At 47.4% G+C, this 288,358-nt stretch overlaps 4 protein-coding genes and 1 long non-coding RNA gene across 13 annotated transcripts; 1 reads left to right on the top strand and 4 right to left on the bottom strand.

Annotated features, from left to right (window-relative positions):
* Positions 1-121,423: 121,423 nt before the first annotated feature.
* On the bottom strand, positions 121,424-124,752 carry IER5 (immediate early response 5). Its single transcript, XM_069546214.1, has one exon. It carries the CDS (start codon positions 123,358-123,360, stop codon positions 122,386-122,388), a length of 975 nt encoding a protein of 324 aa, XP_069402315.1. The 5' UTR covers positions 123,361-124,752; the 3' UTR covers positions 121,424-122,385.
* Positions 124,753-151,407: 26,655 nt separating this feature from the next.
* Positions 151,408-184,488, bottom strand: LOC138416653 (major histocompatibility complex class I-related gene protein). Of its 7 annotated transcripts, none has more exons than XM_069546213.1 (6): positions 184,326-184,488; positions 160,444-160,704; positions 159,502-159,777; positions 158,209-158,484; positions 157,507-157,608; positions 151,408-153,610 (listed from the first exon to the last, which is right to left on the bottom strand). In XM_069546213.1, exons 2-6 carry the CDS (start codon positions 160,601-160,603, stop codon positions 153,570-153,572), a joined length of 855 nt encoding a protein of 284 aa, XP_069402314.1. In that variant the 5' UTR covers positions 160,604-160,704; positions 184,326-184,488; the 3' UTR covers positions 151,408-153,569. The 7 variants fall into 7 exon arrangements, with proteins under 7 accessions (XP_069402314.1, XP_069402308.1, XP_069402313.1 ...); XM_069546207.1 differs by having other exon boundaries at positions 151,408-152,881; positions 184,326-184,434; XM_069546212.1 differs by having other exon boundaries at positions 151,408-152,881; positions 160,524-160,704; positions 184,326-184,434.
* Positions 184,489-184,549: 61 nt separating this feature from the next.
* Positions 184,550-233,319, top strand: STX6 (syntaxin 6). The gene is made up of 8 exons (XM_069546205.1): positions 184,550-184,875; positions 202,291-202,460; positions 204,256-204,350; positions 214,964-215,026; positions 217,897-218,022; positions 219,242-219,348; positions 223,502-223,596; positions 227,599-233,319. The coding sequence occupies exons 1-8, from the start codon at positions 184,841-184,843 to the stop codon at positions 227,673-227,675; spliced, it is 768 nt and encodes a 255-aa protein (XP_069402306.1). The 5' UTR covers positions 184,550-184,840; the 3' UTR covers positions 227,676-233,319.
* On the bottom strand, positions 224,003-238,728 carry LOC138416652 (uncharacterized). Its single transcript, XR_011247793.1, has 2 exons — positions 238,358-238,728; positions 224,003-224,857 (listed from the first exon to the last, which is right to left on the bottom strand). It is a non-coding gene; the product is annotated as an uncharacterized lncRNA (long non-coding RNA).
* A 5,355-nt stretch (positions 238,729-244,083) lies between these two features.
* Positions 244,084-287,560, bottom strand: KIAA1614 (KIAA1614 ortholog). 3 transcript variants are annotated; one of them, XM_069546202.1, is made up of 10 exons: positions 286,951-287,560; positions 284,326-285,272; positions 283,413-283,476; positions 272,242-272,385; positions 260,255-261,741; positions 257,491-257,620; positions 255,387-255,645; positions 251,875-252,002; positions 251,019-251,203; positions 244,084-245,307 (listed from the first exon to the last, which is right to left on the bottom strand). In XM_069546202.1, exons 1-10 carry the CDS (start codon positions 286,995-286,997, stop codon positions 245,114-245,116), a joined length of 3,585 nt encoding a protein of 1,194 aa, XP_069402303.1. In that variant the 5' UTR covers positions 286,998-287,560; the 3' UTR covers positions 244,084-245,113. The 3 variants fall into 3 exon arrangements, with proteins under 3 accessions (XP_069402303.1, XP_069402302.1, XP_069402304.1); XM_069546201.1 differs by having other exon boundaries at positions 257,491-257,617; positions 286,951-287,086; XM_069546203.1 differs by lacking the exon at positions 286,951-287,560 and adding an exon at positions 286,470-286,556.
* Positions 287,561-288,358: the final 798 nt, after the last annotated feature.

Raw genomic sequence — 288,358 nt, 5'->3', positions numbered from 1 at the left:
GTACAGCCATTATGGAGAACAGTGTGGAGATTCCTTAAAAAACTGCAAATAGAACTGCCTTATGACCCAGCAATCCCACTGCTGGGCATACACACTGAGGAAACCAGAATTGAAAGAGACACGTGTACCCCAATGTTCATCATGGCACTGTTTATAATAGCCAGGACATGGAAGCAACCTAGATGTCCATCAGCAGATGAATGGATAAGAAAGCTGTGGTACATATGCACAATGGAGTATTACTCAGCCATTAAAAAGAATACATTTGAATCAGTTCTAATGAGGTGGATGAAACTGGAGCTGATTATACAGAGTGAAGTAAGCCAGAAAGAAAAACACCAATACAATATACTAACACATATATATGGAATTTAGAAAGATGGTAACGATAACCCTGTATGTGAGAGAGCAAAAGAGACACAGATGTATAGAACAGTCTTTTGGACTCTGGAAGAGGGAGAGGGTGGGATGATTTGGGAGGATGGCATTGCTACTAAGTCACTTCAGTTGTGTTCGACTCTGTGTGACCCCATAGATGGCAGCTCACCAGGCTCCCCCGTCCCTGGGATTCTCCAGGCAAGAACACTGGAGTGGGTTGCCATTTCCTTCTCCAAATGCATGAAAGTGAAAAGTGAAAATGAAGTCACTTAGTCGTGTCCGACTCTTAGCGACCCCATGGACTGCAGCCTACCAGGCTCCCCCATCCATGGGATTTTCCAGGCAAGAGTACTGGAGTGGGGTGCCATTATAATATCATATAAGAAACAAATCGTCAGTCCAGGTTTGATGCAGGATACAGGATGCTTGGGGCTGGTCCACTGGGATGACCCAGAGGGATGGTACAGGGAGGGAGGTGGGAGGGGGTTCAGGATGGGGAACATGGGTATACCCGTGGTATATTCATGTTGATGTATGGCAAAACCAATACAATATTGTAAAGCAATTAGCCTCAATTAAAATAAATTTAAATTTAAAAAGAAAAAACTCATGTCCATTGAATCAGTGATAAATCACCATTAAAACTCCAGTATCATAGACTGTCTGCTCCAGAAAGAACCTCAGAGGTCATTGAGTACAGTGGGTTGTAAATGTTTAGTTGCCTTTTCTCTAAAAGAAGAAGGCTAAACAAGCAGGGCAGAGGATTCCCTCCACATCACTCATATTCCTTATTCTTCTAAAGTGAAAGTGAAGTCACTCAATCATGTCCAATTCTTTGTGACCCCATAGATTGTAGCCTACCAGGCTTCTCCGTCCATGGGATTTTCCAGGCAAGCATACTGGAGCGGGTTGCCATTTCCTTCTCCAGGGGTCCTTCCTGACCCAGGGATTGAACTCAGGTCTCCTGCATTGTAGGCAGATGCTTTTACCGTCTGAGCCACCAGGGAAGATTCTTCTAAAGTACACTAAATTTTGGCACCAAGTTTCTTCTCACCATGGTAGCCAAGGAGTCCAGTATCAATAATAATCAGGCACTGAAGCCCCCTCTCCCTCATCTCATCCCTTGGGTCCCTGGGGCCCAGGCTTTGCCCTGCATCTCCACATCTACCATTGTTCATTGAACAGAGAAGACCACTCTCCACAACTCTCATCTAGTTTCATTCATCAAGACACACTTGACCACAGAGATCCCTCCATGGCTCTTCTCAAGGCCAAACCACTGGCCTCCAAAACCACACAGCAGACAACCAGCCACCAGTACCTTTACCTCGCAGGTGAGACAGTTTTCCACCCCTCACTGGCCCCTGCCAGCCACACTCTCCCAAGAAGGACTGCCCTGAGTTCAGACTGACTCTCCCCTCCACTCACACAACTCATCTCCAAATAAAACTTAGATTGGGGGAGGGTGATTCTCTTTGTGCATGCCTTTTTGCCCTGTCTCTCAAAAGCTGTTAACAAACCCTTAGGGCCAGGAGGCCAGAATCTCAGATAATAGGGGGGAATAAAAACCTCATTCTTTGGAATCTTTCATGAGAGACAGAACAAAGATAGAGTAGTTAATACATCAATGGATCACCCCAACACAAATGAAATAAATAAAAGCAGGGCTTCTCCGGCAAAGAGAGTCAGTGTCCTATGCCTCCACTGCTCATCCCTGTGGTCCCTGATGGTCGGTGATTTGAAAACTAATAAATGCTGCATCGCCCCACCCCCACTCACACACTTTACTTCACATATGAGGAAATGGGAGTGGTTTGCCCAAGGTCAGCCAGTTAGTCAGAGCCTGAGGAAAGTAAAAGGTCCTTTCAGCCCTAATAGGATCTGTCATTTGACAGCAGCAGACCCCGTACCTCAGCTGAAGCCTCTTTCACCTCAGCAGCTACCACAGAGAAGAGCCTCCCCTGTGAATGACTGTTCAGAGTATTTTTATTTTGTCTGCTTGAGGTCTGAGCCTTCTGAATAACTGGAGGTGATCAGGAGCTGAGTGGAACATGCTTTCTGCCCCAGCTCACCTGGAAGAGGTCAATTTGAAGGGTGTGTGAGACACTCCAGGGATCTGCCAAGCAGAACCTCTCTCCCATAAGCTGTCAGAAATGCCACCAAGGGCTGGAAGACGTTTGCTTAATATGAAACCTAGTTCCCGCAGGAAAGGAAAGAACCTGTATCAAGAGACCAAAATGACCAAATGCTGACAGGATCTGTGGTATCTGAAAATCACTGGTGGATGCCCAGAATTCTTGATACAAATTCCAGAAAGTCTGAAGGCAACTGGCTAGTAGGTATGAATTTGAAAGGAAATAACTGTTTTGCTTTTGAGAAAACATAATCACAAGAATGGGACGACAAAGAATGAGATGATTGGATGGCATCACTGACTCGATGGACATGAATTTGAGCAAGTTCCAGGAATTGGTGATGGACAGGGAAGCCTGACGTTCTGCAGTCCATAGGGTCGCAAAGAGTTGGACACGACTCAGCAACTGAACTGACTGAATCATGAGAAAGATGTAATGTGATAAAAGGATATTAGGACAGTCTGTGCTATGCTGCAGTAACAAATAAATCCTGAAATCTTAATAAAACTAATCTCAATCCTAAAGGTTGGCTGTAACAAAAATTTATTTCTCTTTCACAAAAAGTTGGTTGCATGTTAGGAAGCCCTTCTCCATCTTGCAATTATGTCCTAGGGAAACAGTTTCTTCAATAGAAGAGAAGAAAGAGATGACAAAGTCACATGCATCTTAATTGCCTCCCCATGAAAATGCTTCCCATCGCTTCCATGCAGTGCATTAGAAAGAAGCAGGCACACGGTCTCAAGGGAAGCCGTGTAGGAACACATGGATATTTGATGAGCACTAACTATCTCAGCCGCATCAAACTCCCAGCTTCTGCCCAAACATCTGATCTTTTGCCCAGGGCCTTGAGTCTTTTATCCCTAAATATCCCATTCATTGCCCTTTTGGCCAGGGAAATGTCCTGAGACATTTCCTGACAAGCTTGTCTCAGCCCAGGTTTCACAAAACCACAAGCCTGAGAGTCTCCAAAGGAGTGTGACTTCTGCTGTCTTGAGGTGCCTGGTGGTAACAGCATATCCAAGAAGACTGGGAAACTGTGACTCAGGATACTTTGCTCATCCAACAAATGTTTTCAGAGCACTCACTATGCACCAGGTATGGCGCTCATCCTGTAGTTAAAACAGTGACTCAACAGACACGGTTCCTGCTCTTGGAGAACTTGGAATCTATCAGGTGGCCAGTGAAACCACCTCACAAATGTGACAATAAGCTGAAGTGTGTACTACGGAGGGCAAGAACAGAGGGCTATGGTAATAAATAATCTCAACCGGGAGGGTCAAGGAAGATTTCTCTGAAGAAGTGAGGCTTAAACTGAGCTAAGAAGGATGAGGAAGGGGAACCGAGGCAAAGGGGTATAAAGTGAAGGAAAAGTTCTCCAAGGGGAAGGCCCAGCGCATGCAAAGACCCCCCAAGGGAGGGAGGGAACATGGAGTGTCTGAGGGGCTTCAAGGTGACCAGAGTGGCTGAAGCTTACAAGGCACAAATGTCACTCACTGGGTGTCACAACCCCAGGGGAAATAATTCATGTGGAAAAGCACATGTTTTATTTTTAAAGGAGATTTTTGTTTCAAGATTGCCTCAGTGCAAAGTGGCTAGAGTTTGGCGTAGGTTTTTAGGCCTGTGGGTCCTTCTCAGCACTGGCTCTACATGGCTCATGATTCGTGCGCCCAGCTCCCACATGACCTTCTCACGAAAGTTTAGGGCCCAGCCAAACCCTCAGCATGGCTTCCAAAGAGAGCATGCAGGGCGAGACACAAACTCACTGGGAAAAGAAACTGCACAGTTAGAAAAGGCCCCCTTCCTACCATCAAATGCCTTGGATGCCTCAAATCTCATAAACATCTCTTCAGGAAAATAAACGGTTAAAAGAAAGAAATTAGGGGTGAGCAGTTTCTCTGTAGAGGCCAAAAAGAAAGGGTGTTCCAATAGTCCAGAAGGCAAGAGGGCCTGAGTGAAAACAAAAGGGGAACTGGGCTACCTGAAGAAGACCCTTAACTTGGGAGTGCCACCCCAGGTTAGGGTCTGGCCTAAGCTGGTCTCTAAGGGGTCCCAGAGGCCCTGGGTCTCCCTGTCACCCTCCAAACTTTGAGACTGATGGCTCTGGTGAACCGTCCCCTGCCTAGATCTCTGCTTCTCCCCTCTCTTCCACCCAGCTCCTCTGTTTCCCAGCTCCAGCCACTTTAGACATTTCCCAGTTCCTCACAGCTTCTCAGAGGCTCTTCCCTGGCCCAAACCTCCTTCTATCCCCTCCTCCTCTTTCCTCTCAACCCAGCTTTCTCCTCTCAGGAGACGTTCCCTGACGCTCAGACAGAGGCAGGTCCACACGCTCTGCCTCCCAGCATCCTAGCATCCTGCTCTTCACCCCATCACTATGTAGTCAGGACTCTTTGTTACGATCCCTTCTTCTCTCTGGACTGCAAGCTCCCCCAACGCAGCACCCACTTCCACATGGGTCACCACTGTCTCCATAGTGCCCACATGCTGCCCAGCACAGAGTAGAGGCTCAACCACTATTTCCTGAATGAATGAACAATCCAACTACAGAACAAGGATGTAAGTTTCTCGAAACCAGGAGTTTGACTGATTTAAGGCTACATCTCCAGCACCTAGAATAGATACTGGTGGAATGAGTGAATGAATGACCTTCTGAGCTGGAAAGCATGACTTAATGCCTTCATTTTATAAGTGAAGACGCGGAGGCCCAGAGAAACCAAAGAGCTTTGCCCACAGTTCCCCAGCTCAAACAGCCGGGCTGGGCTCCCAGTGCCAAGAACCGAAATCATCTGTAACATTCTAACCATCCCCGCCCCCCCCCCTTTTTTTTTTGAGGGAAATGCACAGAGGTATTGATCTTTTCCAGAAGCAGCTGCCCAAGAGAATGTGTGTGTGTGTATGAATGCATTTATTTGTGTATCCCCTGCCCTGCTCCAAAAACTGGAGGCTGTTTGCCCACTGTAGCTCATGGCAAGGCTGTATCTTCCAAACTCAAGAACAAAACATGAATAAAAACAACCTGTTTGAGAAGGAGGGGCTGTAACACCTTTAGCAGAACCAGCTTCCTTGGCCAGAACAGGAAAGCTCCAACAGAGAGGGTTTTCCCTGTAATCAAATTACCAAAATTGGTGATGAAGAGGAACAGAGCAGACATGGAAGATTTCAATTCTGCTGAAGGATTTGGCACAATGTCTCAAGGAACTGAATTTGCAAAATTCTTGCGTAAGGACAGCGTCATGTGGAGGAAATCTCTAGTTGAGGGACCACAGATGGGGGTGGGCAATGCTGACAACCAAACCCTCCAAGTGATGTCTCGGTCATTGACACAAATCTTAGCCGCCTCCTAGTCTGTGAGGGGCAGGAGACAGTGCCTTGAGGAAGCTGCAAGCACAGTAACAATTAAGCACCTTCTATCTTTCTATATAGCAGTTAACTTTCTAAAGCCCTTTCAGCCACACCATCTTATCTGATCCTCACCATGCAAAGTAGAGGCTCCAAAGAGTCACACAATCTCCCAAGGTCACCGAGCAAAGGAGTGGCCGAAGCCCAGCTCTGCGGTCCACTGCTGCCTGCCCACTCATGGTTGTCATGAGGATCAAGAGAGTGGCTCATTGTGGGAAGGACATTTAATTCTTTCAGGACAAAAGGGCATCATATTTTTTAATGTCCACATGGCACTAACTGCTAACCTGCCAGATCAATTAGTCCCCCTCATGAGCATGTTTTCAGTGATCATTTCTTACAAGGGTTCAAGCGGACAAGAGGTAAGGAGGAAAGAGCACAGTGGCTCAACTCTGAATCCAACCACAGATGCTTCTAAGCGGGGAGGAGGGGAGTGGGATGAATTGGGAGATGGGGATTGACATACATGCACTGCTATGTATAAAACAGATAACTAATGAGAACTGGCTGCACAGCACAGGGATTCTGCTTAGTGCTCTGCGGTGACTTAAATGAGAAGGAAATCCGAAACAGAGGGGATATATGTATACAAATCACTGATTCACTTTGCTGTACGGCAGAAATGAAAACAGCATTCTAAAGCAACGCTACTCCAATTTTTAAAAAAAGGCTCAAGGTTTCTTCTGAGCAATGTCCTTCCCACTAGTTCCAGGAAATAGGTGCAGTCATATACCGAACTGAACTCCTGATGTTCTCCCTACAAAACTGGCTCCCATCCATTGTTCTTCACCATAACAGATACCACCAACCAATTTTATAAACCAGAAACCTCAAGTCATCCTTGACACCTCCCTTTCACTCACCCACCAAACCCAATCCACTGCCAAGTCCATCTGACCTCCCAGCAACTTCCCATATCTGCCTTCTTTGTGCCATTTCACTCCCTCCCCCTCAGTCCAAGTGATCACCAAGTTTCACTTGAGATGATTCCAGTAGTTTCCTCCTGCTCTCCTCATTTTCTCTCTCAGTTCCTCCAATCTATCCTCCACACTGCAGCCAGAATGAGCATTTGAAAAGGCACATTTGGACACGCCGCTCCCCTGCTTAAAATGCTTCCATAACACCTATTGCACCAATGTGGGCCATGAGGCCTGATGTGGCCCCACCTGCCTTTCTGGCCTCTCCATTGCTGCCTCCTCAGCCACTTTCTAACCTCCAGATACACAGACCTCCTCCCTACCCCTCGTTGAGGCTGTCCTCTCTCCCACCACAGGCTCTCCATGTGTCCCATTTCTGCCATTCTCTGTCCCCATCTTCCTCTACCAACCAGATTCCTAGCTCTCCTTTAGGGCGCAGCTCACATGCCATGTTCCAAGGAAGTCAGCATTCCCCAGAACTCGAGGCTGAATTCAGATCCTCCTGACAGACAAAGTCATAGGACAGTGTGTTTAGCTTTTCTAGCTTAAATTATAGAGTTCCAAAGGGAGCTCTGTAAAGTCAAAGATTGTGCTTTTGATGCAGACATTCGGGTAGGAACATGGTTGTCCCTTAGAAAATGTTTAATGAACTAATGATGCTTTAGGGAGTCCTACCAACTCTATAATCAGAGCTATCACAATTTAAGTCAAATCATACTCCATGACAATGGCCCATATTCATTCAATCACGACCTTATTCCTAGAAACCAGAACCTCACCTGGTACCTGATAAGAACTCAGTAGATATTTATCAGGAAAAAGTTTAATGAGTGAAGCTGCAGCACAGACAACGGCAGATGGAGAAAATGAGTTTCATTGGAATGAAAGACCTTGACCAAGGAGATGACCTTGCCTGCCAGGATTAGGCAGACTATGGGAATCATCCAGCACCAGAGATGGATCTGGGGATTATCACTGAAATGAAGTGAAATGTTTCTACTGAACAAGACTGAAAGCTGGGGGAAGGAAACTTCAACACACACAATATCAGGCCTAGTGGTGAGAATGGCTGGCAAGGGAGGGCCCAGCTCACCATCTCTTCTCAATTATCCACCAAATTAAGGCTGGGTAGACCATGGAAGGATCAGAAGTTGGAGCATTCAAGAAAGGAAAACTGCAGCTTTGGGTCTCCAGGCATGGAGTGGGCAGGCAGGAGGGCAATCCCATCCTGGTATAGAGTTGGTAGGGCTCCCTACAACATCATCAGTTCATTAAACATTTACTAATGGCCAACCATGTTCCTAGCTGAATGTCTGTATGAAAAGCATAGTCTTTGACCTTACAGAGCTCCAAGTCTAGAGAAGAAACAGATTTATAAACACTTCCCGAAGAGTCAGACACAACTGAGCAACTAACACACATTGCAATTTAGTAATTAATTGCCAGAACTGTTACCTAATCCAAGCTCATACTTTCATCACACCAATAGGCCAATAAATTGAGAGAAGAGTTGATGGGGAAAGAAATGGCAACTCTATCCAGAAAGCCATCAAAGAAGGTGGTGGACTAGGGTCCCAAAGAACCATCCTGCCTGGGTTTGGATGTTTGTTTTCTTATAGAACAAAGAGGGAGAGGTGAGAGGGCAAAGCAAAAATAAAAAAGGCAGTAAGCTGTTACGAACATTTCCTAGTTCCAGCCAGCCACTGAAGCGTGTTAGTTGCTCAGTCATGTCTGACTTTTTGTGACCCCGTGGACTAGGGCCTGCCAGGCTCCTCTATCCATGGAATTCTCCAAGCAGGAATACTGGATTGGGTTGCCATTCCCTTCTTTGGGGAATATTCCCAACCCAGGAATCAAATCCTAGTCTCCTGCACTGCAGGCAGGTTCTTTACCATCTGAGTCACCAGGGAAGCTTTAGCCACTGGAGGCGATGTGTTAATTTCTTCTTTCCTGCAACCCTTCACAGGTAGTCCTGGTTAGGATGTTTCCTGAGAGCTAAACAAAGGTATTTTAGCTTAACACTCAGGCTTGAGAAGCAGGGTGCCCAGAGATGGCCCATTATGTATACTTAAAGCAGAAGGCAACATCCCTTTAGTGATTAACTTGTAGCAAAAGCAATAGAATGCAAAGGTCAAAATAACAGATTAAAGATGGAGTCAGATGTGTTGTACAGTAAAGGTATGTCTCAGGTGCTGTGGGCACCCAGAAGAGGGACAGTTGCCCTCTGGGGTAAATCAGAGAAGGGGCTGCTCAGGGGCAATGTGACTGAGAGCTGCAATGAACCCACAAGCAAAAGTGCACCCCACACTCAACAGCCCAGGCAGCATGTGTTGTCCTGCAGTGACACCTGGAAACCAAAAAACCCAGAAGGGCAATGACTAGCCCTGAGGTGGCCTTTCAAGTGGTCAAACCAAGACCAGAAAACAGGTGCCACCTCTTCACATTGAGAGAGCTGAAGGAGGAGTGAAATACCACTGAGAGGAAGAAAGCTGGGGGAAAAGGTCAGGAGAGTGGCAGGTCAGAGGACATAAAGCCACTGGTCCAGGGTTGCCCGTCCACATGCTGCACAGAGCTGGGGAGGGTCCCCCACCCCCAAATTCATGTCCGCCAGCAACCTCAGAATGTGACCTTATTTGGTAATAGGGTCCTGGCAGATGTGGTCAAGTTAAGCTGTCACCATGCTGGATTAGGGTGGGCCCGAATCCAGTGGCTAGAACACTTAGACAGAAACACATGGATGCGCAGGTGACGGGAGAGCCAGAGATTGAGAAAGGCAGCTACAAGTCAAGACGTAGCCAGGGTTGCTGGCATCCACCAGGAGCTAGTCAGAGGCAAACAAAGATTCTCGCCTAGAGCCTACAGAGAGACCGTGGTCCTGCCAACACCTTGACTTCAGACTTCGGCACTCAGAGAGTAACTTTCTGCTGTTCTAAACCACTCAATTTATGGTAATGTGTAATGTCAGCTCTAGGAAATAAAACACGTAAAGAGACCAAACATGTAAAGCTCTGAAGTGAGCTGGCTTGGCATCAGACATGGCCCCCAAAGTGGACCCCACTGCAGAGCACGTACAACAAGGGGCAGCAGTTACTCAGGTCTAGACAACTGCTGGAGAAGGCGATGGCACCCCACTCCAGCACTCTTGCCTGGAAAATCCCATGGACGGAGGAGCCTGGTGGGCTGCAGTCCATGGGGTCGCTAAGAGTCAGGCACGACTGAGCGACTTCACGTTCACTCTTCACTTTCATGCATTGGAGAAGGAAATGACAACCCACTCCAATATTCTTGCCTGGAGAATCCCAGGGACAGAGGAGCCTAATGGGCTGCTGTCTATGGGGTCGCACAGAGTCAGACACGACTGAAGCGACTTAGCAGCAACAGCAACAGCAGACAACTGCTGCCAAGAGGTAGTGGTGGTGTCAAATATGTCCAGTTTTTTAGGGAAGGGGAAAAAATCATACTTTTATATGAAAAAATCTAAGTTTTATCTATTTATTTCTTTTCTGCAGTGGAAGCTCAGAGTCTTAATCCCTGGACCACCAGGGAAGTCCTAATAATGGCTCTTTTATCAGTCTTCTAATTCGGATTCCCCTTTTTCGTTAGAGCCCTTGAGCAATCCTTAGAGCTAGCTTCAGTGAAAACTCTAAAGTTTTAAATATGAGCTCAAACAGTTTGATTGTTTCATCCTTAGCCTTTTTTGTTTTAATTAGTGTAGGCCAGAGAAGTTCAAACCAATCTTCCCCATTTTGCAGGTAAAGAAACTGTGACCCATGAGACAAGGTGATTTATGCCTTAAGTGAGATTCAGGGGTGAAACCCAACCTTCCACCTACTGTGCTACAACCCCGCCATCTGTCCCACCACTTCCTTTTCTCCCATGAAGAAGTGGGCAGCAGCTCAAGATACACAGCCCTCATGAAAGGGGCCGACTCTGGGCTGGAGGGAATGGGGACCAAAAAAAAAAAAAAAAAAAGCCCTCATTTTCCCAGCTGCCATGGTATCCAGCAGTTCCTCCCGGGATGAGTTGCCTGAAAAAAGTTACATGTGTTCATGGCCAAGTCCTCAGCCACAGAGACAGAAGGGAATGGATGGGGCCTGGAGGGCACGAGATGGTGAAGGCAACAGGACGGGCATTTTACAAGGGTGACATCTGTGGGGAGCGATTCAAAGAGCCTCACTTGGCAGCGTCTGTGATGCTCCAGCAGTAGGAGTTTCCCACCAGGCTCTGGGGCAGGCCAGATAGACAGGGGGAGCTGTTCGCAGCAGTGAGCATGAAGACATCCAGGCAGCTACAGCCAGTTACCGCGGGAGGAGGAGGGTGGCAGCCAAACAGTGCTAATGAGATGCCAAGGCAGACAAGCCCGGTAGCACATCACAAATGTGTCTCTGACTCTCAAGAATGCCATACCTGTTTAGACTGATTATTGCTCTCCTATCCATGTCCTGAGAGCTGGGAAATGAGGCGAGAGGCCCAAAAAATTGTTTGGATAGTGTCTGGAATGGCACTGAATGTCACCAGCCACAGCAAGGTGCTCCACTGTGCCAGTGAGGAGGACGTGCCAACACCAGCACCGCGCACACAGCAACTTCACACCCTCACAGTCCAAGCAGCGTCTTCCCTTGTGCAATGGGGCAGCTTCTTGGGAGAATGGCAGAGAAACAAAGACCCTGCTTTTGTGTTTTGTTGTCCTTTGACAAGATGCAAAGGAACTTTTGTGAAATTTTCTCAGGAAGACCAGAAATGAAGTTCACAGCACCTCTTGGCTCTAGCAAGGCCATTATACCATGGAGTTCAACAGCCCTAGCCTCCCACCCTGGCTGGTCTCCACAGAATTCCATGAGGTCGGGCCTGAAGCAGACATGGGCAAGGAGAGGTCTGTGACCACGACCCCCAGGACCTCTGGCTGGTGTAGACCCCTTCATGCCAGGGTGGCTTGGTGAGACCGCCAAACTCACAGACACATCCACACGCACAAACACACTGGCCACACAGCGACTGTTAAAGACAGAAAACAGGGTTGGGTCCAAAAGGACAGCAGTTGCTGTGCTAAAACCTGAGTGGTATGCAGAGGCACGCCTCTCTGCTAAGCCCTAATCCCCCTGGCATCTGGGGCCTGCAATTTGCATAAGTAAATGGCAGCTCATTAAGAACACATTACTTGCTCTGTAACCATGTAAGGAAACCAACCCACTGAACCCTAAGTCACTGGAGATTTCTCTAATTCAGTTTTGCAGCTTTGGAGGCATGAAGCAGAGTCTGTCATCTGCCGTCTGTCTGTCCAGCCAGAAGAGAAAGAATAGACCCTTATGGAAACACAGAAGAGACTTCATAAATATTTGCTGAAGAATGAAAGATGGTAGGCCAGCTTTGCAAAGGGCAGATCTTACTAAAAATAGAGTAATGTTTGAACCACACTGGTTTGGGGAAGCATTTCACCCCGTGTCTAGCCACCCACTGAAGGCTGGAGGACGGTGACTGCAAATCATCCATTAGCTTTTCTGACATTTGTCCATGTGATGACTCTGATTCAGGGGGTCGCAGGCAGAGTGGAAGAATCTGGAGTTTTAAAATGCCTCCCCAGCATTCTTAGTTACTCCACTGTTTGAGAACCATTGCCTTTGACACTTCTAGGAGCTTGTCAGCAACGCAGAGTCTCAGGCCCCGTGAAGCCCTGCTGGGTCAGAACCTGCATTTAACAAGCTTGGCTTCCCGTGGCTCAGTGGTAAAGAATTCGCCTGCAATACAGTAGCTGCAGGAAATGTGAGTTCAAACCCTGGGTTGGGAAGATCCCTGGACGAGGACATTTCAACGCACTCCACTATTCCTGCCAGGAGAATCCCATGGACTGAGGAGGCTGATGGGCTACATTCCATAAGGTCAGAAAGAACATGACTGAAGGGACTTAGCATGCAGCTAGGTGTTCCTTGGCCTAGTTTTGGGAGGTTTGCGGAGCAGCAATCCAGAGGCTGTCCAGTGGCCTCTCAGTGAGTTGTAGGGGTTCAGACAGCCAAGCAGACCCCTGTCTGAGCGCTACCCAAGGCAGCCCATTACCAGTGTGTGGCCCCTTGGCCACAGCCTCAAGTCTCCACACGCCCCTCTTACGGGGCACAGAGGCTGTATCTGTGGCCCACCTCAGAGGCTCTTGTTCACGGTGCAGACCTAAGTAATCCTCCTCTCTCACCACAGGAAGACCCAGAAGCAGGGCTGCCCTCAGAAGCACAGGCTGGAAGCCCGGGAATTGCATGGCCTTGAGCTCATGTCTCTGCTTCGCTGTGCGTCCCTGCCATGTGGAACAAAGAGCAGCTAGCCCCACAGTCAGCAAATTCCAGGCTGGCCTGATCCCAGGCCCAGCAGTGACCTGGGAGGGCCTCTTGTGCCCTCGGCAGCCACTCAGGGAGGGAGGGCAGGCAGGCTCAGAGCACTTGGGCCTGTCTCCAGTGCCCTCCAGAGTCACCAATGGTTTGAGGATTGCCGGTCGGCTGCCCAAGGGTGTCCAAGCCAATGACTTCCTTGCAGTCAAAGAAGGCAGGCCCTGTGTCCACCAGGACAACAGCAGCCCCCTGCTTCACACCAGCCCCAACTCACACCTGCCTGCACACCAGAGTCGTCAGGGTCATCATGGGTTTTTTTCAATGGCTGTCTTTCTCATCCCCAGACAGGGCCGCCCCCCACCTGGCGGATCAGAACACAGTAGGGGAGCAAGACACACAAGGCAGAGACTCCCGAAACCATGCAAGTGCCAATTGTGGGGGTATTTTTAGTCCTGATCCCTCTGGAAAAGCAGCTCATGAAACCCTCCTCTGTCAGCGCTCCCTCCCTCCCCTGGCTCTGGAGATGTGGGTGTTGCCTTAGTAACCACGGTGTGGCTCTGCTGCTTTGGGGACACCTGTAACAGCCCACAGGTATCCGGCAGAGGGACCTCGAGCAGTCTCCACTTCAGCATCCCCAGGGAATGAGGCCCCAATGACTCTGGGGCCCAGGAAGACCCATGCAGACTTCACAGGGGCCTCCATGGGAGACCCTGAGACTTCAGGCTTTCAAAGATGTCCAAGCCACCATGAAGACAACACACAGTGCCCGCCTCAGCTCCGGTCTTTAAATTTTCATGAAATCTCAGCTCTCTGGGAGGTTAATTATCCCTGGGAGGGGATGGTGCCGGGAGCAGGGGGCAGACAGGAGTAGGCATTCCTGTTTCTTCCACTCCTCACTCTGCTCTTTGAAGACCTTCATACTGTTTCCTTGAAAGGGGTCAGGGATGAGGGGCCAACAGCTGCTGTGAGGCCTAGAATTTTTGCTTTCCAGCAGACGCCTAGGAAAGTCTGGCCCCAAATCTCCAGCCCATTCCCCTTAGGTACTGTCCCACCCCTCCACGGTAACGAACTTGGGATAATCAGATGAGCTGTTAGTTAACTTGTAGTACAGGGAGGCAATGCCTGAACCCGGAACACAGGCAGGAATGCCACTGGGGCCAAGCAAGCAGGGGTTCCAACGTGGGAACAGGGGTTTCACCATGTGACCAGCGGAAGAAGAAATTGTCACCATTCCCATTCAGTTAGTTATAGCATGTTTTTGAGAGCCTGAGTCATAAGATGTACTAACAGAACAAACCATAGAATCTCCAGTAATCGTGTTCTTTTTTTTTTTTTCATGATGAAAATATCTCTACTGGATTTTTTTTCATGGTTATATAAACAATACCTGCTTTATTGCAACAACAACAAAAAAAAGTTAAACAATACAGAAGTGTGTTGGGGAAAAAGGAAAAAAGTTAGGATGACTTGCCACCCAGACATTACCACTGCCTGCTTTTTTCCTGGTTCTTTTTTTCTTGGTCGTTGCTGGTTGTTTTGTTTTTGGTTGTGTGTTTTGTTGTTTGTTTGGTTTTTTTTTGCCCCATCATGGCATCAGTGATCAGGGATCAAACCCATGTCCCATGCAGTGGAAGTCCTAACCAGAGTCCTAAGCCCTGGACCCCAGGGATATCTCACCACTGTCTGCTTTTCATGAGCAGTTTTCACACTTCTTGCATACATACATGTGTAATTTTCCATAGATGGAATTGTGTCATGCACGCTGCAATTTTCTTTCTTTCTCTTTGCCACGGGGTTTTTGTGAGTTTATCTCACCATCTCCTCATCCAATCTCCCTCCTTGGGTACCTGATGCTAGTAGCCTATCTTATCAGCCAGGATCATATGTAAGCAAATCTCCATGTCTGACTCAAAGGCACCCTCTCCTATGCCCAGGAACCATCTTGCCACACTCTCTGGGCCAAACTCTATTTCAGTATTTCTTCAACATCTCAGGGCTTTCCTCATGGCTCAGATGGTAAAGAACCTGCCTTCAATTCAGGAGACCCAGGGCTCCTGGGCTGGGAAGATTCCCTGGAGAAAGGAATGGCACCCTCCAGTATTCTTGCCTGGAGAAGTCCACAGACAGAAGAGCCTGGCAGGCTACAAATCTATGGGGTCACAAAGAGTTGGACAGCCCTGAGCGACTAACACTTTCACTCTTCAACATCTCAGGGAAAGCAATCTTGTAAAACCTTAGGTTACTTCTGTGCTAGAAATGGTGCACCAGCTTCCCATCTCTCATTAAGATGTAAACAAAGGCTTTGAAGTGACCAACAAAGTCCTGCCCCCTCTGAATCCTTTCCAACCAGTCTCCCTTTTGTAGCCTCTGGACTGGCCCTCCTGCCTCCCCTGCCACAGGGGCATGGCACCTGCCTTTCCCTCTGCCCGAGTCACTCATTTTCTACACCATCCACAAGGCTCATTCCCTCCCCTCCTCCAATCTTCAGTTTAATGTCACCTTCTGAGTGAGGCCCTTATTGGCCACTCCATTTAAAACTGTACATTTCCCCCCAGTGTTCCTTTCCTGTCCCTTGTTTTCCTCTGACACCTATCTCCAGCCAACATGCCATGTATTTACTTACTTATGAGCTGGGTCACCCACCAGGAGGCAGACTCAGTGAAGACAGGGTTACTGATTCTTTCTGTGCACTGCTGTATCTCCAGCACCCAAATAGCCCCTGCCTCGGGTAATTGCTCAGTGAGTATTAGTCGAATGCATGAACTGTGGGATCTTCAGACCGAAATAATCAGCAAGTGCTTGCTTAGTAGTTGCAAGTTCCTCCTACAGCTGTACTTTAAGGTCAAATGGTTTCACAAGCCTTGCCACTTAGAAGACATATGTCTCTTGGTTGCTCTAGTGTGCTCTCTGCTCCTCACACTCCAGAAACAACAGGTTGCTCCCCTCCAGCTGAGTTAATAGTCCAGATGCTCCAACATGGGCTCCACCCAGAATCTGGAGAGACCCCTGCCTCTGAGTCCTTGGAAGGGTCTTGCACTTGGCCAGCAGTGTTCCTTCACTGAACCCCTCCCTCCCTCTTCCCCTCCCATGGGTGTGGCTTGAAGCCACACCCACAAAAACCAGTCTTTCAGTTCAGCCCTGGCTGTGAGCTGCAGGCTGATGGTCCCAAATACTGGCATCCTGGACTCTTGACCAGCACGGCAGCTTACTGATTCCTTCCTGTTCCCTGATTGCAGAGGCTGATCCAGAAATGCCAGCCTCCTTCCCAGGGCACTAGGGAGGTGACTGCAACAGACAGCTTGAGCCTGTGGTTGGTTGGCTTGTCTTATGTTTGGGTTTGTGTCTTTGTTTTACTGTTGATGATTATTATGTCCAATGGGCTGTCTTTTAAAAGCTTATTACTTGGATGATAGATGTGAGACAATAAATGTATAAAAAATTCAACTTCTTTGGAATTGTAATGTGTTCCACATTTAACTTGTGGAAAGTGGCAGAATGGGATATGGCTAAGGAGACAATTGATCAAGGACTCCCCTGTCCTTGGTTTGAGACCTTTTGACATCTGGCCAGAGAGTCTGCCTATGGAACACATATACACACAAAGACACACACATACACACACAAAGCATTCACAACCCAGATGGCAGAAGCCTGAGTGCCAAGCTCTCTTGGCAAAAGGCTGTCTACCTTCACTCTCCAGCCATCTCCAAGATCAGAATCACAGGTGACTAGAAATTTCTAAATGCTGGCCTTGCTATGGAAACCCTCTCTGGAAGGTAATACATATCCCAGCTACCACTAACGCCAGGCCACTCCAGCCTTTGGAGTGTTATTCTCCCTTGATACTCACCCCTCCATCCCCTCCCTTGAAAAGCCCTTCTACCCTATTTTTCCAGGGAGAAGCAGCCCAGACTTGCCAATAGCAAGTTCAAAAAGGAAAGGAGACTGGGCCATCTCACTGGGCTCAAATCTCTCTCTGCCAGCCAAGAGGCAGATGGCTCCCACCATCAAAAGGAGGGAGAGAGTGGCCAAGGCGAACACTGACTCCTTCATCAGTTCAACACTGGAAGGGTTATTTTTCCCTAGGGTGCAACATGATTAGATTTTTATAAACTATTAGTGATATTAGTGAATCTTTAATTCTACCTGTTGTAGAATTTTTTTTCAGTGTGATTATGTCTCTCTCAAGCACATAGAGTAATATGAATTCTAGCCTAGACATTGGACATAAAACAGCTCATGTAATACTTGTGAGCAGTCTGAAAATGTTATAATGCCATTTTATTCTGGTGAATGAATCAAAGAGGTTAAGAGCTAACAGCTGGTAAATAGTATCTCTGTAATTATTTACATTACATTGATCTTGGATGGATTGGGATGGACGAATAAACAGATGGATGGATGGACAGACGGCTGAGTGCACAGATGAAGAGCAAAAAGGAAAAGCAACTAAACCACGTAACTTCTTAGTTAAACTTAGTTAATGAAATAGTGGGACTATATAAAGGAATGAATTAGACTGATTAGTAATTAGCATCTCAGCAGTCAAAAAAAGAAAGGAGAGACAGGAGAAGAAGGAGCTACTAAGAATCTGTGCTCTAGAGCCAGACTGATGAGATTCAAATCTCAGTCCCACCACATACTAGCTGGGTAACCTTGGGCTAGGTATTTAACCTCTCCTGCCTCTGTTTCCTCATCTGTAAAATGGGGATATTATAACATAAAGTTGTTGTGAGAATTAAATGTATTATATAAAATAATGTGTAAAGCATTCGGAACTTTGCCCAGCACATAGCAAATGCTCAATAAATGTTGGTGTTGTTATCCTCATTTTGTAACGGAAGCAGAAGTCTAGAGAAAGATATGGTGATTATTCTGTAATTTCTCCAATAATGCCACTTTTAATATTGATGGTCAGCGACACTTTTATTCAGGGACTGCAAGAACATTTGAACCAAGTCAAACCAAATGATCTTCAGTTGTGGTGAGAATTTAGATTTTAAGGAAGATCTAGATTTTTAAACTTTTTAGATAACTTTTATAAGGTGATGAAACAAGGCAGAGACTTCACTTCTGCAGAGACCAATACACACATGCTGTCGCAAGAATTTAAAGAAACTCCACAGTGACTGAAAAAAGATCGATGCTGTCTAGTCTCTCACCTCTAGGAGAACGTACCCCTAGAGACAGCGGGCCAGCTACAAAGCAGGAAAGGAAGCAGGGATGAAAGGGAACTTCAGGCCTGTGGGCAGCAGCAGATGGTGCCAAGCTGGGCACTGCTGGCAGCAAGTGAGTATCAGGGAGCACAGGAGATTCAGGGAGGGCCCAGCTCATACCAGTGGAAGTTCACAGGGAGGCTTTCCAGCGCAGCAGAGCTAGAGTGGGCAAGACTGATGATAGATTTGATGCTTCCTGGGGAGAAGGCCAGAGTGGCTCCTTTTCCCATGTATAGACATGATTCTGAGGTTTGGGGTAGCAATGTTGTTACCTTGGTGTTCCCTCCGCCCTGTTCCATAAACATGGAGAGAGCTGGGGAGGAGCCAGGGGAGCCTCATGGAAAGAGCTCCTTACAACTGCGATTCAGCCCCCACCAGCCTCTAAGGCTATATTCCCTACAAGTGGCCCCCGGTAGCCCAAGAGAGACATTCAAGAGTGATCCTTCTGACAACCGTCTTTCAGACTTGGTCCACAGACCTTGGAAAGCTAAAATCCAATTAAGCAATGCTGGCTCCTTCAGAAAGATCCACACAGGAGTCAGCGGGTCAGCCCTCCCCAAACTTACAGAGAAAGCTCAGGCTGAGTAAGTGAGTGGCTCACCCAGAATCACAGAAAGAGCCAAAGAGCCCAGAGATGAACTCCAGGGAAGGGTGCTCTCTAGGAGTGGCTGTTATCCACAAAACATCCCCACCATATGATCTGCTCTCTCAGGGCCATACCTTTGGGTTTTAAAGGGACACTTTCATTGAGCTTACTATGTGCTAGGCCCTATGCTGAACACTGAGGATACAAAGATGAATGTGATTACTTGTGGTCCAAAATAGTTGTGTAGGAAGATTGTGAACTCACTTGTTCCTATAGACACACCAAATCTACACCAATATACAGAGTCATTCTTCCTGAAAAATGAGGACTGATGGAACAGCTTCTACACACACACACGCACACACAAAGCAATAGAAGAACCTATAGATGTGAGTAGTAGAGACACAGGAGTGACGGAAACCTCACCCCCCACATGGCAACGTGCAATATGGAGGGATATCTCCGAGGGGCCTGTGTGCATACTTGCTCACCCTGTGGTGAAGGAAAAAAACAAAACAAACCAAAAAAAAAAAAAAAAATCAGCAGTTTAAAGAACATCTAGATTATCTGAGAAAGTCTATTTATTAACCTTAGCACTTATGCCAAATGTGTAGGGAATTGCTAGAACTCTCTCCAAGTGACAGACACTGCACACCCCATCTTTTTTGCATTCCCCATCTATCTCAACGGCATAGGTGGGAATATGGTCCAGGTGCTCTAGCGGCCAGCCAGGGCTAACCCACTGAACTCAAGGCCCCTGGCTCCACCAGCTACAGCTGTCCTCTCAAGGTGGCTCTGGCATGGTGTGCTCTGCGTCCACCTCTGCTGGTGCTCACCCCAACTCCAGACATCCCGAGAAGGGAGCCCAGGCACAGCCTCCCTCAGGACCTCCCTGGCCCACACCCACTCTAGCTCCACCAAGCCAGCTGGTACATGCTGTCCACACAGGGGACATGCCTTCAAGACCAAGAGAGGGAGCTGTTCCATCTGATGCACAGAAGCAAAGACAGAAAGTCAAACGAAACGAGGAGTCAGAGGAAACATGCTCCAAGTTAAAGAAGAAAATAAAACTCCAGAAAAGCTTGATTAAATGGAGATAAATAATCTACCCAATAAAGAGTTCAAGGTTATGGCCGTAAATAGGCTCACTGCACTCAGGAGAAGGATGGAGGAAGACAGTGAGAACTCTAACAAAAAGAAACATATAAGAAAGAACCAATCAGTGCTGAAGAACACAGTGACTGAGACAGAAGGCCCTCTAGAAGAAGTCAACAAGGGGATGGATGAGTGAAACAGACGAGTAAATAAGCAATCTGGAAGAAGAGCAGAAATCATCCCAACAGGACAGCAAAAAGAAAAAACATCTTTTTTTAAATGAAGACAGTTTATTTAAAGGGATCTGAAGAAGAGACCTCTGGGAAAACATCAAGCCTACTGGATACTAGCACACTAGCATTCACACTGTGGGGGTCCCAAAAAGAGAAAAGAGAGAGAAAGGGATAGAATAACTTATTTGAAGAAATAATGACTGAAAGCTTCCCTAACCTGGAGAAGGAACAAATATCCACGTCCAAGAAACATAGAATCCCAAACAAGATGAACCCAAAGACATTTATACCAATATATGCCCTAATTAAAATGACAAAAGTTAAAGATAGAGAATTTTAAAGGCAGCAAGGGAAAAACACAAGTCACACACAAGAGACCCCTCATAAGACTGTCAGCTAAGTTTTTAGCCAAAAGGGACAGCTTTAAGTTCTGAAAGGAAAAATCAGTAACCAAGCATACTCTACCTAGAAAGGCTATCATTTATAGTGAAGGAGAGAAAAAGACTTTTCCAGACAAGCAAAAATTAAAGGAGTTCATCACCACTGAACCACCCTTACAAGAAATGTTAATGGTTTTCTTTAAGCAGGAAAGGTCATAACTAGAGCTAATAAAATATATGAAAGAAAAATATGACTAGTAAAGGCAAATATATAGTAAAGGCAGTGGATCAGTCACTTGAAAAGCTAATATGAAGGTTAAAAGGCAAAAATACAAATTTCAACTATTGTTGCTCCAGTGGCACGATTGATAAGCATGCGATACTTGTAAGAAATTTCAACTATAGTAAGTAAATTATAATGTCAAGAATAAAATATGCAAATTGTCATTTCAAAACAACAAAATGTGGTACGAAGTGAAAATGTAGTGCTTTTAGAATGCATTCAAACTTAAGCAACTATCAACTCAAAAACTGCCATATAGATTATAGATATAACTAGATATATAGATATATATTAGTCTCATGGTAATCAGGAACCAAAACCCTACAGTATATAGACAGTAGAGAAACAAAAAGGAAGGCAAACATAAAACTAAGACAAGTACCAAACCATAAGGGAAGACATCAAGAGAAGAATAAAGGAAGACAGAAGAACTACAAAAACAATCAGAAAGCAATAAATGACAATAAATGCATACATATGAATAATTATTTCAAATGCAAATAGACTAAATGTTCTAGTCAAAAGGCACAAGGTAACTAAATGGATTTTTTTTAAGTTCCATATATATGCTGCCTGCGAGAGAATCACTTCAGATTTAAAGACACACAGACTGAAAATGAAGGAAAAAGACAGTCGATGTAAATGGAAACAAAAAGAAAGCTAGAGTAACAACACTCATACCAGGCAGGACAGACTTTAAAACAAAGGCTATAACAGAAGACAGAGAAAGCCATTACATAGTGATAAAGGTATCAATCCAAAAAGAAGATATAACATTCGTAAATATTTATGTACCAAACACAAGAGTGCCTAAATACATAAAATAAACATTGAGACATAAAGGGAAAAATTGACAATAATACAATAATGACAGGGGACTTGAATACCCCACTTACTTCAATGGAATCAGTGGACAGATCATCTAGACAGAAAACCAATAAGGAAACCTTGGTCTTAAAGGACACATTATATGAGATGAACTTAATAGATATACAGAACATTTTACCCAAAATCTGCAGAATATATATTTTTCACAAGTACACATGGAACATTCTTCAGGACAGATCACAAGCTAAGCCACAAAACAAGCCTCATTAAATTTAAGAAGATTTAACTCATATCAAGCATCTTTTCCAACCACAATCAACTAGAAATCAACTATAAGAAGAAAATTGGGGGGGGGGAAATGATAAACACAGGAAACTATGAACATGCTACTAAGCAACCAATGAGTGAATGAGGAAATTAAAAAAAATTATCTTGAGACAAATGAAAATGGAAGCACAACTTCCCAAAAAACTTGGGACACAGTAAAACCAATTCCATTCTATGGTAAAGGATCTGCCTACCAATGCAGGAGATGCAGGTTCCACCCCTGGGTGGGGAAGATCCCGGGAGAAAGAAATGGCAACCCACCCTGTGTTCATAGTGACACAGGCCTACCTCAAGATGCAAGGAAAGCCTTAAATAATCTAAACTAGCAGGTAAAGAAATTAGAAAAAGAAAATAAACAAAGCCCAACCTCAGCAGAAAGAAGGAAATAATAAAGAGTAAAGCAAAAACAAATGAAATAGAGGTTTTAAAAATAGAAAAGATCAATGAAGCTAAGAGCTGGTTCTTTGAAAAGAATCTTCCTGTATCACAGGCGGATTCTTTACCAATTGAGCTATCAGGGAAGCCCTTTGAAAAGATAAACAAACTTGTCAAATCTTTAGCCAGATCATTAAGGGAAAAAGAGAGGGGATCCAAATAAATAAAATCAGAAATGAAATGGAAGAACTTATGACCAACACCAGAGAAATACAGGCTCATACAAGACTACTATGAAAATTATACACCAACATATTGGACAACCTCAGTTCAGTTCAGTCACTCAGTCATGTCCGACTCTTTGTGACCCCATGAACCGCAGCACGCCAGGCCTCCCTGTCCATCACCAATTCCCAGAGTCCACCCAAACCCATGTCCATTGAGTCGGTGAGTCGGTCATCTCATTCTCTATCGTCCCCTTCTCCTCCTGCCCTCAATCTTTCCCAATCAGGGTCTTTTCAAATAAGTCAGCTCTTTGTATCAGGTGGCCAAAGTATTGAAGTTTCAGCTTCAACGTCAGTCCTTGCAATGAACACCCAGGACTGATCTGCTTTAGGATGGACTGGTTGGATCTCCTTGCAGTCCAAGGGACTCTCAAGAGTCTTCTCCAACACCACAGTTCAAAAGCATCAGTTCTTCAGTGCTCAGCTTTCTTTATAGTCCAATTCTCACATCCATACATGACCACTGGAAAAACCATAGCCTTGACTAGACGGACCTTTGTTGACAAAGTAATGTCTGTGCTTTTGAATATGCTGTCTAGGTTGGTTATAACTTTCCTTCCAAGGAGCAAGCGTCTTTTAATTTCATGGCTGCAGTCACCATCTGCAGTGATTTTGGAGCCCAGAAAAATAGTCAGCCACTGTTTCCACTGTTTCCCCATCTATTTGCCATGAAGTGATGGGACTGGATGCCATGATCTTCGTTTTCTGAATGTTGAGCTTTAAGCCAACTTTTTCACTCTCCTCTTTCACTTTCATCAAGAGGATCTTTAGTTCTTCTTCACTTTCTGCCATAAGGGTGGTATCATCTGCATATCTGAGGTTATTGATATTTCTCCCCGCAATCTTGACTCCAGCTTGTGCTTCCTCCAGCCTGGCATTTCTCATGATGTACTCTGCATATAAGTTAAATAAGCAGGGTGACAATATACAGCCTTGACGTACTCTTTTTCCTATTTGGAACCAGTCTGTTGTCCCATGTCCAGTTCTAACTGTTGCTTTCTGCATATAGGTTTCTCAAGAGGCAGGTCAGGTGGCCTGGTATTCCCATCTCTTTCAGAATTCTCCACAGTTTTGACTGTGATTCACACAGTCAAAGGCTTTGGCATAGTCAATAAGCAGAAATAGATGTTTTTTCTGGAACTCTCTTGCTATTTTGATGATCCAGCGGATGTTGGCAATTTGATCTCTGGTTCCTCTGCCTTTTCTAAAACAAGCTTGAACATCTGGAAGTTCACGGTTAGAAGAAAATAAATTCGTAGACATACAATCTTCCAAGACTGAATCAAGAAAAAAATGGAAAATCTGAACAGACTTATTACTAGTTGTAAAGCTGAATCAGTAATCAAAAAACTCTCAGCAAATCAAAGTCCAGGACCAGATGACTTGACAGGTGAATTCTACCAAATAGTTAAAGAAGACTTAATACTATTCTTCTCAAAGCATTCCAAAATTTGAAGAGGAAGTCATGTTTCCGAACTCATTCTACAAGGCCAGCATTACCCTGATACTAAAACCAGACAACTACAAAAAAAAAAAAATTACAGTCCAATATCCTTGATGAACATAGATACCAAAACCCTCAACAAAATATTAGCAAACTGAATTCAAAATACATTAGAAGGATCATACAGCATGATCAGTGGGATTTTTTCTAGGAATGCAAGGATTGTTCATGTATGCATGCTTGTTCTCTTGGTGTGTCTGACTTTTTGTGACCCAGTGGGGTGTAGCCCAGTAGGCTCCTCCTCTGTCCATGGGATTTGCCAGGCAAGAATACTGGAGCAGGTTGCCGTTGCCCATAGCAGGGGATCTTCCCAACCCAGGGATCAAGCCTGTGTCTCCTGCATTGGCCAACAAATTCCTTACCACTGAGCCACCTAGGAAGCAAGAATTGTTCAGTATCTGCAAATCAGTCAATAAGATACACCACATTAACAAAATGAAGGATAGAAACCATATAATCATCTCAATAGATGCAGAAGAAGCATTCAACAAAATTAAAATTCGTTTACGATTAAAAAAAAAAAAAACCCTCCTCGGAGTAAGTAAAGAGGGCATATGCATGCGTGCATGCTCAGTCGCTCAGTCAAGTCTGACTCTTTGCAACTCCATGAACTGTAGCCGGCCAGGATCCTCTGTCCATGGGATTATTTTGGCAGAATACTGGAGTGGGTTGGCATTTCCTCCTCTAGGGAATCTTCCTGACCAAGGGATCTAATCCACGTCTCCTACAGCTCCTTCATTGGCAGGTGGATTCTTTACCACTGAGTCACCTGAGAAGCCTGGGTATACAGGGCATATCTCACATAATGAAGGCCATATATGACAAACCCAGAGCTAACCTCATATTCAATGGTGAAAAGCTGAAAGCTTTCCTCTACGATCAGAAATAAGACAAAAATGTCCGCTAGCACCATTTTTATGCAACGTAGTATCAAAAGTCCTGACTACAGCATCAGACAAGAAAAATAATAATAAAAGGCATCCAAATTGGTAAGAGAAAAAGTAAAACCATCACTGCCTGCAGATGACATGATACTACTGGGTTGGCCAAAAAGTTCATTCAGTTTTTTCCATAACATCTTACAGAAAAACCTGAACAAAATTTTTTTGCCAACCCAACATAAAGAAAACCCTAAAGACTCTATTTATAGAATAATATAATTCAATAAATTTACAGGATTCTAGGAAATTCCCTTGCAGTTCAGTGGTTAGGATTCCCATGCTTTCAATGCCAAGGACACGGGCTCAATCCCTGGTCAGAAACTAAGATGCTGCAAGCTGCATGTCACAACCAAAAAAATAAAAAATAAAAATAATTTTAAATAAAATTTCAGAATACTAAATTAATATATAGAAATGTATTGCATTTCTATCCACTAATAATGAATTATCAAAAAGAGAAATTAATAAAATAATCCCACTTACAATCACATCAAAAAGAATAAAATACCTAAAAATAACTCTAGCCAAGGAGGTGAAAGACCTATTCTCTGAAAACTATAAGATGCTGATGCAAGAAATTGAAGACAACACAAATAATTCAAAAAATATGCCATGTTCATAGGCTGAAAGAATTAATATTATTAAAATGTCCATGCTACACAAAGCAATCTATGGATTCGACACAATCCCTATCAAAATATCAAAGGCATTTTTTTTACATAACTAGACCAAATAATCTTAAAATTTGTATGGAACTACAAAAGATCCCAAATAGTCAAAGCAATCTTGAATAAGAAGGAAAAAACTGGAGGTATCACAAATTCCTGGTTTCAAACTATACTATGAAGCTAAAGCAATCAAAACAGTATGGTACCGGCACAAAAAAAAAAAAAAAAAAACCACAGACACATAGATGAATAGAACAAAACAGAGAGCCCAGAAATAAACCCTTGCTTATATGGCTAAGCATCTATGACAAAGAAAGCAGGAATATATAATGGAAAAATGATAGTCTCCTCAAAAACGGTAATAGGAAAACTTGACAGCTACAAGCAAAAGAATGAAACTAGACCGCTTTCTTGGATTAAAGGCTTAGTTGTAAGACCTGAAACTTTAAAACTCCTAGAAGAAAACATAGGCAATATGCTCTTTGGCACTGGTCTTAGAAACACTTTTTTGGATCTGTCTCCAGAGGCAAGGACAACAAAAGCAAAAATAAACAAACAGGACCTAATCAAAAAAAAAAAAAAAAACACACACACACACAAAAAAATGTTCATAGTGAAGGTAACCATCAATAAAATGAAAAGGCAATCTACTGAATACAAGATATTTTCAAATCATATATTCAACATGGGGTTAATATCCAATATATAAACAACTCATACAACTCAATATAAAAGATTAATATCTGATTAAAAACTTGGCAAAGGACTTGAATAGACATTTTTCTAAAGAAGACATATAAATGACTAACAAGTATGTGAAAAGATGCTCAACATTACTAATAATCAAGGAAGAACAGTATGTTCCCTACAAACAAATGAGCTCCATTCTAAGAGTGTATTCACAAGTCCAACAAAGTTAGCCTAGGTATCCAACTAACACAATTGGCTACATAATACTGTACTGAAAAATGGGCTTCCCTGGTGGCTCTGTGGTAAAGAATCTGCCTACCAATGCAGGAGACGCAGGTTCCACCCCTGGGTGGGGAAGATCCTGGGAGAAGGAAATGGCAACCCACTCTGGTATTCTTGCCCGGAAAATCCCATGGGCAGAGGAGCCTCATGGGCTACAGTTCATGGGGTTGCAAAAGAGCCAAACAACTCAGCAACTAAACAACAACTGTATTGTAATAGATTTATAATACTTTTCACACAAATAATACATTTTAACAAACACAAAAATAAAGAAAACATTTTCAATCTTACAGTATAGTATCTTGAAAAGTACAGTAGTACATTACAACAACTGGCATACAGGGTCTGGCATCGAGTGAACAGGCAAGAAGAGTTACTGACTGGAAGAGGGAGAAGATGGTAGAGCTGAAGGATTGTCAGCAACAAGAGACAGAGGACAAGCCGTCTTTTCACCTTGCTCTACTCTCTCAATTTTTTTCACTTGTTTCCACTGTTATCACTTGGCACCTCTTAGCAGTGCCAGCTACATCACTGCTGCTTTTACACTTGCTTCAGGACTTCCTGGGCTTGAAATAAAGATTCTGTACTACTGTCCTCTACAAAGTATGACACAGGAAAGCACACAAAAGCACAACTTCCTGTGGGAGATACGAGCATGTGACAATGTTCGCCAGATATGTGAACCATCTCATGCGACTGGATGTGTGAACGTACATTCACATCTTTGAAATTTCACAACTCGAAGGTTCTTATGTAGAGGACTTACTGTACAAATCAAAAAGACAATGAGATATGACCTCCCATCTGTCAGAACAGCTATCATCAAAGAGACGTGTAACAAGTGTTGGTCAGGATGTGGAGGAAAGGGAATCCTGTCACTGCTGAGTGGAATATAAACAGGTGTAGCCAGGATGGAACACATTATGAAAATCCTTCCCAAAAAAACTAGAAATAGAACTACTATATGATCCAGCAATTCCGCTTCTGGGTATTTCCCAAGAAAATGAAAACACTAAATAAAAAAGATATATGCACTCCTATGTTCTCTGCAGCATTATTTACAATAACTAAGATAGAGAAGCAACCTAAGTGTTCATCTATAGGTGAAAGGATAAAGAAAATGTAGAATATTAATCAGCCATAAAAAGAAGAAATATTACCACTTGCAATAACATAAACAAACCTAGAAGGAATTATGCTAAGTGAAATAAATCAGACAAAAAAGACAAATATCACATGATTTCAGTTATATGAAGAATCTAAACAACAAAATAAATGGACAAACATAGGAAAGCAAACAGACTCATGGATACAGAGAACAGACTGGTGGTTGCCAGAGCAGAGGGGTTAGGAGGTTGACAAACTACGTGAAGGGGATTAAGAGTGAACTTCCAGTTATAAATAAAGGATGTAGAGTATAGGAAATAGAGTCAATAATATTGTGATAACTTTGTATGATGACAGATGGTAACTAGACTTATCATGGTGATTATTTTTGTGCTGTATAAAAATATTGAATCACTGTCATACACATGAAATTAATATAATAAGTCTATTATACTCTGATTTTTTTTAAAAGGCCAAAAAGGACAAAACAACAACAAAACTATAATAAGATGACCCAGAGGGATGGTATGGAGAGGGAGGTGGGAGGGGGGTTTAGGACTGGGAACACGTGTACACCCGTGGCGGATTCATGTTGATGTATGGTAAAACCAATACAATATTGTAAAGTAAAATAAATAAATAAAAGATGTGTGACATGGTCCCTACTTTTAAAGAGTTCATAGCTTATTGGAGAAATAAACATGAAACTAAGTAAACAGAATGAGCAAGTGCATCATAAGGATTCAATAAGATAGGTAAAAACAACAGTAAGTCACTTAACCTACATACCAACACTTTGAGAGAGGTACTGTTAGCCCATTTTACAGATGAGGAAACTGAAGCTATGATGGTTACCTCACTTCCCTCCATTCACACTAGTGAGAGGCACCACCACCAGCGCACTGGCATACACCCACACAGGCTGTGACAGTCAGATTTGTGCATCTCTCCCCAGCTCCCTATTTAGTGACATCACATCGGTAACTTGAAATCCACCAACAGATGGACCACAGAAATTGGCAAACACTACAAATCCGGTGATGGTCTGGATTCAAACCCAAGTCGGAAAGACTGCTTCCCAGTCTCGCCCAGAATTTTTTTCTGGATTGAAGCATCCTCTTCTAAAAGGCCTGCCTCCCTAGGAGAACCACGCCAACCCATTCTGGATAAGGCCAAACAAAGTAACACATGTGATCTCCCTTCTGAGTCACCAAGGGCTGTGCCACTAAGTCAAGTCACGTCTATCCTCTTAGCTCTGAGCTAGAGTCTTAGTAAACACAGAGGGGCTCAGACATGCCAAGTGGGTCTGGGATGGGAGCGTGTGGAGTAGGGCCAGGAAGAAGAGGGAGCTTTCTCTAGAACACTGATCTCTGTAAGTGTCACTACTGCTGCTGCTGCTAAGTCACTTCAGTTGTGTCCGACTCTGTGCGACCCCATAGACAGCAGCCCTCCATGTGATTAATTAATCTCTGTCTCCTTAACGAGCTCCTGGGCTTCGCAAGTAGCTCCAATGGTACAGAACATGTCTGCCAGTGCAGGAGATGCAAGAGACATGGGTTCCGTCCCGGGGTCCCCTGAAGATCCCCTGGAGAAGGGAATGGCAACCCACTCCAGTACCCCTGTGCCTGCGAAATCCCACGGACATAGAAGCCTGGCAGGCTACAGTCCATGCAGTCACAAAGCTGGACGTGGCTGAGCACTGCTCCTAATGCAACCAGCTCCACAAGGATCAAGTCTCCCCAAGGACAGGGATCGTGGCTGGTTTTGCTGACCACTGTTGTCCAAGTGCCAAGAAGCCCCGCATCAACAGTGCTGGTAAGAATGAATTAAAGAAGCAGGAGGGCATCAGAGCTAAACTGCACACGGAAGCCCGGGCATGCCTCCCTCCCAGCGCCTTCTGGGAGGAAGGAAGGGGTCTGAAGTCCATCCCAGCCCTGAGAAGGGGCTGCAGGAGAGTCAGTGTGTCCAGGCGATACCCCAGTTATGCCACTTACCAACTGGGGAAGTTGTGCCTCAGTGTCCTGATTGTAAAATAAGGTTGTGGGGTTGTTCTGAGAAGTAAAGGCGTTAACATTTGTAAAGCGCCTGGCATGTACAAGCGCTGTGTATTTGTTAAATAGGTAAGGAAACCCTCCTCCCCAAATCATGTGCATTGATGTTTTCTCCGCTGCTCTTGGAATGCAATTTTGTGGCCTATTCTCAACCTGAGAGGGCTTCCCTGGGGGAAAAGAGGCTCCAGCAACCCCTCCTCTCTCCTACCCTATCCTACCCTATCCTATCCCGCCCCATGGGAGGCAGGAAAGCATCCACTTCCCTTTAAAGGTCCCCGAGCTTTGTTCAGCCCCACCTGGCCCCACGGCCTGGGAGCCGCCCCCAGGCTTCCGGAAGACAGCCCCCTTCCGTTCCGCTCCTCTTTCTAGCGCCCCTAGGAGCCCAGTTCTCCCCTGGGGTTGGTGGAGATGGCAGGCAGGACGCGCCACCTGCACCCAGAGCTGCGCGACCAGAGCCCGCACGCCATGGGCAGCTGCGCCACCCAGTGGCGACCTGCAGAATCGGCGGTGGGGCACCTGGCGAAGTTGAGTCAGGGGCTCTCGCTGCACCAGGCCTCTGCAGGGAGCAAAGGGAGAGAAAAGGCAAAAGAAACGGAAGGTTGATGGGTAGAGAGAATAGCTGGTAGACTGGTACACTCTAGGCCACATGAAGTTAATTCAGTTAGGAGAGCAAGGCTGTCGGCAGGGTCCCTTTCCTCCGTCATCTGTTACATACCTGGGTCCCCGGGCTGCTTCTCCCATAAGAGAATACTTGACTGGGGGCTGAGGCTCCTGTCCCCTGAAATCCTGACTTCTTGGCATTGCTCTGGGCTGGTGAGGAGGCAAAGATAGAGGGCATGTGCAGCTCTGAGACAGGAGCAGCCTCCTTGCCCTGTGGGTGACCCCTACGGAACAGGATGCAGGGAGGGTCCAGATTTGACCCCCAGCTCTGTCCTGGCTCCTTGCCCCCATACTAGAGGGTGCTTGGATTTCCCCACCTGGAAAAGACCGTGATAAAAAATCAACACCAATCCAGCTTCCCTCCCAGAGGGGTTGTGAGACCCAAGATAAGGCTGCGGAAGGCATTTGGAAGAACAAAAGCCTTCATTATTCCAAGTCTCTGATCCTTAATGACTTTTGCAGCCATGTGATGCAAGGCAAATACAAATACACTTGCTTGAAGGTAAGACCCTTGAGTCCTGACTATCAAAAGCTCCTCAAAAGAGAGATTTTTTTTTTTAATTTGGCAGTATAGGAAAGGAACATGTAGTTGAAATCCAAAATCACGAGGTTCCATATGGGAAATGTAAATGATCAAGGACGTCTCGGGGATTTTTCAGTATTAAATTTAGAAGGCAGCTTACTCCTTGGGAAACCTGTGGAATAGACAGTATGATTCCTCCCTCCTCAAAACATTTGGAGGATGAAGAAACAGCCAAAAAGTTACCTATCTGGAACCACTGTAAAGGCAGAATCCCAGAACCCTGGGCAGTCATCTCGGCCCGAGACATCCCTGGCAGTCGCGGACGTCTGGGCAGGACTTGTGTGAACACCTCCTCTGGATGATGCAGAGGCATTGTCCTTCTGCAGGAACAAATCTACCTGCTGGTCCTGTTCTGATCTCCTTGGACGTGGAGTCTAGGCCCCATATCCATCGGCCCAGTATCATGAGAACAAAGCTGCCCCCACCTCAGCATCCAGGACTGGGAGGAAACCCTCGAAAGGATGGAAGTTGACATCAGAGTAAAGGAGAGAAATAAGAGGCAGCCCAGGCCCCAAATCCCACCCCAAAACAAAGCAGAGATCCAATCAGCATCCCTCACAGCCCTTACACGGGAGGCAGAGCCAGAAGACCCACTTTACACAAGAGGGTTGGGACAAGCTGGCCGAAGCCCCAGCACCTGGCTGGGCAGCCACGAGTGTGGGGGTTCAGTTCCCTGGTGGATGCATCTTTTCACAGTTCCCTCTGGTGAAGTAAGTCAGGAGAAAAATATTGTATGTTAATGCATATATAGGGATTCTAGAAAAATGGTACTGATGGACCTATTTGCAGAGCAGGAACAGAGATGCAGGCAGAGAGAGTGGACTTGTGGGCACAGCAGGGGAAGGAGAGGATGGGACGAACTGAGCGTAGCACTGACGTATATATACTACCAGGGGTACAATGGACAGCTAGCAGGGGGCTGCTTTACAGCCCAGGGAGCGCAGCTCAGCGCTCTGTGATGATCTAGAAGGGGGGCGGGGGGCAGTGGGAGGGAGGCTCAAGGGAGGGGGTCGTATGTATACATATGGCTGATTTACATTGTAGTTCAGCAGAAACTATTACAACATTGTAAAGCAATGATACTCCAATTCCAAAGAATAAAATATGAAGCTAAAAAAAAAGCGCCCTCTGATACAGGGTCCCTAAGCAGGTCCCCACGGCCCCTTCCTCCCCCGAGTCCTCTCTTCCTAACTAGAGGGGATCTGACAGCCTCTGTGTTTCCAGTGCCCAGTGGTTTTGCCCCGATACGTTCTGCTTCTCAGGATTTCCGTCCTCTTGGCTCCCATGTTGTCATGCAATATCTCTTTCTCTTGCGATGGCTTCTCAAAAAGAGCGAGGATCTTTGGATGAAAACCTTCCTATACATCTCTTCCGACTCCTCTTAGCTCAGCGGGCCGTTAACATTTACTGAGCACCAGTGAGTGTGTACTCAATGGGAGGCAGGGAGAGGGCTCCCTCTAATGTCACTACAGCCTGTCTAGAGATTGCAGGTCTGGTCTGGACCTTGACATGAGGACAGACCCAGACCACCACTCATGCTGGAAGCACTGGTTTCTAATTCATCCAACCAGTTCCTGTTGTTCCCACTGTCTCCATTGCTGTGCTGGGCGTTGAAAGGACTCCGGAAGTAAAAGGAGACACCTCAGGGCTCCATCTCCGCATGCCTCCCCTGTTATTCTATCCCAAGGAGGGAGAATGTTCATCCGATTGGTCAGACTGCAGGTCACTGATTGGCCCATATTTGCAAGTAGGTGTGGTTTCCCATGCATTGGAGAAGGAAGTGGCAACCCACTCCAGTGTTCTTGCCTGGAGAATCCCAGGGACGGGGGAGCCTGGTGGGCTGCCGTCTACGGGGTTGTAGAGTCGGACACGACTGAAGCATCTTAGCAGCAGCAGCAGCAGTGGTTACTGTTCCCAAAACACAGGCTTGGGTAGGGGTTGAGTGCAGTGGCTGGCCCATCCTTCTGCTCTCTTCTTGCAGCCGATCAGCTCAGTGGCCCAGGCTGATGCCCCTGCCCCTTGTCCTTCCACGTGGCTGCCCAGAGCAGAGGAAGAGCAGAGACCCAGGGAGAACACGGCCCCCAGGCTCAGCCTGGTTGACTCCAGTTTGGAGCCTAAGTCCAGCTGCCATCAAATGTAACTCCTCTTTCCTCTCTGCTCTTCCTCTGACTCTCCTTCTGGGATTTTGTGGATAATGGCTGCCAGGGCTTGGATCCCCCTGGGTCCTCTGGCCATAAGGCAAGTATTAGCTCCTCACTGCTGCCAACCTTGTGACAAGCGCTCATGCCCAGGGAAGATTAGAACTGTGCTGTGACACAAGGTAAGAGCTATGAAATAAAGTTTATCAGGGAGTGGGGAAAGGCTTCACAGGGAGAGCAGAGTTGGAGATTGGCCTTGAAAGATGTCTAGGACCCCATAGACATTTGGGGGCATGGGAACAGATAGTCCGGACAGCATGAACTCAAGTAAAGAGTCCAGTTTGATGCTGGCTGCATGAATGTGGAAAGTGGATGATTCCAGAAAGTTAGGTGGCCCTTCAGGTTGGAGTCCTGGCATGCTGAGTCAAGAATCTCTCACCTAATTTTATAGACACCTCGGAGCCATTGAAAGCTACTACACAGGGAGGGCTGTAGTCAGAATGGAACCCTAGAAACAAGTGTATGGGGGTGGATTGGAGCCCAAGAAGACAAGGGCAGGAGGGCCAGTTGGGTGGCCTGCACAGAAACCAGGTCTGCAGAACATAAGGGCAGGGCGGTGGGACCAGAATGGAGGCCCCAGTGTGGGGAAGGGTGAGCACAAAACCCAGAGAATAAGAGTCCTGAGGAAGAGAGAGGATAGGATGTGTAGGAATGTCTCCAGGAGAACTGAGGTGGCTCCTCAGAAACCGGGGGTTCAGGGAAGGCAGGGGTGGTCTGCAGAAAGGGTAAGCTTGTCTACCTGCCTGGGCTGCCTACCCTCGCCTCCGTCTACTGCCCACAATACGCTGTTGCTCCATCAGTCGGTGCCCTGGGCTGCTCTGCTGGCATCTGGAACGGCCTTCTCCCCCATGCCCTGTCCTGGCATCTGGAACGGCCTTCTCGCCCAGGCCCTGTCCTTTCTCCTACTTATTCTCAGTTCTCAGTTGCCTCCGCCTGCAAGCCGACCCTGAGCCCCACCCTGGGGGCATAGTTAAATGCCCTCCTCCCGCTACCCTTTACCCCAACACGTGTGCAGGGTGAACTCCATCTGTTGGTTCCCTTCTCCGCTTCCCCCAACACCCTGAAGCCTTTGGAAGACAGGTGTTGCCTTCATTTGACATGTTGGCAACAATGTTTTATTGAGCATCTAATATGTGGTAACTCGCAGGTGCTGAGAACACACTGGGGAGCAAACGTAGCCCTTGCCTTCAAAGAATGCTTGGTCCAGAGCAGGAAGGAGGAGATGAGTTCAACAGAAACCAGCCATGTGCTCAGAGCAACTAAGCCTGAGTGCCACAACCACTGAACCGGCTCTCTAGGGCCCCCAAGCCGCTGCTACTACTCAGCCCACGTGCCTGGAGCCCGTGCTCCGCAACAAGAGAAGCCATCGCAGTGAGAAGCCCACACAGCACCCCTGCTCGTCAAAGCTAGAGGAAGCCCGCTGCAGCAACGAAGACTCTCCACAGCCAAAAAGATAAAATAAGTAAATTTTTTAAAAAAGAGAGAGAGAGACTGGTTATGTGAAAGGGAGCCATCTTTTCTTTGACTCCCACCCCTAGCAGGACTGGCATGGAGAAGACTCTTGAAATGATGATTGAGGAAAGGGAGAGACAGTGACTTTGAAATATGGCAAGATACCCAGAAAGCAGCTGGGAACAGGGGCCTAGATCTCAGGAGAGATGAGGGAAGAGGGCTATTTTTGGAATCCTGCCCACTCACCTGTAAGTTACCTGTGAGTTTCACTACACTTGACAGGGCAAGCATATGGGAGGCGGGGGGTGGGGTGGGGGGGGGTCCCAGAGCTTATCTGGATTGTGACGAAAGGAAGCGTCTGCACTCCGGATACAGCTTAGATTAACAAGGGACCTCTCTTTGAGTCCAGGGATATCCTTGAGCCCAGGGACGTATCCCTGCTCCCACTCAGAACACATTCCGTTTAAGGAAGTGGGACATCAAGTTGCCTGCACCCGAGGGTCAGACATTCATCAACAAGAACACTTACACTATGGAAGGTCTCTGCTCAGGGCAGCACTAATGTCAGTGGGGGAGGAAGGCAAGCTGCCTCCCGACAGCAAATACATCTCCAGACTCCAGACCAATCAGTGAATAGGTTTTTCTTCATTTTAACACAAGACTTCAGCTCCACCTGAATGCCCGTGGAACCGAGCAAATCAAATGTTGATCCCAAAGTGACATCAAAAACAGAAAGGGGCTGTATTTAAAAGGGATAACCAACAAAGACCTACTGCATAGCACACGGATCTCCGCACAGTGTTATGTGCCAGCCTGGATGGGGGAGGGGTTTGGGGGAGAATGGGTACATGCATATGCATGGCTGAGTCCCTTCGTTGCTCACCTGAAAATACCACAAAATTGTTAATCAGGGATACCCCAATACAAAATGTCTTTGGTGTTAAAAAATAAATAAATAAATAAAATGCTTTTTTAAAAAAATAAATGAAAAGAGCCTGTTCTGGGCATGGTCTCTGCTGGTCCCAAAAAGAATTGTGCACATTTCCACTCAGGAGCTCCCCTTCTGGCTCCCTGAGGGCAGCCAGTCCCCTAAGGGCTCATTCACTCTCCCTCCCTCATCTCTGAAATGCCCTGTGACTGCTACAAGTGACTGCTGCTTCTCTTCTGAAAACACTAGCAGGTAAACAAGCCCATCCCAGTCACGCTATATGGCTTGGCTTTGGAGCCTACTAGACTCCCCATTTTGAATTTTTCCCCACCCCACCCCCACGACTGTGGTGCCTGTGACCTCCGGCTGGTCCTCCAATGATGGTCCTCCAATGATGGTCCTCCATCGTCTAGAATCCAGCCATGTCTTTCTACTTATAGATGGAGAAACAGTGGAAACAGTGTCAGACTTTATTTTGGGGGGCTCCAAAATCACCACAGATGGTAACTGCAGCCATGAAATTAAAAGACGCTTACTCCTTGGAAGAAAAGTTATGACCAACCGAGATAGCATATTCAAAAGCAGAGACATTACTTTGCCAACTAAGGTCCGTCTAGTCAAGGCTATGGTTTTTCCTGTGGTCATGTATGGATGTGAGAGTTGGACTGTGAAGAAGGCTGAGCGCTGAAGAATTGATGCTTTTGAACTGTGGTGTTGGAGAAGACTCTTGAGAGTCCCTTGGACTCCAAGGAGATCCAACCAGTCCATTCTGAAGGAGATCAACCCTGGGATTTCTTTGGAAGGAATGATGCTGAAGCTGAAACCCCAGTACTTTGGCCACCTCATGAGAAGAGTTGACTCATTGGAAAAGACTCTGATGCTGGGAGGGATTGGGGGCAGTAGGAGAAGGGGACGATCAAGGATGAGATGGCTGGATGGCATCACGGACTCGATGGACATGAGTCTAAGTGAACTCCAGGAGATGGTGATAGACAGGGAGGCCTAGCATGCTGTGATTCACGGGGTCACAGAGTCAGACACGACTGAGTGACTGAACTGAACTGAACTGAACTGAGTGCGTTCCCAGCATTCCTTGCCTGGCACACAGTAGGCCCTTTATAAGTATTTGGTGTGTGGATTCAGTAAACTTTGGCCAAGTATGTCTCCTCTATAGGACCTGTCCTTTTTCTCAGGACACAGAGCAGAAACAGCAGTCACTGCTCTTCCTACCCAAAGCCCTCTCTGCAGACAAGCCAACATGCTCCAGGGAGCTTCAGAGTGAAACAGAGCAAGACCCTAAGGTCCTTGCCCCTCATGTCCTCTGCCTGCCTTTTGTCTGTGGAAAAACTTTAACCAAAGAAGTTTAATCAGAGAAGTGAGAAAATGCAGAAACAAAGCCAACAGTCCAGCAAGATAAACAATAACCGTTGAGTCATTAAGCAAAGCCAAGCATCTTCAGCTCCTCCTCAACGGCTGTAAATAATATTCTGAGCCATATCCTGTGAGCTGTCTTACAGGGACTGAAACCCGCACCAGGTGGGAAAAGTTAGCTACGTGATGACCAGACGGTAGCCATGACATAAGCTGCCACAGTTCCAAGAACTGGCCTCAAGGGAATGGGAACAAATCGACCCTGGAACTGAAGATTAACTGTACCTGAAACAATCAAGATGACGCTAGTCAGAGCACTGCATAACCAATCGCAAGATGACTGTCAGAGCTGACTGTGATGTTTCTGCATGCAGCCCCCTCCCTCAGCCTATAACAGCTCTTGCCCCCTGATTGTTGGAAGTGGGGGCAGCAAGTCAGCTTTTGAACAGGAGTCCACTCCCCTTCCCACCCCCAAGCTCTGCCCAGGTTGCTGGCATCCAAAATAAAGCAAACTCCTTTCCACCAACCTGGCCCCTTTATTGGCTTTTGAGCTGCAAGCAGCTGGACCCCACTTTCAGTTAAGAGAAAAACACATGTCCAGTGCCTGTGGTTCCCTCTGCCTGAACACAGGTCTACACGGGACCTTCTCTTTAAACCTACAATGACCATAAGCTGGCTTCTCCATTCCCACTGTCTTCCTCCTCATCACCCCAGCACTCCTGTTACCTCCAGATGTTTCCAGGAACATTTGGTGCCATTTCAGAGAATTCAAACAGCAACCTGAGACATTCAAACCACTCAAATTACTTCTGCCTTTCTTTCAACTAGGTAAGAGAGCTGAATCCTGTTCTCATGAAAAAGGGCTGCTGCACACTCCAGAGAGACAGGCTTTATAGCCAACGTACCTGCACTCCCATCCTGGCTCGGCCATTAATTTTCTGATGACAGGGAATGTCCTCACCTACAAAGTGGGGATGACATTAATAGCTCCTACCTCACTGGGATATTATGAAGGTTAAATGAGATAGTCCATGTAAAGTACTTAGAAAAGTGAATCTGCAATAAAATTAACTTTTATGATTATTATCTTTAACTATAATTCAGAAAGGGTCTCCTTAGAGGGTGTTTACTGCTATTTTCATACACACAGTGATTCCCTCTTCTCCTAATTAAATCTTACCCCTCGGACACCATAAGGCTCCTTTCCACCTCCCCGTGGAAACACCTCTGCCAAATATCACTCTCTTGGCACGCCCCCAAAAGTGATCTTATCACATACACTCACATATGCTCTGTACCAATCAGCATAGCCTGACCACTCTAACAAACCCCCCCAAAGCCAAGGGCTTGACACAACAAAGGCTTTTTTCACTCACAGCCCAGTATCACCAAGGGAAGAAGATATTCCTCTCTGCAAAGTCATTGGGGTGCCCAGACTTCTTCCCAGGGGCTCCACTGTCTTGCATGGCTGTGGAGTCCCACCCTGGGTCCTCCGCATCCAACCAGCAGGTGGGAAGAAAGCACGTGGCCACGGCAGGCAGGTTTTAGGACCAAGCTGGGCAGGGGTGTCTATTCCTTTAGCCCCATCCATTGGCCAGAAACTCAGTCCCATGACAGCACCCTGCTGCAATAGAAGCTCTGAAACAGTCTTTCTGAGTGTTCAGGAGGAAGATAAAATCAGTCCAATGATCACACTGTTGTTTCTCCTGCTACCTACTCCTGAGGCTTCTCCAAGAGAAGACTTGAATTAAATTTCCTGTAGGGCATCCTCTTAGAAAAGAGGCCCAAGGTATGCTCCACCTGTTTCTACTTAAATCCTATAGCATCCCACCTTAGCAATAGATACGGGAGAAAGAAAGTGATCTTCGGAATGGGACAGAGCTGGGCCAAGTTCACAGCTTTGTCACTTCCTGGGACAGCTCAGCTCTCCGAGTCAGCGTCCTCTCTTACAAAGTAGAAATGGTAACACGGGGTGGTTACCCATTGCAAACAGCACTTTATAAGGGCAGGCAGAGTGGAATTTTCTTTAGCCCTCTTCCTCTTGTTCTCCCATCCCCCAGCCAACACCACACCATCCTCTCCAGGCTAATCAATGTTCCTTGAAGCCAACAAAGTGAGAGGCAGGGCCACCATCTGGGTGGGTGTCCTGGTTTGTTTTACAGCTGGTCAACCTGGCTGACTCAGCCCTGGATAGAAGATGGAAGTCAGTATGGTCTGTGAATGTAATTATGTGTGTGTGCTAAGTTGCTTCAGTCATATCCAACTCTTTGTGACCCCATGGACCATAGTCTGCAAAGTGAATGCAAAATCTAGAAACCCAAATCCCTCTCGGCCCCAACCAATGCCAAGTTGATCCTTTTGTGTTTAGACCCCACCCCCAATCCATCCTCACACTTTATGCTTTGATCCAGATGACATATGGATGCTAAAAGCCAGACAGCATGAGGAATTGTTTGTTCCATAAGCTCCAACAGGCTCTTTCCCTAACTGCAAGCCTATTTGGGACATTTTCTGAACCAAGAGGCTTTGCACTAACCACTAGCTCCTAAACAAACATTAGAGCTTATGCTTTGCCCCTCATTCTCCCACTCACCAGTTTCCTCCTGCACACCTTGCTGTAAAACAATTACTGGGGACACAACAGCACCACCCACCCTGTGGCCCTAATACCACAGCAGTCAGGAGTCCCTGTTCTCCTAGCAACACGAACTGCCCCAGCTGTACGAACTTGGTGCTTCAATTACACCAGCCAGCAGCTGTCAGTGGGCATGTTGCTAGGAGAACCCTAACTTGAGTTTAAATCTGCAACCTTTCTTAACCACAGCAGTTTTTTCCCAGCTACAAATAGACACACACACTCAAGAGCAGGATCTATAGCCCTGGGCCCTCCCCGGGAAATCCCAGCTCAGATAAGATTGCAGTGGCTCTTTTTTCCCCCTAATATTCAAGCTAAGCCAACAACCAATAAAGCCAACACCAAACAAGCAAGAACTACCCACTGGACATTGGGCCCCTCCAGCTGCCAGGCACAGTTCTAGGCTCTGGGACACAGCTGTGAAGGAAACAGGCAAGACCCTGCCTCTGAGGGAGGAGATAGTATCTGTCTCTAGACAAACAGAACTCGTAGGAAATATATGAGTGAGTATGTGCCTATGTATGTGTATGCGTAGACATAGATGTGAAAGAGATTTATTTCAAGGATTTGGTTCATTTGATTGTGGAGGCTGGCACATCTCAAATCTGCAAGGCAGGCCAGCAGGCTAGAAACGCAGTCAGGAGTCAAGGTTGCTGTCTGGAGGCAGAATATCTTCTCCCACAGGGAGACTTCAGTTTTGCAGAAAAGGCTTTTCCACTGATAAGATGCTATAGAGAGTAAGCTCCTTTTCTAAAAGTCAACTAATTGTAGATGTTTACCACATCCTCAGAACACCTTCACGGCAGCACAAAGCTGGTGTGTAATTGAATAACTGGGTACTGTAGCCTAGCCCCAGAGGACACAGAAATTAACCGTGCAGCCGTGTATACCTGTATGGGTGTATGGGTGGTGAGAAACAAGCGCAGTGGGAAAGGAAAAAGCAGAGTGAGGGAATCAGGGACCACAGGGGGGACCTGCAGGGGGGACCACAGGAGACCTGCATGTGTGAAATACAACATGTCATTCAATACAGCCCGCATGAAAAATAAACAAATGAACTACCTGGGCAGTGAGCCCAAAAAGCACAACAAAAATCCTCACCTAGTTACAAATCTGTTTAATCATGACCGTGTTGCATGGTAACCAAGACCAGAGGGACGCTGTTGGTATAACTCCCATTAGTGTTACTTATCACAGCCAGAGCCAGCCTGGCCAGTCTCCTGCACTCGTTCATTCTGCAGCCGCAAACCCCTGTGGCCATAGACTCCTGCCCCTTCGGGCCCTTCTGCTGCAGCTCCATCCTGCTGGCCTCCTGTGGTTCCCCCACTCTCCCGCCCGCTCCTACCCCAGGGTCTTGGTCCTTTCTGCTCCCTCCTCCTGGAAGAGTCCCCTCCCAGCCATCTCCTGGGCTTTCTCCCTCACATCCTACTCAGAAAGGCCAACAGTGACCACCCTGGACAGTAGCACCTCCCTGTCAGTCTCTGTCCCCTGGCCTGTCTTGTCTTCACAGCTCTTATGTTAAATACATATTTCTCTGTTAATTGTGTCTCCTCTCACTTGAATGCAGAAAGGCAGGAACTCTGGGTTTTGTGTGTCTGTGTGGTACAATAACATAAAATTTACCATTTTAAAATGTACAACTTAGTGTCATTTAGTCCATTCACAGTGGCGTGCACCCATCATGGCAAACTAGCTCCAGAAGATTTTCATCACAAAAGGGAAACCCACATACCCATCATGCAGTTCTTTGCTTTCGTCCCTCCTCCATCCCCCAGCAGCCACTGGTGTGCTTTCTGTCTGCACAGATCTGCCTATTCCAGACATTTCATGTAAGTGCAATCATACACTGTGTGACCTTTTGTGTCTGACTTCTTTCACTTAGCGTGATTGTCTGTGCAGTTCATCCTGTTGCAGCAGGACTTCATTTCTTTTCTGGCTGAACAACATGCCATTGTATGGATATCTCGGGCTTTGCTTGTCTCTTGGTCAGTCAATGGAAGTTTGGATTGTTTGTATTTGATACCTTTTGTCGTCATGAGTAAAGCTACAGTGAACATTTGCATGCCGACGATTGTTTGAGGAGGACTCTGTTTTGATCATCCTGTCTCTGTGGCCCAAGAACAGACCAGGAAAGGCTCAGCAGTTCACAGCTGTGGATATAGTTTAATCCGCATTCAAGATGGCAGGGTAGAAGGATGTACACTCCTCTTCTCCTGCAAAAACTCCAAACTTAAACTCGCTGCTGAACTACCACCGACAGGAGAATGTTGGATCCCACCAGAGAAAGATACCCCACGCCCACGGGCAAAGGAAATGCCCCAGCAAGATGGTAGGAGGGGTGAAATCACGTTTAGAATCAAACCCTATATCTGCCAGAGACGCTCAGAGGCTCAAACAAACCTTGTGCACACCACAACGCAGAGACCCCACAGAGACTGAGACAGAACTGTGTTTGAGCGTCTCCTGCAGAGGTGCGGGTCAGCAGTGGCCTGCTGCAGGGGCAGGGCCTCGGGGTGCAGTAGACCTGGATATGGCATAAGCCCTCTTGGAGGAGATCACCATCAACCCCACCATAGAGCCACCAGGACTTACACAGGGCTGGGGAAACAGACTCTTGGAGGGCACAAACAAAACCTTGTATGCTTCAGGACCCAGGAGAAAGGCGCAGTGACCCCACAAGAGCCTGACCCAGACTTGCCCATGAGTGTCCAGGAGTCTCCAGCAGAGGCATAAGTCGGGGGTGGCCTGCTGCAGGGTCGGGGGCACTGAGTGCAGCAGTGCCTGCATGGAACCTTTTGAAGGAGGTATCTTCATTACCTCCACCATAGTTTGGCCTCAGGTCAAACAACAGGAGGGAACACAGCCCCACCCATCAACAGAAAATTGGATTAAAGATTTACTGAGCATGGCCCCAATCAAGACCAAGTTTCCCCCTCAGTCAGTCTCTCCCATCAGGAAGCTTCCATAAGCCTCTTATCCTTCTCCATCAGAGAGCAGATAGAATGAAAACCACAGTCACAGAAAACTAACCAATCTGATCACATGGACCACAGCCTTGTCTAACTCAATGAAACTATGAGCCATGCCATGTAGGGCCACCCAAGATGGGCAGATCATGATGTAGAGTTCTGACAAAAAGTGTTCCTCTGGAGAATAGAATGGCAAACCACTTCAGTATTCTTGCCTCAAGAACCCCATGAACAGTATGAAAAGGCAAAAAGATAGGACACTGAAAGATGAACTCCCCAGGTCAGTAGGTGCCCAATATGCTACTGGAGATCCGTGGAGGAATAACTCCAGAAAGAACGAAGAGATGGAGCCAAAGCAAAAACAACACCCAGCTGTGGATGTGACTGGTGATGGAAGTAAAGTCCAATGCTCTAAAGAGCAATATTGCATAGGAACCTGGAATCAAGGTCATGAATCAAGGCAAATTGGAAGTGGACAAACAGGAGATGGCAAGAGTGAATGTTGACATTTTAGGAATCAGTGAACTAAAATGGACTGGAAGGGGTGAATTTAACTCAGCTGACCATTATAACTACTACTACGGGCAAGAATCCCTTAGAAGAAATGGAGTAGCCATTATAATCAACAAGAGAGTCCGAAATGCAGTACTTGGATGCAATCTCAAAAACAACAGGATGATCTCTGTTCATTCCCAAGGCAAACCATTCAATATCATAGTAATCCAAATCTATACCCCAACCAATAATGCTGAGGAAGCTGAAGTGGAATGGTTCTGTGAAGACCTACAAGACCTTCTAGAACTAACACCCACAAAAGATTAAAGGGGGACTGGAATCCAAAAGTAGGAAGTCAAGAAACACCTGGAGTAACAGGCAAATTTGGCCTTGGAGTACAGAATGAACCAGGGCAAAAGCTAATAGAGTTTTGCCAAGAGAACACACTGGTCATAGCAAACACCCTCTTCCAACAACATAAGAGAAGACTCTACACATGGACATCACCAGATGGTCAACACCAAAATCAGAATGATTATATTCTTTGCAGCCAAACATGGAGAAGCTCTATACAGTCAACAAAAACAAGACCGGGAGCTAACTGTGGCTCAGATCATGAACTCCTTATTGCCAAATTCAGACTTAAATTGAGGAAAGTAGGGAAAATCGCTAGACCATTCAGGTATGACCTAAATCAAATCCCTAATGATTATACAGTGGAAGTGACAAATAGATTGAAGGGATTAGATCTGATAGATAGACTGCCTGATGAACTATGGATGGAGGTTCACGGCATTGTCTAAGAGGCAGTGATCAAGACCATCCCCAAGAAAAAGAAATGCAAAAAGGCAAAATGGTTGTCCAAGGAGGCCTTACAAATAGCTGAGAAAAGAAAAGATATGAAAGACAAAGGAGGAAATATATCTTATATCCGTTTGAATGTAGAGTTCCAAAGAATAGCAAGGAGAGATAAGAAAGCCTTCCTCAGTGATCAGTACAAAGAAACAGAGGAAAACAAGAGTGGGAAAGACAAGATCTCTTCAATAAAATTAGAGATACCAAGGGAAAGTTTCATTCAAAGATTTCATGGGCACAATAAAGTACAGAAATGGTTGGACCTAACAGAGGCAGAAGACATTAAGAAGAGGTGGCAAGAATACACAGAAGAACTATACACAAACATCTTCATGACCCAGATAACCACAATGGTGTGATCACTCACCTAGAGCCAGACATCCTGGAATACAAAGTCAAGTAGGCCTTAGGAAGGATCACTACGAAGAAAGCTCGTGGAGGAGATGGAATTCCAGTTGAGCTATTTCAAATCCTAAAAGATGATGCTGTGAAAGTGCTGCACTCAATAGGCCAGCACATTTGGAAAACTCAGCAGTGGCCACAGGACTGGAAAATGTCCGTTTTCATTCCAATTCCAAAAAAAGGCAGTGCCAAAGAATATTCAAACTCCTGCACAATTACACGTATCTCACATGCTAGCAAAGTAATGATCAAAATTTTCCAAGCTAGGCTTCAACAGTATGTGAATTGTGAACTTCCAGATGTTCAAGTTGGGTTTAGAAAAGGCAGAGGAACCAGAGCTCAAATTGCCAACATCTATTAGGATCATCGAAAAAGCAAGAGAGTTCCAGAAAAACATCTACTTCTGCTTTATTGACTACCCAAAGCCTTTGACTGTGTGGATCACAACAGACTGTGGAAAACTCTTAAGAGATGGGAATACCAGACCACCTTAACTGCCTCCTGAGAAATCTGTATGCAGGTCAAGAAGCAACAGTTAGAACTGGACATGGAACAATAGACTGGTTCCAAATTGGGAAATGACTTCAAGGTTGTATACTGTCACCCTGCTTATTTAACTTATATGCAGAGTCCATCATGAGAAATGCTAGGCTGGATGAAGCACAAGCTGGAATTAAGATTGCTGGGAGAAATATCAATAACCTCAGATATGCAGATGACACCACTCTTATGGCAGAAAGCAAAGAAGAACTAAAGAGCCTCTTGATGAAAGTGAAAGAGGAGAGTGAAAAAGTTGGCTTAAAGCTCAACATTCAGAAAACTAAGATCACGGCATCCAGCCCCATCGTTTCATGGCAAATAGATGCGGAAACAATGGAAACAGTGACAGACTTTGCTTTCTTGGGCTCCAAGATCACTGCAGATGGTGACTGCAGCCATGAAATTAAAAGATGCTTGCTCCTTGGAAGAAAAGCTATCACCAACCTAGGCAGCATATTAAAAAGCAGAGACATTACGTGGCCGACAATGGTCCATCTAGTCAAAGCTATGGTTTTTCCAGTAATCATATATAGATGTGAGAGTTGGACTATAAAGAAAGCTGAGTGCAGAAAAATTGATGCTTTTGAATCAATTGGTGGTGTTGGAGGAGACTCTTGAGAGTCCCTTGGACTGCAGGGAGATCCAACCAGTCCATCCTAAAGGAAATCAGTCCTGAATATCCATTGGAAGGACTGATGCTGAAGCTGAAGCTCCAATACTTTGGCCACTTCATGTGAAGAACTGACTCATTGGAAAAGACCCTGATTCTGGGAAAGATTGAAGGCAGAGGGAGAAGGGGACGACAGAGGATGAGATGGTTGGGTTGCATCACTGACTCAATGGACATGAGTTTGAGTAATCTCCAGGGGTTGGTGATGGACAGGGAAGCCTGGTGTGCTGCACTCCATGTGGTTGCAAAGAGCTGGACAAGACTGAGTGACTGAACTGAACTGATAGTTTAATCCTCAGACAAATAAGCAGTAGCCAAGGTTTGAGCGCCTAATGCCCTTGGGGTCCAGGCCCCCTTCATCTAGCCTCTGCCACAGCCCGCACCTGAGACCCCCTTCATCTTCCTCTTCCCAAACCCACACTGTCAGTATCCACCCAGTTGGACCCCTGCCCTACTCCCCGTTGATAAGGTGGAAAGAAACAAGCCCTTTTGAATTCTCATGCAGCCCCAGGATCCCTCCACAAAAACGAAGCATTATAGTCTTCAGGGAACAGCAGATTAGTAGGCCAATAGAATGTGGAAAATTTCTTTGGTTAGGATAAAATCTTAAATTTCACAATTAGGAATAAGATTCTTAAAAAGATAACAGCCCTGTATTAGTTTCCTAGGGCTGCCTCAACAAAGCACAATAAACTGGGCGGCTTAAAGCGAAGGAAACTTACTCTGTTACAATTCTGGAGTCTCGAAGACTGAAAGCAAAGTGTAGGGGAGGCCACTCGCCCTCTGAAGACTCTAGGGGAGGATCCTTCCTTGCCTCTTCCTGGCTTTGGGTAGTTTCCAGCCATCTTCAGCATTCCTCAGCACACAGCTGCATCCCTCCAGTCTCTGCCTCTGTCTTCACCTGGTGTTCTTTCCTTGTAGCTTCACATCAATTTCTTAGCCCACCAGTCATACTGGACTAAGGGCCCTCCCTGCTCCAGGATAACCGCATCTTCAGTAATCACAGCTGTGTGCGTGTGAGTTGCTCAGTCATGTCCAACTCTTTGCGACCCCTACAATCACACCTGCAATGACCTTATTTCCAAATAAGATCACATGCTGAGACACTGAAGATTAGGACTTGAGAACATCTTTTGGCAGGGACAGGAGGGGTACAATTCCATGGCTGGACGGCATCTCTGATGCAATGGACGTGAATTTGGGCAAACTTCAGAAGACGGTAAGGGACAGAGAGGCCTGGCAAGCTGCAATCCATGGGGTCACAAAGAATCAGACCTGACTGGGCGACTGAACAACAACAATAAAATATACACTTCAATCCATGGACACTCAATGTCCTCCTCTATAAAATGGGGATAGGGACTTCTCTAGTGGCCCAGCAGCTAAGACTCCGTGCTCTCAATGCGGGGGACCTGAGTTCCATCCCTGGTCAGGGAACTAGAGCCCATATGCCTCAACTAAGACCCAGTGCAGCCAAATAAATAAATAAAATGGGGATCATAGTCCTTTTGAGATGGCCTGTCCATTCACAGTCCCCAAAATCCTAACATAACTTTACAAAATATCCCTGATGTGGAAGAAATGTTGTAACTATTGAAATGGACATTACGGCTGCAATGACCTCAGGAGATTCACTGGGCACCTGGTGTCTGAGGTCAGGGGGATCCATGACATCCAGATGGAGCCTGGACCAGAACCAGAACCAGCTCTGGCCGTCGCGATAATGTTAGCACCTGGCCTAGTCCCAGGCTCCTCACCATTCTCCCCTCCTCAGACCCCCACCACAGCCCAGAGTTGCAACTGAAGGGGTCTCTAGAGCAATCCTATCTCGTTTCAACACACTCTGGTAAATTCATCATTCTTCAAGGAAATAGCTTCCCCAGACATTCTGGCCAACACCAGCTGGTTCTAATCAGGGCTGTGAAAAGCGGTAGGTATCTGATCACCTCCAGGTGGTTCTGTCTTGAGAAGCCAAGTAGAGAGACTGGGGAGATGAGGTGAGAAAAAAACACCCTTTCTATATTCAGAGCTGTCTTAGTATAATGGTTCAGCTACTAATCCTCAGGTTGGTTCTGGTTTGGAGGGTCTTGAGGTAATGTTAGCAAAGCACACATAAGGAGCCCTTGTTGATACTGGTTCACTCCCCACTCACTGCTTTTCAGGGTGGGACCTTGTGCAGGTCCCCCTGAGGTCTCTGAACCTCAGTCTGGGGTCCATTGAGCTGCCTGCTGGCTTAACTACTTCAGGAGACCCAAACGCAACACTCTGTGTGAGGGTCACCTTGAAATGACTGTTTTGCTGGGCTCACTCTCTGCAACCCCATGGGCTGTAGCCCAGTTTACCACACATACAAATACGCTACGCAAAAGAACAATGAGGACGAAAGGAAACAAAACAATTGGTTAGGGCGTATGTTCCTTTCCTAGGCTGCCATAACACAGTCCCACACTGAGGGCTTAGCAGAAGCAGATGGTGGTCATGGGAGTCGGAATTGCAAAGGAGCAGGTAGCAACTCACCTGCCGCATCAGTTAGCCCTGGAAACGGATGGCGCTGGCTTGCTGGGCCCATACCCGGCCTGCCTGGTGGTCAGAGAGGCGTGAGAGGGCCAGGATCGGGCTTGGGGCCCTTGGTGCTCCTCCACTAACCAGGGGGGTAGTGATGCCAACCGGACCCCTCCTCCCCAACGCTTCCCCATGAGGAGTAGGAGGTCCAGCCAGGTGTGAGCCTTGACGCCTGGGACGTGGAGCCACCACAGGTGCAGATCTTTGTGTTAGCAGCTAGCATTCAAAGAAGAACTCTGGAGGCTAAAGTTCCATGGGAGTTGCCATTGAATGTGGGCCAGTCCATCCTGAGAGATGGACAAAGGATGGTGATACTTCTGAAGGATGTGGAATCTAGAAAAATGGTACAGGTTAACTATTTGTAAAGCAGAGATAGAGACACAGACATAGAGAACAAACGTATGGATACAGAAGGGGGAATGGGGAGGTGGGATGGACTGGGAGATTGGGATCGACGTATGTACCCTACTGTGTGTAAAATAAATAACTAATGAGAACCAACAGCATAGGGAACTCAATACTCTGTAATGACCTATATGGGAAAAGAATCTAGAAAAGAGGGGTATATGTGTACTGTATAGCTGATGCACTTTGCTATACAGCAGATACTAACACGACATTGTAAAGCAACTAGATAGCAATAAAAATAAAAAAATAAATCCAGGCAGAGTCGGTCAAATATTCTTCTCATGACCTCAAGATTTGTCCAGTTCATCTTAAAGAATGTACCATTACAAATCAAGAGCTTGACATCATCATTACCCTTTTGCTGTTTTAAATAACTACTGCCACCTCTTGCATAATCCTCTTTGCGCTCAATTGCAGGACCACCACTAACCCACACAGCATGATGTACAAATTTAGAAGATGTCACTTTTTTTTCATGCTTCTATCAATAAATTTTCATTTATACTGAAAAAAAACCAGAAATGTACTGTCTTGCCTTCTGAAAGCCAGAAGTCCAAAATTGAGATGTCAGCAGGGCCCCGCTCCCCCGAAGGTGCTCCAGGGGGAACTGTTCTGGCCCCTCTTCTACCTCTGTAGCTTCAGGAGTCCTGCGGCTTGTAACTACCTCACTCCCGTCATCATACGGCACTCCCTCCTCTTCACACTATTTTCCCTCTCTGTCTGTCCCTGTGTGTAAAATGCATCTGGGATTTCAGGTTTCTTCAGAGCTGAGAGGCCAACAGCGCCGAAGACAATTGCCATTGAAAAGAGAGTTCGTTACTTGCAGTTCTCCAGAGGAGGGTGGACAGGGGACCCTGTCACCCAGGGAGGCCCCAGGGTTGGTCAGGAGGCAGAAGGAGAGGATAAAGTGTCTTGTCAGGTAATCAAGTTGTTAAAATGAGGCTAGTAGGGTGAGCTCTAATCCAAGATAATTGTTGTCCTTATAGACCCTATTTCCAAATAAGGCCACATTCTGAGGTACCGTGGGTCAGGACTTTAACATATCTTTTTCACAAGACATAATTCAATCCACACAGACAAAAAGCCGTAAATGTTTTCCATTAAAGGCCAGACAGTGAATGTTTTAGACTGCGATTGTCACAGGAGAGCAGCCACAGATGATATGTGAATGAGTGAGCATGGCTATATTCCAATAAAACTTTATTTACAAATTAGGCAATGGGCCAGACATAGCTCACAGGCCATAGTTTGCCAACCTGTCGGTTAGGAGACAGATTTTCAAAATTTAAAAAAAGGGTTCATGCTGCCTTTAAGAAAGAGGGAATTCAGCCAGGAAAATAAAGTGAGTCGCTCAGTCGTGTCTGACTCTTTGTGACCCCATGAACTGTACGGTCCATGAAATTCTCCAGGCCAGAATACTGGAGTGGGTAGCCTTTCCCTTCTCCCGGGGATCTTCCTAATCCAAGGATTGAACCCAGGTCTCCCTCATTGCAGGCAAATTCTTTACCCAGCTGAGCCATAAGGGAAGCCTCCAGGGGAATAAAAGCCATGATCAAATTTTGAGTCCCCAGAAGTACTAGGGGTGGACTCAAGGCAGATCCAGCCCAGAATCTGAGCTCAGGGACTTGGATTCAAAATGAGGCAAGACAGAGGGCCCTGGAAGATCCCTCATAGGCCCTAGAGGCTTCGATCTTACACAAAAACCCAATGATTTGCCAAAGGACTCAGAGCTACTAGAGGCAGGAGACAAACCCAGGTGACGTTGAGTTTGTAACCACTAACTACACACCTCCCAGACTTCCGAGGTGGTGCAGTGGTAAAGAATCCACCTGCCAGCGCAGGAGACTAAGAGACGCAGCGTTCGACCCCCGGGTCAGGAAGATCCCCTGGTATAGGAAATGACAACCCTGTCCAATATTCTTGCCTGGAAAACTCCATGGGTGGAGGAGCCTGGCGGGATAGAGTCCACGGGGACACAAAGAGTGGGCCACAGCTGAGCAGCGGGCACACTCCTCCCAGGGTGGGGGCTCTGGCAACCCTAGAGGACAAGGCTGTGGAGGCTGGGCATCTAAAGGGCCAGAGAGCCTGGAGGGAGCCAGAGCGGTGGAGAGCAAAAACGGGTGGGTCATCAGCTTGACCCTTGAAATGTCTTTCCAAAGGGGCCTTAGTAACGCCCCTCCAACAAAAGCAGCTGAGATGGGACACTTGTACTCAGAATTAACAAAGGCTCTGTGAATTCTATTAAACATAAATTAATAACTAAACATCCAGGGAATCAGTTCACCAGGGTTGTAAGGAAATAAAAGCAGAAACAAAGTCAGAATGCTAATTGTGCTTGTTTAGCTGCACCATAAAATTTCACCCTTATTGGCCTGTCATCTTCACACCTCATTGAAAATCCATTAAAACAATGGCTGGGCCATTAACCCTGACTTTCAGGCAGAAGCTTCCCTTGGGCACAGTTTTTGATTAGGGTCTCTTCATTAATACTAGCGTAATTACTTGGAGCTGGATAATTGTGATTACATACCACTATTTAAATATGGAGGAGGAGCACTAAAGCCTCAGTCTTTTCTTTGCAACTTTTAAATTTCTTAATTCGAGTGGACTTATCTCCCTCAGGCGAGATATATTGAAACTTGAATTTTTAAAACAAGTAGAGGGCTGACGGCTCAATTTACAGAATTCACCCTAGGATTTCTTAAATAGTGAGCTCCCAGAGCAATCAAACTTATTGGATTTACAAATTTTCGATATGCTAGCATCTTTTCCATATTTTAAGTCGAGGGTAGAGGCTGTATTTGAAAAAGAAATACAAGTGCTAATGAGTACCATAGTGACAGCTGAACAAAGACACGTGCATTTGTGACAGGGTGGCCAGAAAGCATATTTTAAGGACAACTTGAGGATGTCTCAAAGCCTGGGATAGGGCTGTGACCTGCTAGGACAGCAGGGCAGAGAAGGAGGAGCATCAGTCAGAAAAGAGGGGACCCAGAGACCAGACTGCAGTTTGGAGCTACTGCAATTAGACACTCTTTATGTGTGCATGGAGGGTCAAGCCCCTGGTTCCTGGAAAGGAGCTCTTAGCCCCCCATCCCTCAGCCACACAAAGTGAGACAAATTTACCCAGCACCACTTCAGATACTGTCTGTTATAAAGCCCAGGAGAATATTAAAGTCCTTTCCCATAAAACAGTGGCTTCTCTTCTCGTATTTCATCACTTTCCACTGCTCCACATTTAAAACCAGCCATGTGAAATTGCTTCCCTGGTAGCTCAGTTGGTAAAGAATCTGCCAGCAGTGCAGGAGAGCCAGGTTCAATCCCCGGGTTGGGAAGATCCCCTGGAGAAGGAAATGGCAACCCACTCCAGTTTTCTTGCCTGGAAACTCCTATGGACAGAGGAGCGTGGTGGGCTATAGTCCATGGGGTCGCTAGAGTCGGACATGACTTAGCAACTAAACCAACCAACGTGAAATTACAGTGCCATATGCCAGGTATGTGGCATCCAAGTCTGTAGACTCTGTTGAGTACTAATGATTACTAATTACTGCTAAGAACTGAATTTTGCTATTTACTCTCTTAGTTGTGGTTCTTAGAGTAAATTCAAGGTCACCCCTCTATTCGCATAATGCTCACGTACTTGCATGTCTTTATGTTTTCGTGAGGCAGAGAAAAAGGTGTAGAGTTGACACACTGAGAATTGTTGGCCAGTAGCCTTGCCACACAGATGCGTGTCCCATTTGTGACCATCAATAGTCCAAGCTTGCTTGTAGGGTGGGGGGAGATGCTTAGCATGTGGCTCCCAGAATTCAATACATCACCCACCAGTAACATGTGCACCCAAAGTCTGGGCCCCTGGAGAGTATGGAGAACGTTTTATTTACAAAATAGGGACACTTGGTCAATCATCTGTCATCTGCTATGACCATCATTCCACAAAAGAATGATTATATTAACAGCAGCAGTCAGAAAGACATCCTCCAGGCATTCCCTCGGGCAAGACAGGTGATAATCTGACACTGACTTTATCTATTTAAAAGCACAATTCTCATTTTTCTCATTCTGCTGCACACTGGTGAAAACATTCCTCATGGACATACAAACATCAGTGCAATAACAAGGACAGAGTTTGGAGATCACTGCCCCAGACCTTTGCTGTCCAGCTCAGTGGCCACGAATCACACACGGCTCGTGAGCACTTAGTGTGGCTGGTCTGAACTGAGATGTGCTGCAATTGTAAAATTCACACCAAATTTCAGAAACTTAGTACAAGGGAAAAAAGGATATCTCTTGGTAATTTTTATCCTGGATATGTGTTAAAATTATAATATCCTGGATATATTAATATATCATTAAAATGAATTTAACGTGTTTTTTATTTTAAAAAATGATGCTACTAGGAAATTTTTAATTACTTTGTGGCTCACATTGTTTCTGCTGGACAGTACTGCCTAGATGAGCAGCATCAGCTGGAAAATGTTAGATGCCATCAAGGTAGTTATAGCTTTTGATTATATTCATACATATCTTATACATTTGACATCAGTTCAGTCACTCAGTCATGTCCGACTCCTTGTGACCCCATCGACTGCAGCACGCCAGGCTTCCCTGTCCATCACCAACTCCTGGAGCTTACTCAGACTTCTGTCCTTTGAGTCAGAGATGCCATCCAACCATCTCATTCTCTGTTGTACCCTTCTCCTCCTGCCTTCAATCTTTCCCAGCATCAGGGTCTTTTCCGGTGAGTCAGTTTTTCACATCAGGTGACCAAAGTTTTGGAGTTTCAGCTTCAGCATCAGTCCTTCCAATGAATATTCAGGACAAACTTCCTTCAGAATGGACTGGTTGGATCTCCTTGCAGTCCAAGGGACTCTCAAGAGTCTTCTCCAGCACTGCAATCAAAAGCATCATTTCTCTGGGGCTTAGCTTTCTTTATAGTCCAACTCTCACATCCATACATCACTACTGGAAAAACCATAGCTTTGACATTGGAATACCAAATAAATAGGACTTGAATTTATGTTTCGATGCATGGAAGGAAAGTTATGACTATGAGAACCTTAATGATTTCAAGACGAACTGAGTAGTCTTGAATTATTCAACAAGTTAAACATGCTGTTCCAGACTATATGGTTGATGCATATTGTGACCACTAGAGGGCAGTAGCGTATATGAAAATGTGAGCTCCGACACAAAACCATTGCAAGGGAGGCATTCAGTAATTATTAAAGCTGATCCTCTTTCCCTTGCTTTTAAGTGCCAGGTACAAGAGGAGGGAGAGACCACAGGAGGACTGGGTAGATCCTGAGCCCTTAAACTGGGAGTGATGTTCAGATCGGGCTGCAAAGCCAAAAAACCATTCTGTATGGGAGAAATCCCGTTCAAGGGCGAGTATTCCAAACCCAGGCTGTAGAGTCAGGCTTACCTTCCTGGCTGTGCTGTTAACAACGTGTGGAGTCCAAAGCAAGGCACTGGGTCTCGGTCTCCTCCTTTGTGAAATGAGAAGGCGGAGTGAGGTGATTTCAAGGCATCTTCCAACCTCGATGTTCATTCCACACTTTCAAGTGTAATAAACCCTGTGAGCCTGGTGTTGTCATAGGCCTGCTAGAGAGCCAAAACACAGTAGTAATTATAAGACTTACAGGCACAACCGTGCTGTAAATTCATGCTTGAAAGTCCTCTCTGCTCCAAATGCTTAGTGATAACAGATAAAATACAAAAAAAAAAAAAAAATAGTAGAAACCTCGTTCAAAAAGATCAGCATCTCTGAGGACTAGAGCAGAGGCATAGTGCTGTAAGCTAGGGTGGCGCTTGGTGTTGTGAGGTTCCAGGGCGAGGAGCAACCTTAGGTGGTGAGACTTCTCCTGCGATAAGATAGGGAACACCGCACGAGCTGGTTGTTGTTCCATCACCCAGGCGTGTCCGACTCTGCAACCCCGAGAACTGCACCATGCCAGGCCTCCCTGTCCCTCATCATCTCCCAGAGTTTGCCCAAGTTCACGTTCATCGGTGATGCCATCCAGCCAACTCATCCTCTGACACCCTCTTCTCCTTCTGCCGTCAATCTTTCCCAGCATCAGGGGCTTTTCCAATGAGTCATCTGTTGGCATCAAATGACCAAAAGCTGGAGCTTCAGCTTCAGCATCAGTCCTTCCAGTGAATATTCAGTGTTAATCTCCCTTAAGATTGGCTGGTTTGATCTCCTTGCTGTTCAAGAGTCGTCTCCAGCACCACAGTTCGAAGGCATCAGTTCTTTAGCATTCTGCCTTCTTTACCGTACAGCTCTCACAACCGTTCGTGACTCCTGGGAAGATGATAGCCTTGACTCTACAGACCTCTGTGAGCAGAGCAATGTCTCTGCTTTTCATCACACTGTCTAGGTTTGTCATCGCTTTCCTGCCAAGAGGCAGTCGTCTTCTGATTTCATGGCTGCAGTCACCATCCGCAGTGATTTTGGAGCCCAAGAAAGGGAAATCTCTGTCTCCACTGTTTCCCCTTCTATTTGCCATGCAGTAATGGGGCCGGATGCCATGATCTTAGTTTTTTAATATTTAATCTTAAGCCGCCTTTTTGCTCTCCTCCTTCACCCTCATCAAGAGGCTCTTTAGTTCCTCTTAGCTTTCTGCCATTAGAGTGATATCATCCATCCACATATCTGAGGTTGTTGACGTTTCTCTCCCCATCTTGATTCCAGCTTGTAACTCATCCAGCTCAGCATTTCAGGTGTCCCCAAAACAGACTGTGTGGGGCTCCCACACAAACATCAGGGTTGGGTAGGGGGGTGGTTATAAAGCCATAACAAAATGTGTCCAGGGCTGAAGTTCATACAAAGCTTCTTACCCCCACGTGAGGAGGATCCTGGTCCCTGGCCCAAGGACAGGGTCTGCAGTATCCCCAGATCATGGCAACAGGAATCAGGGTCTGAGCTGGGGGCTATGGAGGCCAAGAGGAAGCAAAGAAAAGACCCGCTGGCTGACTCTGTACAAGACAGGGAACCAATGAAGCAAGGAAGGAGGGGCGGGTGGAGTTTTACTGACCCTTGGGAGCAAGAATAGGGGCCTATGCCAGGTACAAACAGTTATTGGACAGTGAGGAGGTAGATGACAATCTACGCAGCAGAATCTCATGCTGGTGATTACCCTTTGCCCTACTCACCTTTCCCCAAGGCCCACTCTGAGTCTGCCTCACTATTGAACACTGTGACATCGGGAACACCTGTCCAGCTTTTAGCCAGACGGGGTTACAAGCTGTAGATGAAGAAGCATTTACAGGAACTACCAACATGGATGGAGGTTCCCCTTGCACCCAGGAAACTCCCAGGAAGCTTTCAAGCATAGAGACACCCATCCCCCAGTCCTATTCAGCTGATCTCAGCTGCTACCTGGGCAACAGAGCTTTTCAAAACTCCTAAGGAAATCCCATTGTTCAATCACAGCTGAGAGTCACTGGCCCAGAACAGCATAAGAAAAAGGAGAATGTCCTTTCTGCCCCAACAGGCTGAATCTGGGAGCAGGGCCTGGTAGCCCCTCTCAACAGCCAGGACCAGCATTTGGGCAAACTTCAGAGGCAGCCCTTCTGACGGCTTTGGGAACTAGTTCTCCTTTCCCTGAAGGAAAAGTGTAACTCTTCTCTGAAATCAGAAAAGAGGAAGCATAGCATACTTGTCAGCAAAAGTGACAATCCTCCCAGAGTGGAGGAGGGAGGATTCCTCTTTCCTTGACATGGACAAAATCACAGGCCAGCCAAGGATCAAGCCAGGCTGCGCAGAACAGAGGTTAGTCCTACAGAATGGTGACAACAGAACTTAGGGTTTTCTATCAAGAAATGGCCTTCCCCACCCTCCTTTAGGAAAGTGATTTTTAGAAAGTCAGAGCCTCTCTTCCGAGACATGTTCGAGCAAGTGGGCCACTGGAATGAGAGGAAAGCCTGCCGGCTTGTCCCATCCCTAGAGACAGTCATCTCTGCTCCCAGCTCCACACCGGGCCTCACAGAGCATCCCCTGGAAGAGAAGCAAGAAAGATGACCCCTTCTCATAGAGTCAAGCTCCCTGGAAGTCCTCAACAACCACGCCTTCCCCCAGAGAGGGCAGAGGCCATGTCCCAAGCCCAGCCCACCTGATCTGAATGCCCACCCCCCACCTCAGGGTCCAGGAAGTTACCCAGCCTCCTGGACCTCAGCTGATCTGTGATGGGAGCCTTTGGAGATCTCAGATTCAGGAGGTCAAAACTTAACACATATCTGACACACAGCAGCTGATGCTGTGGCTGCCGCAGGCCGTGATGGCTGCGCACGTGTGGGGTGGTTGCTGTTGTGTGGTCGCTGCAGTTACCACAGTCATGGCAGTTGTGTGGTCATCCGGCTGTTGCAGCGCTGGTTGTCGCGGAGTTTGTGGTCATTACGGTGCAAAGTTGTTACCCGCCTGAGGTCGCCGCCCTTGGGGTCGTTGTGGTCGTGTGGTTGTTGCAGGTATTCTGGCTCCTCCGGCCCCACAGTCTGAGGAGGAGGCATGCTGCTGGGGAGAGGTACCCTCCTGACCCATCTCATCACAGACAGTGCGGATAGCCTGGGGGGTCAGTGAGCAAGCAGACTGCTGCTGGGGACTGTGGGGGCGTCATAAGGAGACCCACAGACCACAGCAGAGCCCCAAGCAGAGGGCCTGGCCTGACACCCACCTCCTTGATCCTGGAGCCAGTGGCCATGAGGCCCGGCGGGTAGGGTCAGGCCACCAGTGGGCAAGACCTGGGCGTCTCCCACCTCACCTCCACCCACCGCTCTTACATGGACCCCCTGAGTGGATCAGAGCCAGGAGGAGGCCCCAGTTTCCCTGACATGGTAGGCAGAGGCTCTGGGTTCCTGGTATCCAGGACAGAATTTTATATCTGCCTCAGGGGACCTGAGTCCTGTGTCATTTATCTGCTTCCAATCAGAAATATATGTTTGGCTTAAATATATTAATGGATGCTACTTCACATAGTCCAAAGGTACAAAAGGGAATATAGTCACATACCTTTCCCTCAGCCGCCCAGACATAGCTCATGAATGTGCAAGCGGGTGAGCCCAAACAAAAGAGCAAGGCCTGGTGGGAAGAGTACAGACTCTATCTGAGCTCAAGACCCAGTACTGCCCCTTTCCAGCAGGTGACTTTGGGCACCTCTCTGAGCCCTGGCTCCCCCCATCCACAGAACATGATGTAATCATGCTGCTGCTGCTGCTAAGTCGCTTCAGTCATCCGACTCTATGCGACCCCACAGACAGCAGCCCACTAGTCTCCTCCGTCCCTGGGATTCTCCAGGCAAGAATACTGGAGTAGGTTGCCATTTCCTTCTCCAATGCATGAAAGTGAAAAGTGAAAGTAAAGTCGCTCAAGTCGTAGTACCTACCTTACACTAGGGACGAGGTTAAACATCACATATTTGCTCTCACTGTAATAGATGTTGTTTTCTTTCCCATTTTATAGAAATGACATCGCACTGTTTCACATATACTGTTCTGTATCTAATTTCTTTCTCTTTCAAGTGTCTCTGGCAGCCCATTCAGTCTATTTTAGAGCTGCATGGTTTTCCATTTCCTCAATGCACCATTATTTACTTAAGCCAGTCTCTTTTTAGTGGGCATTTTGGTCGTTTCCCGTCTTTTTTGAGCAATGCCACAATGCATAACCTTGTACATACTATTTAATTTTTTATACCTCTATCATGCCTCAGTATTATCTTTCTTTTTTGTGATAAGAATGACTAAGATCTAATCTCTTAGCACCTTGGAAGTTTATAATACAATATCATTGTCTAAAATCACTATGTTTTGCATTAGCTCTCCAGGACTTATTTATCTACTGGTTGTAAGTTTTTACCTTTAAATACCATCTCCCCAAATAGATATACTATATTTTATCCAGAATGATTATGGTAAATCCCTAGAAATAGAATGCTGGTCAGCAGGTAATGTGCATTTGTTATTTTTTGCCATCCAGAGAGGTTGTACAGATATTCAATATTCCTTTGACAACATAAGACTTTCTGCTCCCCATACTTTTACCAACTGTTTATAAACAAATTTTTTATCCTTGTCAAGTTGGTAAGTGAAAAGTGGTAAATGCTATCTCTCTGTAGTTTTATTTTACAATTTCTCTTATTATGAGTAATACAAAGCATCTTCATGTTTATAAATCATTTGTGCTTCCTATGCTGTGAACTCTCTGTTCGTATCTTTTGCCAACTTTTTTATCATATAGACATTTTTCCTATTGATTCATAAAAGGTCTCTGTGTTGGAAATATTACCATACATTCCCTGGTTTGATGATACTTTAGAAATCGCTTTTACTAGTTTTCCCATACGTAATTTTAATGCAACAGAAGTTATAATTTTTCTTGATGTCTTCTGTATTTTGTGTCATCTTTGAAAGTTCTTCCCCTTACAAAATAGTAGTTAGATTTGTTTTTAATCTCCCATAGTTTCCTCTAGCATTTTTAAAAATTTAAATCAAAGATTTCTCCTGGTATGTATCTGATATAAAAAATGAGGTATGGATCCAACTTAATTTTTTTCCAGATGGCTACCCAGTTGTCTCAACACCATTTTTTGAATAATTCATCTTTTTTCCCCAATGATTTGAAATGCCACCATTATCATAAGCTAAATTCCCAATAAGTTTTTCTCTATTTCTGGACTTCCTATTTGTTCCAACCACATAATGTCCTATACTATTTTAATTATTCAAGTTTCATAATATGCATTATATTTTACAGGGTTAGTTTACTATTCACTTTTCAGCTTCTTTTTCCATATAAGCTGTTAGTTTCGTTGGGATTTCTTTTAATTTATAGATTAACTAAGGCAAGCTGACCTTGAATATGTCATTGAATATGATGTTGGGTCAGTTTTTGGAGAATTACATTTCTCAGGAAAGTATCCAGTATGTTAGGTTTTGCAAATTTAGAGGGTTCCCAAGACTATCCTTGGATTCAAAAATCTGCTGGAAGGACTCACAGAACTCACTAAAAGCTGTTGTATTCTCGGTTATAGTTTATTACCATGAAAGGATATGAATTAACACCAGCCAGGAAAGAGATGCAGAGGGCAGAGTCCAGGCTCGTCCAAGCACAGGGTTCCACTTGTCCTCTCCCACTGGGGCTGTGGACAGTGCTACTTTCCCCACAACAATATGCAGCGGTCCGTACAGGTATTGCCAAACAGGGAAGCTCAGCTAAGCTCTGGTGTCCAGAGATTCTGCTGGGGTTCAGTCACCTAGACGTTGCTGCCCACGTGGCTGACTTTTAGTCTCCAAGAGCTCTAGAGAAAGAGCAAATATAGTATGGCCCAAAGTTCCCATCATGAATCATATTGTTAAACAGTGAGGTGTCACCTTAGGCCCCCAGGTAAACAAAAACACTCCTACCAGGCAGGACAATCAGAGGCCTAGACATTACCCCTTGGGAGCCAAAGACCAGGGCTGGATCTCTCTCTCATGCTCGTGTCCAGTCACTTTAGTTGTGTCGGACTCTTTGCAACGCTATGGACCATAGCCTGCCAGACTCCTCTGTCCATGGCGATTCTCCAGGCGAGAATTCTGGAGTGTGTTGCCATGCCCTCCTCTAAGAGATCTTCCCCACCCAGGGATCGAACCCATGTCTCCAGTGTCCTCTGCATTGCAAACAGATTCTTTACCCACTGAGCCACCTGGAAAGCCGGGGATCTCTCTTTGGATAAGGTTGATTGTTTTGCTATATAAGATTTTAAATTTAAAAAAAAAAAAAAAGATTTTAAATTTGTTTTCATGAAGTTGACCAAATTGTCTCTAAGGGTTCTTTTCATTCCCTCCATTTGTGTTTATTTTCTGCCTAGCATTTTTCTTATTTGTGCTTCATTATTTTCTCTTGACCAGGTTAGTCGACAGTTGATCGATCTTATTCTATTTTCAAAGAATTATATTTGAATTTATTATTTGCTTATAATTTACTAACTTTAAACCTGTTTTACAAGTCTTTCATTTTGGCTTTAACATTTCGTAAGTCCTTCTGCCTTCTTTATATTTATCACCTTTTTCTAACTACTTCAGTTGAATGCTTAGTTCATTGTTTTCATTCCTGTTTAACTTTTTATTAGCTCCTTATAAAACTGTCTATATTAGGGTTCTCCATAGAAGCGAAATCAGTAGGTATAAAAAGAAATTTATTATAAAGAAATGGCTCATGTGATTACGGATGCTGAAGGGTCCCAAGATCTGCAGACAGCAAGAGAGTCAATGGCGAAAATTCTAATTCAAGGCTAAAGGCAGAAGAAGACCAATGTCCCGGCTCAGAGATGGACAGAGAAAAAGACACTCTTTTCCTACTCAGCTTTTGTTGTATTCAAGCCTTCAACAGATTGGACAAGGTCTTCCCACACTGGGAGAGCAATCTGCTTTACCCAGCCTGCCAAATGTTAATCCCATCCAGAAACATCTTCGCAGACACACCCAGAATAATGTTTGACCAAGGATGTGGGCACCCTATGGGCCAATCCAATTGACAATAAAATCTCACTATGCCATTTTCTCTGGGCACTGCTTTAACTGTACCTCCTAAGTTCTGATAAGAAATGTTTTTTTTTTAAAGTTTTAGAGGAAATCATTCCATCTAGAAAGTGACTTTGGCTTACCAAAAGAATGTTTTGCCACTAAATTTTGACCAGATGTAAGTACAATGAATTGCCTTTTCAAATAAGGTTGATCTGATTCTCCAGGCTAATACAAAGGTGAACCAAGGCCTCCTCAGGGCTCAAAAGTTGCTTTGAATGGATTCTCTCAAACTTGAAAAATCATTTAAATATCAATGGAACATGCATCTCTTGCCTAGATGAATTTCTTAACAACAAACATGGAGAGTTCCTCTGTTAAATCTCTAAGAGAGAAAGAAAAAAAAGCTACAATCTCTCTACCACCTTATAAATGTCATTAATAAAAATTATAGTACCTACCATAATGTATGTTTCCATCTATGCCATCTTTGCTTCCCAAATGGCACAGTGTAAAGAACTGGCCTGCCAGAGCAGAAGACCAAGGAATGCTGTTTGATCCCTGAGTTGGGAAGATCCCCTGGAGGAGGAAGTAGCAACCCACTCCAGTATTCTTGCCTGGGAAATACCATGGACACAGGAACCCAATGGGCTCAGACCACAGGATCACAAAGATGTGAACATGGCTGAGTGACTGAGCATCCGCGCACATACACACACACCATCATCATCTTTATATCCATGTATGTCAAACACCCTCTTCCAACAACACAAAAATGACTCTACACATGGACATCACAGATGGTCAATACCGAAATCATATTGACTATATTCTTTGCAGTCGAAAATGGAGAAGCTCTAAAAAACAAGACTGGGAGCTGACTGTGGCCCAGATCATGAACTTCTTGTTGCAAAACTCAGACTTAAATTGAAGAAAGCAGGGAAAACCACTAGAACATTCAGGTATTACTTAAATCAAATCCCTTATGATTATACAGTGGAAGTGACAAATAGATTGAAGGGATTAGATCTGATAGAGTACCTGAAGAACTATGGATGGAGGTTCATGACATTGTACAGGAGGCAGTGATCAAGACCATCCCCAAGAAAAAGAAATGCAAAAAGGCAAAATGGCTATCTGAGGAGGCCTTACAAATAGCTAAAAAAAGAAAAGACATGAAAGGCAAAGGAGAGAAGGAAAGATATAAGCATCTGAATACAGAGTTTCAAAGAAGAGCAAGAAGAGATGAGAAAGCCTTCCTCAGTGATCAATACAAAGAAATAGAGGAAAATAATAGAATGGGAAAGACTAGAGATCTCTTCAAGAAAATTAGAGATACCAAGAGAACATTTCATGCAAAGATGGGCACAATAAAGGACAGAAATGGTACGTATGGACCTAACAGAGGCAGAAGATATTAAGAAGAGATGGCAAGAATACACAGAAGAACTGTACAAAAAAGATCTTCATGACCCAGATAACTACAATGGTATGATCACTCACCTAGAGCCAGACACCCTGGAATGCGAAGTCAAGTGGGCCTTAGGAAGTACCATTATGAACAAAGCTAGTGGAGGTGATGGAATTCTAGTTGAGTTATTTCAAATTCTAAATGATAGTGCTGTGAAAGCTCTGCACTCAATATCCCAGCAAATTTGGAAAACTCAGCAGTGGCCACAGGACTGGAAAAGGTCAGTTTTCATTCCAGTTCCAAAGAAAGGCAATGCCGAAGAACGTTCAAACTACCACACAATTGTACTCATCTCACACACTAGCAAAGTAATGCTCAAAATTCTCCAAGCTAGGCTTTAACAGTACATGAACTGTGAAATTCTAGATGTTCAAGCTGGATTTAGAAAAGGCAGAAGAACCAGAGATCAAATTGCCAACATCAGTTGGATCATAGAAAAAGCAAGAGAGTTCCAGTGCTGCTGCTGTTGCTAAGTCGCTTCAGTCGTGTCCGACTCTGTGCGACCCCACAGACGGCAGCCCACCAGGCTCCCCCATCCCTGGGATTCTCTAGGCAAGAATACTGGAGTGGGTTGCCATTTCCTTCTCCAATGCATGAAAGTGAAAAGTGAAAGTGAGGTCGCTCAGTCGTGTCCGACTCTTAGCGACCCCATGGACTGCAGCCTACCAGGCTCCTCCATCCATGGGATTTTCCAGGCAAGAGTACTGGGGTGGGGTGCCATTGCCTTCTCCAGAGTTCCAGTAAAACATCTATTTCTGCTGTAGTGACTATGCCAAAGCCTTTGATTGTATGGATCACAACGAACTGTAGAAAATTCTTCAAGAGATGGAAATACCAGACCACCTTATCAGCCTCCTGAGAAATCTGTATGCAGGTCAAGAAGAAACAGTTAGAACTGGACATGGAGCAACACACTTGATTGTTGTTGGAACCACACATGGTTCCAGATTGGGAAAGGAGTATGTCAAGGCTGTATATTGTCACCCTACTTATTTAATTTATATGCAGAGTACATCATGTGAAATGCCAGGCTAGATGAACAAGCTGGAATCAAGATTTCCAGGAGAAATACCAATAACCTCAGATATGCAGATGACACCACCCTTATGGCAGAAAGTGAAGAAGAGCTAAAGAGCCTCTTGATGAAAGTGAAAGAGGAGAGTGAAAAAGTTGGCTTAAAACTCAACATGCAAAAAACGAAGATCATGGCATCTGGTCCCATCACTTCATGGCAAATAGATGGGGAAACAATGGAAACAGTGACTGACTATTTTCTTGGGCTCCAAAATCATTGCAGATGGTGACTACAGCCATGAAATTAAAAGACGCTTGCTCCTTAGAAGAAAAAAGCTATGACCAACCTAGACAGCATATTAAAAAGCAAAGACATTACTTTGCCAACAAAGGTCCATCTAGTCAAAGCTATGGTTTTTCCAGTAGTCATGTATGGATGTGAGTGTTGGACTGTAAAGAAAGCTGAGCACCGAAGAATTGATGCTTTTGAACTGTGGTATTGGAGAAGACTCTTGAAAGTCCATTGGACTGCAAGGAGATCCAACCAGTCTATCCTAAAGAAAATCAATATTCCTAAAGGAATGAATATTCTTTGGAAGAACTGATGCTGAAGCTGAAACTCCAATACTTTGGCCACCTGATTCGAAGCACTGACTCACTGGAAAAGACCCTGATGCTGGAAAAGATTGAAGGCAGGAGGAAAAGGGGATGACAGAGGATGAGATGGTTGGATGGCATCACCTGCTCAATGGACATGAGTTTGAGTAAACTCCAGTAGTTGGTGATGGACAAGGAAGCCTGGCGTGCTGCAGTCCATGGGGTTGCAAAGGGTCAGACACGACTGAGCGGCTAAACTGAATGGATGTCAGCTTTGTATATGTCATCTTTTGCAATTTTTGCATGAGTTCTTAAATAGAGATGGCATTCCATACATCTTACAGATGAGAACACTAAGCCTCATAGGGGTTACATAACTTGCTAAGATCACACCTCTATTAGAGTGGAGGAACTAGGATCTCACAGCGGCTCTGCCTGATTTAAGGCTTTGCATGTTTTTAGGACGCCTCTCTTATCTCTCTGCCCCAACTTGCAGCTATAAGGTCAGTCTGCCTCCTTTGGCAAAACTCCTAGGCAGAGAGGCTACATCTGCTACAGTCCACTGTCAATTAGGGAGGCATCCAGCCCAGAATTCTGGAACTGAGACGCAGCAGGCCACCAGCCACGGAAGGCCTTTGCCTGCCGACACCATATGGAAGGAGACTCTGAGCCAAGCACTAAGGAAGAGAAAGGGGAGGGAAGTCGGGTGGGGACTGAGGGAGCAGGGGGCCGACACGGCAGAGTCAGGAGGAGGACTTGGACCACGGAGCCTGCACAAGCCAGACACACCCATCGCCTGTGCCAGGCCCATCAGGTTCACCTCAGCTGTCTGACAGCTACCCTCTAATGATGCAGACAAAAGACTTCCTACAGGGAAGGTTTCGGTGTTGTTGGCCAAGTCTCAGCGGAAATCAGAGAAGACGACCCTGAGCGGGCTAGAGGCCCTGGTATCAGGAGCCAGAGCCCACTGGCACATCTCCGAGCGCCTGCCAACTGGGCACATTATGAGAACCCTGCTGCCAAGAGATAAGGAACGCCTGATCCAGCCCCTAGAAAGGCAGGGCTTGATATAGCAGCCTGAGTAGGCTGCGAGGGAATGTCCTGGCTGAAGGCCCTTTTTAGCCCAGAGGAGAGTGGGTGGGTGGGAAGCAGGGAGTTTATAAATCATCCCATGTGTACTGATCTGCTCAGCAGCCTTGTCTTAGCAAGGCCTGGGATCTCAGAAGGAGGGTCATTTATAGGTAATTTTAAGTTTTTTTATACTTCTGTTTTCCAAGTTTTCTACAGTGAACTTGAACTCCTTTTATAGTCAGTAAACACGACTACAATTTTAAGAAAGTGAAAAAGAGAGGCCCACAAGGGGGACTTCCCTGGTGGTCCACTGGTTAAGATTCCGTGCTCCCAGGCAAGGGACATGGGTTCAATCCTTCATCCGAGAACTAGGTCCCCGATGCCACACGGTGTGGCCAAAAAAGTAAAGTAAAATGAATAATGAATTTTAAAGTAAAATATGATCAATTAAAAAAGAGAGGCACAAAAGGAAACCTTTCAGTTAGGAATCATCCCCCCTGCTCAGGGATGCCCCAGTTGTGGACCAATCCCCTCCTCATTTTCTGGTCCCTCTCAGAGGAGCCTTCCTGTGTGCTGGCATTCACCTACATTGTAGGGAAGGACCAGTTTTCTCAGCTCCTGTGTTCCTCAAGCTCTCCCTGCCCCCATTAGCTCAAGTATCACAGTTCTTAGGTTTGATGTCATTAGATAAGGCATCCCGAGCCCTCACCTTTGCTGGAGGGGCAGGAGGGTTACTCCCAAATGTCTGTCCTGTGTGCTTCCAAACACTAGCTTGGTAATGGGGAAAAAGCATTGGAGTCCCTTATAGAGAGTGTGTTTGACATTCTTTAGCCCTCAGGCTCCTTGTCTGTAAAGTGGGGATAATAATAGCACCTGCCTCCTAGAGATGATATTAAGATGAAAATAAAACAGTGAATGTAAAGTGCCTGACACATTGGAAATGCCAAATTAAATATTTACTGATCATTGTGCCTCTTGCTGTACACCCAGCTGCCCCTTGAATGACCACATCTACCAAATTTGGCCAAAATGACTCTCACCGTTTCCAAAAATAACCCCTCCCAGGAGGTGTGAGGATTCACCACCCAAAAACTCAATGCAGGAATTCCACAAATGCTTTGAGAGGTGACGGGCTCCTTGCAATCCTTCAGAGAGCCTTATGAGGCACTGTCCTAGTTTGGATGTGTTTCAATGAAGGGCAGCTGGATAAACAGATAAATGAGTAAACCCGTTCCTTTGTAGTAATGCCCTTATGTAGGCTGAGTTCAGCTTAGGACTCTGGGGCAAGTTTTAGGAGATGAAAGTAGGTAGAATATCAACTGATTTCTATTTTTTGAGCAAGTGCTAGGTCCAAAAAGGCACTGTGCTAAGATTCCAAAATGGAACATTAAAAAAAGATGAAAGTCTCTGCTCTGTGAGAGATTTACAGTCTAGTTGAGGAAGTAAACTGCAGATAAAGAAATAGAAAGCTTGCTCGGCAAACTAGGATACGACCAATGAAGGTGATGGGGTGGAGAGTTTAGGAGAGAGTGTCCTCTGGGTTCTGGAGGCCACAGCAGGCCTTGCGAAGGAAATGAATGTCACCGATAAGTGGGCACCAGGCCTGGTAGTATCCGATAGCAATCAGGATAGTCTGAAAAAGAGTCTCAGGTGTTCAGGTCAGCAAAGGAAGGCATGGTGTTCTTACAGGTGGATGTACACCATCTTCTTGATCCTGACAAAAGCGCCGCGTGGTATTCTCATTCCCATTTTACAGATAAACTCAGAGAAGCTCAGAGAGGTTAAGTTATATGCCTAAAGTCACACAGCAGAGGCAGAATCCAAACCAAGTTCTACCTGCTCCAGCATCCATGTTATGCTATCACCTGGCACTGAGAGACCTCCCTTAAATCCAGCTCCAAGAACAGCCCTAGGCTGCCTGTGACCACTAACGGGGCTCTCATTCCATGGCTGTGGCCCTCCGGTACAGAACATGCTGCCCCGTGTGGCTGACAAATTCTTTGGGGATATATGGCTCAGAGGTTAAAGCGTCTGCTTCTAATGCAGGAGACCTGGGTTCGATCCCTGGATCAGGAAGATCCCCTGGAGAAGGAAATGGCAACCCACTCCAGTATTCTTGCCTGGAGAATCCCATGGACGGAGGAGCCTGGTGGGCTACAGTCCATGGGGTCACAAAGAGTCGGACACGACTGAGCGACTTGACTTAACTAAACTGCCTGCGAGTATCATGGAATAAGATGCAATGATTTCTAAAGCCTAGATCAAAGTAAAAAATCTGACGTCTTGTAGTTATAAATATTTAAGCCCCTCCTTCTACTCTATCATGACTGCTGGAAAAACCATAGCTTTGACTAGACGGACCTTTGTTGGCAAAGTAATGTCTCTGCTTTTCAATATGCTATCTAAGTTGGTCATAACTTTTCTTCCAAGGAGTAAGCGTCTTTTAATTTCATGGCTGCAATCACCATCTGCAGTGATTTTGGAGCCCCAAAAAATGAAGTCTGACACTGTTTCCATTGTTTCCCCATCTATTTCCCATGAAGTGATGGGACCAGATGCCATGATCTTCGTTTTCTGAATGTTGAGCTTTAAGCCAACTTTTCACTCTCCACTTTCACCTTCATCAAGAGGCTTTTTAGCTCCTCTTCACTTTCTGCCATAAGGGTGGAGTCATCTGCATATCTGAAGTTATTGACATTTCTCCCAGCAATCTTGGCTTGTGCTTCTTCCAGCCCAGCATTTCTCGACATGTACTCTGCATGGAAGTTAAATGAGCAGGGTGACAATATACAGCCTTGTCGTACTCCTTTTTCTATTTGGAACCAGTCTGTTGTTCCATGTCCAGTTCTAACTGTTGCTTCCTGACCTGCATATAGGTTTCTCAAGAGGCAGGTCAGGTGGTCTGGTATTCCCATCTCTTTTAGAATTTTCCACAGTTTATTGTGAACCACACAGTCAAAGGCTTTGGCATAGTCAATAAAGCAGAAATAGATGTTTTTCTGGAACTCTCTTGCTTTTTCCATGATCCATCAGATGTTGGCAATTTGATCTCTGGTTCTTCTGCCTTTTATAAAACCAGCTTGAACATCTGGAAGTTCACAGTTCACGTATTGCTGAAGCCTAGCTTGGAGAATTTTGAGCGTTACTTTACTAGCATGTGAGATGAGTGCAATTGTGCGATAGTTGGAGCATTCTTTGGCATTGCCTTTCTTTGGGATTGGAATGAAAACTGACCTTTTCCAGTCCTGTGGCCACTGCTGAGGTTTCCAAATTTGCTGACATATTGAGTGCAGCACTTTCACAGCATCATCTTTCAGGATTTGAAATAGTGCAACTGGAATTCCATCACCTCCACTAGCTTTGTTCGTAGTGATGCTTTCTAAGGCCCACTTGACTTCACATTCCAGGATGTCTGGCTCTAGGTGAGTGACCACACCATCGTAATTATCTTGGTCTTGAAGATCTTTTTTGTACAGTTCTTCTGTGTATTCTTGCCATTTCTTCTTAATAGCTTCTGCTTCTGCTAGGTCCATACCATTTCTGTCCTTTATTGAGCCCACCATTGCATGAAATGTTCCCTTGGTATCTCTAATTTTCCTGAAGAGATCTCTAGTCTTTCCCATTCTTTTCCAACAAGGGTCTGTCTAGTCAAGGCTATGGTTTTTCCAGTGGTCATGTATGGATGTGAGAGTTGGACTGTGAAGAAAGCTGAGCACTGAAGAATTGATACTTTTGGACTGTGGTGTTGGAGAAGACTCTTGAGAGTCCCTTGGACTGCAAGGAGATCCAACCAGTCCATTCTGAAGGAGATCAGCCCTGGGATTTCTTTGGAAGGAATGATGCTAAAACTGAAACTCCAGTACTTTGGCCACCTCATGCAAAGAGTTGACTCACTGAAAAAGACTGATGGTGGGAGGGGTTGGGGGCAGGAGGAGAAGGGGACGACCGAGGATGAGATGGCTGGATGGCATCACGGACTCGATGGATGTGAGTCTGAGTGAACTCCGGGAGTTGGTGATGGACAGGGAGGCCTGGCATGCTGTGATTCATGGGGTCGCAAAGAGTCAGACACAACTGATTGACTGAACTGACTGACTGTACTCTACCATATTTTTCTCAGTTCAGCAATGTGTGCTATTGGCATGCAGCAGGCCTAAGCCAGCTATTTGTCCAGGCCAGTCACCTGTCATCGTCTTTTACTTCCCTCATCCCTCAACCAGGCGCAATTTAGGGATCCAGTCAACCGCCAAGTCCTGACCTCCATCCTGAATGCATCTGCAATCCCTCTACTGCTTTTCATTCCCTGTGCCATTCCTAGGACTCGGCCACCACGTTCTCATCTTGAATTTCTGCAGCAATCACCTAACTGGTTTCCCTGCTTCCAGACTTGCTCTCATTCAGTCTCACTGCCATACCACAGTGCTTGGTAAGAAATTTGGCCTCACTGAGAAAGATCTGACCTTTGCCTGGGCTCCTGGAGTAACCTCCAAACTTGCAGAAAGTCTTGAAATTTCTGCATTGAGAGGACTACCTTTGTTATTCAAGGTGGGACCCGCACTTATGCTAATGAGATGATTCGCGTTGGGGCTGGCCATGCAGAAAGACCAACATGACATGAATGATTGTGGCTGGGGCTTTGGGCCCCATGGTACCAGCCTAACCACCAGGCAGGGGAGGGTACCTAGAGATGAGTTTAACCATGTGGGTAATTATTAAATTAATCATGCCTGGGTAATGAAGCCTCAGTAAAAACTCTGGACACTGAAGCATAGATGGACTTCTTTAGTTGCAAGACTCATGTTTATTGTCTCATAGAGATGCTGGGGAGGAAATGCATCCTAGGAATACAGACACTTACTGTTTGGAACCTTCTCAGGTTCCACCCTACTGTACTTTGATTTCAGTTTATATATTTTATGTATTTTTATCTGTTTGATTACAATAAAACACTATTCCTAAGAATAACACTTTCTTAAATTCTATGAGCTGTTCTAGCAAATTATCAAATCTGAGGGTAGTCATGGGAACCCCTGAATTTATAGCTAGCTGCTCTGAAGAGAGGGAGATTCTGGGGACCCCCAAACTTGGGGCTGGTGTCTGAAGTGAGGGCAGGCTTGTGGGAAGTGTGCCCTTAACCTTGAGTTGGGCTGACTCCTTGTACACAGCAAAAGAGGGGTTTTCTAAAATAGGACTGCGATCTTCTCACACATGGAGAAGGAAATGGCAATCCCCTCCAGTATTCTTGCCTGGAGAATCCCATGGACAGAGAAGCCTAGTAGGTTACAGTCCACGGGATCGCAAAGAGTCGAACACGACTGAGCGACTTCACCTTCACCTTCTCACACAACTGCCTAAAACACTCAAGTGATGTCTTACTCTCCCTAGGGTGAGGTCCAAATCCCTAAATTTGGCCTCCAAGACCTGTGCTGATCCAGTGCCACATAGGTCTCCAGTCTCACATCCTCCCAAACCCCTTCAAATTTGCCATTCCAGCCACACTGAGCCACAAGCCACTCCCTGTGTGCTCCAGGTTCTCTCATTTCTCCAGGTCTTAGAGCATGTAGCCACTCATCCCACAATATTCTCTGCTCTCTACCTTTCTCCCACATCGCTTCTCTTGGCTGATTCCCACTATCCTGAGGCATTGGCTTAGATGCCACCTCTTCTGGGAATCCTTTCCATGCACACTGCCTCGGGTCAGGGCTGGACACTCCCTCCTCTCAAGGCACCAGAACGTGTATTGAAACAACCTGCTTACTTGGTCCGCCCCTCCAACCAGACCATGAACCTTCTGCATATGAGGACAGTATTTTCTCCTCCATCATATCCCTTGAATGCTAACACATGATTTTAAAGAGAGAAATGATAACTTTGCTTGGAAGAAACCCAGTGGACACCAACACAATTAGTGTTGAATGAACGAATGACACCCTAGGGAGATTTTGGAAGGCTCACCGGTCTCCTTGATGGAAATTTGGAAAGCACCCTGGTTGTAGCTGGTAACCAATTACAAGTCATCTTTCAAGATGGGTCCACCCCACAAGTAGTTAATGTCATTCATTTAAGCTGATTTTTATTGGTTTCAAACCTCAGAGAATGAACTCTTTGTAACTTTGCAAAATTCTGAGACGGGTCCCTGTTGTGAGGCATGTGCCCAACCGTGAATTGTCACTTAGACATTTTTTTGATCCTATCATTGCTATTTTATATTTTCCACTCTACCCTACCTACAAGGTTCTACAGCATTTGTGAAGAGGACAACAGTGCATTATATTTTAAACATAAATAATCAGATAACTGATTAAAACAATGTTAATTACCAATTCACACCTGCATGTACATCTATCTGTACTTTCTTATTAATCAATACTTGATAAAGCACTTACTGGGTTAGGTGAAATGGCATCTCCTTTTCCTTCCTTTTAGCTTTTAATTAAAACAATGTACACAGCCTTCTCTCATTCCTCTTCCCTTTCCTTTCCCTTCCCTTCCTGATATGGAAGAGTCGGCATCTGATCCCCATGGGATACTGACAGGAAGAGAGGGCTGACGCGTGGAAGTGCCTTGATACACCACGATGTGTACTGGTGCCCAGGTACACAGGACGCTGGAAGGTGGGGGCAGGGGTGGAAGTAAAAGGCACAGCTGGTGTGATCGGGAGAGTGGCTACATTAAGCAAATAAGAAAATTTATTGAACAATTAGATGCATATATTGAGAATAATGAGAGCCAAGTTGGAGAACAAAGTTGCAAATATGGAGAGGGGATGATTTATAAAGAACCTTGAAGGTGGATTGGGATCTGGAGGTATAAGTATCAGCTTACATTGTTTTAAAACATACAAACGTGGGTAGATATAGAAATGGCTTCCCAGGTGGCTCAGTGGTAAAGAATCTGCCTGCCAAGGTAGGAGACACGGGTTCAATCCCTGGTTTGGGAAGATGCCCTGGAGAAGGAAATGGCAACCCACACCAGAATTCTTGCCTGGGACATCCCATGGACAGAGGGGCCTGGCAGTCTACAGTCCATGGGATTGCAAAAGAGTCAGACACAACTTAGCAACTAAACAACAAAAATGATTTAAGTATATGTATATGCAGGTGTGTGCAAATGAATATACATGTTTCCAAACTCTCTCCACTGAAAGGGCCTAGAAGCAATGACACCCCAGGAACAATAAACGCACTAAATGCCCAGATACTGATTTCTAAAAATCATCCTCCACCAAAAGAAAGCAAGGCTCCTTGAAGAAAGAGCTAATTCCAGCCTGCAGCAGAAAAAGTACAAGATGAACCTAGGACAAATTGCGCCAACAAGTAAAAACGTGATGAGAATGAAGGAGACACGTCAGAAAGACACAAGGACCACTTAAATATACACACAAACAAAGAAAACGGAAAAGCTCTTATTAAAGTAGCCTGCCAACTAATGAAAGTACAAGAAATGACGACAATAGAAATTTGGCAACTGTCACAGTGGTGTTTGCTTCCAGCAGGAGATATCAATGGAGGCTAAGATTGATAGGTGGAAGCTTTTTAAAGAACAGGAATATCTCCCATCAAAATGCAAATCAATATTAAGGGAGGAAATGGTAACTTTATGTGGGAGAAAACTGACAGACGCCGACATAACTAGTGATCAAGATAAACATTGCCAAATGGGTAAAGATAGTCACGGGGCACTTTAAAAATAAATAAATTTCACGAGTTGGGGAATTCCCTAGCAGTCAAGTAGTTAGGTCCCAGCACTTCCACTGTAGAGGGCATGGGTTCATTCCCTGGACAGGGAACTAAGATCCTGCAAGCAGCAAATAAATAAGACAATAAAAATCCCCAGTTGTATGATTGGCTAACATCATATGTTCCCCCCAGTCCATGCCTAGATAATTCACTAAGGAAACACATTTCCATGGTATTCTTTTAAGAAAGCATGACTATGCTTTTTAGGTCCACTATATCCTTCTACTTTTCTGTATATTCATTCTATTAATTCTTGAAATCTTTATATTGAAACTCCAAATAAAGAGGATGAGATGGCTGGATGGCATCACCGATTCAATGGACCTGAGACTGAGCAAGTTCTGGGAGATGGTGAAGGACAGGGAGGCCTGGTGTGCTGCAATCTACAGGGTCACAAAGAGTCGGACACCACTTAGCAACTGAACAACAACCACCGCAATGCATTTTTTCAAGTCCCCTGTAAATGTGTTGTCATACTTTCATAATTTAAAAAATAAAAAAGAAAGAGAAAAAAGAAAGCATGACCAAGTCTGATCATGAGAATACCCCAGAGAGACCCAGGGACATCCCACAGAATGAAAGGTCTGTACTCTTTAATTGAAAAGAATCAGTGACATGAAACACCAAGGAACTCTTCCAGGTTGCAGAAGGCTAAAGAGGGGTGAGAACGATGCAACACATATTCCTGGATATAATCTTGGACCAGAGAGGAGAAAGAGTCATTGTTGGAATGGCCTGAAAATGTTGAGTGGGGGAAGGGGTCTACGGATTGCGCAGTCATGATGCGTCAAAGTTCATTCTCTGATTTGGAGGGTCATATGGTAAGTCTGTAAACCCTGTTTGGAGGAAATAAACACTGGAATATTTAGAAGTGATGTGACATCCCTTCAACAGCTTGCACTCAAATGGTTCAGAGACGGGTCCCTGAACCGTAAACATCCATCCATACACATCCATTCACATATATGTCCACGTACACAGAGAAACTGGGAGAGAAGGTAATAGTGCAAATTTAGTGAAGTGTTAAGAGTTGGGAAATTTGGGAATTCATTATACTGTTCTTGCAACTTTTCTGAAAGCTTGAAATTATTTCAAAATAAATTATTAAAAGTTACACATATATATGTAAATTATAAATATAAATATGTATAGTGAACATGCGCATCTCTCTCTTTCACATCCAGCTAGGGCATCCATTCAGACAGGTGGCTTTTCCTCCAGCAGTGAGCCATTCTGGTTCCTGGAGGTTCTCCTCCTAATATCTCCAACCAAAACCTGAGGCTGCCTCTTCTCACAATCAGCATTTCTATTTACATTTGACAGAGTTACTGAGGAAGCTTTCTGTATTGGCTTACCAGGGCTGCCATAGCAAATTGCCACAGGCTGAGAGGCTTAAACGACAGAAATCTATTTTCCCCATAGTCCTGGAGGCCGGAAACCCAGGATCAAGGTGTCAGCAGGGCTGGCCTCTCCCGAGCCCTCTCTCCTGGACTTGCAGATGGCTCCTTCTCACTGAGTCCTCACAGGATCATTCCTCTGTACCCACAGATCCTGATGTTTCTTGTGTGTCCGAACTGGTCTCACAAGGACACCAGTTAGGTCAGGTGGGGGCCTACCCTAATGGCCTCATTTTAACCCAATGGCTTTTTAAAGTCCTGTCTCTAATACAGTCCCATTCTGAGGTGCTGGAGGTTAGGGTTTTCACATGACTCTGGGAGACACAACTCAGCTCCTAATATGCTCTGTGCTGGACACCACATCAGTGTCTGAGTGTAAAGATGGCTAGACAAGGGCGCTATGCTCGTGTGGGTCACAGTCCAGCTGAGGCTGACCTGAGAACAACCTGAATCCACAAACTGATGCACTGAGCAGAAGGCAAAGGAGACTGTTAACCCTGTTTGAAGAGTGGAGAAAGGGTTCATTCACAGGGTGGTGCCATTTGAACCGGCCCTGGAAAGAAGAGGTTTTCACCAGACAGGGGAGGTCATTCTCTGCAGATCAGAACTGTTGGACTTAAGCTCTAGTTCTGTATTAAACTATGAATGTGTTGCCAAGGTTCAAAGGTCCAGTTTCCTCCAGCCATGAATATTCCCTGTGATATTCCATCACTTTGCACAACAGGATTCTCTCCTTACATTCTTCCATGTAATGATACACAGTATTTCAGATATCTTCATCCTCTGCTTTTTTCTGATACTATCGGGAACTCCAGCATCATGTTAGGTCTCCAGCATCCTCTTTCTCCTTTTGTCTTTCCCTCTATCACTAAGAATTTATCTTCTTCCTGACCTGCTTCTTCCTGTTTCCCTTTCTTCGGGGAATTTTTGTTCATCAAGAGTGCAAGGCTTTAGTCTGCCTTGAAGCACTCTTCCTATTAGCTAGGGGCTTTTTTTTTTTTTTCTTTTTACAAGAAAGGTGTGTCTAAGCCCATTTTCTGTAAAATCTGTCAGTGCCTAAGTGGTACCCTGCTGCTTGAATCCTCATTCGTCTCCATGGCAATGTTCTGAAATGATTCTGCTTGTATGAGTAAGTTCAAGGCCCCTAAAATTATTTATCATAACAGAGTTGGCATATCCCACCGCGGTACACACATACATGTGTGGTGCAACATTTGTAAGCGGAGCCACGGTTCGGTTTGCATTCATTTAAAAAAAATAACAGCACTTCCTGTGAAATGAATGGATAGCCCGCCCATCAGCTGACTTCATTTACTCATCCTTCATTCATTTACGCATCCAGGCTTAGTCAGGGAGACCGAGACTTAAAATTCTACCTCCTCCTTAGGAGATGGAGATAGAAGTCAGGAATGGCTTCACTGAGGAGTGGTCAGTTGACCACCAAAGGGAAGGGCTTTTCTGACAAAACCAGCACAAGGGCAAAGGCATGAAGATGTGAAGGAACATTCGAGATAACAAAGGAAAACTGTCTGCCAGTCAGGCTGGGAAATGGGATGGAGAAGGGCGATGAAGGGAGATACAGAAGGAGATGGAGCTGGGGCTAGAGAGAGGGGTCCCGAGGGACCTGTAATAAAAGATTAAGGAGTCCGTACTCCTTGAGCGACGAGGAGGATCTTGAGAGGAAACGCAGCATTATCAGGTTTCAGTTCAGTTCAGTTCAGTTCAGTCGCTCAGTCGTGTCTGACTCTGTGACCCCATGAATCGCAGCACGCCAGGCCTCCCCTGTCCATCACCAGCTTCCAGAGTTCACTCAGACTCACGTCCATCGAGTCAGTGATGCCATCCAGCCATCTCATCCTTGGTCATCCCCTTCTCCTCCTGCCCCCAATCCCTCCCAGCATCAGAGTCTTTTCCAATGAGTCAGCTCTTCGCATGAGGTGGCCAAAGTACTGGAGTTTCAGCTTTAGCATCATTCCTTCCAAAGAAATCCCAGGGCTGAGCTCCTGCAGAATGGACTGGTTGGATCTCCTTGCAGTCCAAGGGACTCTCAAGAGTCTTCTCCAAAATCACAGTTCAAAAGCATCAATTCTTCAGCTCTCAGCCTTCTTCACAGTCCAACTCTCACATCCATACATGACCTTTGGGAAAACCATAACCTTGACTAGATGGACCTTAGTTAGCAAAGTAATGTCTCTGTATACATTCTACCAACAGGAAGTCTTCTTCCACTGCTGCCCTGGGGTCTTGTTGAACAGTGTAGGCAGAGTTAGAAGTCAGGGACAGGCAGTCCAGTGCTTAAGACTCTGAGTTTCCACTGCAGGGGGTAGGGTTTGAGCCCTGGTTGGGGAACTAGGATCCCATATACCATGTGGCCGAAAAAAAAAGAAAAAGCCAGGGACAAGTTAATGGGGGCCTGAGAGGACCAGAGCCTGGAGGTGTGCATGGGAAAGATTCAAGCACCACTTTAGAGACAAGGCATGTGGGACTTCAGGACCAATTAGGTGGAGGATTGAAGGAGAACCTGAAGATTGATGTCCAAGAAAGAATAGGGTTGGGGAGAAGACGAATTTAATTTGGGATATCCTCAGTGTAGGGAATCTCTGGGCATCCAGGGATACAATCAGACCCCTCAATCTGCCACTTTCCCCTCATCCTTAATTCTCCATCATAGGGATGAAGCAATCTAGTCCCCACAGATGTAGATTTACAATGTAAGGGTTAACATGTGACTTTCCCTTAGGAACCATATTTCCAGTTAGCAAGAGAGTACCACCTAGCCAATGTTAATCAAGAGAATGGCTTTCCTATAGTGAGATTCCCAGCAATGGGAAGGGCAAGTGGGGGACCTATTTCCAGGTAAGAAGGTCTTGCCAGCATCCCTAAAATTACATTGCGGAGGCTACAACTAAAGCTCTCGTAGTGAAGAGACTGCTGTGGAAAGTTCACCTTCATTCCACAGAACCCTGTTCACACCATAGAAGAAGGGATCTTCCTCTTGGACAGGATTCTGCTCTCTTGGGCCGGGGTGATGGACAACCAATGCCACAAAGCTCTGGGGTCACTGAGTTCAGGTCCTGGCTCCAGCAGTTACTGGATATATAACCTTGGGCACAGCGTTTTACCTCTCTAGGACTGATTCTGACATTCATTAGACAGGGCCTTGAAACACTTGCTGTTCCCCTGGGGTGGTTGTGAGCTGGGGTTTCAAGGAGATGGCTGCAACAGACACGACTGCATCTGTCATCCTTACCACCGCCACCATTTATCTCAGTATCTTTCAACACCCAATTCACTTGGAGAAGCCTAATTTTCTCCCTGTTCATGGACTATTAGCTGCTCTGACAACTTTAGGTGATGAAAAAACACCATTCGGTAGAGCGCGCTGTGCCCCTCAACAGCCTGCAGGGGGCAGCATCGGGCAGCGTAAGGTCTCGCCCGGCTCGCTCGAATAACGTCGGAACAGGTCTGGGAAGGACCACGGAGGTGGCCTTGGAATTCAGACTCCAGCTGACAAAGGACCCGTGATACTCCACGTGGGTCTGACATGCAGCCTCCTGGGGAATCGGGTCTCCGGTGAACAAGGGGGCAGGGAAAGGGTCTTCTGAAAGCATCCCCTGCCCTCACAAATCCAGCCGGGTTTTTCCCAAGCCCACACCAGGCCTGACTGCCGTTACCTTGCAATTTAGCGCTGATCTGACCTCGAAGAAGCCAGACTGAGCCTGCTTCCGTCCTCACAGGGGCCCTGATGCAGATGTCTCAACCCCCATGAGCTAAAGGGAGGGAGCGCCTGACAAGGACAAGATGGGGTGCCTGCCACCCCTACCCCACCCCCCGCAAAGCATTTTTAGGTTCCCACTCCCTCAGCCCCGGTGGGGAGTACGGAAAAGACAAAAGAAATAAAGGGACGCAGCTCCAACTCTTCCGAGCTAGGAATGTTGTTGAAAATAGATGCAGACGGGAAGGCTACTCAGGATCCCACGTTCCGGTTTCCATCCAGCCTGGCGACGCTGCGTTCCTAAAGCCCAGGAGGCATGTTCAGACCTAACAATTTCCTCTCATTTGTGAGTGTGTTTACCTGGAAAAACAAAGAGGCAGAAGGCTTAGAATCAATCAAAACTGCCCCGAATATGGAGTCACTGTAGGGACAGATGATCCAAGCTGTGGGAATCTGGAGATTCACCGACCGAGGTGGCATGTAGTGGCCAGCCAGTGGGGAGGAACGTGGTCACTCTGAAGAGAGCCCCAGGCCTCGGTGCCAATGGGACCCACTCGCTCTCCTACTGACTTTTCTGGGGAGAGGAACTGCTATGTCACCATGACATCACCTCCTTCCAGGAACCACTGAGTCAGCTTGGGGCCTGAGGCTGGACCACTCACTTCCTCCAACCGGGCAGAGGGGGAGCACTCCCCCACACCACCCCCAGCTGGGCCTGTTCCTTCACCACTGTCAGCGGGTCAGCTTGGCGAAAAGACACACCAGGTGGTGCCATCCATGCCCACTTCCACTGGGATTCTCCTACCATGGAAGAGGGGCCCCCCGTGCAGATTCACAGCTGGTTTGGGGCTGAAGGGCAGGTGTCCCTGGGAGAGGGAGCATGTTTAGCTTTGTCAGTCACGTACAGCTCCTTGTAGAGGCTAACTGTGACAGAGGAATCAGGAGGGATAAAGTGAGAGGCAGGTGGGCAATGGCTGAAGTGGGATGGTTCAGAGGAACTCTGTGCCCAGTCACAGCTGAAGGCTGCCACAGACGGGGCCACACCAGTCATGGGCGTCTTATCCAAGTAACTACTTCCTCAAAAGGCTGGGGGTGGGGGTGGTTACCCATATGGGCAGTCTCACCCTTAGCCAGGAATGGGGCCAGGGGGTGTCTGTCTGTAGCCCTCAGAAGATGACTTTCTCTTGCCCCTCCCCCAGCACAGTCACAAGCACCTCCCCACCTCCCTGTCTGGAGCCCTTCCCTGCCCCGTTGAGAGGATTCAAGCTAGAATCTGCCTGCCCACCTCCCTGTGTCGAACCCTTCCCTTCCCCGTTAAAGAGGATTCAAACTAGAATCTGTCCGCACCACATCAGAGTTGATTTCATCTTGTCATTAAACCTGATGCTCTGTAAGCTGATCTTATGAAAAAGAAAACTAACCACGAGGCAGTAACTCAATTTTATAGCACTGTAAAGGTCCTAGCGTCTCCCTGTTCCCACTAACACACACATGCACACACACACACACACACACACACACAGAGTCTGCTTTGATCTTTTCTTTTCCCACCTTTTATGATATTGTTTCACTTAATGCCAACAAAATCCTGCCAGGTAAGTATGGCCATCTTATATAGATGAGAAAAGGTGAGGGAAATCCTCCAGGGTCACAGAGCTAGTGACTGACACACAGCCAGTCTTGGAAATGAGGTTTGTCTGACACTGAGGAGCTGGGATCCTTCCACTTAGACACCGTGACCCAAAGTAAGAGCCTCTTCGGGGTCAGAAGTTGTAAAATTAGAATTCTGTTTTGCAACCCACAAAATCTTAAGGTTGGGAGATATTTTGAAGACTGTCCAGGCCTAAGTGGGAAGGGAAGCCAGGGTAGCCTGGCGTGCTGTAGTCCATGGGATCACAAAGTCAGACACAACTTAGTGACTGAACACCAACCAGGTCTGTGACCCAGACAGACGGCTGAATCTCCTGCATAATGTCCTGGCTGTGGCCTAGATACAGCAGCTCCAGGAAAGACATTTTGTTCTGATTCAGACCATGCCAGCTGAGAATCCCTGGACAGTTCTTTGCGGTTTCAGGCTGAAATCTCTCTCCCTACAATGTCTATACATCAGAACTCCCCTTGGGACCATGGGGGAACTAAGCAGTGAGTCACTCCTGGACTAACTTTCTCCTGACTGCACGTTCTCGATTCCCTCTAACCTATTTTCACCTGGCAGTTCCTCACCACTCTCCTGGGAATGGTATCTGCTTTCTCTGTTCACTCTCAAGGTGGGACACCAGTGTGACCACAGTGCTCCAGAAGTGAGCCAACCAGCCCAGAGAAGAATGAGACCAGACTATCAGTTCAGTTCATTCGCTCAGTCATGTCTGACTTTGTAACTCCATGAACCGCAGCACGCCAGGCCTCCCTGTCCATCATCAACTCCCAGAGTTTACCCAAACTCATGTCCATTGAGTCGGTGATGCCATTCAACCATCTCATGCTCTGTCGTTCCCTTCTCCTCCTGCCCCTAATCCCTCCCAGCATCAGGGTCTTTTCAAATGAGTCAGCTCTTCGCATCAGGTGGCCAAAGTATTGGAGTTTCAGCTTCAACATCAGTCCTTGCAATGAACACCCAGGACTGATCTCCTTTAGGATGGACTGATTGGATCTCCTTGCAGTCCAAGGGACTCTCAAGAGTCTTCTCCAATAACTCAGTTCAAAAGCATCAGTGATTCAATGCTCAGCTTTCTTTATAGTCCAACTCTCACATTCATACATGACTACTGGAAAAACCATAGCCTTGACTAGATGGACCTTTGGCAAAGTAATGTCTCTGCTTTTTAATATGCTGTCTAGGTTGGTCATAACTTTCCTTCCAAGGAGTAAGACCAGATTATATAAACCTTCTATTTTTTTTTTTCATGAGTCTTACTATTTCACCCTGGGGACTCACTTTGATCTTATCATGAATGAAAACCCTAAGTGCCTTTCTCACGTACTGTCCCAAAACCACATCCTCTCCTGCCCCTTGTCCCACTGGGTTTGGGGGTGTTCATGTCCTGTTTCGTTCTTGTAGGCTAGACCTAACAACCACCACGGGCAACCGGGCCATCTCCCTGCTTCATGGACCCCCACTCCATGCTCCCTGGCACCGCTGACCCACTGGGGCTCAGCCACGTCCTCCCCCGGTCCCAGCTCTGGTTCTCCGCACCAAGACTCTGCCCAGAGGTCCCACTGGCCCAGTGACTGGGATGAGACTCTTAATTCCCAGCTTCCTGATGCATCCTTAGGGGTCGTCTGGGAGGTCCCGGACACACCCTCATGCACGGCTCCTAGAAGCAAGGCCCACTGTCTCAGGCCCTCCCTGTCCTGAAACCCAACAGTGTTTCTGCTGTGCTGTGATAGCCTTATACATTCTCCTCCCAGCAATCCACATGTGAAGTGGGCATAAGCCCCTCTCCTCCCTGCTTCCTGTCACCCAGTCTGGGCAGATTCTACCACAGCGGCCACTCCATCCTGAATCTGTGGGTAGTGGGCGGGTCACACAGCGTCTTACCCTACATCCTCATCCCCTGAGTCTCCCTCCAAGCTTCTCCCAGCACCAGATGGGCTGTCTTCTGTCTTGGGAGGCTAGTGCTGCCTTTGCGTTGAACCCTCTCTTCTCTGCACCCCAGCTGGGCATGTCACTCTATGCTTTGATCTCCATACTGTACTCTAGACACAGAAAAGGGATCTTCATGGAAAGTAGAAAGCCTCCCTCTCAGCAACCCGGCTTTTTTTTTTTTTTTTTTTTTAATGGCCATGCTCTGTGGTTGCAGGATCTTAGTTCCCCAACCAGAGATTGAACCTGAGCCCTCAGCAGTGAAAATGCAGAATCCTAACCAGTGGACCTGCAGGGGATTCCCAAGGCTTTCGGAATTATTGATTATTCACTTCCTATGGACTTGGACTTGTAATAGCCTAATTAGAAATGCAAAGCTGGGCAAGACTTTTTTGACCTATGATGGCTGAGTCTCCCCGGAAGCCACAAGCCCACTCATTCAGTGCATCGGACCATCTACATTACTGAGACAGACGATCCATTATTCTAATATCTCAGAGATATCACTTCTTCTCATGACTCAAAACAAATATTTAAAAGAACTTAACTTCTTTTTGATTCCCCTTCGCATACATTCAGTCTCCTCACCTCCAAATTCTTCACACATCCCAGATTCTCTTCTCCCAGATCTGTACTTGACCCTTCATAAATACGTCCTTAAGTTATCTGTGCGGCGTCTGCTTCACCCATCAGTCATCCCACCTAGCGGCATAAAGGTCACACCCCTGAAGGTATGCTCTTGTCGGCTCACATCAGTGTTTTCAACACAGGTGTTAGCATATTTAAAACCAACTGAACTGGTATTATCTTCACCCCAGCCTTATTAACACCCTCGGTCCACTTAATGTGGATGGGAGGTGGGGCTTGTTGTTTGTGTAACCCACATAGCCCAATTCACTCTAAGAATAGATGCGACAAGTTCCTAGGAAAAGAGAAAGGAGGTGAGAGGCAGGGAGGCTGCACAGGCCTGGCAGGGTCATGGTAGGAGCTGGGTTTTGCCATGTGCTGGGAGATGACATGAACTGGTGACAACCGTCAGCCATTGCTCTGGTTGCTGTGTGGGAAAAGGCAGCGGGGATTGGGGCAGGGGAGGCAGTGGGAAGTAAAGTCAGAAGGCAACTGTTGGGGAGTTTGGGATTTTTGAGCATGAGTCACCCATTCCTCTTGCTGCTTGACCCCACAATAAACCTTTATTTACTCCAAAAAAAAAAGAAAAAGGCAGTCAGACTATCCCGCTTGACTCCCTGAGAAGATGGAGGCAATGGAAGGAAGGATGGAGACTCGATCTGAAGGGAGCTCTGCGTTGGAGGCAGGACTGATCTTTTTTCATATGGTTGTCGTCAGACTTTAGGGAGGTGCGTGAGGAAGCACCCCACGCTGGGAGTCGTAGAGACAGACTGTGGTGAGGGGACACGGGGCGGGCACTGAGAGGTGTCCTACTTCGTGTGTGTGTGGGGGGGGGTGGGGGGGGGTGAGCACATGTGCACACGTGCAAATAATTTGGGGGCGAGCTGAAAGCCCTCTAGAAAGATCCAGTAGGGATAGGGGTAGGAAGAGCCGGAGGTGCATCAAATACTAACAACCTGAACATTGAAAGAAGCTGTGCTTCTGGCGATGACATCATCGCTTCCCTAGTAAAGCATCTGATGGGGCATTTCCCAGTTATAACAAAGGAATGGTAAAAGTTTACTACCCATCCCAGCTGAACTCCTTTCTCCTGTTGTTTCATCGTAAGTAGGGAGTTTTGAAGCAACTTAGCACAACACACAGGGCGGAAAGTTTCAAGCCACGGGTGGGCCTTTCCGGATAGATCTGTGAGAGAAGCGGTTCTGAGTTCCTGAAAGTGACCTATAAATAGAACGGTGGAACACAACTCACTAGGAAGTCACCCCCAAGGGAGGTTAACACACACACACACACACACACATACACACTCTGCCACAAATCAGCTTCTTCTCACCAATCAGTATCTCTGCCACTTACTCATGCTCAGTTTGTGGCCAAGAGTGACACTCCAGGATTTATTTTCTTCTGTAGTTTTGCCCAGAAGGGTTTAAGCTGATAGCTTTTGTGCCAGTTCACAGCGGAATGGGCCAGAGGAATCAAGGCAGGAAGCATTTTTAAGAGTCTTTTAAAGATAGCCATTCCTCCTTTATAAGCAAAGCCTAGAGAACGTGTTTTATTTTAGGGTCAAGGGTGAAAACAATTTTGCTTTTAAAGACCTATAAATGTAACTAATGCAAGATTTCCCAGACCCTGCCAGTCTGAGACACAAGAACAAGAGGAACCCATACTGGGCTGGTTCTGAGTCATACCTGCTCTAGTCTCCCCAGTGACACAGCCCACCCCCAACCCAGTATTTCTGGACATCTTGAGAACTCAGGGTTTCAGAGAGGGCAGTGGTCAAGAGCGCTGACAGATGGGAGTCCCACTGCTGGCTGGACATAGGAGCCTTGGTTTCCTCATCTGAAAACTGGGAAATATAAAATCAGAAAGTGGATGTCTCACATCAAGGTACTTTCTAAGGAGAAAATGATCTCACATCTATAAAGGACTGAAGTGTGGTACCCAGCACCTAGGAATTGCCCAGTAATAACACCCATCTGTACCTACCACTATCATCATCAGTACCCATGCCTCTTCCCCGAGAGAGGACCTCCCCCGCTACCCCCCACCCCAACTAAGACATTCTTTCCAGGCCGGGTTTAACCACGCCTTGAGTCCAGTTGAGGTTCTCAAGAATCTCTGCAGTCTTCACACAATCATGCCCCAGCAGACATGCCCAGGCATGTCCCCTCCCCCCTCAGCCTCAGGCTGAGCTGTCCCCACATAAACCCAGAGATCCAGGAACACACCAGCAGAAACACGCCACTAGCAACCCTGCCCATCCCCGTCCCTAGCTGCTCCTTCCTACAAGGAGTGCCACCCCAGGCCCCCAGGACAGGAGACCAAGGCTCTGAAGAAACTGGCTCCTGCCAGGGATGCCAATAAAGAGTGAGCTTTCTCGAGAGTCTCTGAAGTTGTCAGTGGGCCTCCAGAGCCATCGATGGTGAGAGCCAGAGATAAATCATCTCTGATAAAATCAGGCAAATGTGAGGAAGCAGCTCTGGGCACAAGGACACTATGAGCAGCTGAGGAAAGGCCGAGGATGACCCAGCAGCTTCCCCCGTTCCCCCCCACTCCAAAGCCCAGCATTGTCAACACAAAGCCAGAAAAACACTGAGGCAGCATTCCCTAAACTGAGAGTTAAATGCCAACTCTGTCATTTGTAGAATGACCTTTGACAAGTTTCGAATCTTCTGAGGGAACCACAGTTTCCTCATTTAAAACCAGGAGAGCCGCCTGCATTGCACATCCATTTTCAATGAGACCGTGGCCATTGCTTTCACCTGGGCTATGCTCAGTGGGCTCACCCTTTGCCTCCTCTGGGCACCTGCTGTGTGCTGGGGGCCACTGGGCCTGGGGAATAAAGGGCAGCAGAATACACCCCCTCAAAACATGCCACTTCAGCATAAGGACTGTGTTGAGCAGAAAGCAATTGAGAGAAAAAAAAAAAAAAGCTCTCTGCCTTCTCTTTATTTGCCCAAAGTGTTAGTCACTCAGTCATGTCCAACTCTTTGCAACCCCATGGACTATAGCCTGCCAGGCTCCTCTGTCCATGGACTTCTCCAGGCAAGAACACTGGAGGGGGTTGCCATTTCCTTCTCCAGGGGATCTTCCCAATCCAGGAATTGAACACAGGTCTCCTACATTCCAGGCAGATCTTTAACATCTGAGCCACCGGGAAGCCCAAAAGCAGAACATAAATTTATAAAGATGTTCCCCACCCCCAACCAGGAAGGTCAGGAGTTAATCACCAGAGACAACTCTAGACCCTTAATCAGCCCAGAGAAGGCACCAGAGGAATCTCCATCAAAAGCTCCACTAACCAGCCCTTATCTTCCTTTAGTTTCCCCATGTATTTATATTCCCACAGTTTGCCACCTTTGGAAACCTACAAACCCTTTCCCTTTGTCTTCTCGATTTTCTGCAAAGGCATTGTTCTTTTGTTAAAATGCTCTTTAAGTCCAGGGTCAAACCACCCTTTAAGCTTCCCTTCCCTGAGCTCTCCCATTATGTATGCATGAGGCCTCATAAAATTCCAGTTATTTCTGTCTTGTTCATCTGTCTTCATAGGTCTAAACTGTGGGGCCCCAGTGAATGTAGCCAAGGCAGGTAGAAAAAAAAGAGTTTTTCCTCTTCTATAAGAGCAGAGGCCTGTGGGCAGGAGGGGTCTCAATCCAGTTGGTGGGTCAGTGGCCTTCAGCCCTGACTGCCAGTTAGAATCACCTGGGGAGGATTTAAGATGCCAATGCCCAAGCCAATCTCCAGACCCACAAAATTAGAAACTCTGGGGGCGCTCCTGCTGTTCCCGTTTCAGAGAAGTTTCCGTTCTCCCTTCACTGGACAGTTTCCTGCCCACCTCCCACCTTAGATGAAACATGCTTTCTCTGTGAGGACATCTTGATTTCCCTAAATCTGGGTTACAGGCCCCTCCTATGCTGTCCTTGCCCATGTCTGCATCTATACCCCCAGCTCTAGCTCCTCAGGGGTGGGTCCTCTCACCTATCCATTCTTTATTTGATCCAGAATAGACACTAGGCTTCCCTGGTGGCTTAGATGGTAGAGAATCTGCCTGCAATGCAAGAGACCCGGGTTTGATCCCTGGACCGGCAAGATACCCTGGAGAAGGAAATGGCAACCCACTCCAGTATCCTTGCCTGGAGAAGTCCATGGACAGAAGAGCCTGGTGGGCTGCAGTCCATGGGACTGCAAAGAGGCAGACACGACTAACACTTTCACATTCAGATACTAGATACCTACTTACTGGCTGAAAAAAATGAATGGATCTTATTTCCATTATAATTTGCTTTTCCCAGAGCTCTACCTTCTCACTAAAAATTGGAATGAACCCAAATCCAAAATTTTATTTCATCTCGCCCGTGCAGGTGGAGAGTGTGAGAGGAGACCAAGAATTGCTGAAATGAGGGAATAGGAGCAGCCAGGGGTCTGCCCCTTTCCCGCTCCTGCAGAGATAAAGCCAGCAGAAGGAAGCCGTGTCTCTTCCCTCCTCATCCAGGCAGGGTCACTGCCATGGTCCCTGAGCCAAAGTGCCGCCCTGCCCCACTGCCAGCCTCTCCACTCCTGCGACAAGGTGGGCCAGGTCTCCCCTGGGAAAAACAGAGTGACTGGGCCCTGCCGGAACACCCCTCTAGGGAGATTCTTCATCTGTAACGTCCCTGAAGGTCCGAGGGGCCACATCTGGGGCAGGGACTGAGTGGCTTTGACCCTGAGCGCCAGCTGGTGACTGGGCCCCACGGCTCCTGGGGCATCGAGGGTTTGGTGGCACTGGGAGAACACAAAATGTAAAGCCAGTCTGTGAGCACCTCCGGGGAGAATTAAGAAGCTGAACAGTCAAGGTGAGGTTCTAGGGTTGATTATCTGGGCGCCCTTGCTGCTCACCATGGCCACCTGGACGTCCAGACAACAACTGACCTCACCAGGTTCAAAATCAACTCTCCTTTCTGTCCCTTCCCCCACCCCCCAAAGCGCCTTCTCTCTGTAACTTCCCCATTTCTATAAATAACCCCACCATCCTCCCAGCTGACATTTCAGTCATTTTTTTTTAATCCCTCCCAGGCCCACAACTCTCTGGCCCACACATCTCCTTTCCTCTCTCCCAGCCTCTCCACTGCTCACACAGAAGTCTCCTACCTCGGCCCCTGCAGCTCTCCTCACCCCACTTAGACCAAAGCCAGGACAACCCTGACCCTTCGATGCCCCTCATCAAAACTTTCACGGGACCCCCTCCCCCGGCCCTTCTCCTGGAGGAAACAGCATCCACAGTGGCATTCAGATTCCACAATGGCCCCCACGTGCGTCCCTTCCCAGATCTGCTTCCGCACTGTGCCCACACCCCCAGAAGAAGCATCAGCCTTCCAAACGTCTAAGTCCTGCTCATTCTTTGGGGCCATTTCAAAATCGTTTTCCACAGAGCCCCTCCTGCCCCTGGTTGGGGGCTGGGGCTCGGCCCATGCTGGCCCCTGGCTGCAGCTTGCACGGAGGCTTTGCCCTGTGCCAGCTGAGTGGGTGGGCGGGAGGGCTTGAGCCTCTCGGGGCCAGGCTTCCTCCCGGTCAGAGATGCTGTGAGAACAGCGCATCATGAGCACTCACTAATAGCTGTGGATACAAAGCCCCTTCTCTTCTTTCTTCAGGGGGCTCAGCTGGGCCAGCGGGAGCCCGCCTGCAGACACACGTGAGTGGGCGCCTCCCGTGGAGCCCTGCTCATTTCAGCTGTCTGTTGGCCACGTCTGGTGACCTCTTGGATGGGGCTTCCTCCAGGGGCACCAGCCTCTCTGGCATGAGTGCTCCCACCCTACTCCTCACAGCCCCTCACTGAGCCTATTGGGCCCCAAGCAAGGTCAGCTCCACGACACCCACATCCAATCAGGGTACCCTCGCCATCCCCAGAGCTATAGCGTGCTTCCAGAGCCACCAGTGGGTGATCTTCAAGTGACTTGAATAGAGAGAAAAAAAAAAACACCACGTGTTGGTTGATGCTAAACGGACTTCTTTGCACTAAATCAGTGACACTTAGCTGTGGCCCTTCCCAGGGTTTCAGCCGTGCAGTAGCTCAGAGCAGATTTCCCACTTCAAGGAGGTAACGGAGACTGGTCCCACTTTCCAGATGGGACAGGAAGACAGATGCTGGTAAGGCTGTGGGCAGATGACAGGACGGCTTTCTGGTAATGCAAGAGCAGGGATGCAGATGCAGGGTCTGGAGCAGGAGGCAGCGCGGCCTGGAAGAAGCCCAGGAGGGAGACGAGAGCTGAATTCTGAGAGGGCTCCAGGAGCGGAGTCTGACAGGAGCAGTGCCAGGGGAGGAAGCCTTCCAACCCAGGGCCGGTTTGTATTGTCCGCAGGACAGAAAATAGACCATTCTCTGTGTCCTTCATGACTTCACCAAGGGAAGAACTCGAGTCTATAGGAACACCAGAGAAACACAAACCTGCACACTCATGGGTATTTCTGTCTGCTGCCTGGGGGCCTGCATGGAGGAGGAGGGATACTCTGCCACTGACAGAAGACAGTTCCCTCAAAGCCCACTGTAAATCCCCAAATATGAGGTTCTTTAAATTCACTTTCCCTGAGGGCCCCAGGAACACACACTTTTACTCTCCAAGCGCACACATCAAAGCACATGTTTGTCAACACGACTTTTCTCCCCAGCCCTGGAGACCAACCATCACACCCCTTTCCAGAAGTCTGCGGTTGGTAGCGGTTCTGACTGGGACCCCAACCTTCACAGCTGCTGGGCAGGGCGGGGCTGGACCCCCAGGCTGCTGTGACCGGAAACCCAGCCTGCTCTCTCAGCCACCCGCCTCCCATCACCTACAGCCCACAGGCTCTCACTTCCTCTTTCCTAGAACAGAAATACTCTGGCAAAACAGCTCCGCATGTTGATGTGGAGACGCTCCGTACACCTTTGCCTGCTCCTGGCCTCCATTCTTTCCTGCAGAGTTACATCCCTGCTTCCCGCCCACTGAGGTCTTCTTCTCCACCTGGCTCTGTCTCCTGCTCTCTCTTTCCTTTTTAGCTTTCCTACCAAGACTCTGAGAGCACCCACCCCTTCTGCGTTTTCTTCCCTCTTCCCCTACCCCCTTTCAGGCCTCAGTCTCCCTCTGTCTCCTCTATCCCCTTCTTCCACCTCCACTCCGTTCCTTTCTCCCTAGTTCTGAAGCAAGCGGGCCAGAGAATCTGTCTCCTCCCCTTTGCCTCTCCTCTCCCCCCTCCTCCCCAAGACACACAAAAGGGGACAGAGGCACCAGATGGCCCTGGTGCTAGCAGCCGGGCTCAGGGGGCCTGCTGCCCCACAGAGGTCCCCGCTGGGCCTGCAAGCTAGTCCAAGCTGCTGCCCGGCCCAGCCGCCCAGCTGGCAGAGGAGCAGGGCGCGGGGCCAGCCTCCTCCACACGAGGCCAGCTCCCCCTGCCAGCTCCCTCTGCCCAGCCTGCCCCTGGGCCAGCCCTCAAGTTGGGGGTGGGGGCAGGCGGCAGGCGGACTCACCAGCTAAAAAACAGAGAGTGTCCCCAGGTGTCTGAGCCTCAGTACCAGAGTACAGGGCCCAGTGGCCTATGGGGATACTAGGATTTCCCAGGAGGGATAGGAGTGCCTGGCAATCTGCTCTTTCTATGGAACAGACTGTGCCAAGGCAGGCCTCAGCGATTGGTGAGTGGGCCACAGAGGAGTTCACTGTCCCCCAATTCATCCCACCCCCGACAAAAAAGCTTAGCTGATGCAGCAAATAGTGTTAATAGCTACTATTTATCCAATTGTTAGTTGAGTGAGTGAGTGAGAGTTGCTCAATCATGTCTCTTTGTGACTCCATGGACTGTAGCCCACCAGGCTCCTCTGTCCATGGGATTCTCCAGGCAAGAATACTGGGGTGGGTTAAACTAAGTCATTTCTGCAGTATCCCAAGACCTTTAGTAATCCCGCAGGGTAAGTATTTGGATGCCCACTTTACAGACAAAGAAACTGAGGCTCAGAGAAGTTCAATGACTCATCTCAAGCATAGCCAGAAAGCCAGTTAGCACTGTTTAAAGTTTTTTTGCTAAGCTAATGTTCCAAACATGGGTACCTACTATCTCTTTTTGCTCCATTTGCCCGTCTCAGGCCTTCAGGAAAGCCACATGGTACACAGCAGAAGTTTCCAATCCTGGCCATGACGAATGCCTAAGGGACTTTTTAAAAACCAAGATCCCAAGACTTCTCCTCTGGAGACTTTGATGTGTACCCAGCCTCTCCGGGAGACACTTAGTGCAAGAGAGCCCTGTGAAAGAGGCAGCCTGGGTTTCCTTTGAGAAAAGACGCTTTGATTCTTCCCGGCCTGTTTCCTGGTACAAAAACATGAAGATAATGTTTACTTCACCAACACGTCACAGGTATCGTATGGTGCCTGGCCTGGGGCCAGGCGTACTGTCGATGAGCAGTTGATGTCAGCTCTCTTTCACTTCCCTCCAGAAACTTGAGGTTCCAGAGTTCAGACTTCAGAAGGCTCAAGAGAAAGGGGTGAGGTTCACGAAGATTGTTCCTGATACCCTGACCTTTGAATTGTGCCTGAAGAAAGGTCTGTGCACCCTGCCCCCAGGTCACCAGCTCCCCCAGGGCTGCAGGCAGTCTTGACAACAAGCCAGCATGGGCTAGGTAATTTCCAGGGGTGGGGCCTCTGCTCTCAGAACTTCCATGGAAAGGGCTCAAAAGTGATCTATTCCATCTGCAAAAGGTCAAAGCCCAGCTTTGCTGAGGGTTTCTGTCCGACTGTCAATGTTCCCCGGCCTGCCTTCCCTTATCCACCAAAGCACACACATCCAGAGACACCCTTACCGGCTGCCCACTCTTGAGAGCAACAAGCTCAGCCCCAGGTCCAAGCCCTCCTGCCCTGTCCAACAACCATCAGCCCCTCAGGACACTCTCTCCCGCCAGCCTGGGGCACCTCCTAGCCCCTGACCTGAAATTCACTTGCCCACTTTGAAAGGCAACGATCCCCGAATTTTCTTAAGGCCATGCAAGGGGGGTTCTGCAGTGGCTCAACATAAACAAACATGAAAACTTCTAGAAAAGAGAGGAACTGGAAGAATGGAGAGAACGAAGTGCTGTGAACTAAGATGGAAGAGGTTCCCCAGAGCTTGCGCTCACATGTGGGGGCTCCCTCACGTGAGGTTCAGGGAGGCCTCCTCCAGGAGAGAAGACAAAAGAAGAAGAGGAAGGAGCAGGAGGAGGGGAGGAGGAGGGGGAGAGGGAGGAGGAGGAAGGAGGGGGAGAGGGGAGGGGTGGGGAGGAGAGGCAGGAACTGCAGTTGTAAACAAGGTAGCCCAGTGACCACAAAGTGGGAGTAGCCCACTTCCAGATGACCTTGGCAGTAAGGATCATGTGAGGAAGTCTAATCAGGCGCACCCTGACTTCAGAGAGATGGCAGCTAGACCATGAGAGGCAGAGGGTGGGCAGCAGCGCAGGGCGGCTGTGAAATGCTCCAGTTCCTCCTCGTCCAGCTCCTCCAACTGGGCCAAGCTCTTGCTGCTCTGAGACTCAAGCGGGCTCTGCCTCTCCACTACAGACTGTTCCTGCCCATCCTCGGTGCCTTGGGATAAATGTGGCCCTTCTCTCTGGAGCATCGAGTTTACTGGATTATTTGGTGGGAGGCACTATGTTGATTAAATGTTTAGGGGAGTTATTTTGCAATAGGAACAAGATATATGTGAATTTTCAAAATAAGATGGAAACCTTTCAGATACGTCCCACCTGTAGCCATCTTTATAAACAGCCCAAGGGGTGTCTACTCTCTCGAGTTATTCAGAGGTATCACCAGGAAGAGTAGAAGAGAGAGTGGTTCGATGCACAGGCTGGAGCACCAGACTGCCTGAGTTCACATCCAGGTACTGCTGGTATGACCCTGCACAAGTTGCTCAACCTCTCTGTGCCTCAGTTTCCCCACCTATGGAATTGGGCTGATAGTAATGGTACCTACTTCCTAGAACATGTGTGTGAAGGGCACGGGGTGAGCCCCTATGTCACTGTTCCATTACCCAGGACACCTGATTCCATGCCACCTGGAGCCACCTTCTCTCCCCAGCAAGAGCACTGGTAACACTGGGAGGAAGGACAGGGGAGCCTGGCATGCTGCAGGCCATGGGGTCACAAAGTGGGGCACAACTGAGGAACTGAACAGCAACAACGTTGGGAGGGGACAGTGACCCCCTTGGGCATGATCAGTGGGGTCCAGGCACCAGCAATTTCCCTCCCAACGCGCAGCCCCTGGGAGGCTCTGGGGGCTCTCATCTCAGGGCGCCGCCCCTTGCTGCCCACTTCCTTTATCTGCAAGGCGCTTTATTCACCGTCATTATCTTCCCTTTCCTACTAACACTGCCCATCCTCAGGGTCAGGGCTGGGAATGAAGTGAAGTCGCTCAGTCGTGTCTGACTCTTTGTGACCCCATGGACTGTAGCCTACCAGGCTCCTCTGTCCATGGGATTTTCCAGGCAATAGTACTGGAAGGGATTGCCATTTCCTTCTCCAGGGGATCTTCCTGATCCCGGGATCAAATCCAGGTCTCCCGCATTGTAGACAAAAGCTTTACCGTCTGAGCCACTGGGAATAAAATGAGCCAAAGCTTAGGGCATAAAACTTAAGGAAACTGACTCTCATCTTTGTGTGAGTGCTCCTGGCTCAGGTCAGGTGTCAGCTCCTCCAAGAAGCCCTCTCTGAACCCCATCCATGCAAGTCTTCTTGGATGTCCCTCACCCCTGATCAAAATCCATGGCAACTGCCCGTCGACTAGCTGGCTCCCCAATCAACCTGTGCTCCAGCTTAGCCTCCAGCAGAGCCTCATACTTGCTGAGCCAGGGAAGGAAGGCAATGACACTCCGGTGGATAAAGATAGAAGGAATCTTTCTAGAGGAGACCCTGAAGCCTGGCAAAAGTAAAGCAATATGCCAATTGCCCAGGTGGGGTAATGAGACTGGAGGAAGGAGGGGAGAAGGGGAGAGCAGAGGAAACAGGGATGGCTTATGGCAGAAATGGCCCCCATCTGAGGGGCAGACACCCAGGAAGGAGGGAGTCTGGAACTCTGGAACTCACTCTGCTCCTTCATTCATACAACAATCCTTCCCAAGGGCCTGCTGGCACGAGAGCACTAGAGCAAAGAGCCAGAGGCGGGTGAGGCCCCCACCCCCACCCCCAGGGCTTCCAGGAGCCCCCACCACCACCGCCATGGACCCAGCTCTTTTTCTCCTTCTCTCCACGCTGATACACACCACTCAGGCCTGGGCCCTCTGTGCCTGATGCTGACCTGGGTCACAGTGACCTCAGTCTTCAGAGCTACCTGTGACAATCCTACTGCAGGAACTGTGCTTCCAGGGAGACACCATGAGAGGTGCTGACCGCACACGAGAAAAACCAGGAGGTTGAGTTGTGGGGCCTTGGGCGTCCTCTCAACCCTGGTCCCCTATCCCTATCCCCTCCCTTGCCACAGTCCTGGTAAGCCCCTAAATGGCCAAAAGACAATCCCCACACTGGAAAACCGGCCTCCCAACAGGAGAGGCCCCAGGAGGCAGAAGGAGGAGCAAAGGCTTTGCCTGGATTTGAACCCCAGGTTTGGCAGGTAACTGCCAAGTGACTGTGGCTGTGCCATTCAGGCTGTCTGTGGCCCAGCCCAGACCTACTGGTTAGATGGCACGACATATGTGAAGGCCCAGCACTGTCCACTGGAGGCTTCAGCAACTGCTAAACCTGTTCCTTTGAACAATGAACTCCATGATTTATCTGGATAGCTTTATAAATTTTCTTTTTGTAATGTTGCAGTGTCCCCACCCCAACTTAAAGCGCTATATTCTAAGGTTGTTCCTCTGACAGATGACCACTACAGTGGTCAAGCACCAGATCATTCCACTTCTGGTTAGCAGAGAGCCAAGCTCCATTCTGGGGACAGATAGCACAAAGCCTGGGGCAACCATCTCCACCCCAGGCATCTGGAAACATTAACCAAAAGGCAGGAAGCTCAGGTTAGGTCAGAAGACATATATGGGAGTTGGGATAGTGAGTGGTGATGACTGAGACAAAGGGCAGTCCTGGGAGAAAAGCCAGCTTGAGAAAACTGGCAGGCATGTGTGGCTCACTGGGAACTGCACGCAGGCCCTGGGCCTGGGGCCCTGGAGAGAAGATATGGCATCATGGGTGATCAAGGTCCAGTCCAAAAAAGCCTTTTATTTAAAATAATGGGTTTGTATTTATCATGAAAGCTACAGAAAGCTACTCTCCAGCAGAAGGTTGGATGAGCAAAGCTGGGGGTAGGGTGAGGGGGGGGGGATGGCTCCAGGCAGAGGCCACTGTGATGAGCAGCCTCATGAATTATTAGAGCCTGGATTAGGACAGTGACCCAGGAACGGGAAAGAGGAAGTGGAATCAAGAGATATTCAGATGGTAAGAAAAACAAATACAGAAAGCAGAGATGAGAGAAGGGGAGGTATCTTGGATAACTTCCAGATTTCAGGCAGCTAGACCAATGGCCATTTACTTAGGCAGGGAAACCAGGAGGAGACGATAATAGTGAACTTAGTTTTGGATAAAAGAAGTTTGAAATATTTGAATGACATCTAAGTGGTGTCCTATAGAACTAGCAAGTGGCATTGAGTTCACTGAGTCTGATGAGTACTCTTACGGCCCCCAGGTTCTGTGTTCTCATCTGTAAAATGAGGGTGATACGTACTTCCTAGCATGATTGAGAGGATGCTGGCTAAATAAGAACCATGGGAAAGCACCAACCCCCAGCTGGCACATGGTGGGAATTCCATGAATATTTGTTGAAATTGAAGGTGATGTTGACCATGGATGTTTCTTTGTTTGAATACCTTTACAGAACATGTTCATCATGGTCTCCTCGGGGCAGTTCTGGCTTTATGGAGAGGATCATGGTCAGGGTTGCCAGGAGACCGGAGATGGAGCCGGCAGCTCTTTGAGTCCACCTCCTCAACTCCCACACCAGGGATACACCTCACCTCTTCTCGCCTCCCTGGCCTGACAACATTCCAGAGACTAGGAGGTGATCTTCCACCTGACTCAGGCAAACTGACATGCAGAGGCCCCAAGGCACATCTTGCCCTGGGAAGATCAACAGGTTTGTATTACCTCCACCTTAGGGCAAAGCCCCAACCTCTGGCTGCTGTAGGAGGCGCATTCCCAGGAAGAAAAAGTGGCCTCCAGTTGAAGTGTGCCTGTGACACCTAGACTGTGAGCTCATTGAGGGGAGGGAACCAAGTCCCTCAGGCCCCTCTTTCCTCCTGGCATCCAGTACCGTTCCCGTCTGAGTACACCATGGTCAAGGAAGGTTTGTTGAATTTTCATTCCTTGGTGATTTATTTCTGTTTCTGAGCCAGGGGCTCCCTCCACGTGAACAGAGTGAGACACACTCCGCAGAATTCAACAGGAAAATGCCATGCGCACCAGGTCAAGGTCTACAGAGTGGAAGCCAATAGGCTCCACTGCTGCCTGCTCCTCTTTCCCTGTTCTGCACCTGCCCCAGCCTGTGATGCTGAGGGTCCTGGGAGTGCATTCCTGAAGCAGGCCAAAGACAATGATGTAGGTTCTTTAACAGAGAAAATTCAGTTCACCAGCCCCCAGATTATACCACCTTTAGCAAGAAATTAAGCCAGCTCTGAGGGCTTTCTCCTTCTCCATGATCTCAAACTCTGGTCTATGGAAGGACTTCCCTAGTGGTACAGTGGTTAAGACTGAGCTTCCACTGCAGGGACCACAGGTTAGATTCCTGGTTGGCAAATTAAGATCCCACGTGCCTTGAGGCATGGCCAAAACAAGCCAAAAAACCCCAACCTCTGGTCTATGGAGCCCCAGAAGAGTGCAAAAAGGCACTAGGGTCTGCCTAACATACCCAAAGGGACCTGCCACTAAAACAAGCTAACTGACATGAACCCTCCTTCCTCCTCTCTTTATCTTCTCTTCCGCTGGGTCACCTCTTAAACCTCTCTGGCCAGTACCAGGCAACCACCCCAGAGCTGCTTCTCAACTGGAGACAGCAGTAACACACCTGAACTCAGCCCCACGCCCTAAACAGCAGCTCTGGCATTTCAGCAAGAGGGTGGCCCCCAGACCAGCCTCCCTTCCCGCATGCCCCCCTCCCCCGGGCTGACTGATCCACTTATTCAGGGACCAGCCTCTGACACCCCCCGTCCTGACCTCCCCCCACCTCCACCAGGTGAGCAGTCAGTCATCCAAGGTGTGCACGTGGAGAACAGCTGCTTCAGATTTCAGAGGTTCGGGAGGCCTGGGGAGACTTTCCTAAATGAGATCCCCGCTTCCGGCACAGACTCCCAGTTGCCTAGCAACTGCAGGACGCGCTCTGGGAAATCTGAAGCTACACCCCCAGCCCCCTGTGCAGTGATGAGCTGGTGTGGCCCACCTCCAAGGGCATGCGCTGCAGCTGATAATTATCAGGGTAATGATCATAATCCGGGACCTGCTATTACTGGGTTTACCGAGGAGGGATTGCCACAGGAGCTCACACCACTGGCCTTTCCCAGGCCCTCACCCTTCCCGCCCAGTGCTGACTAAGGGAGTAGAAATCGCCTCGGGCTGTTCCCAGGAGTAGAAGCCACAGCCTCAGAGAGCCCCGGGCGCTCTGACACCGGTTCTACCACTTATGCTGCTCCCCAAAGCTGAGAGCGGCCCCCAAAGAAGCAGGAGGAAGGCTGGGAGTGAGGCTCAGGCCACACACCCTTGGCCTGGGTGGGGGCAGGGAGGATCCCAGGCAAAGAGAACCAGAGGTGATGTTTGGGGTGTAGGGGGGGGGAAGGTGGGGCGCTGGTCTTGCTGGACTCTCTCAGAGAAGCCGGTGGCTTGCTCTCTGCCCTCTTTTCTGAGTGGCCCACTCAAGGCCAGGCTAAGGAAGACCTGTGGAGTTGAGGATGTTCAGCACCCCACTCCCATCCCACCCCCACCCCCTGCCCACTGTGGTCATGTCTGGAACTTTGTCAGCTGCGTCAGCTCAGTCCAGTCACTCAGTCATGTCCAACTCTTTGTGACCCCATGGACTGCAGCACACCTGGCCTCCGTGTCCATCGCCAACTCCCAGAGTTTACTCAAACTCATGTTCATTGAGTCGGTGATGCCATCCAACCATCTCATCATCTGTCAGCCCCTTCTCCTCCTGTGTGTCAGCTATGTGGGGAAGAGTAAAAGAAAATTCCATGCCTTGTCAGGAATGCAATGATGAAGGAGGACAGAAGCCTATAAAGCCAGCCCACTGCTTCTCTTCTGGGAACTCCCTTGTTTATGAGATCCCCACCTAGGCTTAGTGGGTGAAAAAAAAAAACAAAAAACAAAAAAAAACAGGCTTTCAGAAAACTCTCTCTCGCAGAATGACATGGCACTTTCCAGAATGCCTGGAAGAGATGTCAGTGAGAAGAGCCCTCTCAGGATCCCCAGGTGCCTCTGGCGTTGTCATCAGTGGCGGGGGCCTCCTGCACCTCTGCGTTCATCAGGGAGCCTGGCCTGTGACAGCAGTTAGCTGCTCCTGCCTGGACGAGGGCTGTCCCTCCTCCGAACAAGGCTTTCTCTGTTTAGGCTGTTGCCGGCATTGTGATCAGACAGTGGTTCTCAAACTTCAGAGGACATCAGAATCACTGGTGAGACCCTAATAAGTTCAGATGCTCGAGCCCCATCCTGAGAGCTCTGTATTCAGTAGGTCTGGGGGGGAGCCTGGAAATTTGCATTTCAAGTTCCGAAGCGAGGCCAGGGCTGCTGGTCTGGAAACTACACGTTTCCAATCTGTGGTCAGCTATATGGGTCTGGAGTATGGAGAGGATCAGAGAATACAAAAAGGAGGGGTGGGGCTGGGAAGGCGTTTGACTGCGACTAGCAACTAGCCGCCTGTATTTGGAATTTGGACGAGGGAGCCTGGTGGGCTGCCGTCTATGGGGTCGCATAGAGTCGGACATGACTGAAGCGACTTAGCAGCAGCAGCAAGTGGTGTATACAGGTATGACAACTTAGATGCATGTGCCAGGGTTAGGGTAGCAGTTTGGGAATGGGGGGACTAGAGGTGAAAGGCCTTGGGAACTTAGTCGACAATTTCTCTGTTATCAGTCTCCCTCTCCCCTCTACAATCAGTGGCTTCCCTCCAGAGAAAGTTCCCTGAGCTGCAGCTCCCTGGTGACTCAGGTAGCGGGTGGGAAGGGAGGGCAGAGTGAGCGGAGCTGCGGGTCTCCAAGCACACCTGACCAATAAGGAGCTCACAGGGCAGGATTCTCTGGCTAGGTGGGAGTGGGGCCCAAACGCTCAGGGACAGGGAGGAGTCAGACACAGCACAGCCTGTCTGCTGCTGGCAATTGGCCCTCTCCCTCCCTGGGCTCCTCCAGAGGGCACCCCAGTCAGATGTGCACTAAATGTCTGGACCAGTGGGAATTTAGTCCCTTGGGAGGTGGCAGGGGTGGCTCTGGGAGAAGGAGCCACCTCTGGGCGAGGGGATGACATCCAGATATTCATCCTGGCCACCAGTCCCTTCAGGTCAGGAGACCTGGAAGCAAGACAGTCCTTCTGGCCATCAAGCATGGCTGCCCAGAGCAGAAGAATGCCAGGGAGGGTGGGAAGCAGAAGCCTGGGCCTCAAAGAGGTGATGGCTAAACAGCAGGAAAGCCAGCCCAGCCCTCCTGAGTCATTTCCCAGAGCTTCCTGGGAGCCAGTGGGCTTAAAGTGCCTGGTACCTGCCTCACCTGTAGGCTAAGGGGGCATATAGTGTACAATTTAAGGGGCAGCCAGGGAGATTTTGTGCCCCCCAAAACCATCTCCCATCACCTATGGGAGGGCCAGAAATGAGTTTTCATTGCTTTGGGACTCAAGCTATTTTGGAGGCAAAACATGGGGTGGGGGCAGAGACAAAGGATGAAAAACACCAGGATCCTTCTTTGGAGCAGAAGGCTGCCATCCAGGAAAGGGCGCGAGGTTGACAGGAAGGCACGTGGGGGACAGCAAGAGAACTTGCGGAGTCACTGCCCCTCCCAGGGGGCCTCCACATGTGCCAGAGGAGCATCTCAGACATGCCGGCTACCTCTGGCCCCGTGAGCAACAGGCTGGGCCCCTCCCGGCCTCCACACCCTGCTTCTTCCCGCCTCCCACCTGTCAGGCATGTTGCAAGACTCCATTGACCAATGTTGACAGAATGCTCCAGAGAAGAATGATCCTGTTGCCGAATGGCTGAGTCATCCAGTTGCGTCACCCTTTGCTCCTGCCGGAGGAGCAGGGATCACGCGCAGTAACATTTGTTCATAAGGCCTCACCCCTTAGGCGGCCAAGCAGGCTTCCCAGGCCTGCCTTTTCACAAACACAGGAAAGGAACCTTTAGTGATGCATGCAAGGACTGAAGCAGACGCTCTCCCATATATTATCCAGTATGACAAACTTCGGGTGACATGATGACACCCATTTTTTCAGCTGAGGCAACAGAAGCAGGGCAGTTAAGAGGTTTGACCCAAAGTTAGTAGGTGGCAGAACAAGGAGTGGACACTGGTTGTCTTCACCTGGCTCCCCCAAAGCAGAGCCTGCTTCTATGTGAGCAGTGCATTTGAGAATGTGGCCCAAGGAGGCAGCAACAGGGCAGGAGGCAGCACCAGTACAGACAGTAGTTATACAATGAAGCTGTCCATAAGGGTCAACTGGTAGACCAGTCCCATGGGACCATCTGAGGACACTTTGAAATGTATCTCAAAATCACATACCAGTGTAGAGACCAGACTTATGGGGGCTAGGGGGAAAGTGAGAAAGGATGAGTTGGGAGATTGGGATGGATATATATACAGTACTTTACCCCTGGTGGCTCAGACAGTAAAGCGTCCTGTCTACAATGCGGGAGACCGGAGTTCGATCCCTGGGTCGGGAAGATCCCCTGGAGAAGGAAATGGCAATCCACTCCAGTACTATTGCCTGGAAAATCCCATGGACTGAGGAGCCTGGTAGGCTACAGTCCATGGGGTCGCAAAGAGTTGGACACGACTGAGCGACTTCACTCACTCACTCACTCATACATAAAATAGATAACTAATAAGGACCTACTGGATAACACAGGGAACTCTACTCAATATTCTGTAATGACCTAGGTGGGAAAAGAATCTAACAAAGACTGGAAATATATATATATATATATATATATATATATATAACTGATTCACTTTGCTATACGCCTGAAACTAACACAACACTGTAAATCAACTATACTCCAATAAAAATTATTTTTAAAAAAAATCATCCACCAGAAAAAAGGGGGAAAGCATTTATCCACTGGCTGTGGTTCCTCACTGGGCAAGAGTTGTCCCACAGGGTATTAACTCCTCTGCATTTCTGAGCTGCGAGTACACAAGTCTGGGAATTCTGCACAGAACTGGCTGGAATAGGATCCCAGGCCCTGAAGGCTTGAAGTGGTGCCTAAGGGCCGTGCTCTGGTCCACTGCCTGTCCCACCACACCATCACAGATACGCTGAGTAACTTGCACATGATCACCAGAGCACTCAGTGAACCAGTGAAGTTGCTCAGTCGTGTCCGACTCTTTGCGATCCCATGGACTATAGCCTACCAGGCTCCTCCATCCATGGAATTTTCCAGGCAAGAGTACTGGAGTGGGTTGCCATTTCCTTCTCCAGAGCACTCAGGGGAAGAGCCAAAATGTGAATCACAGGCCCTGACTCCCGTCCAATCATTCAACAAATATTTAGTGCAGGCCTACTATGTGCTAGACCCTGGGGCATAGCAGTGAACCAAGAAAGCAAGAACCTTGCTCTTATGGAGGTTAAATTCTAGCGGGGGGGAGGGAAGGGGCATGGGGGACACAGGCAGTTAGCAGTTGAACAAATTCACAAGTGCTGATTGTTATCAGGCACTGTGCTAAGCACTAGGAAATCCCAGATGCAACTGTTTTCTTCTCAGGGAGACCCAGGAGCAAAGCACCGCAATATAATATGGTAACTGCTGTAATTCAGGTAATGGTTAGGGTTTGGGTTAGGCACAACATCCTCTGGAGCACTTAGAAGGGGCAGCTTACTCTAGACTGGGGAGGGGTGGTGAGCATTGAAAAAGATAAGATGCAAGCTCTTTGGAAGGCCAGGCATCTCTAGAACTGGGAAAGGGAAGGGTGTTCTTAGGAGGAGGAAACAGCGTAGGCCAAGTTAGAGAGGATTGAGAAGATGCTATGCTCTGGAAAGCTGCAAATAATTCAGTGTGACTAGTTGGTGTCTATATGCAGGACAGTGTCAAAAGATGAGGCAGAAATGGAAGGCAGGGGATGAACCACAAAGACTGGAGTCCCTAATACTATAGCATTTGGATTTAATTCTGAAAGTGAAGACAAACCTCTTTTAGTCCTCTAAGCCCAATTAGCTCTTGAACATCTCAGCTAAGAAGGGAGATAAAACCAATCAGTCAGCACAGAAATAGACCCCAGTGACCTTGGAGCCCCGGAGGATAACTGACCAGTGTTGCCTGGGTTACAAGTCAACAACTAAGCCCTTGACACTTGAAAAAGCATTGGGGGCAGAGGGCTCTCTCTTGGCCACTCTGTCCAGTGTACCAACCTTAAGGTCAGTTCCTCTGGGGCTAAAGAGTCCACCCTCTGGTCCCCAACCTTTTTGGCACCAGGGGCCAGATTCATGTAAGAGTTTTTCCATAGATGGGGCAGCGGGGGGTGATTTCAGGATGATTCAAGGGCATTACATTTATTATGCACTTTATTTCTAATCTAATGTTGCCACTGATCTCACAGGGGGTACCAGTCCATGGCTCAGAGGCTGGGGATCCCTGCTCTACCCCATCTTTCAGGTGCCAGCTCAGCCCCTCCCCTTCTCAGCCTTGCCCACTTCAGGCAGAAATCCAAGGGCTGCCACCCACAGGTCTGTGACATTGAGGACTTTGAGCGCAGGCGTGGTGCCTCTGGCCCTCTCTTGGTTTGCATGAAAAACTTTCCAGGGCTTTCCAGCTGAACCCCAGCACTAAAAGCTAAACCCTGTAAAGCAACCAGCATCTGGCTGCCTCCTTTGCAGAGGCCCATCACATCCATCATCTGGGCAGGAGAAGAGTTTCCTGCAGCCCACAACAGCATCCCGCAATTTCCCTGCAGAGTCCTTGTCAAACTGAGCTCCTGGCTTCCGTTCATTCTTCAAAGCAAAGAACATGGCGATGATCTGAATGCAGACAAGAGCAAAACTCCCAGCAGCAGCCTTCCTGTTCTCAGATTTAAAGCAGAATGAAATTCCATGACAGCATCCCCCTAACCCACAGAGATTCTGAGATGACTCAGGCCACACTCGAGGGTCCACAGGCCCTAGAATTCAGAGATGGTTGAACACCTTGCGCCTGCAGCCAGGACCTGGGTCAGTTTCAGAGTCCTTCTGCTCACAGGGATGGAGTGAAGGTAGCAAAAACAGCTCCTAACCCGAGCGCTGGTATTTGGGACTTTTTCCTTCCTTGCCTTATGCCCATCCCCAGAAAAATTCCCTGGTCCTAGACCCCATTCCTTCAGGTTTCTGGTCCATGCTGGGTGGCCCTCCTGTGCTTGCCAGTCCGCTCCTTCCAACGGATGGTGATCCAGGGCAGCACCATGCCCACAAAGGCAGCACTGGCATTTCAGTGAGAACTGAAGATTGTGCTTCAAAGTAGACCAACATCCCAAAAGAAGCTGTAGGCTAGTAGGGGTTGTGGTTAGGGACATAAAACTGCTCCCTTCCCCCCAGGAAGGCCCTTAAAATCATACTCCCAAGTCCTTCTGGAGCCATAAGACATGACCCCCTAAAGGACATTCTCAGCAATGGTATTCTGAGACTATCCCAGGCAATGGAAAAGGGACAGTATTTGGGACATACACAGATATACACCGACAAAGCAGAGGTTTCCATCCCCTAGGTTGCCAAGGTCTCTAATTAAACTGACTCTTGGTTGTTCCCTTGAATAGAGAAGCAAATCAGAATCTTTGTGAGGGACTCCTCCCTTTCCCCAGACACTCACCATCCTAGAGTGATCCCCTCCACCCTCCCCCTAGTCCACCCTACCCCACCACTCTCTCTGGCCTACAGGTGCCTGGACTCTTCCTGGGGAGGCTGCCAATGGGGAGGGTGGCAGGGTGCTGAGCACTGGCCAGGGAAAGAGTTCTCAGGTCTTAGCAGGACTCCTCTTGCCAAAGATGGGAAAAGAAAAATGGGACCAGAGCTGATTCCAGGCTGCCCAAGAGCTGGGATATCATCGTCTTTCTCAGCAACCACAGTGAGCCCCCACCTGCTCACTCCCCAGGCTCCTGGTAGGAGCCAACAAAACAGATCTGTCTTCATAAATCCAGGCCCTCTCACTGACATGTCTCATCTTTTAAAAAGACCAAGAGAGACTAACCTCCCCGGTCTCTTCTTGGATCTCAGTGACAGATTTTTCTGATTCACCTCATTACCTCCTCCTACAGGGGCCCATTCATTTCCACCTCATTTTCCTCCCAGTTCTCATTCCTGTCCCCATCCCAGCATATCCTGATTTGGTGGGGGAGGGGTTGTTGTCTAATTTCACCCAGCTTTCAGCCTTCCAGACATGGCCTCACTCTCTCAGCACTTCTCTCTGGATTAATATAGGTTATTTTTCTTGCCCCTCTCCTCGAGGTCAAAAGCCCTGGAAATATTTCAATCTAGCATCTCAGGAAGAAACAAATCATGAGGCAATGGTGTAAGCGGAGGCTGACCTCTGGGCTTTGATTGAGAAGGGCAAGACTTCTCACTCTGGTCTGAAATGCTTTCTGCTTCAGTTTGCTCTGTCGGTGGCCTTTGCAAAGATCTTAGACCCCACCATTCACATCTCTGAGTCCCCCACAGCATCTAGCAGAGCAGCAGCACAGAGCACACATTCAATAAATAATTGATGAATGGAATCCCTGTAAAGTTTGAATCGTTCATTGAACACTGCCTAGGATCATCAATATATTTCAAAATATCAGACTCTCCGAGTTAGAAAGAACTTATAGGGGTCATCAGGTCATCAAATTCACCCCCCACCCAGCACAGGAATATGCACTGCAGCGTTTCTGACAGGTAGCTATCTAGTTTAGAGGACCATCTCCATGACCACAAATACCTAAGGTGGCCCAGCCTCTGTCATAGTTGGGGTCTCCAGTTATGAGAAAATCCTTTCTACTATTTACCATGAATCTCCTCTCCCCACTGCTTCATCCCACACCCCTTCACACAGGAACTGTTGCAGAGTTTGTGTTCTCTGCAAGAGTGTAAATTCCCTGAGGCAGTGCCCAGGGCAGACTGGCTTGCAGATTGGTGTGCTGATTGAAGGTGGTAGAAAATTCTCTCTAGAGCACTGTGTAAGTAAGACAGAAGGAAAGGAAGCCAAGCCCCATGGTTCTGCTCATACTTTTCCCAACTCTACACAGCCAGGCCTCCATCAAGAGACAGCAACTTAAAACCAAAAGATACACAAAAGGATTCTAGGGTTGCTCGGCTCTGTTCCTGACCCTCAGCCCCATCCCAGGCCATAGAAAAATGTTATTGATGACACTTTCCCCTAGGAGGGTATGCCTAAGGAGAAAGCAGGGGTGAGCTTTCCCAGACTGAGAAAAACAAATCCCTACTCCGTCTGCTCTCTGCTCAGTGTTCAGGATACTGATAACGAATTCACAAGATGGGAAGACAAACCGCAGGATAAGTTATTAGGTTTCAGGAAAGCTCTCCAAAAACACAAATCGATTGTTTTCACTCTGAGGCTTCCAAAGAACAAGATGCTGCCAGACATTTGGATATTAAGTGAACAGAGATGCAAAGATACACTATGCAATAATAGTCACATGACAAACCTCTTTAAATGTATAACTTAATACCTCTGGTACTGGACCACAGGCCAAAAATGGGCCAAAGCACTTTCTTGTCTGTGTTCCTAGGGGCTGCAATTTGGGCCTTGGCCAGAAAAAGAGTGGAGGGGATATTAGAGAGCAATATGGATGAATATGTATTCCCTGAAAGGCTGAGTTTTAAAGTTAGTGGGTGAAAGGGACCAGGTAGGGGTAATAATAAAGAGTGAGATTAGGTAGAATTAAGAGACAGACCTTTATAAACTATAAACCCCATTAAATGTGAAGTATTCCAGACTATAAGAGTAGATTCACAAAGGTCCTCATACAAATGTTACATAAATTTTTTTTTAGAGGACATATAGGTCTATCCTGGGGCTTTTTATAGGCGGGAAAAAAGTTGTTTTTTTTTTTAAAAGCTGACTTTGTTGAACAGAAAAGAAACAAAAAGAAATGGATACACAAAAAATGTAAGTTTTTAGAATCTGCAGCATACATTGAACTCTGCCCACCTCCCTTTAATATGTCCCTGAAAGCTTCTGACAATCCCCTTCAGGTTCAGGCAGGCAATCCCCCCTGGGGTTCTGGGATGACCTTGGGCTTGACTTTGGAGAGCTAAAAATGAAAGGAGTTAAAACAATGCAAATCCCTCCCACCGGATTCCACCTTCTTCTGTTGGCCACTTCCTTCCTTCCCTCCTTTTTCCTTCCCTTCCTGCACAAGCTACTCTGCCCCACCTTCCTTCCTGGGGAGGAGGACCTGCCCTTTCCTCTTCTATCCCTGGTGCCAAAGGATGAACAATGTGATGTTGAGCGGGGGTGGGGAATGGACCTGGGTGAGGGAGTCTAGAGGTGGGAAGAGGCAGATGCTGTATGACCTGAAGCAAAGAGTGAGCAAGCAGAGACAGTTTACTCCTCCAGTTGCATTTCATGGGTCTTTGGCCAGTTCTCAGAAGTTTCCTTTACCTAAGCTTACGATCAAAGGGACAGGTAATGGTGACGGCAGCAGAATCCCCAAAAGCCCACCAGAGTGTCACCTACACTACCCAAACAATGAGATTTCAGGGTCACAGAAAAAGGGTGGTGTCAGCAAAAGTTGGACAATAAAAAAGGCTGAGTGCGGAAAAATTGATGCCTTCGTAATTGTGGTGCTGAAGACTCGAGAGCCCCTTGGACAGCAAAGAGATCAAACCAGTCAATCTAAAGGAAATCAACCCTTGAATATTCTTTGGAAAGAGTGATGCTGAACTCAAGCTCCAATACTCTGGCCACCTGATGCGAAGAGTCGACTCGCTGGAAAAGACCTAGATACTGGGAAAGATTGAAGGCAGGAGGAAAAGGGGACTGAGGACAGAGGATCAGACGGTTGGATGGCATCACCGACTCAATGGACATGAGTTTGAGCAAGCTCTGGGAGATGGTGAAGGACAGGGAAGCCTGGCATGGTGCAGTCCATGGGGTCACAAAGACAGGACTGAGCAACTGAACAACAGCAGAGAGAAATAAAAGGGAGCTCAATCTAGGTAGCCATTTGCAGTCTCCCTTCTGCTGTCCACAATCCTCCGAGAAAAAGGTGGAAAGGAAACTGGGAAAGAGGCAGAGATGTCAAGAGGGTTTCGGAAAGTCTTCAAAAGGCTGAGAACAGAAAGTAGCTTGTGTTAGGTAGGGGAGCCAGCGGCTAATAGAAAAGGTAAGACAGAGCAGTCGGTCTCGAAACAAAAGCGTTAAACCAGCAAAGGATGACAGCGTGGGGGAGGGGCAAGGTCAAATGGAGTCGTTTTTTAAGGCAAAGCTCTGGGGTGAGGGCCAAACTTGAGCTGGCGAGCACAAAAGAGAAGGCACTCCAGGAGGCGGCTGTGAGAGGTGGAACGAGTCAGAGATGACGATGAGAATGGAAAGAAATCAAAGGGTCCGTCGAGTGAAGGGGGGCACGAAGGAAACGCGCCCGGGAGGGCCCCGCTTTGTTAGGCGAGGGCGGCGGCGGGGGCTGCACGTGCAGCCGGGAGCGCCCGGGGCCGCGGGGCTCCACGCCGGGGAGCGCCCGGGAGGAGGCGCGATGCGTAGGGAGCGGCCCTCCAGTTACCCGGGCCTCTTGCCCGCGGGCCCCGCGCTACAAAAGGGGCGCATTGTCAAGTCCCAGGCCGCAGCAGATTGCGGCTGTCCTGCCATACCCTCGCACCCTGGCACCGCGCCACTGGCACCACCCGGGGGCTGGAAATAGCTGCGCCGTTCCCATGGCGACCAGGCAGCGACTCCCGCCCCCGCCGCCCGCCCGAGGCGGGTCTCGCCCCGCCTGCTGAGCAGGTCCGCCGGCCGGAGCCAAAGCAGCCTCCCTCCCACCTGGGCGCGCCCCGCCCCTGTAACCTTGGCAACTGTGGCCGCGGCCGGCGGTTGCGGGGGGCGCGAATCCGAGAACACCGCCGGGCGGGGTCCCGCCCTCCCGCCAGCTGCGCAGCAGGCGGGGACCAGACTCTCGGGCGGGGCCCCGGAAAGGCCCGGCCGCAGGCGCCGCGGGAGCCTGCGCAGGAAGCCTTCCCTCCCGGCCGCCGGCCTGCCCGGAAAGGCGGGAGCAGGGGAGGAAGCTCCGCGGCGGCCGAGGCTGCGGGAGCACTAGGCGGCCCGCGTTGTCTCCTCGGAGCCTCTCCCGGCGCCGCCTGACCTCCAGCCCCTCGAAAGCCTCCCGAACCTCCCCGCCCTTCCTCCGGCGATGGGTGGAGGCTTTGGCCGAGGGTCCCCGGCCTGCTCGGCCAGGTGACGGGGCGGGAAAATAAAGCTCTCTCTCCTGCCCGACCGCCCGGAAAAACGGGGAAGTGTGGGCCGAGAGGTCTGGGCTGGAGGGGGAATCGCTGTCGGGCGCCGGGGTCGTCCGTTCCAGGGAGCCCTCCCCAAGTGCATTGCACCTTGTGAAAAGTCCCTCTAGCTCCTGGATGAGATCGACGCCCCCACCCCGCCCCTCCCAGAGGAAGATTTCCACGGTGCGTCACCCTCCAGCTTTTGTTTGTTGATGTGATGTGCTAAAGTTTTGGGGATCCTCAAGTGTCTCAACTTCCAGGTGATTGGCTCAGAATTGAGACTGACCGACCAAATTGGGTAGGGTGGGGGGAGAAAGTGAAAGTCGCTCAGTAGTATTGGACTCTGCGACCCCATAGACTGTACCCATGTAATTCTCCAGGCCAGAATACTGGAGTGGGTAGCCTTTCGCTTCTCCAGGGGATCTTCCAACCCAAGGGGGAGAAAGGGGCAGACCAAAGACTGTTCCTTCCGCCATCCCTCTTCAGGGGCGCCGCCCACCCCTTACTTCTTGGAAGGCGAACTCCTGCAGGGTAGAGACCATGGCACGTAAAAGATTCCCGTTTAGTGACGGGATAGGATTAAAACCAGGTAGTGCCTATCTCACTCAGTTGTCCTGCATGGGCAGGGCATCCCACCGGAATATACTTAAAGCATTCAAGGTCCCTTGAAATTTGGTCTCATATCAAAGGAACCTAATACAATAATTAATACTCTGCATTTGTAAAATCCTTTCCTCTTAAGAATGTTACCTCATTCCATATATATTTGCTGCTTCAAATTCCATAAACTTCCAAAACAGAAGAAAGGATTCATATGGGGCAAATAAGTTTCCAGTTCTCCATGATCAGAGTGGAGGAGCGTGTAGACTTGGCTTGGCTAGTTCTAAGAGTCCTGAATTTTCTTTGAAGTGGTCTGGTGGGGTTACTTTAGTATGGTGGAAAGAGTTTGGGGACGTAAGTCAAAGGACTTAGGCATGAGACTTGCTGGGCCATTTAGGTGTAAATTTCCTCGTCTGAGAAATAATTGTTGTGAAGATGAGATAATGTATGAAGTATTCTTCATAAGCCATAGGATATGCCACACAAGTCCTTTGGTTACTGGGACACCTATAAACTGATACACAAGTCATAATTCATATACCGTAGCTGCAAAATGCTTTCCCATTAACTTTAATGGTTATTTCCCCAGATATACTAGTAAGACACAGACAACCTCTTTTCCAGGCACCTCTGAATGGGGGAAGAAATTCAGTTGTTTTTCCAGGGCCACTCCTCCTGTATCCTTGGCTCAAATTGGCATCAAAACATCAGATGATTTCCTTTTTACTTCTTAGCCTATAAGATGGCTTCAACTACTACACAACCCCAGTGTAGACACCAAAAACCAAGCCCAGAAGAGCAGCCCCAATAAGAGATAGAAGTTATAAAAAGAATAAATGTTGACACAGGACCAGAAAGACAATCCGTTGTCCAGAGAACAAGACGAAAGGGTTTGTGGACTCAGAGAGACGCCAGATCTGCAAGTGGGAGTGCCTAGGGACAGGACTGAAGGGAGCTCTGTGTGCTCTTGAATTTCCTTTAATATTACTATGAACTGAATTGTGTTCCCAGCTCTTCCTTGTGTATGTTGATGCACTAACTCCCAAAGTGACTGCAGGAGATAGAGTCTTCAGGAGATTATTAAAATTCAGTGAGTGCACAAGGATTATGGCTTTGTAAGAAGAGGGAGAAGACATTGCCCCATTACTATCACAGGTGTGTATACAATGAGATAGCAACCATCTGCAAGCCAGGAAGAGAGCCCTCACTAGAACCCAACCATGCTGGCACACTAATCTCAGACTTCCATCCTGCAAAACTATGAGAAAATAAATTTCTGTTGTGTAAGCCACCCAGTCTGCGACATTTTGTTACGGCAGCCTGAGCAGACTAAGACAAATATGTCTTGCTTGGAGCCGAGCACCCTTCCTACCACCTCTACCACCTGGCGTTTTGTTCAGCACTTCCACAGTTGTCTCATTTTTAATTCCTCACTGTGTGAGTTGGAATTGGCAGGATTTATTTTTAAATGAAAGAGCTAAAACTCAGAATGATTAAGTGACTATGCTGAAAGTCACACAGACTGTGAATGGGCCAAACCAACACTTAAGTCTCCCCAGTCGATAGCTAGTCAACTAATGCTAAGTACTTCCTATGTGCTTAATTCTGATTTGGATGTTGGGACTAGAAAGATGACTGTGATTTAGAGATGGGAAGGGCACAGTCTGGTCAGAAAGAGAAACGCGTGAACAAACCATTACAGCAAGGAAGACTGTCTACAAGGATAATTGGCCCAGCAGGTTTGTGGGGAAAGCATTCCAGGCAGAGGAATCCTGGGAAAACATGGCTTCTCGGGGAGCTACAGTCTGCTGAGAGCTGAATACAGTGGAGGGAAGAAAGAGGCAGAGCTGCTCCGCCATTGGAGATACTTTTCCTCTTCCTTCTGCCCAAGGACTCTGATTGCCTCCCCAGAGCCCTGGCCAAAGAGGAGAACCAAACATAACAGAAATCAAGGCAGTCCTTAAGGGACCTAATATCCTTAAGGAGATGTAACAGTTAACTCTTAGGTTCACATTGACATTCTATAGTAAATTAGGTTTGTTTGATTGTCTGAGCTGGGGGTCTCCTAAGGGTTAGTTTATTACAGCCCTAGCCATTTTGTAAGTAATCGAAAATGTGCTTTAATTAGGAGAAGACATGAATTGCATACCTCTGACTTTTACAGCAAGTGTCAATGTTCACGTAGAATGGCTAGCTTCCAGAGGAACAGTCAAACTAATAGAGAATCATCCCTCACAATAGAAATGCAGAAAAGGCCCTGGGTTAATGAAGGGACTAACATCTATCTGTTCTGTTTTGGGAGCATTAGCCCAAGTTCTTAACAGTTAGATATGAGGATTCACTTTCTACTGTTTTCTCTATGAATACAAGTTGCATGCTTGTGTTTATCACATCTTGAATCCACTCTGCCTTTCAGGCATTTATTAAATTGCAGCACTCAAATGCCGTGTCTGAGGAGCAAGACTGTAGGTTGGGGAAGAAATAATCCCAGAAGGGCTACTTGCTCTCTCCCAGAATCCAGGTACCAGAGGTTTGTCCACCTCCCCAGGGCACTCAGTCCGCACACAGGCCAACAACCAATTTAGGGGCTGGTTCTGGGATTTCAACATCTCTCTGCCTGGGACCAAATGAAGACTATCACCTCTGCCTCACTGGAGACCTCATTAGAACTTGAACTCTGGTCTTTGTTCTTTCCCAGCAGGTTCAGTACAGTGAAGTTGAGGGTAGAGGGGAATCGGTAAACCCACAACTCCCAGAGCAGCAAGAGTCCAACAGCCTCTGAGAACTGGATGGGAATAAACAAGCAATTACCCATAAGACAGCCTGGCAACTGGAGAGGTGGCTGGAAGGATTGATTCTATTCACTGTCTGAAAGGATGACTGCCTTCCCTCCAGCCCCCTCACCTCTTCCTAGCTTCTCAAGGCTAATTTCACCACCTTCTGCCTGCTTTCCTAGTGATAGTCCATGGCCCCAGGGCTGAGAGGCAGAAGCTTCTGTACTGGCTACTATCTTGTTGGCCTGGCCATTGCCAGCATCACTGCTCTTTGTCTATCCTGGGAAACGGGAAAAGAAGGTGCTGCTACCCTCTCCCTACTCCAGTAACCCTACAGCCTTCAGAGCCTTTTGGGGAAGAGAATTTAGCAAGAAAGAGGTGACTCAGAATTCTCTGCAGAAACCAGAGTGGGAACCCAGCTGGGCTGCTGAAAGAATGGGGTCTGAGCAAAAGAAACCTCACATTCCTTTTTCTGTTTGGCTGTGAGCTCCCCCACTGACTACCGTTGCTAGGTCTCCATTCTTTTTTTCACTTTTTATAGTTTGTGTGTGTATGCTCAGTCATGTTGGAGCCTTTGAGACCCCATGGACTGTATCCCATCAGGCTCCTCTGTCCATGGCATTCTCCAGGCAAGAATACTGGAGTGAGTTGCCATGCCCTCCTTCAGGGGATCTTCCCGACCTAGGGACTGAACCTGCATCTCCTGTGTCTAATGCATTGAAGGCAGATTTCCCCCCACCAAGCCACTGGGGAAGTCCCCATCAATTCAGATCCTGACACTGAAAGGCCTCTACACAGATAAGATTAAGGGCCCGCACTTACCTGCAAGGAATCTACAATCTGATGGGGAAGGGGGAAGGAAAGAATTTCAGAAAGTTAAAAAACAAAAAACGTGTACCTAAATAACAGTCAAGACGATGTACCATAGGTGTCGAGAAGTGCGGCTGCAGCTACTAGTCCAGTCATTTCTCACCTGAGTTATGGAACCGCTCTAACCAGCCCTGCCTCACCCTACCTCCAGGCTTTCCTCTTCTTTCATTTCCAGTCTTTGGGAACTCAGTACAGAAATAATCTCCTCTTCCCAAGAACCTCCCCCCCACACACACCAATGCTCCAGTTAAGCACCCCTCATCAATGTCCCCCTGTCACCACAGTATGAAGCCTGATTTCCAGGGAGTTTTTCTTCCCCCTCCCCCCTAAACGTCAAGTTCCTAGCTCCTATTTGTACCTAGAGCCCAGCACAGAGTAGACAATAAACATAAAAGGCTGCATGCCTGCAGAGGAGTTCACAGACAGTATGGGAAGTCATTAAAGGCTTTTGACTCAGGCTGATAATATCACGAAAACTCTCTGGTAAGCTGAGTAATCCATTAGTTATTCAGTGCTGGGGGCAGGGAGGCTGAGGGAAAGGGGAGAACGAACGAAGTAGTAAGGTCTGGAAGAATGACGAAGGCAACAGTGGGGACCGTAGAGGGGATGGAAAATGATCTTCATGGAGCTAGAAGCTCCAGCTTGAGCTAGATGTTTGGATGTGTTGGCAAAAGGGAGAGGTGAGGCAAGGCAAGGTCAAGGTCTGCACCCTTGGTGCCGGAGAAGGAACTAGAATAGAGGAAGCAGACTGCAGTCACGGGAAGGCACTGGAAGTGGCGGGAAAGGGGCTGCGCAGGAACACATGGGAGGAGATGCTGTTGTTTAATCCCTAAGTCGTGTCTGACTCTTTTCGACCCCATGGACTGTAGCCCGCTAGGCTTCTCTGTCTATGGGATTTTCCAGGCAACAATACTGGAGTGGGTTGCCATTTCCTTCTCTAGGGGCTCTTCTTGACCCAGGGATGGAACCTGCATCTCCGGCATTACAGACAGATTCTTTATGGCTCCGCCACCAGGGCTTCCCTGAGAGGAGATGATCTGTTTGTTTTTAGAAATAGCTTCATCTAATGAGGACAGAAAGCAGACTCACTGGAGGAATTCTGAGCTCTGCATTGATTTTGTCTCTCAATGATGTAAGTGTGGAAAGCCTAGCAAACTAAGGTCTCACCTTGACCTGTCAAAACTTGTGATGAAGATCCAGGAATAAGGTTGCTCTAGTCCTCCAGCTTTGGTAGAAAATGCAACCCCCGCCCCCCTCCAGTAGAGCTGAGCTATTCATTCTTTTCCATTTCCGAGGGTTCCAGAGGACTTTGGGGGGCATAATGCAGCTCTCCATCTGGACAGGGCTGTGTTTGAATACACTGCAGCTCTCAGTTCATTACCTTTTCCTCCTTCTCACATTCTTCCTGTGAAAACGACACATTTTCGTCTTGTGTCTCTTGAAATCATCACAGACATCTGTCACTCCTGCCTTCAACAGCCGTCTACCCCTCTCTCCTCTCCCATCTCCTTAAACCTCTCATCAGTTGCTTTAAGACACCTAAAACTGCTCAAATTCCCTCCCTCTTCTCAGCATCCGGAACCTCATTGTTGGACTTGTCTCAACCTGTTCTTGGTCTCAGACTAATCCTCTATAATGCCGAGAATGACAGATGAGGTCAGACGTTCTTGGGAGGGAAGGAAAAGCAAAGCTCTTACGCAGGAACCCATGCTCACTCATAACTAGCTTTCCAAATGAGAGCATACTACGTGTGTGTGTGTTTTCCGCTAACAAAACATCCAATCCTGCTTTCCTCAGAGCACATGCATGTATTCTGATGTTTTAAATTTCTCATATACAAAGAGGACAAAACATCAGAAATATATATCTTTCGATTAGCAGCTGGCAGTGCTAGGGTTTCAGGGAGTGATCCTTTATCCTCCGGGATCCTCCTGCCCTTTGTTACCTTGCCAACTGGTATATTGGGGCTGGAGCTGCAAGAGTCTTCATGGGCCAAGAGTGAGGAAGAGAATGCAGGGCGGCTGATATTAACAAGGTCCCTGGAGTGATTTATGAGCTTCTCCAGTCTCCTTTTATTTGACAGGAGAAGGAAAAGAAAGTGTTTATTCCTTCTGATAAGAGACCCTTACTTAGTAGCTTATGTATTCAAAACCCATTCATCTCAATATAGCTGTTTCAGTGCCCACTGGCTCTGTCTTAAGATACAAGCACACCCTTTCAATTGACCCAGCATCTTCTCTAGCAATTATCCTGGTTCTCTTTTGCCTTTTATGTCAAATTTCTTGAGGAGAAAGCTACAGCTGGAGCCTCCACAGCCTCTCCACTCTCTTATAATCAAATTTTCTGTCCCATCTTCTGCCTGAATCTCTCTCAAAATTCACCAAGGACCATGTTTAGTTCAGTGGTCCTGGTTTCCTTAACTTTTATGTTGCCCATCTCTCTGAGCACAAGGCTGACTCCCACCTCTCCACCAACCGTGGTCCTGCCAACAGCACCCTCTTCCTACTCCAGCCTTACCTTTATGCTTCCCCTTCACTAGGTCCCTTCTCTCCTGCCTGCAGTTTCTTCCTGCTCTCAGCTTTAAGGACCATCTCTAAACCTGGCTTTTCTGCCCCTGGGGAGCAGCATATGAAAGGCCCAGAAGCTTGCAGCTAGTCCCATGTGGAGGAGGGAGTGTGTGAAGGAAGGAATGACTAGAGGGAACTAGACTTGGTTGACCTCAAGTTGAGAAGTTCACGCTAGACAGCACCCCCCGCCCCTAATGACCCTTCCCTCCAGATCACTAGAAATAACTTTTTTAAAAATTGGAGTACAGGTGATTAACAATGCTGTGATAGCTACAGGTGGATAGCAAAGGGACTCAGTTATACATGTATCCATTCTTCTCCAAACTCCCTTTCCATCCAGGCTACTGGAAAGAACTTTGTATTTAACATGCATGCAGGTCACCTAGGAATCTTGTTAAAAGCAGATGCAGTAGTCTGGGGTGGAACCTGAGATTCTGCATTTCTGGTAGACCCCCAGATGACCCAAGCTACTGGGTCAAAGACCATACTTTGAGGAGCAAAGGGCTAGATCACACTTATCTATGGTCAGATTTTCTGGGGAGGGGACCATGGTTTCCGGGTTGTTTTTGCATCTCATCTGGAATGTAACCCACCCTACATGAGGGCCAGGATCCTGCTGTTTGCACTTTGGTATTTCCTATTGATGAGTTTCTCCTGCATGTTCCCGTAAATACCTAATTGATGGGACCCAGGGCTGAGTTGTTTATATCTTCGGACTTTGCTTTACAAACTAATTTATCTTCAAATCACAACGGTGAGGCAAGTAGATACTTTTTTTTTTTTTTAGCTATAAATAGAAACTGAGAAAGATGAATGACTCTCTAAATAGTGAGTCACATTTTCATCAGATTCTGACCTACAAGTCCCTGGCTCAGAGGGATCCCAGTCCAGGGGTGAATTCCAGCACAGCCTCTGCTTGGGTTCTCACCTGGTCATTCAAGGTGCTCTACTCACTCTCTGGACCTTGTTTCCTTTTTCCTGACAAGTAGGAGACCATTCCTCTCCTCCCTCCCCTCACAGAGGAGCTCAGGGGCTTTAAGGAGCGGCCAACTTCATGTTAGGCTGAGGCCAGATGCCTCATGCTGAGGTGACTAAAAGGTTGGGAAGCAGACAGCTGGGCCAGCCCACACGCCGGAATCTCCCACACACCACATCTTTGCAGCTGCCTTCCTTAGTGCAGACTAGGAGCGCCTGTTCAAAGACATTGTGAAAACCGAGTGAGTGGAATGCAGGGAGAAAACCACAGAAATCAGAGAGTAATAACGACCTCAGCATAACGTTCCATGTACTCTAAGTTCAGCTTCTAAAGGGAATCTCTTTCAGGGATTTCTCCCACAGCCATAAACATAAAAGCAACTCTAGCCTCTAAAGTAGGTCATACACAGAGAGAAGGTTCTGTTGATAAATGCACATGTCAAGGTGCTTCCACCCTTTTCCAAACCAAAAATAAAGCTTGGAAATTGTCTGCAGAAAATGGAAGGTTGTGGCACAGTTTGAGAGCAGCCAGGGAAGAGAATGCCAGTGGGGTGCTGAAGTCCCTCAGGCAAAAGCAGACCTTGACTGTGGGAGAACTTGACTCAGTGGTGAGTCCCCCCACCACCACAACTATCCTGGGCTGCGCAGTCTCACCTCACAGTCTGAGCTAACTTGCTGCCCATCACTTTTGTTGTGTGATTTCAGGGATTATGACTACTCCCACCCCTACTTCGAATAACTCACTGTAAAAAGTTTCTGTTAATCGATCAAAGTCTAAGAGAGGAGAGACAAAGCAAAGAAGCGCTTAAGAGATTGAGACTTCCCTGGCAGTCCAGTGGTTAAGACTGTGCTCCTAATGCAAGGGGCATGTGTTTGATCCCTGGTGGGGGAGAAAGATTCCCCTACATGCCATGTGATGTGGCTAAAAAATTAAGGGGAAAAAAAAAAAAAAAGAGAGAGACTTCTCCATTAGAGGGGCCTGTGGACTCATTACCTGTTCAGAAAGTGGCAAAGGAAGAGGGAGCTATGTAGCCCATGTGCTTCCCAGGCTTTGCCTTTCCTTTCCCCCATCTGGTCACAAGCCAAGCTGCTTTTCAGTGGCTGTTCCTGTTTCTAGGATAAATACTCCCATACCTAGTCCCAACTTCTATGCTGGAATCTGGGATTGGATGACCAGTAATCACAGATGTGACTTGATCTCTGGTAGGCAGAGTCTCTGGAGACTGCAAGCCTCGAAGTCAAGAAATCCAGCTCTGCTCCGTAGCTGGTGGTAGCATTCCGAATCATAGCTCTTCCCTGCTCCTCAGACCTTTCCCCAGACAAACAATAAATGTGAGCACACTCAGAAAAGGATGGAATCTTAGACTCAGCATCGACGGAAAGGCAAAACAGCTACAACACTGAAGCAAGTATCTATGACTCAAAGAGCAGGATGATGCTAGAAAAAGTCATACACTTGTGGATCAACTTGGAGAAAAACTCTGAACTGGTGGTATCCTGGATTCAGGAAGTGCATCAGGTGTGGGGAGTAGCCTAAGGAAATCCTGCCCTCAGAGACAACTTCAGTTCTCTGAGAGGGAACAGAATGGTTTTCTTTGACCTTAGAGAAAGCAAGTTTCCAGCAGCCTCCCTGCCCAAAGACTTGAGAGGTCAGATGAGTTGAAGAACAAGCAGGTAGGAACACATAGCTTTGGCATACCCCTGAGTTCTAGAAAAACTGAAAGGAGTCTTGCCTTGGCATCTCAAGGAATGACTGGGCTGGGGCAGCCTGACAGAAGCGCAGTCCTGAGAGCCCAGGGAGAAAGCAGAGGGCTGGGATTAGGGCTGACCGGGTGCCTAAAAGGGGCAAAAAAGGAAAGCTGTGTCTCACCATTATCCTATAAGTTAGGAATGTGGTTTATCACACAGAGACTTGTGATCGGGTCCTAGAAAACTTGATTATATAAAATATCAACAGACCTACTTAATGCCAGTCCCCAGAGAGACCTGCTGGGGAGACTTGGTGGTGATGACAGGGGCCAGCCCTTCTTCCTGCAGAGACCCAAAGCTGACAGCCAGTACTGTTTCTCACCTACCCGGAAGCAGGCAGCATCCAGAGGTGGAGGCTGCTGCTGGTCAGCAGAGCAGACAGGGAGAGGCCCTTTCAGGAATCCAGTCCCAGGAGGCTTCTCCCTCCCTCCTTGTAGGATTCCAAAGGTCTGAGATAAACCCCAGGATACAACCCAGCAATATCCCAGCTGGGCTATATTCTCCAGAGACAGAGCAACTGCTAGAGAGAGATCTTATTTTTAAAAACCTCTTTCCCACTTGGGGTAGAAGGGCGGTGGCAGACATTGGGGAAAATTGTGTTTCAATCAGGAAGGGGGAATTCTACTAGATGTGTGTATCCTTTTAGAGTTTTTGTTCTTTTTCTCTTCTCTAGGGCACCCTCCAGAATTGCTACTGAAAAACTCCCAGGTCCACAAGTTAAGATCGCAATGATTCCTAACATCAACTCTGCTTCTACTGTCTTTTTCCTCCCAAGGATTTCCACTGGGTGGAATTTTAAATGTGAACAATGGTTCAAAGGCTGAGAGACAAACTGCTCATTACTGGAAAGAGTGCCAGGAATCCTGGGAAGCAGACCTCACTCCCCACCCGAGTTCTGTACCTAATCGGAATGGCTTCTTTTATAGTCACTGGAGGGTTGGATCAGTGTTTCTTTTCATTCCTGTCTTCTTCAAGGAACTTGCTGGGATAAAAGCAAGCCTAGGAGAATAAAAAATTCACAAACAGGACAAGAATAAAATATTTAGGGCAAGAGATCAGAAGTTCTTTGGTTATTCAGTGAACTGAACTAACTCTACTTAAAAAAAAAGTATAAGGAAATAAATGTCCATCATATGGCATGTCACAGTGGGTATTACCCTCTTGACCTCATCTTACAGGCTCTAAGCCAAGTAGTTATGCCTAGCAAGCTGAAGCAACTCAGATTAATCCAATGATAAAAAGTTTTGTCATTATGAATTCTGTTCCTGCTATTTATTATATCTTTATTCTGAGAAGCATTGTACTGAAATTGTTAGATGGTCCATCTGCTTCCACTTCTTATCCAATCAGTGGTGAATGGTAGGAATACAAGGGTTATTATTACTACATTAGGTGCCTTAGAGCAAAGGCAGTCACATTGGAGGGGCAGTTCAAGCTTTCCAGCATTAGTTCCTTTCCCCAAATATAATCAGTGGTTTCTGAGAGGGAATACAAGTTTAAAGAGTCACAGTTGAGATGTTACTGAAACTGACCACCTCTATTCACTACTCATGTGATCTTCCTGGAGTCCTTGTCACAAAACACTTTAAATATCTGTAAAAAATTTTTCCAGGCCAGACCTGAGGTTAATTGATCAAAAAATTCCCTCCCTGAGTGGTCAAGTGGTTAGGTACTAAAACTATGATTCATTGCTGGTCACACTGAATCTGATAACCCCATCCTGGCATTGGGAAGGCTCTTTTCCAGGACCTATCAATTAACATGGCTTAAGAAACAGTCTATGCCCAAGCAATTCAGTCTAAAAATAACTCTGTGGGCTATTTTTTTTTCCTCTCTGCTCATCCACAGAAAGCATTTGTATGTCAACAAGATCTCTGCTCCTTGTTTTCACTCTTGCTTACTCTTTGCTGAAAATAGAGCTGTTTGATACAATCAGCAAAGTCACAGGGTTGGTGAGAGACACACAGAACAGCAAAACTGTTCTGACTAAGCTTTGTGAACTGCCCAGTGTCCAGAGAAATACAAGAATAAAAGAACCTGAAATTCACAGATTGGATTAATTTCAAAACAGACTCTCCTTTTCCCTCCTTTCTTACAAATATACACAATTCTTTTGACCATAGATCTGATTTATACCCAGAACTTACTTCTACATTAACAACTAACAATTGTATGCTTACTTATCCTATGTATGATGTGCTTTTCTAAAAACTTTAGAGGCATTTTCACAACCCTACAAGGTAGGCACAATTATCTCAGTTTCATAATGGAGAAAAAATTAAGGCACAGAGATGAGGTAACTTGTCCAGGATCCCTCAGCTAGTAAGTGGCAAAGCCAAGATACAAACTCAGAAAGTCTGGCTCCAGAGCCCAGCTCTAACCATGACATATACTGCTTCTACAATAAAAAATCATCCTTACTGGTTTCTCCAAAGCTGTATTTCCCTATCAAATATATCCATTTACCTTTTCTAAACTAAGCAGACTCATGGTCCCATGGTTCATCTCAATGTGAAAACAAGGATCAATGGAGATTTTCATCTCAAGCAAAACCTATCAACTCAAACACACCAAATGTTCCCTTCTTTCAAATATAAAAATGCACTGAGATAGTTGATCAAGCATAATAATTACTTTCTAGCAACAGGAAATGTTTGCAAAATTAAGGCCCTAGACACCTCCAGTTTAAGCAGTCACACTCAATGGATCTCTTGTGGCTGTAAGTGAAGTAGCTAATTTCTGAAAGCAAAACAAGTCAATGTTAACAAGACCCTGATTAGAGAATGTTTAATTTTATGAATATATTATTTATGGTGATGGAGCATAACGTAGAAAATTCCTTTGACTTAACCAGTCACAGATAGATTTGCAAAAATACCAAAACATGGGGCCTACTGGCCTGACAGAAGTTCGCACTGTCAGGACTTTAGGGAAAGCAAAGCACTCCCTTATGCTTCTGCTCAAAGGCAAAATAATCCCTTCTTAGAGGTTTGTCTCCTCTTCCCTCAATTTTTGCCACCTCATAAACACCCAGTTTATTCATAAGCTATTTTAGACCAGTTCCATCTTTTAAAGAACTAGCAACCATATTTTAAGACACAATTCTCTAACTGATTTGCTTCTGAGAGATTACTGACTACCCTTCAAATACTGAACATTCTGCCTTAGACCCCCCAAAAATGTATCAATAGGTGTCTCGGCTGTCAAAGTATTTATTTACCATGACCCACAGCCAAAACACTGATGTCACCATTTGGGTGACAAAAACAAATCAGGCTTTGCTAATTCGTCTAGCCCTCCTAGGCCTCCAACCTTATCTAGTTTGACACAAGCCAATTCCTTTCACTGATGCGTTTACTTTCTACAGACATAATTTTTTAAAAAAATTTTAAAGCACTGAAATTTCCATCCTGACATCCACTGGAATGCAGAGGCAGACCTGACCAGCTGGCCATGTCAGTCTTGGCAGTTTCCCTCAGGTTTTATTAATAACAGGAAACTAAAAGTTTTAGTGAAAGACACTTTTGTGGATGGAAAGGGCCTCAGAAGTTGGCACTTAAACAGTTTATTTAATATTAGACATTATCAGATTGGGCTAAAAATCAAATTGCCTAAATTGACTTTAGACAAGGGAGTTTTAGTGGCAGGTTTCAATAAACTGGCAGACCACTGATACTAGTACCTAACAGCAGTCTTCTGATGTGAGGGAGAAAGCTTAAATGTGCCTCTCTCCATAATAAATGAAGCCAGCAAACAATGTCCCCAGTCTGCACAACTGATAGTAAGAACCACGTCTTCAATTTTCCAGGCGGACCATAGTTGCTCTCCTCCCACTTCCCTTGAAACCTGGACAGGCGATTTACACACAAGGAGGCAGTCAAGTTGCTTCAAAATATTTAATACGTGTTAGACACGTAAAGTTACATTTTTATACAAAAATCAATACAACGAAAGAGAAAATACTGTACAAAAACCTTGTCAGTTCCCCCAACCTTTATACAACAAAGACTGGAGTTACTATCTACAAAACCATAGGGCCTTTCCACTTAGGGCTTCTGTCTGTAAACTTTGTTTCCTTAAACACTTTTTAAAAGCACTGTGTAGTAGTTCTGATCTAGAGCTTTTAAAAAATAAATCTTTTCTCTATAAACTCCGTATTTCCAAGCTTGAACTCTTCTGTGAAGTTCATCAAGCTCTTTTTTCCCCTCCGTGACGAAGACAAGGGCCGCTAACACTCCCTTTCCCCGAGTAATCACAGGGTATAAACGTTTCTTCAGTGACAGAGAAAAGTGGGGAAGGAGAGAAATAATACAAGTCTCTACTCCAGACTAAATCCCTCTAGTCCGAGGAAATCCTGGGAGGAAACGCCGCTCCTGGCCTCGGTGCGGTTCTAGCTTTCATGTAAGAGGTGTGTGTAAAGTCCCTTCCTCCCCCGAGAGCGAACGGGGAACTCCCCGGCCCCGGCCTTTTTCGCCGCTTCCTTCTCGGCGCTGCCGGCAGAGGAAAGTCCCTGTCTGCCCCAATCGTCTAAACCGCGGGGAAGGGACGCTCTCCAGAGGGACAAAATAGCCTTAATTCAATGAGACAAACTGACATACACAGACACAAAAGTCCACGATCGCCGTCCTCTTCCAATAAGTCTCCCACTCCGAAGTCTCCAGAGGAGAACCGAGAGGCTCGGCCCAGCCGGCCGCCAAGCCCAAGGGCAGTCTGTGCCGCCCGGCGGCACCCCCTCGCGCCCGGCGCCGACTGCCTCGGGGGCGTCCTCGCCGCCGGGAGAGGCCCAGCCCTCACGTCGAGACGCCCGCTGCTCAACTTCCTCTCCGCACTGGGACCGCGGGGGCTCAGAAGGCCACGATGGCAGTGCTCCAAGGGTTAATGTCTCTCAGCACCGGCTTATCGCAGCAGATCTGCCCGGGCTCGGCGGCTTCCGGACCGCTCTCCTCTCCCTCCGCTTCCTCCCGGCCGCCCCCGGGGCTTTTCCGTAAGAGTCCCGAGAAGCTGGAACCGAAGATGCTAATGAGGTTAGCCACGTTACCGGTCTCCATCTCCTCCTCCTCCTCCGCGGCCGCCGCCGCCCCGCCCGGCTGCTCCTCTGAGTTCCGGCGGGGTTTCTTGAGCGGGGTCGACCCGGGCGCAGAGCAGTCCGCGGGGCCTCCGCCCACCCACCCCGCGCCGCGCTTTCTGGCGCAGACGGGGGGCGACGCGGGGGGCTCAGCCGCAGCGGGGCGAGGCGCGCGGCAGCCGTCCACGCGAGGGGCCGCGCTCAGCTTGTCCTCATCCCCCGGGGGGCAGCCGCAGGGGCCGCGCGCTGCCTCGGGCCCTTCGGGGAAGACCCCCGAGACTTCGGCGGGACCCCCGGCTCCTCCGACCGCCGTCTCTCGCGGTCCCTCCACGCGGCGCCAGGCAGCTTCCGGCGCCTCCGCCTCTCCGCCCTGAAGAGTGTCCCCGGCGGCCGTCACCGTGGCCGCGGGCTCCGAGTCACCCGCCCTTGGCACTTCTGGGACGGCAGGGCGCTCTGGCTGAGGCTCGGGCTCCGGCCAGGCGGCACGGCCGGCCGGCGGAGGTGGCTCCCCCCAGCCCGCGGGTGGCCCGGCCGCCGACTCCTCGGGCTGCTGCGGCGGCGCTGGGGCCCCCGGGTGGCCGGCCAGGTAGAGGCCGGGGCACGGGTCGCTCAGGTAGACCTGGCGGGCGCTGCGGAGCACCAGCGAGACCAGGAGGTTCTTGTGCAGCTTGATGCCGCCGCGCTGGACCCGCGAGTTGTAGATCTTGCCCAGGGAGATGCTGACGATGCGGTGAGCCTCCAGTTTGAACTCCATCCTACCTCCTCCTTCCCAGGGCTGGCGCGGAGGTGAGGGGGTGAGCCCCAGCCCACGTTCCGAAGCTGAGACGGGAACAAGAAGTGCCAACAAGTTCGCCACGGGGGGTGGACCCTCGGTCTGTGAAGACTCCCGAAGAGAAACGGCTCTGACGACGCGCTCACCAGCCTCCACGCCCTCCCCACTACAGCAACACAGCCAGTTTCGCGTCCGGTCGCTAACTGAAGGCAAGCTGGCCGCCCGGCGCCTTATAAAGCCCTCTCGACAGCCAATCGCGAGAGGCCGCCAACCGTTCCGGGGCCATCGGCGCGCCCTCGTGCGCCTCGAGCGGCCAATCAGAGACCGAGGAGGGGCGCCAGGGCTATTCGAACGTTAGTCCCGCGGAGAAGGTTCTTAAAGGGGGAGATGCGCGCGACCGCCTGCAGGCGGTTAGCCCGAGACAGTGCTGCGAGCCCCGGTAATACGGAGAACGGGACAGCTACAGTGTTGTTTGTCCTTAAAGGTGCCTGGCCTGTGCGCTGCTTCCCGGAACCAGAGCGAACTAAACCATTCGAACTTTCATCCGAGTATGGTGGTGGACTTCGTTCGGCAATAAAGCCTCGATCCTTCCTGGATCAGCTCTCCTCCCATTCCCACCCCGCACCACCGTTTCCAAGGCGACATACACCTGTAAGCTCCGCGCAACCTAACGGAAATGGAGACGAAGGCAAAATGCGGCACAGGATTCGCCTAGATAACATACTTTTGCTACAAGATATTTGGCAGATATTAATTTTGGATAAGTCCCTTGCCTCCTAAAGTCACATACACTCTAGTACCTGTCAATTTTAACACCGAAGAAAGAAAACGGGGGTTCTGAAAGTTCCAAAGTTTTTGTCTACTCAGGAAGGTTTTGTGTCTACCTACAAAGTTTTTGTGTCTACCTACAAAGAAGGCAATGGCACCCCACTCCAGCACTCTCTCCTGGAAAATCCCATGGACGGAGGAGCCTGGTGGGCCGCAGTCCATGGGGTCGCTAAGAGTCGGACACGACTGAGCGACTTCACTTTCACTTTCATGCATTGGAGAAGGAAATGGCAACCCACTCCAGTGTTCTTGCCTGGAGAATCCCAGGGACGGGGGAGCCTCATGGGCTGCCGTCTATGGGGTCGCACACGACTGAAGAGACTTAGCAGCAGCAGCAGCAGCACAAAGTTTTTGGTTCTCTATTTAAGCTAGTATTTATCACTTTGTTCTCTAGTTTCTAGAACCAATACAGTTGTAACATCAGCTACAGTGAAAGGTGGTTCACATTCTTGACAACGATTTTTCTTCAACACGAGGACTGACCAATCCACCCTTGGGGAAAAAAAAACTAACATGTCATAAAAGTACAAATAGAGAAGTCCTGTAATCCCATCATGATGTCATAATTTTATTTTGTGTCAAGGTAAAAATTTAGCGGAAGAGTGTTCCAGAATTTTCTGGTCAGTCGATGACTTAGTCTATTTACTGATCCTTACACCAGAGGGTTGTCCAGGGTCCTAAACTGGGTTCCTGGAGAGTCATTTTGAGTTTGTCCCAGCTAAGCTCCACCACAGACCTGCCTGATGCTGGATGAATAACCTCAGGATGCTTCAATTTCTCCAAGTCTAAAAAGGAGAAATCACATACACATCTGCTCTATTATGCAGTATCTTCCGATGAATGACAACTCTCATCCACAATCTGAGTCACCAAACTAAGCACAGTTTTCTTGGAGTCCATGTGGAATGCTAGCCTGATCTTGCATCAGGGTTTGGCCAAGTCATGTATTTACTTGGGAAAAGTACTAGTGAAAGACAGGTTTGATTAGGCTAATTCATAATCAGGATGTGATGGCTCAGTAATTATCTATCCTCACAACTTAATGATGATAACAGACACTAGTTCATAAGACCCAGAGTTCCTCTGCTCTAGGAATTTTCAGCTCACCTAAAGAAGGAGATAAAATGACAACACAAATAATTACAAAAACAAGCCATGTGTTTAATGTAAAAATGAGCAATTTTTTTCTTCTACTTTCTCTTTCTTTGAGAGCTAGTCATCACTATAAAACACTAAGAACTCAGGCTCTGAAGATAAGCTTCCTGAGTTGCAATCCCAGCTCTACCTTTTGCCTGCTGTGTGACCTTTGGAAAACTAATTCACTTCTCTGTGCCTTGGTCTTTTTTATCTTAAAATAGGGATGATGTAATAGTGCCTACCTCTTAGAGCTGTTGTGAAGAGAAAACAAGGTATCACATGCTAGCAATGGATGTTTAGAACATCACACCTTACATGACTTGGGGTGGAAAAGACAAGGAAAGGAAGGAATCTAGATGGAACAAAGAATTTGTATTTGAGGAGGGTGTTGAAAATCCCAGAGGTGGGGTCCACAAGATCCAAGCAGCAGGGGCCACTGAGTCAATTGTAAGGAACACTTCATTTGGCAGGGGTGCCAGGCACCTACAGTAAGTGGAAAGACAAAATAGAGGCCGGGGTTACATGATAGAGGGTTGTGGATACCTATGAGCAGATGAGGAAGCTACCAAAGACTGTTTACTAAGGGAACCACAGAATGGATTCTAGAGCAGTCAGCACCCTTAAATGCCACTTAATTATAAAGGGGACCACTTAATCATGAAGATCTAGGGGGACTTTAGGCAAAGAGTAGTAAAGGTCTGAACCAGGTGGAGGTAGTAAGAATGAAAAAGGCGAGAGACAAAAGGAACTTTAGTGATGATCTGGATGCTCTCCCCAACCCACACTGGTCCCTGATAGACCAAGCCTTCCTGACCCACCTGAGCGGGGAGTCCCCCCATCCTCCATACACCTTCATCACTGTCCCCGTTACTTCTTCCCATCATGCCTAGGGCTGCTCCCCAACTGCCCTCTGATCATAGGCAGGAGCCCATCTCATGTTTGTAGCCAGGAGATAGTGAAAATATTTTACAGCTGTAGGACACAGGCACTGACCATCAGGTCCTGGAGGCCCTTCCAGTGCAGGGGTTTGGGGCAGGCTCCTGCAGGAGGGGCTGCGTGTCCTGAAAGAGGGGCGCTCAAGAGTTTCTGCCAACTGGTATGGCAGCATTTCAAGCTTATGACACCTGAGGTGGCCATACCAAGTGCATAGTGGTTTAGTCACTAAGTTGTGTCTGACTCTTGAGACCCCAGGGACTGTATGTAGCCCACCAGGCTACTCTGTCCATGGGGTTCTCCAGGCAAGAATACTGGAGTGGGTTGCCATTTCCTTCTCCAGGGGATCTTCCTGACCCAGGGATTGAACCCAGGTCTCCTGCACTGCAGGGAGTTTCTTTACCAACTGAGCTACCAGGGAAGCCCACCAAGTGCATATACACTTGGATTAATGAATTCCACTACGAACAAAGCTAGTGGAGGTAATGGAATTCAGCTTGAGCTATTTCAAATCCTGGAAGATGATGCTGTTAAAGTGCTGCACTCAATATGCCAACAAATTTGGAAAACTCAGCAGTGGCCACAGGACTGGAAAAGGTCAGTTTCCATTCCAATCCCAAAGAAAGGCAGTGCCAAAGAATGCTCAAACTACCATACAATTGCACTCATCTCACATGCTAGTAAAGTAATGCTTACAATACTCCAAGCCAGGCTTCAGCAATACATGAGCCATGAACTTCCAGATGTTCAAGCTGGTTTTAGAAAGGGCACAGGAACCAGAGATCAAATTGCCAACATCCACTGGATCATGGAAAAAGCAAGAGAGTTCCAGAAAAACATCTATTTCTGCTTTATTGACTATGTCAAAGCCTTTGACTGTGTGGATCACAATAAACTGTGGAAAATTCTGTAAGAGATGGGAATACCAGGCCACCTGACCTGCCTCTTGAGAAACCTATATGCAGGTCAGGAAGCAACAGTTAGAAGTTGACATGGAAAAACAGACTGGTTCCAAATAGGAAAGAAGTACGTCAAGGCTGTATATTGTCACCCTGCTTATTTAATTTCTATGCAGAGTACATCATGAGAAACGCTGGGCTGGAAGAAGCACAAGCTGGAATCAAGATTGCCTGGAGAAATATCAATAACCTCAGATATGCAGATGACACCACCCTTATGGCAGAAAGTGAAGAAGAACTAAAGAGCCTCTTGATGAAGGTGAAAGAGGAGAGTGAAAAAGTTGGCTTAAAGCTCACCATTCAGAAAACTAAGATCATGGCATCCGGTCCCATCACTTCATGGCAAATAGATGGGGAAACAGTGGAAACAGTGAGAGACTTTATTTTTTGGGGCTCTAAAATCACTGCAGATGGTAATTGCAGCTATGAAATGAAAAGATGCTTACTCCTTGGAAGGAAAGTTATGATCAACTAGACAGCATATTGAAAAGCACAGACATTACTTTGTCAACAAAGGTCCGTCTAGTCAAGGCTATGGTTTTTCCAGTGGTCATGTATGGATGTGAGAGTTGGACTATAAAGAAAGCTGAGTGCTGAAGAATTGATGCTTTTGAACTGTGGTGTTGTAGAAGACTCTTGAGAGTCCCTTGGACTGCAAGGAGATTCAACCAGTCCATCCTAAAGGAAATCAGTCCTGAATATTCATTGGAAGGACTGATGCTGAAGCTGAAACTCCAACACTTTGGCCACCTGATGCAAAGAGCTGACTCATTTGAAAAGACCCTGATGCTGGGAAAGATTGAGGGCAGGAGGAGAAGGGGACGACAGAGGATGAGATGGTTGAATGGCATCATCTACTCAATGGACATGGGTTTGGATGAACTCCGGGAGTTGGTGATGGACAGGGAGGCCTGGCGTGCTGCAGTTCATGGGGTGGCAAAGAGTCGGACGCAACTGAGCGACTGAACTGAACTGAATAATGATGTTGTTGACCAGGCACTGAGCTCGCCACTGTAGAGACATCATACATCATCCTTACAAAGTTCTGAAAGTAGATGTCTTTATCTCCATTTACAGGAGAGGAAACTAAGACTCTAAAAAGTCAAGTGATTTTTCCCAAAGTCATACAGCTGTAGATGGAAGAGAGTGTACTTCAGCTTCGAATCTGTCTAATTCTAAAGCATGGTGAGTTTGGGGCTCAGGGGCTATATTACCCTTGTTTCACTTCTTGCTGTTACCTTTAGGAACATTATTTCACATCTAGGTGAAATAAGTAAAGCATGTTTTGTAACAGGGGCAAGTTATTTCATCTTTCTGTACCTCAGCCACCTATTGTGTACAATGGGAATTATAAGCATATCTACAGTGTAGTACAGTTCTGAGTATCACACAAGTATTTATTTCTCATAATTATTATTATACTACTGCCTAGCTCAGTACTAAGCACATAGTAGGTGTAACTGTTAGCATTTGTTGAATTTTAAATGCTTTTTTTTTTATTATACCAACTAGTAGGTGCTCAATAAATATCTGCTGACTTCAAATTGAGCATGATTGCTGTTATTGTCAGGAGTTCCTCAGTCTTGAGACAGTAAAACAGAACCTTGAGAGCTCATATCTGGAGGACTTGAGCTCTCAGGATCAGCAAGCTTCACCTTCACCTGCCAAAAGAGTGGGAAAGTATAGAACGTATTCTTCTAAGCTTTAGAAAGCAGTTAGAATTTGCTGTCATCTTCAGGATTTTCTCAGTTAAAAAGAGTAATTGGTAGCATGATGAGACTGGGGGTATCAGAAGGACAGAGCAAGCAACTGCTTTAAAAGTGGCCAGAGGAAGTCCATGAAGTCTGTCTTGCCCTTTCACCCCATCTTCTCCACTGGGCACAAGCAACTTAGTACACTGAGTGTGGTCACAGCTATCCCCACTCAAGCACTGTCTAAGCTCTGATCTGAGGATTCCTTTTAATACAAGGCTTGTCCGCCTACTTCTGCTACTGCTAAGCTGCTAAGTCGCTTCAGTCGTGTCCGACTCTGTGTGACCCCATAGATGGCAGCCCACCAGGCTCCCCCATCCCTGGGATTCTCCAGGCAAGAACACTGGAGTGGGTTGCCATTTCCTTCTCCAATGCATGAAAGTGAAAAGGGAAAGTGAAGTCGCTCAGTCGTGTCTGACTCCTAGCGATCCCATGGACTGCTGCCTACCTCTACTGACTTTATTTCTCATTTGCATGACTAGGCATTATTATCAGATGATGACAGAGCTAATATTGCCTTAAATGGGGTCTAGTCACTATAAGAACAATGCAAACCGGCTTCGGATCATGGATACAATGTTGTTATGTAGTCACTAAGTCATCTGACTCTTTTGCAATCCCATAGACTGTAGCCTGCCAGGCCCCTCTGTCTATGGGATTTCCCAGGCAGAAATACTGGAGTGGGTTGCTGTTTCCTTTTCCAGGGGATCTTCCTCACCAAGGGATAGAACTCATGTCTCCTGCATTGGCAGGTGAATTCTTTAGCACTGAGCCACCAGGGAAGCCCCATGCATACAATAGCTCTGTGATAAGTAACCATGGTTAAGAAGTGGGCGAGTGAAATAGCAAATTATCTGCACTGTACCTACCTTTCAATGTTTGAAATTTGGAATTTGGGAGGAGTCAAAGTTGCTTTATGTAAATGAGTAATCATATGTGTGGCATCCCATTCTTTAGGAGGAAAACTCTACAAAAGCATACTATAAACACTTTTATGTAAATAATACTGCTCTTGCTCTTCTGAAACAGGCAATCGTCATTTCAACTTTCTCTCACTATCCTGGCATATTTTACATCTTTTTTTTTCCTTCTTGGCACCTTGACAACTATAAAATTTCTTTATCTTCAAATAACATTCGACTAAGGGTGGACATCAAAACCTGACAGTCTTCTTCCTCCTCAAAATTTCCTTTCTGAAACTGTTACAGCCTCAGTCCCCATCTTGTCCTAAATTTTGTATGTTAGTTCAGAGAAACTTAGGTTGTTTTTAGGATCACCTTTGTCATACCTTGTCTCCTTTAATACTCCAAAGAAAAACAAATTCCCTCAGTAAGTACAGCATTCAAACTCATTCAAATGACCATGGTACCCTCTCAAGTCACAGAGTGTGAAAACACCACTGTAGAAAACCCTAGTCCTGCACTGCTCAATACTGGAGCCCCTAGGCCAATGTGGCTAGTGCCACTGAGGAACTGAATTTTGAATTTTATTTCATCTGCATCTAAAAAATGAAATAGGATAAAATCATTTGCCTGAAACCCAACTTGATTTTGCCATTTAAAAAAATATTTATTTAGGCTGCACTGGGTCTTACTTGCTGCAACTCACAGGAGCTTCACTGTGGCATGCACGTGGGATCTAGTTCCCTGACCAGGGGGGGAACCCAGGCCCCCTGCATTGGGAGCACAGAGTCTTAGCCACTGGACCACCAAGGAAGTCCTGATTGTGCCACATTTTCTTTTATTTGTTAGATTTTTTTGATGTGAACCATTTTTAAAGTCTTAATTGACTTTGTTACAATATTTTTCGTTTAATTATTTATTATAGTTGGCTGCCCAGGGTCTTAGTTGTGGCATGTGGGATCTTTGTTGCAGCATTCAAGATTTTTAGTTGCAGCAGGCAAACTCTTCGTTGTGGCACGTGGGCTCTAGTTCCCTGACCAGGGATTGAACCCAGGTCCCCTGCACTGGACGGCAAAGGCTTAACCACTGGACCACCAGGGATGTCCTTGTGTCATATTTTTGAAATTTGAACATTTAGCATCCAAATCGATGCTGTAATTGTAAAACACATAGCCGATTTCAAAGAGTTCGTATTGAAAAGAGAATGGTAACATGTTGAAGTGATAAGATTTTGAATATATCAGGTTAAATAAAATTATTAAAATTAACCTGTTTCTTTTTACATCTGTGGCTTAAACTATATTTCTATTGGACAACACTGCCCTATGGATAATAAAGGGATTGGGAGGTGTGGACATATAAATATGCATGAGCATATTGTGAGCAATTAACAAATGTCCTTGATTGGTGAAGGGGGAGAGCAGAGGAAAGATAAAATGAAAAGGAAATGAAACATGAAACACTTAGATGGTTATAGAGGTGAGGAGAAAAATGAAAGAAAAATGTAAAAAAAACCAGAGCTAACTGGCCAGAAGAAAGTTCTTTCTAGAACTGAGAAGTAGCCACAAAGTTAGCGAAGCCCAGTTCTCCTTATCTGAATATAATACATAAATTATCACAATATTATTTTAAAATTCAAAATACAACCATGCACACTTAAATTTCAGAGAGAAAACATACTCACTTGGACAGCCTCATTTTTGTGCATTTGTAGGGTGTATTGATTCTTTTCAATTCTGAAGTCCACCTGGAATTGCAGGACCATTTGTTTCTAATGTGCCACTTTCCTGCACAAAAACCTTCAGTGGTTCCCCATGACCTTTATGGCAAAAATCCAACCCTCTGGCCTGGTCCCCAGAGTACTACACAATACACTGTTAAAGACAAATAGCCTGGAGTGGAACAAGGGGACAGAGCCTGGCTTCTTACCAGCTGTGCATGGGCAGATTTGCAGGTGGCCCTTGTCTTGTAAAATTGGACAGTTGGACTAAAATCAGTGGTCCTCAAATGATGGCTGCATACTAGAATCACCTGGGGAGGCTTTAAATCTGGAGTCTTCCAGCCCTCACCCCAGATGACTCAAATCAGAATGTTTGGAGTGAGACCCAGGCAGTGGATTCTTTTAAAGCTCAGTGTGCAGCCATGTTTGAGAACCGGTGGCCTAGCTGATTCTTTTAGGATCGTTTCAGGTTTAGAATTCTACGATTCTATGAATCTAGGCAAATTTTTCCAACCCTTCTCTTACCCTGAGCAATATAAATGTCCCACCTCTTCCTCAGCTGGACAGGTCTGATCAAAGGTATATATCTCATCTCCTACTTCCTCAACAGAATGCACTCTCTCCTTCTGCCCAAATGCTGCACCATCACTTCTTCCAGGAAGCCTTCCACGCCCGCTGGTGTTTGCAGTGTGCTCAGTTGGGCGCACATACTCTCTCATAACCCAACATTCATTTGTTACTTAAAACCACAATAACCACTTGTTATCTTATGATATCTATTTTCTTTTTTTGTATTTTATTTACTCACATGTCATTTATTTAACTTTGATGTAGATATATTTATTTCCCAATAACATTAAAAAGTGCTGAGAAATGCTACATTATATTTTTTTTCATCCTGTCTCCACAACACCCAGAAAACTGAGTATTGCTATGTACATATCAAGGGATCAGTAACCATCTGATAAGCTAATTAATGGGTTCTCCAAATTTGAGACTAACATATTCAAAGACAGCCAACTAAATTAGAGAAAAGAGTACCTGACAAGTTATTCTAGTGGCAATGTTAACCAAACTATCACAGTGAAAATACTTTATCTTACCCTGGCTTACAATTATTCATGACCCTAAGCTCTACCATTTCCCTTTAAAAGCTGTTTTCACATAAAATAAAGTGGGTTTTTTTTGATAGTTTGTTTTTTCTGCCATGCTATTTACAAGTGTGGGATATTATTACTGAGGAAGTAGTTACTTGCCTGTGTCCATGAAAAGTCGCTTCAGTCCTGTCCAGCTCTTTGTGACACTATAGGCTGTGGCCCACTAGGCTTCTCTGTCCATAGGATTTTCCAGGTGTGAATACTGGAGTGGATTGCCATGCCCTTCTCCAGGGGATCTTCCGCAACCCAGGGATCAAACCCACATCTCTTGCATCTCCTGCATTGGCAGACAGATTCTAGACCACTAGCGCCATCAAGGGAGAAGGCAATGGCAACCCACTCCAGTACTCTTGCCTGGGAAATCCCATGGGCGGAGTAGCCTGGTAGGTGCAGTCCATGGGGTCGCTAAGAGTCAGACACGACTGAGCGACTTCACTTTCCCTTTTCACTTTCATGCATTGGAGAAGGAAATGGCAACCCACTCCAGTGTTCTTGCCTGGAGAATCCCAGGGACGGAGGAGCCTGGTGGGCTGCCCTCAATGGGGTTGCACAGAGTCGGACACGACTGAAGCCACTTAGCAGCAGCAGCAGCAGCAGCGCCATCAAGGAAGTCCTAGTAGCTTTCCTGTTAGTCACTCAGTCATATCCAGCTTTTTGCGACTCCATGGACTGTAGCCCACCAGACTCCTCCATGGAATTCTCCAGGGAAGACTACTGTAGTGGGTAACCACTCCCTTTTCCAGAGGATCTTCCCAACCCAGGAATGGAACCTGGGTCTCCTGCATTCCAGGCAGATTTTTTAGTGTCTGAGTCTGTTCTAATTAAACATTACTGGTTACCAAAAAGCCTACTGGGTATCAGCACCTCGTTTAGGGGTAACATATATCTCTTTCAGCCAGTAAGAAAGCCTTGCCTCATCTCCCTACTCCCCTTCTAATTGCTGTAGCCAATGGAACAAATTCTAAATCACCAATCAAGTCCATTTTAGATCAACACAGCTGATCTAAATTTCAACATGAATGTTCATTCAGTTAAAAAACCCCAGATCACTAGCCCATCTCATGCTCATTTTGACTAAGCAAATTCTGAGTAAATTTGTACAGACACATCCTCCAGTGTGAAAGAAAGTTTCAGATCTGCTCTCTAACCAGGAGCTAGTGTGTGGATTAGCATATTTATATTTATAAGGCAGCCTGAGTGCTTTTGAGGAAAAATGAATATAAAATAGGCAGCATTCTCATACCCATCCCTGCACCATTATCACTTCTAAAGTTCTTGGAGTTCAACTCCTTTCATACTAAAAGATAATTCCTTTTGACATTCCTTGAAAATATCAAAAAGATCATTGTGTGCTGTGGGGGAGGAAAGTGGTCTTTGAAAGTGAGGTAGGTCTAGACATCCTTCCATGAGAACGGGTCAAGGAAGAAAAACCAGTTAGAAAATGTTTTGTGGCATTGCCCTTTTAAGAAGCGTAAGATTTTGGTTCCCAGTCTTTTCCTCTTAGGCTGACATAATGCTTATGAAGTTTCAGAGTCACGTGGGGGGCCCCTGAGGTCAGAGTCCTGAGGAGCCGGTCTCAACATGGGTCATTTTCTGTTTGATTTTGAATTTGTCCACGCTGTGATGGACTGAGTGTGTGTCACCACGGCTGTTCCGATTAGTGTGCCTGTGTAGAATTGTTTTCCGGTGTGTCAGTGGGAGTCGGCAGGGGCAGGGGCGGGGTGGGAGTGGGGAGGGTGGCGCGGGTGTGCTGGGGGATCTGCTTACTTTGGCCACAGTGGTTTGAATAAATGCTGCGGTCCCCCTGGATAACAGGAACCCTGATATTTCTTCCATTGTGAAGGGATTTTTGTTTGTTTGGGATTTTGTTGTTGTTTGTTTTGAGGCTTATAAACAATTTTAAAATTACTTTGATTGGTTCTTGGGCCAATATTATGTTTCCAATTGGGCAGAAGAATTTTTTTTTTTTTTTACACATTAGATTGTGTGCTTGTGCTTTTGAAGAGGAAAATAAACCCCTTATTCCCAGCTTCTCCCTTCCCCACCTCCCCCCCCACCCCGCCCCGACCCCACAGATGGGAGAGTAAAATAGAATGAAGAAAAGGGCATGGCTTTGCCCCCTCTTTTTTTTCTTCCATGAGACCTAACTAGACTGGAAGGGTTTGACAAACAATTAACAACCCTCCCCACTCAGCTGCTGTTTCCCAAAATAGCATCTCCTTGGCTGCCAGGGTAGATGGGGGCCTTCCGGGGAGGAAGGCACAAAGGTGCCCTCTTTATGAAGCCTGCATCTCTGTGAGATCTTGAAGGCAGAGGGAGAAGCCCAGGGGATTAAATTAGCAGGCAGCCCAGGCTCCACCTGGAAGGGAAATAGATAATAGGCTTTAAAGACAGGAAACAGCTTGTGCTCCAAAATAATAATTTTCGAAAGCAACACATGATGGATGCTGGGAAGGTTTTCTCCCCACCTCACACCCCCAGTTCATAATTTCGAAGCAAAATCTCTGTTTAAGAGGCAATTCGCGGTGAGTGAGTCAAGTCCTCTGGTATTCCTGTAATTCTGCTCCACATCGCCCCCATGTTGGGCAAGACCGTTCCAGCCAGCTTTTTTCTAAACCTGACTCCCAGCGACAGAAATTGCTCAACACCAGGTCTGGAGAGATCTGATTAGAGCTGGGGTTGCTGTTTTTTTCTTTTTTCTTCCTCCTTCCTTCTCAGCCTTGTCCTCTTTCTCTCTCTGCTCTCTCAGCCTGCCATTTTTACCTCTTTCTCATGCTTTTCTGTGAAAGACGACCTCTCCCGCCTCCCACATGTCAACTTGCTCTGCCAACCCAAGCTCTCTGGGGTCCTGAAATGTCTGCTGTCGTGAGTGGGAACGTGGATGGGAAGGGAAAGCACAAGATGCCCTAAACAAAGGAAACAGACTAACAACCTGCCTTTGACAAGGTCGGGAGCCTGAAGGTAAAGGAGAGAAGCGGAGAAACAGAAGGACCAAATACACCCCCAAAGGATTAAACGTTTATACATATCAAATTGAATTCTAGGTTTTGCTGTTTCTAAATTTCCTTGAAAATATACCCAAAGGGAATTAAAACAGTTATCAAGAACTGTTCCATGAACTAACTCACAATCAGCCTCAGCTGCTAGAAGCCATGGTCTTGGTTCCTTTTGTGTTGAGTACATGCTTCCTCTCTAACAGTAGTGTTCTGGCTCATGGTCTGATCATACAACCATTTCCCTCTGGACTGGAACTTCCCCAAGGTTGTTAGCAGATGGGTGTGCATCCTCAGTGCATAGTACAGCATTTGGTCCAAAGAAGGCAACACAATGTTGCAAGTGTTGGGGTGAGTGGCTGGACAGATGGATAGATCGGTGGATGGATGGATAGAATTCATAGTAGAGGAAGACACTCGGAACATTCAGAAATTATTCCTTTTTCTGCTGATATTTTAGAAAAGGGATTACACAATTGGCAAAACTTTCTTCTAACAGATAAACAAAATAGAAAAGTGATGGGATTAACTTTGACCTTCCAACAAGAGTTGCTCCTCATGTATATTCTTCAGCACCTAGCAGTGTACATGGCATGCACAGGGTTACACTCAGCACACATTTGTTGAATTAATGATTTAGGAGAAAGACGGGTATCCTCCCGTGAGGAAAGTTTCCAGGGAAGAGGATGGAGGAGCGGTATATAGCTCCATAAATGTAGAGTGTTTTGTGGCTTTATCTTTTTCAGCCTTGACTTTGTCAAACATCTTAAAGAAGAAAAATGCCTCATGAAGTGAAGGGATATTCTGGAGACCTGAGAAGGGCTTTTAGAGTAAAGAGAGGAATATATGCTGTTATATTTCCAAAGGACCCTCCCACAAAGGCATCTGTGACTGACTCAAATGTTAGATGTTAGGATCCAGAGATGCTTATGTTCTTTTTACCTTGGCAAGGACTCTGCCTGATACAGGGATGTTAATTAGAGAGCAAAGTTAGTGCCAGAATTAACAGTCAAAATAGAGTACTTGCAGCTCAGAGAGCACTTCTGTCCTGACCCAAATTGGGTGGATGGGAAGACTGTGTAAATCCATAAAGGACTGGGATGATGCTAAACAAATATGTGATTTTCTGATATGTAACCAGGGCTTCCTTGGTGCCTCAGACGGTAAAGAATCTGCCTGCAATGCAGGAGACCCGAGTTTGATCCCTGAGTTGGGAAGATCCCCTCGAGAAGGAAATGGCAACCCACTCCAGTATTCTTCACTGGAGAATCCCATGGACAGAGGAGCCTGGCGGGCTGTAGTCCATGGGGTCGCAGAGAGTCGGACACCACTGAAGCGACTTAGCACGCATGCAATCAGTATTTGATATAACATCAAGATAGCTTAAATTGGGATTTGTCACTCAGCTAACTTTTCATTTTCTAACTCCTCTCCCATTCCCCAAGCCCTGCAAAAAAAAAAAAAAAACAAAAAACAAAAAAAAAACAACAACAAAAACCATAGGAGAGCTGAGATTTACAAAGGCTAGGAGATTTACCGACTCTGAACACAGAATATGCCTGGGAGGTTTTAGAAAGAGCGGTTAATTGGTTGGCTCCCGAATGTGTTAATCCTGAGCAAAGCTGTGTTACTACCTCATTAGCACATTAATTCTACTGACTGTTCTCTGCAGTCCTGTATCACTTAATATCCTGGGCATTTCTGGAGGTGGTTTTACAAAATCAAGTTGAACCGACTATAACTGCAAACTAAGACTCTTGGCTTGAAAAAACTTCCTTTAGGAACATTGTAGATTAAGAAAAAATAAGGACGTAAGTATGTGCCTGAAATATTGAGCCTGGTTCTTTCTTCTCTGCTCAGAAAACCTGTGGTTGGCCTAGACATTGTCATGGTTCCTGGCCTCTCCTGTAAGAAGACAGTGAGAGGTGAGCAGCGTTCCAACCCCACCAGCTATGCTGAAAATGGTCTCTGGGACCAGTGAAGGATTTGACGCCCCCACCTCTACACACCCTCAACCACTCTCCCTATGGAGCAGAGTGGGCACACTTAAGGTGTCACATTTGCTCCAAAGTCTTCTCCCATTCAAGTTGAAATTCATTGCCACATGGATTTATCCACACAACTTATTTTTTGCATATATTTTCTAGAATTTTCCTCAAATGTGTATTTCTTTCCATTCATTTATAAAATTGTTCAAGGTAGGGACCTTTTTTCAATCTGACTCTCCAGTGGAAACCGCCAGCTTACTGTCTTATATCTAATTATCGTTCAGCTGCTAAGTTGTATCCAACTCTTTTGAGACCCCATGGACTGTAGCCTGCTAGGCCCCTCTGCCCATGGGATTTTTCCAGGCAAGAATACTAGAGTGGGTTGCCATTTCCTTCTGCAGGGGATCTTCCCGACCCGGGGAGCAAATCTGAGTCTCCTGCACTGGCAGGTGGAGCATTTACCACTCAACCACTGGGGAAGGCCTTGTATCTAATAGGTACCCCCCCGAAACATCTGTTGTTTTGAATTTTTGAGAGAGAAAAACAGCAGGGGACTGTGGAGAGATCACTGGGTGAGGAGTTAGATTCTCACAGGGTTCTGCCACTAGCTGGTCAGGTGACCCTGAACAAGCCATGGGACTTCACAGTCTCGGATCCTAATCTATGAAACAATGAAGTTCATTTAAGGTCCTTTCCAGCTCCAACAGACTAGAAAAAGAGGAACAAAAAAGATTTTGCGTAGCCCAATTTTATTTGCTGAGTTAGTGGCAGTGGAGAAATATTTTAAGGTAAAAGGAATTGAGATGTTTCCTAAATATTTCCAGCGTTTATTAAAATCCCTGAAGTTTGGGTTTTCAACTAACAAAATATGAGAGAACAGAAAGAGCCAACACAATATTCTAGTTAACTCTTAAAAATAATTATTTGACGTCATTCATCCAGTGAAGAGGCACTGTATACTCGTGCTGGGCCACATGCTGGGCCCTGGGAACACCTGGTATGGCACCATTCAGCCCCACGCGATATACGACATAAATTAACGTCACTGAATACACTTTCTTCCTTGAAATCGCCTTTCTTGGCTCCTGTGATGCCACTGGGTAACACTCTGAACTGATGGAAAAGTAGTTAGGGATAAGGTGATATAGAGGACGAGTTTTAATGTATTCTTTTTATTCGTTCATTCAACAACTATTTTTTTAAGCACTTCTATGTGCCAGCCACTGTCCTCGGTGCTAGAGATACCTCAGTGAACGATGCAGATACCTGTAGTTCCCTGTTTCGGGGGCAGATGTTGCTTTGTTAAGGGTTGGATAGTGGCTGGAACTCCCCTACTCACTCCTATCTTACCGTACATTATCTTCTTCTGCAACTACTAGAAGAAAAAGCAGCTCAAGCCTCTTTCTCTGACACCGTGAGCCTTGGTCCCCAGCACTCCCCTTGCCCCCTCCTCAAAGAATTTGCCGTCTTCGATCCTACCTTTGTTCTATTGTAGGACCAATCACGATGAATTTCTATTGTACTCTTACCTGTCTGTCTTCCCTACAGGGAGATGAACTGCATCACACCTAACCACATATGCAGATCAATTCCACAAGGATCTGCCCCTTAAGGAACTATACACTTAACTGGTTTATTCATTAGGTTGATCAGTACAGTCATAATGGAAAGCATTAGTCATAACTCTTAGGTCACTAAGAGCACAGAAAATGGGTGATGTATTTGTAGACTCAAGGTACAGCTGTGAGCAACTAGAAAACAGCCACTGCAAGGGAACTAACTTCAGAACCCAACAGTCAGAATGGCTGAAGGATAATCAGTCTTAAGACTGTGCAAAAAGAGGCTTAACATTCAAATCATCTTGAGCTCCTCACCACCAAGTGTTGAGTATTATTGCTCATATAAGTCAGTGATGCTTACCTTGCCTTGGGTGAGGGCACCTTCAAATGGCAGCAAGATCCAGGCACCAAATACCTTACACTTCTTCTATTACGGGGTTTTAAAACAGTGGAAATGTTCCAAAGACTTCCCAAACAAATTATTTTAATGTTGTAACATGAAATTACCAAATTCTAATAAGACAGCTTTTTCAGATTACTCCATTGTTAATGGGTCTCCTTAAGTATCTTAATTTTACAATCTTACTGATTGCAAACGAAATGGAATTTTTCGAAAAAGGGATCTGGGGGTAGCTATGATAACAGACACAGATCATTTTAACAAGCTAGGAGTATCAGTCTGTTATCTGGCCAATATCTATGTGGAACTTGTTTCAAAGAAGCCAAATAATTACGAGTATCATAATTACAAGTGGCTTTGATTTTAGAAATATTTTATTTTGAGATAATTATAGATTTCCTGGAAAGCACAAAGATAGTATAGAGAGGCCCCCTGTACCCTTCACCAAGTTTCCTCCACTGTTACAGCTTACATAATTATGGTTAATGTGGAAGCCAAGAAACCAGTACTTATACCATATGTGAGTATCAGTTCAGTTCAGTTCAGTCGCTCAGTCGTGTCCGACTCTTTGTGACCCCATGAATTGCAGCACGCCAGGCCTCCCTGTCCATCACCAACTCCCAGAGTTCACTCAGACTCACATCCATCGAGTCGGTGATGCCATCCAGCCATCTCATGCTCTTTCATCCTCTTCTCCTCCTGCCCCCAATCCCTCCCAGCATCAGAGTCTTTTCCAATGAGTTAACTCTTTGCATGAGATGGCCATAGTACTGGAGTTTCAGCTTTAGCATCAGTCTTTCCGAAGAAATCCCAGGATTGATCTCCTTTAGAATGGACTGGTTGGATCTCCTTGCAAGTCCAAAGGACTCTCAAGGGTCTTCTCCAACACCACAGTTCAAAAGCATCAATTCTTCAGCACTCAGCTTTCTTCACAGTCCAACTCTCATATCCACACATGACTACTGGAAAAACCATAGCCTTGACTAGACCGACATTTGTTGGCGAAGTAATGTCTCTGTTTTTCAATATGCTGTCTAGGTTGGTCATAACTTTCCTTCCAAGGAGTAAGCGTCTTTTAATTTCATGGCTTCAATCACCATCTGCAGTGATTTTGGACCCCCCCCAAAATAAAGTCTGACAGTGTTTCCACTGTTTCCCCATCTATTTCCCATGAAGTGATGGGACCAGATGCCATGATCTTCATTTTCTGAATGTTGAGCTTTAACCCAACTTTTTCACTCTCCTCTTTCACTTTCATCAAGAGGCTTTTTAGTTCCTCTTCACTTTCTGCCATAAGGGTGGTGTCATCTGCATATCTGAGGTTATTGATATTTCTCCAAGCAATCTTGATTCCAGCTTGTGCTTCTTCCAGCCCAGCGTTTCTCATGATGTACTCTGCATAGAAGTTAAATAAGCAGGGTGACAATATACTGCCTTGATGTACTCCTTTTCCTATTTGGAACCAGTCTGTTGTTCCATGTCCAGTTCTACTGTTGCTTCCTGACCTGCATACAGGCTTCTCAAGAGGCCAGTCAGGTGGTCTGGTATTCCCATCTCTTTCAGAATTTTCCACAGTTTATTACGTTATTTTATCACATGTGTAGATTTGTGTGACCACCAGTGCAGTCAAGACACAGGTCTACTATCTCTCACATGCCACCCCTTTATAGCCACATCCAGCCTCTTCTCTCCAACTACTCCTGACCTTGGTAACTACTAATCTGTTTTCCATCTCTCAAAATTTTGTCATTTTGAGAGTGTTGTAGAATGGAATTATGTAGTATCTGACCTTTTGAGATTGGCTTCCTTCATTTAATGTAATGCTCTTGAGGTTCATTCAAATTGTTGCATGTATAAATAGTTTATTCTCTTTTACTGATGAGTAATATTCCATAGCATGGAGGACTATTGTTTTATGGAGGGACCTTTTGGTTGTTTCCAGTTTCTGGCTATTACAAATAAAGCTGCAATGAGCAATGTGTACAGATTTCTATGTGGACATAGGTTTTCATTCCTCTGGAGTAAATTACTAGCAGTTTCACTTCTGGATAAATGTAGTTTTAGTTTTTAAAGAGATGGCCAAACGATGCTGCTTTGACCATTCGGTGTTCTGTAAACAATGGGTGAGTGATCTAGTTTCTCTTTCTCTGCATCCTTACCCGCATTTGGTGTCGTCACTGCTTTTTATTTTAGTTCTTCTAATAGGTGTGTACTGATAGTCCGTGGTCTTAATCTGTTTTTCCCTAATGACTAGTGATGTTATGTTATAATGATATAAAATTTGTAATTAGTTTTAGCATTTCTTTTGTCAAATCATTTTATTCTCTCTAAGCCTCAACTTTCTCATCTTTAAAATAAGAGAATTTAACTGTATAACCCCTAACCTGACATCCCAGTTTGAAAATCCTTTGTATCCCTGGATCTACCTTGGGTGAGTTTGTTTGCAAGTTGAAGAGCTTTCCGTTTTCCCCTTGTGCCTCAGCTCTTCCCATCTGCCGACAATTGCCAAGGAATGAATCTTATCCATGGCCTTCACTGACATTTCCATGGAACACATGACAATTCTCTATGTGCTTCATTTGGCCCTATTCAGCATTTAAGTCACATCACCAAAGGCTGAGCAAAAAGATCCAGACTTTCACAAATTTATAAGGGACTTTATTAATTTTCTGAATCTTTGTAAAGCTGTTTTGATTCCTTTGTTCCCAAGGTTCACCATGGAACATAGCTTTTCGCTTTGTTAATTTTTATTTATTTATTTTTGGCTGCACTAGGTCTTGGTTGCGGCTTTCTCTAATTGCGGCAAGCGGGGGCTACTATCCAGTTGCGGTGCTCAGGCTTCTCACTGCAGTGGCACCTCTTGTTGTGGAGCACGGGCTCTAGTAGTTGCAGCAGGCGGGCTCAGTAGCTGCAGCTCACGAGCTCTGGAGTTGTGGCACATGGGCTTAGTTGCCCGATGGCATGTGGAATCTTCCCAGACCAGGGATCAAACATATGTCCTGCATTGGTGGCCAGATTCTTTTTTTAAAAAACTTTTTATTTTATGTTTGTGCATAGTTGATTAACGTGTGTGTGTGAGTATGTATTTACATACATATACAGGTATCCACGCTGGTAAAGAATCTGCTTGCAATGCAGAAGACCTGGCTTTGATCGCTGAGATGGAAAGATCCTCTGGAGAAAGGAAAGACTACCTACTCCAGTATTCTGGCCTAGAGAATTCCATGGACTGTATTAGTCCATGGAGTCACAAAGAGTCAGACATGACTTTCACAGGTATTCATTCTCTCCTATAGATAGACATGTATCCATTCTACCCCAAACTCCCCTCCCATCCAGGTTGCCACCTAACATTGAGCAGAGATCCCTGTGCTATTTCATAGGACCTGTTGGTTATTCATTTTAAATATAGCAAAGTGTACATGTCAATCCCAAACTTCCTAACTATCTCTTCCTTGTATTCTTCCCCTAACCCCGGCAACTTTGTTTTCTAAAGCTGTGAATCTGTTTCATAAATAAGTTCATTTGTATCGTTTCTCTTTATATTTCACATATAAGAGATGTCATATATTTGTCCTTCTCTGTCTGACTTACTTCACTCAGCATGACTATCTCTAGGTCCATCCATGTTGCTGCAAGTGGCATTATATAATTCTTTTTAATGGCTAAGTAATATTCCATTATGTATATGTTTACCACATCTTCTTCTCTGTCGATGAACATCTAAATTGCTTCCATATCTTGGCTACTATAAACAGTTCTGCAGTGAACATTGGTGTGCATCTATCTTTTTGGGCTGTGTTTTTCTCTGGATATCTGCCCAGAAGTGGGATTGCAGGGCCCTATGGGAGCTATATTTTTAGTTTTTTTAAGAAAACTCCATACTGTTCTCCATAGTGGTTGTACTAACTTACATTCCCACCAGCACTGTAGGAGGGTTCCCTTCTAAGCACATCCTCTCCAGCGTTTATTGTTCGTGGATTTTTTAATGATAGCCATTTTGGCTGGTATGAGCTGTTACCTCATTGTAGTTTTGATTTGAATTTCTCTAGTAATTAGTGATGCTGAGCATCTTTTCATGTGCCTTTGTTTTGGCAGGTAGATTCTTAACCACTAGACCACCAGGGAAGTCCTAGAATATAGTTTAGAGTAAAGTGAAAGTGAAGTCGCTCAGTCGTGTCTGATTCTTTGCGACCCCATGGACTGCAGCCCACCAGGCTCCTCCGTCTATGGGATTTTCCAGGCAAGAGTGCTGGAGTAGGGTGCCATTGCCTTCTCCAGGGAATCTTCCTGACCCAGGGATCGAACCCGGGTCTCCCGCATTGGAGGCAGACGCTTTACCATCTGAGCCACCAGAGGAGCCATTAGAGTAAATGATACCTTGTCATTTTCATCAAGCGTCAGTCGAGTGCCTACTATGTGCAGATAGGGTGAGGTACTGGAAAGAGCACAGCTCTATGTGGAGAAGGACTTGGGTCTGACTCGTGTGTCTGTCATTTATGAACTCTGACCTCATCAAGAAATGTAACATCTGAATTTCAGTGACATGGAGATAAGACCTGCTACTGAAATTATGACGAAAAGAGACCCATACATGTAAAGTGCCTAGTTCACAGTAAGTATTCCGTGAATGGTAGCTATGATTAAGTGGGGCACAAGGTGTCGTCCCTGGAGAAAACCTAGAGGAAGAGACACACGCTGTGCCAAGTGCTTTCACACACACACACACACACACACACACACACACCTCCTATGACTCCCACACTAACACTAGGAAAGAGGTACTTAACTGTTTTTTTAAAACTGAGGCAAAGGAGGTTGAATTCAGACTGTGTCCTTAAGCAGCATCCAGTCTAGCCAGAGAGATCAGCTGTGCAGAAAGATAAATTTCAGCACAGAGTAGCCAGTGTCCTTTGAGGGCCAGAGCCAAAGGCACTGAAGGGTTGAGAAAGGGAGTGGATTCTGAGGACTGGCCAGCTGGGGAAGGCAGAAGGAAATTAGAGGATTAGGACTTCCTCTGTCTCGCTGGACATCTCTGAGTTCCTCGATGTCACCACCACAATTGCCTGTTGACCTTGGAAGCCCAGCACAGCTGCTGCGGCAGGGGGAGGGGGGTTGAAGAGCAGGAGGGCAGCCCTGGGCTCTTCCAGCCCTCCCCTCTCTCTCTCCTCCCCTTCACTAAAGTAGTACTTATAAACAAGCCTTCCTGTCTCCATTAGGCTCCAGAGTTCTATCCAACCTGTGTTTTTTGGCATTATCCCCAAAGGTCATTGTCAGAATTGTATTTCTTCTATTAACATGAAGCCCAGGGTCTATTTTATAGAAACACATTCCAGATTATCTTCCCTAGAATCATTCTCTATCACGTGAGCTTGACTTGCTTATAAGCACATGTCTGGGCCATTTCTGCACTTGACTTTCAAAACATCATTGGGTACCATTTTCTGTATAGTCTGGCTCATAGTAGATATTACAGAAAGTCATTTAGTCAATATACAGAGTTATTGAATGTCTACTCTGTGCCAGGTACTGGTGTCTTGGGCCTCATGGAACATACAGTCTATGAATGGCTGATTAACTAATGAAGGACATATGAATTTAACTTGAGTATCAATATCCGTGGCAGATTATTAATGAGAAATTGGAATAAATAAACTCTATGGCTTTAATGAAGGTATTGTGTATGCAGTGCCACACAAAGAAATGACTAATTCATTGTGGCAGAAGCCAATCCTTAAAAATGGCATCATTGGGCCTATAAACATGTCATCTTGTAGACAAATCATAGGTCTGTGAAGCTGGGCAAGTTTACAGATTTTTGAAATTTGATCTCAATTTCAGTTGCAAGACCTAAATTGGGTTAGAGCAGCTTGCCTTTCATCCTCAACCCTCCTTGTTCCTCAGGGATCAATGACTAATTCAGTTTTTTAAAAGTCAGATGGCAGACAGCCCAAGTTCTCAGCCTCTGGGGGTTACATCTGGTTTGGTGACTTCCGTGGTGCGTCATGCAGGGGCCACATATCTGCAGCCATTATGTGAGTGATATGCAGAGTATAAGTGTTAGAATCTTTTCAAGTACGTCAAAGGGCTGTATTTCGGCAGCTGATGGACTCCAAATGTTTTATATTTTATTATTCCAGATTTTCCTGGAATTGTCTCACCTTTTGAGTTTGTGTTGTCTCTGTGTGTTCCCAGAATTCTTTATTTAGGCTACTGTCATGTTGCTGTTTAAAAAAAAAAAAAATAGAGAGCTTTTACTCAGTTCAGTTAACAATGTCACCTTAGAATCTACACTGATTCTTCAAAAAGGGAGAAAAGCAGACTGCTTTAGCTTGGGGGTGAATGTCTCATTTCTCCCTTGGTTTCACTTCCTTTTCCATTCTGGTGGCTTCCCATTTCATTCTGGAGTCTCCTGTTCCCTGAATTTAGTTTCCATTTAAGAAGCTATTTTCTCAGAATCCGTTTTTCTCCTTAGTTGTTGCCACCTTCTGGCCCTGGTTTTGCATCTTCAGAGGTCTGGCTGCTGCCTCAGCACTTGCCTTAGCCCCAGCCTCGGCTTGCCAGGGCTCCAGGCCAACTCAGCTTTACTGCTGCCACTCAGCCGCTCACTCCAACTGTCCAGCTCCAATGGACTCAGAACCTTCTGGTCCCAAACATTCTGTCATACCCAACCCCCACCACGGAACAAAGGCAGACGCTTCTACTGGGTGCTGCTGCGGATGCTGCTGCTGCTGCTGCGGCTAAGTCGCTTCAGTCGTGTCCGACTCTGGGCGACCCCACAGATGGCAGCCCACCAGGCTCCCCCGTCCCTGGGATTCTCCAGGCAAGAACACTGGAGTGGGTTGCCATTTCCCTCTCCAACGCAGGAAAGGGAAAAGTGAAAGTGAAGTCTCTCAGTGCAGCTAACCCTAAATGGGAGGAAGCAGGAGAGGAAAATACACACGTGATCAATTCTCTTTAGCACTGTTTCCTATACTTCATAGGTGATGAGTAGGAATTGATGGAATTTGTATTTCAAGAATTTTCATTGAGTTTCCCTGGTGGCTCAGTGGTAAAGAATCTGCCTGCCAATTCAGGAGACACGGGTTCAATCCCTGGTCTGGGAAGATCCCACTTGCCACAGATCCCACTTGTGTAAAGCTGCATGCCACAACTGCTGGGCTCGTGCTCTAGAACATGGGAGCCACGGCTACTGAGCTCGAGGTCCACAGCTACTGAAGCCCTTGTGCCCTAAAGCCTGTGCTCCATAGCGAGAGAAGCCGCCTCAATGAGAAGCCTGCACATAGCAACTGAAGAGTAGCCCCTGCTCACCACAACTGAAGAAAAGCCCGCACAGCGAGAAAGACCCAGCACAGCCAAACGTGAATATAAGATAAATAAGTAAATAAAATGTAAACTTGCATTATTAACTAAATACTTCCAAGGGATGGTAGAAAGGGAATTTCAGAATCCTTAAGAATAAAAAGAAACATATTAAGTATCAGATATCTGGGTCCCCAAGATGGCTGAGTGATAGCCACAGATTTTTTTGCTTTAGTCACTAAGTCGTGTCTGACTCTCTGCGACTCTGTGGACTGTAGCCCGCCAGTCTCCTCTGTCCATGGGATTTCCTAGGCAAAACTACTGCAGTGGGTTGCCATTTCCTTCTTCAGGGGATCTTTCATCTTTCTGATCGAACCCATGGCTCCTGCACTGGCAGGCAGGTTCCTTACACTGAGCTACCAGGGAAGCCCCTGAGATGGCTGAGAACTCTTTTATCAGCGCCTCTTCTTGGAACCTTCCAGAAAAAGGTGGCTGAAGGTAAGAACCTCTGAAATCTGTCCTTGTCTCTAATGTGTGTGTGTGGGAAGAGGAGTGTGGTTAGAATGTTTGGGATACCTAATCTCACAGACAAGGCAATAACAGGATAAAGTATTAAACAAAGAATGTTGATGCTGATGAAACCTTTGAAGAATTCGGATGAATCCTTGGAGTGTTCATCCTGGGCCCCTCGAATGTCACGCAATCCTGAGTGGGATATTTCCCGTCTATGACTTCATTTGTAAGATGACACTGTTCTTTTGCACCAGTACATGTGGACCAGCTAATTAAAATACTGTACTGGTTCATTCAAAAAGTATTTACTGAGTTCCTACTACATACAAGGCATCGTGCAAATGGACTGTCTAATATGACATAGAAATTTAAAAATAGATCGCCATAAATAAACTCCATGATAGGGTTATGTAAAGCCTTTCAGATAATTTTAGCCATTTGTATACACAAATAGGACTTCTAATTCTACCATTTGAATGACTTAACTTGTATTTTTCCACCATCACCCTTCCCTTCCAAACCAATTCATTCGTCTTAGTCTGCAGCCAATTTCCATCCATTTTCTAATGGTAGGATTAGAGCTGTCATGTAAGATTGTGCCCTCTACAAGGACATCTCACCAAAGGGGCAAACAGGGTAGAAATACTCTACGTTCTGCTGGCTAAGCCATATGACCTGGCCTTGGTCAGCATTCACCCAGAGGAAGGAAATAGTTTTCTAATTTGCACGAATGTCCCTTGTATTTTAATTGTGGCCCTCCTCAGTTGGTTCATGGGCCAGAGATGGAGTAAATGGACAGAGTTTAGTATCGTAATTAAATAAGATTTACAATAAAGATACATATAATGGCATAGATGGTGTCTATCTAGCCATGTGGTAAATCATTCATGTAGGTGGCTATAATTGGTGTTCCTTTTACTCAGCCAAGCCAACTATGGGGAAGCAAGAGAGAAGGAGAAGGAGGCCACAGTGAAAGCTTGGTGAGTTCCACTGGAGCCCCAGTTTGGGCTTCTTCCTCAGCAGAGGGTCCCCATCAGCTAAATGTTTCCAGAGATCTTGTGTCCAGGGCTCTGAAGGCATATTTAACCTACTGAAAAACACCAGCATCTTCCCTCTGAACCAAAGACAGCAGGCATCAGAAGTCTCAGTCTCTAAAGGAGAAGCTGTTGGGCAAGTAGATCAATGAGCAGCTGCTTTCACCATCAGGGATGAAAGCTGGAGGCCAAAAATACCTTTCCTTGTCAGGCAAAGGTTGGGGGGATGAGCCTTATAAATGAAAGAAAACCAAGTGGTATGATTTAAAGAAAGGATTGCGGTCCCCCAAACTCCCCCAAAACCATATGCAAAATTCTGCCAGATTCATTTGACTAAACTCCTCTTGTGGAGAGTTAAGGTCAGGTGGACTGCTTACGAGTCAGTCTCACTCTGGGGAGATTTTGTTTGATTATTTTGATTTCCTAAGTGCCAGCTGATTCACTGGAGCAAAACAAACTTTTGCTAGATTGAGAGGAGCCTGCAGAGGTTTGGCAGAGGTTTGGCAGAGTTGTGCTATGGGTTAAACTGTGTATACCCCCAGTCCAAGTCCTATGCCCAGTACCTAAGAATGTGACCTTATTTGGAAATGGAGTAGTTGCTAATGTAGTTAGTTAAGATGAGGTCCTATCGGAGTAGCATGGACCCCTAATCCAGCATGACTGCTATCCTCATAAAAAGGGAACGTTGGACGCAGAGACCCACACACAGGGAGAACACCAGTGAGGACTGGAGTTACATAGCCACAAGCCAAGGCACTACCAGCAGCTGGGAGAGAAGTCTGGCACAGACTTTTCCCTGGTGGCTTCAGAGGGAGCACAGCTCTGCCAGCACCTTAATTTTGGACGTCTGGTCTCCAGAACAGTGAGATGGGAAATCTGTTGCTCCAGAGCCGCCCAGTCTGCAGTAGGTTGCTGTGGCAGTCATGAGACACTAATGCACTGTGGAATGGGGAGAGAGTGGTGAGACAGCGCGTGACAGGCTCTGGCTTTCCAAACACGACCACAACCATACCTTCCACCCACATGTTCTTCCCACAACGTGACTTTGCCAATTTTCCCATTGAGTGCTGAGGTCTCTATACCCTCCCCTTGAACCTGAACAGGATTTTGTGACTTCTTTGACTAACTAGAGTATGGCGAAGGTGACATGGTGTGGCTTCCAAGGCTAGGCCACTTCTGCCCTCATCTCTTCGGACACTTCCTCTGAGGGAAGCTAGCTGCTGTGTTAGTGGTCTTGCTGGCCTGAGGCCACCATGCTGTGAGGAAGCCCAATCTAACCCACACAGAGAGACCACATGGAGAGCCCGAGTCTACACAGAGAAAAAGATGCCTGACCCTCCACCCTGAGTTGCTCCAGTCCTGCACCGTTTTAGTTCCAGTCACTATTTGACTGCAACCCCAAGCCAAAACTGCCTACCCAAATCCCCAACCCACAGAAACTCTGAAAGATATTAATGATGAAAACAATTGCTGTTGTTTTAAGCCACTAGGGCTTGGGATTTGTTACACAGCCTGCAGGGGTAACTGGAAGATGAAAGGACTTTGGAGAAAGGGAGCCCAAAGGGAAAGAGAGATGCAGAGATGTTACAGTGAGATCAAAGGCTAAAAGATGGCAAAAGTCCAAAGAAAGAGAGGTGGTGAAGGCATTTCAGGAAGGACAGTGGCAGCTTTTCCTCCAACAAGGGCAGTGCAGTCAAGTGGAAAACATCTGGGCTGGAAGACAAATGACCCCACACCCCTCCAGAGCTGCTGCCCACTGGCACTTTGAGCAAATGCCTTTCTCTCCCTGGAGAACGTTTTGTGAACTCATGGTGCATGGAAGAACAGCTCACCCTGGAAATGCGGAGCTAAAGAGCAAGAATTGCCCCCCGACACACACATACCCATGCATCAATTCTGGGGCCTCCAGGCACTGTCTGACTGTGAGGGGTTGTTCTCATATAGACTCTGCTGCTGGAAGATGCACCAACCAGCCGAGACAAGTATCTGACCACGTGGCAATCACAGTAAATGAACCCAATGACACTCCAGTTTATTCACCCACAGGGATGCTTGACCTACACGTTAGGACAAAGACCTCAGACACGGGTGATGAAAACAAGGTGGGACCACTCGGAGGGACCCTGCCCGAAAATGATCAACTGGCCTCCCTAGAGGATGACTATTCCTCAGGGCCACAACTGCGAAACCAATCTCTCCTTAAGTTAAAAACAGAGAGAAGGGGAAAAACCAAGTATGTAGTTCCTTGGAAATAAGGAATGAGCCAGAAGAACTTGAAACAGTGGGAGAGGCAGAGGAGGCCAGCTCTCTGATGGGACAGCTCCTGCGTACGACAGAGGAGCCTGGGCCAGGACAGCTTTGCCTGACTTTCACTCTGCTCTTCAAACCGCTTTCCTCCCTTCCCTCATACACTGTCATTTAAGTATGCTACATCTTGGTCTGTATGTGCTTAACAAGAAAATATATAATAAATAGAATCTAAAAAACAAGATGAATAAGAAGAGAGCTGAACATATTTCTCATCCAGTATTCTCAACCCAAATAGTAGCCTGCCAGGCTCCTCTGTCCATGGGGATTCTGCAGGCAAGAATACTGAAGTGGGTTGCCACGTCCTCCTCCAGGGGATCTTCTCAACCCAGGGTTCAAACCCAGGTCTCCCACATTGCAGGCAGATTCTTTACTGTCTATGCTCCCAGGGAAGCCCAAGAATACTGGAATAGATTGTCTATTCCTTTTCCAGGGGAATTTCCTGACCCAGGAATTGAACTGGGGTCTCCTGCATTGCAGGCGGATTCTTTACCAGCTGAGTTACAAAGGACGCCCAAGTAAAGACAATCCAAAGTCAAAAGATGATTGTGGTGATAGCACAGTTGTTTTTAATGTTTAATTAGATTATCAAATATTTCATAGATTCCAATAGCTGAGCATCTGTAATCAACAAACATGAGCTAATGAAGCAAGAAGTCCAACATTATCAAAAAATAATGTAATCTTGAGCCACTTGTAAAACAAAGGTACAAAATCATCCCTTTATATTACATTTATATAACTCTCTTTATGTTATAAAATCCCCAAGGGAGAAACAGAGATGCTGCTAGTGCGTTACTGGATGTCTCCTCACTACATCCTTGCTCTTGCCTCTGCCTTCTCCTCTTCATCCATACAGACATTTTTATTACATGTTAAGTGTAGGGCAAGGCTCTGGCAACACAAAAAGGCTCTGACTATTAACATCTTTGATGAGAGTACTGTGCAGTTGGAGAGACAAGACATTTACATAGATATAGCACCTGAATCACTGTAAGTGTCCATTCAAAAATATATTAAGTCCCTAACTATTCTAATTGTAAGAAGAAACCATTCCAGAAATAAAACTGCTCTCTTCACAGTGCAACACTGCTTAAAAGATGGTATGGAAATCGCCCATGGCAACGCTGAAAGCAAAATAAACAAACACAAATGTGCTCTTATGCAACTCAGCTGGCGCCAGGAAAGAGACGCAGGGTGGGAGCTTCATCCATGGATGGAGGTGGGGACAGTGGAGCAAGGAATAGTCCTGGCACACTGAGAATGTCTGTACCTGCGACTGTGATGATTAAAGCCAGAGGGTAAATGTCACAGTCAAGAAAGAGCAAAGGTCAAGTCTGATGTACACATTTAAAGTCAGCTGTCAAAGCTGGGTCTGTCGAAGTATTAGAGCTGAGGTGTGCTGTCAGACAGAGTTGGTGAAGTGGGACAGATAATATAGAACTGACGGTCAACCAGAGGACCAGTGGCTACACAGGGGCAGGATGAGGGGTAAGTGATGGTGAGGGTTTTAAGAGGCTGGAAAGAGTAAGGAGGATCAAGGGAATCTTAATTCTCACAGTGGGACTTCTGTTTATTCCCAGTGCAGATGTATAGAGAAAAAGCACATATATAAAGTTGAGTTGAGCCCATCTACAATAAACTTGTAGAGGAAGGGTAGAAATTAGAACTGAACTCTCTTCTGAGACATACTATCATTCTTACATTAAAAGATGGCAGTTGGGTTCATGTTTCTGTATTTCCACTGATGGTGATAATGTCTGATTATTATTTTTCTTACTTTCCCATATAAGACAGAAGGACAGATCTGACAAGGTATATTTCCAAGATGCCCAGCTGCCAGGCAGAGCTGCCATACGAACGGGGCACTTCTGCTTCCTCTTAGGCCAGGAAAGGTGTAAAATGATCCCACCATTCACAGGCTGTTGTAGAAACTTGCTGACTGTTCTCATGGAATGGGCCCACCTGTCTGCAGGGTCACAGCCATGGCACCCACAGCGTTTGCATAGTAAACATTTTCCTGAAAGAAGAGAAAAGCCTTTTATAGTGAGGTGCCCATCATTGGCGGAATTCAAGTGGAGGCTAGATGCTCAAGGCAAAGGCACTGGAGAAAACATTTCTGGCCTTGGATTAAAGGTTTCTCCCAGCCTTGAGGTTCTCTAATCTACCTGTAAACCACTGTTGACAAATGGGATGTAAGGAAACGTTGTGTCAGAGGAGCAGCCATATTTAGAGGAAATGTGATAAAGGACAAGAGTGGTAAAGAACCCGCCTGCCAATGCAGGAGATGTAAGAGAGGTGGGTTCAATCCCTGGGTGGGGAAAATCCCCTGGAGGAGGGCAGGGCAACCCACTCCAGTGTTCTTGCCTGGAGAATCCCATGCACAGAGGAGCCTGGCAGGCTATAGTCCATAGGATGGCAAAGAGTCAGATACGACTGAAGCAACTTAGTATGCACATTCCAAAAGATTCCATCAAAAGAGCCTGATACCTGACAGTCTTTTTAGAGCCAAAGGACAAATAACATTTTGTAGCTCCTATTTTTCTGCCATGTGTACAAATGTACATAGATTACAAATGCATAGTCCTGCAACATCTGTGTCTCTTGCGGCTGTGATCAAGAGCTTTGAGTGCTAGACTTGAGTCCATATGGGAAAGAGGAGGCCATGGTTCCTAGAGAAGAGACAGTTGGAAAACAGCCATCTCCCATCAGTGATCTGGTGTAGAAAGGTAGATGACTTTGTTTTCCCCTGAAAGAAAAAAGAGTTTGTAGTCAGATATGTGTGTGTTTTTCTTATAGCTCAAAAATAAATTATACAGTGCTCAGTAAACTCTGAGATTCAAGGGATTAGATAGACAGAGCACCTGAAGAACTATGGACGGAGGTTCGTGACATTGTACAGGAGACAGGGATCAAGACCATCCCCAAGAAAAAGAAATGCAAAAAGGCAAAATGGTTGTCTGAGGAGGCCTTACAAATAGCTATGTAAAGAAGAGAAGCAAAAGGCAAAGGAGAAAAGGAAAGATATTCCCATTGGAATGCAGACTTTCAAAGAATAACAAGCAAAGATAAGAAAGCCTTCCTCAGTGATCAATGCAAATAGAGGAACACAATAGAATGGGAAAGACTAGAGATTTCTTTAAGAAAATCAGAGATACCAAGGGAACATTTCATGCAAAGGTGGGCACAATAAAGGACAGAAATGGTACGGAACTAACAGAAGCAAAAGATATTAAGATGTGGCAGGAATACACAGAAGAACTATACAAAAAAGATCTTCACGACCCAGATAATCATGATGGTGTGATCACTCACATAAAGCCAGACATCCTGGAATGTGAAGTCAAGTGGGCCTTAGGAAGCATCACTACAAACAAAGCTAGTGGAGGTGATGGAGTTCCAGTTGAGTTATTTCAAATCCTAAAAGATGATGCTGTGAAAGTGCTGCACTCAATATGCCAGCAAGTTTGGAAAACTCAGCAGTGGCCACAGGACTGGAAAAGGTCAGTTTTCATTCCAGTCCCAAAGAAAGGCAATGCCAAAGAATGCTCAAACTACCACACAATTACACTTATTTCACATGCTAGCAAAGTGATGCTCAAAATTCTCCAAGCCAGGCTTCAATAGTACGTGAATTGTAAACTTCCAGATGTTCAAGCTGGATTTAGAAAAGGCAGGATTTAGAAAAGATTTAGAAAAGGCAGAGATCAAATTGCCAACATCAGTTGGATCACAGAAAAAGCAAGAGAGTTCCAGAAAAAACATTTCAGTTCAGTTCAGTTCAGTTGCTCAGTCGAGTCCAACTCTGCGACCCCATGAATCACAGCACGCCAGGCCTCCCTGTCCAACACCAACTCCCGGAGTTCACTCAGACTCACGTCCATTGAGTCAGCGATGCCATCCAGCCATCTCATCCTCTGTCATCCCTTTCTCCTCCTGCCCCCAATCCCTCCCAGCATCAGAGTCTTTTCCAATGAGTCAACTCGAAAAAACATTTACTTCTGCTTTATTGACTACGCCAATGGCTTTGACTGTGTGGATCACAACAAACTGTAGAAAATTCTTAAAGAGATGGGAATACCAGACCACCTGACTTGCCTCCTGAGAAATCTGTATGCAGGTCAAGAAGCAACAGTTAGAACTGGACATGGAACAACACTGGTTCCAAATTGGGAAAGGAGTTCATCAAGGCTGTATATTGTCACCCTGCTTATTTAACTTATATGCAGAGTACATCATGAGAAATGGATGAAGCACAAGTTGGAATCAAGATTGCTGGGAGAAATATCAATAACCTCAGATATGCAGATGACACCACCCTTATGGCAGAAAGTGAAGAGGAACTAAAGAGCCACTTGATGAAAGTGAAAGAGGAGAGTGAAAAGTTGGCTTAAAACTCAGCATTCAGAAAACTAAGATCATGGCATCTGGTCCTATCACTTCATGGCAAATAGATGGGGAAACAGTGGAAACAGTGAGAGACTTTATTTGAAGGGGGGCTCCAAAATCACTGCAGATGGTGATTGCAACCATGAAATTAAACAACGCTTACTCCTTGGAAGAAAAGCTATGATCAACATAGACAGCATATTAAGAAGCAGAGACATTATTTTGCCAACAAAGGTCCATTTAGTCAAAGCTATGGTTTTTCCAGTAGTCCTATATGGATGTTGTTGGACTATAAAGAAAGCTGAGCGCCGAAGAATTGATGCTTTTGAATTGTGGTGTTCGAGAAGACTCTTGAGAGTCCCTTGGACTGCAAGGACATCCAACCAGTCCATCCTAAAAAAAATCAGTCCTGAATATTCATTGGAAGGACTGATGCTGAAGCTGATGGAAAGAACTGGCTTGGTGGAAAAGACCTGATGCCGGAAAGATTGAAGGCAGGAGGAGAAGAGGATGAGATGGCTGGATGGCATCACCAACTTAATGGACATGAGATTGAGTAAGTTCTGCGAGTTGGTGATGGATGGGGCGGCTTGGTGTGCTTCAGTCCATGGGGTCGCAACGAGTCAGGCACGACTGAGCAACTGAACTGAACTGAAACTCTGAGAAACATTTTTAGCTCACTTGGTCAAGATTCTCTTACTACTTGAGAAACTTCAACTCAAATTCACAAACTCCACAAGATAAAAAAGCAGGAGTTCACAGTGCATATCATCCTTGAGAGAGGTTTATCATTATAAGAAAAGAAGAAAAAGGTTTTTTTTGCTTCAGCAGTTATCACTTATTAGATTTGGGTTAGAACTATACTTTTTATAAAGAAGACAATGATCCATTAACTCTGAGTTAATTTTCTTGTACAGGGTTGGTGTTTCTTTTAACTAATAGCACACTTTGAACAGTATCACCTGAATTGGGTGATACTATGGCTATGAAGTAGAGCCAAATTCCTGGCCCACAACTAGGTTCAAACCCATAATCCAGGCCTCATCAATATTATGCTCTTATCAACTTGAGCACCTAGTGAAGCCAGAGGTGGGAAATGACCTTTGTAAGACTAGACTGTAAGCTTTCTAACAGGGATTGCATCTGTCTTTTGAATTGTGATAGCCCAGCATTTAGTACAATCCCTAGAACACAGGGGGCATTTAATACATGTTTATGGAATGGATGAAGTTTTTCCCCGGGTACCAAGAACCCATATGTCTCATTTCTCCTTTCCTTTTTCTTACCCTGAGTTCCATTTTCCAAAGGGATCTACTCTTCCACATTTCATGGGTTGAAAGATGAATTTAGAAGAAAAAGCAGGGATTTCCTTCATTGTCCAGTGATTAAGAATCCACCTCTCAATGCAGGGAATGCAGATTCAATCCCTGGTCGGGAAACGAGATCCCATATGCTACAGGGCAACTAAGCCCAAGCGCTGCAACCAGAGAAAGTCTGGGTGCTGCAGCAAAGCCCCAGTGCAGACCAAAAAAAGAAAAAAAACGGAGAAGAAAAAGGACTTCCACATGATTGTGACAGAATGTTTGTCAAAATGGGAAAAGCTACTGAAGTCTTGAAACAAAGGACAAAATCCTCTCAAGTCAGTAGTGTGGGATGATTTGAGAGATTAGCATTGAAACATGTATATTATCATATGCAAAATAGATGACTAGTGTAAGTTAGATGCATGAAGCAGGGCACTCAAAGTCAGTGCTCTGGGACAACCCAGAGGGATGGGGTGGGGAGGGAGGTGGGAGGGGGGTTCAGGACTGGGGGGGACATATGTGCACCCATGGCTTATTCATGTCGATGTATGGCAAAACCACCACAATATTGTGAAGTAATTAGCCTCCAATTCAAATAAATTATTTTTAAAAGGTGAGTAGTAACTAATAATAATGAGATCATTTGGAAAAAGACAAATCAATGTCACCATATCGTCTCTGAACCAACTGCACGAAGGACAGTCCATCTGGACAGGAACTGTACCACTTTGTTGGCATCAGGCACCACTTAGGAAACAGACCACTCTCCTTGCAAGCATCATCCATGGGGTGTGTTCCCTATATGCTGAGAGAGGTGTTTTGGGTCCTATGGTACAAAATGAGGCCAAACCCAGTTCTAAATGGGGCTTGGAGTGGCAGGTGCAGAAAATAAAACTCTGGCGCTGTGGAGAGACAGTTTGTCATCCCCAGGCTCCTTCCACGTGCCTCTTACCTCGGGGCTTCCTTCGCCAGGCTAAGATGCCAACTCCAGCCAGGGCAATGGCGAGGACAATGAACCCAACAGCTTTCATCACCAGAAGCATAGTTTCCGAATCTGAAAGTAAACAAATAAGGGAGGAAAAACTCCACGTGTCCTCCTGCTCTTCTCTGTTATCTTTTGGGGACTTTTTCCTGTGATCAAGAAGCCCAATACTACTTTTCTTACTATGACTTCTTCACAGCTGTGTGGAGAATAATCTGAAACAGGAACAGCTGTTCCCACAGTATGGTCTGAATGCCCGAGGTGTCCTCAGGACCCAATCAGAGAGTCAATGAGATCTAAGTCATGATTCCCCACCTCCCCCTTTTTTTAATCTCCATCTCTCACATGGGCACAGTGTAATTTTCTAGAGGCCACACAATATGAGATGACATCATCACTCTGACAGCAAATAGAATGCTATGTTTTCAGTGTTTACTTTTTTAAAAAAAATGTTTAATTTGCAATAGAGTAAATAGAAATAGATAAAACTTACATAAACAAAAGCTCTTTGGGGTCCTCAATAATTTTTTGAGTATAAAGGAGCCCTGGGACCAAAAAGTTGAGAGAACCTCTGATTTAACAGACCTGTTCCAAAGCACGCAGTGATCCACGGTTCCTGCTCACCACCTTTCCTCAGTCTTACTACCCAGGCAGCCACAACCCCAGCCTTACCCTGGAAACCCGGAAGAACCATGTGGACGCCGCCATGCTCCACGTGACAGGAGTAAATGTCACCGTTCTGAGAATCCAGCTCAACAGACACCCAAGTCTGATAGGTCCCATCCCCACTGGGAAGAATGCCTCCATAATTGGTGTCTTGGACAATTTCTTCCCCGTTTTTCATCCAGTTTATGGAAATTTCTGGGGGGTAAAAGCCATGAGCTCTGCAGTAAAGAGTTGTAATCCCTGGGAAAGTTTCTTTGTAAATGACTCGGACTTTGGGGGGCTCTAGAAAAAAGAAGTTCAAGTTATAATTAGAGTATCTTATGTACTGAGTGCACAATATTAGAAAACAGCAACTGCATTTCCCAATTTTCTTCATTGCAGGAAACATCTAAAAATAAGAATGACCCAGAACCCAGGTTCACCAATAACAAATTCTTTGATCTAAAGCCAGTTTGAGCAGATTTCTGTTACCTGAAACCATTAAAATGAAAATGAGTATTCAGCTAGTGAGTGGGAGAATTGAAACAAACTCCAGTCATCTGCCTCCAAAACCGATGTGCTTGAACAGAGAGTTCATATTCATACCTGTAGTGCAGGTGCCTCCCCAAGGGGCTGCCATAGCTCTGGAAAGCCCCCCCATTAAACATCACTCCTGTGGGAAAAGGCACATTGTGTCTGGGAGTTTCCCACAGCATGATACAGACATAATTCATTTTGAATAATGAGATCATACATGAAAAGTTCTGTGTTAACTAAAAGTTGACCACTTGAATCATATCTTTGATGTATAAGAGGAATTTTTTACTGAAAGGAATCTTATCCTAACCTCTTAAGGAAAGCAAAGACCCTCTGTCTTTTTTTCTAATTTCAGATTTTTACTCATCCGGGTGTTGTATGATCTCTTGGTTACTACAAAGCTTGAAGAATTGCATTACCTCCCAAAATATGGGGGGGCGGGGCAAAAAGTTCATTCAGGAAAACCCAGATGAACTTTTTGGCCAACCCAATATTACCCAACTTATCATTAACAGGAGATGGGAGGATTCATCTCACTGAATCCCCCAAAAGGAAGTGTCCCTGGACATACTGCACTCAAAACAAGTAGAATTGCTGAATGTTGTTAAAATGCTGATAAAAAGGTACCTAGGGAAAGTTTTCATGGGGGAGTTACAGGTCACTGTAGCCCAACTAACAGAACAGATTTCAGAAAAGGATGGTTAAAAGCTAAATCAGAGGACTGTTACATATGAAACCACTAGTTCTGAGGATGTGGGGACAAGGAGTCCCCCTCCTCTTTACCTGTCCTTTGTAAGGTATCTTTCCCATACTCCAGGAATCTCTTTAACCAAGCAATACATTCTTCTTCCAGCCAATTCTTCTGATATTGTAACTCATGCCGATTGGCCTCCCATGCCCGCCTGATGATGTTAGCCACATTATCCATGGCTATCCAGGAGAGGGTATCTTTATTGAAGATAATGAAATCCTGTCCATCATACGCATATTGGAGAAATCCCGTGGTGCTGCCATCATCCAGTAACTCACAGCCAATCATTCTCTGGTAAGTGTGAAACCCTGGAAGACACATGAATGGCAGGAAGGGAGGGGTTGACATGCGGATGTAAAGGTGGGTACCCGGATGATCTGACTGGGGGCATGGCTGGAAGCATCTTCTACCCCAGAATACATCACTGCACAGGCCTGGCATGGCATCACTGAGTCTCCAGAAAGTTCCTGTGATATAAGCCCACCTATACATAGGTATCTACAGAGTACCTATTGCATGTCAAAGGAGTATGATAATTCCTGCTTTGTGGAGTTATCCTATATTGGGAACAACTAACTGATAAATTTTTACTGCAGTGGAAGAGGGAGAGATATCCAGGAGCCAGAAATATCCCCGGGGAAAGTTAATGTAGTAAGTCATTGCCCATAAGCAAGCACCTCATTAAGCCTGGAAATAAGACATGCAACAGCTAGATTCAGGAGGAGAAAGGAGAAGCTGCAGGTCAGCAGCCTGAATGGGGATGGGACAGGGACATGGGGGCACACGGGGTCCTGGGGAAGAAACAGACAATGTGGAAAAGGCACAGGACAGATGGCAGGCACTGAACCCCATCAACAAGATTGCCGAGCTTTGCCAAAAGAATGCAGCTCGGTCCACAGTCACTGTCAGCCCAGGGGCCTCTACCGGGCTGGGGACTAGAGATGGAACGTGCTCATTCCCGCTGCCTTCACCACCTGAGTGATTGTAGTGGCGCTGCAGCTGCTTCAGTTCCACCTTGAACGCCTGCTGCCAGCCCCGCAGCAGCTGTGTGTACCTCTCCCAGTGATCAGGTTCCAGGTTTTCCGCCATCCATGGGGCACGTGGCTCCTTCAGCTGGGAGACACTGTTGTACATGGTGATGGGATGAGAATCCACATACCCAGCTGAAATAAATTCAGGGATCCCATAGCCAGGCTCTGAGACGCCCAGGCGAAAATATCTCAGAGAGTGAGTCCCTGCGAGAGAGGCAGAGAAGGCAGATATTTAGGGTCATGGCTGATCCAGATCCATAAGCCGCTAGATTCCATCTAAACCTCATGATAGTCCTCCGTGTTCATTTGCACCCATTCTTTCAGGCACCCGGCTGCTACTTCCTCTTATGGAATCACAGAACCCCAGGAACTTCGACCTGGAAAGGACTTCAGAGCTTTAGCCAAGACTTGGAGCCTGTTTTGTTCAGGTTGGAAACCTCAGATTGAACATTTTCACACGTAACTCAACTTGTAGGTGAAGTAAAGTGCTCTGGTCTTTTGGGGAGGGGCCCAGGACCACTCACTGGCCCCTCCAGGGAGATCTGTCCCTGAGGGATTCTGAGGGTTTGAAAACCCTGATAACCAACCCCCAGGTTTCACCAGCAGAGGCTCTAGGGTGATAAATGAGGGCCCCTATCTTACTGCTGTGCATGAGCATACACGTGTACACACACACACACACACACACACACACACTCCCCAGGTTGGTTAGTCTGCTCGACAGACCCACAGTGAGAACCCACATAAAGACTCAGGCCTCCCAAGGAAAATTTTTAATTTTTCCTTAAAAAATTTAATTTTCAAATTTTAAAAAGCAGAATGCTTTGTCTATTATATCAAACCAACTCTGAAAACCAGTTTCCTATTCTTTCTCTACTTTTTTCTTCTAGCCAAACCTCACTGTAAGAATTGTCATAGTCCCTGATGGTCAAAAGCCGGCTAAGATGAAACAAAACTGCATGACTTTCTCTGCTGCTTTTGTACTGAACTTCTCTCGTGTCAACCAGGAAGCTCCGCGCCTGGTGGAGACAGCGCAGTCTAGAAGGAATGGGATGGTGTCATAATGGGGTCAGTGCAAGGTGTGGGCCCTCAGGGAAGACTTTCTAGAGAAGATACGTCTTAGGGGAGATGCTGGGATGGGGAGGAGGTGAGCAGGCAATGAGGCTGAGCAGGGACACAGGAGAAAGGACAGACAGTAGGAGCAAAACAGAAAATTTGTACAGACAGAGGCTAGGAGAACGGGGCTCACTGCGGGAATCAGAGGCCTAGGATGCTGGAGCTCAGCAAGCATCACAGAGGAGAGGAGAAATGACACCTAAGAGGTAAGCAGAGCCGAGGCCGAGGAAACCAAGGGCCTCCATGTCCTGCCAAAGAGCTGGCGGGGAGGAGACATGCAGCACGGTGGCTTTCTTTCCCTGCTCTGCTCACTGTTGTCTGGAAATGCCCATCTCTAGGCCTTTTATCTTGTTACCTCCTGCCCCCTGACCCATCAACATCCTCCCCAATCAGCAAAATGCATCTCTAAAGACAGCTGCCGAGACCAGCCCTGACATTTGCAAGGCTGTGTCAAGAGATCAGAGGAGGCCCACATGCCAGAGGCCCAAATATCTTACAGGGATAAATCAAGCTAACGAACTGTTTAGTATGTTCTACCCTCCCTACCTTGACAAATATCCCTTTGTATGACCTCAAAGCCCAAGTTCAAATTCAAAAATCTGACTTGGTGGTGGCACAGAGAAAGCTAGCCTCCGTCCTCCAGCCCCTGGGCCTTAGCCTGAGACCCACCTTCTTCTCTACCTACCCCAACTCCCCCCAGCTCTGCTAAGGGCCTGGTGCCCACATGTAGACACCCTGCTCTCTCTTTCAGGCTCCATCTATAAACACTGCCTCTTTGCCACCTCCTGGACTTAGCAGAGGCCTTACCAGCAGCATAGTCCATCCTTAGGCGGATGGACCAAAGGAAGAGGCCCATGTAAATTCAAGCAGCCCTGAGTCATCTGGGCAGAGAGCTGCAGGTTCCAGATACCTGTGGCGAGGTGCAGACCCAGGGCAAGCACCTCTGCTTGGCCTCATGGACGCCTTGCTCTGTGGGAAAGGATGTGGATAAGGGAGTTGTTGGGAGCAGGGCACTCTGAAAGGTGGAGCCACATCCACGGCTTCTCTTGTATGTGTCTAACCGCTGCCCTAGACACCATTTCCCCCAGTTTTTTCCAGGCAGCTCATTCCACTGTTGTCCCTTTTGTGAATGCTCAGATCTTCAGGCACGGCCTTGGTCACTGTGGAGAACTTCAGATGAGGGTCAGGATGACCCCCCAGGTTGAATGCCACTTAATGAAGTTTACTCTTTCCTCTTCATTTTAAATATGTGTTTAAGAAAAAAGTCAAATTAAAAAAAAAATTCACAAAATGGTTGGGTTCATTTTTGTGCATGCACGTCTGGCTATAACTTTTTCTAAAGCTGTTTATGAAAGAATCCATACTGTGCAGACTATCTTTTAGAACAGGCCTCCCCAAGGCCAGGGAACCCTCACCTCAATAATGCTGGGGAGTAGGATTCCCTGAGGCCGAACCAGGCCTACTCAGCCTCGGCCCCTTCCGACCAATTGCACTAGTTCTGTAACCTGCAGGCTCCTCCAGTTTTCTTTCTTTCTTTCTAGTTTTCTTTCTCTCTGCTCCTCCAGCTGGGGTGGGAGCAGTTTTTGGCAGCACCCATGTCCCATGGGCCCCCTCCCTGGAGGTAGTATCCTGCATGTCAGCTGTGGTGCTGAGCAAGATGGAGGCTGGTCTCCCCCAGGCCTGGGCAGAGCATAAAGGCCCCACGGTCCCTCTGTACTGCTTTGACCTTTTATTCCCCACCCCTCTCCCTTCCTGTGGCGGTGGGGGCTGGAATGGGGAGGCAACCTACTGAAAACCTCTGAGATTGGACATAAGACCATCAAAGAAGTGTTGGTTCTTATGAAAACAAGAGTTAGGGTAAAGCAGAGGCATAAATTCTATCCCCAAAACAATAGTTCTGTATTCTGCCTTCTATTTCTTATCTTTGTTCACCTTCTACCCACTTCTCAGTCCTAAGATACTTAAGAACTGGGATTTAGCTTCTTCCTTCTGTATTTCCTACAAGTCCTAGCCACAGGGAGCCTAGCCCATGGTTGGAACTTAAATATTTGTAGGTATTTATAAACTGTGTTCAAAACTCTATTTTTCTGCTTCAAAATAATTATGCTGGAGTGAATGTGAATCAATTTAACTTCAAACTTATGCTTTTTTTAAAAAACATTTTTGGCCTCACCACATGGGTATCTTAGTTCCCTGACGAGGGATCCAACCCAGGACCCCAGCAGTGAGAGCTGCAAGTCCTAACCACTTGACTTAAACTTTAAAATAGAAGTTTTAATAAAATAAAATAAAATTTTAGTTTTATAAAATTAAATTATAATTCCCAGGGAATTCCCAGGAACTTATACTTTAAAAAGTACTTTTCATAAGGGGCAAGCTGGTGAATGGGAAGCAGAGCGGAAATCTAATTTACATGCAGCCTAGAGTCTACAAAAGGTGTAATATGGTGGAATCTGCAACCGATTTTGCAAACGGTTCTATTTCTCCACATCTGGAAAGGTTTTGTGGTTCCTCCATAGATTATGCAAATGCTCAAAGATGGAGGCAAAAGGAAGAGCAAGTCATGAACATTTTCTCACACTTTCTTAGTCTCCATCTGAGTACTCAACAAACATGTGAGTACCTTCTCTGTGCTAGGCGCTGTTCTGGACTCTGAACACATCAAAGACAGAACAGGTGAAAATGTCTGCCTTCCTGGAGCCTACATCCCAATGCAAGGACACAAGGAAGGCAGACAATATAAAATAAATACATATAACCCTTCATTTAAAAAGTGCAGGGGATAAAAATAAAGGTGCAAAGAGGACTAAGCAATGTAATTCTAAACAGTGTAAGTTAGGGAAAGCTGCTCTGAGAAGACTTTGAACAAGTGCCTGCGGGGAACAAGAGAGCCAGGCAGATGTCTGGGGACTGCGGTCCAGGCAGAGGGATTTTGTTCAAAGGCCCCAAGGAAAGGTCAACCTGGCACATTCCGGGAAAAGCAGTGAGGCCTGGGGCTGGAGCTGAGGAGGTGAAGGGAAAAGAAATAGGTAGGAATTGCCTCCATGCTTCTGATAGCAAAAAGCCTCACAGAAATCAAATCCCAGACAAAGAATAAGAGAGAGGGAGGAAGAAGGATTTTTAAAAGAGTTCTATGACATATAGACAAAAAGAGTCATTGACACATAGAACTTCCCTTGGAAACTGGGTTTCCTTCTATGACATCTGGGGTCTGCATGCCTAGCAGATGCCAACAAACAAACAAACAAACAAAAAATAGTATTACCAACTTGGGGGTATTACTGCTCAATGGGGTTATTTATTCTAAATGAGTATCACTGACATCATCTCTATACATAATATCTACAATCCATGTAATTTTACTTTCTTACAAAAATGTAACTTCATAAAGATTGGCATAATCCAGAGTTTAGAGGCCAATAGAGAGACACATGGTCTGTTGTCAGCTGTCCAAGGACAGTGGAATGCCCTTTTCTCCAACCTCCAAGTCTTATTCCTGGTTTCGGAGCAGATTTTCTCCACTAGCCAGCCCTGACTTCAAAGGGTTCTCTGCCCGTAAAGGCTGGCCTCCATCTGCCAGTCGCCTGCCCATCCAGCCTCGTGCAGTCAAGGTGTGGCTCTGCTCCAAGACATCACAGCCTTGTCCCCTTCCTCTGCCATGCACCCAATTACCCATCTGGTGCATCCATAGGTATGAGCCACGCTTGCTCCTTACTTGGGCTTCTAAAATATTACCTCAGCTGTGATGGGAAGTTGGTTGACAGATGTTAAGTCAGTAACTCAGAACAAAAAAAAAACAAGAGAAAATTCATGGTATCCTTTCTCTCATGATACATTAGACCTTGTGATAAGTTATATTCCTATGGATATGCTGCCCGGATGATTAGATTTCCATATAACTATGAAGGTTGAATCATTTAAAAAGACCTCTATTGGACTAGTTTTGATCTACCAAAATGGCAATTTCATATGATTCATTCTGACCTTCTGATTCTTTTTTCTTGTTGCAATAATTACAAAATTGGGTTTTTCTCTCCCTTTCCATGAACAGATTATCGACATCAATCCACTTAGTGGACTGAAATCTACAATTTTGAATTTGGTCTTCTGTCTAGGCCAGTCAAGCTACTTCTCAAAGAGGCTGCTCTGTCCCAACAGGCTCTGATAGACGTTGCTTAAAAGCCTGAACAACACAACTGAACAGCAATCAGATCAAATACAGTGGTGACTTTACATCCGAAATTATGTTCCTTTTAGCCTGTAGATGGACCATTTAGCTGGACCATTTTGACAAAAGGCTGTGGAAATGACAATAACTGCTAACGTATTTTCAGATAGTCATCCATGAGGGCAATTGATATTTGAGTTTCTACATGTAAGAGGAATTGTGAGGCAATGTCAGGAAGGGAAAGATAGATCAGACACCAGTTCTTTTCCTCCAGGAATTTACAGTATTATTGCAGAGCCAAAGTGAAAACGAAAGTGAAAGTCGCTCAGTTGTGTCCAACTCTTTGCAACCCCACAGACTATACAGTCCATGGAATTCTCCAAGCCAGAATACTGGAGTGGGTAGCCCTTCCCTTCTCCAAGGGATCTTCCCAACCCAGGGATTGAACCCAGGTCTCCCACATTGCAGGCGGATTCTTTACCAGCTGAACCATCAGGGAAGCCCATTGGAGAGCCAAATAACAGGACAAAAATAAATATAACACAGGAATATATGGCAGCAAGCAGTAAGTGCCACAAAAGAGGTACCAATGGAATGTTCCAGCAACTAGGAGAGACATCCTGCTCTCCCATGAAGGGATCCAGAAATGCCACGAGGAGGAGGTGGAAAACCTGCTAGGAAGTTAGGCCTTCCATGCGCCATGGAGCACAGCAAAATCTGAATCATAACCCTCAGAACCACACTTATTTCTTGAGTGCAAACCATGTGATAGCTACCATGCTAAGTCTTTGATAAACATGAATTATATTTACTTATCATTGCAACCTTTTGTATGTGTGTGTGTGTGTGTGTGTGTGTGTGTGTGTGCTCAGCCACTCAGTCGTGGATGACTCTTCGTGACCCCATGGACTGTAACCACCAGGCTCCAGTGTCCATGGAATTCTCCAGGCAAGAATACTGGAGTGGGTAGCCAGTCCATTCTCCAGGGGATCTTCTCAACCCAGGGATCAAAACAGGGCCTCCTGCATTGCAGGCAGACTCTTTACCATCTGAGCCACCTGAGAAGCCCTGCAACCTTTTGAGGTAGATCTTAAAATTCCCAGGGCTCCCCTGGTGGCTCAGACAGTGAAGAATCCGTGTGCAACGTGGGAACCTGGATTTGATTCCTGGGTTGGAAGATCCCCTGGAAAAGGGAATGGCTACCCACTCCAGTATTCTTGCCTGGAGAATCCCATGGACAGAGGAGCCTGGTGGGCTACAGTCCATGGGGTTGCAAAGAGTTGGACATGACTGACTGACTAACACTTTTCACTTTCTGAAAATTCCCATTTCACAGATAGGAAATGGATTCAGAGAGACAAAGGAAATTGTCCAAGATCATCCTTAGAATCCATAAGTAGAGGGCCCAAGAATTTCCCTCTGACCTCTCAAGCAGGAAGCCTCTCTGCCTTAGACTGCCCAGCTCTTCAGAAGCAGAGGCCCTTCCCCATCCCAGGCTCTGTTTCAGGCTCCTCACAAAGCTCATCATTGCTCTCTCCCGCCCCCTTGTGTCAAGGATGACTCACTAATCCCAGATTTTCCTGTCCCAGGGGAACTGGACTCCAGCCCTTCCTACAACTGGCCATGGGTCCTGATTGGATGACCAGTTCAACAAAGCCCCAATTATTTGTTGGCCCTCCCAAGTGGCCCTATGCCTTAACACAGTCAAAATTATTATGATTCCTGGGAACTACTGTCTGGAATTTCAGGCATCGTGGGAATGAGAGGGAGAAGTGGAGGGTGATATTTTTAGTTAAGAGGGCCTTTGGACACTTGTCCAACTATGCAGTGATGTGGGTGGCTCTATACACTTCAAGAACTGCCAGTCTCTCCTAACAACTCCTCTCACTACAGAAACTTGTTGGGGGCCAGGAAGTACTGAATGCGGCAGTTTGACTTTTTAGTTACTCTTTTAAGGCTACCCTTTGGAGGTTACCAGTGTCCCTTTTAAATTTTATTCTTTTCTGAACTTCCAGTAGGCACAGTCCTAACTGCTAGGAATACGGCAATGAATACATCAATGTCCCAGCTATCTGAACTCCTTTCTAGAAGGAAGACTGGCAGTAGGTAAGTACATAACACAAGATCAGCTGCTGATAAGGGTTTTGAAGAGAAATACAGCAGGGAAAGGAAATATACACAAAAATAAACAAATTTTTTTAATGGAGAAAAAAATAATGAAAAAAAGAAAATTTTAAAAAGAGAAAAACTAATTTTAAAAAAGACAAAAACAAGGAAAATAGAACGTGAAGAGGGATGATCTTACAGGTAGAGGGACCAGGAAAGGCCATCTCAGCAGGTGGCACTTGAGCAGAGATGTGAATGGAGAAAGGAAGTCAGCCCAAGTGCTCCAGAAAGTTGCCCATTTCATGTGTTTAAGGAATAGCAAGGAGACTACTATGGGCCATGTAGACCTTCAGAGAATGAATGAATGACCCTTGATGGTTTTTCCCCCAGTACTCTCTGTATATGATGATGACCACAGGTCTCCTATTTCCCAGAAGAATTACAATTTTATGAATTCTATTCTTATAAAATGATTCATTGAAGTTGTAACAAAATGTGATTTGGTACTCATACTCTTGAAAGGTTTTCCATAATAAATATAAACTTGGCCATCAGAAAGAATGTCCTATATCATGTCTCAATTTGGGTTTCATAAAGCAAATATTTAAAAAGTCATGTGTTTTATCTTTAAACTAGGCCCCTTCCTTTGAGACCTTGGCAATCCTCTAGGGTGAGAGGATGACTGAGGTCAATGGGTTTTAGTAAGAATAGACAAATATTCCCACTAGTCAGAAGAAAATCCACAAATTAGTTGAATTTCTCAGATTTAGATAGATTCAATGTCAACTAAGAAGAAGAGGGCCTTAGGGAAGTAAAACAGTATCTTGGAGAAATTTCTACTGCATGTACCTTGGCAACAGCTCCATGGAAACAGACTGAAGTCTAATAAGGTCTATAGCAAGTGCCCATATTTTCTCCTGTTAACTCTTGGAACTCAAGGTCATTTCTTAGCAGATAATTTGCAAGCCTGTCTCTTAACACTAGCCCAGTTGACAATTCTGGGGACTGTCTATCATCAGTCCTTGTCTGTGGAGGACTTCATGAACCAGATTGATACAGCATCCGTATTGCAATATCCACAGAGTTATGAATAACATCAAGAGACTGACCTTGGTGTTTTTCACGATCAGCCATACAAACCACATATGGCTCTGCACGCAAGATCCCATGCCTGCCCAGCCTGATTATACCCACCACGCCCAGCTCCCAGTTTCCCACAGGCTGGAAACCTCTTTCTTTTTCATACAAATTCTGCAACCAGAATAAACCACAGTCATGAATTTAGTCATTATTGCTGCCCCAGTTCTCTATGGCAGCAGTCCCCAACCTTTTTAGCACCGCAGATTGGTTTCCTGGAAGACAACTTTTCCACAGACTCGGTAATGACCGAGGGGTGGGGGACGGTTTCAGGATGATTCTCATAAAAAAGCATGCAACCTAGATCCCTCCCATGCATAGTTCGCAGCAAGTTCTTGAGTGTTCCTATGAGAATCTAATGCTGTGGCTGATCTGACAGGAGGTGAGCTCAGGTGGTAATTCGAGCTATGGGGAGCAGCTATAAATATGGATGAAGCTTTGCTTGTTTGCTCACCTGCCTGCCGCTTACCTTGGCCCCAGGAGTTGGGGACCCCTGCTCTAGGGCGTACAGTCAGAACACTTCAATTTCTTAGAAACATCACCTTGGAACATAAATCCCAAGAGGTATTTATTAAGTGCCTATTGGTCACTAGAACATACAAGGAAAATGAGAAAAATGAGCTCTCCCTGCCCCGCTTTAAGGAGAGCTGTGACTGAAAGATTTTGGTAGATAGACAATTATAAAACTGGGAGCAGGACCTATGGGAGTACAAAGGCAAGAGCAGGTTACTGAAGGCTATGGAGTCAATGAGAACACCACACTGGAAGTGATGCTGGAGTGATCTTATTGCTCTGTGATCTCAAACACTCTGGTATCTCCTCCCTGCATTTCCACCTCTAGAAGCTCCCACTCAGGGCCAGCATTAGGTCCAAATATCAAGAAGACTAGGTCCTTTTTCATAGCCCCATCTCCCTTCCCTGTTAGCATTCCTCAATGCTCAGCATGCTCACTCAGGGTCCTGGCGGGTAATAGCCTTCACTCTAGATGAGTCACATGAAGAAACTTCAGTAGAGGGACTCTTCACAGAGCTGTGAGCAAGGTTACAGGAACAAATGAGGGATGTTAGGGAACCCAGAAGCTAGCAGTTATAGGAAGCCGTTACCAGCCCTAGGGTTGTAGCGATTAGAGGAACCAATAGTGTTCCTGAAGCCCAATGATAGCTAGAACCATGAAGAAGGGGCCATGGAAAACTATATTGCGGAGGGACACAGCTATTATACTGCCAGAGGCACTAGAGAGAGAGGGAAAAGAGGAAGGTTATACCTCAACCTCGCTTCGCTCTCTGATTGCTTTCCCTCGGTGTCTTCTATTGGGTGAACCCAAACAGAAATCAGACTGTGAGAGAGACCGGGTGATGTCGTCTGTAGCAGTCAACCCTCCAGGACACAACACAGGGCAGAGAAGGATGCAGCGGAAGGAGCCAAGAGTAGGAGAGCCAGTGCAAGGTGACCTTCCCTGCCCTTCAGAGATGACTGGTTCTATTTCTCATCCCTCCAGTTATCAAAGTGCCGAGCATCCACATCCAGAGACACTATGATTTTGTGGGAAAGCCCGGGACTGTGGGTGGAAGACCTGCGTGTACTTCAGACTCTGTTCATTATTGGAGAGTTCTTTGAGAATCAAATACAGGTAATATATAGGCTTTTACCTTCTAGAAATATCACCCCTGCCCTCTTTTTATCCTCTGTCTCTTACCTTCACCCTCAATCTTTCCCATTTCTGACTTGAATGGTAGGACTTTTCTGGATTAAGTTCTATAGAATTAGGATCTAAGTCTATCTTGTCCATGATCATGTCCCCAAAAGTGCCATCACATAGTAGGTCATCAAAAAACACACAGATGTTTTGAAAGAGCTCCTTCCCATCATGCTCATGCATCATTGCCTATGATGGTAGCCTAGATGTTGTCCAGCAACCCCCTGGGGGTGCTGAACTCTAGCTGAGAAAGCAGTTGCTTACAGCAGAGAAGCCTGTTGCTTCCAACCCACCAGTATTCTTGTGTATTGGGGGAAACAGAAAGCAACTGCTTCCCTCGTAACACAGGTTCCCCATACAATGAAAACGTTTTTCTACTTAGTGGATAACTCTTACATTCAGTACACAAGTTCAGAACCATGGTTTTATCTTTCTGGGATCTTGTGTTACAGGTAGGGCTTGTGGTGAGGAGGATAAACAAATAAATGTGAACAAAGGATCTGCTCTACTCTTCAGTGCCCCTGAAACCCTGACCACATTCTCATGAGACTCACCAAGCTAGCAGGGAGGAAAAACAAAAGTGAAAGAAAAGGCATGAGCAGAAAAGAAAGGGAGCAACGTTCAGAAAGGAAGTAGGAAGTGAGGAAGTTACCCAGAGCGTCTTTCCAGAATGGCTTCCAACCCCTCAGAAAAGGTGGGTAACATCAAGATCCTACACACATGAAGTTCATCACTCCAAGTCCTGGGTTGAATAAACATACTTTTCTGCCCCTGGCTTCTTCATTTCACCATAAGTTTTAGGAAGACAAACTGTTTCCCAGAGGCTCCCTCAGCTGGGGAGTTTAGAGTAAAGAGAACTCGGGGTACTCACGAGCATCGCTGAGCTTCATCATTAATACAATGATGAGAGGCAACAGGAGCATCATCAGCCCCTCTAGAATCCTTCTCTTCTGATTCTTTTAACAAAAACACTCATAGGTCCCTGTTGATCTTTCAAGAACCTGTACTGTATCGGCTCTCTCCGTTTTTTGGTGATTCAGCAACTGTGACATTCAAGGTCTCTCTCCCAGTCAAAACAGTGGAAATGTTGGTGTCATCAGTTGCTAGGTAGCATAGAGAGCAACAGAAAACTAAAGCACTGCCTTCCCCAGTGACCTTTAACCCTTTGTTGGTCTGAGACACTGATTGCTCCTTTTGCTGTTCCTATCTTGGTCCTATTACCAACTTCTAAATATTTATGGAGCACAGCTATAAGAAAGACACAGGGAACACAAGGATAAATCAGTTCTGGTCCCCCTGGAGCTTAGATTTCACCCAAGGTCCATGAGAAAGATTCACACAAAGTTCCCAGGACTTGCTCTGGCTTCCTATAATGCTGCAGTCCACATGTCTGATATAATATGTATCCCCTAGACTATCCTGTCATTTTTAGCTTACATCTATCTTCCATGCTGTTGAAGCAGCCCCAGCGCAATAGCTCAAAAATGCTTGAATCAAGGGAGACCTGGGCCTTAAAGAAGATTCTGAGGGGCAGCTGGCTTGGCTTCCTCGATTAGCAAACCTCAGCACAAAGCCACAGCTACATGGTCATCAGGAGAGCACAATGACCTGGGAAACAGAAGCATAAGCTTGTTCAGGGAGTTGGAGAACAAGCCCAGACAGGAGAGAGGATGTAGAGGTGAGTGGGAGAGATGAGTGGAGGCAAGGCCACCAGGCAGGCTGGCTTGAGCTCCTGCTCAGGGACCTGGGATGTTTGCATCCTAGCTACTTGACCTTGTACAGAATCCCAAACTGTGTTGAGGCTCAGTTTCCTCAATTTTTCTATTTTGCTTTGAAAACTTTTTCTTTTGTATTGGGGTATAGCTGATTAAGAAGCTATGTTGTGATAGTTTCAGGTAAACAATGAAGGGACTCAGCCATACGTATTCATGTATCCGTTCTCCCCCAAACTCCCCTCCTACCACAGACTGCCACATAACATTTAGCAGAGTGCCCTGTGCTATATGGAACACCCTTGTTGGTCAACCATTTTAAATACAGCAGTGTATACATATCCATCCCAAGCTCCCTAACTATCCCATCCCCCCATCCTTCCCTACCGGCATCAGTCTCCTCAGCGTTAAAAGCAAATTCTGACATATATTTCACAAGGCTTGTTGAAGATTTAGATGAGGTTATGTTTACAGCGTACAAGGTAGATAGCAGAACATACCAGTTTCCTTCTGCGCTAGGTGGAATAACACCCCCTTCCTCACCCCAAAGATACCCATATTCTAATTTCTAGAACCTGTGAATATATTACCTAGCGTGGCAAAAGGGACTTAGCAGATAAAATTAACTTTAAAATCTTGAGATGGGGAGATTATCCAGGATTATCTGGTGGGTCCAATCTCAAGGGTTTTTATAAAATTGAGACAGTCTCTAGAACTGGAAATAAAAAGAAGAGAGTCTCTCCTAGAACCTACAAAAGGAACACAGCCCTGCCATCAGTTTCATTTTAGCCCCTGAGACCCACTTTTGGATACCTGACCTCCAGAACTGTAAGAGAATAAATCTGTGTTGTTTTAGGGCACTTAGTCTTGTAGTAATTTGTTCTAGGAGCAACAGAAAACTACATGTCCTCCATATCCCAAAAGAAAAAAAAAGAAGCCAAATAATGAAATAATAATGATATTTAACAACTCTCAGCATCTCCTAGCACCTTGTCTTCTCAGACCTTCATATTTCTTCCTTTCCTTCCTCCTTCCCTTCTCTTTCTTTCCCTTAATTCTTCACTTAACAAATGCACCCCTGTGCCTCTCACTCTCAGAGCCCCCAACAGTCCCTGGGATCTCTCACTAGCACTGATGTCCCACAGCAGGGGATTCATGTCTTCCTTTGAATTTCTGTTCCTATCTTGTTACAAAACTGCATACTGTACTGCAGTCTGCAGCATTTACATTAGAAAGTAGGTATGGTGACTGTGCTTTTCATTTTTAAGTCATTTTATCCTAAGTGCAAATTAACAAATACAACCCAGAAAACTTGAAAGCACATTAAAAAATCAGAGTAATAAGATAAAAATCACTCTTCAGAGAAAGCCAATGTTAACATTTTAGTATATTTCTTTTCAGTACTTTGCTGTGACTATATATGCTATGCTAAGTCGCTTCAGTCGTGTCCGACTCTGTGCAACCCCATAGACAGCAGACCACCAGGCTCCCCCATCCCTGGGATTCTCCAGGCAAGAACACAAGAGTGGATTGCCATTTCCTTCTCCAGTTCATGAAAGTGAAAAGTAAAAGTGAAGTCGCTCAGTTGTGTCCGACTCTTAGCGACCCCATGGACTGCAGCCTACCAGGCTCCTCCGTCCATGGGATTTTCCAGGCAAGAGTACTGCAGTGGGGTGCCACTGCCTTCTCCAGTCACTATATATGTATGTATACAAACACACTTTGGGGGATTCATTTACCAAAACAGAGTTTTACATCCTAATATTATTTTGTAATTTATTTTTCACTTAACAATTTCCCAGTACCAACATGCATTTTTATGGCATAGCCTTAATAGTCTTAAAATTTTTAAGTAAATGGATTTAATAAGTGTCAGTATCTTAAAGGACAAGTGAAGACTGCGCAACTACGCTGGAAAGCATTGGAGTGAGAAGTGTCCTATTCATTCTCCTTGGGAACTAGCTCTACCACTAAGCAATTGTCTAATCCTTGAACCCCAAGCTGTATTTGTCAGAGTAGTTTGTGTTTATCTTGTTTACTATGGATCTATGTCTTTGGTTTTTAAACACTGTTTTATTATATATATCTTGAGGTCCTTCTGAAGAATCTGACCCATTTGCAATGGGACAAGTCATCCTCAAAGACCAAAAGACAAATTATTAAGTTAGCAAAAAGTCTAATTCATTAAATATATTGTGACAGGGAGGCCTGGCATGCTGCAGTCCATGGGGTTGCAAAGAATAAGACACAACTAAGCTACTGAACTGAACTGAACTGACTGTTTTCAATACACTGTAGTGTATTTTATCCCTTTCAATAAGTAGTTTCCTCTGGGGTGTTTTAAGAAGTTCAACAGGGGTGTGTGTGTGTGTGTGTCTGCATGTGCCTGCATTATGTCTGTGAAATCTGATTTGAGCCATTTTCAGTGGTTAGGTAAAATCCATTCACCAATTTTGGGACAAGGCTAGCCCTTGTACAAATAATCAGTAAAGTACTGTAGCAAAGAACATGGGTTTAGGAGTCAGACAAACTTGTCTTCAAATGGGGCTCTGCCACTTCATACCTACAAGACTTAGACAAATTATCGACCTCTCCAAGCCTTGGGTTTCTCTTGTGGAATATGGGGGTCATAACAATATCTGCCTTATAGAGTTGTGTGGATTCAATGAAATCAGTAGTGATGGAACCAAGAGGTGATCTGTCACTTCTTGGGACTTCTGTTATTGTTGCTTAGTTGGTAAGTTGTGTCCAACTCTTTTGTGACCCCATGGAGTGTAGCCCGGAAGGCTTCTCTGCCCATGGAATTTTCCAGGCAAGAATACTGGAGTGGTTGCTATTTCCTTCATCCAGGGATCTTCCTGACCCAGGGATCGAACCTGTGTCTCCTGCTTGGTGCACGTGTACATGTGTGCTAAGTCACTTCAGTTGTGTCCAGTTCCTTGCTACCCCATGGACTGTAGCCCACCAGGCTGCTCTGTCCATGGGATTCTCTAGGCAAGAATACTGGACTGGGGTGCCATTTCCTCCTCCAGGGAATCTTCCTGACCCAGGGATTGAACACACATCTCTTGCATCTCCTGCATTGGCAGACATGTTCTTCACCACTAGCGCCACCTGGCAAGCCCCTCTTGGGACTTTAGAGCATCACTACCACATACACATAATTACCATCCCAAATAACCCATAATTTCAAAACATACACTGGGTCTGCCATCTAAGGTCAGTTCAAGTCTCCTAGCCCTGTTGTCCAAAGAAGTTACATTCTAAACCTGCCCCATGTAGAAATTTTGGAGCCACTTCCGAAGAGTATGCATGTATATTACTTAGACAATGTCTGGTCCATAGTAAAGAAATGTTAGCAATCATTATAACTATTGTTGTTACTCACTAGTTTACCAAGCGAGATTGTGGTTTTTCCTTCCCTGTGCACTAACAAATTCACAGAAGAGGGTAAATGTCATATCTGCCTTTCAACAATGGAACAACAGTTCAGTTCAGTTCAGTTCAGTCGCTCAGTCATGTCCGATTCTTTGCAACCCCATGAATCGCAGCACGCCAGGCCTCCCTGTCCATCACCAACACCCGGAGTTCACTCAGACTCACGTCCATTGAGTCTGTGATGCCATCCAGCCATCTCATCCTGGGTCGTCCCCTTCTCCTCCTGACCCCAATCCCTCCCAGCATCAGAGTCTTTTCCAATGAGTCAGCTCTTCGCATGAGGTGGCCAAAGTACTGGAGCTTCAGCTTTAGCATCATTCCTTCCAAAGAAATCCCAGGGTTGATCTCCTTCAGAATGGACTGGTTGGATCTCCTTGCAGTCCAAGGGACTCTCAAGAGTTTTCTCCAACACCACAGTTCAAAAGCATCAATTCTTTGGTGCTCAGCCTTCTTCACAGTCCAACTCTCACATCCATACATGACCACAGGAAAAACCATAGCCTTGACTAGATGGACCTTAGTCAGCAAAGTAATGTCTCTGCTTTTGAATATACTATCTAGGTTGGTCATAACTTTTCTTCCAAGGAGTAAGTGTCTTTTAATTTCATGGCTGCAATCACCATCTGCAGTGATTTTGGAGCCCCAAAAAATAAAGTCTGACACTGTTTCTACTGTTTCCCCATCTATTTCCCATGAAGTGATGGGAGCAGAGGCCATGATCTTAGTTTTCTGAATGGTGAGCTTTAAGCCAACTTTTTCACTCTCCTCTTTCGCTTTCATCAAGAGGCTTTTGAGTTCCTCTTCACTTTGTGCCATAAGGGTGGTATCATCTGCATATCTGAGGTGACTGATATTTCTCCTGGCAATCTTGATTCCAGCTTATGTTTCTTCCAATCCAGCGTTTCTCATGATGTACTCTGCATATAAGTTAAATAAGCAGGGTGACAATATACAGCCTTGACATGCTCCTTTTCCTATTTGGAGTCAGTCTGTTGTTCCATGTCCAGTTCTAACTGTTGCTTCCTGACCTGCATACGGATTTCTCAAGAGGCAGGTCAGGTGGTCTGGTATTCCCATCTGTTTCAGAATTTTCCACAGTTCATTGTGATCCACACAGTCAAAGGCTTTGGCATAGTCACTAAAGCAGAAATAGATGTTTTTCTGGAACTCTCTTGCTTTTTCCATGATCCATCAGATGTTGGCAATTTGATCTCTGGTTCCTCTGCCTTTTCTAAAATCAGCTTGAACATCAGGGAGTTCACGGTTCACGTATTGCTGAAGGCTGCCTTGGAGAATTTTGAGCATTACTTTACTAGCATGTGAGATGAGTGCAATTGTGCGGTAGTTTGAGCATTCTTTGGCATTGCCTTTCTTTGGGATTGGAATGAAAACTGACCTCTTCCAGTCCTGTGGCCACTGCTGAGTTTTCCAAATTTGCTGGCATATTGAGTGCAGCACTTTCACAGCATCATCTTTCAGGATTTGAAACAGCTCAACTGGAATTCCATCACCTCCACTAGCTTTGTTCATAGTGATGCTTTCTAAGGCCCACTTGACTTCACATCCCAAGATGTCTGGCTCTAGATTAGTGATCACATCATCATGATTATCTGGGTCACGAAGATCTTTTTTGTACAGTTCTTCTGTGTATTCTTGCCACCTCTTCTTAATATCTTCTGCTGGTTCCAAATAGGAAAAGGAGTACGTCAAGGCTGTATATTGTCACCCTGCTTATTTAACTTATATGCAGAGCACATCATGAGAAACGCTGGGCTGGAAGAAGAACAAGCTGGAATCAAGATTGCCGGGAGAAATATCAATAACCTCAGATATGCAGATGACACCACCCTTATGGCAGAATGTGAAGAGGAACTAAAAAGCCTCTTGATGAAAGTGAAAGAGGAGAGTGAAAAAGCTGGCCTAAAGCTCAACATTCAGAAAACGAAGATCATGGCATCTGGTCCCATCACTTCATGGGAAATAGATGGGGAAACAGTGGAAACAGTGAGAGATTTTATTTGGCGGGGGTTGGCGGGCTCCAAAATCACTGCAGATGGTGATTGCAGCCATGAAATTAAAAGACACTGTTCCCTGGAAGAAAAGCTATGATCAACCTAGACAGCAAGGAAGCAGAGACATTACTTTGCCAACAAAGGTCCATTTAGTCAAAGCTATGGTTTTCCCAGTAGTCCTGTATGGATGTTGTTGGACTATAAAGAAAGCTGAGTGCCAAAGAATTGATGCTTTTGAACTGTGGTGTTGGAGAAGACTCTTGAGAGTCCCTTGGACTGCAAGAACATCCAGTCAGTCCATTGAAAGGAGATCAGCCTCGGGTGTTCTTTGGAAGGAATGATGCTAAAGCTGAAACTCCAGTAACTTTGGCCACCTCATGCGAAGAGTTGACTCATTGAAAAAGACTCTGATGCTGGGAGGGATTGAGGGCAGGAGGAGAAGGGGAAGACAGAGGATGAGATGGCTGGATGGCATCACTGACTCAATGGATGTGAGTTTGAGTGAACTCCAGCAGATGGTGATGGACAGGGCTGCCTGGCGTACTAGGATTCATGGGGTTGCAAAGAGTTGGACTCGACTAAGCAACTGAACTGAACTGAAGTGAACCTTTGTTATACTTTTGCATATGTGGTCACCTGGCTTTCTCACTTATCTTTCTTCAATTTTTCTTTATTTTTTTACTTTTTATATTTCTGATTATCCAAGTATATACTCCATTGTAGAAAATGGTCAAACTTTAAGTACATTTTCTTTTTTCTATGTGTAAAAGTGTTTCTTTATATAAAAATGAGCAGAATTGAAATCATATTATAAATATAATATTGTCTTGCTATTTTCAATATATGTCATACATAATTTTAAACAACATTTTTGGTGACCATCAAATGGATGTTTCAGAAATTGTTAATCACTTTCTTGTGTTAGATATATAAGGAAAGAAAACACAACTTGCATGTGGATATTCCCTATGATTGGTGCTGGGAAATGCAAACATGGCCAGGTCATTGGATGCCAACAAGAGCCAGGGTCTTCTCGAGTGCTCCAGAACAAGCACATGCATCTCAGGGCGTTTAAAAGATTGGGATAAAGATGAAGAGTATAATACCTAACGTCTACATAGCACTTTTCTCCCTTACTCAATCTTGTTTCAAAAAGTTGAATGCAACAACAAAAAGACAAGCACAATTTTTAAATGAGCAAAGGACTTGAATAGACATGTCTCTAAAGAAGATATGTGCTGTGCTTAGTCGCTCAGGTGTGTCCAACTCTTGCAACCCCACAGACTGTAGCCTCCCAGGATCCTCTGACCATGGGATTCCCCAGGAAAGAATACTGGAGTGGGTTGCCATTTCTTTCTCGAGTCCAACTGTTTAGGATCCCATAGACTGTAGCCCTCCAGGCTGCACTGTCCATGGAATTTTCTAGGCAAGAATACTGGAGTGGGTTGCCATTCCCTTCTCCAAACGAAGATATACAAATGGCCAATAAGCCATTTGTTTATTTATATAGAAAAACATGTATTTAAAGTTTGGCAAAGGAATGCTGCTCAATATTCTGTAATAACCTAAATGGGAAAGCAATGTGAAAAAGAATAGATATATGTAAAACTGATTCACTTTGCTGTACACTTGAAACTAACACAGCATTGTAAATCAACTATATTCCAATACATAATAAAAATTTAGAAAATTTTAAAAAATAAAAATTAAGTTTGGGAATTTTATACAATGAAATGTTTACATGAAACAATGTTCAACAGCACTAATTATTAGGGAAATGCAAATCAAAACCACAATGAGACATACTTCAAATCCATTAAGATGGCTACTATAGAAACAAAACCACACATAAAAAAAAAATAACAAATGTTGGCAAAGATGTGAATAAATTGAAACTCTTGTGCACTTATAGTGGGAATGTAAAATGGTGCAGCCACTATCACAGTCTGGAAGTTCTTCAGAAGATTATGATCCAGCAATTCCAATTGTGGGTATACACCCAAAACAATTTAAAACAGTATCTCAACTTCATACTGGTACATCCATGTTCATAGCAGCATTATTCACAATCGTCAAAAGGTGGAAGCAACCCAAGTGTCCATCAATACAAGAATGAACAAACAAAAGGTGATGGATACATACAATAGAATGTCTGCCTCAAAAAGGACGGAAATTCTGACACATGCTGCAACATGATTGAACCTCGAATACCTTCTGCTGAGTGAAAAGAGTCAATCACCAAGAGACAAATACTGTACGAGATACACGTGTTACAAATACTGTAGGAGAGTATGACAAACGCTTACACGAGGTATCTAGAGAAGTTAAATTCATAGAGGTAGGAAGTAGAATGGTGGTTGTCAGGCATGGGGGAGGAGAGACTAAGGACATGTTTAACGGGCACAGAGTTTCAGTTTTGCGAATAAACGTTCTGGAGGTTGGTTGAAAATGGGACTGTAAACGCTGCTGAACAGTGTACTTTAAAATGGTTAAGATGGAAAATTTTATGTTATGTGTATTTTACGACAATTAAACATTTCAAAACTATTTTTTTAAAAGGACCTAGGGGGACACAGAGTATTTTAAACACTTTGCAAAATGTAGTCACATTTAACATTCCAATTGATCCTTAAAATGACCTAGTGAGGGAGTAGTTTAGATACCATTCCCATCTGAGAATGGAAGAGACCCGCTTGTAGGAGTGATATGGGACTCTCACAGCTTTTAAGGGGTTGGAAGTGGCCCGGGTTTATTCTGGCATTCCTAGCAACAGGGTGTGATTTGATCCTTTCTGATGCTCGTCCTCATGAGCTCGTGACCTGGCGGCCTGTGCCCTCTTTCTGCATTGGCATTTCCTATTTCAGCACAAGATGCATTGCAGGATCCCAGTAGTATCTTCCACCACTCACTCTCCTAACTTTGGAGACTTGCTCAGAGACCCAAGGTTTTCACGGCTGACCACTCAAAATCTCAGAGTTGGAATGTTAGCCTTTTCCTGCAAAATGGACAGAGTCTAAGTACTATAGCTTGACAAGTCCTCACAAATTCACATACCCGTGTAACCTACAGTCCTGTCAAAATACAGAAAATCCCGAGCCCCCAGAAAGTTTCCTTTCCTCATCATACTCCCCACCCAAAGGCAACTACTGTTTTGATTTTTTCGCTCCATGAGAATTTTTAACTCTTCTTTTTCGAAAGGTAGTGGAGGGTGGGGAGTGGGTAGAGGAGATGACTTTTTGCTGAGTATTCTTCCTGAGTTATTATGTTTCTGTTTCTGCCAGGATCTGAGGCCTGTTAAATTTGAAAGAATAGAAGAGAAAAAGAAAAGAAGAAAAAAGAATAGAAGAGGGAAAAGAAAGAGCTTCCTTTATTTTTCCTTCCATTTTAGCTATACTTCCCTTTCCCTGGGGCAGCAGAGGCCAAGGTCTGGGTTGGTTTGAGAAACAATGACATATTAAAGAAAGAGACACCCCTTTCATGGAACAGATAATAAGAGGCTTTGCCAGGCATTGAGGTGGTAGTAACATTGGAAGTCTCCCTCCCTCTGCGAGTTTACTGTTTAGTGGGGAGAACCAACATACATGCTCTAACCCTCAGTTGTGTCCGAGTCTTCGCTGCCCCATGGACTGTAGCCCATCAGTTTCCTCTGTCCATGGAATTTTCCAGGCAAGAACACTGGAGTGGGTTGCCATTTCCTACTCCAGGGGGGTCTTCCCAACCCAGGGATCAAACCCATGTCTCTTGTGTCTCCTGCATTGGCAGGTGGATTCCTTACCAGTGTACCACCCAGGAAGCCCCGGAAAATCAACCAGCTAGCAGTTAATTTATGTCCACCCTAAATCTAGCCCTCCTATGTTCTTTTTCTCGGTGACTGGAACTAACAACAACCCACTTCCAACTCCAAAACACTACTTCTTTCATCTACTCTGAAAACACTGAACGCTGAACCATTCACTCACCAAATCCCCGCATGTTGCTTCTAAAGTATTTCTCAAAAATATCCCCCCTCTCCATCCTAGTTGCAGTGAGCCTATCTCAGGACACCCTCACCCCTTCTCTGGGCCATGACTTCCCAGCTGACCTTTCAGCCACTGCTGCACCTATGTCAAATGCCAGAATTATCCTGTCAATTCCCTCAGCTGAGTATTCACAGTTCTTAACATCACAGTCAAGGGCCTGCCCATTTCCAGCCTTAGCTCCTGCGGCCACAATCCTATTCTTTCCATTCCAGCAATGCCCCCTGCCATGGCTCCTCTAAAGGCTGCCCTGCTGTCTCCTGGCTGCCTCTAGCCATTGTTCAGAAGTCCTCCCCACCCTCCCCCACACACAAATAGACTGGTGGCTTGTCTCCGCGTTTCTCTGGCAACATATGCCTTTCTTTCATTATGTAACTGGCCTTGCTCTCCTGCTCGTCTGAGAATCCCTTGAAGTCAAGGACCAAGCCTGTTCATTTCTGTATCCTCAGTGCCTAGCACTTAGTAAGACTACAACACATGCTAGTACTATTCTAAGCACTTCTCAGACACTGATTCATTTAATCCTGATGACACTCTATGCTGCTGCTACTGCTAAGTCACGTCAGTCGTGTCCGACTCTGTGTGACCCCATAGACGGCAGCCCACCAGGCTCCCGATCCTGGGATTCTCCAGGCAAGAATACTGGAGTGGATTGCCATTTCCTTCTCCAATGCATGAAAAGTGAAAAGTGAAAGGGAAGTCGCTCAGTCGTGTCTGACTCTTGGCAACCCCATGGACTGTAGCCTAGCAGGCTCCTCTGTCCATGGGATTTCCCAGGCAAGAGTACTGGAGTGCGGTGCCATTGCCTTCTCCGGACACTCTGTGAGCAAGGTGCTATTATGGTATTCATTTCTTAGTTGAGGACAGTGAGAGACTAAGCAGCTTGCCCAAGACACAATACTCAGGAAATAGCAGAATTAGGATTTGAACTCAGGTAATCCAGCTGCCCAGGTGGCAACAGGGCTACAGAGTCTGCCTGTCAGTGCCAGAGACACAGGAAACATAGGTTCAATCCCTAGGTCAGGCAGATCCCCTGGAGTAGGAAATGGCATCCCACTCCAGTATTTTTACCTGGAAAATTCCACGGGCAGAGAAGCCTGGTGGGCGACAGTCCATGGGGCTGCAAAGAGTCAGACACAAATGAGTGACTGAGCACAGTCTGGCTGCAACTATGGCTCTTAATCTTTATTCTCATCTTCTCTTCAATTTCCATGTGTTTGTTGAATGAATGAAAAATGATTGATCCCTTTTGAGTTCCCCATCTCAATATGTTCAGAAGCAAAACAGTTCTCTTCCAACAGCTTCTTTTTCCCTACATCTGACCTTCAGCTGCTCCTCCAGGGTCTCAGAGAAGCCTGGAGTCTGATTTTCACCTCTCTCCCTCTTAACCCCATTCAGCCTTTCATCACGTCTAGGTGTTTTTGTTTTTCCTTGGAAATACCTATCAGATTGTCTGCTTCCTCTCCATTTACAATTGCTCTGCTGTCCTATTCTGGTCCTCAGCCTTTCAGGCTGGATGACCACAGCAGCTTCCAGACTAGTTTCCCTGACTTCACTGCCTTACTTCCTTGGGGCCTTAGGGTTTCCGTGCATTTTTATTTAACCCTCACAACGATCCACAAGCTAAATATTATTATGCACGCTTTATAGATGAGGGACTGAATAACAGAACTCAGGTTCAAACAGGATTTGTCTGGTTCAAAGGACTCTTCCATCTCCAAAAAGACTGGTACTTTAAGCAAGTCACTTAACCTGCAAGAGTCTCAGATTTCTCATTTGTAAAATGGGGATAACAACAGTAATTACCTCCTGAGAGGAACTGAGATAACACTCGCACAGTGCCTGACATACAGGAAGTGCTCAAAGATAATCAGCAATTAATGTTCACAAACCCCATAGCATATCTAGCATATGAATTTGATAACTGTTCAGACCAAAATACTTTTTGGAAGTGCTTTTGAACCATTTAGCTCAGAAGAAGTTGCCGTATCTGGCCCCTCCTTTGTCCCTCAAAAGTTCTTTCTCCTGGGAAGCATCACATGCTGTATGAAAAAATTATCTTACTGGTCACTTCGAGAAAGGTACACAGCAATAGAAAACAGCCGTCTGGTGGAAAGCGCACAGATTCTCTGATTGCCCTGTCCAGGTTGTATCTCGAAGCCTCTTTGAACTTTTCTCATCTACTAAATGGTAGTAATACCTTCCCCCCAAGAATATTGAGATGATGTACATACAGCCTTCAGCGCATTGTTGGATATAGTAAGACCTACATAAAGTTGTGCAATATAGTCAGATAATGTATACGAGCAGGCTTTATTGTAAGTGGAGGACGAGATGGATTTCTAAATCAATATGTTTTCAAAATCAAGTATCAAAAGTAGAGGAAAGGTGAAAGAATTATGCAAAGGAGATACTAATGCATACCTAGGACACCTGAATGCCTTTCCCGCGTAGGGACAAGCAGCTCCGGCCCCTGAATCCTGAGGGGCGAGTGGAGAGAATACCCGCCCTCTTCCGCCGCCCCCAGAGCCCCGCCTCCAGGGTCGTGTGACAAGGTGCCTAGGACCCGGCAACGAGGGGCGGGGTCGGCAGTGATCACGTGTGCACGGGTGCGGAAGTGGTGCGGCGGATGGCGTTCGTGATTGGCCGAGGCTGAGGAACCTGGGGGCGGAGCCAGGCGGCCGGACGCTCCGGGAGGAGTCGGGGGAGGGTACAGCCGCGGGGCCGGCTCCAGAGTCTGGATTTGGTCTGCAGTGCCCATCGAGTGCCGGACCAGCGGCTGGCCGGTGCACCCCGCCCTGCGCGCGCAGAGGCTTCGGGACCCTCAGGCCGAGGCGCGGGCCGCTACGCGAGGCGCATAGGGTGGGCAGAGGGAAATTTGGAGGGCGCGGGCGCCCTGTGCGCGGAGCAAACGTGAGGCGGCCGGGGGCCGGGACGCCATGTCCATGGAGGACCCCTTCTTTGTGGTGAAAGGGTGAGTGTTGCCGAGGGCTCCACTGGAAGAGGCGGTGGCCGTGCTGCCTGCCCGCACCTCCCCGCCTCTCCTCGTTGTAGGGGGGATGGGAGGCAAGTAGAGGCTGGCGTGGGGACAGTGGGGACGGCTTAGCCTGGAGGGCCATGATCAAGTGTCCAGAGACATCCCTTTCCCGTCCTACCTGAACTTTGAAACCCACGCCCCCAGTCAAGCCCCTGGGGAGGGGGTCCCCTTTGGCCTGTGCGCTGCCCTATAACTTGTTTGAACGGGAGGAGGGGTTCAGCATTTCTGCAGGTGGGAAGGGAGCTTAGGCGTCCCAGACCAAACTGGGGCTTTAGTGGAGCACGGGGCCCTGCTTCGAAGGGGGAAAAACAGCATCTGGGCAGGAAAAGGGAAATGGCCCTCCTGAGCTTTGTAGTTGGCGTAGACGGGGGTGAGCTCCTATTGTCCATTGAGTTCGGAGCGCTGGCCCCGCAGACTGGTGAGACCACAACATGCCCAGAGGCGTCTGAGCACGTTAGCAGGCTTGGAGGCGGGGGCGCCTGGCTCCGGAAGACGACTCAATTCAGTGGGGGAGTTTTTACTGAGTAATGGGAGGGGAGGAAAGCAGCCGTTCAAACTCAGTGATGATGTTGGAAGGAAAACAAAATGAAATCAGCCAAACTAAACTTTCCTTAGCTTTCTGTTAGCACTGGGTTTTTCCCACAGTGCTAAAGGAAATGAGCGCTTGCTTTTTAACTCCCTGATTTCATCCAGGCTGTTTGACAGGTTTCCCCCATTTCTTCCTCTGCCTTTCAGACTCGAATAGCCTTAAACTTATTTTTCTCTGTGAGCTGTCGTGACTCCATCTTTGATTGCTCAGTTGTTTGCAGATACCCAGAAACTTGGCACTCTGTTACACAGGCTTTGTAGCCATTAAACAAATTCAGGGAAGATGGATCTTGTTGTTACAACTTTTGTTTTAAATGTCAAACACGTTAAAAATTTGAGAACTGCAAAGTTCCTGAGAGGTCAGTGCTAATCACCCTAAAGTACTGCTTTGCTTTCAACTAGTTCCTAGCTCCCTATTTCTATTTCTGTAAGGGTAAAAGCTGACCAGTTGCTTGAGAGTGTATGTGATTTTTTTTTTTAAAGGTTCTTCTAAGAAAATTTAAGTGATACTCTAGGTGAAATACTTTATTATCCATGATACAGTAAGATACATTTATATATATTTTAACATTTCCCTAAAAATTTTTGCCTTTACCTGACTTTAGGTGGGAAAATCTGAGTTTAGATGATTAATAATACATAGATCTCTACCTGGAAAATGTTATTAGAAGAATTGATTTTTTTTTAGGGGTTAATTTTTAAATGTGAAAGCTGTGTGTTTTTCCTTTAAACGTTCTTAATTCTTAGGTTTCAAAGGTTATGTCTGGCAGTGGAGGCTGTAGATAATCAAAATTTTTTGTTTCATTTTAAAATGGAATTTGTGAAAATGCTAAATTGCTCTGCCATCTTGACTTCTTTTCCTGATAGTACAGTTTGCCAGGGCTTGCTCACTGATTAGATATCACTGCTTTATTGGAACATTGGCCAGGAGTCTTGTTTGACTTGTACATTGTTTTAGCTCATATCTTTAAGATATCAAAACCTTTTGCTATGGAGAAGTAAAATTAACTACATGAGTGTCTCCAGATAATGTGGTGAAATATATGGGGAGCCATGTACCTCTGTTTATTAAAAGTTTTGAAAATACACTCACTGCATGATGTGGAAAAATGAAAGAAGCCTAAATTGTGACCTTTAGCCTAGGAACTGGTAGTCTAATCTGAGAAACAAGTCACCCAATAATTAAGTAGAAATGGCTGGTGGAAATGGTTAAGTGCTGAAGTGAATCCTACAGATGATTAAGTCCCCTAGTAGTTTGGAGAAAGGCATCCCATTAGGACAGGTTACAATTGGAAAAGCTTTGGACGTAGTAGCAGGTCTTGAATTGGATTTTGAAGATGGGTATCACTTAGGTGATTCAGTCCTGGGTGTCTTTCCTGGACTCATCAAGAAGAGTCTCTAATTGGTCTTCCTGCTTCCAGTCTCTTTCCTCTTGCGTCTGCCTTGGTTTTGTTGGATGAGTGTTCTCCAGAATGCAGTGTGAGCCACACATGCCATTTTACATTTCCTAGTAGACACAGGGAAAGTGAAAAACATGTAAAGTTAATTTTAATGTCATCGATAACCTGATATAGTCAAAATATTTCAACGTGATAATTATAAAGATTATTAACGAAGACTCTCGCCCTTTTTGTGCTGTCTTCAAATCTGGTGTGTGTTTTAAACTTACAGCACATCTCAATTTGGATGCTGAATTTTCATCAGAGACACTTGATCTGTTTTTAGAATCCATTAAAGTTACAGTTGAAAAAGTAGATTCGCATACCCAAACTGTTCCAAGTATATTTTTAAATTTTTTGGTAAGTGAATTTGAGTATCAGTTTTAAATTTTAAATTAATTAAAATTTAAAACTTAGTGCCACAGTCAGGCTGGTGTAGTTCGGCAGTCACATGTGGCGTCCATATTGGGCAGGACAGGTGTAGCTCTTCTAGAACCCAAGCAGGAGTTCCCTACTTAACATCATCTAGTGGCTGCCTGTTGTCTGGAGGAAAGTCTCAAGATTTCCTGGCCTTGTGATGCAGCCTTCCTCTACCCTTTGCCTACTGTACCTGCCCAGAGCTCCAGGATCTCCAGACTCAGTACAGTCACTGTGACTGTGGGACTGGGTGCTCTGACCCCATATGCATCCACTCTGCCGGATGCACTCACTTCAGCTTTCAGGATTCAAAGTCAGCATCTCTACTGCCTCCAGAAAGTGCTTCCTTGACACCTGTAACACATTATCACACCTCTTCCTCTGGCTCTCTGTCATTATTACTGTGAGCTCTGAGGGTGGGAACTGTTTGTTTTTCCTGTATGTCCAGCCTGCCACCTTGAATATAGCATAAATGTTGAATAAGTTCTCTTTGGTGGTTGTGGTTGGTAAGGAATGGTGGTTCGTAGATGAGAACACGACCAGCAAAGGCCCTCAGATGGGCATGGTGTGTTTAGAAATCAAGGAGGGCATCCCAGGTGGAGTAGGAAGTTTATTTGGAGAAGTAATAATAATAATAGCTGACATTTAAAGGATGCCGCATCAATGCCAGGTGTTGCAAGCTCAGTAAGCACTTCATAAGAATTACCGCTTTGTAAGAAGAGTTCTATGGTATGGATATTAGCCCCATTTAACAGATGAGAAACTGAGCTACCACAGAGGGGTTGAGTTACTTCCCCAGGGTCACAAAGCTAATAGGTGGTAGACCCAGGATTCAATATTCAGCTGTCTAGTTCTCCTCATACTGTTAACACTTCACAGAACAGGTAGAATAAAATCAAGAAGAGCTCATCTTGAGGCCATTGGAAGTTTTCAAAGCAGGGAGTTCAGTTCAGTTGCTCATTTGTGTCTGACCCTTTGGGACCCCATAGACTGCAGCACGCCAGGCCTCCCTGTCCATCATCAACTCCCAGAGCTTGCTCAAACTCATGTCCATCGAGTCTGTGATGCCATCCAACCATCTTATCCTCTGTCGTCCCTTCTCCTGCCCTCAATCTTTCCCAGCATCAGGGTCTTTTCCAATGAGTCAACTCTTCAGATGAGGTGGCCCAAGTATTGGAGTTCAGCTTCAGCATCAGTCCTTCCAATGAATGAATATTCAGGACTGATATCCTTTAGGGTGGACTGATTTGATCTTGCTGTCTAAGGGAATCTCAAGAGTCTTCTCCAACACCACAGTTTCAAAAGCATCAATTTTTTTGGCACTCAGCGTTTTTGAAACTCAGTGAAACTATGAGCCATGCCGCGTAGGGCCACCCAAGACAGACAGGTCATGGTGGAGAGTTCTGACAAAACGTGGTCCACTGGAGAAGGGAGTGGCAGACTACTACAGTATTCTTGTCTTGAGAACCCCATGAATAGTTATGAAAAGCAGGGAAATGACATGAAATTAGGGTCCTGAGAATATTGATTTGGTAGTAGTGTTCGGTGCATCTGTGTGAAGAAAGATTAAAAAGGAGACCAGTTAGAAAGCTATTTTAATTTAAATATTCAGTGATCGGTGTCTGAGTGCTTTGTGAGATTTTGATACTGTCGACATCTTGTTCAGAGTGGAACAGCAGAACATGGGAGAGAACCACCACCGTCGGGCCGCTGGGCTCTCAGTGGTATGTTTGCTCCCAGAACTCCTAGCCCTGCTGCATGAACTGAGACCGGCCCTTCACTTGTAGTTTGCCTAGTTGACCCTCTCCATGTGTGTTCTCGCTGGGTGAGCTTGATAATTCCCATTGCATCAGGTGGTTCTGTGTACATCCCGCACTCTAGTCACTCTGACCCAACTCTCTCTCAAGTGTTCTGTGTATTTTACTAATTGTTTGACGTCTCCCATGCTATGGGGTGGGTATCTTACCCCCAATTCTTTGTCAGTTCCTTCCCGCTACCTAAAAATGCCTTCCTCCTGTTCGCCCTGTTCACTCCTGACTCCACACTCTGTATCAGTCCTGTGTCCACTTGGTCACCAGGTCCTCTTAGTGCATCCCCGGGATATCTCTGGAATTCTCTTCCTCTCTGGTTTTGGTTCCTCCGCCCTCATTCATGTCCTTGTCCTCTCCCACCTGGACTCTTATAAGTGGCCTCTTCAGCAAGCTTCATTTGCACTGCTGCCGGATGTGACCTTGGAGACGCGATCAGGTCACAGCTCTGTCCAGAATCCTTCATTCTAAAACACTTACCGAGGGTCTGTTCTCTGTTTGTTTACCAGGGGCGAAAGCTCCAGCGGTGAGCAAACGACTTTCCTGTCCTTATAAAGCTTATATTCTAGGGACAGTTGGTAAACAAGTGGACAAATATACGGTATATCAGGTGGTGGTAGATTCTGTAAGAAAAACAAAGCTAGGTGCAAAGGGAAAGGAAATGCGTGCTCTGGGTGTTATTTTTCTTTTTATGTGACTTCCAGAGGCAGTGAGATTTGGTGAAGGAACTGAACTGTGTAAATCAGGCTGATCTAAGGTTGGAATCTCACCTCTATCCATTATTTGATGTAACATGTTCATTATCCTCTGTGAACTTGTTTCTTTAGGTACAAAATTGGCTTAACAATGCCTGCTTTATCGGTTATGAGGATTAAATGAGTTAAGGCATGTATGTTGTCTTGGCACAGTTTGGGGCGTCCATCAAGTGCTCAGTAAACATTCTCTTTTAAATGTCTGTTTATGTGTCTCCTTCCAAACAGTCTGCCCTTTCTAAGAGGAAAGGCCATGTCTTACTGGTTTTTTGTTTTGTTTTTATTTTGGAGTAACATTTAAAGTAACATATGCTCATTTTAGAAAACGTAGGAAATAAAACTATTTTTAAAAGGATTAAAAATTCATTGAAGGGACTTCCCTGGTGGTCCAGTGGCTAAGACTCTGAAGCTCCCAATACAGGGGGCCTGGGATCAATCCTTGGTCAGGGAACTAGATCCCACATGCTGCAACTCAGAGTTTGAATGCTGAAACTAAAGATCCCGCGTACCACAACTAAGACCCAGTGCAGCCACGTGCATAAATATTAAAAAAAAAAATTCATTGAAATGCCATCATCCAGAAATAGTTAATAATTTGGTGTCTTTCTTATCTGTTTCTGTTAATAGTTTTATGTAATAGTACCCATCAGTTTTTGATCTCTTATCATATGTCCGTCACTGTGCTGAGAACCTGCCAGGTGTTGTCGTTTTAATCCTTATGAACTAGGTACTAGTACTATTATTATTGGACTTCCCTGGTGGCTCAGACGGTAAAGCATCTGTCTACAGTGCAGGAGACCCGGGTTCGATCCTTGGGTCGGGAAGATCCCCTGGAGAAGGAAATGGCAATCCACTCCAGTACTATTGCCTGGAAGATCCCATGGACAGAGGAGCTTGGTAGGCTACAGTCCATGGGGTCGCAAAGAGTCAGACACGACTGAGCGACTTAACTAGTGACTGTTGTTATTACCATTTTACAAATGAACAAAATTAGTTAAGAAAAAAACAAACTTCCAAGTTCATAAGCTTGTAATTGGAAAGGCCAGAATTTATATAAATTGGTATTGTTGTTACTATTAATCATGAAGAAATTGGGATCATACTGTCTTACAAACTTTTCATCTGTGTATCTGTATATCCTTAGCATGCCTTAGGTGGGGAGGCTTTTTAATGACTGCCTTTGTATTTTGTCATATAAATATAATATAATTTATCACCTGGGATGAAATTTATGATGTTTCTAAATTTCTCATTATTACAATTATTGTAATGATAAGCCCTGCTTGTCACAGGTCTTCATTGCTGTTCCTGATTATTTCCATGGCCTTTATTCCTCTAGCAGAATTGCTGATTCAGTGGGCGAGCACATTTTCAAAGTTTCTGATACATGTTACCAAATTGCCTTCCAGGATACACTCCTCTCCACTCTACACCCCACTATACCCCCTGAAGTTTGACGGACCCATTTCCCTTGATCCCTTGCCAGTACTGAGATGCTCATTTGAAGAAACCTTGACTAATTTGCTAGGTGAAACACACCATGTTTGAATCATGTTTTTTTCATCATTGTGTTCAGTAAAGTCCTACATAGTGTTTGTTGAATGAATGATCCCGTTTTGAGTTTTGGGATCTGTAGTTTTTACCTCTCTTTTGTTTGCAGCTTGTAATCAAAATAAGCCATTAAGAAATTGAGTGGTGGAATATGAGAATATTTTGTACCAAGTGAGCCTCTCCTGTAGGGAAAAGGCATAAATATTGTGTTCCTTTAATATTTTGCTGGTTTGGAGGCTTTGTGTGCCTAAAGGAGGATAGTTTTTATTTCTATGTTCTTGGCTATGGATCCTGTTGCAATAATGGTGTAAGTAAGCAGATGAGCAAAACAATCTGTGTTACATTGTCTTATTCTCTATCTCTTGTCTCTGTGTAGAACCTTTTGTGAGCTCCTTGAAGGCAAGCATTGTGCACTTTATTCACAATGTTGAGAAAAGTTATCCTTATTTACAGAGTACTATTATCCAATAAGATTGAATATAAGTCAAGTCTCATTTTCTCCTTTTTGAAAATCCATCAGATGTTTCAGACGTTTCTTTCTTTCTTTCTTTCTTTTTTTGCCTTGCTGCATAGTTTGTGGGATTTTAGTTCCCCAACCAAGACTGGAACCCACACCCTTGGCAGTGAGAGTGTGGAGTCCTAGGCAACTCCCCAATCAGATGTTTCATTGTAAAAATCACTTTGCAGACATTTGTTACACATTTATTGAATTCCTGATACTCTGTTTGGCTTCTGGTTTGAAGAGCACTGTGCAGCTGTGTGAAGCAGTTTAGGTGATAGACGATAGGGATTGCATGTAAGATTCTGGAACAGAGCTGAGATGCTGTGGAGACGGAAAAGACTCTCCGGGGAATGTTGGTCAGGGACACTTTCATGAAGCAAGCAGGGCCTTAATCTGAGCCATGGAGGAAGTGTCTGCTTTTCATTTGCAGAGGTGTAAGGACTCTTCCAGATGGGGAAGCGGTGAGCGAAAGTCCAGATCCAGAAATGAGGAAAGGGAGGATGAGAAGAAGAGCTGCCAACTGAAACAGATTTTGTTTCAGTGAGAAATCAGGTTGGAAATTAAAGTTGGCCCCTTTGTGGGGAGGAGGAGGCATGGAATACCCAGTTGAGGCGTTTAAATTTAATCTGTTTGCTTTTGTAAATTCTTAATGAGGAGGCGGTTTTAACAGTTGTTAAAACCATGCCACTTGCCTGTGTTCAGACAACTTCTGAGGGCTCAAACCCAGGTCTTCTGATTCACTAAGAAAATAGATTTGTCAGGAGGCTTTGCAAAGATGGGGTTGAAAAGTCTTGTTACTGGAAGGCACCTTGTGCTCTGGGTCAGAAGAACTTGAGATCAGAAGCCAAGAAGTCTGAGCCCCTGTTCTCTTATTTGTTTAATGAATGCAGACTGGTTATTGTGAAAGTTCCTTCTAGATCTAAAATCCAGTGACGCAGCTTAAGTAGAGGTTGTGCAAGGTGAGAAGTAAGAGGAAGAATCAAAGATGATGCTTGTCTAGACAAGTTTCAAGTCTTGGAAAACAGTGTCACTAATAACTAGAATGAGGAAGTTAGAGAAGGAACAGTTGTTTTTTTTCTCTCTTTTATTTTGTTGTTTGAATACTTGCTTTTTTGTAGGGAGATTATGATTAGTTTGGTTCTGGGCAAATGGAATGATCCTGGAGACAGCTGAAATATAGGAATTAGTCCTGGGTGACAGGTTAGGGTTGGGATGGCAATTGGGGAGTCATCAGCTTCAAGGGTTCCTTTGAACCTACTAGTGTTGATGAGCACCTAGAAGCTGTAAAAGTACTGCTGAGAAATACTGGGACCAGGTGGAAGAAGAGGAAAGAGAAAATTAGTAGAAACTAACATAGCACAATATCACAAAAACAAGGAAGTGAGAGTTTCAAGAAAATAGAAAGGCTGTGGTGTCAAGTACACTGAAAACGAGGACGAGTTCAAGTCACCGTGACTGGGACCTGCAGTGTCACTGGGGCAGTAGTACTGTCCCAGGGGAGTTGTGGAAGCAGCGGCAGGTTGAGGTCAAAATTGTCTAGAACTGTAGGTAACTAAAGGCTTTTATTTATTTATTTATTTATTTATTTTTTGCCACTAGGAGAATTATTGCAAAAGATATTATGACAGTGAAGTTGAATTTGGAAATGGCAGGAAGGTCAAGGGTCGCAGCTGTGTGTGTTTCCCCTTACAAATGGCTTGAGTGTGGAAGTCAGGCAGTAAAAAGAGCTCCTTTGAGGGGTTGTTGGTGGGACAGGCCGATGGGGTACAGGGTAGGACAATGATAGGGCTGCAGAGGCTCGCACAGCCTCGGTTTTTCAGTTTCATCAGTAGAGTGGAAACCATCTGCCTTCAATAGCCTCTCAGTGCGTTGGTGAAACAGGGACCCCTGTTTCGTACATACAGGATGACATACACGATGGGTGCTGCTCCAGACATAGATGCTGCTCCAGACATAGCTGCTGCTCTGGACATAGGTGTTTGCAGCCCATGGTGTTTTTCCAAAGGTGGCCGTCCAATATCTATCCTGTCCCATTTGCTTTTCTTAAATTGGGAAGCTGGCTTTCTTCTATCAAGCTGGGATCTTCGTTGCTTTTCTTTGAACCCAGGCAGACCTTTGTAACTGCCTTGACTGACAGAATGAGGCAGAAATGACACTGCTTGACTCCTGAGGATTAAGTCACAAAAGACACCCAGTTCAGCTTCCAGTCACATCTTTGTGACTTGGGATACAAGCCCAGCTCTACTGCAGCCCCTCTGCTCGAGCGCTCATGCGGTGAGACGACGCAGGCACAGAGATGCTGCTGAGGAGTGCCTCCTGCCGCGGCCACCCTCCCAGGGAGTCTTTCAGCTGAGGCCCCAGACAGTGTGGAGCAGGAACAAGCCATCCCTTCTGTGTTTGGCACAAATTCCTGACCTAGAGAATCCATGCACGGAAGGCTGAGCACCGAAGAATTGATGCTTTGGAATTGTGGTGTTCGAAAAGACTCTTGAGCGTCCCTTGGACTGCAAGGAGATCCAACCAGTCCATTCTGAAGGAGATCAGCCCTGGGATTTCTTTGGAAGAAATTATGCTAAAGCTGAAACTCCAGTACTTTGGCCACCTCATGCAAAGTTGACTTATTGGAAAAGACTTTGATGTTGGGAGGGATTGGGGGCAGGGGGAGAAGTGGATGACAGAGGATGAGATGGCTGGATGGCATCACTGACTCGATGGACGTGAATCTGAGTGAACTCCAGGAGTTGGTGATGGACAGGGAGGCCTGGCGTGCTGCAATTCATGGGGTTGCAAAGAGTCGGACACAACTGAGCGACTGAACTGAAGAAATGGTCATTTGTTGTCACTGATTTTGGGGGTCATTGTTATACAACCAGAGTGACTGGAGCAGATGCCAGTTCATAGCCTATCAGCATGGTCAAAGAAGAAAGGAGAAATCAAAAGGCTGGTAGAGGCTGCACCTATGATTATCCTGCAGTTGGTTAGCCCAACTGAATGACAGGTTCAGGGAAACTGAAGCTCCCTAATGGCTGAAACACTTCTTCCTCCCATCTTACCAACAAATTTGGTGAGATCCAGCTAAGAAATGATTTTATGGACATCTGGATATTTTGCCTGAAACCCAGACAAAGGGTTGGCTGGGATGCTGAACTTTTCTCCATGGTGGCACAGACTGGGATGTTGTATTGTCATTCAATCGCTCAGTTATGTCTGACTCTTTGTGACCCCATGGATTGCAGCACACCAGGCTTCCTTGTCTTTCACCATCTCCTGGAGCTTGCTCAAACTCATGTCCATTGAGTTGGTGATGTCATCCAACCATCTCATCCTTTGTTGTCCCTTTCTCCTGCCTTCAGTCTTTTCCAGCATCAGGGTCTTTAATGAATCAGTTTTTTTGCATCAGGTGGCCAAAGTATTGGAGCTTCAGCTTCATCATCAGTCCTTCCAGTGAATATTCAGGATTGGTTTCCTATAGGATTGACTGGTTTGATCTCCTTGCAGTTCAAGGGACTCAAAGAGTTTTCTCCAACATCACAGTTCAAAAGCATCAATTCTTTGGCAGAATGTTGTGTGGTAGGGGCTTAACCAGTTAGTGCTGGGCTAGCTTCAAACAAACAGGGAGACTTCCCTGGTGGTCCAGTGGTTAAGACTTCCAATACAGGGGACAAGGGTTCAGTCCCTGGTCAGGGAACTCAGATAACCACATGCCTCATGGTGTGGCCAAAAAGAAAAAAAAAAAAAAAACCCACAGAACTGGGTTGGTTTCGTCCTGCCAATCTCAACTCTTTTTGTTTTTTTTTTTTCAACTCTTTTTAAGGAATGGAAGAATCCAGTTTTGAAAGCTTGGATTACTTTTATTTTTGCTTGAAAGATACATTCTTCAAAGACATGGGCTGTGTTTTCATTTTTGACATTTGCTTACTGGAAAGAAGCTCTGTGTTACAAGTGGTCCCATGGGCCCTGGTATGACTCACAGTGAAGAGCCTTCATTCTCTTGGTTATAGAAGTTGTTATCTGTGAGGATGTGATGGGGCTCATCATTTTGATGGGCCGTTTGGTGGACAGCAAGGGGAAAAGCCTCTTCCCTGGTATTTCCACGCTGTGACTCTTGTTATCCATGAAATATGTGAGTCGAGACTGACTTCGAAGCATCTGCAGCAGATGCGGGAGTTAGCCATCTCTCTCCTTCAAGGGGCTGAAAGATATCTCCTGGTCAGGAGCTAACCCTGTAATGCCTAGGGAAGCAATTAGCAAGATTTTTGTTGAAATGGTGTCAGACATGATACCCAAAGCTGTCCGTGAGCAGATTGTTACTTACCAAGAAGATAGCTAAGCTGAAGTGAAGTGAGTGAAGTTGCTCAGTCGTGTGCAACCCCATGGACTGTAGCCCGCCAGGCTCCTCTGTCCATGAAATTCTCCAGGCAAGAATACTGGAGTTGGTTGCCCTTTCCTTCTCCAGGGAATCTCCTGACCCAGGGATTGAACCCGGGTCTCCCGCATTGTGGGCTGACACTTTACAGTCTGAGCCACCAGGGAAGCCTCTGTACCAAGAAGCTAAGCCAAAGAACTCCAGAAATTCAAAGTGTACATGGCCCCTTGTAGAAAGTTCTGAGCACCAGACTTTAATCATTCCCATTATGCACTTGAAAGAAAAACCTGAAAATAGCTAAAACAGACTCTACAGGAGAAAGAGGCAGTATCTTGTGATTTTGACCTTTGCAGAGCCCGCGGATGAAAGTGGGTCACCGTTGACTAAGGAGTCGGCAGCTGCAGAGCTCCTCACAGGGTGCAGCATGCTTACAGGGGCGCAGTGTGTGGTGGGCGCTAACCATGAGCAGAGGATGGTGCAAATACATGTGTGGGAATGCACACCAGTTCATGCAGAAACAACCCCTGTACCTTTCCTGAAAAAGCAGGCGAAGAAAGCTCCACCACCTCTTCTCTATTGAGATCCTCCCAAATACCAAATAGCTGGCCTGATTGTGTACTCCTGTGTCCTGTTCGTCGGTTTACTTGGAATGACAGGTGATTCTAAATATTTAGTCCCAGGTATTTACAAATAGTTCTGAGTTGAGTGGGTTGTATCACTAGTTAGCGTCTTGTACTTCTTACATGTGTCTTGAAACTGTTCAGGAATCCCAAGTTCTTTTGGATATTCTGGCAACCATTAATATTTGGCTTAAAAACAGGTTTTGTTTGTGACACACATTTTCTCTCCATGCTTTCTTTTTCAGGCTAATACTAAGCTGAAGTGATATTAAAAGAAGAAAAATTGGGAGGTGTTATAAACTTTGAGGGACACTGTTATAGATGCTATTAAGATGGGATTCCTTGACATACTACAGGTTCTCTGGCTTTTCAGATCAGAACCACTGCTGACCATTCCCACCTTTCTGGTCCCTTAAAACACATCTTAGAAAAGTAAAATAAGACTACTTTGACTTTCTTATGTCTGTGCTACTACTTGAAAACTAAAAATGAAACCTCTTTTAAAAGTAAGAGATTGAGAGTGATACGAGCCAGGTCACTGGCCGGGCCTATGGGGTTTTGAATGTTATCCTGGGATTGCTTAGTAGCATTTTTCTAATTCCTGCCATTTCTTTCATTTCTTTTTTAGGACATGCTCAAGTTCTTGCATGCTTTAGGACTCTTTGATTTCACTCTCTGTTGCTAGAATTGAATCCACCTACCTGCTCCTCCTTCCCCTCAAGTCTGAGTCGTCAGCGTCTTTAAAGTTGTGGTGATGAAAGTATGGCCCTTGGCTCCCAGTGTGGGGGCCGCCTCAAGATCCTTTCATAGCAGAGCCCCTTAGCTTCAAATGCTTTTCATGATGCTACTCAGATGTTATTTACTTTTTTTCATCATGTTAACACGTAAACTGATGATGCAAAAGCAGTGGCAGGTAAAACTGCTTGTGCCTTTTCCTAAATCAGTGCAATGGCTCCAAAACTATTCCTCCCTCATGGTGAAAAAGAAATAAGAGAATCACGTTTCCTTCAGATTGTTCTTCATGAAACAGTAAAAGAAATATTAATTTTATCTCATCAATTCCCAATAACACTTTTCCTTTTCTAAAAAAAAAAATACTTGGTCTCTGTCTCTCTTTCTTTTTTTTGGCTACAGTGTGTGCACCCCGTGGGATCTTAGTTCCCTAACCAGGAATCGAACCTGGGCCCCTGGTGGAAGTGCAGAGCCCTAACCACTGGACTGCCTAGGAAGTCCCCACTTTTCCTCACTTTTTTTTTTTTTTTTTTAGTTCTACCGATTTATTACTACCAACCTGTCACCCTCCACCCTCATGCACACATGCTTAGTCATGTGACCCCATGGACTGCAGCCCGCCAAGCTCGTTTGTCCAAAGGATTCTGCACGCAAGAATACTGGAGTGGGTTGCCATTTCCTTCTCCATTTTCCTCACTTTTTAAAAGTTATGATTAGCCAACAATAAAACGGACCTTTTTTAGTGTGTACTTCTGTGAAATTTGACAAATGCATGTAGTCAGTAACCACCACCTCCACAAATAAGCTATAGGACAGATCCATCACCCCTAGAAGTTTCTCTCTGTGCCCCTCCCCCCATGTCCAGCACCTGGCAACTACTGATCTGTTTTCTCTCCCTATAGTTCTGCCTCCTCCATAATGTTACAGAAATGGAAGCATACATTGTGTGGCCATCTAACTTCTTACACTTTGCATGATACGTTTGGGATTTGTCCTTATTGTTGCATGTAGGCATGGTTGGTTCCTTTTTATTGCTGAGTAGTATTCCATTGTGAAGGTGTACCAGAGTTGTCCATTCCTTGGTTGAAGGACATTTGGCTTGTTTTCAGTTTTTGGCTATTATGACTAAAACCACTGTAAGAATTTGCAGGTTGTTGTGTGAGTGTGTGTTTTTGTGTCATCTTGAAGTGGTGTTGTTGAGTCATATGGTAAATGTATGTTTTGTGTGTTTAATTTTAAGAAATGACTATACTGTTTTCCAAAATGGCTGTACAATTTTGTGTTCCCACCAGCAATCCATGAGAGTTCCAGTTACTCCACTACCTGGTCAGCACTTGGCATTGTCGGTTGGTTGTGTGAGGCCATTCCAAGTTTGGAGTGGTATCTCATTATGGATTTACTTTGCATTTTTCTAATGACTAATGGTATTGGGCATCATTTCATGTGCTTGCTTGTCACTTGTATGTAATCTTTAGTGAAGTGACTGGGTAGATCTTTTGCCCTCCCCCTTTTTTTAAGAAATCAGTTTTTTTTTTTTTAATTTATTTGTTTATTTTGGAATGTGCTGGGTCTTCATTGTGCCCATTTTTAAAATTGGGTTGTTTAAGTTTTGAGAGTTTAATATATATATGTATATTGTAGATACACGTTATTTAATCAGAAGTTGTTTTCACAGTTGTTTTCTCCCAACCTCAGTACACATTTTAATATTCTTTGTGACAACATGAGAGAGTGTACGGGGCACTTTTGCTGTGTTGTAAGATGACTGACTCCAGGGAAGGCACTTCTGTGATGCAGTTGCAAGCTGAAATGGCTCACTTTCCTCCACGGGCTCTCATTTTTTCTTTAAAGGATGACTTGCAGACTGGTTATTGAGACTTGCATATGCTCACAAGGATCAAAATTATCCATTAGAAACCTTGAGATTTTCTCAAAAATGAATGAGGTGATCCTGTCACTTCTTGGAAAACAACTGACAATATTTTTACGGATGATGAAATTAGAGCCTTTTTTAAGAAAAGAATTTTGGGAAGCTTGATTCAACTTGTATCATGTTACAGATTCCAAATAGTTAAAAGTTTTTGTGGTGGGATTGGTGGTGATATTATTGTATGATTTTGGATGTTGTGTAATGAAATGAGTCAGCATTTGGAAGATCTTTGATGCTCGGTAAAATAATACTTTGCAAATGACCAGTACATGTGGGTAAAAGATTCATTCACTATAGAAGAAGGAACAGTGGGTTGTAATGTATGAGGGTTCACGAGGTCTTTGGTGCAGTTTCAGCTTCCATATTGCCGCTAAGCTTTAAGAAACTGCCACTTGTCGAGTTTTCTTAGAGCAACAAAAAAGAATATCCAGTTATCTGAAAAGACTGTTAAAGTACTCCTCGCTTTTCCAACTATATATCTGTATGAGGCTGGATTTCTGTCATACGCTTCAACCAAAACGTATGTAAACAGTCAGTGTAAAAGCAGTTGTAAGAATATACCTGTCCTACTGTTAAACCAGATATTAAAGAGATTTGCAAAAATGTGAATCAGTGCCAGTCTTCTCACTAAATATTTTTGTTTTAGAAATTTTTTGCATAACATTAACATACAGTAATTTCATTGTAATGTTTTATTAATTGGTAAATATTTTAAAATATCTGTTTGAATTTCTAATATGGTAAGTGACAACAGATAAAGAGCCCACATCAGAATATGTTCTTTGGGGGTCTTCAGTAATTTTGAAAAGTGCAGAAGAGCCCTGAGACTGAAAGTTTATGGATCACTGCTTAAGAGTTTAATTCCAGCATCCTACAGTCTGTTGGTGGTGGAGAATGTGGTATGCTCCAGCCTGAGACTTATAGTTTTCAAAAAGCAATTCAGAATTCAGATTTCCTTTATAGAACTGGTAATTTTTATGTCCTTTAGAATGAGATGTATCATCTTAGATAACTTTTTAACTCTGCCTTATATTATCAGAGAAGATACTCAACACAATTCAACACAAACTTCCCTTCACCAAGTACTTCATATTATGGGAAAATGTATGCCCTTTTCTTTACCAAATCAGCCAGAAACCTCAATAAAGAGTAAAAATAGTAGATTTGCATCTCAGTTACTTAGTCCTTCCTCTTTTTGTCTCAGGTAGAGTTTCTCTTTAGCACTGAAAGCCTAGGGCTGATGTGAGAGGAACACTGAGGGGACTTGCTTAACCCATGAACTGGTTGTGAACATAGTACGCTGTTCGTGGTAGATTGATTGTGGGCCACATAGCTCAGTGAGTTATTCAGCGGGATCCAGTGTCTGTAATTCTGTATTTAACATTCAGCTTTTTAGTTGTCATCAGTATTCACAGTCCAAGATATTATAAGGTACCTTTCTTCATTTTGTTAGTGCCGTCTCCTCTGACACTTGAAATGTCAGAGGGAACAGGATGCGTGCAGTTCCCTTTTTTAAAGCCATAGGCAACAAGCACACTGATTGAACACCCAGAAGAATTGGTTAAGAAATCATGGAAGGATCATAACAGATATCTTCGTTTAGGAGCATGAAGGTTATAATCTTTGTACACAAGAGACCATGATTATAAAATGACTCCTTTTTGGCTTTTATACATGGTAGTGTTAGATTATAACATGTAATGGTAGATATTGGCCCAATGGTGAGGAGAAAGGTTTTTAAGACCTTGCGGCTGTATCTGTAATCTAAGAGAAAATAGACCATAGTACTTAATGGCCTAGTCTCACCCCCTGTACTTGAAGCATACTAATCTTCTGTGCAGAGTAGAAAGTACAGTAGAGATATTTAAAGCTAATACTGTTGGGGAATCTTCTAAAGAGATTTTGAATTTTAAAATGTCTCACGTTAAAATACTTACTTTCTAAAAGCCAAGCTGTGTAACAGTAACTCTTCTATCTACCCTTTTTTACCCCCCTTTCACAGCAGTCTTCCTAAGGAAAAGATAGTTGTTTTAGAATCTTCATCTGAATACAGATTGCTTTGCACCAGCTAGCAGCATGTGTGAATGTTAATGGTCCTTTAGTTAATTTGTATTATAGCTTCTTAGATTACTTTTAAGTATGGTCTGTTAGAAAAATTAAATTTTGTTCTTTACAAAATTTAAAGGACACCCTGGTGGCTCAGACAGTAAGGAATCCACCTGCCAATGCAGGAGATGTGAGTTTGATCCCTGAGTTGGGAAGATCCCCTGGAGAAAGAAATGGCAACCCACTACAGTATTTTTGCCTGGAAAATCCCACCGACAGAGCAGCCAGAGGTCGCAAAGAATGAAACAACTGAGCGGCTAGCAGTTTCACTTTGCGAACAAACTTGATGTTATAGCTGCTTAAGTGGTGGCTGTTTATTTTGAAATCAACTGAAAACATAATACTCAGACTATTATTTTAAAATTTTGAATTTTGATATTTGTCCATGAAGAGCCTTCTGTAACAACGTAGAAACACTTTGGGGAATGGTGGTTCATTGCTGAGGGTGGGGTCTGATTGTAATGGTTAACATAAGTCTTGTGTTAACTTGTTCATAGTAAGTGTTGTCTCATTTCTCTCCTTTCCCTTCACCTGGTTACAGAGAGGTTCAGAAAGCAGTCAACACTGCACAGGGATTGTTTCAGAGATGGACAGAACTCCTCCAGGACCCATCCACAGCCACAAGGGAAGAAATCGACTGGACCACCAACGAGCTGAGAAACAACCTCCGGAGCATAGAGTGGGACCTAGAGGACCTCGACGAAACCATCAATATCCTTTTCTGAGGCATCTGTGCCATGTGAGGCAGACAGACAAATGGACAGGTTTTCCTTCAGATGTCTCAAATACATAGATTAGATGTTTCCTTTTATCATTGATGTTGCTCTTATTTGTACCATGGCACACTGAAAATCATTGCCCAGGAGGCTAAGGTAGAGTCATCAAATTCTGCTTCAGTGCATGACAGATTCTACAAGATAGAGGCCGCATAGTGCAGTGGCTTTGAGCTTGGACCCTGTAGTCAGACTGGGTGTTCAAGTCCTGCCTCCGCCAGTTGCTAACTGTGACTCTAGGCACTTTGCTTTTCAGTAGAACATTAGGTAACAGTTGTACCTAGCTCATACGACTGTTGAACGTTTATCAGGTAAAGAGCTTAGGATGGTGCCTGACCCAGTGAACTTTCTTTTTTGTTACTGAGTCATGCAGCCTGTGGGATCTTAGTTCTCCAACTAGGGGTCAGACTGTGCCCCTGCATGCCTGCATTGGAAGCTCAAAGTCCTAACCACTGGACTTGCATGAAGTCCCCACAGAGAGCTTCTGTGAGTGTTAGCTGTCATTATTTTGAGGAGGTGTATACAGACCAATGTCATACATTGGTAATTAGAGATCAAAAGAAAATCCTACCCCAGACTTTCCTGTCAGTGCTAGTGAGCATTAGAGAGGCATCTTGTCCCATGAAACTGCACTTACTAAAGCAGATCTATTATGCCAAGTCATGCTATTGATGATAAGTAAGTTTGCTGATATGATGGATGAACCAGGGAACTGAAAAAGTTGGATTACATGGCCATTTTTTCAACTGGAAATATTCAATCATAACTTTAGATTGAAGATATGCCATTTGCTGTTCTGAGGTCTGTTTTGTTTTTTGAGTGTAACAAAACATAAAGGAAACCAGATTTTGTCAGGATCAGTCTATAGTCAGCACACAAGTTCATATAGAGTTGACTTGTGGAGTGAATAATTTCTTTTCATCAAAATGACCCTGGGGCACCTTTTAAATTATTAAAAGACAGATGTGTTCTCTAAAACTAGTAGAAGAGAAATACGTGAAGGGGTGGGAGCAAAAGCACCCTTACAGGGAGATATGTCCTACGTTGTGATAGGAGGGAAGAGAAAAAGATTGGGGGAGATAGATAAATTGTGAGATAAGGAGAACAAAAGTTTTAATAGGTATTCGTCATTCAGCAAATAGTCATTGAGTGTGCTATGTGCTGGACATCTTGCTAGTTACTGATATTGGATTGATAAGCAAAAGTGTACCAACCCTTGTAGAACTTATGGTGGGGATGGAAGGGGGCTTGGAGGAGAGAGAACAGTCATTAGTCACATAACATCACAAGTGCATCCTTGCAGATGATAAGAGATGAGTGCAGAGAGCCATGGAGTGACCCAGGGTCGGGGTGAGAAGAGCAGGGAAGCCTCGATTTCTAGATTAAAAAGCAGAGTTAGCATCTTGACAGAAGCGGGATGGCAAATGAAAACAGCTTGCAAAGATGATCTGGAGTCAAAACAGTGGCAGGCGTGTGGAAGAGCCTAGCTCAGCTGTGGCCAGACACCCATGGGTTTGTAGTGAACCCAGGCAGGTCACCTCTGCCTTGGGGCACAAGGACCCTTGTATAGCTGTGGACAGAGAAAGTTTGAGGATGATCAGTGTAAGTTGACTGTGTGTTCAGAAATTGGGCCAGATTTTATTGCTTGCTTGTGAGAGATCTGTGGTTTAACACTGATGTTGGTTGTTAGGTTTTGGCTGATGAAATTGCTTTACCTTGACTTTTTGACCCACGCATAGTTGAAGCAAATCCTAGGAAATTCAACCTTGATGCAACCGAATTGAGTATAAGAAAAGCCTTCATCACAAGTACTCGGCAGGTTGTCAGGGTAAGGAATGAAATCTTATTGTGTTACTTGTACAAGAAAAAGTCGGACTGCTCCAAACTCTTTCCCTTAATGTGAACTACTAGGTCAGCTCTGAAACTCCTTAAATGAGTTAAATGACAGTTTCTACATATAATTTCTCTAAAGAAATCTGATGTTAGTATCATCAGGCTTATTTCTCAGAGCAAAAATGAGGGAGTAGACTGCTGGCTTTGGGAAGGTTATTGTGTCCTTCCTGTCCATCCGTCTCACTCTTCCAGACCAGTTGTCTTTTTTCCTCTTTATTTCTTAGTATGCTGTGTTCCTAGACGAAAAGAACTGCTATGGTAGAAACCATTTGGTTTCCTGATTGATTGGTAATCACTTTGCATTGTGAAGAGTGCTCTTACTGGGTTTGGATGGCGGCCTCTTCTACCATCTGAATTGCTTCTGGAACTCTTGCAACCCAGTTACTGACATTTCCATATACAACTGCTTGACAGCCTTTCGGGAGTTATCCAGAGCAAGCAAGCAATCATCAGCCCATAAGAAATCAATCCAAGGGGAAAAAATCTTTAGTCTCAGATTATTTAGATATTAACCTATTGTTAAAAAGACCTAAGAGAAAATAGCACGTACGTGAAATATCATTAAGATATGTTTGTATTTTGAAACTATATGGCTAAGCCAGTTGATTAGCATAACTAGATGTAAGAGAACCAGCTGTCTTTAACATATGTACTAGAAAGCAGCTTCCTTGAATAAAAAGACTTGGGATCATACCAGTGCTAACATATGGCTTTTTAAGAGTCGTCTTAGGCAGGAACCTTGCTATGTGTTTGCCAAAGACTCCATGTCATGTGATTTCCTTTTGAAATTATTTCAAATGGTAGGTTATCACTGAGCTTTAAAAGATTCTTGTTCCTTGCTTTACTCATTAGTTGTCTTTCTGTATCCATATACCTAAACATTGTTTAGAAATAAACCCATGTTTTAATGGGGCGGTAACCTTTTTGGATCTAGGAGCCTCATCTATGGGTTTCTCTGGTGGCTCAGTTGTAAAGAATCTGCCAACCAATGCAAGAGACTCAGGAAATGTGGGTTAGATCCCTGGGTTTGGAAGATCCTCTGGAGGAGAAAATGACGACCCACTCATGTATTCTTGCCTGGAAAATCCCATGGACAGAGCAGCCTGGGGGCTACAGTCCATGTGGGGTAGCAGAGACACTACTGAGTGACTGAGCACGCATGTACACCCCATCTGCACAGTGAACGTTTGGGTTAGACATTCCTAGTCCGGAGCCAGTTCAGAGGATATTCTGATAAGGAAGCCCTGTTGTTAGGTGGTATATTGTTTGGTAAGGTAAACAATTTCCCAGTTACTTACTTTATAAATATAGCATGTGCTTTTTAAATTTTTTGTGATAGGTTTTTCTGAAGATGACTTCTGTAGATGTTGATATTTAAATGATGCCTTGCAGTGATGCATATATTCTTGACTTTAATCATTATATATATTCTTTCTGCAAGGTAGTACTTATAAGTTCTGCACATTGAAATTCAGAGGTCAATACAGTAAAAGTTAAGTGAGTTGGTATAATTGAAAGTGTAATCCAAAGTTTATTTTCTAGTATTTGAAAAGCTTTTTAAAGTACATTCTTTGAAATAAGTATTCTAAATCATCTATACTTCACAATATTGCAGAGTCTTTTAGAGTTGAGAGCTAAACTAGACTCAACAGTGTGATCCAACTGAATGTTTTAGAGTTTTTTGTCCTTCTTTTAATTTGAAATCTGTTAACTATTTGCCAGTGGTGGGTTAATAGTACCTAACTGATTCGGAAAAAGCAAGAGAGTTCCAGAAAAACATCTATTTCTGCTTTATTGACTATGCCAAAGCCTTTGACTGTGTGGATCACAATAAACTGGAAAATTCTGAAAGAGATGGGAATACCAGACCATCTGACCTGCCTCTTGAGAAATCTTTATGCAGGTCAGGAAGCAACAGTTAGAACTGGACATGGAACAACAGACTGGTTCCAAATAGGAAAAGGAGTACATCAAGGCTATATATTGTCACCCTGCTTATTTAACTTATATGCAGAGTATATCATGAGAAATGCTGGACTGGAAGAAACACAAGCTGGAATCAAGATTGCCGGGAGAAATATCAATAACCTCAGATATGCAGATACCACCACCCTTATGGCAGAAAGTGAAGAGGAACTAAAAAGCCTCTTGATGAAAGTGAAAGAGGAGAGCGAAAAAGTTGGCCTAAAGCTCAACATTCAGAAAACTAAGATTATGGCATCTGGTCCCATCACTTCATGGGGAATAGATGGGGAAACAGTGGAAACAGTGTCAGACTTTATTTTGGGGGGCTCCAGAATCACTGCAGATGGTGATTGCAGCCATGAAATGAAAAGACGCTTACTCCTTGGAAGAAAAGTTATGACCAACCTAGATAGTATATTCAAAAGCAGAGACATTACTTTGCTGACTAAGGTCCATCTAGTCAAGGCTATGGTTTTTCCTGTGGTCATGTATGGATGTGAGAGTTGGACTGTGAAGAAGGCTGAGCGCTGAAGAATTGATGCTTTTGAACTGTGGTGTTGGAGAAGACTCTTGAGAGTCCCTTGGACTGCAAGGAGATCCAACCAGTCCATTCTGAAGATCAGCCCTGGGATTTCTTTGAAAGGAATGATGCTAAAGCTGAAGCTCCAGTGCTTTGGCCACCTCATGCAAAGAGTTGACTCATTGGAAAAGACTCTGATGCTGGGAGGGATTGGGGGCAAGAGGAGAAGGGGACGACAGAGGATGAGATGGCTGGATGGCATCACGGACTCGATGGACGTGAGTCTGAGTGAACTCCAGGTGTTGGTGATGGACAGGGAGGCCTGGCGTGCTGCGATTCATGGGGTTGCAAAGAGTCGGACACGACTGAGCAACTGAACTGAACTGATTTTTTGCTTCTCTGATTTTAATAAATTCTAGTTGAGGTTTTGTGGAAGAAAAGGAAGTGGTAATTGACACGATTTTTTTTTTTTTAAGCATTGTATTGATTCAGTATTGTTACATTCAACTAGACAATATTTGTATCCAGAGCTCTCTGAGTTCCACTTCAAGGACACTGATAGCCTGGGTTCAGAGAGTTAGCATTTTGGGGAAATGAAACACAAGACCAGGCTCAGATTAGGACTTTGTACACCACAAGTTTATGCAAACTCCTTTGTTACCAGTATCAGTTAGCTTTCATTCAGTTGCTTAACGGAATGCATTTTGATGCATTTGTGCCAATTGTGCTTTCTCCTTTGGGCAGGCAGTGATACGTTATACATTTTTTGTAGCTATTCTGTCTGAAGAACTAAACCTTTCTCTGGGTTTCTTCTCAATTAATGTCCACTGTTTTTGCTTTTTAATAAGTCATTTTTATATAAAAAGTCTTGTGTATGTTTTTCCAAGTGTCTCTTTAGTTTGTGCAGTTTTTATTAAGTCTTGTCAGCAGTTTTTTTCTAAAGAAAGCAAAGTGAAGTGAATTCGCTCAGTCGTGTCCAACTCTTTGCGACTCTATGTACTCTTGCCCCTCATGCTCCTCCGTCCATGGGGATTCTCCAGGCAAGAATACTGGAGTGGGTTGCCATTTCCTTCTCCAGGGGATCTTCCCGACCCAGGGATAGAACCCAGGTCTCCCACATTGCAGGCAGACTCTTTACCCTCTGAGCCACCAGGGAAGCCCAAAGAAAGCAAACATTCATGTTTTTGTGTATATAGCCTTGGTATTTTTGAGGTAATCATTTTTACATTTGTAGAGTTGCCTATATATCAGAGATTTCACATGTGATATATTTGTGTTATGGAGATCTATTGCAGAAGTGACGTTGGGTTAATTTAATAGTGAAAGGTTTTTGCAGTCAATGGCAAAATAGTAAATAAGAAGTGAGAAGACATGAGTTCTAGGCTCTCCTGAGACCTCAGTAAGTTTTCAGCATGGCAAGTCATTTAGCCTCTCTGGATCTTGGTTTTCTGTAACAAGTAAATGATCTTCACTAACAGTCTGCAACTTTTTGAACTTTCAAAGGCAATCAGAACTATAGCACCCTCTCCCGAAAATCCAATCTCTTCAAATCTAAGAATTGTTTATAGTCAGTTATAAGTCATGATAGAAATGGCTTTGGTTAATCAAAAAGAGTGAGGCATATTGTGTCACTACAAATGACGCTGGGATGTGAGTCCTCTGAGCGGGAAGCACTGGGATTTACAGTGTGTTATTCACTCAGCTTGGAAGATGGCGCAAAATGGGAACAGCATACACAGGAAGTTGCTTCATTTATTTGTTGTTTTTTTGACAAGTGACCCATATTTTATAAGTATTAACTGCTTCTTGACTGCTTATTCTAAACTTCTTATATTAGAAAGAAGATGAGTTTTAATTATGTTTTTGGCATGACAGGTGTTACAGAATACTCAAAACTGTTTAGTAATGTAACTTAAAATCCCAAATCCTAATTAGAAGGTGATCTGTGGCATGGTATCTGGCAGTTTTTAGCCTGCATAAAGAAAGGACCATCCTGAACGTGAAAGCCACAGCTCTTTGTCGTCTGTGATGCCAAACTCAGGAAGCGCACCACACAGCTATTGAGGTCACTGACTATCGGAGCTAACAAACACCCACTCATACACACATATTTGATTAAACAGAAAACTTTAAAATGGGAACTTTTAAGTGTGTATTTCATTAAAATAATACATGCCCATTTTAAGGGCTTCCCAGGTGTTGCTAGTGGTAAAGAACCTGCCTGCTAATGCAGGAGACATGGGTTTGATCCATGGATTGGGAACAGCCCCTGGAGGAGGGCATGGCAACCCACTCCAATATTCCTGCCTGGAAAATCCCATGAACAGAGAAGCCTGGCAGGCTACAGTCCATGGAATCACCAAGGGTCAGACCCAACTGAAGTGACTGAGCACACGCACACATATGCTTTTAAAGAGAATTAGAAGAATTTTACAAAAAGAAAAAATAGAAAAAGAAACCTAAACTCAAAATACAACGCAAAACCAGAACTTTGTTTTATTTGTACATAGTTGTGATTATACTGTTATGTAATCATAAGCGTTTTTAAGTTTTAAAATTAAAAATAATCTGTACTTTTTACAAAATGCAAATAATTTTGGTGAATAAGGAAGGTGAAAATGTGCCTCCATTCTATAATTCCACTGTATAAAAATAATCAGTTTTATATACTTTTCTAGCCATTTCTATAAAATGAAATTGAAAATATTTTTTAAAGAAATGACATTAGTCTGTAATTTTTTTATATGAAAAAATACTGTGGACATAGTTTTATATCGATACAGATACATGCTGTCTAATAGAAACACTAAAGTACAAGCTGTCTTTAATTTTCTAGTGGTCATATTTAAAAAATAAAAAGAAACCAGTAAGGAGAAGGGGGCGACAGAGGATGAGATGGTTGGATGGCATCACCAGCTCAATGGACATGCTGCTGCTGCTAAGTCACTTCAGTCGTGTCCGACTCTGTGCGACCCCATAGACAGCAGCCCACCAGGCTCCGCTGTCCCTGGGATTCTCCAGGCAAGAACACTGGAGTGGGTTGCCATTTCCTTCTCCAGTGCGTGAAAGTGAAGCCGCTCAGTTGTGTCCAACTCTTAGCAACCCCATGGACTGCAGCCTACCAGGCTCCTCTGTCCATGGGATTTTCCAGGCAAGAGTACTGGAGTGGGGTGCCATTGCCTTCTCTGTCAATGGATATAAGTTTGAGCAAAACTCCAGGAGACAGTGAAGGACAGGGAAGCCTGGTGTGCCACAGTGTATGAGATCACAAAGAATCAGACACAACTTACCGAATGAACAACAACAAACTTAATATATTTTATTTAAATTAGTATACCCAGAAGACTGTAATTTAAACATGTAATCAATATAAAAATAATTATTTCTATAAAGTTTAAAAAAATTTTTTACTAAAACTTACAAATTTGACATATATTTTATATTTAAGCATATCTCAATTCAGAAGTGAACTTTTCATTGGAGATACTTCATCTGTATTTAGAGTTTATAAAACTTACAGTTGAAAAGGTTGATTTACTGGAAAATACCCAGATTTTCCAGACATATGTGAAAGTTTTCCAGTACCTAAATTTAAATCTAAATTAATTAAAATTAAGTCAAAAGTTTAATTCCTCCGTTGTACTAACTCCATTTGACATGCTCAGTGCATAACCATAGTTGGCCGACAGCTATTGGACAGAGTAGATTTAGAGTATTCTTTTTCATAGTTGCATACTTTATTAATCCCCCACAATGACCCTATAAAATACTATCTTATATAGAAGAAATAAACACTTTGAAAAATTGAGTAATTTGTCCAACCTTGCATAATTATTAAAAAGTATAACTAAGCTTGAACCCAGGTCTTTGACATGAGAGGCTATGCTCTCTTCTCTAACCTGCTTCTTTTACGATTTGTTTGATCATTGACCCTGTTGGTACATATATATGTGGTTAATTTTTGGCAATTACAAACCATACTTCAGGAACTATCTCTGTGAGCATATCCTGGATATTTAAGTACTAAAAAGTTCAATGAACATGCCCATTTTAAACACAGATAAATATTTTCAAAGTATCGAGACCTTATCAATGATATTTCTTAATAGCAGAGTGCATATTCTGTATTTCCTAATACCTTAGGCAACACTAAGTAGTGTTCATCTTTTTCATCTCTCCCACTCTAACCAGGAAAAGTATTTCTTAGCTTGTACTTCTTTGATTATTAATGTGTTAGTGCATCTTTTCATGTTTGAGCATTTGTATTTTTCTGTGAATTGTTCACTGAACTCTCTTCCTAAGTGTAATATCTGATACATGATATTACATTGTATGGGTTTACTATCAGTTACTGTTCTCTTGCTTGGATATGATGCTTATTTATTCTTTCACATTATAAATAAAACTGCAGTATACATCTTTGTATATCTGTTTTGGTATATATTTTATATTATTTCCTTAAAGTAAATTCTATTAGAATTACTAAGCCAAGGCAGTGGATATTTGTTAAAAATATCAAAACTGCTAATACAAAATGCCAAATTTATTTTCAGAGGGTTGGTTTGCCTTCTAACCATTGTTCAGGAGCAATAGTTCTTTTTTTTTTAACATTTTAATTATATAATAGTGTAGAAAAGCATATACACTTGTATAGAAAAGTATATACACCCCAAGTATACAGCTTGAAGAATTTATAAACTGATCACAACCATGGAAGCAACACCTGGAAGCATTCCAGAACATTCCCGGCAACCCCCAGAAATCCTCGTGTGTACCATTACTTCCCCCTCACTGTCTTACCTTCTAAGAGCAAAAATGCATTCTACAGATAATGTTCAGAGTTCAACGAGAACTTCCAAGTTAACTTTTCCCATACAGGTGTGCTGCTATTTTTATTATGCAAGTAATATTCAGTAGGGCGCTTCCTTGGTGGCTCAGATGGTAGAGAATCTGCCTGCAATGTAGGAGACCCAGGTTCCTCCCATGGGTTAGGAAGATCCCCCGGAGGAGGGCATGGCAACCCACTCCAGTATTCTTGCCTGGAGGATCCCATGGCCAGAGGAGCCTGGCAGGCTACAGTCCATGGGGTCACAAAGACTCGGACATGACTGAGTGACTAACACACACAGTGTTCAGTACTTTTAAAGGGTTATTATAAAGTGTATTGAATGTGGTTTTTAAAATATGTTTTTACTTATTTATTGTGTTGGGTTTTAGTTCCACCATGCAGGATCTTTCGCTGGGGCACATGGACACTAGTCGTGCTGTGCAGGCTCAGTAGCTGGAGTGCGCAGGCTCAGTAGCTCCAGGGTATATGGGATCCCAGTTCCTGGACCAGAGATTGAACTCACACCCCCTGCATTGCTGGACCACCATGGAAGTCCCCCTAAATGCATTTTTCAAAAGCGTACATCACCCTAGCCAGTGAGCAATTCTGATACTTGCTTCGTGTCATTATTGACATACACTAAATAAGTGAGATTATACTATTCATATTGTTTGATTGAAAATCAGAATGTCATCTTAAACTGTAATTGATAATTAGAAAAGGAATCCTGCAGTCCAGGAGGTAATAGCTACTGGTCTCCTTTGAAGGCTTCTAGAATTTGTGTGGATCAGAGCCTGTCAAACAGCTTCTCGTCTGGGAGACCGGTTCCTTAAAGTCTCATTTAGTAAGTAGTTCTGAGTGGGGGCTAGGGACCTGCATTTTTAATAATACCTCAGATGACTGACTCAGGTAAATCTCAAACATTCAAGAAATACGGCTTATATTACCATTTCTCTTATTTTAAGTATGCCAGTATCTGGATCTTTATGGTGAATACTTTTTTTTACTAAGTAAATTTTTTCTGTTTCTATGGGTGGCATTCTTTTTTTTTTCTTTTGGGGTTTGTGAACAGATTAACTTAGGTAAAGATTCCTAGGATTTATGGGTTAACTGAGCACCCTCAGATGCCCTACTTACTTGCCCAATATCACGTCCAAGGGCTCCCGTGCCCTCTTGTTGAAGGCCCCCACTGTCAGGGCACTTCTGTCCCATCCTGGACAGCCCTTGAATGTGTGACAGTAAGATGATCTCTTCACTTCTGCTCTGCTCAATTGCCAGCATTTTTCCCAATGAATAACCAGAGTGATCTTTTACAACATGACCCAGAATACACCACAGCCCTTCTCAAAATACTTTAAGGCTTCCCATTGCCTTAGAACAGGGGCCTGCACTCTGTGGCCCATGAGATCTAAGAATGGTTTTACATTTATTTTTAAAGGGTGGTTTAAAAAAAACAAAACATGACAAAGGCTGAATATTTAACATCTACTTCTTTACAGGACTAGTGTGCCAATCACTGCCTCTGTATAAACTCTAAGCACCTTGATGGCCCTTGCCTGTTTTGGTCGGCCGTGTCCAGCTCCCAGCACGTCATGGCTCCTTCAGCAGCGAGTCTCCTCAAAAGCTAAACCATTGATTGAGCCATTTTGCCTGCAGGCTTTTGAGCTTGCTGTTTCCTTTGCCTGGAATTCTCTGGCTTTGGGCTTGTTCTAGGCCCTCAGGTCTCGATCAGGTATCATCGCTGTCTTTCTAGAGTGGTGCTCACCCACTGGATTGCAGCCCCATTGACTCCCTTCTTTCCAGAATGGTCGTCACCTTGTTGAAGTGTGTGTGTGTGATTGCCATTTGCGGCTGCTTGTCTACCGTGATGTGAGCTCTGTCAGGCAGGGGCCCTGTCCGTATCATCACTGCTGTGTGCGGGCACGCAGCAGTCAGTATCTGCTGAAGGAGGGACTGGGCACACTGAAGGTTGCAGCGAGGTGGTTATCAAACTTCCCATAGTAGGAATTAGGAAAGCTGTGGCACCCTCATCTACCTTTCCCTTGTCATGCGTCCTGCAAGAAGTTTGTAAAAGCCTAATACGTCAACATTTGCACCTCTAAAGTAGCCTATGAGCCAACAGAAAAGAATATTTTGGCATCCTTTTTTTCTTTTAAAGAAAACTTACAGTAATCGTGTACTTAGCTGGAATATTTTAAGGTATATTAGGTTGTAGTTAAATATGCAGCTGATGGCTCATATTTAATAAAATGTTTTGCAATAGATTAAGTAATGGGTACATTCCTTTTTCTTTCCATACAAAAAATTTTTTATACCACTCAAGCAAATACTCGTGTTAGAAATAGTCCCTATGTCCCATGAATCCAACTCAGAAATAAAGTGACCTGTTCATCACTATTTGAAAGTATTCTCTGGTGTTTAATGGTAAGTATACTTTAAAGTATGTATTTTTTTTTAACATGTATTATACTTGAAGATGGACTTCCCGTGAGCTCAGCTGGTGAAGAATCCGCCTGCTCTGCAGGAGACCCCAGTTTGATTCCTGGGTCAGGAAGTTCCCCTGGTGAGGGGATAGGCTATCCACTCCAGCATTCTTGGGCTTCGCTAGTGGCTCCAGTGGTAAAGAATCCCCCTGCAATGTGGGAAAGCTGGACTCGATCCCCTGGGTTGGGAAGATCTCCTGGTGGAGGGCATGGCAACCCATGGGCAGAGGAGCCTGGTGGGCTACCGTGCGTGGGGTCGCAGAGAGTCAGACACGACAGAGAGAAGCACAGCATATGCTTGAAGATAGGAGCGCTGAACACAAGCTTTTGTGTGTATACCCAGGATTGCCATTTACTGGCTGTGTAACCTTGAGAAAGTATCTTAATCTTCGTAGATCTTAGTCTTGTCAACTGTAAAATGAAGGTAATAACCAGCTTCATAGGGTCATTGTGGATGGATCACATAGTGATCTTATGTGTACATGTTTAACAGGGTTTTGGCTGTGGTAGGTACCCAGGAAATACTTTCTCTTTCCTCATATTTAAATTTGATATCCAGGTTACCTCTTTTTAAGGGGATGTCCTTCTCTTTATTTCCTTTCTTTTTGAGACTGAAAATGAAGGCAAAAAATACTGTTTTTGTTTAAAAAGTTAATAATGAATTATGTATATTTTGCTAGTGTGCAGAATGTTAACCACAATTTTGTTTAAGGATGTTCATTTGTTTTCTGGTCTTCTGCTTATCTTGTTAGGACATGAAGGATCAGATGTCAGCTTCATCTGTGCAGGCGTTAGCTGAGAGGAAAAATAGACAGGTGAGTAAACGTTGGAATATACAGTATCACAGAAAATACACAGATATGTGGACTTGACAAATTCTGACATCCGTGTATCATGTCTTCAAGCAGAAGACCTTGGTGCTGAGCCCGTAGTGAGGGCAGCAGCCTCCCCCCTCCCCCGCCGCACCCTCTGGTTCTCGCCTCTGGGCTCCCGTTGCACGCTCTGTGTACCTCATAGCCCTTGCCGCAAGCCATTTATTCTGCACCTGTGGAGCACGTTCTGTGTGCCAGGCGCTTTGTTAAGAGCTGTAATTGCTTGCTTGCTTGTCATTTTCTCTGCTGGACCTCAAGCTTCTTTGTGAGTAGGGAGGGATTGTGACATGGTGTTTCTCTTCTGTTTTTTTTTAGATTTCTAGCTGCCCATGTGTAGGATGCTCTAGATATTTAATGACTGAAACTTTACATAAAGTAGTTGAAGAAACTTAAATATGTGTTGAATCTTTCACTGTTTCATGTATCTTTTTATTTCTTTTTTGATGTGAGGTCCAGTTTTTGTAAGTTATTACAAATAAATTATGAAACCTAATAAATTTCAGAAACCAAAGCCCAGATACTGACACATCAAAAATAAAAGCTACAAGAGACTCAGTCCTTGAATTTAGTCGGCTGATAATTGAAGAACAGCTCACCATTTTTAATTAACTAGGAATCAGTAGTTTATGATACACTCTTCACTTTATACCTATAGGTATTTCTTGACCCACTTAAAGGGAAGAGGATTCTCTAAATATCTTCTAGCTTAATTTTCCTGTTTTTTTTCCCCACATGCCACTTTCCAAGTCACTGTTGTTTTTTTTCCCCATCCACCCAACAGTGCAGACAGGAAAAGATGTTAGCTAGCCATCCCATCTGGCGCTGACTCTTGGAAAAGCCAGTGAACTAACATAAATAAAACGCAGATTTATGCAGAGGCTTCCTGACTGTGGCTGGGAATTTTGTTTCAGGCGATGAGTGAAATATCTTCGGGCTTCCCAGGTGGCTTAGTGGTAAAGAATTCACCTGCCAGTGCAGGAGACTTGGGTTTGATCCCTGGGACGGGAAGATCCCCTGGAATAGGAAATGGTAACCCACTCCAGTATTCTTGCCTGGGAAATCCCATGGACAGAGGAGCCTGGTGGGCTAGTCCATGGGGTCGCAAGAGTCAGACACAACTTAGCAACTACACTACAACAAAATGTCTTCGAGTCACAGGCATTCAAGGAATGGAAGGTGGACAGAGTCCACCTCACGGCTGCTTCCAGCACCGGGTGCTGGGCTGATCCTCACAAAGCCAAGGCCTCCTGCTTTGGCAGCTATACTTGGGCTGGTCCCCAGTGCTCTGGGCCCTCTCTCCATCTTCTTTCTCACTAACCAACTCCTGGAGGTCAGACCAAGGGGATCTCGACAGCTTCACGGGTGACTCTTAACAGCATGCCATATGCCTACCCAAGTGTAGACCATGGATAAGCTAGGAAAAAATAGCCATGACTGTGACCCCAGGAGCTCTGGTTCTCTATCCATAGCCTAATGATGCACTGTAGACTTTTTCTGACCTTGAAAAAATTGTTACTAGGCCCCAGTATCCACCATAGACTCATTAGAGTCTTTGCATCAAAACGAGCAGGATCCTTTCAATCTTAACAGCTCCATGACCAGATGGGGCAGAAGCATCCCCCCAGAACCTTATGTCTGTTCTACACCAGAGACAGTCACCATCCAGACTCTTGACTAAGGCTCTGGGCTGTGGAAGTTCTCAGGCATCCTGGTCCTCTTCTCATATCTGCCTCAGAACTCAACATACATCCTGAACTTTCCTGAATGTAGCCTCTGAAATGTGGCCATTTGGCCAAATTCATGTCTGAAAGTCAGGCAAGGCTAGTGTGGCTATTGAGGGGCTTTGCAGACAGAGAACCAAGGAATCAGTTAGACTTTTAACAGTTCCAGAGCTAAAGGGTACCTGGTAAGAAGTTTTGGCAGCTCTACAAGATAGAAGAATCCTCGTCACTAGCTTGGTCCAGTTCTTTGGTTAAAAAGGCTTGTGGGGATCCCAGGCAGGGTCAGCTTGCATTCCTGGCTGGCCTCTTCAGTGAAGGAAAACATTCCCAAACTTAATCTTTTCTGACTACAGAATTCCTCAAATTCATACTAGGAAACCCAGCCCTGGTGTCTGGGGGCCCAGGTGGAGCCAACCCTGACATCAGGGCCAACCCTTGCTTGGGTTATCAGGGTCAGGCCCCCACTGTGGCCGTGCTCTCTTCTGAAGCAACCCCTAATCCATCTGGGAAGCCTCTAGCCTTTTAGTTCAGCTGAAGGGCATTGGGATTCATCTGTGGGTCACACTGAGCAGACACTGGTGGTTCTTGTGCCTTCCCTGCATGAGGGACTATGACTTAGTTTCTTGTCACTTTAGGGAACTATCTCCTCCCTCCTCTGAACACCAAAAATTTTCCTTGCTCATACTTAAATAGAAGGGACTCTAGATGTCTGGAATTAGTTAGACTAGGACCTTCAAAAGGTCTCCAGTGAAATTCCAAGGGTGCTAGGAAGAACTGGTCCTATGAGAACAAGTGCTTTACGATCCACAAAGCAGTGCACAGAGGGGCTTTAAGATTGCTTTAAAGTTGACTCTCACTTGCATTTTTAATGGGACAGAGCTCTTTTGTGAGTCAATAGAAAGTGCCCTTCATGGCATTCTCTGATTTGTACTCCGCAGGCACCAACCTGCACCAGTCCATAAAAAGCTGATCCCTGGAAAGACAGCTCATGAGCAGTGGGAGGACTCTTCATATCATGGTGATGGGACCCTTGTTTAGTGAGAGTAATGGTTTGTCCCTCCTGCCCTGCTGCCCCTGGCCCCACTTTCACAGGCCCTGCTAGGAGACAGTGGCGGACAGAACTGGAGCGCTGGAACGTCGGATAAATATGGGCGCCTCGACCGGGAGCTTCAGTTGGCCAACTCCCATTTCATCGAGGAGCAGCAGGCACAGCAGCAGGTACCTGAGTGTAGGACGGGGAGGTGGGAGGCCAAGCACCACCCTCCCCACTGCTCTGCCAGCCAGGGCCCTGTTGCTAATGACAGGCAGGAGGGGCCAGAGCTAGCCCCACAGCTGCCGGAGTCTACCTGTGTGAAGGTGGCTTACATAAAGGGTGTTTAAGACACCCTTCAGAGCATGACAGTTTCAAGAGAACCAAGCTTGATTAGACCTCTTAGGACAAGCAGACCAGACACCCGCAACTGACAGAGAAGGCCATTGATTTAAAAGCATAGCAGCTTCTTCCCCAGCCTCCACTTCTGTACTCAGCTTTTTGTTCATTTCAACAAAGGCACTTTGAGAAAAATTGAGTCCTTGTTTTTTCATTGAAAATGGTTGTTGGTTCCATTAGACGTAAAAATCATTGCTTGGTGGAGGTTAAGGGGTAGAAGGAAAGGTTGATTACGTTTGTGTGGTTGCTTTTGATTTGTACTAATTAAAGGGAGCTAATAGTAAAGTGTCTGGGGATTTGAGCATTACCACCCCATCAAAACTATTAGTTCTTAAATACTCTGTTTTATATATACGTGTTGATCTTTTTCCATTAGTACATCAGCTTAACCATTTGTCTACTTAAATTGCCATTAACCAAGCGAACTTTTTTTTTTCAATGAAAAGTGAGGCTACTGCAGCCAATTAAAAGTAACTTGTGCTCAGAAGTTGCCTGCAAGGTAGCTTACTGCCGCAGAGCCTCCTCTCACGTGTCCTTGAGGAGGGAGCAAAGGACTCTGTGTGTGTAGTTTTCCCATGTCCAGAGACCTGTCAGACTTTCTCTTGCAGTTGCGTTGTGGCCAGCTGCTGCCAACTGAGACCCTGATCCTGGCAGCGGGCTTCCTCTTCCCCAGCATCCCCACGTGTCCGTGGTCACTGCACAGGTGCTTTTGGCCATTGTCTGTCCCTTGCTGGACTTCAGCCAACCAGGGTAAATCTCTCTGGGTGGTTTCAAGCCCCGCTGACTGTTTCACAAGTTGGATCAGCAGGGGATATCAGTAGCTTGACAGCCCAGCCTTTTGAGCAGCGTGTTCTCTGAGGCGGACGGTCTGGTCCTTTGATTTCTGGGCTTTGCTTCTGAATGTGAATTGTCCCGAGTTGGCAAAGAAGCTAGCAGCTGCTCGAGTGCTGGGCTTGGAACCAGGTAAGATGGATTTTAATTGCTTATTTCCCATTTCTCTGGCACCAGCTGATCGTGGAACAGCAGGATGAGCAGTTGGAGCTGGTCTCTGGCAGCATCGGAGTGCTGAAGAACATGTCCCAGCGCATCGGAGGGGAGCTGGAGGAGCAGGCCGTGTGAGTACTGGGATGCCCCTCTCGCCGCAGAGGTGAAGGAAAGCGCCATCTTAGGAGACCCCTGAAGAGCCTGCCGATTACATGGCTAGTAAAGCCGAAAGCTGTTTTGTTTCTAGCTGCATCTTCACTCTGTTTTACAGATTAACCTCTCCAAAAAAGGCAAATCCGTCAGATACAATTTTCAAGAAGGTTTAGGCAAAGTTATTAAACATCTGCAAAAGAGGTACCAATTCCTCTGAACAGCTGACTTCAAGTGTTGCTGTGAATAGGAATGTGAAACTGTTAGGGCTGTGTAAGCTCCACGGAGGTTTTTTGTCCCAAAGAGGATAGGACATGGGCTAACTTAACTTCATCATTGCATGCCCTTCCTGCTGTATTAAATGGAACTTTTTGCTCTGTATCTTAAATTTTGATTTTATGGGGGGGGAGTACAAGTTTAATTCCAACTAATAAAAAAAATCTTCTCCTACAATGAAAAAGTCTTCTAGAAAAAAGCACAAGAAAAACATCTGGATTCGTTTTTCCTTAAGAACAATCTCTCTTTGCACTCCTAAAGTATGACACCCAAACCAGAATTCTTAAAATATGCTACCTTTACCATTTCACAAAATATTTTTTCTGGGGGAAAAAAAAATCTAGTAGGATATTTCAGAAACTCTCCTACCTTGATTTTCTGTTTAACCGTATGGATTCATTTCTTACAAATTCAAACTGGACATCTTGTTCTCCTGGGAGGCCTCAGAGTAGTCCACAAAGCAGCCAAGAGACATAGACAGGGTTTCTGCCATCAAGGGTTCACTGCTCACTGGGTGGAACGGATATTACAGAAATGGTGCAAGTCATGAAGGGTAACAGAAGTGGAGGGCTGCCAGTGGGGGGAGTGCGTGGTGCCTTGAGGGCCCTAACAGCCTGAACTGGAGACCTGGCTCAGTCTAAACTCCCTGAGAAGAGAAGAGAGGTTTAACTGGGACTGAAGAATAAGTAGAAGGTACTAGGTGGGGTGGGAGGAAAGGATGAGGGGAGGATCTCCTGGAAGGAAGAGTCCTTGTAACGATTTAGAGGTGATATGTGCACTCAGCAGAGATGTTTAGTGTGTCTAGAGCACGGGGGTTGAGAGGGAGGTTACAGGAGTCAAGTCAGGGAGGCAGAGAACAGATCAGGGAAGGCCCCAGAAGCTACGGTAAGGAGTTAGGACTTGTCATTCAAAGGGCAATGGGAGACACGACCCCAGGGAAGGTTGTGTTAGTAATGCCATGATCAGGTTTATGTTTGGGGGAGATCTGTCCATCTGTGGTTTTGATGGTGAACCACAGTGGAAAAGACTGGAAGCAGGGAGGCCACGTAGGAAGGTGGCAGAACAGGAGCTTAGGCATGCAGCTTAATTTGTCTGAAATGCATTCTTACCCTAAAATTCACTATGCAGATGGGAAAGGACTAATTATTTGAGCAGTTACATTGGCTGGGTAGATGATAGAGCCTGGCAGACTTCCAGATAAAGATGGTGAACTGAACACAACCTCTTTATCTCCGTTCCTACTCTGAAGTCCACTAGAACAGTAACAGAGGTTTTAATTTGTATTTAATGGCATAAAATCTATGGGGACATAGAGCTTGGAATAAGAAACAGTGACCTTAACATTTTAGCTCCTGGAAAGCAGAAAGATGAATGGTGCCCAACTCAACAGACCTGAGAAAACGGGGTCCTCGGTGAGCAGAGGGGAGAGCCCAGAGCAGTGTGATTCAGGCCCCGGACCCCCAGCTGGGAAGAGCATGTACTCACTGGTGACAGTGGGAATCCTGGATGTCGACCTTATCCAACCAGGACACAGTTCTGAAGGAGGGAAGGAGGAAAAGAAATGGGAAGGATGCAGAGGTGGGGAATGGAATGGGAGGGGGGCTAAGCCCTAGGCTTTCACTGTGCAGAGTCAGCGGGATCCGGACACTGAGCTGCCAGCATGTAGCTTCAAAAACTGGAAAATACACCCAGAGAATAGTGGAGGGGCTGAAAGTGGTGGCCCTCGGGGATGGCGGACAACTGTGGTTGTTTTACAAAAGGACTGATTGGCTCTACAAACTATGTATGTATGTAACTCTAATAAAAATAGGTAAATTAAAAGGAAAAAGTGGGTCTTGCACGTAGACCTGTGCTGTCCAGTACAGTAGCCACCAGCCCCCACATGGCCATTGAGTACCTGAAATGTGGCCAGTCTAAACTAAGAAGGGCCCTGGGTGTAAATGCCCACCAAGTTCTGAAGGCCTTAGTGTGAAAAAATATAAAATTGCATGTTGAAATGATAGTGTTTTTTTAGGTATATTGGGCTAAATAAAACAGGTTATTAAAATTAACTTCAGCTCCCTTGTTTAAAATGCGGCCACTGAAAAATATTAAGTGGCATGTGAGACTCACGTTGTATTTCTTTTGGACAGCACAGAGCTAGGCTAGAAACCTGGTTCTTTTCATTTTGTTGTCCTTTAGTCACTAAGTCGTATCTAACTCTCTTTTGACCCCAAGAGCTGTAGCCCTCCAGGCTCCTCTGTCCATGGCATTTCCCAGGCAAGAATCCTGGAGTGGATTGCCATTCCTTCTCCAGGGGGATCTTCCTGGACCAGGGATCGAACCTGCATCTCCTACATTGGTAGACAGGTTCCTTACCACTGAGCCACCTAAGAAACTTGGTTAGTGCATGGTTAATGCGTGTCCTTGGCCTGGAGGTTGGATGACTTGCCCATTTTTGTCTTGAGTAAAAAAGGTCTTACACAGTACACAGAGGTAGCTCTTGTTTATCAGCATTCGCCCTGTGTGGATAGGTCTGCCAGCTGCAGGGCCAAGATGCTACCAGAATCTAAAATGAGCTAAAAAGTGTTTTAATTTGAAAATTCAGGTAAGGGACAAAGGCTTGTTGGTATAGTTGCCAACATGGGGGTCATTTAATGACTTAATGAGGAGTTGGCTGCCTGAATCCTGCAGGGCTCTCAGGTGCCTCCTGTGGGCCCAGACCCAAACCAGGAGTGCTCGCTGCCCTTGGTGCTGCCAGAGGAGCGAATAAAGCCTTGTCAGTAAGCCCTCTGGTTACTAATTAGTATGTCATATTCTAGCCGCAGCATAATCATATATTAATCCAAAGTTGAATAGTCTGGAATGCTTAGTAATTTATGAAATAAACACTGGTGGTATGAGTATTGTGGTGTTTTCTTTCCTAGCCACACCTTGGGCAACAAGCAGTGTGAGCCTCAGGGAGCTGGTTCTCTGTGCGTGTAGACGAGGCACACGGAGCTCAGTCCTGAGGCTGCCCGGCTTTATGGTAAAGCACGGGGTGGCGTAAAGCAGATGATGATTTGATCGAAGTACATTTCTTAACTCACGCTACTGTGAAGTGCTTTGTGTGGGGCTTCCCTGGTGGCTCAGACAGTACAGAATCTGCCTGCAGTGCAGGAGACCAGCGTTTGATCCCTGAGTTGGGAAGATCCCCTGGAGAAGGGAGTGGCAACCCACTCCAGTATTCTTGCCTGGAGAATTCCATGGACAGAGGAGCCTGGGGGGCTACAGTCCATGGGGTCCCAGAGAGTCAGACATGACTGAGCAACAAACACTTTCACTTTTATGGGAACCCTGTTGATAGGATCGCCTGCTTTTACAGATAAGGGTCCCTTGTCCAAAGTACCAAGTGGCAAAGCCTGGCTGTCTGATTCACACAGCCTTCTTTCTGCTACACTGCACTGCAGCTGAGTTTGTATTATTGTATGTTCAGGTCCCTGTTGGCCTTGGCTGCAGTTCTGCAATCTAGAAAGCTCTAAAAAAACTTACAGCAAGCTCTTGTTACAGAGGAACCTGACTTGAACTGACTGCAGCCATGAATCCTCATAGTTTTCTTTGCAGAAATATTAACTCGGGTGTTTGAAGACAGCCCCAGACTCTGCTGGGGGTGTTGGCTAATACACAGTGTATGTAACTGACTACTTTTTCAGATTTCCAAAATTCCGAAATCAAAAACAGATATGTCCCAAGGATAAAAAGATTGGGGGCTCTGAATCCCATTGTTGTCTGTTTGGTGATTGCGAAGACTGAGGCGCAGATCCCAGGAATTTAGCTCCATGGGCACTGTGTCTGGAGTGGTGCTGAGCAGCCTCCTCCTGTGTCTGCTTGTCCTTCTAGTATGCTGGATGATTTCTCTCACGAGTTGGAGAGCACTCAGTCTCGACTGGACAATGTGATGAAGAAACTTGCAAAAGTATCGCACATGACCAGCGGTATGTATGTGCTTTGAAGCTCCAGAATTATTTAATTCTAGAGACACAGTCTAGGGGATGTCTCATGGGTGTGCTTGTTCAGATCCCTTTCCTGTGGCACATTTTTGCTAGACTTTGGGGTCAGGAGATGGAAGACTAGCACACATAGGCCTGGTCTTCAGCTTGTGGCCTTCACCTGGGAAGAGCCTCGTGGTCCCCACCATGCAAGGTTGGTGCTGACGTTTCTTCTGGAGTAACTTTCTTTGCACTTACAAAATCGTTCATTTCCCTTTTTTCCTATTTCCTTGCCAAAAGAGGGAATTGGTTTCCCAATTCCCAACTAGTAAGAGCTAGTTACTATTTCTCCTGCACTGACTTTTCACTGAAAGAAAAACCTCTACATTTCAGAAGAAGATGGCCTTGCAGATCTCATTTAAACTGTGTTTATTTGAATCCGTAGTGAACTATTCCAGCAAATTTATACCAGGCAGGGGATGAAGAAGTAACTTTTTTCAAATTACTGTGTAGGAAGATGTGTACCAGTGACTATTTTTTGTTACTACAACCTATCTTCTCTAAGAAAAATGACATCTTTTTAAATCAGAGAAAATAGAGTATCTTTTTTTCCTCAATTTGGTGGGAGACTCTGGGTGAAGGAAGGGACTGAGGCATCCTTCAAGGTCACCTAAGTGCTCTTGAACCAGAGCACCCCCTCCCCCATCAGAACATCCCCTGTGTCTTGACACCTTTCTTCAGTTGATTTCCTCTTGTTACACCTGTATGACAGAATCTAACAGTCCACTCTTGCCTTTTGAGGCAAAATTTAAATACAAGTGTATATTTGCTTTTCAGCTGTTTAACTCATAGTCAAATTACATAAGACTTCTCTTGGGCTCTGTTTCTTTTATATATAAAAAAAATAGGATGATGCCTACCTCTCAAGGTCATCAATAATAATTAGTGTACAGATGTTTAATAGTGTCTCTCATGTATTAGTACATAGTAAGTGTTTGTTTAAAAAAAAAAAAGAGGGGGTAAGACAGGCAGAAGATGGCCCTGGGGGGCCAAGGACCTGTTACACTTAAGACAAAGGGAAGCTCCTAGACTGGTTTCCTTCCTTCTCTCTAGGGGCAGATATGCTTCATGCTTCTAGTAGGCTCTTCATTGCCTGCGGCAGGCCCCAGCTCACTTCATCTTCCACACATCTAGAGGGAGTTTTGTGAAGTCCTCTCCCCGCATATCTCTGTTCTTTCTTCTTCCACCACTTCCCTCTTTTTTTCTCCTTTAAAAAAAAATAAAAAGCTTTTTACTGCAGTATTATATAACCAGTTTCAACCAGGTCTTTCACTAGTGTCTGTATTAGTGGCAAAGTCGAGTGGCTGCTTCAGCACCGGTTTGGTGGAGAAGACAGTGTAACGAAGACGCACTGCGTCCTTGTCTCCAGCATTCTGGGAGTAATTTAGAAAAGAACTTGAATTGTAATCAGCCGCTCCGTGTGTATAAACAGCACTGAAGTCTGCTCACGCTGTCTTCTACTTTTTCTCCCCCCAAAAAGTTTGTGGAGCAAGTAAGAACTTGAGGTATGTCCTGCCATACCTCAAGAAGGAGAGCCAGGGAACAGAGCGTTTACGCTGAAAGGCCCCTGGGTTTGGACAGCTTGCCTGTGGCCTTCATTATAATATCTGCTCCCCAAAGAGAGCGAGCACGGGGCCTCCTCCTTGGCTGTGCTGGCTTTGATTTGATGATGGGGCTGTTTGGTGTTTGTCTCTGTTCTTCGTAACTTTTGGGAAAGTTCACTGCTTTTTGATCAAGCCTCCATATAAAGAAAGAGTATCAGGACACACTGGCGTGTGATTAGGCAGTTAGTGAACGCCCGCGTTTCACAGGCCTGCAGAGGCGAGACCCCTGCCCTCCCCGAGGCTGGCTGCTTTCCTGGCAGAAATCTGCCAGGGTGCCATACTTACTTTTTTGAATGACCCAAGAGAGACACTGGTCATTCTCCTACCCCAAAGAAGTATGTTGTTTTGAGTGGATACCCAGATTTTCTTCCCCTCACTTTGCAAAATTCTGTTGTTGGTGTTTTCTCTTTAGGGGAGGAGACTGAGAGCTGGAAAATCCTGTAGAGTCCCCTCTGGGGTTCCACGCCCCACCCCTCCCCGCCACCTGACTTTCTGAGACAGGTCCAAGCTTGCAAAAAGGCTCGTTAGGACCATTCACTTGGGGTCACAAAAACCCTTGTGGTTAGTACCCACCCCTTCTAGGGAGAAGTCTGCCAGGGTAACACAGCTCCCTGGGGTCACCCAGTTCACACTTCATAGAAGCAACTTACCACTTCAAAGGAAAGTGGATTTAAAAGCACATTCCTGGATTGTGCTGGCCTGTGTGCTCTTTGATGAAAACCCCTGTTTAGTGCAGTTGCAGAAGAGAAAGTGATTGGAGGTGGGAGGAGGGCTGGGTAGAGGTTGATGGGAACCTGGTTCACTGTTGGAAGTTCAGGTCTAAAATGGCAGGATGCCTTGGCCAAGGCAACTAGGAGGTATTTACCTTGACTGTATCATCCTAGAAGAATATAGATTAATCACTTTAATGAGAGGATTTTTAAACTATTGTAAACATTTTTAAGTAGATGAAAGAAGGCTAGATACTTGAGTTTTCTGGACCATTGAAAGGATAAACAGGTGAATACTGTTATGTGGAGTAGGCAGACTCACCCTCCCCACGCCCTTTGGACTAGTCCTGTCTCAGAAAGGAATAGGTGGACTTGAGGTCTTGATCTTAATCCCACTTGCTTAAGTGAGTTTCTAGCGTGTGTGATGGAGAGCACAGTGAGCCACTGGAAAGGTACTTGCTTTACTTACTGTTGGTTGGTAGCAGTTCTGTTGACCGGTTCTAAGACTTTGCTGTCTGTGACATTTCCTTTAGTTATATGACTTTCTTTCTTTATGGACCTAGCATTGCTTTGTATAAAGTTTCTATTTCCCTAGATTCAGACCTTTTTACAATGTAATTCTCAATAGTAGTGTTGTGCTAAAATTTTTCAAATAAACTTTTGATGAATTGGTAGACATACCTTTTTACTTCTACTTAAACAGAACTCTTCCTTCTAGCAGCTGATCTCCAGTGTCACAGGCTATATCTCAGCTTGACCTTTTGTGCAGAATGGCAGGGGTCCTCTGCGGGGAGCCAGCTTGCTCTTCCTACATCTGCACAAGCAAAGGGCGCATCCTGAGGAGGACAGCATCCTGTGCCAAGTGTGGGCCCACAGAGTGTGCAAACACTCGTGTTGCATGGTCCTCCGGCAGCCCTGTGAGTTAGGGGCGCTCAGCAAGGACTGTGGGGGCCCTGCTCTCGTCCGTCCCTCGGGCCCACCGTGCTCTGGGGTCACTTAGATGGGCTCTGGCCACTTTGTTTGCTGTGCCTGTTCTAAACTGTGAGTAGGGCAGAAAGCTTCAGAAAAGACACTTTGACTTAGAGATGTTCATGTCAGTTGCTTTAATACTGGTTAAAGCGATCTTTCTTGCCCAGGATGGTGCGAAGCCCATCACACACCCATGATACTACAGCTTGCTTTTTCAGATTTTTGTTTCCTAAAGTGACCACCAGCAGCTTTCGTCTCCTTTCTGTTCTCCCATCGTGCTCCTTGAGAAAAGACCATGATTATTGTTTAGTTAAATGATGTGACTTTGGTGGGAGATTAAAGCGGATGAGCTTTGACCTGTAACACCAATGCCAACACCTTTTCCAGGGATGTGATAACTGCCAGCAGAAACCTGCAGCCAGTAGGTCTTAAGAGACCCGGGACACAAAGCCAGTACTTCTTACAAGGCTGACTTATGGGGTGTGGGCAGGCCAGGAACAGCAGTAGTCGAGTGCCAGGTGCCCAGGCAGATTCAGGCCTCTCTTTGCCATCATTTGCCCATTCTGTGCCCTTTCCGTGCCCAGGTGTTGCCTTAACTGTCCTGTAACCGTGTCCTGGGGAATGTCGGGTCGTGGGAGAGCTGACTCTTGTGTCCTGCCTTCCAGATCGGCGCCAGTGGTGTGCCATCGTGGTCCTCTTCGTGGTCCTGCTCATCGTGCTGATCCTCTTCTTAGCGCTGTGACGGTGGGGCCCCGGCTCGCTTCCTGCTGCACACACACCCCGGGGGACAGGGAGAGGCAGCGCGCAGCAGCCTGCTCCTTGCAACCCTCTCCTGGAAGCACAGCCTGAGCTGACTTTTCTCTCCATGACCCCACCGTGGAGACAGCACCTCCAGCCCAGTGTGGGGAGGGCCGGTGGGCAGAGGAAGTCAACAACTATACTCTCCCGGCTCCCCGGCTCCCATTCTGAGGACAGCTGGCCTAGCTTTGCCCCCCCGGAACTCGCTCCCCCTGGAGGGCCTTGGAGGAATCCAGAAAACTTCACGGACTCGGCTCACGTTGGCTGACGCTCATTCCATCCGTCTTTGGCAGCTCTTTTCTCCCGTTCAGACCCTTCGCCTCTCAGACGGCTGGCGCTGGCCACTGCAGAAACACCCATGCGGGGTGTGGGTGCCTGGATAGGTCTCGCATCCTGTCGAGGCAGTGCTGTCTCACCCCTGAGAGCTGGTGGTTAGTGGGGGCAGAGAGCTCAGAAGTACTTTGTGACAGAAGATGCAGTGATTGGTTTTGCAGGGGTAAGTGCTAGGGTGAGAGTGCTTCTCTAGGTGCTGTCTTTTGTGGTAGGAATAACCAGTGGAAAAGAATGAAAAGCACTGGGCTTTGGGGCTGCTGGCAGCTTGTGGCTTGAATTAAAGGGAGGACAGAGCAGCAGGGCCCAGCTGCGGAGGGTGGGTGAGGTCGCCGGGGTCAGGCCCTTGCTGGATTCGTGCCACTTTCCTACAGCCACCATCCCAGAGGGGCAACTTGCATTCCTAGGAGGACCCTGAAATGAGCAGCTCAGCGGCTCATGTGAGTGGCCTGAGGTCCTAGGGTGGCGTCCACGGCAATTCTTTTATTCCAGCAGCACTCTGTCTTGAGGGCTGGGAGTGGTCAGTACGTTAATGACATTTATTAAAAACCATAATGTCAAAAAAGGTTAGTTCTGGACCAGATTTTTCTTACCCTGTAATTGCAAGGATGGGAAGGTGAACACGGTTCCTTTTTCCCTAAGACGATGTGGTTTATCATCCATTCAAATAACTGAGCCCTTCCGGATTTAAATGACAGATGCTTTCATTGGGTTTTAGTTGCTGACTCTGCTGAGACACTATACACTCCAAGCTTCTGGTGACTTTTAAAATGCCTCCAGTGTACATGTGTATATATTTTTATAACTTCCCTGATGAAAACCTAGGATTGAAGTAGCAGCTGAGCCCAGAGCCAGCGTGTGGCGGTGGCGGCTGCCGATCCCTCCCCACCATCTCCCTCTGCACTTGTGAAGCAACATCTGGGCAGAATTCTGGCTTCGACTCCCGTCTCCTCATCTTTCGGGGTCCATTCCTCAGCACACTAACTTTTTTCCCCCTTGTTTTGTTTGTATCTTATTTTTTGTTTGTGTTGAGCTTCTGTTTTCCCTTTTGTGTGTGTGTGATTTGCAATGATGTGCTTGCCCAGCTAACTCTTGAATTGCACTTTGGAATAAATTCTCATAACAATTTTTTTTGAAGAAGGGTATTTTCTCATGTTTAGGATCATGGTAGGTCAGGAAATCTGCCTGTGGATGAGAAGCTGAAAGCAGGTTTATAAAATTAAAAGGGTGGTTGACATCCACGTTTACACTGCACTCTACTTGATATGTAAGTTATTTCTTTTCAAATTAGGGGAAAAAGTGATTTTTTACAAATGGCTTCAGATGTAGGGTACTAGATTACTTCTCCAAGTTTTGAGCTTGTTAAAATAGTGTCCTACAAGCCAAAGACACAGCTGGTCCTTAAAATGTCTTTGTTAAACATCCATGTGGACCTTGTCTCAGTACTGTGATCCCCACCTTCCATGTTACACAAAGCAGCCAGCTTCTTGATGAATGACATGATTCCCCTGTTTAAACGCCACGCTGTTCTCCGGGTGTTACCAGATTGACGATGTCCTTCGAAACTGACATCATGTCTGCAGGGCCTGTTGGGAACACGCTGGTCATTAGTAAGGTTCTCCCCAGGCTTCAGGGACCAAGTTTTGTGATGCTGAGGCTTCACTACTAACTGTTTGGGGATGTTGAGAGTTGGCGAACTTGCTCATTTAATGTGTTTGCTAAACTGTGGCTGTTGCAGGCCAGACTGAAGAGGAAACTATTTAGAAAGTTTACTTAAAATCCAGGCAATGCAGCATTCTCCCTTTCTGACCTTGGCGGAGCTGTTCTCTGATAGGCCACCTCTTAATGTGTTTGTCGGAGCCGCACAGCCCCAGGTGACCTGATCCTGGGTCTGACCCTGGCTGTTGTATATCAGGACTGGGCAGTCACTGCAGACCAATGTTCATTAGAAGGCTCCCTAGTGAAATTCCAGACTATGGCAGACAGAGCATGCCAGGGGCTTAGATTCATCTCTAAGGATAAATGTTTCCTCATCAGTGACCTAATGCTGTGAGTTCCTTGCAGTGGTCTGCTGACCCTGAGTGGCGGAATGGGGGTGGAGCAGATGCCCACGATACCTCCGTGAGGCTTAAAGGCACTTCCTATAGCCATGGGGCCTTTCCCCTCCTCAGCATGTACTTCATCCATACTCGTCATTGCTAAGAAAGCTGGCAGGATATGATGGATAACAGAGAGAGCTCAATTTCTGTTTATTGGGAGAACATTTTACTGATCAAGTGGTTGGGCAGGGTGGGTGGAATGGGGGAATGAACCACTGAGAGAACTCGCCAGAGCAGGAATCCAGCTGGGAAACCGAACACCTTTAGTGTTTAGTCCTGGTTTTTTATCTTGTCTTTGTGTGAACTGTGAAAAATCACAAACGCGCTCTGTATGCTGCTACCGCGTGGCAATTGGATGTCACAGCGTGTATGTTACATGAGGCTCTTGACGCCAGAGCTGGGGGAAAAGCTTGGTAACTTGCCCATTATTCTCTGCTTTTAGCCAGAGTTAGACAGACTGATGGGTCTGGTAGCCAACAACTTGGCAACTTCCACTCCTTCTCACCTCGTGAGATTAAGGGCTGCGAAGAGAAATGCAGTCTTAACTCCAGCAGAAATCTGTCTCTGTGAAGTGTTTTACCTTCTGTAAGTGGAAGTGGCGGAGCCAAGATTTTTCTTTTGGTTATTTCCCTGGCTGTCAAGTGAGACCATTACCACCTTTCTCGAGAATTCATAGCATCCGAAGATCTAAAACCAACTGATAAATACAAGTTGCTTTTCCACGCTGGTATTTGGACCATTTGGTGTTACCTTGTACACAGGACAAATTTGTAAACAAAATTCGGACTGTCTAGAAAGCTAAAGTTCTAAAATATGGAACACAGTACTGCCAGGGCTCCCTCTTTGTCGTCCTCTCACTGGCATTTCCCCGCCTTCCAGGTTTTTTAAGAAAAAAAATTTTTTTTAAAGACTGTTGTTTGTCTATCAAGTGCAGAGAGCAGGTGAAGCCACAGGGCCTGCAGTCAGGCAGCCCCATGCCCAAGCACAGGGCGTGAGTATGGGGCCCAGGGTAGGACCCTGCAGCCTCCCCCTCCCAGCCTTTACGTCTGTTGGGCGAGCATGGGGCACTCCCTGGCAGGAGGAGGTAGCCTTTCTGCCCCATCTGGTTACCTGTACCCAGCTCCCAGCCTGTGCTGAAACCAAGGAGCTCCTTTGGTCTGCCTGGGACGTTGCCGACCGCTATCAGCTGTCGAGTCCAGAAACCCAGGAAAGTTCTGAGTCAAGAGAACAACCCTCAGAGACCAGAACAGCCCTGCTGTGAACCTGGAGGCCAAAGCTCCAAACTAGCCGACTTCTGGGGTGTTAGCATCCTTAACAGTAGACTCAGAAGGACTTTGTCACTTAGCTCAGTCTTCTTGTTTTCAGAGATGACACACTTTCAGCTCCCTCAGCAGACATGGGGGTCACTGGGTGGGTTGCACTCCAGACCTGGCACCAGGGAGCCCACCCACTCTCTGGACAGGCTGACCTCAGTGACAGGACGTAGGCTCGTAGCGACCTGTGCTCCCCGCTGAGGCCAGCCACTTGACATCTTTTGCTTTTGGATGGACACGAGGCTCTGAATGTTACAGTGGCGCTCTGGCCGTGTTGCTGCAATGTCCGTGGGTTGGAAGTTCTTTGTTAGGTAATATTACCGTCTCTTTATTAGGGCAGACCCTTGGGGAGGTGAGAAAGAAAGGACCAGAACTTGGCTTCCCTCTGATCCAAGCTAACGTGTTGGTGCTTTTTCCTTCACACGTGCCCTGTGTCGAGAAATGCCCTTCCCCGAGGCCGTGCAGAGGGGAACTGTGCTTAGACCGCATTCAGGCGCCTGCCCTGCTGCTTGGGCTTCACACAAACATTTCATGGTCCTGACCCTTTGTGAGAAAGTGTATTTTGCCTTTTTTCTTTTTTTCTTAAAAGTTACAACTTATCCAACATGAAGCCACTTGATTAGCCAGGAGGGTATTAGAAACAAGACCACCCAGCTTCGTTGTCCGCAGACCGAAGCTCGCAGGCTTGTTCCCTGGCGGCAGCCCAGGGCCCTGCTCTAGCCCAGCTTTCTGGCAGCCCCGGGGTTGGGACCAAGTCAGGGAGGTTCTTTTCCTGCTCTGCAGAAAGTAGGTTTTGGCTGAGACTGGGCTACTGAATGGGAATTGTGACCCCACGGTTAGTCTGTTCCAGGACAGGCAGCCGTCCTAATTCTCAGGAAAAGTGTGAGTGCACCCTGTTGTCTTTGCGGGGCGAGGGGAGGCCAGGCAGGTGTCCCACTAATAAGGCACTGGAACTGCTTGTGAGCATCACGCAATGACGTCCTGACTGACCCGGGCTGGGAGAACGCCCAGGGTGGGGCCCGCCTGGAAACCAGGAGAGGGCTGAAGCAAGCAAGCTGTAAATGATGATGGATTCGGGTTTCGTAAGTGGAAATAAGCTTCCACTGGCTCACTTGTAATCAAATTAGTGTAATTAAAAGTTGTGTAATTCGTGGCAATGCTCAGCAGGACTAAACCATTGTTTTTTTCTTTCAAGGATAAATAACCTTAGAGCATTTTATTTTTAATTAGCTAGAAGGTACAAATGAAAGAAGTGAGATCAGTGATTAGAAATGCAAAAGCCGTGGTGATTTCCAGATGGTGCTTCTGCCCCAGCTCTGTCACCCCAGGAGAACAGTGTCAGAGCCCTGGGGCCAGCAGTTCTAGCCTCGCTGTAGGTAGGTCTCGCTTCCTCTACACAGTAGCTCAGCAAAGTGTGGAGTGGGACCAGCGACAGTTGCATCCTCTGGGTACTTGCTCGAAGTGCAGGGTCCCACCCCAGACCTCCAGACTTGGATGGGGCCAGTGGGCTGTTTATCAAGCCCTCCAGGGGATTCTGATTCCCCCCCCAAGTTTGAGAACCACTGCTCCCTGCATTGTGGAATTTAGGCTACAGTAAACCACCCCTGTTGTAAAATAAACAGCTTCATGGCCTTGATTGTAATCCTGACATTAAAATTTGTTGACACAATAAACTTGAAAACTTTTGAAAAATACTTGTGTTTAAAAAAGCCTCCACTAGCCATCCTTAAAAGTGATATTTTTACACCCAGAAGTTTATCAGTAATGTTTCTTACTTCTACTCTTGAAATCACGTTACAACTGGACAAAGAATACTGTTCAGTATTAAAGAGAAATGGAGAGACCATGAACTTTGTCCTGGTTTTTTATTTGGTTGGTTTTTATTTTAAGTTCTTTTTAGACCGAAACAGCTGCCTCCCCTCCTCCTGCTCACACTAATAAACATGGGCATGCACATATGTCTGAGGTGGGAAAGTTTGTGGCTGGTGTGAGATGGGAGTTCTAAATTGTTTTCTCTGGCTGAGTAAGTTATATGTGAATTCTTAAACCCCCAGCCGGCCATACTATGCATTCACAATATCATACAGCACAGTTTCAGTTGGGATGAGGCACCTGGGGGTCAGAGAGACTAGAACACAAAGGAATTGAGTCCCCGGCTTGCTCTTCACTGAAGTGTTGGCATACAAAAATATTGCCCATGCCAGCTGGTAGTCAGAAGAGCTTGCCTTGAGCTCTGTGGGACAAGGTCGGGCTATGTGAGCTCATTCAGGACGGGGTCTTCACTTCTTTTGCCATCATCGTCCTCAGATTGAGCATGTTCTGTGTATGTGGCAGGCACTGTTCTAGTACGTTCTGTTAACACATCTAGTACTGGAAATGCCTATGTGACCTGGAGAAATTTCCTCATTTAGCCTTACCTCAAATCCACACCTAAGGAAACTCAGACACAAGGAGTCTCTCAAGGTCCATCCACAGCTGGCGAGGGGCAGAGCTGTGAACCGTGTCCCCCGCACCTCGCTTGGAAATCGGCCCAGCAGTGCTTCCCGAGTCCTCAGCCTCATGACCCCCTGACCTGATAGCTAGAAGGGGCAGAGGCGAGTCAACATTCGGCCTCACTAGAGGAGTGCCTGCTTATTGAGAATTACAGTAACTATTTCCGGGGGGAGGAAATGGTTCTTTGTGTCTCCTGATAAAAGCCAATCCACCTCCCCACACCTCATGGGCCCCATGGCGTGGACCAAGGGGAGACGCACATCCCCACGGCTGAGAGGTCCTCTTCCCCCAGCACCTTGGCCCTACTCCCAGCTCTGCTGTTGTTCCAGAGGTCCCACTGGCTGCAGGTCTTACACAAAACTCACACTGGGAATGTTAAAAGGCAACGCTAGAGGCACAAACGGAACCCCCAGGAAGGGCAGACCCATCTGTGCCACCACGATGTCTTCACTGTCGAGGACACATTTCGAATGTGTGCCCCATCCTCGGAATGTCCAGGGTGCCCGTTGTCTGGGAACAGGGTGCTGGCAGTCGGAACTCAGCAGTGGCCCCTGTTTGGTACCGACAGAGCCCGAGCACAAACATCCCCACCAGCGCCTCTCAGGGAGGGAGTGATGGGCTCCAGAAGTCGCCCTGCACTGGGACGTGGGCTCCCAAAGCCAGCTTCTCTGACCTCTGCAGGGCTGCTTCCTCCCTCCCAGTCTCTGTCCACCCGGATGAGCACCATTAAATGGCTCTGTCTCCATTCACAAAAGCTCACCAGATTGGGCAGACTTCGGGAAGGATCATCAACTCTTCCAGGAAAGCAAATTGCCAAAATTTTTTTATCTCATTAGTAGCTAATCAAGCTATACTTTTGGCCAATATTTGATGATAATCTGGTACGCCAGCAGATCTTTGACCAAGGCCTGAGGGACTGTTTCTGTTTATTCTCACAACCCCATGAGGGAAGTACTGTTGAGGCCCATTGTAATGTCTGAACTGTGGCATGGAGCAATTACAAATCTTCCCCAAGATTACAACCAGTGTATGATAGAATGGGAACCAAGTTCTGACGGATGGTGCAGCCCTTCTGAAGAGTCACTATCTAGGTTTCAGGGGTGGCGAGCAGCTGTTTCTCTTGCCAAGCCATTGTTCTAACGGGAGAAACAGGTAAAGCTGAGGACAGGAAGAAGGCTCAAATAACTTGCAGCACAAGTAAGCAGCAGGTGAAAGCACTGGACTGGAAGTGCCGAAGATGGTAAGGATGGACACCAGCCACCTTGAATTTGACCATAACTCAAACCCTATAAGCCTGCTGTAGAGTTCAAGAAATCTGGTCAAGGACCTCAGGCAGGTCAGCCTTGCTGATAAAATGTTCTGGAGCTTTTGTTCCTTTGGCTGGAAATGTGTAGGAAAAAATAGGTGAGCCAAGCTCATTATATAAACTCAGAAAAGCCTGGAGACAGGCTGAGGAGCACAGGATGAGAAAGCTGTGGCATCCAAAGGTCACCGTGAGCCCCATGGCTGCCAGCGCTCCTTGTTCCTGAGACAACACTGAGCTGGGAGGGAAGCTGCCTCTCCTGGGAAGCCTTTCTGCTCACCAGGTGCAATGGGGCCACCTGCCTGGGGCTACCACTGTAGCCCTTGGCACACTGGTTTGTCTCTAAGCGCAGCTGTAGCTGCTTCCACCCTGGGCATCCCAAGGACAGGGAAGGCCTCTCCCCGGTGCCCGGCATTGGGCCAGACCCCTAAGGGCAGCTTCACGCTGTGAGTCGGGGCCTGAGTCCAGATTGCAGAAGGGCAAGACAAAGGCAGGCCCAGCAGGCAGCTGGGCATCCACTGGAGAGCCTGGATACCCTCCAGGCCTGGCAGGACAGCTGTTAAGGCCTGGCTCTGTGGGCAGAGTGTCAGAGCCAATTGCAGCAGCCCCTTCCTCGGTGCCCAGCACTGCGACCTGGCCAAACCCCAGCCTAAGAGAGCTGGGCAGAGCTGCCTGCCAAGGAAGGCTGTTGCCATTTTCAAGCAGGTGCTCTGGCTGTCTAGGAGAAAGGGAAACTTCAGATAGCATGATGGAGAGGGAGGGAAGGAAGAGGATCAGGTGACGGCCTGGGGTGGGAAATGGGCAGATGAACCAGGGAAGTCCAGTTGTTGCCAGGTAAGTTTGGTGGAGGATAAACAAGCAGTTCCACGGGGGAAAGAAAAGCAAGGAAGAGCCCTTGAGATGAGATTCTACAGGAGTTAAGCAGAGGGGGCCATAGTCAGCATGTAGGGGTTGAAACTGAGCAGGACTCAGTGGGGCTCCTGGACATGGAAGCCTTTCTGTCCCCCTTTTCTTGTTTGTAGGGAACAGACTCCAGCCTCCATGCCCTTCCCTGAATTCCAAAGGGCAGATTCGAACAGCTGCTAATCCCGGAAGAAATGGAAGAGAGACACAAGGAGAAACAGTCAAGAAACAGTTGTGCAGCCTTGCAGCAGGGTCCTGGTTCCTTCTCAAGGAAGGGATACACATAACAGTATCTTTGGCTAAGTGTGTTAGTCGCTCAGTCATGTCTGACTCTGTGATCCCATGGACTGTTGCTTGCCAGGCTCCTTTGTCCTTGCAATTCTCCAGGCAAGAATACTGGAATGGGTAGCCATTCCCTTCTCTGGAGGATCTTTTTGACCCAGGGATCGAACCTGGGTCTCCTGCACTGCAGGTGGATCCTTTACTGACTGGGTGACCAGGGAAGCCCACTTTGACTAAAACTCCCACCAAATGAAAGATGTTAGCATTCTTCATTCCAGAGAAGGCCACCTGAGGCCGGATTGAAGGAACCAGAGAAGCTCATCCTGAGATTACCTGGGACCAGATTAAAGGAGTTCAGGCCCTGGACACACCCTGGTCTTAGTCTTATCAGCAATCCTACCCTTGAACCATTACTAGAAAACTCAGCACCAGATCCTTCCAGGTTGGCACACAGTTTTCAAAGAAAGAAGTCTGCTGTGTCTCCCATTGCTTGGCAAAGCAATAAAGCTATTCTTTTCTCAGTTCAGTTCGGTCGCTCAGTTGTGTCTGACTCTTTGTGACCCCCTGGACTGCAGCATTCTTTTCTACGTCACCCAAAATTCTGTCTCCAGATTCGACACTGGTGCACAAGTTTTCGCCATCAGTGTCACAGAATGCTTCTGTGGTGGACACATCTAACATATCTGAAGGCTATCTGGGGTCCACGGGTGGACAGGGGGGAGACTGCCCCAACAAAGACACATAAATAAGATAAATGGGTGGGTGAGTGAGTGTGTGGAGTTGGGATGCAGTGGAACCAAGAAACCAGCAACTAAAGTTTGAAGCTCAAGCCAAAAACTGCCCTTGTGGGAATCCTGCTGCCAGTGGCCAGCTTGGAGGACCAGGAAGCCCTGTCCCATCACAATGCCCCACCCCGGGTGCAGGCCTCCTCAAGGTGACAGGGCTGTAGGAGCAAGGATGCCTCTTGCTCCCAGGGGCCCGGCGCCTTCACATGAGCCCTCAGGCCAGGTTTCAGCAGCTCCTAAGTTGGGCAGCGCTGGGCCCTGAGGGCAGAATGGAGGGGCCAGCCTCCCAGCCTTAGCCCCAAAGATGGTTCTATTCCACCCTCAGGGCAGAACACGCTTCAGATTACAACTCTGGGACACACACTTCTTAAAGGAGCATTTTCCATACAAAACCTAACCTTGCCTTGTGTGAAGCACTGTTAATTATTTTTTAATGCTGGTCTTTCTTTAAAGTGTCTTGTGACCCACTAGTAGTCGTGCCTGCAGTTCACAAACACTGCTCTGTAAAATGATTTGCCCGCCCTACTCCCTTCCCCCCACCAGGAGGTGGGAGCACCAGCTCCACTTCCCTGAAGGAAAACCGAAGCCAAGCCCCCAGGCCTGCCATAGTGAAGGTCATTGCAGCGCTGGGCCTGGAGAGCAGATCACAGGCTTCAGGGGTTGGGGGTGGGGGGCTGGTGGAGTGGGAGGGCGGCTCGGGGGCCTCCAGAGATGAGCCCCAAAGGATCGCAGGAAGGGCAGACGCAGGCTGGGAGTTGCAGAGGGCCGGGTTCAAATCCTGCCTCTGTTATGCTGTGTGATCTTGAATAAGTAATTTAACCTCTGAGTCTGAGACTCCTAATTTGCAACTCGGAGATGAGTAGTCCCTCCCTCGCTGAGTCACTGTAAGGATTCAGTATTGTGACCTTCCCGTCCCCAGCAGAGCTCTGGGGTATTTGAGGAGCAGGCTGAGAAAGGTGGGGGACGGCACAGTGACTGCACGTCCCTGGATTCCCAGGTCCACCTTGGTTTCCAAAATTCGACAGGGGCCTGCGATTCCTCCACGTGAGAGCGCTCGGGGCACTGCGCGCACCGGGTCCCCACGCTCGCGCCCCGACACGCCTGCCGCCCGGCCTTACCTCGCTCCTCCCGCCATCGGCTCCAGCTCGTCCCCCTGCCAACGCCGGGTGCGGTCTTCCGGGCAGCTCCCCAGGCTGCCCTCCTCCCCTTCTCCCGCCCCCAAAGGTGGCTCCTGGAGGATAAAGCGGGCGCCAAGCCGAGCGTCCCGGCTGTGCGGGCTGCGGGCGTGTAAAACCCCCAAGACCCCAGTCCCGTCAGACTCCAGCCCTCCCGCGGTCTAAGCGCGCCCCGACCTGCTGGACCTCCCCGAGGGGACAGCGCCCGGGCCCTTCCCTGGCCCCACGGAGGCGAGGACCGGGCGGCGCCGAGACGCGGGAGGCGGGGGCGCTGACCCAGGCAGGCGGCCGGGAGAGCAGCCGGCCTCATCCTCCTGCCGGCGCGACCGGGGCCGCCGAGGGGCGGGGAGGGCAGACCGGACTTGCAGGCAGCGCCGGAGGCTTCCCTCATGGCTCAGGCGGTAAAGAATCTGCCTGCAATGCAGGAGACCCAGGTTTGATTCCTGTGTCGGGAAGATCCCCTGGAGGAGGAAATGGCAACCCACTCCAGTATTCTTGCCTGGAGAATCCCATGGACAGAGGAGCCTGGCGGGCTACAGTCTATGGGGACGCAAGAGTCGGACACGACTGAGCGACTAAACCACCACCACCACCTGGAACAAAGTAGCCTGGAGGGGAAGGCTTGGTGGGCGCCCTCCACAGACCTCGGACCTCAAGCCGGAGACATCCAGCGGCGCGCGCTCTCGCCCCTCCAGTATCGAGAAAAGGCGACCCTAAAAAAAAAGTCCAAAATTCTCCAAGCCAGACTTCAGCAATAAGTGAACCGTGAACTCCCTGATGTTCAAGCTGGTTTTAGAAAAGGCAGAGGAACCAGAGATCAAATTGCCAACATCCGCTGGATCATGGAAAAAGCAAGAGAGTTCCAGAAAAACATCTATTTCTGCTTTATTGACTATGCCAAAGCCTTTGACTGTGTGGATCACAATAAACTGTGGAAAATTCTGAAAGATGGGAATACCAGACCACCTAACCTGCCTCTTGAGAAATCTGTATGCAGGACAGGAAGCAACAGTTAGAACTGGACATGGAACAACAGACTGGTTCCAAATAGGAAAAGGAGTACGTCAAGGCTATATATTGTCACCCTGCTCATTTAACTTATATGCAGAGTACATCATGAGAAACGCTGGACTGGAAGAAACACAAGCTGGAATCAAGATTGCCGGGAGAAATATCAATCACCTCAGATATGCAGATGCCACCACACTTATGGCAGAAAGTGAAGAGGAGCTAAAAAGCCTCTTGATGAAAGTGAAACAGGAGAGTGAAAAAGTTGGCTTAAAGCTCAACATTCAGAAAACTAAGATCAAGGCATCTGGTCCCATCACTTCATGGGGAATAGATGGGGAAACAGTAGAAACAGTGTCAGACTTTATTTCTGGGGGCTCCAAAATCACTGCAGATGGTGACTGCAGCCATGAAATTAAAAGACGCTTACTCCTTGGAAGAAAAGTTATGACCAACCTAGACAGTGTATTCAAAAGCAGAGACATTACTTTGCTGACTAAGGTCCGTCTAGCCGAGGCTATGGTTTTTCCAGTAGTCATGTATGGATGTGAGAGTTGGACTGTGAAGAAGGCTGAGCGCCAAAGAATTGATGCGTTTGAACTGTGGTGTTGGAGAAGACTCTTGAGGGTCCCTTGGACTGCAAGGAGATCCAACCAGTCCATTCTGAAGGAGATCAACCCTGGGATTTCTTTGGGAGGAATGATGCTAAAGCTGAAACTCCAGTATTTTGGCCACCTCATGCAAAGAGTTGACTCATTGGAAAAGACTCTGATGCTGGGAGAGATTGGGGGCAGGAGGAGAAGGGGACGACCCAGGATGAGATGGCTGGATGGCATCACGGGCTCGATGGACGTGAGTCTGAGTGAACTCCGGGTGTTGGTGATGGACAGGGAGGCCTGGCGTGCTGCGATTCATGGGGTCGCAGAGAGTCGGACACGACTGAGCGACTGAACTGAACTGAAAAAAAAAGTCCAAATCGGCATCCTTCCTCTACAGACCTGCCAGACCAGCTCAACACCCGCGGCTCTGTCTGGGGGCTCCGAGATTGCCATCGGCCAGCTTAGGACAGCTCCTGGCTGTCCTAAGGATATTGACACGCCTGAAGCCAAAGTCGGGGCCATTTTCTGTGCTGTGTGGTCGCAGTGTCAGGTGCCTACCTGTACAGAGAGACGCCTGGACACACAGCTTACACAGCCACTGGAGGGATAGAGATCAAACTCAGGAGAAATCCATACTTTTGAACATGCTGCTTATTTTCTGTGCCTGAACATCCTTTCCCTTACCTTCCTGGGAGTTCCTCCTATCACAAAACCCTACTGAAGAGCCTTTCCTCCTCTTCTTAAGCAGGCCTCCCCCAGCTAATCTCAGATTGTCAGCCTCTCTACCCCAGGGCGAACCAGGTGCCTCCTCTCTGCACCATCAGGCCAGGTGGTGATGCCTTGAGTCTTCCCCTAGCCTCTGGCCAAGTAAGGTGGAGCCCATCTTTCTCATCTGAGCTTCTGCATGGCCCATGGCCTGGCTCCTAGTTAACACGAGGGCTTCCCTGGTGGTTCAGCTGGTTAAGAATCTGCCTGCAGTTTAGGAGACCCGAGTTCAACCCCTGGGTTGGGAAGATCCCCTGGAGAAGGGAATGGCAACCCACTCCAGTATTCTGGAGAATTCCATGCACAGAGGAGCCTGGCAGGCTATAGTCCATAGGGTCGCAATGAGTCAGACACGTCTGAGCAACTAACACTTTCTAAGTAAGAAGGTTCTGATGGCCCTGTGGGAGGGGTGGGTGCCACAGGGCTGGACCTAGCTTTCCAAGTCAGCAGTTCCCCAGGCAGAGCAGATGGGGAAGGTCAGACAGGAGGCTGGAGAATCCAAAGCCCCCTCCTAACCACACAAGTCGAGGCCCAGCATCACTTTACTCCAGGAGGGAGCACCCTCAGCCTCCGTGGAATTACAGTAAAGCAGGTCTACATTACACACAGCCCACAGCGCCTCCCTCCCTCCTCCTTCCATCCAGCCTTTTTTTGGCATGGGGGACAGGGGGAGGGGGCTGCAGTAGGAAGAGTGGGCCCCCAGTCAGAGTACTAGGTCTGAACGGCCTGTCATCACTGCTGAACTTGGCTCTCCATCTGTGTGAAGGAAGACAATAGATGGGACATCCCTGGCAGGACTAGTTTAAGGATGAAATAAGATGTGTTAGAAGCCTGACCCCGCACCTGGGATCTAACAGATGCTGCTGCTCAGGGCTCCTTAGAAACCTTCCCCTACTCAGTCCCAGCCCAAGCACCCCACTTCCCAGCTGGGGCTGAAGAGGCATGTTATCCTGGTTATCCTCACCAGACAGAGAAAACAGCGGGCCTTTTCGCCTCTAGAAGCACCTTTCAACATGAAATTTCCTCAAAGTCTTATGAACACAAGGCCACGAGTTGGGGTGCAGGAGATACCAGGGTTTCCCCACTCCTGCAGTTCCTGTTTGGGGGCCATTTCTATGCTGTAGGGGGCCCTGGGCTGGTGTCTGAGTTACCCCAGCACCCTCTTCACACCTGGAAGACCCAAGTAGTTGTTCCACTGATCCCGCTGCTCAACCCCATCACCCTGACCCCAGGCCGGCACAGCCTCCCCAGCCTGCAGTGCTGGGGGCTCTGGGAGCTGGCCTTCTCCTCTAGCCTCCAGGGAAGTAGAGAGGGGCTTTAACTGGCTGCTGCCCCTAAGGCCCCAGGAGAGGAGGACACTCACCCCCCCCCCACACACACACACGACTGCCTGACCTCCCCCACAACTGCCTGTCACCTTTCTCTCAGGCCACATGTCTCCTGGGAAAGAATACTCACCACACACACACTCACCACACACACACACACACTCACACATACACACACACTCACCATACATACACTCACCACACACACACACACTCACACATACACACATACTCACCATACATACACTCACCACACACACACACACACACGACTGCCTGACCTCCCCCTTCCACTGCCCGTCATCTTTCTCTCAGGCCACATGTCTCCTGGGAAAGAACACTCACCACACACACTCACCACACACTCACCATACATACACTCACCACACACACACACACACACACACACATACACACACACTCACATACACTCACCACACACACACACACATATACACACACTCACCATACATACACTCACCACACACACACACACACATACACACACACTCACATACACTCACCACACACACACACACACACACTCACCATACATACACTCACCACACACACACACACACATACACACACACTCACATACACTCACCACACACACACACACATACACACACACTCACCATACATACACTCACCACACACACACACACACACACACACTACTGCCTGACCTCCCCCTTCCACTGCCTGTCATCTTTCTCTCAGGCCACATGTCTCCTGGGAAAGAACACTCACCATACACACACACACACACACACACACACACTCACCACACACACACACACACACACACACACACACACGACTGCCTGACCTCCCCCTTCCACTGCCTGTCATCTTTCTCTCAGGCCACATGTCTCCTGGGAAAGAACACTCACCACACACACACTCACCACACACACACTCACCACACACACACTCACCACACACACACACACACGACTGCCTGACCTCCCCAACAACTGCCTGTCACCTTTCTCTCAGGCCGCATGTCTCCTGGGAGAGAATACTCACCACACACACACTCACCACACACACACACACACACTCACACATACACACACACTCACCATACATACACTCACCCCCCCCACACACACACGACTGCCTGACCTCCCCCACAACTGCCTGTCACCTTTCTCTCAGGCCGTATGTCTCCTGGGAAAGAACACTCACCACACACACACTCACCACACACACTCACCACACACACACACACGACTGCCTGACCTCCCCCCTCCACTGCCCATCTTTCTCTCAGACCACATGTCTCCTGGGAGAGAATACTTACCACACACACACTCACCACACACACACTCATACACACACACATTCACCATACACACACACTCACCACACACACTCACACACTCACCATACATACACTCACCACACACACACACACACGACTGCCTGACCTCCCCCCTCCACTGCCCATCTTTCTCTCAGACCACATGTCTCCTGGGAAAGAACACTCACCACACACACACTCACTGCCCCCCCCACCACACACACGACTACCTGACCTCCCCCCTCCACTTCCCGCCATCTTTCTCTCAGGCCACAAGTCTCCTTCAGCAACACGCCTGCTAAGAGCTGCAGCCACACACACGGTACCCTGATTCTGCAATGTTTCACCACAGTCTGCCCCCAGCAGCCCAGGGCTGCCCACCCCCGCTGATCCCATCTGAGGACCCTTAGCTCCCATCTGTCTCCTGCTCCTAAATGCACCTTGCCCAGGACTCCTCTTCCAGCCAAAGATTGACCCCTGGAGGCTTCCGCCTCAACCCCGGCATCACCCCAAAGAGGCCTCCCCACCCCCTGCCTCTAACATGCCAACACAGCCCACTGCCATGCCTGTGCCCTCCTTTCCCTTCCTCCCAAGGCCCCTGCCAGGCTAGTGAAGGTCAAGTGAACATTCAGCCCAAAATTTAGCGACTCAAGAGTGGGAGACATTTCGGCTTTGCTTTTTAATAATTTAAGACTACTTCCAGAAAGTCCCAACACTTTGGACCCTGGAAGCGCCAGGCGGGATGGCCCCTCCCTCTGCTCACATGCCCTGCCATCTCCCTGCCAGCGACCCACCCACAGCTGCCCTCAGGGAGTCTGGGCTGAGAGCTTGTGGCTGGGGACAGCCTGGCACCAGCTGCAGCCTTGTCCGAGGCCCCAGGAGAAGGAAGACAGAGCCCCTCACAGCCAGGCTGCAGCGGCCCCAGTCTCACTCTGGGCGGGAGCAGAGGTCAGGGCGGGGCGGGGCAGGGCTGCTCTGGCCAGTCCCACTGGCCACAGCTGCACTTCCCTAAAGTTGGTCTCAGTTTCATTTTGTTCCTTCAACCTCATATATCATAAAGATTTCCCAGAAATCCGTAATATTCTGACTACCAGATAACATCTCTCAGCTGTTCTCACACCAGACGCATGTTGCCGACTTTTGGTTTGGGATATATGTTAAGGCTGTGACTCCCGGACACTTGGTCCATTTTTGGAAAAAGAGCAAAGGCGTCAGATGGGAGCTGGGAGGAACGAGACTGAAAAAGGCAAGCTCAAGGCCAATATGGCCAGGTACTTTCTTTGGCTCTGGAGTGAGAGGAGCTGGGGGAGCCCCTGACAGTGTGGGGCCTGGGGGTAAGGCGATGCTGCTTAGGGACCAACCAAAGGACCCACCGAATCTCTCTCCTCCTGCTGCCAACAAAGATGCCAGAAGACGGTGACCCCACCTCAGGCCTGGTCAGGGCGGGAGACCCATTCCCTTCCCTGCTTCTGCATAAATTAACTTCCTTAAACAAAACACACAAATAGGCTCCTTCTCTCTGCAAGGATGGTCAGCCCGACCGAGGCCTGAGGGGTTGCACGCCACTATGTTCATTTTCAGCAGACAAAGCAGCTTTGTGTAGCACATTCCCAGCCACCCCTGGGGGCGGTTCGGGGTTTCCACTGGGTGGGGGGGTGGTGCTAACAGTGAGGGCCAAGGCACCTCTGCGTCACCGTGGGACAGGCCTCTGCCTCAGCACGCGGATCGACAAGCTCTCCGCGTGGGCCAGGAGCTCCCTCACGTGAGCCAAGCCCAGCCCTGCAACCTTGGCCCCGTTCACCTCCAAGATCTCATCCCCCACCCCCAGCAGCCCTGAGTAGAGCTTGGCTGTGCTCTCGTCAGCCATCTCCTGCACGTAGAACCCTGCAAAGGAAAACAGGAGAGTTAAAGCAGGAAATCCAAATCAAAGACACGAAGCTCTGTGGAATGCTGACCAGGTGGGTGGCATGGTGGGGGGGGGGGTTGCGTGGAGGGGAGGCAAGTGCTTATACAAGGTGCTTCACACATGGACGCACGCACACTCCCTCATTATTCCACTTCATAACCACAACTCGCTTTATAATAGATACAGCAGGCCCGCCTCCACTTCATTTTTCCTTTTTTCTCTTTTAAAATGCCCCTAATACAAATAATGCCTTAAGCTGTTATTACTCATGTATACCTCAGTGTGAATGAGCTAATCTTATCTTTTTCTGGGAGAAGTCTTGATTATAAAATAAGGAAAATGTTGAGACCTATGACATGCCCGGCACTGCTCTAGGTGGGGATTCACAAGTAAGACCCAGCTGCTGCCCTCAAGTAGCTGGGGGTGGATGGTATCATTGGAGCCACAAACAAGAGAAAGTGTTAGTCATTCAGCCATGCCCAGTTCTTTCAACCTCAGGAACTGTGGCCCGCCAGGCTCCTCTATCCAGGGCTGCCATTCCCTTCTCCAGGGGATCTCCCTGACCCAGGGATCGAACCCATGTCTCCTGCCTTGGCAAGCATGTTCTTAACCACTAGCGCCACCTGGGAAGCCCAGGGAGTAGTGAACAGGCTGAAGTCAAATCCAAACCTGGTTTGCCTCACCGGATTGTCTAGGACCAGCCCTGGCTTCAGTCTTCCTTGGATATGGATCCTTAGAATTCAGAGGCATCTGGGCAAAAGCCCAGGAAACAAATTCTGGTTGGTTGGGTTGGTTGGTTTAGTCGCTAAGTTGTCCAACTCTTGTGACCCCATGGGCTGTAGCCTGCCAAGCTCCTCTGTCCATGGGATTCTCCAGGCAAGAATACTGGAGTGGGTTGCCATTCCCTTCTCCAGGGGATCTTCCAGACCCAGGGATCGAACCCAGGTCTCCTGTATTGCAGGCAGATTCTTTACCAACTGAGCTACGAGGGAAGACCCCGTAGAAATTCTACCCCCTATTTACAGTCATAGTGGCTCACTTTTCCTTTCTGCGTACACTCTCCCTTCCAGTGCCCCCGAGGGGCCCCAGCTGGCTGGGACCATTTCCTGGGTGTCTGAGGTAGGGTGAACCTCGGAAGGAGCTGCTTCTCCTTCTTTTCACAGTTCAATTTGAGGAACTCATGTCAGCGGAGCAGGCTCTGGGGGCCTCGGGTTGGCTGGGCTGGGCTCCCTGGCCACACAGTGTAGGACAGTCCAGCTGACCGAGCCCCTCTTGCCTCAACTTCTGCGGAAAACCTTTCAAACCCTCCCCTTCAGCTGTCTCTGCCTGAGGGAGCAAGGGAGCACAGGCTCTTCCAGGGAGGACTGGGTGTCCCTCATCCATGGGTGCCCCCCACCCACCAAATCGCCCTAAGTGAGCACAGGTGTGCAGAGCAGGAAGCCTGCAGGCTGGGGAGCCTGTGTGGTGACGGCCCCTGCAGGGTGCCCTGGGACATGCTGGCGCAGCTTGAAGCATCCTCAGTGATCCCCAGCCTGAGCTCAGCTGGTTGATTAGAAACACTTAGCAGCTATCCAGTCCACGCCCGGCTCTCTACTTCCTCTTCTTAAAATCAATGTTCTTAGAAGGGACCCGAAAGAGCATATCCTCTCTAGCTGGAAGCCTTTTAAGACATCTTGGACGCGTGGAAAGTCATCTCTCCAGTCCACCCAGCCTCGTAAGAGCTTCTGGTCCCAACAGAAGTCAAGCTTTTCAAAGCCCACCCTTGAAAACTGGGGTTTGAATGTGCACTGAAATCTCCTCTAAGGCACCCGAAGGTTTGCAGCTCTTGGGTTTAGCAAAGCCAATCTGTTGACATGTTCCTGCTTCCCGGTCTGAGCTGTAGAACTCGCTCTCAGTGCTTCTTGGCTTAACTGATCCTTTCCCGCAAGGCCGGCTCCCTCCTGGCAAGGCCTGTCTGTCATCTTGGCTGCACAAGGCTTTTCTCGCAGCCCTTGCCCTAGCCTTCCCCTCTTCTTTCTGGGTTCTTTAACTGCTTGCCTGCCTTGTCTGCGTGCTGGCAGCAGGGTGGGGGAAAGGCAGGTAAGGAGGCAGGGGAGGAACCTGTAGAAATGGCTGCTGTGCAGCAGAGCATGCCAGTGGGGAGGGATGAGGAAACCCAAAAGAATGGAGTCGGAGGACCAGACACTGCTGTCACGCCTGCCAAGTAGGGGGGACTCCAGGGTACGTTTCACAGTTGGAAGTCATGACACAAATATGACAGAGAGGCTGTTGTAGACATTCATTGTCTGCTGGCAACGGCCTGTGTTCAGGATGTATGATCTCTGTGTTGTTTTCAATGAGAAGCAGAAGGCGAAGCCTGCCGTTCTCATGTGCTTGTACAGGCTTAGATGTGATAGCCAGCAAGGAACACCCACATCATGATGTTTCAGTGAGGAATGCAAACCAGCCCCAACTCACAGCCCCTCTGAGGCCCAGGAGAAGTGACCCTGGGGGGCTGGAGCACGGCCTGAGGCAAGGACGCACCAGTACCAGCCGCGTTCCAAGGGTGAGGGCATCTCTGCAGGACAGCCGACAGCCAACCGCAATGGCCAGAGGAGGGTGCCACCTGGGCAGGACAGGGAAGAGCTGGCACCCACCCAGGCAAGGGGTGCCCACAGAGTAGGCCAAGACAGAGCCCAAGAAGCTCCTGGTCACTGGAGACCCCTGCCCATCAGCAGTCCGTGATGGGTGATCGGGGAGGGAGTCCCACTGCCAGCAAAGAGGCCTAAAGGGACTTGTGGGAAGGATGGGGGGCACAGGAGAATGCCTGGTTGGGCGTGAGCTCACACTGGCAGCTGGCACAGATCGTGTCTGGGCCCCCTCCCCCCGCCACCCGCCCTCTGTCTGGAGTTCTACTCCCCAAATACACATTCTTTTTCTGAAGAGGGAAGGAATACAAGTGCCAGGTACTTTCCTATATACCCCACTGAAATGACTTTTCCAGGCAGGGTTTCGTTAGTTTGATGTTACAGGTTGAATGAGTGAGTGAGTGAGTGAGTGAGTGAGTGAAGTCGCTCAGTCATGTCCGACTCTTTGTGACCCCGTGGACTGTAGCCCACCAGGCTCCTCCGTCCGTGGGATTCTCCAAGCAAGAGTACTGGAGTGGGTTCCCATTTCCTTCTCCAGGGGATCTTCCCAACCCAGGTTACAGGTTAGGTGTTCTTTATTTACATATGGGCTTCCCAGGTGGCACTAGTGGTAAAGAACCTGCTTGCCAACGCAGGAGACATAAGAGACGTGGGTTCGATCCCTGGGTCGGGAAACAGCCACTGAGGAGGAAACAGCAACTCACTCCAGTATTCTTGCCTGGAGAATCCCAGGGACAGAGAAGCCCCGTGGGCTATAGTCCATGGGGTCGCAAAGAGTCAGACAAGACTAGAGCAACTTAGCAGCAGCATTTACTTATTTATTGGATCGCATTGCCTGGCCTGTGGGATCTTAGTTCCCCAACCAGGGATTGAACCTATAACCCCTATAGGGGAAGCACAGAGTCTTAACAGTTGGACCACCAGGGAAGTCCCTCATTTTACAAATTAGAGACTAGAGGCTCAGAGAGGGTAAGTAACCTGCTCAAAGTCACACAGACAGCAGAGGCGCTGGAGTACAAACCATGCTCTGTCGTCTAACTACGCCTGCATGCTGCCCCTCTGGCAGGGCCTGACCGAAGGGTAGAGGAAGCTGGAGGAAAGGGCAGAGTGGCTAACAGCCTGTGGAATGCTTTACGATGGTCAACACATGCTCACATTCACCATCTCCCTGCGAGGACAGACGGGTACCCTCCTGAGGGCCAGAGTGGGGAGACTCTTGTCCTCTCTTCCTCTCACACTCAAGTAAAACCTACCAGCAAATAGTCAAAACTACCTTCAAATCAGCCAGAACCTGGCCACTTCTTACCACCTCCACAGCCGTGCCAGTCTAAGCCGCTGCCACTATGTCTATCCCAGACTATTGAAATAACCTTAAAACTGGGCTCCTTGGCTCCCCTTGCATCCCACTAGGGTCTATTCTCAACACAGCAGCCAGGGACCCTGGTAAAAGCATTAAATCAGAGCATGTCGGTCCCGGCTCCAAGCCCCTGGTAACTCCTGTCTCATTTCAACGAAGATGTCCCCTTCTGAGCTCAGCTCGGTCTCTCTCCCACATTTCGAGGCTCAGCTGTCCCCCAACCTCCCTAGCCTCAGCTTAGTCTCTCCCCCTCACCCGCTTCTGTCCAGCTTGACCTCCTTGTAGTTCCTCCCACTGGCCAAGCTCATTTCCAGCCCTGAGGGCCCTGCATGGACTGTTCCCTCTGCTTGGAACGCACTGCCCCAGACATCACATGGGGCCACCCTCACTTCATGCCAGTGTCTGTCTGCTCAGGGGTCTCTTCTCAGAAAAGCTGCCCCATCAGGACTCCCAACTCACTGCCCTTGGGCCTTATCCTGATATATATATATATATATATATATATATATATATATATATATATGCAGATAGTCTAACTCCCTCATGAGAATGTATACTCCTGAGGACAAGGATTTCATCTGTTCCATTTACTGCTCTGTCCCCAGTATCTACAACACCTAGGAGATGCTCAACGTATATTGTTGAAAGATAAATGATGGAACATACGCAAGAACTCACTTCAGTCTGCAACCCCAGCAGCAGTAGTGTTCTGCCACCTAAATGGCTTTGACTCAGGAGATCAAAGCACAGAAGGGCTAAACCCACCACGGCACAATCCATCCAGGGCAGCTTTGAGTGTGTCTGTGTCTGCCTTTTTGTTTTTCCTCCTCTCTCTCCTCTCCTTCCCACTCCTGCATGTCTGTCTGCCTTCCCTACTCATCTCAGCTGAGAAATACCTCTCAAGGTCCCTTGCCCTGTGATGGATCCCTAGTGGCTCAGCTGGTAAAGAATCCTCCTGCAATGCGGGAGACCTGGGTTCCATCCCTGGGTTGGGAAGATCCCCTGGAGAAGGAAATGGCTACCCACTCCAGTATTCTGGCCCAGAGAATTCCATGGACTGTATAGTCCATGAGGTTGCAAAGAGTCAGACACAACTGAACGATCTTCACTTCTGCCTTGTGGTGGATCCTAGCCGACAGACCTTGGGTAAAGGCAAGTCATTTTTTCCCTGAAACATTCATGCGGCAGGGCTGAGAACTAGCCAGGATGCAGAAGGACGTCCAGAGACCCTCCCTGATCCTGCCGCTGCTGAAACGGGACCTAGCAGGCCGCCCGGCCAGGGGCCTGGAGCCAGGATCCATGTGAACATCCCCAGCAGGAGCCTGCCCTGAGGGAGGGGCCTGGGTGCACAGACAGGCAGGCACGGTCCACGTGCGCGGACACACTCCGCAGCTAGAGGAAGGGAACCACACCAACCACATCAAAGAGGTCCGGAGAGCCAGCCAAGACAAACAACCTCCCTCTGACTCTCCCGTGAAAAGATGGGAGTCGGGATTCTGATTTCAAGATGGACGGAGGGACAGTGGAGCAAGCCTGCCATCTCCACCGCCTGGAGGGGAGAATTCCAGTCTCTTCACTGAGAGGCTGAGTCTGGAGCTCTTGCTCGGTGAAAACCCGAAAACAGATACGGCCACGGCCAGAAGGCACTGCTGCGGCCTGCTGATGCCCCGGGGCCGTGGAGCCAGAACAGGGCGCGGGGGCCTACCTGAGTCCCTGCGTCCATTCCCGGAGGCCACGTTGAAGCCGAAAGTGCCCTCCGGGGGGCGCTGTAGCTGCAGCTGGCTCGTGCCGTCGGGGAACACCTCCACCAGGCGGCCCACGGCGCGCGCCGGGCCGGGGGCACTCACGTCCTCCACGCTGAGGGCGCGCCGGGCTGGCGCCTTGCCCGGCCTGTAAGGGGCGAGAGGCAAGGGAGGGCGAAGGGGGCGGGCACTGGGGCCTCCAGGCCTAGAGGAGGCCTCCAGCCAGGGCCGGGCCTCAGGGGTGCCCACAGCTGTGTGAGGTTCCACAGAGCCCCCTCCCCCAGTGGTTTTTAATCATTTTAATTGGAGAGATCTCTCTGAGAATGTGACGAAGTTTTTAATTTTACACAAAAAATTGCAGGAATTAATGGACCCCCTGAAGTCCCTCCGTGGAGCCCCTGGTAAGAGCAGCTAGCATAGCGGGTCTCATCAGAGAGGGCGGTTTCTCTAGGCAGGCCTGGTCAAGGGGCAAGGACCTCTTTGGGGACCCTGTCTCTGGGTCTTTAATCAAATCTTCAGCTGGACCAAGGAAGCTCTCTGAACATTCAGATTTCAGGATGTCATTAGATAGTAAAGGGATGGAGGAATCAAACCTTCCAGCTCTACAGAAGCCCCAACCCCTGTCCAGTTGCTCAGGGCAAGGGCACTGAGGTGTGGGTTCTAAGACCCCTGAGGTACCTGAGGCACAGGTAGCTGGCCCCAGTTTCTCTTTTAAAGGGACCCTCCGGGGGCCATGCTGCTAAGGCAGGAAGGAGTCAGGTGTATAGCTCCACCGCCCATGCTCTGGGTCTCCCCTCCGAAACACTTGCCCACTCTCACCTGTCAGCTGCACTGTGATCCCCTGGCTCCCCCACCAGGTAGAGGTTGGACCGGTCTGCCTTGCCACTCAGCAGAGAATGGAGGTTCTGAAAGGAGGTGGCTTTCCGATGTTGGCGAGAGGGTGACACCTGGTGGGCAAGACCCAATATTGCAGGTAAGAAAAGCCATCTGATGGGATGGGGGAGCCTGGTGGGCTGCCGTCTATGGGGTCGCACAGAGTCAGACACGACTGAAGCGACTTAGCAGCAGTAGCAGCAGCAAGGAGTTGACAGGGATTCCCTCATTAAGAAGCTGCCTGCAATACAGGAGACTGGGTTTGATTCCTGGTGTCGGGAAGATCCCCTGGAGAAGGAAATGGCAACCTACTCCAGTATTCTTGCCTGGAGAACCCCGTGGACAGAGGACCATGCAGGCCACAGTCCATGCAGTTGTAAGAATCGGACACAACTTAGTGACTAAACCACCACCAAGGGGTTGACAGAGAGGGAACTCCAACCGTGAACCTGAGGGCCTGCTAAGAAAGGGCTTAACAAAATAACCATAACTTACTTCAAGAGATGGGCCTATACAGGCACTCTGACGCTTCAGATAGTGAAAAAAATGTGTTGGCTGAAATAACAACTGAATATGATAGTGCTAATTATCTCACTGATTAAGAAAATCTAACTTTCTCCTTGATCCAGAAAAAAAGGTAGGACTTCCTTGGTGGTCCAGTGGTTAAGAATCCACTTGCCAACACAGGAGACGGGTTCAACATCTGGTCCGGGATGATTCCGCACATCATAGGACAAATAAACCTGTGCACCAAGCTACTGAAGCCTGCATACCTAGAGCCTGCACTCAAACACTGAAGCCCCTGCAGTGAGAGGCCTGCGTGGTGCACCTAGAGAGTAACCCCACTCACCACAACCAGAGAAAGCCCACGTGAGGCAGTGAGGACCCGGCACAGTCATACATTTTTTAAAAAGGTAAAATCAAATAATTACAGAATAAGGAACACAATTTTAGAGTTGAAATCTTAGTTTGTGATTCTTTCGTATCCCTATTATGATCACCGACATTAAAAATTTTATCAAGCATGCACCTAAAAACACTGCATGATGGATAAGACTGACATCCCTGAAGGAGTTCACACCACGGTGGGGGTGGGGTGAGCATGGACAGGTCAGAAGCCCTAAGTGTATATTGTAAGTGTGAGGCTAGAAGCGTGGATGACGCTGTGCAGGGAAGCCTCGGGGCCCTGGAGGAGCCGCTGCCTGTGCAGCACTTGAAGCAAGAGCTCTCCAGATGAAGACAGCAGGGGGCAGTTCCAGGCATAAGAAACAGTAGAGGCAGACAGACAGAGATGGGAGAAGGCATGAATGTTCTGGAACATACTTGTGGTCTGGGGGACTGGGCTGCAGAGGTGATGGGCGGTGGGGCTGGAGCCAAGGGCCAGACCCAGAGAGACCTCATCTGACCTGCAGAGGAGCCACTGAGTGATAGTAATCAGAACAATTACAAGGTCCGATCTGTGTTCTAGAAACTGACCCAGTGAGGAGGCTATTCCGAGGGAGCGGGTGGGAGGCAGGCAGAGGCAGACTTCTAAACAAATACTGCACACATCATTTATCACATTGGGAATCCGTGCTCTCAGGAAGTTGTATCATCTAGAAGCTCAAGAGGGGGCCCTGAGCTTGCCTTGAAGTTCTCAAGGGCTTCCTGGAAGAAGTCATGTTCAACTCAAGAGCGGAAAGGCAGGGAGGAGGGGAAAAGGGAGGAACGAACCAGCCACAGACACTAGAGGACGTGGGAGCCGCCCATGTGGTGAGGATGCTCACTGCCTACTTAGAAGGGCAGAGTGGAAACCAAGCCCGTCTGCACTCTCACCACGCACACTTGGCAGTGCAACAGGAAGGGGTGTGCCCTGAGATAGGTCATGAATATACCGCGGTGAGGTGGAGCCCTATTGTATGTTCTTTTTTTAGTTCTTGAACAATTCTTCCTGCTGCTCAGTCCTCCTGGCACTTGCTCCCACCCTTTCTCGGCCAGCTTACTTCCTAACTCGGCCCACTCAGATTACATGGCAGGTAATGGGCTATCATCTCCCTTGGGTACACAGACTGAACCTCTGATGGCCATACATCTGAGCACCATGGCTCAGACACACCAGGGACAGATCTAACTTCAGGAGAAAAGCAGAGAATTCCTGGAGCTCCATGTTACACTAGGCTTTTGTCCCCAGCTTGAGATCATTTTGCTTTTGTTTCTTTGCCTTCCAACTTCATCCAACCAGCAAATATTTATACTATACGTGATGCAAGACGACCAATGGAATGTTCATTCAGCCTGCATTCTCTTCCCTACTTCAGACTGAAAAATGAAAGGCTCCAATGCCCTAAACCGCAATTACCTGCTTTGTTCTGCCCAGGGGAAAGGGCGGGGAAGAGAACAGACTTGATACCTGGAAAACCTGGACTAGAATAGCACTTTCAGAGACCTAGCTGAGAGTTAGGTGCTGCTCCTGGTTTGCTGCTGGTATCCTCTAGCACATGAGAAGGGAACTTTAGCAGGCTGCCCTGTGTTCATTCACTCATTCATTCACTGTGTACTGCGTATGTCTACTATGCTAATTATCATACTAAATATTTGCAATCAAAAGATCAAGTAGTGTTCCCTCAGCGAATCACATTCCACTGAGGGGAGACAGACAAAAACCAAAATACTACATGACAAGTTCCATGAAGGAGGAAAGCGCAGGATGAGAACGGAAGCCGGAGCAGAGGTGCCCAGCTCAGCCCAAGGAAGAATTAGAAACGGTTTCCTGAAGGAAGCCGTGCCTTAAGTATTGATGGATGAACAGCATTAGCAGGTGGAGAAGATGGGAAGAATATTTCAGGTGAAGGTTCAAACTCTGTGGCCTGATTTCAGAACTGCAAGGTCAAGGATAACTGGGGTTGAGTATTAGGGGAATGATCAGTCAGATTACAGAAGCGGTCAGATTATAGAAATCCTTTGGCAATGCTGAGTGGCCTCAACGTGTTTCCCTGGGGATAATAAGGGACCAATGGTGGATGTTCCACAAGGTGGGGGGGGGGGGAGGGGCGGCAAGACCAGATTTGTATGCAGGAAGGACCTTCCTGGAAGCCACATGGGGAAAGGCAGCGCAGGGATGCCAGTGAGGAGGCAGTGCTAGACTAACAGAGTGGCTGTGGCCACAGGGAAGCTTCCAGAATAATCAAGCAGCCGATGCCAGGCCTTGGCAGAGGTGGCGGCGTGAGGGAGGGGGAGGGGTCTAGGCTGAGCCCAGGCTGGGGTAGTGGGGTGGAAGGACAGAACTCTCTCATTGCACCGTGTCCAGGGAGTCCACATCTTGCGGATGGACTGTGGGGATGCCAGGAGCGTCCCTTTCCCCACCCTGGGCTCCTCAGGAGCACCCCTGGCACTTCTCTCCTCCTTTACCTTTCATCTCAGTGGTGGCTACCACCCCACTGCCTTCACACACCCCTCAGCTGGGCCCTTGGGACTCTCACCAGATGCAGGGATTGTAAGGACGGGGCTCTCTTCACTTTGGGGGTGCCGGTGTGTGAAGCCGGGCTGGGCGCCGCGGGCTGCAGCTGCTCCATGCTGTAGCTGCGGGACTTGCCCATCTTGGGCCGAGTGCCCTGACTCAGCGCCGAGAAGAACTTCTTCAGCCCCAGGGCAGAGGCGATGCCTCCGCTGCTTTTCTTGTTCTTGTCAGAAGTGGCGGCAGAGGGTGGGCTGGGGCCCTCATTGACCCCAGATGAGGCACTGAAATGCAAAGGTGGATGTGAGGGGGGTGGGAGAGGGCTGGGGGAGGCAAGAACCTTAGGGTCCTGTGGGGCCCAGGTGGGCCAGCACCCCGGCCTCGAGGAGGAGGTGATAGCCAGGCTGCAGACAGAAAGGCCAAGTGGACTTCTGCAGGAGCCTCAGCTTGGGCAGCAGAGAAGACCCTCAGGGTCACAGCCAACTATGGGTTCACCAGTCATCCGTTCACCCAGGGATTGCTCAGAACCTCTGTGAGGCTTCCTGCCAGCATTGGCATGTGGCAAATAACGAGGGTATGGGATAAACCAGATGGACCAGACCCTTCCACTTGGGAGCTTACGAACAACAGGCTGGTAAAAAAGGGAGAAGCCCTCTGAGTGACCGGTAAGCAGGGTGAAGCAGAGAGTGACAGGGTGGCTGGAGAAGGCCTCTCTCACAAGACGACATTTAAACAGAGGGCTGAATGGCAGGAAGGAGTCAATCTTGCCCAGCCTGGAGGTGAGACTTCTAGGGTGAGGGAGCAGCTGAAACCACAGGCCTAGGCAGAAAGAGGCTCGCTGTGTGGTGGGTTCAAGAACATAACGGGGCCAGGCCTATAGGACTTTGACGTAATGAGAAAAGGGATCAGCAGGGATCTGACAGGCGAGCGAAGCTGAATTACGTTGAGTGCTATGTCAGGGTAAGGGGTTTGTGTCAGGGTAAGGTAAGTGAAGGCGATGGCACCCCACTCTTGCCTGGAAAATCCCATGGACAGAGGAGCCTGGTAGGCTGCAGTCCATGGGGTCGTGGAGTCAGACATGACTGAGCGACTTCCCTTTCACTTTTCACTTTCATGCATTGGAGAAGGAAATGGCAACCCACTCCAGTGTTCTTGCCTGGAGAATCCCAGGGACGGGGGAGCCTGGTGGGCTGCCACCTATGTGGTCACACAGAGTCGGACACAACTGAAGTGACTTAACAGTAGCAGCAAGGTAAGTGAAAGGATAAACCACTGGGGTTTCAGTCAGAGAAATGGCATCACTTTGTTAAGGTTTTCAAAAGACACTTCAGACCATTGCATGGAGAAGGAACTGAAGGGGCAAGAGGAAGGCAGAGAGCAGAGAGGGAATGTTAGGTTTGCACAGAAAGAAGGAACACGCTGAGACCAAGAAGGAACACGCTGAGACCAGGAGAACGCCATGCAGGTGGCTACAGGGGCCAAAGAGGACGTGCCAGTGGATGAGGGTGGGAGGGAACAGGGAGGAGGCAGCCAAGACGGCGGAGTGCGAGCACCGTGGGGATGGCGGTGTGCTGTGTGTTTGCTGGGGGGAGGGCCCCAGGAAGCAGCTTTCATCAGAGGAGTGATCAAGAGTTCCACTAGGCCTTTCGGGCACCCTAGTGGGGATGTTGGGGGAAGGGGGTGCACAAATCCGGAGTTCTGGGGCACACACGGGGCAGGAGGTGGCGATCTGGCTGCAGTAGCATGTGAAGCCCTGGGCCACATGTCACCAGGGATGATGTGTAGTGGAGAAAGGATGCTTCCCACCCCAGGGTCAGGAGCAAGTCCTCTGACAGAGAGCCCATCCTGGGAGCACCTGGAGGGCTGGGGCTGGATGCACAGCTGTGCCCAGCACAGCACCTGCAGCTTGAGGCCATTCAGAGAAAGCTTGGGGAATGAATAAGCATGCACACTAGACTGGACAGGGCAGGGAACGGAGTGCTGGGGTGCCATGCTTGCACCTAATCTAGAAGCCCTCCGAGGATCTGGGAGTAGGTAACTTATCCTGCTGCCTGTCCGGGGGGCTCCTTCCCCACCCAGCACCCCAACCCCCAACCTCCCAAGTCAAGACTGGCGCTCGGGTCACTCACCGGGATGACACGCGCCCTACAGAACTCGGCTCTGTCCTTCGCAGCCCTCTCTCTGCTTCCTGGCTGGACTTGGGCTCCTCTGAGGCCGGGGAGAAGGAGATGCCCACGGAGCTGATGGTGCCAACAGCTGCTGAGGCAAGACAGCCCTGGAGTTCCTCTTACAACAACCACAGCATTCCTCCCGTGCCAGTGACCCACACCCACAGGTCATGGGGGCAAGGGGGGCAGTCCTAGCGACAGTGGCAGGAGAGCCAGAGGAAGATGCAGGGAAGCGGGAGCCCCGTGAGAGCCACGGAGGCGGTGGTGAGACCCACATGCAGCAGGGAGGGGTCCTGTTTCCTGGGCTGAAGCCCATCACCCCCAGCATAGCACCTGGTACGCAGCAGATGAGGAATAAACACCTGTGAAATGAGGGGGTGGCCTTCCCTGGTGGTACAGTGGATAGGAGTCTGCCTGCCAAAGCAGGGGACACAGGTTCAATCCCGGGTCTGGGAAGATTCCACAAGCCACAGAGCAGTTAAAGCTCATGTGCCGGAACTACCAAGCCCGCATGCTTCAGCTTCTGAAACCCACGTGCCAGAGCCAGTGCTTGGCGACAAGAAAAGCCACCGCCATGAGAAGCCCATGCATAGCAACCAAGAGTAGCCCCCACTTGCTGCAGCTGGAGAAAGCCCACATGCAGCAGCAAAGACCCAACACAACCAAAAATAAAAATAAATACTTTTTTAAAAGTAAAAGTCTGCTTATGATAAGTCATGTCCCACCTGTATCAAGAGGTATATGAAAGGACTTGTGGACACAGTGGGGGAAGCAAAGAGTGGGACAAATGGACAAAGTAGCATCAACATATATACACTTCCTGTTTTATGTGTAAAACAGAGAGCTGATGAGAAATTGCTATATTACACAGGGAGCTCAGCCTGGCACTCTGTGATGACCTGGAGGGGTGGGATCAGGGTCTTGGAGGAGGCTCAAGAGGGAGGGGATATATATATAATTATGGCTGACTTGCACTGCTGTATGGCAGAAACCAAGGGCTTCCCTGGTAACTCAGCGATAAAGAATCCACTGGCAATGCAGGAGACACGGGTTCCATCCTCGGGACAGGAAGATGCCCTGGAGGAGGGCAGGGCAACCTATTCTAGCATTCTTGCCTGGAGAATCCCATGGACAGAGGAGCCTTGTGGGTTACAGTCCATGGGGTCACAAAAGAATCGGACACAACTTAGCAACTAAACCGACAACAACAATGGAAGACTCCAACACAACACTGTAAATTGATTTTCCTCCAATGAAAGAAAAGAGAGAGACATATATGGTGGGGGGGGGCGGGGGGGGGGTTTGTGTTCCTGGGACAAGACCCACAGTCTGGTTGGCTGTGAGTCTAACAGGTAAACGATAGCCACCCTTTCTAGAGCATCTGTCATACGCTAGGCAAGAGTTAAACCCTCTATGGAGATTATTGCCTGAGCTCCTAGGAGATGGGTTCTAATGATATCCTCAGGTTAGAGAGGAGAACTGGAGACAGAGGGTGATGTGAAGAGCCCAAGACTTCGTGGTGAATGAGGAGCCTCACCTGGCCCTCTGCTCCAGCAGGGGAAGGATGGGTTGGCCAGAAAGGTCAGCAACTCTCAAAATAGGAGCCCCACAGGAAGTGGGTAGGGGCAGCCAGCCTAGAGCCCACCCAAGGGAGGAAAACCACAGGGCAGATGTGAACTCAGGGTGGGGCCTGCTTCCTCAAGGTTCCCGTGAGTACAAGAGGGATAGGGTGGCGTTGGCTCCCCATGTGCAGTAGAGGGGTGGCAGCACCCCCGAGGTGGGGCGGGTGCAGGGAACCTGCACCCTCAGTAAGGTCAGCATGGCCCGTCACCTCTCTGGCCTCTCCCACCTCACTGTTCCCAAGCCCTGGATTCCTCCCAAGCCATCACAGCACCAGGGCTGCCAGAGCCGTGGGCACGTGAAGGCAAGGCTGCTACCTCCGCCTAAGAGTGAGTGGCCGAGCTGCTCAACTCAGATTATAGCATCAGGGAAGCTCACGATTTGATTTGCCCATGACATGAGGACGCCTTCCAAGGGCAGAGGGGATACCCTCCGGCCTTTAGCAGCCTTGCCTGCAGAAACCTACCAGTGTGCCCAGTAGGCTTGGGGCTCTAGGAGGGCACCAGAGAACAACCCCAGCACTCCTTGTAGGAGCTCTGCTTACTGGTCACTGTGTCATCTGGACAGCACACCTGCTTGGCCGCTGAGGGTCTCAAGGGGTAGACTCCTGCTGAATTAATTCACTTATGCATCCCCTGCAGGGCCTAGGATGGTGCCTGGCCTGTAACAGATGCTCAGACTGTATTGAATGAATGTATGAAGTGACGATGTTGAAGGGGAGGGACCTTAGCCATGGGATTATCTGGCATTTGCTGCTCTAAGCAAGTAGTAAATCCTGAAGCTGCTGCCTCTTTCTGCTCTGTTGGTAGTAAAGAGCCTCAAAGCCCAGGCCTCCCACAGCCACAGAGCTTGGAGCTCCTTTAGCACCCCTACCGCCGCCTCCTCAGGGGGAGTTGGCTAATCTGCCTCCAGGCTGATGTCGAATCCTGCACCCGCTCACAGACCCTGCCAACTTCCTCAACATCTGCTGGGCTCTGGGAGCTGCTAGGAGCAATGCACAGCTCTGTCATCTATTAAGAAGAAACAGTTAAGTGCCTGGTGGGCCACAGACCCAGCCCATGATCTCCAGTCTAGCACCACCCTAGCCCCCGGGGCCATCCCTTACCATCTCTGCGGTCCTCCAGCCGTGCTGCGGGCTCCTGGCTTCGGGCACCCGTCTCCCCCGCGAGGATGGCTCCTCCCCAGGGCTCCTGCAGCCCCTGAGGCGCGCTGCTGTTGCAGTTGTTGGTGGACAGGGCCCGCAGGGGGTGCCTGCTGTGGGGGCTGTGGGGCTGGGGCTGTGGCGGGGTGAGCTCACCGGTCCTGGGAACTGCGCTTCTGGAAGCAGGCAAGGGGCTGTCCATGGGCTCTCCCTGGTTGCCCAGCCTGCGGAGCCCAGCCAGGGCTGCCTTCCTGTGAGACACAGGCGAGGCGGTTTTCTTTGAAGAGGGAGGGGTCGGCACCCAGCCGTCAGGGCAGAGGGAAGCAGACAGCTGTCGGACCTGGTGGTGGGCAGAGGGCTCTGCGCTGCTCTGTTGTGGGCAGTCAGTTCCCAGAGACTCCTGGCTTTCTATAACCGGGCCTTGTCTGCCTGGCCCCGAGGACCCCAGCTTCGTGGGAGAGGCGATGGAGTAGGCTGTCCGAAAATCCCCGGGGTGAACCCAGTTATTTTCCAGCCCTGGTGCAGGCTGCCACGGGGACCCGGGGAAAGCCCTCTTCAAGTCCTGGACAGGAGGCTTAGAGAAAGCATCTTCTCTGGGGAGCAGAGCCCCTGCCGTCGTCTGGCCCGCGCCTTCTGTCACCTCATCTGACACCTCCAGGAGCTCCAGCCCAGGCAGGTCGTGCGAGGCCTGAGGGCTCCGGGGCGGCTCCATCTCAGCCTTGCGCAACCACCTGTGGCCTCCCCGAGGCCTGCAGGCCCGCACGCGGGCCCTGCTGGGCTGAGAGGTCCCGGCCTCCTCACTGTCGGTCCGGCAGCTGTCGGAGGTGTCGGTGCTGTCCAGGGCCGAGTCCGTCTCCTCGGGAACCGCCTGGTCCCCGATGTGCGTCTCCCGGATCCACTCGGTGTGGAGCCGGGGCTCAGCTGCGGAGAGGAGCCGGAGCTGGGCGCTCAGACCCCGAGAGCTGAGGGGCTGCGCCGCCGCCCCCTCCCTCCCGCAGGCGGGTTCGCGCTCCCGGAGGACCCTCGGGTCGGAGGCGATGCAGTGGCCGCAGGCTCGGCACCTCCTCCCGCTGCCCCGAGCGGGCGGCGGCGCTGAGAGGCCCCCGGGCTGCAGCCCACCCAGCAACGGGTGCAGAGCGCCCGCGCCCGCGTCCCGGCGCCGGCAGCCCCCCTGGATGTAGTCGGCGAGGTCGGGCTTGGAGCGCAGGGGACCCTGGTCCGCCGTGCTGAGCACCTGCCGCTGACGTTGCTGCAGCCGCTCCAGGTAGCGGGACTCAGCGTCCCGGGCGGACTCATCCTCAAAGCGGACGTGGGAAGGGGAGGCGCCCCGCTTCGGCCACTGCCCGCTGCTGGACTCCCCGCTGGAGGAGTCGCTCGTGTTCCCATTCTGGAGGTTGTCTCGGCAGGCGATGGTCATCCTCGGGTCCAGGGTTGGGCTTTTCCTCCCATCTCTGATGGGCAGGCAGGAGGAGAGAGGTCATGAGCAGGAGGAGGGGAAGGTACAAGCCTCCTCCCTGGGCGCGCCAGCCCTACCCATCCACCCCGGGGCACGGTCCTGCACAGCGCTCAGGGAAAACTACAACCCAAAGTTGCTCAAATCAGGTTCCTCAGGAGTCCAGCAGCAAAGCAGAGAAGCTTACAGGCCCATCCCCATCCTGAACACAGTGCTGAGAACAAAATGAATACGGCCTTCTCTACTTTTGGCATTGCCTCTGTTGCCTGTCTCTGTCTGAGTTCAGATGAAACGCTGTTAAACGCAGGACTGTAGGAAAGGATAGTACCGAAGTCCTGGTGTGTGTTTAGAAGTGAGTCTGGCCATCACCAGCATCTGGTGAACTGTGATGAACTGTGGCGAACTGTGGCAGTACTGCATTTGTTATAAAGGTTTAATGGGAAGAGCATAAGTTTCCATGGAGACCGTGTGGGACCTGCAGTCAGAGTTTCTAAGCATTCCTCCTCTCAGAAGTGTTCACTCAGGGTTCCTAAGCATCTTGCTGGGACAAAATTTAGACAGAGTAACACTAGTGTTTCTCCTTGGTCTCGCCATCTAGTCTGTTCCAATGCTGTCTCCTGTATCTGCCCCTCTCCAGCCCCTCTCACACACTTGGTCCCCGAACACTGTGACAACAATTACTATGCTAGGAAGAGTCCTCATATTCTGTTGTCAGCCTTTGCTCTGAGAGACACTGTGGCTGGTGGTCAAGTCCTGCTCAGCTCAAGAAAACACCTGCACAAATCTCACACCAGGCCCCCTGGAGCCAGGTGACCCGAGTTTCAGATCCCTGTGTAAATAGACACTACAGGCCCTTGTCTATCAGAGGCCACCTAAGTAAGGACCATACTTCTTCCTGCCTTTCCCAGCAGCACCTCGCCACCAGTCTACTGATGAGTACCTGGGACTCACATCCTTTCCTGCCTTTATCAGTCACCCTGGACCCCTGCAGTGGCCTCCTACTCATTGGTCCTCCTGGATCTCAGCTTCATCGCATCATCTCTCAAGGGGGCACAGGATCAAGTTCACAGTCTTCGGGGTAAAGATACAGGCCTCCACATTCCTCTCTGCCTCCCTTTCCAGCTATGGCCCACTTGTGAGGCCTCCAGGCTTCTCACCCCGTCTATCTCATGCAACCCTCCTGCCACTGTTTCCCAGAATCTTTCTTCTTAACCTGTCTGCCTTTGATTACCAGTCATTAAGTCATACCTGTGTATAGATGCCATGTGTAATGTTTAATTTTGTGTGTCAGCTTGGCTGGGCCATGGTGCCCAGGTTCTTGATGTTTTTGTGAAGGTTTTTTGGATAAGATTAACATTTAAACTGTGCTGTGCTTAGTCATCAGCTGTGTCCAACTCTTTGTGACCCCATGGACTGCAACCGCCAGGCTCCTCTGTCCATGGAATTCTCCAGGCATGAATACTGGAGTGGTTCAGCGTTTCCTTCTCCAGGGGATCTTCCCAATCTAGGGATCAAACCCAGGTCTCCTGCATTGCAGGTGGATTCCTTACCATCTGAACCACAAGGGAAGCCCAAGAATACTGGAGTGGGCAGCCTATCCCTTCACGCAGACATCTTCCTGACCCAGGAATCGAACCAAAGTCTCCTGCATTATAGGCAGATTCTTTACCAGCTGAGCTACCAGGAAAGCCGATTTAAACTGGCGGACTTCAAATAAAGTTGATCATGGTATGGTGGACCTCATCCAATCAGTTGAAGTTCTGAATAGAACAAAGACTGCTCTTCCCTGAGCAAGAAGGACTTCTGCCAGCTGACTGCCTTTGGATTTGAGTAGCAACTCTTGCCTGGGTCTCAAGCCAGCCAACCTACTCTGCAGACTTTGGACTTACCAAGTTTCCAAGGTACCATGAGCCAATTTTTTAGAATAAAATTTTCTCTCTATATAAGCACACATTATGTTGGTTCATTCTCTGGAGAACCCTGACTGATATAGCTTGATGCTGTCTCCTCCTCTGGCTACCCATCCCATCCATTTGTCATCAAAGACTCAGGAGATGTCAGGGTTCAAAGGGACTAGCACGACCAAGTGACCCCTACTTGTTTCCACAAAGGAGAGGGCACACAAGACCAGCCTCTGGACTGACCGGCACCTGACCAGCTGGGAAAGGCATGCCGCAGGGAGTTTTTCTCTCTCAGAAGGAGCCACAAATACAGAACTAGTCTTTGACCATGCTCACCGTCAGGTTCTGACTGGAGACAGGGGCTTGGATTTTAGAGACCTGTTACTTCTTTCCTGCTATGTCATCTCATATGCCGGCAAAGTAATGCTCAAAATTCTCCAAGCTAGGCTTCAACAGTATGTGCACTGAGAAATTCCAGATGTTCAAGGTGGATTTAGAAAAGGCAGAGGAACCAAAGATCAAATTGTCAACATCTGTTGGATCACCAAAAAAAGCAAAAGAACTCCAGAAAAACATCTAACTTCTGTTTCACTGACTACGCTAAAGCCTTTGACTATGTGGATCACAACAAACTGGAAAGTTCTTAAAGAGATGGGAATACCAGACCACCTTACCTGCCTCCTGTATGCAGATCAAGAAGCAACAGTTAGAACCAGACATGAAACAACGGACTGGTTCCAAATTGGGAAAAGAGTACGTCAAGGCTGTATATTGTCACCCTGCTTATTTAACTTATATGCAGAGTACATCATGCAAAATGCCAGACTAGATGAAGCATAAGCTGGAAACAAGATTGCAGGGAGAAATATCAATCACCTCAGATATGCAGATGACACCACCCTTATGGCAGAAAGTGAAGAGGAACTAAAGAGCTTCTTGATGAAAGTGAAAGAGGAGAGTGAAAAAGTTGGCTTAAAACTCAACATCCAAAAAACTAAGATCATGGCATCTGGTCCCATCACTTCATGGCAAATAGAAGGGGAAACAATGAAAACATTGAGAGACTTTATTTTCTTGGGCTCCAAAATCACTGCAGATGGTGACTGCAGCCATGAAATTAAAAGACGCTTGCTCATTGGAACAAAAGCTATAAAAAACCTAGACAGCATATTAAAACACAGAGACATTACTTTTCCAACAAAGGCTGTCTCTAGTCAAAGCTATGGTTTTCCCAGTAGTCTTGTATGGATGCGAAAGTTGGACTCTAAAGAAAGCTGAGCACTGAAGAATTGATGGTTTGAACTGTGGTGTTGGAGAAGACTCTTGAGAGTCCCTTGGACTGCAAGGAGATCCAACCAATCCATCCTAAAGGAAATCAGTCCTGAATATTCACTGAAAGGACTGATGCTGAATCTGAAATTCTAATAATTAGGCCACTTGATGCCAAGAACTGTCTCATTTGAAAAGACCCTGATGCTGGGAAAGATTGAGGGCGGGAGAAGACGGGGACGACAGAGGATGAGATGGTTGGATGGCATCACCGACTCAATGGAAATGAGCTTGAGTAAACTCTGGGAGTTGGTGATGAACAGGGAGGCCTGGAGTGCTGCAGTCCATGGGTTCCCAAAGAGTCGGACATGACTGAGTGACTGAACTGAACTGACATGTTCCTATGACCAACCTAGACAGCATATTAAAAAGCAGAGACATTACAGACAAAAGTATAGTCAAAAAAAAGTATAGTCAGAGCTACGGCTTTTCCAGCAGTCATGTATGGATGTGAGAGTTGGACCATAAAGAAAGCTGAGCGCCAAAGAACTGAAGCTTTTGACCTATGGTATTGGAGAAGACTCTTGAGAGTCCCTTGGACTGCAAGGAGATCAAACCAATCAATCCTAAAGGAAATCAGTCCTGAATATTCATTGGAAGAACTGATGCTGAAACTCCAATACTTTGGCCACCTGATGCAAAGAACTGACTCAGTGGAAAAGACCCTGTTGCTGGGAAAGATTGAAGGCAGGAGGAGAAGGGGACGACAAAGGATGAGATGGTTGGATGGCATCACTGACTTGATGGACATGAGTTTGAGCAAGCTCTGGGAGCTGGTGATGGACAGAGAAGCCTGGTGAGGTGTAGTCCATGGGGTCATAAAGAGTCGGACACAACTGAGTGACTGAACTGAAATGAACTACTTTCAAATCACTGAGAGCAGTACCCATGCAGTTATCTATGCTGGCATACTTGATGTGTTGTTACTGCTTTTAGTCCTCAAAGGCACTTACAAAGGCTTCCCTAACTATACCCTCCTCCTAGCACAACTCGTTCAAGCTTGTCTTGATACTCCAACAACTTATTATAAATGAAATGTATGTGAGTGATTGGCTGATTTACTTATCCTTCCTCTAATTGGATGCTTTGATGCTTTTTGACGTCAGTGCTCTCAAAAAGGCTGCCTTCACATGAGTTCCTTCTTCACCAAATTTACAGCTACCCAACAGAAAGACAGGTATGGTATGCAATTAAAAGGAAAGGAGTTCAATGTGGACATAGCACAAGTACCTAGTGGGAAGCTGCTGTATAGGGGGTTCGACCTGGTGCTCTGTGATGACCTAGAAGGGTGGGATAGGGGCATGGTGAGAGGAGATATTGTATACCTATAGCTGATCCACTTTGTTAACACAACACTATAAAGCAATTATACTCCAATAAAAATTTTTTTAAAAGGAAGTCAGACAATGGCAGGAAGAAACCATCCATGTTTAACAATGACTGTTGAAACATGCCAACCAGTGGGGAGAGTGGCCACTGAACTGGTTGACTTCCTTAACTATACATGGCATTGACTGGACTGGACAGTGCATCCTTCCAGGCTGTGCTTTCTGTACACATAAATGGCCTTGCCTGCCTGACTCGGTGAACATGTGCTCACCTGGGTCCCGAGGGTATCCCTGACCACTCCAATTCATCCCCTTCCTGGGTGCCTGGACAGCCAGGCCGCTGACTAATCTCAAGACCCTGATGGGTTAGAATGATCTGGATCACAGATGGCGTGGCGTATGACACATAGACGCTACCACTGGGGCTCCTGGGGTTGCCTGAGATGTCAGAGTTAAATTGTCCAAGACTGATTCCCTGCAAAGCTCCATGGGAAACAGTTACAGCTGAGAGCTTATTCCCTCACTTGTGCCATGTCAGCTCACTACAACCTCAAATCTTGGACCTGGGGCCTCTGGTCACACCAACAGAGGGGCTGGTGCTCACCCAGCCATGAATGCTGAGCTGGCACAAAAGCTACAGCTGAGGTGCTGCTGTGTCATACCGCACTGTACCTTAGCCCCCGATTCACACCAAGGAGAGGGTGCTGCTGCTGCTGCTGCTAAGTCGCTTCAGTTGTGTCCGACTCTGTGCGACCCCATAGACGGCAGCCCACCAGAGGCAAGAACATGGGAGTGGGTTGCCATTTCCTTCTCCAAGGAGTGGGTGAGTACTTCTTAAACCAAGGAAGCTGCAAAGTGCCACGGTGCGAGTTCTGGGGGCCTCCCTGAAGCCTGACGCTAGATGTTCCCTGGGTGTTTACACTGCCCTGGATGCAGTGGGCAGGGGCAGCCTGCCCACCTGCCACCAACCCCGACTCCAGGATTTTCCCCAATTGGCACTGCTCCAGGAGGATTAAAAAAAAAAAAAAAAAAGGACTACTGCTAAGCAAGTGGATCTGCCTGCTTTGAGATCTGAGCAGATCCTGATGCAGTCAGTCATCCTGTTTCCTGGAACCCATATGCAGAAAGGGCCATCTTATCCATCAGGCACAATAGCCACGGTACCTGGGAGACACAATTCTCCTGGGGCCCATGAAAATGTTTTAGTTTCTTTTAAAGTCAAAAGAGAATACATAAATACACTTTTAAGTCAAAGAAAACATTCTCAGATATAATATTAATATATTTACCTTTTAGCCAGCATGGTCATAAAATTTAAATTTTAACTTTGTTTATGGGGAAAGGGCTTCCCAGGTGGCTGAGTGGTAAAGAATCCGCCTGCCAGTGCAGGAGATCCAAGAGACATGGGTTTGATCCCTGGGTCGGGAAGATCCACTCGAAAAAGAAATGCCAATCCACTCCAGTACTCTTGCCTGGGAAATCCCATGGACAGAGGAGCCTGGTGGGCGGTAGTCCACGGGGTCGCAAAGCACCAGACATGACTGAACATGCACACGTGGTATGGAGGAAGGAGTCACGAAGGCCAGAGTGCCTAGGGCCCCCCAAAGTCACACTGTGGGCCTGCCTTTGGAGAGGGCTGTGTGGCTGAGATGTAAAGCTCCTGGGTAGAATCACCCCTGGTGAGAAGGTACAGCATCTCTCTTTGCTCATCTCAGCATGGCCGGAAAATCCCTCTGATCCCCCTCCTGGTGACCGTTCTCTTGAAGTGACTGTGAGGCGCTGCAGCCCTTGGGGCCCAAGACCCCATCTGCAACTGCGTCTCTTGAGCCTGTCAGGACCTGAGAAGGGGCGGTGAGACAATCCCTCGGGTGGGCTCACTGACAGTGTGGGAGTCCTGGGTCAGGTGTCCAGAGCATTCCTCCCCAGAAAGGAAGGCTCTAGCCAGAGAAACAGCACCATCTCACCCTCTAGAAACAAGAGCAGCCCCGCTGAGCAGAAGCCCTGCTCCTGCTGCACAGGCAGGGTGCCCTGGTTTGCCCGGCCCGCCTAGTGCAGGAGAGGCCCGCTGGACACTCAGTACGCCAGCTTAGACACAACACCCCACACCGGGCCCCAGGGGCAAGGCCCTGCTCTGCTAACAGCATATGGGCTATACTTTCTAGGAGGAAAAACACAGTTTTAGAGGTGGTATATTCCTAATCTAATAAGGAACTCCAGGTCCTCTCAGCCACATTAACGACCTTAAACTTTACAGTCAAGCTGGTGAACTCAGTCATCCTGGAATTCACGCCAAAGGTAGAAATAATATTTTTGTTCTAAAAGAAGAAATGGAGGGGCTTCCCTGGTGGTCCAGTGATGAAGATTGTGCTTCCAATTCAGGGGTGGGGGCGTATGTTCCGATTCTGATCAGGGAACTAAAATCCTACATGCTATATAGCAGCATGCCCAAAACAAATAAGATAAAATTCTCAAATACTGCCTTCATTAAGAAGAAATGGAGAGACACAGGACAGCTTAATCCCATGAGGTATGCTGCCGCGCGATTGCTCAGTCGTGTCCGACTCTTTGTGACCCCAAGGACTGTAGCCCACCAGCTACAGTGGAATTTTCCAGGCCAGAATACTGGAGTGGGGTGCCGTTTCCTTCACCAGGGAATCTTCCCAACCCAAGGAGCAAACTCACGTCTCTTGTGTCTCCTGCATTGGCAGGCAGATCCTTTACCGCTAGCACCACCTGGAAAGCCCCAATCACATACCTTCAACTCAGTTACTGCATCCCCAAGGTCCCCACCAGCAGCGCTGGGACCAGGGCATAAAGGTATGGCAAAGATCTTGGAGACAAGCGCAGAGCGAATAAGGCACTCCAGCAGCAAGCAAACAGCAACCTTGTCAACATCGGGCACTGCTGACGCCTCCACAACCATCCCTCTCCGAGAGGATGCTGTCTGCTCAGACACAGGTGCCAAACAGCCTCTGTGGGAGGCCCCTTCCTACCACAGTGCTGTCCTAGCACACAAGCTCCAGGCAGCCCTACCCGGCCCCTGACACAGGACGCCAGCACTTCCGTGTCCCCTCCCAGGCCCTGCCTCTGATGGGCGTGTTCTGCCCTCCTGGGATCAGGAACACCAACTCAGGTGCGCCTGTCTCCCCAGTAGCAAGAGCTTGCACTTCCAAGAGCTCTCCATTTCTACACTGATTTGCTTCCAGAAAATGTGGCTGCGGCTGGCCCCCTCTTCACCTCCTGCAAAAAGCCTGTCTGTTCAGGATGGCCTCAGCCACCTCCAGCTAGACCTGAGATAAAGAAGACCTTCTGGGGGCTGCTGTGCCTGTCTGTCCCACTCTCCCGTCAGCTTTCATCAGGCTGCTCTTTGGAACGAGTGATGTCTCTGGGCTCGGGGGTAGGGGTTGGGGTGGAGGAGGGGCTCCTGCATCTAATGAGGCCCCGGGCCTGTGTGGCATCGCCACGTTAGCTCAGCATGGCTCTCCAGGGTGATCTGACAAGCGTAACCTTTAGAAGCATCTGCAAGCAAGCCATCTGGCGTTGATTTTTCAGCTATACCCTCTGAGGATTCACCAGTGCTGCCAAGTCAAAGTAATTCTTTTCTGGACACAGCAGCTGCTAAAGTGGGTCACCTTGCATTTCAATTGCATTTCTACTGCCGGAGAAGAGCGTGGTGAGAGGGAACCTACTTTAAGGTTAGTGGCTGGGGTTGTCGTGAGCTGTTGATGAGATTTGGGGAAGAGGAAGTGTCCCAAGGTACATTTACATCATCTGGTCTGCTTTGCAGATTTTTGTTGTTATCGTTCACTCGCTCAGTCATGTCTGATTCTTTGTGACCCCATGGAATGCAGCACTCCAGGCCTCCCTGTCCTTCACCATCTCCCAGAGTTTGCTCAAACTTATGTTCATTGAGTCAGTGATGCCATCCAACCATCTCATCCTCTGTTGCCCCCTTTTCCTCGTGCCTTCAATCTTTCCCAGCATCAGGGTCTTTTCTAATGAATCTGCCCTTCACATCAGGCGGCCAAATTATTGGAGCTTTAGCTTCAGCATCAGTCCTTCCAATGAATATTCAGGGTTGATTTCCTTTAGGATTGACTGGTTAGATCTCCTTGCAGTCCAAGGGACTCTCAAGAATCTTGCCTGTTTTGCAGCTACCCAACTCAACCTCAGTACCTAAAGAAAGTGGAACAGGAGGGCTCCATGGAAGTCTAAGGCTCTGGGCTGCATAAACATGCAGAGAAGAACAGTCAGGATGCTTCAAAGGAGGCACTCTCATTCCTGATTAGTGTCCTCCAGCCAGAAGAAACAAGGCACAAAATGCAGAGATAAAAGGGGAGCCGGCTGCGAGCCTCTCGCCAGGATTTAGGGTCTCCTGAGCCCCTCTCCTAGAGGTCACCGTGACACTGACCCAGAGGTGAGCCGCAGCCCTCTGCTCTTGCTGAAGTCAGTCTCAAAGGTGTCCAGAAGGTCCTCAGCCTTTAATAAGCCGGCTCAGCATCCCCATCAAAGAGCATGGAGTCCAGTTCCGCTGAGAATCCTCACTCCCTCTAGTATCCACTGCGCCAAAGAAGCCACAGGCCTGGTCAGCCGCAGATGGTCCTGCTGGGGCCTGGGGCATTTGGACCTGAGCTGGCAGCCTCGCTGCAGGTCAGGTACACCCGCCAGCTCCACCTGTAAGTGATTCCTTGGGGTGCGCTGTACACAGAACAGGCGCAGAGATGGCGATGGGATGTCACGCAAGAGGTGGCTACCTGTGTGGAGTGCTGAACGTCCTTGAACTTGTTCTTTTCTCATCTCTCCATCCCTGACGAGCTCACCCTCCCTCATGGCCCCAGCACTGTGAGATCAGAATGATGCCTACATCTGCAGTCTGACCTCTGTCCTCCTCCTCAGTTCCTGTATCCAACTGCCTAATAAGCATCTTCAGTGGGTGTTCCGTGGACAGTCCCTCCCAAGCTTAATCCTGCACCGAGGGTTCACTGAGCCTCCAGACACCAAGTCAGAATCCTGGGCTCCATCCTGGATGGCCCCCTTCTCAGGCTCCCCTCCTCCAGTTGATTCCATGATTCAGTCAGAGGTAACACTTGTAGGGTACTCACTACATGCCAGGAGCTGTTCTAAACACTTTCTATGAGCTCACAGAACCCTCACAATAACCCTGAAAGACAGGCTGTGGTATAATTCCCATTGTGCAGAGGAGCAAACCAAGGCACAGGGGCTTCCCCAAGAGCACACAGCTAGGAAGTGGCAGCGCCAGAACTCAGCGGTCTGCTTCCAGTCTTAACCACTTCTCTGCTGCCTCATTAAGCCTGTTGCTCTGGCTCTGGGCAAACTTGCATCTCCACCCTCTCCTCCCATCACTGCACACTGCCCCCCTAGTCCCCCAGATCCAACCGTCTCTGCAGCCAGAGCAGCTTTACTGGAATGCAAAGGTGATGGTGCTACCCAGCTGCTTGAAATCCTTTGGTGGCTCCTAGCTAATACAGGAGGCTTCCAAATTGTCCATCAGTCCTGGAGGCCTCCATGACTGGCCTCCACTGGGCCTTCCGGCCCAACTCCTGAGAATACTGCTTCCGCTCAGTTTCTGCCCGGGGATGCTCACCCCTTCCTCCCTCAGCTGCCCAGTAAATATCTATGTCTCCTTCAAGCTCCAACTTAGAAGCCACCTCCTCCAAGCCTCCCTTTCCTCTGGTCTTTCTCCCTGGAGACTGTGACACCTCCGTTCCCCCAGGGAGACTCGGGTTATGTTCCCTAATATGCCATCAGTAGGCTCTCAGCGAAGATGTGCTAACTGACTAAAAGAATGAAAGCGATGCCTGACACGGGAAAAGCTCCCACACGGACCAGGGGGGAGGAGTGAGTGGCGGCATTTGGCTGGATCCCATCTCTTCTCCTGCCGTAGCCCATACCGGCCAGCCTGGCCCGGGCCCCACTCACCGGCTGCACAGGGCAAGGGTGGGCACGATGTCGTGGCTGGCACGGACAGGCCGGGTCCTGGCCTTCATGCGGGCTCTCTGCAGCAGATGCTTGGTTTCTTCATGCCTGGGGCTCAGCACGGGCTCCGGCTTGGGACCGAAGGTCCTGCAGGGGGGCACACGGGCCAGAGCGGGTGGGGGGAGGGATTAGAAGAAAATAACATGGATTAGGAGGGCTTTAACAGTGTCGAGTGTGGCTGCGCCAGAAACAGCCCCGCATGGAAGCCTTCCTTGGCCAGCTCCCACACGGAAGGGCACCAGCCTGGGGCCTGGGGCTGGGGGCCTGGTGACTCTGGAAGGGACTGGCCCACCCTGGACAGCTGCTCAGAGACTGGAGGCAGAGACCCCAGGAGGATCTAGAAAAGGGTAGGGGAGTCTCCAGATTACTCCATTGTTCAGACAGCAGGAGTTATCTGGGAGGAGGGGAAGGAAAGGGCCCCGGGCTGCTGGGCTGGGCCTATGCCCAGCCAGATGGTCTCTATACGCATCACCTCCTTCTCTCCTCCATCTCTCGGCACCCACACACACCCACTCAAGCTCACAGCACATTGTCCTGAGCTCTCACTGCAGACACAAGGCATCGGGGCCCTGCCCATCACCGCTCTGCTCCTCTGAGAGAATGACACTTTCACAAGTCCCGGTGATTTCTGGCCTCAGTTCCAATCCTAACCCGATAGACATCAGGTCAGGGCCGAGAGGAACTAAGCTGAACCCACACCAAGTCAGCAAATGGCTCACTCCTCATCATAACGAGGGTCTTCTCCCAGCAGCCCTCACCACCTCCCAGGGCACTGCCTCCCCGGCTAGTCCAGAGCTGCCGAAAATGACAGCAGCCTTTTTGCAAAGCCATCTCCCGGTGACACAGCGGCAGGTCGCAGGGATAACAGCTGCCCCAGAGCCTCCCGCTGACCAGAGGGCCCTCTCTGCAGACAGGCGGACCCGGGGGCAGGTGCGCTCTCTGCCTGACAGATGAGGGTGTTCCTGAGCAGAAAGGAACATGTGGCGTGTCACACAAGGTCGAACATCAAGTGAAGCGGAGCAGAAGACAGCCAGCTCCACTGCCTCCAGCATCCTTGCCGCATCCTCCGGCTCCTCCCAGCCCCGGGTCCCAGAGCCGGCTGAGCCGGCGTGTGGCTGAAGCCAGACTCACTCTCTGATGTGATGTCTGCACCCCCTGCAGCTGCCCTTGTCCTTCCTCACTGTCACATACGCTGGGCTGTCCCCACCAGGGAGGGTCCGCAGAAGGAGGACTTGGGCGGCCAGAGGCTCAGGCCGGCCTGCATCTCAGTCTGCAGCCTGCCAAATCCTGGGCCTTCCCCAGCCCATATGTCACCTGGAGAAAGAGGCCTCGTCTTGACAGGGGGGACGGTACCAAGTCGTTTCCTAGGTGACGGATGATAGAGATGTGAGTGGAAAATGGCCCAACCCTGAGGCCTCCTTGGGACAACCTTGGACGAGCGCTGGGCAGTCTATGATTTTTGTTTCTTTCTTTCTTTTTATTTTCCCATTATTTGCACCTAATCCTGCTTTGGGGCCAAGATAAAAACTAAGAACTGCCAGAATAAAGGCACCATCTGTGCCTTTAGACCCTGGCAGGGCCCAGGCACAGTTCTGGAACCAGGAAGGCTTCCAGGAGAGAATGAAGAGTAAGCTCTCAAGGCCCGCTGCCCTGTGAGGCGAGGCGGCCCTCTGCACAGCTTCCCGAACAGGCAGGGCCTCCAACGCACCGCTGAGAGCAGCTGTGCTCCCTGGGGCTCCGGCTCCGCCAGCAGAGATAATGAGGTTACCAGCCCGGAGAGACGCCTCTGCAGCCACGGGCCTCTGGCTGCCAGCCCGCGCGCTCAGAGCCTTCCGGTGACAGCTGTGGCCGCCCGGCTGTCGGAGGGCATTTGTCAAAAGACCTGGTGGGCAGACAGGAGGGCTCCAGGCAGCTGGCCAGATGCTGTCAGAAACAGCCTCACCCCAGGTTTCGAAGCCATTTTCCAGCTTTGCTGTTTTTTCTTTCTGCTCCCCCTACTTGGAGCTGTTATTTTTGTTTTTTCTTTCCTTTTCATCAGCTGCCCTGCTTTGGTTTCTGGCAGACAAAGCTGGTTTCTCCACTGATTAGAAAAGCAGGGTTTTTTGGAGGCGCCTGGAGGCATCCATGCAGGAACCAACTGAGCAGGGAGGAGAGAGGCAGCCACCTTCACAGACCATGGCCAAAGTCAGGAGGGCAGCCGGCTCTTGGTCATGGTGCGCTCTGGGGTGGGCAGGCCCTGACAGCCCTGTGGCTGGAAAGGGGCCTTTCTCCCCAGTGGCAGGGGGCAAGCAGGTGCAGCCCCATGGACCTGTCCCATAACCCCCCCTCCCCAGCTTCGCTGCACTGTCCTGGTCCACCCGAGGCCACTGACCCCGCCAGGCAGACAGGTTCAGACTCCGCTATCTGAGGGAGACCCTCCACTCTCACGTGACCACAGCCCTGGAGCCAACTCCTTCCCATTATGGCTACAGCCCAAGGTCCCCGCTCCCACGGTCCCTCTGCAGATTGCCCAGCAGGGCTGGGGCGGTCCCTGTGTGGCTCGGCAAAGACTTTCCATCTGAGCACAGAGAGCTGCTGTCATTGCTGTGAGAGCTCGCACACCCAGGGCTCGTGAGCTCAGCGGGTGGGGCACAGAGTTAAAGAGGCTGAGTGCTTCCCCTGGGCCTCAGTTTCCCCGTCTGTAAACAGTTGGAGTTGTACCGAGAGAGAATCCACGTTGCTACCCCATGAACCTACATCTTTGGCCAGGAATTCTGCAGTACCACAAAGCCAGGTGGGGAACCTTGAGGTCCTCTCCTAGGGGGCTCACCCCACAGATGCTTGGCCCTCAAGAAGCAGCAACACCTAAAAGAGCTAATTGTGGGGGACAAAGGGAGATCCACGTGAGTATCTTGCTCCTTCCAGCCACAGTGTCCTAAGCTGCCCCCCAGGACAAAGAGCAGTGGGAAAGCCCCTCCCACTCTAAGCCCTGCTTCCTGGTAGAGAGACCAGCTGAGCCCTGCCTGCAGCTCCCCTCCCAGCCAGGCATAGCCAGCTCAAGATCTCCAGTCAGGACAACCACCATTTCCTCCCAGTCAGGGAGGTCAGGGAGACAGAGCAGCTTCCTTCTGCAGCCATCATAATCCTGGATTAAAATAATAAGCTCCAGCCAGTCTGGCTTTAACCCTTTCATCCCAAGAACACGAATTAGGGAAACAATTTGGGATGGAAAGGGATCTGACTTTTCCCAGAGTCCAGGATGCAGCAAGGAGAAGGAACATCTATTGTGACCAGAACACATATTCACCTTTCTGCCCAGCAACTGTGCCATTTTTGCATATTAGAGAGCTTTCAGACAGCCACGAAAAGAGCGGCCCTACTGTCACACTGTGTGCAGCGCCCTGCGTGAGGGCAGCAGTAGGCTCGGAACCTATTCTGGACCACGTGTTCCACGTGGGCAGGGGCCTCTGGGCTCACTGTTATAGATGCCTTCTTCCCAGGGCTGCAGGACATGGACAGAACAAACCCTAGAGTGAAGGTTAGAAGTGTGTTCCCGGGACAGTGTGTTCCTTGGTGGTCAATCACCAAGTTCTGTCTAACTCTCTGAAACCCCATGGACCGCAGCACACCAGGCTTCCCTGTCCCACACTATCTCCCAGAATCGGCACAAATTCATGTCCACTGGGACAGGCTGCCCGGCTTCTCATCCTGGGCTGCCACTTACTAGCTGAGTCACCCTGGTAGGTTACGTAGGGGTTACGGTTCGGCTTCCTCTTCTCCTAAAAAAGGGCTCAGTTGTTAAGTGAGACCGATCCCCTCAGAAGAGCTGAGCACAGAGCGAGGCACGTGATGAGATTCAATCAATATCAGCATTTATTATCATCACTGCTTTTCTTATTTGCACCATTATTTTGTGAAGTTCCTCTCCCCCCCCCTTGCTGAGCTTAAGATGGAATCCCTGAACGTGAACTAAAATCACCTGCCAAAGAGAGCCCCTGTCATCTTGGGGATGTCACACAAAGGCATGTTCAGAAGTGAGAAACTATTTTGAAGCTAGAGAGGGCTTGGTGGGTTTTGTTCTAGACCTTTGGAGCTCTGCACAGGGCTCAACAGAAAAGGCAATTTCCATCGAACAGGGAGCTGGAGGAGGCTACCTGGTAGCAGAGGGAAGCTGCTACCCAGTAAATAAATGGGCACTTCTCCCAAAATAGAAGGAGGAGCGGCATCCTTAAGAATGGCACGTATCCAGAGAAGACTATAATTTGAAAAGATAACGTGCACCCCTATGTTCATTGCAACACTATTTACAATAGCCAAGACACGGAAGCAAACTAAATGTCCATTGACAGAGGAATAGAAAGAGAAGATAGAGTACATATATCCAGTGGAATACTACCCGGCCATAAAAAGGAGTGAAATCATGCCATTTGCAGCAACATGGATGGACCCAGAGATTATCACTCTAAGTGAGCTAAGTCAGAAAGAAGAAAACAAATACCTTACAACATAACTTGCATGTGAAGTCTAACATATGATACAAATGAGCCTATCTATAAAACAGAAACAGTTACAGACGCACAGAAAGACATGTGGTTGTGAAAGAGGAGGTGGGTGGGGGAGGGAGGGATTGGGAGTCTGGGATTAGCAGATGCAAACAATTGTATATACAAAGGATCAACAGCAAGGTCCTACTGCAGAGCAAAGGGAACTGCGTTCAGTATCCTATGATAAACTATAATGAAAGAGAAAATGAAAAAGAATATACGTATACGTATAGCAACCACTCTGCTGTACACAAGAAAGCATCACAACACCGTAAATCAACTATACTGCAATAAAATAAAACAAATAAATAAAAACGGATGGTTGCTGTGGGATACACCTCATTGAACAGCTTTGAAAAGATATTGTGTGGGGGCGTGCAGAGCTTCCCTAGGTTGTCGACTTCTTACTGGGAGAGCAAAGTGGTTCTGCCCTTGCCTTCTTGAAGAAGGAAAAGGAGAATAAACTCCTGTGGGCTGTCCCCTTGGTCAGCACTGCATGCGTGGAGGCAGGTGACCAAGACACCCCCGGGTAGGGGGACAGTGGCCTATTCCACTCTGAAGGCCATGGAGGAAGGCTTCCTCTTGAATTTCAGCCCAGCTCCTCACTGATGAATGATCTTGAGCAAATTAACTTTCCTGAGGCCCTCTATTCATAAAGATTGGGACCACAGTGAGATTTTCACGTGTGGGGTGTATGAGTGTGATGATGACATGGAGGAAAGTTGCAGGTGACACTCGCTATGAGGGAGGACTTGAAGGGATCGCATTCTTCCTTTTCCACGGGGACTCAGAACCTAGATGCTTCAGGAGTGTTTGTAGTTGGAACACTGGTGAGTGGCTAAATGTAATTTTCTTCTTTTTAGTTTTAGTCTTTCCAGGTTTGAGAGTGGCAAGGGGTTTCCTCGAGTTCTCCTTCGTGTCTGTATATCTGAGTCAGGGGGAAGGATAGGGAATGACGGGGGGCAGTACGCAGGACAGGTAGGGGCTCAGCTAGTCTTCATTACACCTTGAACCTGGGGGTGCCCTCAGGTATGCCTGCAGCCCTGCGACTCCTGGGAGGAGCAGGAGCTGCTTCTCTCACACTCGCGCCCAGGACTCCCTCCTGCCATCCCACACCCTCCCTGGTAGGAGGACCCCGTTTCCTGACAGTGCTGGGATGCGGCCCTGCACCATGGCCTTGTACCCGGTAGCCTGGTAAGGGGGTCTGCAGGTCATTCTGGCTCACCAGCCAGGTTCTGGACTTTCTGGTTCCTTAGACTCAGGGGGTCATGAGGAATCCTAGAGGTGAGTGTGAGACCCCCAGGAGTCACAGGGCTGCAGGTATACCTGAGAACACACCTAGGAAAGGGTGTAACGAAGACTAGCTGAGCCCCTGCTCATCCTGTGTACCCCCGGCCATTCCCTATCCTGCCCGCCGACTCAGGGATGTGTGTGTGTGTGTGTGTGTGTGTGTGTGTGTGTTAGTCGCTCAGTCATGTCTGACTTTTTGTGACCTCCATGGACTCCTCCGTCCATGGGATTCTTCAGGCAAGAATGCTGGAGTGGGTAGCCATTCCCTTCTCCAGGCAAACTTCTGGTCCAGGAATTGAGCCCGGGTCTCCCACATCGCAGGCAGGTTCTTTACCATCTGAGCCACCAGGGAAGCCCACTGGCTCTGATACACAGACACAAAGAAAAACTAGAGGAAACCCTTTGTCATTCCTAATCTTGTCAAGAGGAGAGAGACAGAAAATGTCTCTCCAGTTCCTCCTACCTTACCTAAAATCTAAATTCCCAGGCTCTCCAAAAGGGCCTCAGCCCACACTCCCACCCTGTGTCCTGATAGTATCTTCCATGCGATCCACTGCATACCTCTCCCATGCATGTCTGCAGGTCTTACCCATCTGGAATGTCCTCTACTGGCTCCAATCAGATCCAATCAAGCCCACAGGGGTGTCCACCCCCGGGTAAGCCCTCAGTTACACTCATACACGCGTGCTTCTGGAAAACATATTCTGAGTGCCTGTACCGTGCTGACACTTGGCAGGTCCTGGGTCCCAGAGAGAACAGCATGGTCCTTGCCCCTCAAGGAGCTCCAGACGGAAGATCCACCAGCAACAGCCAAAGCTGGTGTAGGCAGAGTGGGCAGTGAGGGCAAAGTGGGAATTCCTTCTGAAATTACACACGGTGTAATGCTAGGTAATAAATTAAGTTTTAAAAGCCCAAGGTTTTCTCACAGTTGTGGGCCTGACCACTTGAGCCACAGCCCAGGCCTCTGAAATTCTTGAGGGTTCCCTGTCTGCCCCTCCTGTAAACTGGAGCCTGCAGACAGCTTCGGGGCAGGGAGCTTTGGCTGTTAGCCGTCTCCATGGAGGCCCGAAAATCGGAACCCAACAACGTTTGTCCCTTCTTTTCTCGTGATGAGGCATACACACTGAGACTGGGCTCCCTCCTCTGAGCCTCCATTTCTGTCCTAGAAATGGGCACAACTCCGCCACAGGGATGAGGGAAATCAACAACCCAGGAAGTCCTCTGTGCTTCCATCATCATCACAGCACAAATGAAACAACCCCAGAGACCCTCTCCCCTCCATTGACCCCACAGCGGAGCAGGGGTTAAAGCCCCTGCAGACACACTTCAGGGTCTGCCCCTCTGCCCCCCAAAGATGACACACACAGAAGGCCCTGATTTGAAGCAGAGCAAGCCTGGGTCCCACAGCACTGCCTTCCCAACAAGCTTGCCAAGGCAGGCCCTGGGCCTCAGGGGGCCTCCCTGGTGCCTGCAGCAGCCCAAGGCTGAGTCCTTTTTTGTAAAGAGTCGACTGCCTTGCGGTGCAGGGCCTGGGGTGAGTATCGCACTGACTGCAGCTGCTCCTCTGGTTTTACATACTTTTTGCACAAGCAGGGTTCATCTGGGGCCCTAAGGCAACATACAATCCTGCTGTGCCCTCCCAGAGGTTTTACAGACAGCTGGGATGGGACACCACAGGCTTCTAAGAATGGATGAGGGCGGAGCCCCCGCGCAGAGCGCCCTTTGATTCCCTCCTGCTCCCATCTCTGAGGAGTCCAGTGCTCACACGCGGCTGTGAGCGAGGTCACGGCTGACAGTACTGACCCCCACTGGGCTTCCCTGAAGTGCTTTTGTTGTGTTTTCAGTCACTCAGTCGTGTCCGATTCTGTGACCCCGTGGGCTAAAGCATGCCAGACTTCTCTGTCCTGCATCAGCTCCCGGAATTAGATCAAATTCATGCCCACTGAGTCAGTGATGCCATCCAACCATCTCACCCTCTGTCGTCCTGAAGTGCTTACCCCTCCCCTTGTCTTCTCTCCACAAATCAAAACCCCATTTCCCAAATCATGTCAACGGCGACTTAGGAGAGAAACAAGCTTAGCCCATGGAGCCTGCCACCTACCTTCCTTGGTCTATACTTGAGAATACCAGGCTGGGGGAGGGAGCCAAGGGCCCCCAGGTCCCTAACCCAAGGCGTGACCTGTGGGGCAGCTTGTAGCAGTGCAGCATAATGGTTAGAGAATGGCCCTTGGTGCCAAGCAGTTTTGACTGTGAACCCTGACTCTAACATTTAATAGCTTCATCACCAGGCAAGTCGCTTAGCCTCTGCCCAGAGGGTCTCTGTCAGTGAAATGGGAACAGTCAATCCATTGTTGTTAGGACACTGTCAGGATGTAGTACAGCGCAAGGGCTGGAGCTGAGTGTCAGCATGGTCTTCTGGAAGGAAGGACCTCCAGGTGGTTTCTGTCCTCTGGGGTGGAGTCTCCTTTCGTCCCTCAGTAGAAGGGACAACCATTTGGCCCTGGGACATTCTGGTGTTCCCTCGGCATCTCGGGGGTCTCGCCTCCACAGCTGACTCTCCTTGTGACCACCTGCAATGAGCTGGTCCAACCCTGCCAGTCAGACAGGGTCTGCTGTCCTGGGCTCTGCTGTTTCACCATCATTTGGGGGCTTCCTGTCTTACCACCGTGCAGAACAGTAACAACTGAGGACATAAATACATGCTGGGTTGACCTGGTCATTACTGACCAGATTAATGATCAATCGTCAACCTGGTGATTATTTGGTTGTAACACTGAACTGCACTGATGCTAAACTTGACTGACTGTGAAACCAGACCTTTTATGCCTCAAACGCTGAGAAGATTTAAGGGGCTCACTGTCAGAACACGTCCTGAGTGATGTCCCGGCCCTTTCAGGATGACCATCATGACAGCCGCCATGGTCTCAGAGTCTACGCTGTCCAGGGTCCTCAGCCCCTCCATGCAGACCATATGGCCAGGGGTACAGGGCTGAGGGAAGTGCGCCTTGTTTCAAAAGTCTCTCAGGAAGCTCAGATATAGAGAAGAAGCAGCAACAAAACCATCCTGCTTAGGGGAGAGATGGAACCTGCAGGGTCTCAGGGACTATTTTAGAATCTGCCCAGAAGACTCAGGAATAGAGCCAAATGAGGAACCCTGTCCCAAGGGGCCTCTGGACATGGAGAAACTTTCTCCATGAAGTAGGTGTCCTTTCTGGCCTTTCAGCCTGGGTGTTTACTCAGCAGGGTGTAGATCACCAGTAAAGGTCCATGGGGCACTGTGAATGACCTTCTAAACAAGCCAGGGGACAGTTTTCCCCAGGCCAACTCTGTGCCTGGATATATGCTGGGCACCTACCTCATTCCACACATATACACATACGAGATCATCCTACAGTATATATAGGCACACGCCCACACAGCCTACACCTAGACACAGACACCTTGTGTGTGTGCTTTGTCACTAAGCTGTGTCTGACACTTTGTGACCCCCCCTGGACTGTAGCTCACCAGGCTCCTCTGTCCATGGGATTCTCCAGGCAAGAATACAGGAATGGGTTGCCATTTCCCTCTCCAGGGGATCTTCCCGACCCAGGGATCAAACCCACATCTCCTGCATTGCAGGTGGATTCTTTACCACTGAGCCACTGTAAACTGCAGACCCTAACCCACTGCAAACGGTCTGGTAGGTGAAACAATAGTTCAGAAATTCCTACCCTGAGCATTCTACACAAACGCCATCTCCTTGCAGGACCGGGGGAAAGCCCCTCCCGACCCCTCATGGTTGAGGTTCTTGTCCTTTAAGATGGTATTTTAATTACCTAGTATCCAACATGCAAGTCAGGAGCTTTGGCTTCTTTCAGTAGTGACCTCTGGACAACCCCCCGTGGACATCTTGCAGTTGAACTTTCCTCCCACCCAGGGAAGACAGAGTGGGAGCAGGGGGGAGCCGGGAGACGTGTAGCTGCAGAAGAGGAAGCCCCAGCTCCTCTAGGCACAAGCTGTGTCTGCCCAGGCAGGCTGTCTCCTTTATGGCTCCCCAGGAAGGACAAAGGGACAGGGCAGGGGACAGGGCGTCGCTGAGGACCACAGCCACATGCCTCCACACTGTGGCTGGGCTAGGTGTGGATGTGAGGGGAGGCTGAACATGGCGGCTAGGGAGGCAGGAAGAGACTCCTGGAAGAAGGGGGGCAGCTACTATTCCAAATCATAAATAATGAGATGAAAGAGCCAGGCAGCCCCCTCTCCACCAGGCTCTCAGCCCAAGTCAGCGAGAAGGCCAGTGGCCGAGCAGAGATTGAATCTCCTGAACCTGGGCAGCACTCACTGTGTGAAAACAGAACTTGGGGTCCACATATTCTGGAGGAGAGGTCAAGCCAAGTGGAATTTAGCAGGCAGGGAATCTGCAGAAGTAACATTGCTGCCCTCTGCCCTCAGCAGAAACCATGAGACCCTCAGGAGGGTAACGTCACTGCACAGAAAGGGGAAATGCGGCTGCTCCCAAGTCCTGAGACCTCACTCAGCTTCACGGGCCAGGTGTGCAGTGAAGACGGAGGATGAGGCCAAGCCCTGGGCAGCCACTGATGGATCCACAGACGGCCTCCCTGCCCTCCCAGAAGATATTCCTCTCGCCTACCTGGTCATGACACAGCCCCACGGCCACCCACCCCCACCCCAGGTGCCCAGCTTTCCTCAGAGGGGAGGGGCTGGAGCAAAGTCCAGGAGGTTGGGGGAGATGAAGACCTTTACGTCAGCCAGCACACCCCTTGACTGGGAAAGGAACTGCCGGAATAAAAGCCCTGCTTTTGCATGTTCTCCCCGAGGATTTTCCCATCCATTGAGTAAACTCTGGGAGTTGGTGATGGACAGGGAGGCCTGGCGTGCTGCAGTCCACGGGGTCCCAAAGAGCTGGACACGATGAGCGGCCGAACTGAACTGATCTTGTGTTCAGTCCCACAACAGTCCGAAAAGTACATGACACAAGTGATTACTTGGCCCGCTTGAAGGATAAAGCGACAGAGGCCGGGGCAGGGAAATGAGCCCCACATCACGGAGCAAGTGGTTTGCAGCGCTCCCCGCACCAGGCTCTGTACCCCGCAGTTTTGCACAGGGAGCAGATGCCCCACCTGGGCATCAGGGGTGAGGGGTGCCTCCTAGGCGGCCTCCGGGAGGAGACCTGCCTGGGGCTGCAGCTGCTTGTCCCCTCCCCTCTCTGCGTCTCCTACTCTCCTGCCACGGAGGAAACGAAGGGACAGGGACAACTGCCAGGAGAGACGCAGAGAAGTGTGCCCTGAGCGCGCTTACCTGCTCTGGTCCGAGTCCTGAAGGGAGATGCCCGAGTCCCAGTCCACGTCCCCGGCTAGCCGCTCTAGGACCCAGAGCAGAAGCAGAGATTAGGGCAGAGCCAGGAACTGGGCTCTCAGTTGCCACTTAATGAGCACAAGCTTGGAGGAGAAAGTTTTCTCCAGCAGCCATTTACTCCCCCAGATAATTCCGACTCCCCCAGGTGGAGGCTCAGCCTGTCACAGTGACTGCTGGTGGGCACTGTCGTGAGCTGAGGGCTCACAGGGGTCTTCTCAAGTGTTGGGTGTGGGAGGAAGGAAGGGAAAGAGCCGTGGCTAAGGCCTGAACACTTGCAGCCCTGTGACCACCTGAGCTCAGCCCGCTGGCCTGGAGGCTGGGTCTCTGTAGGGAGGGGCTCCTATCCGAGGACAACAAAGTCCACCGCGGGCTGAGGAAGTGTCATCATCAAAAAGCTACTGTTGAAAGAACCACAGGGAACATACTGTGGGGGCTTCCCTGTGGTCTGGGACAGGGGTCTCCAAGCTCTGGGATCTAATGCCTGATGATCAGAGGTGGAGCTGATATGGTAATAATAGAAACAAAGTGCTCAGTAAACGTCATCCTTGAATCATCCTGAAACCATCCCACCAGTCTGTGGAAAAATTGTCTTCCATGCAACGAGCCCCTGGTGCCAAAAGTCGGGGACTGCTGTTCTTGGGGGTTGGGGGAGCCTTTAGCAGATGGGGCTGGCTGTGAGGTGATGTAGAATCTGTGTCAAAGCCCAGACCAAGAGGACAACCTAGGAATCTGGTGATAAACAGCTGCGCTCTCCCACTTTCCCACCCCTCCCCTCCGAGGTAACCTTCATCTCCCTTCCCTTCTCCTAGACTCCCCCCACTGCCCCCAGCTCCCAGACCCAGAGAGTGGGCCTTACCTGGCACAGCTCTATCCCAGCATGAAGTCCAGCCTGGGACTCCCACCTTGGAGGGGCCCTGCCCCCCAACACTTAGCATCTCCTGCAGCAGAAGGCGGTTCCTCTCTACACGGTCAGACAGGGACAAGGTGCTGCCCTCAGTGCCCAGGGCCCCGAGGTCCCTGGTTTTCCAGAGCTCCTCCAAGAGGGCTGGCCTGGGGACGAAGTTCTCCTCGGAGGTCGGAGACAAGCTGTCCAGGTCTCCCTGGGTGCCGAGACCATCCTGCCGGGGGTGTGACCTTCCTTTCCGCAGGGTGAGCACGTGGACGGTTTTGTTACAAGGATGAGAGCCCCCTGGCTGGCCGGGAGTGACCTTGTGGATGGGGACCTCTTGCAGAGAGCTGGGCCCAGGCAGCAGAGCTCTGTCGTACTCAGACCGTGTCCAAACAGCCTCTGGAGGCCACGGGCTCCTCCTGTTCCTGCACTTGAGTCCGGGGGCAGGCGACCTGGGTGGCCTGGGGTCCCCGTTCCTGGCAGGCTCCTCCTCGGTGACGCTGCAGTCCAGCCGCCTGTCATTCGGGTTCTGCGTGTGATGGACCACCACAGCCTCGGGTGGGGAAGGCCCCTCTGACGGAGGCTTGGTCCCACCCACCTTGACTCGTCTGGCCTTGGGTTTCTTGAGGGCCGGCCGCTGGTGGGAAGTGAGGCCGGGGCCTGCCCCCTGTCTGCCCGCTGTCATCCTCTCCTTCAAGGCCCTCACCTTGGACTCCAGCACGGAGGGGCCCTGGAGCTGTATCCCCTGTGCCCCGGGAGGCTGGGCGGCCTTCGGGCTGGGTGTTCCGTCTTCTTGAGGGCAGGGCCAGGGTCTCGGGAGGTGTCCATTCTCCAGCTGTGGCTCGGGCCCACTTCTCTCCACAGCTGTGGTCGCCTCCACAGAGCTGGCCATTCTGCTCCCTATTTGGTGTTCTCTGGAGGAGAAAACAGACAGAGCCCTTAGACCCACTGCCTGGCCAGCTCCCACGACCTCCTGGGTCTCCATAGTTGGTATAGAGCCCTGTCTGGAGGAAGACAACTGGGGGTCAGATCAGGGGGTACCCCTAGACAATGTGAAAGCACCTTGGGGAGCACAAGGCTTTGGATGGTGCAAATAAGTCATGACTGAGTTTTTTCTTCCAAGTCGGAGTAGTAGTCTTATTTTTCTATCCCCATTTTACACGTGGGGACAATGAAGCATCAAGTAACAGCTAATCTTCTGCCTAGTGTGGACCAGAGGGAAAATGGGGGCTGGATTCCCAGTCCCTGGCTTTGTGTTTTGCTGACAGGTGTCAGGCCTCAGGGGAGGATGGCAATTTCTGCTCATGCCCACAAGCTCTTCCCTTTCCAAAGGGAACAAATGCAGAGGATGGGCTTCAGGAAGATACCACCCAGGATCAGAGCCGCTGGTGGGAGGTGCCCCCTCCCTGTGCTCAAACCACAGGCGTGAGCAGAGCTGTGCCCACAGGGCGGCCAGGATCAGGCACCAAGGCCTTTCAGTGTCTGCTCGGTGCGGGGCCGGCCTGAAGGTACTTTCAAACGCTCTCTCTTAAATTCTTATGCCATTCTGCTGGAATAGGGTTATGACCCTCCTTTTTACAGAGAGAGAGGTGGAGGCCCAGACCCATTAGGAGACACCAAAGCTGAGGGAGGCCTGGCTAGGAACTCAAAGCTTCTCCTCCCAAGGTCAGAGCTCTTCCAAAGCGCCCAGTGACCAGAACCCCAACTCCCCTTAGTCCTACACAAATACTGGTCTGGACAGGTGACCTGCCCAGACGATCCGCTCCTTGGTAGCTCGCTTGATGCCAATGTCTTCACAGGGAATAAAAGTGAGCTCGAGATTTTACTCGCCAAGCAGTTCTGTGCACACATACAAGCCACAATATCTTAATATTTATCCTGTTCTCTGAGAATGCCCCTTCTACACCATACATCTAGGAATGTCCCAGTGTATGCATAAAAATCCACATTTACATAAATTACAAACTACGGATTAATTATTCACCTAATACTGACTAAAGATTCACTACAAAATTCTCTTAAATGCCAAGCCCCTCTATAGTCATTTATTACAACTCAGTTTTTAATACATTTCATGAATACACATGTTCTATAAAGCAAAATACACACACACGGTCTGTATGTTACGTCAGTTTTAAGCCTGTGACGTTTAATGCCTGTCTCCGGGAGGACGAGATCGGTCTCTCTACCAGTTCATCCAGAATTGGCCAACTTTGTCGTCACAGCCCAGCCACCGAGTCCTCTCTTCTAAGGTTCGATCCAGGAAGCAGGGGATTTGAAGGGTATGGGTGCAATCTCCGTCACATTACAAGAGCTTTCAGGTAAAGTCTGGAACAGCATTCCAGAGATCACCCCTCTCTAGAGACCTGTTAGGATGGATGAGACTTTCCTCGGGGGAGCAGTGGGTACCGACTAGTGCGCCTCGGGGCCGCTGAAGTCTAGGGCCGAGCGCTGTGCTCCTCTAGCCCCAACCCCGAGACGCTGAAATGAAGACGGTCGTGACGGGCAGGGCTCCCCCCGCGACCCTTCCTTCTCGCTCCCCCGGCCCCGCCATCCCCGGCCCGCCCGGGGCCTCGCCTCCTCCGTACTCACTGAAGGCTGCCGCCGGCAGGCCTGGCCGCCGCCTCCATCCCCTCCATCCCAGGGAAGGCCAGGCCCTCCTCTCGCCCCCTCTCCCTCCCGGGCCCGCGGCGGGGCGCCGGGCGCGCGGGCTCCGGCCCGGGGCTCGGGGAGTGCGGCCCGCAGGCCTCGGCTCTCGGGGCGCGCCCGGCTCGGCTCCGGGCTCTGCGGGCCGCCCCGGGGTCCGGGTGGGGTCGGAACCGGGCAGCCGCCCCGCGGGCCGCGGCCTCCCTCCAGGTCCGGGGAGGGGACGCGGGGTCGGACGGCGAGGGCGCGGGAGGGCAGGAAGCGGCATGGGCGGCTAGCTCATGGCTCGGCCACGGAGGGGGTGAGAGGCCAAGCCCGGCGCCTCCCCCGGCCGGGACGGGAAGAGGGAGCGGGAGAGCAGAAAGGAGGCGCGGCGGAAGGGGCTGGAGGAGCGGCCCTCGCTCCCACCCCGCCCCGCCGCCCCGCGCGCTCCTCGGGGCCCGGCGCCCGGCCCCCAGCGCCCTGCAGGGCCGCCCCTCCCGGGGGCCGTCCGGACGTCTAAGCCGCCGGCCCGACCGCGAGCTCGGGGCTTCGGACGGGGCGGGGGCGGCCTTGCGGGCCTCCGGACCTCACCCCTCCCGGCCCGGGTCGCCCCGTCCGCTGGGAGGGCGCTCGCAGCCCAGGCTTCGGGGAGAGCGCGGCGGTGAGACGCGGCTCCACGTGAGCCGAAGCTGCGGAAACACCGCGCTCTCCCCCGAGCTTCGCGGCGAGGCGTGTAACCCTACACCCGGGGCGCGGGGGGAGGCCCGGCCGCCGGCTGTCGGCTGTCGGGGTGGAAGCCGAGGAATGCCCTTTGTCTGGACAACTTTTCCGGAGGAGGCGCCCTTTCCGAGGGGCTGTCTCCTTGGAGGTCAAGGTCATTTGTTTCCGCTTTCTAGCAGCGCGAGGGGGCACACGTGGTGGACGCGAGCCTCCTCTTCTTGTCCAGCTAAGGGGAGAGCCAGGTGCCTGCATGACGCCAACCAGACGCCTTGGGTAGGGACCGGTTCTGGGGGGACCCTGGGGACTCCTGAAGGCCCCTTGTCACTTTTCCCAGACCTGGCAGGAAGTATTAATAGCTGCGAAGGACTTGACCTGCAGCGGTGGCCCCAAACAAGGGAGGACGCTTTCTCTTTCCACCCAGGGGGAGGGAACGGAGCCCCAACTATTTCCAAACCTATTTTTCCACAACAAACTATAAGAGAATTAGGACCCAGGAGATTCCGGAAATCTCCACAAAGGAAAAGTGCTGATCATCTTTCCTTCTGCTAAGGAGCTTCACTCCCCAGCGCGCGTTGCTCTCTGTTTGCACTGAGGCAGTAGTCACCGTCTAGGTGACAGACCTAGCTGCCTACCGTAAGGACCGCAGTGTCCG

The sequence above is a fragment of the Ovis canadensis genome, chromosome 12, assembly GCF_042477335.2.
Source record: "Ovis canadensis isolate MfBH-ARS-UI-01 breed Bighorn chromosome 12, ARS-UI_OviCan_v2, whole genome shotgun sequence".
NCBI lineage: Eukaryota > Metazoa > Chordata > Mammalia > Artiodactyla > Bovidae > Ovis > Ovis canadensis.
The sequence above is the reverse complement of the archived record's forward strand: the minus strand, read 5'-3'. Positions and strand labels throughout refer to the sequence as shown.

Coding starts and splice junctions, on each gene's coding strand:
- IER5 (XM_069546214.1), bottom strand. CDS start 123,360: ATGGAGTTCAAACTGGAGGCTCACCGCATCGTCAGCATCTCCCTGGGC.
- LOC138416653 (XM_069546206.1), bottom strand. CDS start 171,649: ATGATGCTCCTGTTGCCTCTCATCATTGTATTAATGATGAAGCTCAGC. Junction 158,485..159,501: donor AGATACCTTACAAAGGACAG/GTAAAGAGGAGG, acceptor TCTTTTTTCTAG/AGCCCCCCAAAGTCCGAGTC. Junction 152,882..157,506: donor CTGGCGAAGGAAGCCCCGAG/GTAAGAGGCACG, acceptor CTCTTCTTTCAG/GAAAATGTTTACTATGCAAA.
- KIAA1614 (XM_069546202.1), bottom strand. CDS start 286,997: ATGGAGGGGATGGAGGCGGCGGCCAGGCCTGCCGGCGGCAGCCTTCA. Junction 272,386..283,412: donor CAGGACTCGGACCAGAGCAG/GTAAGCGCGCTC, acceptor GCCCCCCTGCAG/GACCTTCGGTCCCAAGCCGG. Junction 257,621..260,254: donor GCTGGAGGACCGCAGAGATG/GTAAGGGATGGC, acceptor GTCTTGCCTCAG/CAGCTGTTGGCACCATCAGC.
- STX6 (XM_069546205.1), top strand. CDS start 184,841: ATGTCCATGGAGGACCCCTTCTTTGTGGTGAAAGG. Junction 204,351..214,963: donor GTACTCGGCAGGTTGTCAGG/GTAAGGAATGAA, acceptor TTATCTTGTTAG/GACATGAAGGATCAGATGTC. Junction 215,027..217,896: donor CTGAGAGGAAAAATAGACAG/GTGAGTAAACGT, acceptor CCACTTTCACAG/GCCCTGCTAGGAGACAGTGG.